The sequence below is a fragment of the Chlorocebus sabaeus genome, chromosome 21 (genome assembly GCF_047675955.1).
Source record: "Chlorocebus sabaeus isolate Y175 chromosome 21, mChlSab1.0.hap1, whole genome shotgun sequence".
Classification (NCBI taxonomy): Eukaryota; Metazoa; Chordata; class Mammalia; order Primates; family Cercopithecidae; genus Chlorocebus; species Chlorocebus sabaeus.
The window spans coordinates 5,441,488-5,727,422 of record NC_132924.1 but is presented as its reverse complement, the minus strand read 5'-3'; the positions used below and the strand labels follow the sequence as shown (position 1 = coordinate 5,727,422).

General features: G+C 49.8%; 1 long non-coding RNA gene, 1 other non-coding gene and 3 pseudogenes across 12 annotated transcripts; 3 read left to right on the top strand and 2 right to left on the bottom strand.

The window, feature by feature from the left end:
* The first annotated feature begins 85,558 nt into the window (after positions 1-85,558).
* LOC103247677 (septin-14-like) lies at positions 85,559-177,616 on the top strand (annotated as a pseudogene).
* LOC103247275 (borealin pseudogene) lies at positions 129,609-132,412 on the top strand (annotated as a pseudogene).
* Positions 144,795-147,201, bottom strand: LOC103247272 (protein capicua homolog; annotated as a pseudogene).
* On the bottom strand, positions 155,586-221,443 carry LOC140709630 (uncharacterized). Of its 11 annotated transcripts, XR_012090279.1 has the most exons (8): positions 220,804-221,443; positions 216,692-216,759; positions 196,093-196,162; positions 193,406-193,544; positions 191,091-193,000; positions 186,106-188,450; positions 157,132-157,222; positions 155,586-155,688 (listed from the first exon to the last, which is right to left on the bottom strand). It is a non-coding gene; the product is annotated as an uncharacterized lncRNA (long non-coding RNA). The 11 variants fall into 11 exon arrangements; XR_012090276.1 differs by lacking the exon at positions 196,093-196,162 and having other exon boundaries at positions 193,406-193,557; positions 216,692-216,797; XR_012090275.1 differs by lacking the exon at positions 196,093-196,162 and having other exon boundaries at positions 193,406-193,557.
* Positions 166,778-166,884, top strand: LOC119620666 (U6 spliceosomal RNA). Its single transcript, XR_005237209.1, has one exon. It is a non-coding gene; the product is annotated as a U6 spliceosomal RNA (small nuclear RNA).
* Positions 221,444-285,935: the final 64,492 nt, after the last annotated feature.

The window sequence follows — 285,935 nt, the reverse complement described above, 5'->3', positions numbered from 1 at the left end:
GCCTCTGCAGGCCCACGCTGGCCTCGACTCGGCCTCTCCAGGGCTCACTCCTGCTCCCGGCGGCCCCTGCAGGCCGTGCTCGTCGCCCAGTCGGCCTCCGCCGGCCCAGCTCCTGCCTCTCCACGCCCTCTCCAGCTGCCAGACTTCCTCAGGTCAGCCTCTCCAGGCCCAGCTCCTCCGGCCTGCCACTGGCCTCTGGAGGCCCAGCCCCGATCACGCCTCTGGGCGACCTCCTCAGGCCCAGGACTTGACCTCCGGTCGGCCTCGCCAGGCCCAGCCTCCTGCCTCGCGAAGGCCTGCACGGGCCCAGCCTCTGCCTCACAGTGGACTGTCCACGCCCAGCTCTCGCCTGACTGCGGCCTCCCCAGGCCAGAGCTCCTCTTGCCTTTCGGCAGCTCCCCCATGCTCTCCTCCTGACTCCCAGTGGCCTCATTAGGCCCAACTCATTCGTCACGGGGAACGGCCTCTCCAGGCCCAGCCTTTGCCTTTCGGCGGCCTCTCCAGGCCCCGAACCTCCTCAGTCCGGCCTCTCCAGGCCCAGTTGCGGCCTCCCGGCCTCGTGTCCAGGCCCAGCTCGTTCTGTTTCTGCTGCGGCCGCAGGCCGATCTCCGGCCTCACGACAACCTCTTTGGACTCGGCTCCGGCCCAGCTCCCTCTCCGCGGCCTTTGTAGGCCCCAAACGTCCTGAAGCCGGGCCCCATGGTGGCCTCTCCGGGCCCGGCTCCTGCCCTCCAACGGCGTCTCCATGCCCCAGACTTCCTTCAGACAGCCTCTCCAGGCCCAGCTCCTCTTCCCGGCGGACTCTGCAGACCCAGGCTGGCCTCGACTCGGCCTCTCCAGGGCTCGCTCCTGCTCCCGGCGGCCCCTGCAGGCCGTGCTCGTCGCCCAGTCGGCCTCCGCCGGCCCAGCTCCTGCCTCTCCTCGGCCTCTCCAGCTGCCAGACTTCCTCAGGTCAGCCTCTCCAGTCCCCGCTCCTCCTCCCGGCGGCCTCTGCAGGCCCACGCTGGCCTCGACTCGGCCTCTCCAGGGCTCACTCCTGCTCCCGGCGGCCCCTGCAGGCCGTGCTCGTCGCCCAGTCGGCCTCCGCCGGCCCAGCTCCTGCCTCTCCACGCCCTCTCCAGCTGCCAGACTTCCTCAGGTCAGCCTCTCCAGGCCCAGCTCCTCCGGCCTGCCACTGGCCTCTGGAGGCCCAGCCCCGATCACGCCTCTGGGCGACCTCCTCAGGCCCAGGACTTGACCTCCGGTCGGCCTCGCCAGGCCCAGCCTCCTGCCTCGTGAAGGCCTACACGGGCCCAGCCTCTGCCTCACAGTGGACTGTCCACGCCCAGCTCTCGCCTGACTGCGGCCTCCCCAGGCCAGAGCTCCTCTTGCCTTTCGGCAGCTCCGCCATGCTCTCCTCCTGACTCCCAGTGGCCTCATTAGGCCCAACTCATTCGTCACGGGGAACGGCCTCTCCAGGCCCAGCCTTTGCCTTTCGGCGGCCTCTCCAGGCCCCGAACCTCCTCAGTCCGGCCTCTCCAGGCCCAGTTGCGGCCTCCCGGCCTCGTGTCCAGGCCCAGCTCGTTCTGCTCCTGCTGCGGCCGCAGGCCGATCTCCGGCCTCACGACAACCTCTTTGGACTCGGCTCCGGCCCAGCTCCCTCTCCGCGGCCTTTGTAGGCCCCAAACGTCCTGAAGCCGGGCCCCACGGTGGCCTCTCCGGGCCCGGCTCCTGCCCTCCAACGGCGTCTCCATGCCCCAGACTTCCTTCAGACAGCCTCTCCAGGCCCAGCTCCTCCTCCCGGCGGACTCTGCAGACCCAGGCTGGCCTCGACTCGGCCTCTCCAGGGCTCGCTCCTGCTCCCGGCGGCCCCTGCAGGCCGTGCTCGTCGCCCAGTCGGCCTCCGCCGGCCCAGCTCCTGCCTCTCCTCGGCCTCTCCAGCTGCAAGACTTCCTCAGGTCAGCCTCTCCAGTCCCCGCTCCTCCTCCCGGCGGCCTCTGCAGGCCCACGCTGGCCTCGACTCGGCCTCTCCAGGGCTCGCTCCTGCTCCCGGCGGCCCCTGCAGGCCGTGCTCGTCGCCCAGTCGGCCTCCGCCGGCCCAGCTCCTGCCTCTCCACGCCCTCTCCAGCTGCCAGACTTCCTCAGGTCAGCCTCTCCAGGCCCAGCTCCTCCGGCCTGCCACTGGCCTCTGGAGGCCCAGCCCCGATCACGCCTCTGGGCGACCTCCTCAGGCCCAGGACTTGACCTCCGGTCGGCCTCGCCAGGCCCAGCCTCCTGCCTCGCGAAGGCCTGCACGGGCCCAGCCTCTGCCTCACAGTGGACTGTCCACGCCCAGCTCTCGCCTGACTGCGGCCTCCCCAGGCCAGAGCTCCTCTTGCCTTTCGGCAGCTCCGCCATGCTCTCCTCCTGACTCCCAGTGGCCTCATTAGGCCCAACTCATTCGTCACGGGGAACGGCCTCTCCAGGCCCAGCCTTTGCCTTTCGGCGGCCTCTCCAGGCCCCGAACCTCCTCAGTCCGGCTGGCCTCCCGGCCTCGTGTCCAGGCCCAGCTCGTTCTGCTCGTGCTGCGGCCGCAGGCCGATCTCCGGCCTCACGACAACCTCTTTGGACTCGGCTCCGGCCCAGCTCCCTCTCCGCGGCCTTTGTAGGCCCCAAACGTCCTGAAGCCCGGCCCCACGGTGGCCTCTCCGGGCCCGGCTCCTGCCCTCCAACGGCGTCTCCATGCCCCAGACTTCCTTCAGACAGCCTCTCCAGGCCCAGCTCCTCCTCCCGGCGGACTCTGCAGACCCAGGCTGTCCTCGACTCGGCCTCTCCAGGGCTCGCTCCTGCTCCCGGCGGCCCCTCCAGGCCGTGCTCGTCGCCCAGTCGGCCTCCGCCGGCCCAGCTCCTGCCTCTCCTCGGCCTCTCCAGCTGCCAGACTTCCTCAGGTCAGCCTCTCCAGTCCCCGCTCCTCCTCCCGGCGGCCTCTGCAGGCCCACGCTGGCCTCGACTCGGCCTCTCCAGGGCTCGCTCCTGCTCCCGGCGGCCCCTGCAGGCCGTGCTCGTCGCCCAGTCGGCCTCCGCTGGCCCAGCTCCTGCCTCTCCACGCCCTCTCCAGCTGCCAGACTTCCTCAGGTCAGCCTCTCCAGGCCCAGCTCCTCCGGCCTGCCACTGGCCTCTGGAGGCCCAGCCCCGATCACGCCTCTGGGCGACCTCCTCAGGCCCAGGACTTGACCTCCGGTCGTCCTCGCCAGGCCCAGCCTCCTGCCTCGCGAAGGCCTGCACGGGCCCAGCCTCTGCCTCACAGTGGACTGTCCACGCCCAGCTCTCGCCTGACTGCGGCCTCCCCAGGCCAGAGCTCCTCTTGCCTTTCGGCAGCTCCCCCATGCTCTCCTCCTGACTCCCAGTGGCCTCATTAGGCCCAACTCATTCGTCACGGGGAACGGCCTCTCCAGGCCCAGCCTTTGCCTTTCGGCGGCCTCTCCAGGCCCCGAACCTCCTCAGTCCGGCCTCTCCAGGCCCAGTTGCGGCCTCCCGGCCTCGTGTCCAGGCCCAGCTCGTTCTGTTTCTGCTGCGGCCGCAGGCCGATCTCCGGCCTCACGACAACCTCTTTGGACTCGGCTCCGGCCCAGCTCCCTCTCTGCGGCCTTTGTAGGCCCCAAACGTCCTGAAGCCGGGCCCCATGGTGGCCTCTCCGGGCCCGGCTCCTGCCCTCCAACGGCGTCTCCATGCCCCAGACTTCCTTCAGACAGCCTCTCCAGGCCCAGCTCCTCCTCCCGGCGGACTCTGCAGACCCAGGCTGGCCTCGACTCGGCCTCTCCAGGGCTCGCTCCTGCTCCCGGCGGCCCCTGCAGGCCGTGCTCGTCGCCCAGTCGGCCTCCGCCGGCCCAGCTCCTGCCTCTCCTCGGCCTCTCCAGCTGCCAGACTTCCTCAGGTCAGCCTCTCCAGTCCCCGCTCCTCCTCCCGGCGGCCTCTGCAGGCCCACGCTGGCCTCGACTCGGCCTCTCCAGGGCTCCCTCCTGCTCCCGGCGGCCCCTGCAGGCCGTGCTCGTCGCCCAGTCGGCCTCCGCCGGCCCAGCTCCTGCCTCTCCACGCCCTCTCCAGCTGCCAGACTTCCTCAGGTCAGCCTCTCCAGGCCCAGCTCCTCCGGCCTGCCACTGGCCTCTGGAGGCCCAGCCCCGATCACGCCTCTGGGCGACCTCCTCAGGCCCAGGACTTGACCTCCGGTCGGCCTCGCCAGGCCCAGCCTCCTGCCTCGTGAAGGCCTACACGGGCCCAGCCTCTGCCTCACAGTGGACTGTCCACGCCCAGCTCTCGCCTGACTGCGGCCTCCCCAGGCCAGAGCTCCTCTTGCCTTTCGGCAGCTCCGCCATGCTCTCCTCCTGACTCCCAGTGGCCTCATTAGGCCCAACTCATTCGTCACGGGGAACGGCCTCTCCAGGCCCAGCCTTTGCCTTTCGGCGGCCTCTCCAGGCCCCGAACCTCCTCAGTCCGGCCTCTCCAGGCCCAGTTGCGGCCTCCCGGCCTCGTGTCCAGGCCCAGCTCGTTCTGCTCCTGCTGCGGCCGCAGGCCGATCTCCGGCCTCACGACAACCTCTTTGGACTCGGCTCTGGCCCAGCTCCCTCTCCGCGGCCTTTGTAGGCCCCAAACGTCCTGAAGCCGGGCCCCACGGTGGCCTCTCCGGGCCCGGCTCCTGCCCTCCAACGGCGTCTCCATGCCCCAGACTTCCTTCAGACAGCCTCTCCAGGCCCAGCTCCTCCTCCCGGCGGACTCTGCAGACCCAGGCTGTCCTCGACTCGGCCTCTCCAGGGCTCGCTCCTGCTCCCGGCGGCCCCTGCAGGCCGTGCTCGTCGCCCAGTCGGCCTCCGCCGGCCCAGCTCCTGCCTCTCCTCGGCCTCTCCAGCTGCCAGACTTCCTCAGGTCAGCCTCTCCAGTCCCCGCTCCTCCTCCCGGCGGCCTCTGCAGGCCCACGCTGGCCTCGACTCGGCCTCTCCAGGGCTCGCTCCTGCTCCCGGCGGCCCCTGCAGGCCGTGCTCGTCGCCCAGTCGGCCTCCGCCGGCCCAGCTCCTGCCTCTCCATGCCCTCTCCAGCTGCCAGACTTCCTCAGGTCAGCCTCTCCAGGCCCAGCTCCTCCGGCCTGCCACTGGCCTCTGGAGGCCCAGCCCCGATCACGCCTCTGGGCGACCTCCTCAGGCCCAGGACTTGACCTGCGGTCGGCCTCGCCAGGCCCAGCCTCCTGCCTCGCGAAGGCCTGCACGGGCCCAGCCTCTGCCTCACAGTGGACTGTCCACGCCCAGCTCTCGCCTGACTGCGGCCTCCCCAGGCCAGAGCTCCTCTTGCCTTTCGGCAGCTCCGCCATGCTCTCCTCCTGACTCCCAGTGGCCTCATTAGGCCCAACTCATTCGTCACGGGGAACGGCCTCTCCAGGCCCAGCCTTTGCCTTTCGGCGGCCTCTCCAGGCCCCGAACCTCCTCAGTCCGGCCTCTCCAGGCCCAGTTGCGGCCTCCCGGCCTCGTGTCCAGGCCCAGCTCGTTCTGCTCCTGCTGCGGCCGCAGGCCGATCTCCGGCCTCACGACAACCTCTTTGGACTCGGCTCCGGCCCAGCTCCCTCTCCGCGGCCTTTCTAGGCCCCAAACGTCCTGAAGCCGGGCCCCACGGTGGCCTCTCCGGGCCCGGCTCCTGCCCTCCAACGGCGTCTCCATGCCCCAGACTTCCTTCAGACAGCCTCTCCAGGCCCAGCTCCTCCTCCCGGCGGACTCTGCAGACCCAGGCTGTCCTCGACTCGGCCTCTCCAGGGCTCGCTCCTGCTCCCGGCGGCCCCTGCAGGCCGTGCTCGTCGCCCAGTCGGCCTCCGCCGTCCCAGCTCCTGCCTCTCCTCGGCCTCTCCAGCTGCCAGACTTCCTCAGGTCAGCCTCTCCAGTCCCCGCTCCTCCTCCCGGCGGCCTCTGCAGGCCCACGCTGGCCTCGACTCGGCCTCTCCAGGGCTCGCTCCTGCTCCCGGCGGCCCCTGCAGGCCGTGCTCGTCGCCCAGTCGGCCTCCGCCGGCCCAGCTCCTGCCTCTCCACGCCCTCTCCAGCTGCCAGACTTCCTCAGGTCAGCCTCTCCAGGCCCAGCTCCTCCGGCCTGCCACTGGCCTCTGGAGGCCCAGCCCCGATCACGCCTCTGGGCGACCTCCTCAGGCCCAGGACTTGACCTCCGGTCGTCCTCTCCAGGCCCAGCCTCCTGCCTCGCGAAGGCCTGCACGGGCCCAGCCTCTGCCTCACAGTGGACTGTCCACGCCCAGCTCTCGCCTGACTGCGGCCTCCCCAGGCCAGAGCTCCTCTTGCCTTTCGGCAGCTCCGCCATGCTCTCCTCCTGACTCCCAGTGGCCTCATTAGGCCCAACTCATTCGTCACGGGGAACGGCCTCTCCAGGCCCAGCCTTAGCCTTTCGGCGGCCTCTCCAGGCCCCGAACCTCCTCAGTCCGGCCTCTCCAGGCCCAGTTGCGGCCTCCCGGCCTCGTGTCCAGGCCCAGCTCGTTGTGTTCCTGCTGCGGCCGCAGGCCGATATCCGGCCTCACGACAACCTCTTTGGACTCGGCTCCGGCCCAGCTCCCTTCCGCGGCCTTTGTAGGCCCCAAACGTCCTGAAGCCGGGCCCCACGGTGGCCTCTCCGGGCCCGGCTCCTGCCCTCCAACGGCGTCTCCATGCCCCAGACTTCCTTCAGACAGCCTCTCCAGGCCCAGCTCCTCCTCCCGGCGGACTCTGCAGACCCAGGCTGTCCTCGACTCGGCCTCTCCAGGTCTCGCTCCTGCTCCCGGCGGCCCCTGCAGGCCGTGCTCGTCGCCCAGTCGGCTTCCGCCGTCCCAGCTCATGCCTCTCCTCGGCCTCTCCAGCTGCCAGACTTCCTCAGGTCAGCCTCTCCAGTCCCCGCTCCTCCTCCCGGCGGCCTCTGCAGGCCCACGCTGGCCTCGACTCGGCCTCTCCAGGGCTCGCTCCTGCTCCCGGCGGCCCCTGCAGGCTGTGCTCGTCGCCCAGTCGGCCTCCGCCGGCCCAGCTCCTGCCTCTCCTCGGCCTCTCCAGCTGCCAGACTTCCTCAGGTCAGCCTCTCCAGGCCCAGCTCCTCCGGCCTGCCACTGGCCTCTGGAGGCCCAGCCCCGATCACGCCTCTGGGCGACCTCCTCAGGCCCAGGACTTGACCTCCGGTCGGCCTCGCCAGGCCCAGCCTCCTGCCTCGCGAAGGCCTGCACGGGCCCAGCCTCTGCCTCACAGTGGACTGTCCACGCCCAGCTCTCGCCTGACTGCGGCCTCCCCAGGCCAGAGCTCCTCTTGCCTTTCGGCAGCTCGGCCATGCTCTCCTCCTGACTCCCAGTGGCCTCATTAGGCCCAACTCATTCGTCACGGGGAACGGCCTCTCCAGGCCCAGCCTTTGCCTTTCGGCGGCCTCTCCAGGCCCCGAACCTCCTCAGTCCGGCCTCTCCAGGCCCAGTTGCGGCCTCCCGGCCTCGTGTCCAGGCCCAGCTCGTTTTGTTCGTGCTGCGGCCGCAGGCCGATCTCCGACCTAACGACAACCTCTTTGGACTCGGCTCCGGCCCAGCTCCCTCTCCGCGGCCTTTGTAGGCCCCAAACGTCCTGAAGCCGGGCCCCACGGTGGCCTCTCCGGGCCCGGCTCCTGCCCTCCAACGGCGTCTCCATGCCCCAGACTTCCTTCAGACAGCCTCTCCAGGCCCAGCTCCTCCTCCCGGCGGACTCTGCAGACCCAGGCTGTCCTCGACTCGGCCTCTCCAGGGCTCGCTCCTGCTCCTGGCGGCCCCTGCAGGCCGTGCTCGTTGCCCAGTCGGCTTCCGCCGGCCCAGCTCCTGCCTCTCCTCGGCCTCTCCAGCTGCCAGACTTCCTCAGGTCAGCCTCTCCAGTCCCTGCTCCTCCTCCCGGCGGCCTCTGCAGGCCCACGCTGGCCTCGACTCGGCCTCTCCAGGGCTCGCTCCTGCTCCCGGCGGCCCCTGCAGGCCGTGCTCGTCGCCCAGTCGGCCTCCGCTGGCCCAGCTCCTGCCTCTCCTCGGCCTCTCCAGATGCCAGACTTCTTCAGCTCAGCCTCTCCAGTCCCCGCTCCTCCTCCCGGCGGCCTCTGCAGGTCCACGCTGGCCTCGACTCGGCCTCTCCAGGGCTCGCTCCTGCTCCCTGCGGCCCCTGCAGGCCGTGCTCGTCGCCCAGTCGGCCTCTGCCGGCCCAGCTCCTGCCTCTCCTCGGCCTCTCCAGCTGCCAGACTTCCTCAGGTCAGCCTCTCCAGTCCCCGCTCCTCCTCCCGGCGGCCTCTGCAGGCCCATGCTGGCCTCGACTCGGCCTCTCCAGGGCTCGCTCCTGCTCCCGGCGGCCCCTGCAGGCCGTGCTCGTCGCCCAGTCGGCCTCCGCCGGCCCAGCTCCTGCCTCTCCTCGGCCTCTCCAGCTGCCAGACTTCCTCAGGTCAGCCTCTCCAGTCCCCGCTCCTCCTCCCGGCGGCCTCTGCAGGCCCACGCTGGCCTCGACTCGGCCTCTCCAGGGCTCGCTCCTGCTCCCGGCGGCCCCTGCAGGCCGTGCTCGTCGCCCAGTCGGCCTCCGCCGGCCCAGCTCCTGCCTCTCCACGCCCTCTCCAGCTGCCAGACTTCCTCAGGTCAGCCTCTCCAGGCCCAGCTCCTCCGGCCTGCCACTGGCCTCTGGAGGCCCAGCCCCGATCACGCCTCTGGGCGACCTCCTCAGGCCCAGGACTTCACCTGCGGTCGGCCTCGCCAGGCCCACCCTCCTGCCTCGCGAAGGCCTGCACGGGCCCAGCCTCTGCCTCACAGTGGACCGTCCACGCCCAGCTCTCGCCTGACTGCGGCCTCCCCAGGCCAGAGTTCCTCTTGCCTTTTGGCAGCTCTGCCATGCTCTCCTCCTGACTCCCAGTGGCCTCATTAGGCCCAACTCATTCGTCACGGGGAACGGCCTCTCCAGGCCCAGCCTTTGCCTTTCGGCGGCCTCTCCAGGCCCCGAACCTCCTCAGTCCGGCTGGCCTCCCGGCCTCGTGTCCAGGCCCAGCTCGTTCTGCTCGTGCTGCGGCCGCAGGCCGATCTCCGGCCTCACGACAACCTCTTTGGACTCGGCTCCGGCCCAGCTCCCTCTCCGCGGCCTTTGTAGGCCCCAAACGTCCTGAAGCCCGGCCCCACGGTGGCCTCTCCGGGCCCGGCTCCTGCCCTCCAACGGCGTCTCCATGCCCCAGACTTCCTTCAGACAGCCTCTCCAGGCCCAGCTCCTCCTCCCGGCGGACTCTGCAGACCCAGGCTGTCCTCGACTCGGCCTCTCCAGGGCTCGCTCCTGCTCCCGGCGGCCCCTCCAGGCCGTGCTCGTCGCCCAGTCGGCCTCCGCCGGCCCAGCTCCTGCCTCTCCTCGGCCTCTCCAGCTGCCAGACTTCCTCAGGTCAGCCTCTCCAGTCCCCGCTCCTCCTCCCGGCGGCCTCTGCAGGCCCACGCTGGCCTCGACTCGGCCTCTCCAGGGCTCGCTCCTGCTCCCGGCGGCCCCTGCAGGCCGTGCTCGTCGCCCAGTCGGCCTCCGCTGGCCCAGCTCCTGCCTCTCCACGCCCTCTCCAGCTGCCAGACTTCCTCAGGTCAGCCTCTCCAGGCCCAGCTCCTCCGGCCTGCCACTGGCCTCTGGAAGCCCAGCCCCGATCACGCCTCTGGGCGACCTCCTCAGGCCCAGGACTTGACCTCCGGTCGTCCTCGCCAGTCCCAGCCTCCTGCCTCGCGAAGGCCTGCACGGGCCCAGCCTCTGCCTCACAGTGGACTGTCCACGCCCAGCTCTCGCCTGACTGCGGCCTCCCCAGGCCAGAGCTCCTCTTGCCTTTCGGCAGCTCCCCCATGCTCTCCTCCTGACTCCCAGTGGCCTCATTAGGCCCAACTCATTCGTCACGGGGAACGGCCTCTCCAGGCCCAGCCTTTGCCTTTCGGCGGCCTCTCCAGGCCCCGAACCTCCTCAGTCCGGCCTCTCCAGGCCCAGTTGCGGCCTCCCGGCCTCGTGTCCAGGCCCAGCTCGTTCTGTTTCTGCTGCGGCCGCAGGCCGATCTCCGGCCTCACGACAACCTCTTTGGACTCGGCTCCGGCCCAGCTCCCTCTCCGCGGCCTTTGTAGGCCCCAAACGTCCTGAAGCCGGGCCCCATGGTGGCCTCTCCGGGCCCGGCTCCTGCCCTCCAACGGCGTCTCCATGCCCCAGACTTCCTTCAGACAGCCTCTCCAGGCCCAGCTCCTCCTCCCGGCGGACTCTGCAGACCCAGGCTGGCCTCGACTCGGCCTCTCCAGGGCTCGCTCCTGCTCCCGGCGGCCCCTGCAGGCCGTGCTCGTCGCCCAGTCGGCCTCCGCCGGCCCAGCTCCTGCCTCTCCTCGGCCTCTCCAGCTGCCAGACTTCCTCAGGTCAGCCTCTCCAGTCCCCGCTCCTCCTCCCGGCGGCCTCTGCAGGCCCACGCTGGCCTCGACTCGGCCTCTCCAGGGCTCCCTCCTGCTCCCGGCGGCCCCTGCAGGCCGTGCTCGTCGCCCAGTCGGCCTCCGCCGGCCCAGCTCCTGCCTCTCCACGCCCTCTCCAGCTGCCAGACTTCCTCAGGTCAGCCTCTCCAGGCCCAGCTCCTCCGGCCTGCCACTGGCCTCTGGAGGCCCAGCCCCGATCACGCCTCTGGGCGACCTCCTCAGGCCCAGGACTTGACCTCCGGTCGGCCTCGCCAGGCCCAGCCTCCTGCCTCGTGAAGGCCTACACGGGCCCAGCCTCTGCCTCACAGTGGACTGTCCACGCCCAGCTCTCGCCTGACTGCGGCCTCCCCAGGCCAGAGCTCCTCTTGCCTTTCGGCAGCTCCGCCATGCTCTCCTCCTGACTCCCAGTGGCCTCATTAGGCCCAACTCATTCGTCACGGGGAACGGCCTCTCCAGGCCCAGCCTTTGCCTTTCGGCGGCCTCTCCAGGCCCCGAACCTCCTCAGTCCGGCCTCTCCAGGCCCAGTTGCGGCCTCCCGGCCTCGTGTCCAGGCCCAGCTCGTTCTGCTCCTGCTGCGGCCGCAGGCCGATCTCCGGCCTCACGACAACCTCTTTGGACTCGGCTCCGGCCCAGCTCCCTCTCCGCGGCCTTTGTAGGCCCCAAACGTCCTGAAGCCGGGCCCCACGGTGGCCTCTCCGGGCCCGGCTCCTGCCCTCCAACGGCGTCTCCATGCCCCAGACTTCCTTCAGACAGCCTCTCCAGGCCCAGCTCCTCCTCCCGGCGGACTCTGCAGACCCAGGCTGGCCTCGACTCGGCCTCTCCAGGGCTCGCTCCTGCTCCCGGCGGCCCCTGCAGGCCGTGCTCGTCGCCCAGTCGGCCTCCGCCGGCCCAGCTCCTGCCTCTCCTCGGCCTCTCCAGCTGCAAGACTTCCTCAGGTCAGCCTCTCCAGTCCCCGCTCCTCCTCCCGGCGGCCTCTGCAGGCCCACGCTGGCCTCGACTCGGCCTCTCCAGGGCTCGCTCCTGCTCCCGGCGGCCCCTGCAGGCCGTGCTCGTCGCCCAGTCGGCCTCCGCCGGCCCAGCTCCTGCCTCTCCACGCCCTCTCCAGCTGCCAGACTTCCTCAGGTCAGCCTCTCCAGGCCCAGCTCCTCCGGCCTGCCACTGGCCTCTGGAGGCCCAGCCCCGATCACGCCTCTGGGCGACCTCCTCAGGCCCAGGACTTGACCTCCGGTCGGCCTCGCCAGGCCCAGCCTCCTGCCTCGCGAAGGCCTGCACGGGCCCAGCCTCTGCCTCACAGTGGACTGTCCACGCCCAGCTCTCGCCTGACTGCGGCCTCCCCAGGCCAGAGCTCCTCTTGCCTTTCGGCAGCTCCGCCATGCTCTCCTCCTGACTCCCAGTGGCCTCATTAGGCCCAACTCATTCGTCACGGGGAACGGCCTCTCCAGGCCCAGCCTTTGCCTTTCGGCGGCCTCTCCAGGCCCCGAACCTCCTCAGTCCGGCCTCTCCAGGCCCAGTTGCGGCCTCCCGGCCTCGTGTCCAGGCCCAGCTCTTTCTGCTCCTGCTGCGGCCGCAGGCCGATCTCCGGCCTCACGACAACCTCTTTGGACTCGGCTCCGGCCCAGCTCCCTCTCCGCGGCCTTTGTAGGCCCCAAACGTCCTGAAGCCGGGCCCCACGGTGGCCTCTCCGGGCCCGGCTCCTGCCCTCCAACGGCGTCTCCATGCCCCAGACTTCCTTCAGACAGCCTCTCCAGGCCCAGCTCCTCCTCCCGGCGGACTCTGCAGACCCAGGCTGTCCTCGACTCGGCCTCTCCAGGGCTCGCTCCTGCTCCCGGCGGCCCCTGCAGGCTGTGCTCGTCGCCCAGTCGCCTTCCGCTGGCCCAGCTCCTGCCTCTCCTCGGCCTCTCCAGCTGCCAGACTTCCTCAGGTCAGCCTCTCCAGTCCCCGCTCCTCCTCCCGGCGGCCTCTGCAGGCCCACGCTGGCCTCGACTCGGCCTCTCCAGGGCTCGCTCCTGCTCCCGGCGGCCCCTGCAGGCCGTGCTCGTCGCCCAGTCGGCCTCCGCCGGCCCAGCTCCTGCCTCTCCTCGGCCTCTCCAGCTGCCAGACTTCCTCAGGTCAGCCTCTCCAGTCCCCGCTCCTCCTCCCGGCGGCCTCTGCAGGCCCACGCTGGCCTCGACTCGGCCTCTCCAGGGCTCGCTCCTGCTCCCGGCGGCCCCTGCAGGCCGTGCTCGTCGCCCAGTCGGCCTCCGCCGGCCCAGCTCCTGCCTCTCCACGCCCTCTCCAGCTGCCAGACTTCCTCAGGTCAGCCTCTCCAGGCCCAGCTCCTCCGGCCTGCCACTGGCCTCTGGAGGCCCAGCCCCGATCACGCCTCTGGGCGACCTCCTCAGGCCCAGGACTTGACCTCCGGTCGGCCTCGCCAGGCCCAGCCTCCTGCCTCGCGAAGGCCTGCACGGGCCCAGCCTCTGCCTCACAGTGGACTGTCCACGCCCAGCTCTCGCCTGACTGCGGCCTCCCCAGGCCAGAGCTCCTCTTGCCTTTCGGCAGCTCCGCCATGCTCTCCTCCTGACTCCCAGTGGCCTCATTAGGCCCAACTCATTTGTCACGGGGAACGGCCTCTCCAGGCCCAGCCTTTGCCTTTCGGCGGCCTCTCCAGGCCCCGAACCTCCTCACTCCGGCTGGGCCTCCCGGCCTCGTGTCCAGGCCCAGCTCGTTCTGCTCCTGCTGCGGCCACAGGCCGATCTCCGGCCTCACGACAACCTCTTTGGACTCGGCTCCGGCCCAGCTCCCTCTCCGCGGCCTTTGTAGGCCCCAAACGTCCTGAAGCCGGGCCCCACGGTGGCCTCTCCGGGCCCGGATCCTGCCCTCCAACAGCGTCTCCATACCCCAGACTTCCTTCAGACAGCCTCTCCAGGCCCAGCTCCTCCTCCCGGCGGACTCTGCAGACCCAGGCTGTCCTCGACTCGGCCTCTCCAGGGCTCGCTCCTGCTCCCGGCGGCCCCTGCAGGCCGTGCTCGTCGCCCAGTCGGCCTCCGCCGGCCCAGCTCCTGCCTCTCCTCGGCCTCTCCAGCTGCCAGACTTCCTCAGGTCAGCCTCTCCAGTCCCCGCTCCTCCTCCCGGCGGCCTCTGCAGGCCCACGCTGGCCTCGACTCGGCCTCTCCAGGGCTCGCTCCTGCTCCCGGCGGCCCCTGCAGGCCGTGCTCGTCGCCCAGTCGGCCTCCGCCGGCCCAGCTCCTGCCTCTCCACGCCCTCTCCAGCTGCCAGACTTCCTCAGGTCAGCCTCTCCAGGCCCAGCTCCTCCGGCCTGCCACTGGCCTCTGGAGGCCCAGCCCCGATCACGCCTCTGGGCGACCTCCTCAGGCCCAGGACTTGACCTCCGGTCGGCCTCGCCAGGCCCAGCCTCCTGCCTCGCGAAGGCCTGCACGGTCCCAGCCTCTGCCACACAGTGGACTGTCCACGCCCAGCTCTCGCCTGACTGCGGCCTCCCCAGGCCAGAGCTCCTCTTGCCTTTCGGCAGCTCCGCCATGCTCTCCTCTTGACTCCCAGTGGCCTCATTAGGCCCAACTCATTCGTCACGGGGAACGGCCTCTCCAGGCCCAGCCTTTGCCTTTCGGCGGCCTCTCCAGGCCCCGAACCTCCTCAGTCCGGCCTCTCCAGGCCCAGTTGCGGCCTCCCGGCCTCGTGTCCAGGCCCAGCTCGTTTTGCTCCTGCTGCGGCCGCAGGCCGATCTCCGGCCTCACGACAACCTCTTTGGACTCGGCTCCGGCCCAGCTCCCTCTCCGCGGCCTTTGTAGGCCCCAAACGTCCTGAAGCCGGGCCCCACGGTGGCCTCTCCGGGCCCGGCTCCTGCCCTCCAACGGCGTCTCCATGCCCCAGACTTCCTTCAGACAGCCTCTCCAGGCCCAGCTCCTCCTCCCGGCGGACTCTGCAGACCCAGGCTGGCCTCGACTCGGCCTCTCCAGGGCTCGCTCCTGCTCCCGGCGGCCCCTGCAGGCCGTGCTCGTCGCCCAGTCGGCCTCCGCCGGCCCAGCTCCTGCCTCTCCTCGGCCTCTCCAGCTGCCAGACTTCCTCAGGTCAGCCTCTCCAGTCCCCGCTCCTCCTCCCGGCGGCCTCTGCAGGCCCACGCTGGCCTCGACTCGGCCTCTCCAGGGCTCGCTCCTGCTCCCGGCGGCCCCTGCAGGCCGTGCTCGTTGCCCAGTCGGCCTCCGCCGGCCCAGCTCCTGCCTCTCCACGCCCTCTCCAGCTGCCAGACTTCCTCAGGTCAGCCTCTCCAGGCCCAGCTCCTCCGGCCTGCCACTGGCCTCTGGAGGCCCAGCCCCGATCACGCCTCTGGGCGACCTCCTCAGGCCCAGGACTTGACCTCCGGTCGGCCTCGCCAGGCCCAGCCTCCTGCCTCGCGAAGGCCTGCACGGGCCCAGCCTCTGCCTCACAGTGGACTGTCCACGCCCAGCTCTCGCCTGACTGCGGCCTCCCCAGGCCAGAGCTCCTCTTGCCTTTCGGCAGCTCCGCCATGCTCTCCTCCTGACTCCCAGTGGCCTCATTAGGCCCAACTCATTCGTCACGGGGAACGGCCTCTCCAGGCCCAGCCTTTGCCTTTCGGCGGCCTCTCCAGGCCCCGAACCTCCTCAGTCCGGCCTCTCCAGGCCCAGTTGCGGCCTCCCGGCCTCGTGTCCAGGCCCAGCTCGTTTTGTTCGTGCTGCGGCCGCAGGCCGATCTCCGACCTAACGACAACCTCTTTGGACTCGGCTCCGGCCCAGCTCCCTCTCCGCGGCCTTTGTAGGCCCCAAACGTCCTGAAGCCGGGCCCCACGGTGGCCTCTCCGGGCCCGGCTCCTGCCCTCCAACGGCGTCTCCATGCCCCAGACTTCCTTCAGACAGCCTCTCCAGGCCCAGCTCCTCCTCCCGGCGGACTCTGCAGACCCAGGCTGTCCTCGACTCGGCCTCTCCAGGGCTCGCTCCTGCTCCTGGCGGCCCCTGCAGGCCGTGCTCGTTGCCCAGTCGGCTTCCGCCGGCCCAGCTCCTGCCTCTCCTCGGCCTCTCCAGCTGCCAGACTTCCTCAGGTCAGCCTCTCCAGTCCCTGCTCCTCCTCCCGGCGGCCTCTGCAGGCCCACGCTGGCCTCGACTCGGCCTCTCCAGGGCTCGCTCCTGCTCCCGGCGGCCCCTGCAGGCCGTGCTCGTCGCCCAGTCGGCCTCCGCTGGCCCAGCTCCTGCCTCTCCTCGGCCTCTCCAGATGCCAGACTTCTTCAGCTCAGCCTCTCCAGTCCCCGCTCCTCCTCCCGGCGGCCTCTGCAGGTCCACGCTGGCCTCGACTCGGCCTCTCCAGGGCTCGCTCCTGCTCCCTGCGGCCCCTGCAGGCCGTGCTCGTCGCCCAGTCGGCCTCTGCCGGCCCAGCTCCTGCCTCTCCTCGGCCTCTCCAGCTGCCAGACTTCCTCAGGTCAGCCTCTCCAGTCCCCGCTCCTCCTCCCGGCGGCCTCTGCAGGCCCATGCTGGCCTCGACTCGGCCTCTCCAGGGCTCGCTCCTGCTCCCGGCGGCCCCTGCAGGCCATGCTCGTCGCCCAGTCGGCCTCCGCCGGCCCAGCTCCTGCCTCTCCTCGGCCTCTCCAGCTGCCAGACTTCCTCAGGTCAGCCTCTCCAGTCCCCGCTCCTCCTCCCGGCGGCCTCTGCAGGCCCACGCTGGCCTCGACTCGGCCTCTCCAGGGCTCGCTCCTGCTCCCGGCGGCCCCTGCAGTCCGTGCTCGTCGCCCAGTCGGCCTCCGCCGGCCCAGCTCCTGCCTCTCCTCGGCCTCTCCAGCTGCCAGACTTCCTCAGGTCAGCCTCTCCAGTCCCCGCTCCTCCTCCCGGCGGCCTCTGCAGGCCCACGCTGGCCTCGACTCGGCCTCTCCAGGGCTCGCTCCTGCTCCCGGCGGCCCCTGCAGGCCGTGCTCGTCGCCCAGTCGGCCTCCGCCGGCCCAGCTCCTGCCTCTCCACGCCCTCTCCAGCTGCCAGACTTCCTCAGGTCAGCCTCTCCAGGCCCAGCTCCTCCGGCCTGCCACTGGCCTCTGGAGGCCCAGCCCCGATCACGCCTCTGGGCGACCTCCTCAGGCCCAGGACTTCACCTGCGGTCGGCCTCGCCAGGCCCACCCTCCTGCCTCGCGAAGGCCTGCACGGGCCCAGCCTCTGCCTCACAGTGGACCGTCCACGCCCAGCTCTCGCCTGACTGCGGCCTCCCCAGGCCAGAGTTCCTCTTGCCTTTTGGCAGCTCTGCCATGCTCTCCTCCTGACTCCCAGTGGCCTCATTAGGCCCAACTCATTCGTCACGGGGAACGGCCTCTCCAGGCCCAGCCTTTGCCTTTCGGCGGCCTCTCCAGGCCCCGAACCTCCTCAGTCCGGCTGGCCTCCCGGCCTCGTGTCCAGGCCCAGCTCGTTCTGCTCGTGCTGCGGCCGCAGGCCGATCTCCGGCCTCACGACAACCTCTTTGGACTCGGCTCCGGCCCAGCTCCCTCTCCGCGGCCTTTGTAGGCCCCAAACGTCCTGAAGCCCGGCCCCACGGTGGCCTCTCCGGGCCCGGCTCCTGCCCTCCAACGGCGTCTCCATGCCCCAGACTTCCTTCAGACAGCCTCTCCAGGCCCGCTCCTCCTCCCGGCGGACTCTGCAGACCCAGGCTGTCCTCGACTCGGCCTCTCCAGGGCTCGCTCCTGCTCCCGGCGGCCCCTCCAGGCCGTGCTCGTCGCCCAGTCGGCCTCCGCCGGCCCAGCTCCTGCCTCTCCTCGGCCTCTCCAGCTGCCAGACTTCCTCAGGTCAGCCTCTCCAGTCCCCGCTCCTCCTCCCGGCGGCCTCTGCAGGCCCACGCTGGCCTCGACTCGGCCTCTCCAGGGCTCGCTCCTGCTCCCGGCGGCCCCTGCAGGCCGTGCTCGTCGCCCAGTCGGCCTCCGCTGGCCCAGCTCCTGCCTCTCCACGCCCTCTCCAGCTGCCAGACTTCCTCAGGTCAGCCTCTCCAGGCCCAGCTCCTCCGGCCTGCCACTGGCCTCTGGAGGCCCAGCCCCGATCACGCCTCTGGGCGACCTCCTCAGGCCCAGGACTTGACCTCCGGTCGTCCTCGCCAGGCCCAGCCTCCTGCCTCGCGAAGGCCTGCACGGGCCCAGCCTCTGCCTCACAGTGGACTGTCCACGCCCAGCTCTCGCCTGACTGCGGCCTCCCCAGGCCAGAGCTCCTCTTGCCTTTCGGCAGCTCCCCCATGCTCTCCTCCTGACTCCCAGTGGCCTCATTAGGCCCAACTCATTCGTCACGGGGAACGGCCTCTCCAGGCCCAGCCTTTGCCTTTCGGCGGCCTCTCCAGGCCCCGAACCTCCTCAGTCCGGCCTCTCCAGGCCCAGTTGCGGCCTCCCGGCCTCGTGTCCAGGCCCAGCTCGTTCTGTTTCTGCTGCGGCCGCAGGCCGATCTCCGGCCTCACGACAACCTCTTTGGACTCGGCTCCGGCCCAGCTCCCTCTCCGCGGCCTTTGTAGGCCCCAAACGTCCTGAAGCCGGGCCCCATGGTGGCCTCTCCGGGCCCGGCTCCTGCCCTCCAACGGCGTCTCCATGCCCCAGACTTCCTTCAGACAGCCTCTCCAGGCCCAGCTCCTCCTCCCGGCGGACTCTGCAGACCCAGGCTGGCCTCGACTCGGCCTCTCCAGGGCTCGCTCCTGCTCCCGGCGGCCCCTGCAGGCCGTGCTCGTCGCCCAGTCGGCCTCCGCCGGCCCAGCTCCTGCCTCTCCTCGGCCTCTCCAGCTGCCAGACTTCCTCAGGTCAGCCTCTCCAGTCCCCGCTCCTCCTCCCGGCGGCCTCTGCAGGCCCACGCTGGCCTCGACTCGGCCTCTCCAGGGCTCCCTCCTGCTCCCGGCGGCCCCTGCAGGCCGTGCTCGTCGCCCAGTCGGCCTCCGCCGGCCCAGCTCCTGCCTCTCCACGCCCTCTCCAGCTGCCAGACTTCCTCAGGTCAGCCTCTCCAGGCCCAGCTCCTCCGGCCTGCCACTGGCCTCTGGAGGCCCAGCCCCGATCACGCCTCTGGGCGACCTCCTCAGGCCCAGGACTTGACCTCCGGTCGGCCTCGCCAGGCCCAGCCTCCTGCCTCGTGAAGGCCTACACGGGCCCAGCCTCTGCCTCACAGTGGACTGTCCACGCCCAGCTCTCGCCTGACTGCGGCCTCCCCAGGCCAGAGCTCCTCTTGCCTTTCGGCAGCTCCGCCATGCTCTCCTCCTGACTCCCAGTGGCCTCATTAGGCCCAACTCATTCGTCACGGGGAACGGCCTCTCCAGGCCCAGCCTTTGCCTTTCGGCGGCCTCTCCAGGCCCCGAACCTCCTCAGTCCGGCCTCTCCAGGCCCAGTTGCGGCCTCCCGGCCTCGTGTCCAGGCCCAGCTCGTTCTGCTCCTGCTGCGGCCGCAGGCCGATCTCCGGCCTCACGACAACCTCTTTGGACTCGGCTCCGGCCCAGCTCCCTCTCCGCGGCCTTTGTAGGCCCCAAACGTCCTGAAGCCGGGCCCCACGGTGGCCTCTCCGGGCCCGGCTCCTGCCCTCCAACGGCGTCTCCATGCCCCAGACTTCCTTCAGACAGCCTCTCCAGGCCCAGCTCCTCCTCCCGGCGGACTCTGCAGACCCAGGCTGGCCTCGACTCGGCCTCTCCAGGGCTCGCTCCTGCTCCCGGCGGCCCCTGCAGGCCGTGCTCGTCGCCCAGTCGGCCTCCGCCGGCCCAGCTCCTGCCTCTCCTCGGCCTCTCCAGCTGCAAGACTTCCTCAGGTCAGCCTCTCCAGTCCCCGCTCCTCCTCCCGGCGGCCTCTGCAGGCCCACGCTGGCCTCGACTCGGCCTCTCCAGGGCTCGCTCCTGCTCCCGGCGGCCCCTGCAGGCCGTGCTCGTCGCCCAGTCGGCCTCCGCCGGCCCAGCTCCTGCCTCTCCACGCCCTCTCCAGCTGCCAGACTTCCTCAGGTCAGCCTCTCCAGGCCCAGCTCCTCCGGCCTGCCACTGGCCTCTGGAGGCCCAGCCCCGATCACGCCTCTGGGCGACCTCCTCAGGCCCAGGACTTGACCTCCGGTCGGCCTCGCCAGGCCCAGCCTCCTGCCTCGCGAAGGCCTGCACGGGCCCAGCCTCTGCCTCACAGTGGACTGTCCACGCCCAGCTCTCGCCTGACTGCGGCCTCCCCAGGCCAGAGCTCCTCTTGCCTTTCGGCAGCTCCGCCATGCTCTCCTCCTGACTCCCAGTGGCCTCATTAGGCCCAACTCATTCGTCACGGGGAACGGCCTCTCCAGGCCCAGCCTTTGCCTTTCGGCGGCCTCTCCAGGCCCCGAACCTCCTCAGTCCGGCCTCTCCAGGCCCAGTTGCGGCCTCCCGGCCTCGTGTCCAGGCCCAGCTCTTTCTGCTCCTGCTGCGGCCGCAGGCCGATCTCCGGCCTCACGACAACCTCTTTGGACTCGGCTCCGGCCCAGCTCCCTCTCCGCGGCCTTTGTAGGCCCCAAACGTCCTGAAGCCGGGCCCCACGGTGGCCTCTCCGGGCCCGGCTCCTGCCCTCCAACGGCGTCTCCATGCCCCAGACTTCCTTCAGACAGCCTCTCCAGGCCCAGCTCCTCCTCCCGGCGGACTCTGCAGACCCAGGCTGTCCTCGACTCGGCCTCTCCAGGGCTCGCTCCTGCTCCCGGCGGCCCCTGCAGGCTGTGCTCGTCGCCCAGTCGCCTTCCGCTGGCCCAGCTCCTGCCTCTCCTCGGCCTCTCCAGCTGCCAGACTTCCTCAGGTCAGCCTCTCCAGTCCCCGCTCCTCCTCCCGGCGGCCTCTGCAGGCCCACGCTGGCCTCGACTCGGCCTCTCCAGGGCTCGCTCCTGCTCCCGGCGGCCCCTGCAGGCCGTGCTCGTCGCCCAGTCGGCCTCCGCCGGCCCAGCTCCTGCCTCTCCTCGGCCTCTCCAGCTGCCAGACTTCCTCAGGTCAGCCTCTCCAGTCCCCGCTCCTCCTCCCGGCGGCCTCTGCAGGCCCACGCTGGCCTCGACTCGGCCTCTCCAGGGCTCGCTCCTGCTCCCGGTGGCCCCTGCAGGCCGTGCTCGTCGCCCAGTCGGCCTCCGCCGGCCCAGCTCCTGCCTCTCCACGCCCTCTCCAGCTGCCAGACTTCCTCAGGTCAGCCTCTCCAGGCCCAGCTCCTCCGGCCTGCCACTGGCCTCTGGAGGCCCAGCCCCGATCACGCCTCTGGGCGACCTCCTCAGGCCCAGGACTTGACCTCCGGTCGGCCTCGCCAGGCCCAGCCTCCTGCCTCGCGAAGGCCTGCACGGGCCCAGCCTCTGCCTCACAGTGGACTGTCCACGCCCAGCTCTCGCCTGACTGCGGCCTCCCCAGGCCAGAGCTCCTCTTGCCTTTCGGCAGCTCCGCCATGCTCTCCTCCTGACTCCCAGTGGCCTCATTAGGCCCAACTCATTTGTCACGGGGAACGGCCTCTCCAGGCCCAGCCTTTGCCTTTCGGCGGCCTCTCCAGGCCCCGAACCTCCTCACTCCGGCTGGGCCTCCCGGCCTCGTGTCCAGGCCCAGCTCGTTCTGCTCCTGCTGCGGCCACAGGCCGATCTCCGGCCTCACGACAACCTCTTTGGACTCGGCTCCGGCCCAGCTCCCTCTCCGCGGCCTTTGTAGGCCCCAAACGTCCTGAAGCCGGGCCCCACGGTGGCCTCTCCGGGCCCGGATCCTGCCCTCCAACAGCGTCTCCATACCCCAGACTTCCTTCAGACAGCCTCTCCAGGCCCAGCTCCTCCTCCCGGCGGACTCTGCAGACCCAGGCTGTCCTCGACTCGGCCTCTCCAGGGCTCGCTCCTGCTCCCGGCGGCCCCTGCAGGCCGTGCTCGTCGCCCAGTCGGCCTCCGCCGGCCCAGCTCCTGCCTCTCCTCGGCCTCTCCAGCTGCCAGACTTCCTCAGGTCAGCCTCTCCAGTCCCCGCTCCTCCTCCCGGCGGCCTCTGCAGGCCCACGCTGGCCTCGACTCGGCCTCTCCAGGGCTCGCTCCTGCTCCCGGCGGCCCCTGCAGGCCGTGCTCGTCGCCCAGTCGGCCTCCGCCGGCCCAGCTCCTGCCTCTCCACGCCCTCTCCAGCTGCCAGACTTCCTCAGGTCAGCCTCTCCAGGCCCAGCTCCTCCGGCCTGCCACTGGCCTCTGGAGGCCCAGCCCCGATCACGCCTCTGGGCGACCTCCTCAGGCCCAGGACTTGACCTCCGGTCGGCCTCGCCAGGCCCAGCCTCCTGCCTCGCGAAGGCCTGCACGGTCCCAGCCTCTGCCACACAGTGGACTGTCCACGCCCAGCTCTCGCCTGACTGCGGCCTCCCCAGGCCAGAGCTCCTCTTGCCTTTCGGCAGCTCCGCCATGCTCTCCTCTTGACTCCCAGTGGCCTCATTAGGCCCAACTCATTCGTCACGGGGAACGGCCTCTCCAGGCCCAGCCTTTGCCTTTCGGCGGCCTCTCCAGGCCCCGAACCTCCTCAGTCCGGCCTCTCCAGGCCCAGTTGCGGCCTCCCGGCCTCGTGTCCAGGCCCAGCTCGTTTTGCTCCTGCTGCGGCCGCAGGCCGATCTCCGGCCTCACGACAACCTCTTTGGACTCGGCTCCGGCCCAGCTCCCTCTCCGCGGCCTTTGTAGGCCCCAAACGTCCTGAAGCCGGGCCCCACGGTGGCCTCTCCGGGCCCGGCTCCTGCCCTCCAACGGCGTCTCCATGCCCCAGACTTCCTTCAGACAGCCTCTCCAGGCCCAGCTCCTCCTCCCGGCGGACTCTGCAGACCCAGGCTGGCCTCGACTCGGCCTCTCCAGGGCTCGCTCCTGCTCCCGGCGGCCCCTGCAGGCCGTGCTCGTCGCCCAGTCGGCCTCCGCCGGCCCAGCTCCTGCCTCTCCTCGGCCTCTCCAGCTGCCAGACTTCCTCAGGTCAGCCTCTCCAGTCCCCGCTCCTCCTCCCGGCGGCCTCTGCAGGCCCACGCTGGCCTCGACTCGGCCTCTCCAGGGCTCGCTCCTGCTCCCGGCGGCCCCTGCAGGCCGTGCTCGTTGCCCAGTCGGCCTCCGCCGGCCCAGCTCCTGCCTCTCCACGCCCTCTCCAGCTGCCAGACTTCCTCAGGTCAGCCTCTCCAGGCCCAGCTCCTCCGGCCTGCCACTGGCCTCTGGAGGCCCAGCCCCGATCACGCCTCTGGGCGACCTCCTCAGGCCCAGGACTTGACCTCCGGTCGGCCTCGCCAGGCCCAGCCTCCTGCCTCGCGAAGGCCTGCACGGGCCCAGCCTCTGCCTCACAGTGGACTGTCCACGCCCAGCTCTCGCCTGACTGCGGCCTCCCCAGGCCAGAGCTCCTCTTGCCTTTCGGCAGCTCCGCCATGCTCTCCTCCTGACTCCCAGTGGCCTCATTAGGCCCAACTCATTCGTCACGGGGAACGGCCTCTCCAGGCCCAGCCTTTGCCTTTCGGCGGCCTCTCCAGGCCCCGAACCTCCTCAGTCCGGCCTCTCCAGGCCCAGTTGCGGCCTCCCGGCCTCGTGTCCAGGCCCAGCTCGTTCTGCTCCTGCTGCGGCCGCAGGCCGATCTCCGGCCTCACGACAACCTCTTTGGACTCGGCTCCGGCCCAGCTCCCTCTCCGCTGCCTTTGTAGGCCCCAAACGTCCTGAAGCCGGGCCCCACGGTGGCCTCTCTGGGCCCGGCTCCTGCCCTCCAACGGCGTCTCCATGCCCCAGACTTCCTTCAGACAGCCTCTCCAGGCCCAGCTCCTCCTCCCGGCGGACTCTGCAGACCCAGGCTGTCCTCGACTCGGCCTCTCCAGGGCTCGCTCCTGCTCCCGGCGGCCCCTGCAGGCCGTGCTCGTCGCCCAGTCGGCTTCCGCCGGCCCATCTCCTGCCTCTCCTCAGCCTCTCCAGCTGCCAGACTTCCTCAGGTCAGCCTCTCCAGTCCCCGCTCCTCCTCCCGGCGGCCTCTGCAGGCCCACGCTGGCCTCGACTCGGCCTCTCCAGGGCTCGCTCCTGCTCCCGGCGGCCCCTGCAGGCCGTGCTCGTCGCCCAGTCGGCCTCCGCCGGCCCAGCTCCTGGCTCTCCACGCCCTCTCCAGCTGCCAGACTTCCTCAGGTCAGCCTCTCCAGGCCCAGCTCCTCCGGCCTGCCACTGGCCTCTGGAGGCCCAGCCCCGATCACGCCTCTGGGCGACCTCCTCAGGCCCAGGACTTGACCTCCGGTCGGCCTCGCCAGGCCCAGCCTCCTGCCTCGCGAAGGCCTGCACGGGCCCAGCCTCTGCCTCACAGTGGACTGTCCACGTCCAGCTCTCGCCTGACTGCGGCCTCCCCAGGCCAGAGCTCCTCTTGCCTTTCGGCAGCTCCGCCATGCTCTCCTCCTGACTCCCAGTGGCCTCATTAGGCCCAACTCATTTGTCACGGGGAACGGCCTCTCCAGGCCCAGCCTTTGCCTTTCGGCGGCCTCTCCAGGCCCCGAACCTCCTCAGTCCGGCTGGGCCTCCCGGCCTCGTGTCCAGGCCCAGCTCGTTCTGCTCCTGCTGCGGCCACAGGCCGATCTCCGGCCTCACGACAACCTCTTTGGACTTGGCTCCGGCCCAGCTCCCTCTCCGCGGCCTTTGTAGGCCCCAAACGTCCTGAAGCCGGGCCCCACGGTGCCCTCTCCGGGCCTGGCTCCTGCGCTCCAACAGCGTCTCCATACCCCAGACTTCCTTCAGACAGCCTCTCCAGGCCCAGCTCCTCCTCCCGGCGGACTCTGCAGACCCAGGCTGTCCTCGACTCGGCCTCTCCAGGGCTCGCTCCTGCTCCCGGCGGCCCCTGCAGGCCGTGCTCGTCGCCCAGTCGGCCTCCGCCGGCCCAGCTCCTGCCTCTCCTCGGCCTCTCCAGCTGCCAGACTTCCTCAGGTCAGCCTCTCCAGTCCCCGCTCCTCCTCCCGGCGGCCTCTGCAGGCCCACGCTGGCCTCGACTCGGCCTCTCCAGGGCTCGCTCCTGCTCCCGGCGGCCCCTGCAGGCCGTGCTCGTCGCCCAGTCGGCCTCCGCCGGCCCAGCTCCTGCCTCTCCACGCCCTCTCCAGCTGCCAGACTTCCTCAGGTCAGCCTCTCCAGGCCCAGCTCCTCCGGCCTGCCACTGGCCTCTGGAGGCCCAGCCCCGATCACGCCTCTGGGCGACCTCCTCAGGCCCAGGACTTGACCTCCGGTCGGCCTCGCCAGGCCCAGCCTCCTGCCTCGCGAAGGCCTGCACGGTCCCAGCCTCTGCCACACAGTGGACTGTCCACGCCCAGCTCTCGCCTGACTGCGGCCTCCCCAGGCCAGAGCTCCTCTTGCCTTTCGGCAGCTCCGCCATGCTCTCCTCCTGACTCCCAGTGGCCTCATTAGGCCCAACTCATTCGTCACGGGGAACGGCCTCTCCAGGCCCAGCCTTTGCCTTTCGGCGGCCTCTCCAGGCCCCGAACCTCCTCAGTCCGGCCTCTCCAGGCCCAGTTGCGGCCTCCCGGCCTCGTGTCCAGGCCCAGCTCGTTGTGCTCCTGCTGCGGCCGCAGGCCGATCTCCGGCCTCACGACAACCTCTTTGGACTCGGCTCCGGCCCAGCTCCCTCTCCGCGGCCTTTGTAGGCCCCAAACGTCCTGAAGCCGGGCCCCACGGTGGCCTCTCCGGGCCCGGCTCCTGCCCTCCAACGGCGTCTCCATGCCCCAGACTTCCTTCAGACAGCCTCTCCAGGCCCAGCTCCTCCTCCCGGCGGACTCTGCAGACCCAGGCTGGCCTCGACTCGGCCTCTCCAGGGCTCGCTCCTGCTCCCGGCGGCCCCTGCAGGCCGTGCTCGTCGCCCAGTCGGCCTCCGCCGGCCCAGCTCCTGCCTCTCCTCGGCCTCTCCAGCTGCCAGACTTCCTCAGGTCAGCCTCTCCAGTCCCCGCTCCTCCTCCCGGCGGCCTCTGCAGGCCCACGCTGGCCTCGACTCGGCCTCTCCAGGGCTCGCTCCTGCTCCCGGCGGCCCCTGCAGGCCGTGCTCGTCGCCCAGTCGGCCTCCGCCGGCCCAGCTCCTGCCTCTCCACGCCCTCTCCAGCTGCCAGACTTCCTCAGGTCAGCCTCTCCAGGCCCAGCTCCTCCGGCCTGCCACTGGCCTCTGGAGGCCCAGCCCCGATCACGCCTCTGGGCGACCTCCTCAGGCCCAGGACTTGACCTCCGGTCGGCCTCGCCAGGCCCAGCCTCCTGCCTCGCGAAGGCCTGCACGGGCCCAGCCTCTGCCTCACAGTGGACTGTCCACGCCCAGCTCTCGCCTGACTGTGGCCTCCCCAGGCCAGAGCTCCTCTTGCCTTTCGGCAGCTCCGCCATGCTCTCCTCCTGACTCCCAGTGGCCTCATTAGGCCCAACTCATTCGTCACGGGGAACAGCCTCTCCAGGCCCAGCCTTTGCCTTTCGGCGGCCTCTCCAGGCCCCGAACCTCCTCAGTCCGGCCTCTCCAGGCCCAGTTGCGGCCTCCCGGCCTCGTGTCCAGGCCCAGCTCGTTTTGCTCCTGCTGCGTCCGCAGGCCGATCTCCGGCCTCACGACAACCGCTTTGGACTCGGCTCCGGCCCAGCTCCCTCTCCGCGGCCTTTGTAGGCCCCAAACGTCCTGAAGCCGGGCCCCACGGTGGCCTCTCCGGGCCCGGCTCCTGCCCTCCAACGGCGTCTCCATGCCCCAGACTTCCTTCAGACAGCCTCTCCAGGCCCAGCTCCTCCTCCCTGCGGACTCTGCAGACCCAGGCTGTCCTCGACTCGGCCTCTCCAGGGCTCGCTCCTGCTCCCGGCGGCCCCTGCAGGCCGTGCTCGTCGCCCAGTCGGCTTCCGCCGGCCCAGCTCCTGCCTCTCCTCGGCCTCTCCAGCTGCCAGACTTCCTCAGGTCAGCCTCTCCAGTCCCCGCTCCTCCTCCCGGCGGCCTCTGCAGGCCCACGCTGGCCTCGACTCGGCCTCTCCAGGGCTCGCTCCTGCTCCCGGCGGCCCCTGCAGGCTGTGCTCGTCGCCCAGTCGGCCTCCGCCGGCCCAGCTCCTGCCTCTCCTCGGCCTCTCCAGCTGCCAGACTTCCTCAGGTCAGCCTCTCCAGGCCCAGCTCCTCCGGCCTGCCACTGGCCTCTGGAGGCCCAGCCCCGATCACGCCTCTGGGCGACCTCCTCAGGCCCAGGACTTGACCTCCGGTCGGCCTCGCCAGGCCCAGCCTCCTGCCTCGCGAAGGCCTGCACGGGCCCAGCCTCTGCCTCACAGTGGACTGTCCACGCCCAGCTCTCGCCTGACTGCGGCCTCCCCAGGCCAGAGCTCCTCTTGCCTTTCGGCAGCTCGGCCATGCTCTCCTCCTGACTCCCAGTGGCCTCATTAGGCCCAACTCATTCGTCACGGGGAACGGCCTCTCCAGGCCCAGCCTTTGCCTTTCGGCGGCCTCTCCAGGCCCCGAACCTCCTCAGTCCGGCCTCTCCAGGCCCAGTTGCGGCCTCCCGGCCTCGTGTCCAGGCCCAGCTCGTTTTGTTCGTGCTGCGGCCGCAGGCCGATCTCCGACCTAACGACAACCTCTTTGGACTCGGCTCCGGCCCAGCTCCCTTTCCGCGGCCTTTGTAGGCCCCAAACGTCCTGAAGCCGGGCCCCACGGTGGCCTCTCCGGGCCCGGCTCCTGCCCTCCAACGGCGTCTCCATGCCCCAGACTTCCTTCAGACAGCCTCTCCAGGCCCAGCTCCTCCTCCCGGCGGACTCTGCAGACCCAGGCTGTCCTCGACTCGGCCTCTCCAGGGCTCGCTCCTGCTCCTGGCGGCCCCTGCAGGCCGTGCTCGTTGCCCAGTCGGCTTCCGCCGGCCCAGCTCCTGCCTCTCCTCGGCCTCTCCAGCTGCCAGACTTCCTCAGGTCAGCCTCTCCAGTCCCTGCTCCTCCTCCCGGCGGCCTCTGCAGGCCCACGCTGGCCTCGACTCGGCCTCTCCAGGGCTCGCTCCTGCTCCCGGCGGCCCCTGCAGGCCGTGCTCGTCGCCCAGTCGGCCTCCGCTGGCCCAGCTCCTGCCTCTCCTCGGCCTCTCCAGATGCCAGACTTCTTCAGCTCAGCCTCTCCAGTCCCCGCTCCTCCTCCCGGCGGCCTCTGCAGGTCCACGCTGGCCTCGACTCGGCCTCTCCAGGGCTCGCTCCTGCTCCCTGCGGCCCCTGCAGGCCGTGCTCGTCGCCCAGTCGGCCTCTGCCGGCCCAGCTCCTGCCTCTCCTCGGCCTCTCCAGCTGCCAGACTTCCTCAGGTCAGCCTCTCCAGTCCCCGCTCCTCCTCCCGGCGGCCTCTGCAGGCCCATGCTGGCCTCGACTCGGCCTCTCCAGGGCTCGCTCCTGCTCCCGGCGGCCCCTGCAGGCCGTGCTCGTCGCCCAGTCGGCCTCCGCCGGCCCAGCTCCTGCCTCTCCTCGGCCTCTCCAGCTGCCAGACTTCCTCAGGTCAGCCTCTCCAGTCCCCGCTCCTCCTCCCGGCGGCCTCTGCAGGCCCACGCTGGCCTCGACTCGGCCTCTCCAGGGCTCGCTCCTGCTCCCGGCGGCCCCTGCAGTCCGTGCTCGTCGCCCAGTCGGCCTCCGCAGGCCCAGCTCCTGCCTCTCCTCGGCCTCTCCAGCTGCCAGACTTCCTCAGGTCAGCCTCTCCAGTCCCCGCTCCTCCTCCCGGCGGCCTCTGCAGGCCCACGCTGGCCTCGACTCGGCCTCTCCAGGGCTCGCTCCTGCTCCCGGCGGCCCCTGCAGGCCGTGCTCGTCGCCCAGTCGGCCTCCGCCGGCCCAGCTCCTGCCTCTCCACGCCCTCTCCAGCTGCCAGACTTCCTCAGGTCAGCCTCTCCAGGCCCAGCTCCTCCGGCCTGCCACTGGCCTCTGGAGGCCCAGCCCCGATCACGCCTCTGGGCGACCTCCTCAGGCCCAGGACTTGACCTGCGGTCGGCCTCGCCAGGCCCACCCTCCTGCCTCGCGAAGGCCTGCACGGGCCCAGCCTCTGCCTCACAGTGGACCGTCCACGCCCAGCTCTCGCCTGACTGCGGCCTCCCCAGGCCAGAGTTCCTCTTGCCTTTTGGCAGCTCTGCCATGCTCTCCTCCTGACTCCCAGTGGCCTCATTAGGCCCAACTCATTCGTCACGGGGAACGGCCTCTCCAGGCCCAGCCTTTGCCTTTCGGCGGCCTCTCCAGGCCCCGAACCTCCTCAGTCCGGCTGGCCTCCCGGCCTCGTGTCCAGGCCCAGCTCGTTCTGCTCGTGCTGCGGCCGCAGGCCGATCTCCGGCCTCACGACAACCTCTTTGGACTCGGCTCCGGCCCAGCTCCCTCTCCGCGGCCTTTGTAGGCCCCAAACGTCCTGAAGCCGGGCCCCACGGTGGCCTCTCCGGGCCCGGCTCCTGCCCTCCAACGGCGTCTCCATGCCCCAGACTTCCTTCAGACAGCCTCTCCAGGCCCAGCTCCTCCTCCCGGCGGACTCTGCAGACCCAGGCTGTCCTCGACTCGGCCTCTCCAGGGCTCGCTCCTGCTCCCGGCGGCCCCTCCAGGCCGTGCTCGTCGCCCAGTCGGCCTCCGCCGGCCCAGCTCCTGCCTCTCCTCGGCCTCTCCAGCTGCCAGACTTCCTCAGGTCAGCCTCTCCAGTCCCCGCTCCTCCTCCCGGCGGCCTCTGCAGGCCCACGCTGGCCTCGACTCGGCCTCTCCAGGGCTCGCTCCTGCTCCCGGCGGCCCCTGCAGGCCGTGCTCGTCGCCCAGTCGGCCTCCGCCGGCCCAGCTCCTGCCTCTCCACGCCCTCTCCAGCTGCCAGACTTCCTCAGGTCAGCCTCTCCAGGCCCAGCTCCTCCGGCCTGCCACTGGCCTCTGGAGGCCCAGCCCCGATCACGCCTCTGGGCGACCTCCTCAGGCCCAGGACTTGACCTCCGGTCGTCCTCGCCAGGCCCAGCCTCCTGCCTCGCGAAGGCCTGCACGGGCCCAGCCTCTGCCTCACAGTGGACTGTCCACGCCCAGCTCTCGCCTGACTGCGGCCTCCCCAGGCCAGAGCTCCTCTTGCCTTTCGGCAGCTCCCCCATGCTCTCCTCCTGACTCCCAGTGGCCTCATTAGGCCCAACTCATTCGTCACGGGGAACGGCCTCTCCAGGCCCAGCCTTTGCCTTTCGGCGGCCTCTCCAGGCCCCGAACCTCCTCAGTCCGGCCTCTCCAGGCCCAGTTGCGGCCTCCCGGCCTCGTGTCCAGGCCCAGCTCGTTCTGTTTCTGCTGCGGCCGCAGGCCGATCTCCGGCCTCACGACAACCTCTTTGGACTCGGCTCCGGCCCAGCTCCCTCTCCGCGGCCTTTGTAGGCCCCAAACGTCCTGAAGCCGGGCCCCATGGTGGCCTCTCCGGGCCCGGCTCCTGCCCTCCAACGGCGTCTCCATGCCCCAGACTTCCTTCAGACAGCCTCTCCAGGCCCAGCTCCTCCTCCCGGCGGACTCTGCAGACCCAGGCTGGCCTCGACTCGGCCTCTCCAGGGCTCGCTCCTGCTCCCGGCGGCCCCTGCAGGCCGTGCTCGTAGCCCAGTCGGCCTCCGCCGGCCCAGCTCCTGCCTCTCCTCGGCCTCTCCAGCTGCCAGACTTCCTCAGGTCAGCCTCTCCAGTCCCCGCTCCTCCTCCCGGCGGCCTCTGCAGGCCCACGCTGGCCTCGACTCGGCCTCTCCAGGGCTCACTCCTGCTCCCGGCGGCCCCTGCAGGCCGTGCTCGTCGCCCAGTCGGCCTCCGCCGGCCCAGCTCCTGCCTCTCCACGCCCTCTCCAGCTGCCAGACTTCCTCAGGTCAGCCTCTCCAGGCCCAGCTCCTCCGGCCTGCCACTGGCCTCTGGAGGCCCAGCCCCGATCACGCCTCTGGGCGACCTCCTCAGGCCCAGGACTTGACCTCCGGTCGGCCTCGCCAGGCCCAGCCTCCTGCCTCGCGAAGGCCTGCACGGGCCCAGCCTCTGCCTCACAGTGGACTGTCCACGCCCAGCTCTCGCCTGACTGCGGCCTCCCCAGGCCAGAGCTCCTCTTGCCTTTCGGCAGCTCCCCCATGCTCTCCTCCTGACTCCCAGTGGCCTCATTAGGCCCAACTCATTCGTCACGGGGAACGGCCTCTCCAGGCCCAGCCTTTGCCTTTCGGCGGCCTCTCCAGGCCCCGAACCTCCTCAGTCCGGCCTCTCCAGGCCCAGTTGCGGCCTCCCGGCCTCGTGTCCAGGCCCAGCTCGTTCTGTTTCTGCTGCGGCCGCAGGCCGATCTCCGGCCTCACGACAACCTCTTTGGACTCGGCTCCGGCCCAGCTCCCTCTCCGCGGCCTTTGTAGGCCCCAAACGTCCTGAAGCCGGGCCCCATGGTGGCCTCTCCGGGCCCGGCTCCTGCCCTCCAACGGCGTCTCCATGCCCCAGACTTCCTTCAGACAGCCTCTCCAGGCCCAGCTCCTCCTCCCGGCGGACTCTGCAGACCCAGGCTGGCCTCGACTCGGCCTCTCCAGGGCTCGCTCCTGCTCCCGGCGGCCCCTGCAGGCCGTGCTCGTAGCCCAGTCGGCCTCCGCCGGCCCAGCTCCTGCCTCTCCTCGGCCTCTCCAGCTGCCAGACTTCCTCAGGTCAGCCTCTCCAGTCCCCGCTCCTCCTCCCGGCGGCCTCTGCAGGCCCACGCTGGCCTCGACTCGGCCTCTCCAGGGCTCACTCCTGCTCCCGGCGGCCCCTGCAGGCCGTGCTCGTCGCCCAGTCGGCCTCCGCCGGCCCAGCTCCTGCCTCTCCACGCCCTCTCCAGCTGCCAGACTTCCTCAGGTCAGCCTCTCCAGGCCCAGCTCCTCCGGCCTGCCACTGGCCTCTGGAGGCCCAGCCCCGATCACGCCTCTGGGCGACCTCCTCAGGCCCAGGACTTGACCTCCGGTCGGCCTCGCCAGGCCCAGCCTCCTGCCTCGCGAAGGCCTGCACGGGCCCAGCCTCTGCCTCACAGTGGACTGTCCACGCCCAGCTCTCGCCTGACTGCGGCCTCCCCAGGCCAGAGCTCCTCTTGCCTTTCGGCAGCTCCCCCATGCTCTCCTCCTGACTCCCAGTGGCCTCATTAGGCCCAACTCATTCGTCACGGGGAACGGCCTCTCCAGGCCCAGCCTTTGCCTTTCGGCGGCCTCTCCAGGCCCCGAACCTCCTCAGTCCGGCCTCTCCAGGCCCAGTTGCGGCCTCCCGGCCTCGTGTCCAGGCCCAGCTCGTTCTGTTTCTGCTGCGGCCGCAGGCCGATCTCCGGCCTCACGACAACCTCTTTGGACTCGGCTCCGGCCCAGCTCCCTCTCCGCGGCCTTTGTAGGCCCCAAACGTCCTGAAGCCGGGCCCCATGGTGGCCTCTCCGGGCCCGGCTCCTGCCCTCCAACGGCGTCTCCATGCCCCAGACTTCCTTCAGACAGCCTCTCCAGGCCCAGCTCCTCTTCCCGGCGGACTCTGCAGACCCAGGCTGGCCTCGACTCGGCCTCTCCAGGGCTCGCTCCTGCTCCCGGCGGCCCCTGCAGGCCGTGCTCGTCGCCCAGTCGGCCTCCGCCGGCCCAGCTCCTGCCTCTCCTCGGCCTCTCCAGCTGCCAGACTTCCTCAGGTCAGCCTCTCCAGTCCCCGCTCCTCCTCCCGGCGGCCTCTGCAGGCCCACGCTGGCCTCGACTCGGCCTCTCCAGGGCTCACTCCTGCTCCCGGCGGCCCCTGCAGGCCGTGCTCGTCGCCCAGTCGGCCTCCGCCGGCCCAGCTCCTGCCTCTCCACGCCCTCTCCAGCTGCCAGACTTCCTCAGGTCAGCCTCTCCAGGCCCAGCTCCTCCGGCCTGCCACTGGCCTCTGGAGGCCCAGCCCCGATCACGCCTCTGGGCGACCTCCTCAGGCCCAGGACTTGACCTCCGGTCGGCCTCGCCAGGCCCAGCCTCCTGCCTCGTGAAGGCCTACACGGGCCCAGCCTCTGCCTCACAGTGGACTGTCCACGCCCAGCTCTCGCCTGACTGCGGCCTCCCCAGGCCAGAGCTCCTCTTGCCTTTCGGCAGCTCCGCCATGCTCTCCTCCTGACTCCCAGTGGCCTCATTAGGCCCAACTCATTCGTCACGGGGAACGGCCTCTCCAGGCCCAGCCTTTGCCTTTCGGCGGCCTCTCCAGGCCCCGAACCTCCTCAGTCCGGCCTCTCCAGGCCCAGTTGCGGCCTCCCGGCCTCGTGTCCAGGCCCAGCTCGTTCTGCTCCTGCTGTGGCCGCAGGCCGATCTCCGGCCTCACGACAACCTCTTTGGACTCGGCTCCGGCCCAGCTCCCTCTCCGCGGCCTTTGTAGGCCCCAAACGTCCTGAAGCCGGGCCCCACGGTGGCCTCTCCGGGCCCGGCTCCTGCCCTCCAACGGCGTCTCCATGCCCCAGACTTCCTTCAGACAGCCTCTCCAGGCCCAGCTCCTCCTCCCGGCGGACTCTGCAGACCCAGGCTGGCCTCGACTCGGCCTCTCCAGGGCTCGCTCCTGCTCCCGGCGGCCCCTGCAGGCCGTGCTCGTCGCCCAGTCGGCCTCCGCCGGCCCAGCTCCTGCCTCTCCTCGGCCTCTCCAGCTGCAAGACTTCCTCAGGTCAGCCTCTCCAGTCCCCGCTCCTCCTCCCGGCGGCCTCTGCAGGCCCACGCTGGCCTCGACTCGGCCTCTCCAGGGCTCGCTCCTGCTCCCGGCGGCCCCTGCAGGCCGTGCTCGTCGCCCAGTCGGCCTCCGCCGGCCCAGCTCCTGCCTCTCCACGCCCTCTCCAGCTGCCAGACTTCCTCAGGTCAGCCTCTCCAGGCCCAGCTCCTCCGGCCTGCCACTGGCCTCTGGAGGCCCAGCCCCGATCACGCCTCTGGGCGACCTCCTCAGGCCCAGGACTTGACCTCCGGTCGGCCTCGCCAGGCCCAGCCTCCTGCCTCGCGAAGGCCTGCACGGGCCCAGCCTCTGCCTCACAGTGGACTGTCCACGCCCAGCTCTCGCCTGACTGCGGCCTCCCCAGGCCAGAGCTCCTCTTGCCTTTCGGCAGCTCCGCCATGCTCTCCTCCTGACTCCCAGTGGCCTCATTAGGCCCAACTCATTCGTCACGGGGAACGGCCTCTCCAGGCCCAGCCTTTGCCTTTCGGCGGCCTCTCCAGGCCCCGAACCTCCTCAGTCCGGCCTCTCCAGGCCCAGTTGCGGCCTCCCGGCCTCGTGTCCAGGCCCAGCTCGTTCTGCTCCTGCTGCGGCCGCAGGCCGATCTCCGGCCTCACGACAACCTCTTTGGACTCGGCTCCGGCCCAGCTCCCTCTCCGCGGCCTTTGTAGGCCCCAAACGTCCTGAAGCCGGGCCCCACGGTGGCCTCTCCGGGCCCGGCTCCTGCCCTCCAACGGCGTCTCCATGCCCCAGACTTCCTTCAGACAGCCTCTCCAGGCCCAGCTCCTCCTCCCGGCGGACTCTGCAGACCCAGGCTGTCCTCGACTCGGCCTCTCCAGGGCTCGCTCCTGCTCCCGGCGGCCCCTGCAGGCTGTGCTCGTCGCCCAGTCGGCTTCCGCTGGCCCAGCTCCTGCCTCTCCTCTGCCTCTCCAGCTGCCAGACTTCCTCAGGTCAGCCTCTCCAGTCCCCGCTCCTCCTCCCGGCGGCCTCTGCAGGCCCACGCTGGCCTCGACTCGGCCTCTCCAGGGCTCGCTCCTGCTCCCGGCGGCCCCTGCAGGCCGTGCTCGTCGCCCAGTCGGCCTCCGCCGGCCCAGCTCCTGCCTCTCCTCGGCCTCTCCAGCTGCCAGACTTCCTCAGGTCAGCCTCTCCAGTCCCCGCTCCTCCTCCCGGCGGCCTCTGCAGGCCCACGCTGGCCTCGACTCGGCCTCTCCAGGGCTCGCTCCTGCTCCCGGCGGCCCCTGCAGGCCGTGCTCGTCGCCCAGTCGGCCTCCGCCGGCCCAGCTCCTGCCTCTCCACGCCCTCTCCAGCTGCCAGACTTCCTCAGGTCAGCCTCTCCAGGCCCAGCTCCTCCGGCCTGCCACTGGCCTCTGGAGGCCCAGCCCCGATCACGCCTCTGGGCGACCTCCTCAGGCCCAGGACTTGACCTCCGGTCGGCCTCGCCAGGCCCAGCCTCCTGCCTCGCGAAGGCCTGCACGGGCCCAGCCTCTGCCTCACAGTGGACTGTCCACGCCCAGCTCTCGCCTGACTGCGGCCTCCCCAGGCCAGAGCTCCTCTTGCCTTTCGGCAGCTCCGCCATGCTCTCCTCCTGACTCCCAGTGGCCTCATTAGGCCCAACTCATTCGTCACGGGGAACGGCCTCTCCAGGCCCAGCCTTTGCCTTTCGGCGGCCTCTCCAGGCCCCGAACCTCCTCAGTCCGGCCTCTCCAGGCCCAGTTGCGGCCTCCCGGCCTCGTGTCCAGGCCCAGCTCTTTCTGCTCCTGCTGCAGCCGCAGGCCGATCTCCGGCCTCACGACAACCTCTTTGGACTCGGCTCCGGCCCAGCTCCCTCTCCGCGGCCTTTGTAGGCCCCAAACGTCCTGAAGCCGGGCCCCACGGTGGCCTCTCCGGGCCCGGCTCCTGCCCTCCAACGGCGTCTCCATGCCCCAGACTTCCTTCAGACAGCCTCTCCAGGCCCAGCTCCTCCTCCCGGCGGACTCTGCAGACCCAGGCTGTCCTCGACTCGGCCTCTCCAGGGCTCGCTCCTGCTCCCGGCGGCCCCTGCAGGCTGTGCTCGTCGCCCAGTCGGCTTCCGCTGGCCCAGCTCCTGCCTCTCCTCGGCCTCTCCAGCTGCCAGACTTCCTCAGGTCAGCCTCTCCAGTCCCCGCTCCTCCTCCCGGCGGCCTCTGCAGGCCCACGCTGGCCTCGACTCGGCCTCTCCAGGGCTCGCTCCTGCTCCCGGCGGCCCCTGCAGGCCGTGCTCGTCGCCCAGTCGGCCTCCGCCGGCCCAGCTCCTGCCTCTACTCGGCCTCTCCAGCTGCCAGACTTCCTCAGGTCAGCCTCTCCAGTCCCCGCTCCTCCTCCCGGCGGCCTCTGCAGGCCCACGCTGGCCTCGACTCGGCCTCTCCAGGGCTCGCTCCTGCTCCCGGCGGCCCCTGCAGGCCGTGCTCGTCGCCCAGTCGGCCTCCGCCGGCCCAGCTCCTGCCTCTCCACGCCCTCTCCAGCTGCCAGACTTCCTCAGGTCAGCCTCTCCAGGCCCAGCTCCTCCGGCCTGCCACTGGCCTCTGGAGGCCCAGCCCCGATCACGCCTCTGGGCGACCTCCTCAGGCCCAGGACTTGACCTGCGGTCGGCCTCGCCAGGCCCAGCCTCCTGCCTCGCGAAGGCCTGCACGGGCCCAGCCTCTGCCTCACAGTGGACTGTCCACGCCCAGCTCTCGCCTGACTGCGGCCTCCCCAGGCCAGAGCTCCTCTTGCCTTTCGGCAGGTCCGCCATGCTCTCCTCCTGACTCCCAGTGGCCTCATTAGGCCCAACTCATTCGTCACGGGGAACGGCCTCTCCAGGCCCAGCCTTTGCCTTTCGGCGGCCTCTCCAGGCCCCGAACCTCCTCAGTCCGGCTGGGCCTCCCGGCCTCGTGTCCAGGCCCAGCTCGTTCTGCTCCTGCTGCGGCCACAGGCCGATCTCCGGCCTCACGACAACCTCTTTGGACTCGGCTCCGGCCCAGCTCCCTCTCCGCGGCCTTTGTAGGCCCCAAACGTCCTGAAGCCGGGCCCCACGGTGGCCTCTCCGGGCCCGGCTCCTGCCCTCCAACGGCGTCTCCATGCCCCAGACTTCCTTCAGACAGCCTCTCCAGGCCCAGCTCCTCCTCCCGGCGGACTCTGCAGACCCAGGCTGTCCTCGACTCGGCCTCTCCAGGGCTCGCTCCTGCTCCCGGCGGCCCCTGCAGGCCGTGCTCGTCGCCCAGTCGGCTTCCGCCGGCCCATCTCCTGCCTCTCCTCGGCCTCTCCAGCTGCCAGACTTCCTCAGGTCAGCCTCTCCAGTCCCCGCTCCTCCTCCCGGCGGCCTCTGCAGGCCCACGCTGGCCTCAACTCGGCCTCTCCAGGGCTCGCTCCTGCTCCCGGTGTCCCCTGCAGGCCGTGTTCGTCGCCCAGTCGGCCTCCGCCGGCCCAGCTCCTGCCTCTCCACGCCCTCTCCAGCTGCCAGACTTCCTCAGGTCAGCCTCTCCAGGCCCAGCTCCTCCGGCCTGCCACTGGCCTCTGGAGGCCCAGCCCCGATCACGCCTCTGGGCGACCTCCTCAGGCCCAGGACTTGACCTCCGGTCGGCCTCGCCAGGCCCAGCCTCCTGCCTCGCGAAGGCCTGCACGGGCCCAGCCTCTGCCTCACAGTGGACTGTCCACGCCCAGCTCTCGCCTGACTGCGGCCTCCCCAGGCCAGAGCTCCTCTTGCCTTTCGGCAGCTCGGCCATGCTCTCCTCCTGACTCCCAGTGGCCTCATTAGGCCCAACTCATTCGTCACGGGGAACGGCCTCTCCAGGCCCAGCCTTTGCCTTTCGGCGGCCTCTCCAGGCCCCGAACCTCCTCAGTCCGGCCTCTCCAGGCCCAGTTGCGGCCTCCCGGCCTCGTGTCCAGGCCCAGCTCGTTGTGCTCCTGCTGCGGCCGCAGGCCGATCTCCGGCCTCACGACAACCTCTTTGGACTCGGCTCCGGCCCAGCTCCGTCTCCGCGGCCTTTGTAGGCCCCAAACGTCCTGAAGCCGGGCCCCACGGTGGCCTCTCCGGGCCCGGCTCCTGCCCTCCAACGGCGTCTCCATGCCCCAGACTTCCTCCAGACAGCCTCTCCAGGCCCAGCTCCTCCTCCCGGCGGACTCTGCAGACCCAGGCTGTCCTCGACTCGGCCTCTCCAGGGCTCGCTCCTGCTCCCGGCGGCCCCTGCAGGCCGTGCTCGTCGCCCAGTCGGCTTCCGCCGGCCCAGCTCCTGCCTCTCCTCGGCCTCTCCAGCTGCCAGACTTCCTCAGGTCAGCCTCTCCAGTCCCCGCTCCTCCTCCCGGCGGCCTCTGCAGGCCCACGCTGGCCTCGACTCGGCCTCTCCAGGGCTCGCTCCTGCTCCCGGCGGCCCCTGCAGGCCGTGCTCGTCGCCCAGTCGGCCTCCGCCGGCCCAGCTCCTGCCTCTCCACGCCCTCTCCAGCTGCCAGACTTCCTCAGGTCAGCCTCTCCAGGCCCAGCTCCTCCGGCCTGCCACTGGCCTCTGGAGGCCCAGCCCCAATCACGCCTCTGGGCGACCTCCTCAGGCCCAGGACTTGACCTCCGGTCGGCCTCGCCAGGCCCAGCCTCCTGCCTCGCGAAGGCCTACACGGGCCCAGCCTCTGCCTCACAGTGGACTGTCCACGCCCAGCTCTCGCCTGACTGCGGCCTCCCCAGGCCAGAGCTCCTCTTGCCTTTCGGCAGCTCCGCCATGCTCTCCTCCTGACTCCCAGTGGCCTCATTAGGCCCAACTCATTCGTCACGGGGAACGGCCTCTCCAGGCCCAGCCTTTGCCTTTCGGCGGCCTCTCCAGGCCCCGAACCTCCTCAGTCCGGCCTCTCCAGGCCCAGTTGCGGCCTCCCGGCCTCGTGTCCAGGCCCAGCTCGTTGTGCTCCTGCTGCGGCCGCAGGCCGATCTCCGGCCTCACGACAACCTCTTTGGACTCGGCTCCGGCCCAGCTCCCTCTCCGCGGCCTTTGTAGGCCCCAAACGTCCTTAAGCCGGGCCCCACGGTGGCCTCTCCGGGCCCGGCTCCTGCCCTCCAACGGCGTCTCCATGCCCCAGACTTCCTTCAGACAGCCTCTCCAGGCCCAGCTCCTCCTCCCGGCGGACTCTGCAGACCCAGGCTGTCCTCGACTCGGCCTCTCCAGGGCTCGCTCCTGCTCCCGGCGGCCCCTGCAGGCCGTGCTCGTCGCCCAGTCGGCTTCCGCCGGCCCAGCTCCTGCCTCTCCTCGGCCTCTCCAGCTGCCAGACTTCCTCAGGTCAGCCTCTCCAGTCCCCGCTCCTCCTCCCGGCGGCCTCTGCAGGCCCACGCTGGCCTCGACTCGGCCTCTCCAGGGCTCGCTCCTGCTCCCGGCGGCCCCTGCAGGCCGTGCTCGTCGCCCAGTCGGCCTCCGCCGGCCCAGCTCCTGCCTCTCCACGCCCTCTCCAGCTGCCAGACTTCCTCAGGTCAGCCTCTCCAGGCCCAGCTCCTCCGGCCTGCCACTGGCCTCTGGAGGCCCAGCCCCAATCACGCCTCTGGGCGACCTCCTCAGGCCCAGGACTTGACCTCCGGTCGGCCTCGCCAGGCCCAGCCTCCTGCCTCGCGAAGGCCTACACGGGCCCAGCCTCTGCCTCACAGTGGACTGTCCACGCCCAGCTCTCGCCTGACTGCGGCCTCCCCAGGCCAGAGCTCCTCTTGCCTTTCGGCAGGTCCGCCATGCTCTCCTCCTGACTCCCAGTGGCCTCATTAGGCCCAACTCATTCGTCACGGGGAACGGCCTCTCCAGGCCCAGCCTTTGCCTTTCGGCGGCCTCTCCAGGCCCCGAACCTCCTCAGTCCGGCCTCTCCAGGCCCAGTTGCGGCCTCCCGGCCTCGTGTCCAGGCCCAGCTCGTTCTGCTCCTGCTGCGGCCGCAGGCCGATCTCCGGCCTCACGACAACCTCTTTGGACTCGGCTCCGGCCCAGCTCCCTCTCCGCGGCCTTTGTAGGCCCCAAACGTCCTTAAGCCGGGCCCCACGGTGGCCTCTCCGGGCCCGGCTCCTGCCCTCCAACGGCGTCTCCATGCCCCAGACTTCCTTCAGACAGCCTCTCCAGGCCCAGCTCCTCCTCCCGGCGGACTCCGCAGACCCAGGCTGGCCTCGACTCGGCCTCTCCAGGGCTCGCTCCTGCTCCCGGCGGCCCCTGCAGGCCGTGCTCGTCGCCCAGTCGGCCTCCGCCGGCCCAGCTCCTGCCTCTCCTCGGCCTCTCCAGCTGCCAGACTTCCTCAGGTCAGCCTCTCCAGTCCCCGCTCCTCCTCCCGGCGGCCTCTGCAGGCCCACGCTGGCCTCGACTCGGCCTCTCCAGGGCTCGCTCCTGCTCCCGGCGGCCCCTGCAGGCCGTGCTCGTCGCCCAGTCGGCCTCCGCCGGCCCAGCTCCTGCCTCTCCACGCCCTCTCCAGCTGCCAGACTTCCTCAGGTCAGCCTCTCCAGGCCCAGCTCCTCCGGCCTGCCACTGGCCTCTGGAGGCCCAGCCCCGATCACGCCTCTGGGCGACCTCCTCAGGCCCAGGACTTGACCTCCGGTCGGCCTCGCCAGGCCCAGCCTCCTGCCTCGCGAAGGCCTGCACGGGCCCAGCCTCTGCCTCACAGTGGACTGTCCACGCCCAGCTCTCGCCTGACTGCGGCCTCCCCAGGCCAGAGCTCCTCTTGCCTTTCGGCAGCTCCGCCATGCTCTCCTCCTGACTCCCAGTGGCCTCATTAGGCCCAACTCATTCGTCACGGGGAACGGCCTCTCCAGGCCCAGCCTTTGCCTTTCGGCGGCCTCTCCAGGCCCCGAACCTCCTCAGTCCGGCTGGGCCTCCCGGCCTCGTGTCCAGGCCCAGCTCGTTCTGCTCCTGCTGCGGCCACAGGCCGATCTCCGGCCTCACGACAACCTCTTTGGACTCGGCTCCGGCCCAGCTCCCTCTCCGCGGCCTTTGTAGGCCCCAAACGTCCTGAAGCCGGGCCCCACGGTGGCCTCTCCGGGCCCGGCTCCTGCCCTCCAATGGCGTCTCCATACCCCAGACTTCCTTCAGACAGCCTCTCCAGGCCCAGCTCCTCCTCCCGGCGGACTCTGCAGACCCAGGCTGTCCTCGACTCGGCCTCTCCAGGGCTCGCTCCTGCTCCCGGCGGCCCCTGCAGGCCGTGCTCGTCGCCCAGTCGGCCTCCGCCGGCCCAGCTCCTGCCTCTCCTCGGCCTCTCCAGCTGCCAGACTTCCTCAGGTCAGCCTCTCCAGTCCCCGCTCCTCCTCCCGCCGGCCTCTGCAGGCCCACGCTGGCCTCGACTCGGCCTCTCCAGGGCTCTCTCCTGCTCCCGGCGGCCCCTGCAGGCCGTGCTCGTCGCCCAGTCGGCCTCCGCCGGCCCAGCTCCTGCCTCTCCACGCCCTCTCCAGCTGCCAGACTTCCTCAGGTCAGCCTCTCCAGGCCCAGCTCCTCTGGCCTGCCACTGGCCTCTGGAGGCCCAGCCCCGATCACGCCTCTGGGCGACCTCCTCAGGCCCAGGACTTGACCTCCGGTCGGCCTCGCCAGGCCCAGCCTCCTGCCTCGCGAAGGCCTGCACGGGCCCAGCCTCTGCCTCACAGTGGACTGTCCACGCCCAGCTCTCGCCTGACTGCGGCCTCCCCAAGCCAGAGCTCCTCTTGCCTTTCGGCAGCTCCGCCATGCTCTCCTCCTGACTCCCAGTGGCCTCATTAGGCCCAACTGATTCGTCACGGGGAACGGCCTCTCCAAGCCCAGCCTTTGCCTTTTGGCGGCCTCTCCAGGCCCCGAACCTCCTCAGTCCGGCCTCTCCAGGCCCAGTTGCGGCCTCCCGGCCTCGTGTCCAGGCCCAGCTTGTTTTGCTCCTGCTGCGGCCGCAGGCCGATCTCCGGCCTCACGACAACCTCTTTGGAGTCGGCTCCGGCCCAGCTCCCTCTCCGCGGCCTTTGTAGGCCCCAAACGTCCTGAAGCCGGGCCCCACGGTGGCCTCTCCGGGCCCGGCTCCTGCCCTCCAACGGCGTCTCCATGCCCCAGACTTCCTTCAGACAGCCTCTCCAGGCCCAGCTCCTCCTCCCGGCGGACTCTGCAGACCCAGGCTGGCCTCGACTCGGCCTCTCCAGGGCTCGCTCCTGCTCCCGGCGGCCCCTGCAGGCCGTGCTCGTCGCCCAGTCGCCTTCCGCCGGCCCACCTCCTGCCTCTCCTCGGCCTCTCCAGCTGCCAGACTTCCTCAGGTCAGCCTCTCCAGTCCCCGCTCCTCCTCCCGGCGGCCTCTGCAGGCCCACGCTGGCCTCGACTCGGCCTCTCCAGGGCTCGCTCCTGCTCCCGGCGGCCCCTGCAGGCCGTGCTCGTCGCCCAGTCGGCCTCCGCCGGCCCAGCTCCTGCCTCTCCACGCCCTCTCCAGCTGCCAGACTTCCTCAGGTCAGCCTCTCCAGGCCCAGCTCCTCCGGCCTGCCACTGGCCTCTGGAGGCCCAGCCCCGATCACGCCTCTGGGCGACCTCCTCAGGCCCAGGACTTGACCTGCGGTAGGCCTCGCCAGGCCCAGCCTCCTGCCTCGCGAAGGCCTGCACGGGCCCAGCCTCTGCCTCACAGTGGACTGTCCACGCCCAGCTCTCGCCTGACTGCGGCCTCCCCAGGCCAGAGCTCCTCTTGCCTTTCGGCAGGTCCGCCATGCTCTCCTCCTGACTCCCAGTGGCCTCATTAGGCCCAACTCATTCGTCACGGGTAACGGCCTCTCCAGGCCCAGCCTTTTCCTTTCGTCGGCCTCTCCAGGCCCTGAACCTCCTCAGTCCGGCTGGGCCTCCCGGCCTCGTGTCCAGGCCCAGCTCGTTCTGCTCCTGCTGCGTCCGCAGGCCGATCTCTGGCCTCACGACAACCTCTTTGGACTCGGCTCCGGCCCAGCTCCCTCTCCGCGGCCTTTGTAGGCCCCAAACGTCCTGAAGCCGGTCCCCACGGTGGCCTCTCCGGGCCCGGCTCCTGCCCTCCAACGGCGTCTCCATGCCCCAGACTTCCTTCAGACAGCCTCTCCAGGCCCAGCTCCTCCTCCCGGCGGACTCTGCAGACCCAGGCTGTCCTCGACTCGGCCTCTCCAGGGCTCGCTCCTGCTCCCGGCGGCCCCTGCAGGCCGTGCTCGTCGCCCAATCGGCTTCCGCCGGCCCATCTCCTGCCTCTCCTCGGCCTCTCCAGCTGCCAGACTTCCTCAGGTCAGCCTCTCCAGTCCCCGCTCCTCCTCCCGGCGGCCTCTGCAGGCCCACGCTGGCCTCGACTCGGCCTCTCCAGGGCTCGCTCCTGCTCCCGGCGGCCCCTGCAGGCCGTGCTCGTCGCCCAGTCGGCCTCCGCCGGCCCAGCTCCTGCCTCTCCACGCCCTCTCCAGCTGCCAGACTTCCTCAGGTCAGCCTCTCCAGGCCCAGCTCCTCCGGCCTGCCACTGGCCTCTGGAGGCCCAGCCCCGATCACGCCTCTGGGCGACCTCCTCAGGCCCAGGACTTGACCTCCGGTCGGCCTCGCCAGGCCCAGCCTCCTGCCTCACGAAGGCCTGCACGGGCCCAGCCTCTGCCTCACAGTGGACTGTCCACGCCCAGCTCTCGCCTGACTGCGGCCTCCCCAGGCCAGAGCTCCTCTTGCCTTTCGGCAGCTCCGCCATGCTCTCCTCCTGACTCCCAGTGGCCTCATTAGGCCCAACTCATTCGTCACGGGGAACGGCCTCTCCAGGCCCAGCCTTTGCCTTTCGGCAACCTCTCCAGGCCCCGAACCTCCTCAGTCCGGCCTCTCCAGGCCCAGTTGCGGCCTCCCGGCCTCGTGTCCAATCCCAGCTCGTTTTGCTCCTGCTGCGGCCGCAGGCCGATCTCCGGCCTCACGACAACCTCTTTGGACTCGGCTCCGGCCCAGCTCCCTCTCCGCGGCCTTTGTAGGCCCCAAACGTCCTGAAGCCGGGCCCCACGGTGGCCTCTCCGGGCCCGGCTCCTGCCCTCCAACGGCGTCTCCATGCCCCAGACTTCCTTCAGACAGCCTCTGCAGGCCCAGCTCCTCCTCCCGGCGGACTCTGCAGACCCAGGCTGTCCTCGACTCGGCCTCTCCAGGGCTCGCTCCTGCTCCCGGCGGCCCCTGCAGGCCGTGCTCGTCGCCCAGTCGGCCTCCGCCGGCCCAGCTCCTGCCTCTCCTCGGCCTCTCCAGCTGCCAGACTTCCTCAGGTCAACCTCTCCAGTCCCCGCTCCTCCTCCCGGCGGCCTCTGCAGGCCCACGCTGGCCTCGACTCGGCCTCTCCAGGGCTCGCTCCTGCTCCCGGCGGCCCCTGCAGGCCGTGCTCGTCGCCCAGTCGGCCTCCGCCGGCCCAGCTCCTGCCTCTCCTCGGCCTCTCCAGCTGCCAGACTTCCTCAGGTCAGCCTCTCCAGTCCCCGCTCCTCCTCCCGGCGGCCTCTGCAGGCCCACGCTGGCCTCGACTCGGCCTCTCCAGGGCTCGCTCCTGCTCCCGGCGGCCCCTGCAGGCCGTGCTCGTCGCCCAGTCGGCCTCCGCCGGCCCAGCTCCTGCCTCTCCACGCCCTCTCCAGCTGCCAGACTTCCTCAGGTCAGCCTCTCCAGGCCCAGCTCCTCCGGCCTGCCACTGGCCTCTGGAGGCCCAGCCCCGATCACGCCTCTGGGCGACCTCCTCAGGCCCAGGACTTGACCTCCGGTCGGCCTCGCCAGGCCCATCCTCCTGCCTCGCGAAGGCCTGCACGGGCCCAGCCTCTGCCTCACAGTGGACTGTCCACGCCCAGCTCTCGCCTGACTGCGGCCTCCCCAGGCCAGAGCTCCTCTTGCCTTTCGGCAGGTCCGCCATGCTCTCCTCCTGACTCCCAGTGGCCTCATTAGGCCCAACTCATTCGTCACGGGGAACGGCCTCTCCAGGCCCAGCCTTTGCCTTTCGGCGGCCTCTCCAGGCCCCGAACCTCCTCAGTCCGGCTGGGCCTCCCGGCCTCGTGTCCAGGCCCAGCTCGTTCTGCTCCTGCTGCGGCCACAGGCCGATCTCCGGCCTCACGACAACCTCTTTGGACTCGGCTCCGGCCCAGCTCCCTCTCCGCGGCCTTTGTAGGCCCCAAACGTCCTGAAGCCGGGCCCCACGGTGGCCTCTCCGGGCCCGGCTCCTGCCCTCCAACGGCGTCTCCATACCCCAGACTTCCTTCAGACAGCCTCTCCAGGCCCAGCTCCTCCTCCCGGCGGACTCTGCAGACCCAGGCTGTCCTCGACTCGGCCTCTCCAGGGCTCGCTCCTGCTCCCGGCGGCCCCTGCAGGCCGTGCTCGTCGCCCAGTCGGCCTCTGCCGGTCCAGCTCCTGCCTCTCCTCGGCCTCTCCAGCTGCCAGACTTCCTCAGGTCAGCCTCTCCAGTCCCCGCTCCTCCTCCCGCCGGCCTCTGCAGGCCCACGCTGGCCTCGACTCGGCCTCTCCAGGGCTCGCTCCTGCTCCCGGCGGCCCCTGCAGGCCGTGCTCGTCGCCCAGTCGGCCTCCGCCGGCCCAGCTCCTGCCTCTCCACGCCCTCTCCAGCTGCCAGACTTCCTCAGGTCAGCCTCTCCAGGCCCAGCTCCTCCGGCCTGCCACTGGCCTCTGGAGGCCCAGCCCCGATCACGCCTCTGGGCGACCTCCTCAGGCCCAGGACTTGACCTCCGGTCGGCCTCGCCAGGCCCAGCCTCCTGCCTCGCGAAGGCCTGCACGGGCCCAGCCTCTGCCTCACAGTGGACTGTCCACGCCCAGCTCTCGCCTGACTGCGGCCTCCCCAAGCCAGAGCTCCTCTTGCCTTTCGGCAGCTCCGCCATGCTCTCCTCCTGACTCCCAGTGGCCTCATTAGGCCCAACTCATTCGTCACGGGGAACGGCCTCTCCAAGCCCAGCCTTTGCCTTTCGGCGGCCTCTCCAGGCCCCGAACCTCCTCAGTCCGGCCTCTCCAGGCCCAGTTGCGGCCTCCCGGCCTCGTGTCCAGGCCTAGCTTGTTTTGCTCCTGCTGCGGCCGCAGGCCGATCTCCGGCCTCACGACAACCTCTTTGGAGTCGGCTCCGGCCCAGCTCCCTCTCCGCGGCCTTTGTAGTCCCCAAACGTCCTGAAGCCGGGCCCCACGGTGGCCTCTCCGGGCCCGGCTCCTGCCCTCCAACGGCGTCTCCATGCCCCAGACTTCCTTCAGACAGCCTCTCCAGGCCCAGCTCCTCCTCCCGGCGGACTCTGCAGACCCAGGCTGGCCTCGACTCGGCCTCTCCAGGGCTCGCTCCTGCTCCCGGCGGCCCCTGCAGGCCGTGCTCGTCGCCCAGTCGCCTTCCGCCGGCCCACCTCCTGCCTCTCCTCGGCCTCTCCAGCTGCCAGACTTCCTCAGGTCAGCCTCTCCAGTCCCCGCTCCTCCTCCCGGCGGCCTCTGCAGGCCCACGCTGGCCTCGACTCGGCCTCTCCAGGGCTCGCTCCTGCTCCCGGCGGCCCCTGCAGGCCGTGCTCGTCGCCCAGTCGGCCTCCGCCGGCCCAGCTCCTGCCTCTCCACGCCCTCTCCAGCTGCCAGACTTCCTCAGGTCAGCCTCTCCAGGCCCAGCTCCTCCGGCCTGCCACTGGCCTCTGGAGGCCCAGCCCCGATCACGCCTCTGGGCGACCTCCTCAGGCCCAGGACTTGACCTGCGGTAGGCCTCGCCAGGCCCAGCCTCCTGCCTCGCGAAGGCCTGCACGGGCCCAGCCTCTGCCTCACAGTGGACTGTCCACGCCCAGCTCTCGCCTGACTGCGGCCTCCCCAGGCCAGAGCTCCTCTTGCCTTTCGGCAGGTCCGCCATGCTCTCCTCCTGACTCCCAGTGGCCTCATTAGGCCCAACTCATTCGTCACGGGGAACGGCCTCTCCAGGCCCAGCCTTTTCCTTTCGGCGGCCTCTCCAGGCCCTGAACCTCCTCAGTCCGGCTGGGCCTCCCGGCCTCGTGTCCAGGCCCAGCTCGTTCTGCTCCTGCTGCGGCCGCAGGCCGATCTCCGGCCTCACGACAACCTCTTTGGACTCGGCTCCGGCCCAGCTCCCTCTCCGCGGCCTTTGTAGGCCCCAAACGTCCTGAAGCCGGTCCCCACGGTGGCCTCTCCGGGCCCGGCTCCTGCCCTCCAACGGCGTCTCCATGCCCCAGACTTCCTTCAGACAGCCTCTCCAGGCCCAGCTCCTCCTCCCGGCGGACTCTGCAGACCCAGGCTGTCCTCGACTCGGCCTCTCCAGGGCTCGCTCCTGCTCCCGGCGGCCCCTGCAGGCCGTGCTCGTCGCCCAGTCGGCTTCCGCCGGCCCATCTCCTGCCTCTCCTCGGCCTCTCCAGCTGCCAGACTTCCTCAGGTCAGCCTCTCCAGTCCCCGCTCCTCCTCCCGGCGGCCTCTGCAGGCCCACGCTGGCCTCGACTCGGCCTCTCCAGGGCTCGCTCCTGCTCCCGGCGGCCCCTGCAGGCCGTGCTCGTCGCCCAGTCGGCCTCCGCCGGCCCAGCTCCTGCCTCTCCACGCCCTCTCCAGCTGCCAGACTTCCTCAGGTCAGCCTCTCCAGGCCCAGCTCCTCCGGCCTGCCACTGGCCTCTGGAGGCCCAGCCCCGATCACGCCTCTGGGCGACCTCCTCAGGCCCAGGACTTGACCTCCGGTCGGCCTCGCCAGGCCCAGCCTCCTGCCTCGCGAAAGCCTGCACGGGCCCAGCCTCTGCCTCACAGTGGACTGTCCACGCCCAGCTCTCGCCTCACTGCGGCCTCCCCAGGCCAGAGCTCCTCTTGCCTTTCGGCAGCTCCGCCATGCTCTCCTCCTGACTCCCAGTGGCCTCATTAGGCCCAACTCATTCGTCACGGGGAACGGCCTCTCCAGGCCCAGCCTTTGCCTTTCGGCAACCTCTCCAGGCCCCGAACCTCCTCAGTCCGGCCTCTCCAGGCCCAGTTGCGGCCTCCCGGCCTCGTGTCCAATCCCAGCTCGTTTTGCTCCTGCTGCGGCCGCAGGCCGATCTCCGGCCTCACGACAACCTCTTTGGACTCGGCTCCGGCCCAGCTCCCTCTCCGCGGCCTTTGTAGGCCCCAAACGTCCTGAAGCCGGGCCCCACGGTGGCCTCTCCGGGCCCGGCTCCTGCCCTCCAACGGCGTCTCCATGCCCCAGACTTCCTTCAGACAGCCTCTGCAGGCCCAGCTCCTCCTCCCGGCGGACTCTGCAGACCCAGGCTGTCCTCGACTCGGCCTCTCCAGGGCTCGCTCCTGCTCCCGGCGGCCCCTGCAGGCCGTGCTCGTCGCCCAGTCGGCCTCCGCCGGCCCAGCTCCTGCCTCTCCTCGGCCTCTCCAGCTGCCAGACTTCCTCAGGTCAGCCTCTCCAGTCCCCGCTCCTCCTCCCGGCGGCCTCTGCAGGCCCACGCTGGCCTCGACTCGGCCTCTCCAGGGCTCGCTCCTGCTCCCGGCGGCCCCTGCAGGCCGTGCTCGTCGCCCAGTCGGCCTCCGCCGGCCCAGCTCCTGCCTCTCCTCGGCCTCTCCAGCTGCCAGACTTCCTCAGGTCAGCCTCTCCAGTCCCCGCTCCTCCTCCCGGCGGCCTCTGCAGGCCCACGCTGGCCTCGACTCGGCCTCTCCAGGGCTCGCTCCTGCTCCCGGCGGCCCCTGCAGGCCGTGCTCGTCGCCCAGTCGGCCTCCGCCGGCCCAGCTCCTGCCTCTCCACGCCCTCTCCAGCTGCCAGACTTCCTCAGGTCAGCCTCTCCAGGCCCAGCTCCTCCGGCCTGCCACTGGCCTCTGGAGGCCCAGCCCCGATCACGCCTCTGGGCGACCTCCTCAGGCCCAGGACTTGACCTCCGGTCGGCCTCGCCAGGCCCAGCCTCCTGCCTCGCGAAGGCCTGCACGGGCCCAGCCTCTGCCTCACAGTGGACTGTCCACGCCCAGCTCTCGCCTGACTGCGGCCTCCCCAGGCCAGAGCTCCTCTTGCCTTTCGGCAGGTCCGCCATGCTCTCCTCCTGACTCCCAGTGGCCTCATTAGGCCCAACTCATTCGTCACGGGGAACGGCCTCTCCAGGCCCAGCCTTTGCCTTTCGGCGGCCTCTCCAGGCCCCGAACCTCCTCAGTCCGGGTGGGCCTCCCGGCCTCGTGTCCAGGCCCAGCTCGTTCTGCTCCTGCTGCGGCCACAGGCCGATCTCCGGCCTCACGACAACCTCTTTGGACTCGGCTCCGGCCCAGCTCCCTCTCCGCGGCCTTTGTAGGCCCCAAACGTCCTGAAGCCGGGCCCCACGGTGGCCTCTCCGGGCCCGGCTCCTGCCCTCCAACGGCGTCTCCATACCCCAGACTTCCTTCAGACAGCCTCTCCAGGCCCAGCTCCTCCTCCCGGCGGACTCTGCAGACCCAGGCTGTCCTCGACTCGGCCTCTCCAGGGCTCGCTCCTGCTCCCGGCGGCCCCTGCAGGCCGTGCTCGTCGCCCAGTCGGCCTCCGCCGGCCCAGCTCCTGCCTCTCCTCGGCCTCTCCAGCTGCCAGACTTCCTCAGGTCAGCCTCTCCAGTCCCCGCTCCTCCTCCCGGCGGCCTCTGCAGGCCCACGCTGGCCTCGACTCGGCCTCTCCAGGGCTCGCTCCTGCTCCCGGCGGCCCCTGCAGGCCGTGCTCGTCGCCCAGTTGGCCTCCGCCGGCCCAGCTCCTGCCTCTCCACGCCCTCTCCAGCTGCCAGACTTCCTCAGGTCAGCCTCTCCAGGCCCAGCTCCTCCGGCCTGCCACTGGCCTCTGGAGGCCCAGCCCCGATCACGCCTCTGGGCGACCTCCTCAGGCCCAGGACTTGACCTCCGGTCGGCCTCGCCAGGCCCAGCCTCCTGCCTCGCGAAGGCCTGCACGGGCCCAGCCTCTGCCTCACAGTGGACTGTCCACGCCCAGCTCTCGCCTGACTGCGGCCTCCCCAAGCCAGAGCTCCTCTTGCCTTTCGGTAGCTCCGCCATGCTCTCCTCCTGACTCCCAGTGGCCTCATTAGGCCCAACTCATTCGTCACGGGGAACGGCCTCTCCAAGCCCAGCCTTTGCCTTTCGGCGGCCTCTCCAGGCCCCGAACCTCCTCAGTCCGGCCTCTCCAGGCCCAGTTGCGGCCTCCCGGCCTCGTGTCCAGGCCCAGCTTGTTTTGCTCCTGCTGCGGCCGCAGGCCGATCTCCGGCCTCACGACAACCTCTTTGGACTCGGCTCCGGCCCAGCTCCCTCTCCGCGGCCTTTGTAGGCCCCAAACGTCCTGAAGCCGGGCCCCACGGTGGCCTCTCCGGGCCCGGCTCCTGCCCTCCAACGGCGTCTCCATGCCCCAGACTTCCTTCAGACAGCCTCTCCAGGCCCAGCTCCTCCTCCCGGCGGACTCTGCAGACCCAGGCTGGCCTCGACTCGGCCTCTCCAGGGCTCGCTCCTGCTCCCGGCGGCCCCTGCAGGCCGTGCTCGTCGCCCAGTCGCCTTCCGCCGGCCCACCTCCTGCCTCTCCTCGGCCTCTCCAGCTGCCAGACTTCCTCAGGTCAGCCTCTCCAGTCCCCGCTCCTCCTCCCGGCGGCCTCTGCAGGCCCACGCTGGCCTCGACTCGGCCTCTCCAGGGCTCGCTCCTGCTCCCGGCGGCCCCTGCAGGCCGTGCTCGTCGCCCAGTCGGCCTCCGCCGGCCCAGCTCCTGCCTCTCCACGCCCTCTCCAGCTGCCAGACTTCCTCAGGTCAGCCTCTCCAGGCCCAGCTCCTCCGGCCTGCCACTGGCCTCTGGAGGCCCAGCCCCGATCACGCCTCTGGGCGACCTCCTCAGGCCCAGGACTTGACCTCCGGTCGGCCTCGCCAGGCCCAGCCTCCTGCCTCGCGAAGGCCTGCACGGGCCCAGCCTCTGCCTCACAGTGGACTGTCCACGCCCAGCTCTCGCCTGACTGCGGCCTCCCCAGGCCAGAGCTCCTCTTGCCTTTCAGCAGGTCCGCCATGCTCTCCTCCTGACTCCCAGTGGCCTCATTAGGCCCAACTCATTCGTCACGGGGAACGGCCTCTCCAGGCCCAGCCTTTGCCTTTCGGCGGCCTCTCCAGGCCCCGAACCTCCTCAGTCCGGCTGGGCCTCCCGGCCTCGTGTCCAGGCCCAGCTCGTTCTGCTCCTGCTGCGGCCACAGGCCGATCTCCGGCCTCACGACAACCTCTTTGGACTCGGCTCCGGCCCAGCTCCCTCTCCGCGGCCTTTGTAGGCCCCAAACGTCCTGAAGCCGGGCCCCACAGTGGCCTCTCCGGGCCCGGCTCCTGCCCTCCAACGGCGTCTCCATACCCCAGACTTCCTTCAGACAGCCTCTCCAGGCCCAGCTCCTCCTCCCGGCGGACTCTGCAGACCCAGGCTGTCCTCGACTCGGCCTCTCCAGGGCTCGCTCCTGCTCCCGGCGGCCCCTGCAGGCCGTGCTCGTCGCCCAGTCGGCCTCCGCCGGCCCAGCTCCTGCCTCTCCTCGGCCTCTCCAGCTGCCAGACTTCCTCAGGTCAGCCTCTCCAGTCCCCGCTCCTCCTCCCGCCGGCCTCTGCAGGCCCACGCTGGCCTCGACTCGGCCTCTCCAGGGCTCGCTCCTGCTCCCGGCGGCCCCTGCAGGCCGTGCTCGTCGCCCAGTCGGCCTCCGCCGGCCCAGCTCCTGCCTCTCCACGCCCTCTCCAGCTGCCAGACTTCCTCAGGTCAGCCTCTCCAGGCCCAGCTCCTCCGGCCTGCCACTGGCCTCTGGAGGCCCAGCCCCGATCACGCCTCTGGGCGACCTCCTCAGGCCCAGGACTTGACCTCCGGTCGGCCTCGCCAGGCCCAGCCTCCTGCCTCGCGAAGGCCTGCACGGGCCCAGCCTCTGCCTCACAGTGGACTGTCCACGCCCAGCTCTCGCCTGACTGCGGCCTCCCCAGGCCAGAGCTCCTCTTGCCTTTCGGCAGGTCCGCCATGCTCTCCTCCTGACTCCCAGTGGCCTCATTAGGCCCAACTCATTAGTCACGGGGAACGGCCTCTCCAGGCCCAGCCTTTGCCTTTCGGCGGCCTCTCCAGGCCCCGAACCTCCTCAGTCCGGCCTCTCCAGGCCCAGTTGCGGCCTCCCGGCCTCGTGTCCAGGCCCAGCTCGTTCTGCTCCTGCTGCGGACGCAGGCCGATCTCTGGCCTCACGACAACCTCTTTGGACTCGGCTCCGGCCCAGCTCCCTCTCCGCGGCCTTTGTAGGCCCCAAACGTCCTGAAGCCGGGCCCCACGGTGGCCTCTCCGGGCCCGGCTCCTGCCCTCCAACGGCGTCTCCATGCCCCAGACTTCCTTCAGACAGCCTCTCCAGGCCCAGCTCCTCCTCCCGGCGGACTCTGCAGACCCAGGCTGTCCTCGACTCGGCCTCTCCAGGGCTCGCTCCTGCTCCCGGCGGCCCCTGCAGGCCGTGCTCGTCGCCCAGTCGGCCTCCGCCGGCCCAGCTCCTGCCTCTCCTCGGCCTCTCCAGCTGCCAGACTTCCTCAGGTCAGCCTCTCCAGTCCCCGCTCCTCCTCCCGGCGGCCTCTGCAGGCCCACGCTGGCCTCGACTCGGCCTCTCCAGGGCTCGCTCCTGCTCCCGGCGGCCCCTGCAGGCTGTGCTCGTCGCCCAGTCGGCCTCCGCCAGCCCAGCTCCTGCCTCTGCACGCCCTCTCCAGCTGCCAGACTTCCTCAGGTCAGCCTCTCCAGGCCCAGCTCCTCCGGCCTGCCACTGGCCTCTGGAGGCCCAGCCCCGATCACGCCTCTGGGCGACCTCAGGCCCAGAACTTGACCTCCGGTCGGCCTCGCCAGGCCCAGCCTCCTGCCTCGCGAAGGCCTGCGCGGGCCCAGCCTCTGCCTCACAGTGGACTGTCCACGCCCAGCTCTCGCCTGACTGCGGCCTCCCCAGGCCAGAGCGCCTCTTGCCTTTCGGCAGCTCCGCCATGCTCTCCTCCTGACTCCCAGTGGCCTCATTAGGCCCAACTCATTCGTCACGGGGAACAGCCTCTCCAGGCCCAGCCTTTGCTTTTCGGCGGCCTCTCCAGGCCCCGAACCTCCTCAGTCCGGCCTCTCCAGGCCCAGTTGCGGCCTCCCGGCCTCGTGTCCAGGCCCAGCTCGTTTTGCTCCTGCTGCGTCCGCAGGCCGATCTCCGGCCTCACGACAACCTCTTTGGACTCGGCTCCGGCCCAGCTCCCTCTCCGCGGCCTTTGTAGGCCCCAAACGTCCTGAAGCCGGGCCCCACGGTGGCCTCTCCGGGCCCGGCTCCTGCCCTCCAACGGCGTCTCCATGCCCCAGACTTCCTTCAGACAGCCTCTCCAGGCCCAGCTCCTCCTCCCTGCGGACTCTGCAGACCCAGGCTGTCCTCGACTCGGCCTCTCCAGGGCTCGCTCCTGCTCCCGGCGGCCCCTGCAGGCCGTGCTCGTCGCCCAGTCGGCTTCCGCCGGCCCAGCTCCTGCCTCTCCTCGGCCTCTCCAGCTGCCAGACTTCCTCAGTTCAGCCTCTCCAGTCCCCGCTCCTCCTCCCGGCGGCCTCTGCAGGCCCACGCTGGCCTCGACTCGGCCTCTCCAGGGCTCGCTCCTGCTCCCGGCGGCCCCTGCAGGCCGTGCTCGTCGCCCAGTCGGCCTCCGCCGGCCCAGCTCCTGCCTCTCCACGCCCTCTCCAGCTGACAGACTTCCTCAGGTCAGCCTCTCCAGGCCCAGCTCCTCCGGCCTGCCACTGGCCTCTGGAGGCCCAGCCCCGATCACGCCTCTGGGCGACCTCCTCAGGCCCAGGACTTGACCTGCGGTCGGCCTCGCCAGGCCCAGCCTCCTGCCTCGCGAAGGCCTGCACGGGCCCAGCCTCTGCCTCACAGTGGACTGTCCACGCCCAGCTCTCGCCTGACTGCGGCCTCCCCAGGCCAGAGCTCCTCTTGCCTTTCGGCAGCTCCGCCATGCTCTCCTCCTGACTCCCAGTGGCCTCATTAGGCCCAACTCATTTGTCACGGGGAACGGCCTCTCCAGGCCCAGCCTTTGCCTTTCGGCGGCCTCTCCAGGCCCCGAACCTCCTCAGTCCGGCCTCTCCAGGCCCAGTTGCGGCCTCCCGGCCTCGTGTCCAGGCCCAGCTCGTTCTGGTCCTGCTGCGGCCGCAGGCCGATCTCCGGCCTCACGACAACCTCTTTGGACTCGGCTCCGGCCCAGCTCCCTCTCCGCGGCCTTTGTAGGCCACAAACGTCCTGAAGCCGGGCCCCACGGTGGCCTCTCCGGGCCCGGCTCCTGCCCTCCAACGGCGTCTCCATGCCCCAGACTTCCTTCAGACAGCCTCTCCAGGCCCAGCTCCTCCTCCCGGCGGACTCTGCAGACCCAGGCTGTCCTCCACTCGGCCTCTCCAGGGTTCGCTCCTGCTCCCGGCGGCCCCTGCAGGCCGTGCTCGTCGCCCAGTCGGCCTCCGCCGGCCCAGCTCCTGCCTCTCCTCGGCCTCTCCAGCTGCCAGACTTCCTCAGGTCAGCCTCTCCAGTCCCCGCTCCTCCTCCCGGCGGCCTCTGCAGGCCCACGCTCGCCTCGACTCAGCCTCTCCAGGGCTCGCTCCTGCTCCCGGCGGCCCCTGCAGGCCGTGCTCGTCGCCCAGTCGGCTCCGCCGGCCCAGCTCCTGCCTCTCCAAGCCCTCTCCAGCTGCCAGACTTCCTCAGGTCAGCCTCTCCAGGCCCAGCTCCTCCGGCCTGCCACTGGCCTCTGGAGGCCCAGCCCCGATCACGCCTCTGGGCGACCTCCTCAGGCCCAGGACTTGACCTGCGGTCGGCCTCGCCAGGCCCAGCCTCCTGCCTTGCGAAGGCCTGCACGGGCCCAGCCTCTGCCTCACAGTGGACTGTCCACGCCCAGCTCTCGCCTGACTGCGGCCTCCCCAGGCCAGAGCTCCTCTTGCCTTTCGGCAGGTCCGCCATGCTCTCCTCCTGACTCGCAGTGGCCTAATAAGGCCCAACTCATTCGTCACGGGGAACGGCCTCTCCAGGCCCAGCCTTTGCCTTTCGGCGGCCTCTCCAGGCCCCGAACCTCCTCAGTCCGGCTGGGCCTCCCGGCCTCGTGTCCAGGCCCAGCTCGTTCTGCTCCTGCTGCGGCCGCAGGGCGATCTCCGGCCTCACGACAACCTCTTTGGACTCGGCTCCGGCCCAGCTCCCTCTCCGCGGCCTTTGTAGGCCCCAAACGTCCTGAAGCCGGGCCCCACGGTGGCCTCTCCGGGCCCGGCTCCTGCCCTCCAATGGCGTCTCCATGCCCCAGACTTCCTTCAGACAGCCTCTCCAGGCCCAGCTCCTCCTCCCGGCGGACTCTGCAGACCCAGGCTGTCCTCGACTCGGCCTCTCCAGGGCTCGCTCCTGCTCCCGGCGGCCCCTGCAGGCCGTGCTCGTCGCCCAGTCGGCCTCCGCCGGCCCAGCTCCTGCCTCTCCTCGGCCTCTCCAGCTGCCAGACTTCCTCAGGTCAGCCTCTCCAGTCCCCGCTCCTCCTCCCGGCGGCCTCTGCAGGCCCACGCTGGCCTCGACTCGGCCTCTCCTGGGCTCGCTCCTGCTCCCGGCGGCCCCTGCAGGCCGTGCTCGTCGCCCAGTCGGCCTCCGCCGGCCCAGCTCCTGCCTCTCCACGCCCTCTCCAGCTGCCAGACTTCCTCAGGTCAGCCTCTCCAGGCCCAGCTCCTCCGGCCTGCCACTGGCCTCTGGAGGCCCAGCCCCGATCACGCCTCTGGGCGACCTCCTCAGGCCCAGGACTTGACCTCCGGTCGGCCTCGCCAGGCCCAGCCTCCTGCCTCGCGAAGGCCTGCACGGGCCCAGCCTCTGCCTCACAGTGGACTGTCCACGCCCAGCTCTCGCCTGACTGCGGCCTCCCCAGGCCAGAGCTCCTCTTGCCTTTCGGCAGCTCCGCCATGCTCTCCTCCTGACTCCCAGTGGCCTCATTAGGCCCAACTCATTCGTCACGGGGAACGGCCTCTCCAGGCCCAGCCTTTGCCTTTCGGCGGCCTCTCCAGGCCCCGAACCTCCTCAGTCCGGCCTCTCCAGGCCCAGTTGCGGCCTCCCGGCCTCGTGTCCAGGCCCAGCTCGTTCTGCTCCTGCTGCGGCCGCAGGCCGATCTCCGGCCTCACGACAACCTCTTTGGACTCGGCTCCGGCCCAGCTCCCTCTCCGCGGCCTTTGTAGGCCCCAAACGTCCTGAAGCCGGGCCCCACGGTGGCCTCTCCGGGCCCGGCTCCTGCCCTCCAACGGCGTCTCCATGCCCCAGACTTCCTTCAGACAGCCTCTCCAGGCCCAGCTCCTCCTCCCGGCGGACTCTGCAGACCCAGGCTGTCCTCCACTCGGCCTCTCCAGGGCTCGCTCCTGCTCCCGGCGGCCCCTGCAGGCCGTGCTCGTCGCCCAGTCGGCCTCCGCCGGCCCAGCTCCTGCCTCTCCTCGGCCTCTCCAGCTGCCAGACTTCCTCAGGTCAGCCTCTCCAGTCCCCGCTCCTCCTCCCCGCGGCCTCTGCAGGCCCACGCTGGCCTCGACTCGGCCTCTCCAGGGCTCGCTCCTGCTCCCGGCGGCCCCTGCAGGCCGTGCTCGTCGCCCAGTCGGCCTCCGCCGGCCCAGCTCCTGCCTCTCCACGCCCTCTCCAGCTGCCAGACTTCCTCAGGTCAGCCTCTCCAGGCCCAGCTCCTCCGGCCTGCCACTGGCCTCTGGAGGCCCAGCCCCGATCACGCCTCTGGGCGACCTCCTCAGGCCCAGGACTTGACCTCCGGTCGGCCTCGCCAGGCCCAGCCTCCTGCCTCGCGAAGGTCTGCACGGGCCCAGCCTCTGCCTCACAGTGGACTGTCCACGCCCAGCTCTCGCCTGACTGCGGCCTCCCCAGGCCAGAGCTCCTCTTGCCTTTCGGCAGCTCCGCCATGCTCTCCTCCTGACTCCCAGTGGCCTCATTAGGCCCAACTCATTCGTCACGGGGAACGGCCTCTCCAGGCCCAGCCTTTGCCTTTCGGCGGCCTCTCCAGGCCCCGAACCTCCTCAGTCCGGCCTCTCCAGGCCCAGTTGCGGCCTCCCGGCCTCGTGTCCAGGCCCAGCTCGTTCTGCTCCTGCTGCGGCCGCAGGGCGATCTCCGGCCTCACGACAACCTCTTTGGACTCGGCTCCGGCCCAGCTCCCTCTCCGCGGCCTTTGTAGGCCCCAAACGTCCTGAAGCCGGGCCCCACGGTGGCCTCTTCGGGCCCGGCTCCTGCCCTCCAACGGCGACTCCATGCCCCAGACTTCCTTCAGACAGCCTCTCCAGGCCCAGCTCCTCCTCCCGGCGGACTCTGCAGACCCAGGCTGTCCTCGACTCGGCCTCTCCAGGGCTCGCTCCTGCTCCCGGCGGCCCCTGCAGGCCGTGCTCGTCGCCCAGTCGGCTTCCGCCGGCCCAGCTCCTGCCTCTCCTCGGCCTCTCCAGCTGCCAGACTTCCTCAGGTCAGCCTCTCCAGTCCCCGCTCCTCCTCCCGGCGGCCTCTGCAGGCCCACGCTGGCCTCGACTCAGCCTCTCCAGGGCTCGCTCCTGCTCCCGGCGGCCCCTGCAGGCCGTGCTCGTCGCCCAGTCGGCTCCGCCGGCCCAGCTCCTGCCTCTCCACGCCCTCTCCAGCTGCCAGACTTCCTCAGGTCAGCCTCTCCAGGCCCAGCTCCTCCGGCCTGCCACTGGCCTCTGGAGGCCCAGCCCCAATCACGCCTCTGGGCGACCTCCTCAGGCCCAGGACTTGACCTGCGGTCGGCCTCGCCAGGCCCAGCCTCCTGCCTCGCGAAGGCCTGCACGGGCCCAGCCTCTGCCTCACAGTGGACTGTCCACGCCCAGCTCTCGCCTGACTGCGGCCTCCCCAGGCCAGAGCTCCTCTTGCCTTTCGGCAGTTCCGCCATGCTCTCCTCCTGACTCGCAGTGGCCTAATAAGGCCCAACTCATTCGTCACGGGGAACGGCCTCTCCAGGCCCAGCCTTTGCCTTTCGGCGGCCTCTCCAGGCCCCGAACCTCCTCAGTCCGGCCTCTCCAGGCCCAGTTGCGGCCTCCCGGCCTCGTGTCCAGGCCCAGCTCGTTCTGCTCGTGCTGCGGCCGCAGGCCGATCTCCGGCCTCACGACAACCTCTTTGGACTCGGCTCCGGCCCAGCTCCCTCTCCGCGGCCTTTGTAGGCCCCAAACGTCCTGAAGCCGGGCCCCACGGTGGCCTCTCCGGGCCCGGCTCCTGCCCTCCAATGGCGTCTCCATGCCCCAGACTTCCTTCAGACAGCCTCTCCAGGCCCAGCTCCTCCTCCCGGCGGACTCTGCAGACCCAGGCTGTCCTCGACTCGGCCTCTCCAGGGCTCGCTCCTGCTCCCGGCGGCCCCTGCAGGCCGTGCTCGTCGCCCAGTCGGCCTCCGCCGGCCCAGCTCCTGCCTCTCCTCGGCCTCTCCAGCTGCCAGACTTCCTCAGGTCAGCCTCTCCAGTCCCCGCTCCTCCTCCCGGCGGCCTCTGCAGGCCCACGCTGGCCTCGACTCGGCCTCTCCTGGGCTCGCTCCTGCTCCCGGCGGCCCCTGCAGGCCGTGCTCGTCGCCCAGTCGGCCTCCGCCGGCCCAGCTCCTGCCTCTCCACGCCCTCTCCAGCTGCCAGACTTCCTCAGGTCAGCCTCTCCAGGCCCAGCTCCTCCGGCCTGCCACTGGCCTCTGGAGGCCCAGCCCCGATCACGCCTCTGGGCGACCTCCTCAGGCCCAGGACTTGACCTCCGGTCGGCTTCGCCAGGCCCAGCCTCCTGCCTCGCGAAGGCCTGCACGGGCCCAGCCTCTGCCTCACAGTGGACTGTCCACGCCCAGCTCTCGCCTGACTGCGGCCTCCCCAGGCCAGAGCTCCTCTTGCCTTTCGGCAGCTCCGCCATGCTCTCCTCCTGACTCCCAGTGGCCTCATTAGGCCCAACTCATTCGTCACGGGGAACGGCCTCTCCAGGCCCAGCCTTTGCCTTTCGGCGGCCTCTCCAGGCCCCGAACCTCCTCAGTCCGGCCTCTCCAGGCCCAGTTGCGGCCTCCCGGCCTCGTGTCCAGGCCCAGCTCGTTCTGCTCCTGCTGCGGCCGCAGGGCGATCTCCGGCCTCACGACAACCTCTTTGGACTCGGCTCCGGCCCAGCTCCCTCTCCGCGGCCTTTGTAGGCCCCAAACGTCCTGAAGCCGGGCCCCCCGGTGGCCTCTCCGGGCCCGGCTCCTGCCCTCCAACGGCGTCTCCATGCCCCAGACTTCCTTCAGACAGCCTCTCCAGGCCCAGCTCCTCCTCCCGGCGGACTCTGCAGACCCAGGCTGTCCTCCACTCGGCCTCTCCAGGGCTCGCTCCTGCTCCCGGCGGCCCCTGCAGGCCGTGCTCGTTGCCCAGTCGGCCTCCGCCGGCCCAGCTCCTGCCTCTCCTCGGCCTCTCCAGCTGCCAGACTTCCTCAGGTCAGCCTCTCCAGTCCCCGCTCCTCCTCCCGGCGGCCTCTGCAGGCCCACGCTGGCCTCGACTCGGCCTCTCCAGGGCTCGCTCCTGCTCCCGGCGGCCCCTGCAGGCCGTGCTCGTCGCCCAGTCGGCCTCCGCCGGCCCAGCTCCTGCCTCTCCACGCCCTCTCCAGCTGCCAGACTTCCTCAGGTCAGCCTCTCCAGGCCCAGCTCCTCCGGCCTGCCACTGGCCTCTGGAGGCCCAGCCCCGATCACGCCTCTGGGCGACCTCCTCAGGCCCAAGACTTGACCTCCGGTCGGCCTCGCCAGGCCCAGCCTCCTGCCTCGCGAAGGCCTACACGGGCCCAGCCTCTGCCTCACAGTGGACTGTCCACGCCCAGCTCTCGCCTGACTGCGGCCTCCCCAGGCCAGAGCTCCTCTTGCCTTTCGGCAGCTCCGCCATGCTCTCCTCCTGACTCCCAGTGGCCTCATTAGGCCCAACTCATTCGTCACGGGGAACGGCCTCTCCAGGCCCAGCCTTTGCCTTTCGGCGGCCTCTCCAGGCCCCGAACCTCCTCAGTCCGGCCTCTCCAGGCCCAGTTGCGGCCTCCCGGCCTCGTGTCCAGGCCCAGCTCGTTCTGGTCCTGCTGCGGCCGCAGGCCGATCTCCGGCCTCACGACAACCTCTTTGGACTCGGCTCCGGCCCAGCTCCCTCTCCGCGGCCTTTGTAGGCCCCAAACGTCCTGAAGCCGGGCCCCATGGTGGCCTCTCCGGGCCCGGCTCCTGCCCTCCAACGGCGTCTCCATGCCCCAGACTTCCTTCAGACAGCCTCTCCAGGCCCAGCTCCTCCTCCCGGCGGACTCTGCAGACCCAGGCTGTCCTCCACTCGGCCTCTCCAGGGCTCGCTCCTGCTCCCGGCGGCCCCTGCAGGCCGTGCTCGTCGCCCAGTCGGCCTCCGCCGGCCCAGCTCCTGCCTCTCCTCGGCCTCTCCAGCTGCCAGACTTCCTCAGGTCAGCCTCTCCAGTCCCCGCTCCTCCTCCCGGCGGCCTCTGCAGGCCCACGCTGGCCTCGACTCGGCCTCTCCAGGGCTCGCTCCTGCTCCCGGCGGCCCCTGCAGGCCGTGCTCGTCGCCCAGTCGGCCTCCGCCGGCCCAGCTCCTGCCTCTCCACGCCCTCTCCAGCTGCCAGACTTCCTCAGGTCAGCCTCTCCAGGCCCAGCTCCTCCGGCCTGCCACTGGCCTCTGGAGGCCCAGCCCCGATCACGCCTCTGGGCGACCTCCTCAGGCCCAGGACTTGACCTGCGGTCGGCCTCGCCAGGCCCAGCCTCCTGCCTCGCGAAGGCCTGCACGGGCCCAGCCTCTGCCTCACAGTGGACTGTCCACGCCCAGCTCTCGCCTGACTGCGGCCTCCCCAGGCCAGAGCTCCTCTTGCCTTTCGGCAGCTCCGCCATGCTCTCCTCCTGACTCCCAGTGGCCTCATTAGGCCCAACTCATTCGTCACGGGGAACGGCCTCTCCAGGCCCAGCCTTTGCCTTTCGGCGGCCTCTCCAGGCCCCGAACCTCCTCAGTCCGGCCTCTCCAGGCCCAGTTGCGGCCTCCCGGCCTCGTGTCCAGGCCCAGCTCGTTCTGGTCCTGCTGCGGCCGCAGGCCGATCTCCGGCCTCACGACAACCTCTTTGGACTCGGCTCCGGCCCAGCTCCCTCTCCGCGGCCTTTGTAGGCCCCAAACGTCCTGAAGCCGGGCCCCACGGTGGCCTCTCCGGGCCCGGCTCCTGCCCTCCAACGGCGTCTCCATGCCCCAGACTTCCTTCAGACAGCCTCTCCAGGCCCAGCTCCTCCTCCCGGCGGACTCTGCAGACCCAGGCTGTCCTCCACTCGGCCTCTCCAGGGCTCGCTCCTGCTCCCGGCAGCCCCTGCAGGCCGTGCTCGTCGCCCAGTCGGCCTCCGCCGGCCCAGCTCCTGCCTCTCCTCGGCCTCTCCAGCTGCCAGACTTCCTCAGGTCAGCCTCTCCAGTCCCCGCTCCTCCTCCCGGCGGCCTCTGCAGGCCCACGCTGGCCTCGACTCGGCCTCTCCAGGGCTCGCTCCTGCTCCCGGCGGCCCCTGCAGGCCGTGCTCGTCGCCCAGTCGGCCTCCGCCGGCCCAGCTCCTGCCTCTCCACGCCCTCTCCAGCTGCCAGACTTCCTCAGGTCAGCCTCTCCAGGCCCAGCTCCTCCGGCCTGCCACTGGCCTCTGGAGGCCCAGCCCCGATCACGCCTCTGGGCGACCTCCTCAGGCCCAGGACTTGACCTCCGGTCGGCCTCGCCAGGCCCAGCCTCCTGCCTCGCGAAGGCCTGCACGGGCCCAGCCTCTTCCTCACAGTGGACTGTCCACGCCCAGCTCTCGCCTGACTGCGGCCTCCCCAGGCCAGAGCTCCTCTTGCCTTTCGGCAGCTCCGCCATGCTCTCCTCCTGACTCCCAGTGGCCTCATTAGGCCCAACTCATTCGTCACGGGGAACGGCCTCTCCAGGCCCAGCCTTTGCCTTTCGGCGGCCTCTCCAGGCCCCGAACCTCCTCAGTCTGGCTTCTCCAGGCCCAGTTGCGGCCTCCCGGCCTCGTGTCCAGGCCCAGCTCGTTCTGCTCCTGCTGCGGCCGCAGGCCGATCTCCGGCCTCACGACAACCTCTTTGGACTCGGCTCCGGCCCAGCTCCCTCTCCGCGGCCTTTGTAGGCCCCAAACGTCCTGAAGCCGGGCCCCACGGTGGCCTCTCCGGGCCCGGCTCCTGCCCTCCAACGGCGTCTCCATGCCCCAGACTTCCTTCAGACAGCCTCTCCAGGCCCAGCTCCTCCTCCCGGCGGACTCTGCAGACCCAGGCTGTCCTCGACTCGGCCTCTCCAGGGCTCGCTCCTGCTCCCGGCGGCCCCTGCAGGCCGTGCTCGTCGCCCAGTCGGCCTCCGGCGGCCCAGCTCCTGCCTCTCCTCGGCCTCTCCAGCTGCCAGACTTCCTCAGGTCAGCCTCTCCAGTCCCCGCTCCTCCTCCCGGCGGCCTCTGCAGGCCCACGCTGGCCTCGACTCGGCCTCTCCAGGGCTCGCTCCTGCTCCCGGCGGCCCCTGCAGGCCGTGCTCGTCGCCCAGTCGGCCTCCGCCGGCCCAGCTCCTGCCTCTCCACGCCCTCTCCAGCTGCCAGACTTCCTCAGGTCAGCCTCTCCAGGCCCAGCTCCTCCGGCCTGCCACTGGCCTCTGGAGGCCCAGCCCCGATCACGCCTCTGGGCGACCTCCTCAGGCCCAGGACTTGACCTCCGGTCGGCCTCGCCAGGCCCAGCCTCCTGCCTCGCGAAGGCCTGCACGGGCCCAGCCTCTGCCTCACAGTGGACTGTCCACGCCCAGCTCTCGCCTGACTGCGGCCTCCCCAGGCCAGAGCTCCTCTTGCCTTTCGGCAGCTCCGCCATGCTCTCCTCCTGACTCCCAGTGGCCTCATTAGGCCCAACTCATTCGTCACGGGGAACGGCCTCTCCAGGCCCAGCCTTTGCCTTTCAGCGGCCTCTCCAGGCCCCGAACCTCCTCAGTCCGGCCTCTCCAGGCCCAGTTGCGGCCTCCCGGCCTCGTGTCCAGGCCCAGCTCGTTCTGCTTCTGCTGCGGCCGCAGGCCGATCTCCGGCCTCACGACAACCTCTTTGGACTCGGCTCCGGCCCAGCTCTCTCTCCGCGGCCTTTGTAGGCCCCAAACGTCCTGAAGCAGGGCCCCACGGTGGCCTCTCCGGGCCCGGCTCCTGCCCTCCAACGGCGTCTCCATGCCCCAGACTTCCTTCAGACAGCCTCTCCAGGCCCAGCTCCTCCTCCCGGCGGACTCTGCAGACCCAGGCTGTCCTCCACTCGGCCTCTCCAGGGCTCGCTCCTGCTCCCGGCGGCCCCTGCAGGCCGTGCTCGTCGCCCAGTCGGCCTCCGCCGGCCCAGCTCCTGCCTCTCCTCGGCCTCTCCAGCTGCCAGACTTCCTCAGGTCAACCTCTCCAGTCCCCGCTCCTCCTCCCGGCGGCCTCTGCAGGCCCACGCTGGCCTCGACTCGGCCTCTCCAGGGCTCGCTCCTGCTCCCGTCGGCCCCTGCAGGCCGTGCTCGTCGCCCAGTCGGCCTCCGCCGGCCCAGCTCCTGCCTCTCCACGCCCTCTCCAGCTGCCAGACTTCCTAAGGTCAGCCTCTCCAGGCCCAGCTCCTCCGGCCTGCCACTGGCCTCTGGAGGCCCAGGCCCGATCACGCCTCTGGGCGACCTCCTCAGGCCCAGGACTTGACCTCCGGTCGGCCTCGCCAGGCCCAGCCTCCTGCCTCGCGAAGGTCTGCACGGGCCCAGCCTCTGCCTCACAGTGGACTGTCCACGCCCAGCTCTCGCCTGACTGCGGCCTCCCCAGGCCAGAGCTCCTCTTGCCTTTCGGCAGCTCCGCCATGCTCTCCTCCTGACTCCCAGTGGCCTCATTAGGCCCAACTCATTCGTCACGGGGAACGGCCTCTCCAGGCCCAGCCTTTGCCTTTCGGCGGCCTCTCCAGGCCCCGAACCTCCTCAGTCCGGCCTCTCCAGGCCCAGTTGCGGCCTCCCGGCCTCGTGTCCAGGCCCAGCTCGTTCTGCTCCTGCTGCGGCCGCAGGGCGATCTCCGGCCTCACGACAACCTCTTTGGACTCGGCTCCGGCCCAGCTCCCTCTCCGCGGCCTTTGTAGGCCCCAAACGTCCTGAAGCCGGGCCCCACGGTGGCCTCTTCGGGCCCGGCTCCTGCCCTCCAACGGCGACTCCATGCCCCAGACTTCCTTCAGACAGCCTCTCCAGGCCCAGCTCCTCCTCCCGGCGGACTCTGCAGACCCAGGCTGTCCTCGACTCGGCCTCTCCAGGGCTCGCTCCTGCTCCCGGCGGCCCCTGCAGGCCGTGCTCGTCGCCCAGTCGGCTTCCGCCGGCCCAGCTCCTGCCTCTCCTCGGCCTCTCCAGCTGCCAGACTTCCTCAGGTCAGCCTCTCCAGTCCCCGCTCCTCCTCCCGGCGGCCTCTGCAGGCCCACGCTGGCCTCGACTCGGCCTCTCCAGGGCTCGCTCCTGCTCCCGGCGGCCCCTGCAGGCCGTGCTCGTCGCCCAGTCGGCCTCCGCCGGCCCAGCTCCTGCCTCTCCACGCCCTCTCCAGCTGCCAGACTTCCTCAGGTCAGCCTCTCCAGGCCCAGCTCCTCCGGCCTGCCACTGGCCTCTGGAGGCCCAGCCCCGATCACGCCTCTGGGCGACCTCCTCAGGCCCAGGACTTGACCTGCGGTCGGCCTCGCCAGGCCCAGCCTCCTGCCTTGCGAAGGCCTGCACGGGCCCAGCCTCTGCCTCACAGTGGACTGTCCACGCCCAGCTCTCGCCTGACTGCGGCCTCCCCAGGCCAGAGCTCCTCTTGCCTTTCGGCAGGTCCGCCATGCTCTCCTCCTGACTCCCAGTGGCCTCATTAGGCCCAACTCATTCGTCACGGGGAACGGCCTCTCCAGGCCCAGCCTTTGCCTTTCGGCGGCCTCTCCAGGCCCCGAACCTCCTCAGTCCGGCCTCTCCAGGCCCAGTTGCGGCCTCCCGGCCTCGTGTCCAGGCCCAGCTCGTTCTGCTCCTGCTGCGGCCGCAGGCCGATCTCCGGCCTCACGACAACCTCTTTGGACTCGGCTCCGGCCCAGCTCCCTCTCCGCGGCCTTTGTAGGCCCCAAACGTCCTGAAGCCGGGCCCCACGGTGGCCTCTCCGGGCCCGGCTCCTGCCCTCCAACGGCGTCTCCATGCCCCAGACTTCCTTCAGACAGCCTCTCCAGGCCCAGCTCCTCCTCCCGGCGGACTCTGCAGACCCAGGCTGTCCTCGACTCGGCCTCTCCAGGGCTCGCTCCTGCTCCCGGCGGCCCCTGCAGGCCGTGCTCGTCGCCCAGTCGGCCTCCGCCGGCCCAGCTCCTGCCTCTCCTCGGCCTCTCCAGCTGCCAGACTTCCTCAGGTCAGCCTCTCCAGTCCCCGCTCCTCCTCCCGGCGGCCTCTGCAGGCCCACGCTGGCCTCGACTCGGCCTCTCCTGGGCTCGCTCCTGCTCCCGGCGGCCCCTGCAGGCCGTGCTCGTCGCCCAGTCGGCCTCCGCCGGCCCAGCTCCTGCCTCTCCACGCCCTCTCCAGCTGCCAGACTTCCTCAGGTCAGCCTCTCCAGGCCCAGCTCCTCCGGCCTGCCACTGGCCTCTGGAGGCCCAGCCCCGATCACGCCTCTGGGCGACCTCCTCAGGCCCAAGACTTGACCTCCGGTCGGCCTCGCCAGGCCCAGCCTCCTGCCTCGCGAAGGCCTACACGGGCCCAGCCTCTGCCTCACAGTGGACTGTCCACGCCCAGCTCTCGCCTGACTGCGGCCTCCCCAGGCCAGAGCTCCTCTTGCCTTTCGGCAGCTCCGCCATGCTCTCCTCCTGACTCCCAGTGGCCTCATTAGGCCCAACTCATTCGTCACGGGGAACGGCCTCTCCAGGCCCAGCCTTTGCCTTTCGGCGGCCTCTCCAGGCCCCGAACCTCCTCAGTCCGGCTTCTCCAGGCCCAGTTGCGGCCTCCCGGCCTCGTGTCCAGGCCCAGCTCGTTCTGCTCCTGCTGCGGCCGCAGGCCGATCTCCGGCCTCACGACAACCTCTTTGGACTCGGCTCCGGCCCAGCTCCCTCTCCGCGGCCTTTGTAGGCCCCAAACGTCCTGAAGCCGGGCCCCACGGTGGCCTCTCCGGGCCCGGCTCCTGCCCTCCAACGGCGTCTCCATGCCCCAGACTTCCTTCAGACAGCCTCTCCAGGCCCAGCTCCTCCTCCCGGCGGACTCTGCAGACCCAGGCTGTCCTCGACTCGGCCTCTCCAGGGCTCGCTCCTGCTCCCGGCGGCCCCTGCAGGCCGTGCTCGTCGCCCAGTCGGCCTCCGGCGGCCCAGCTCCTGCCTCTCCTCGGCCTCTCCAGCTGCCAGACTTCCTCAGGTCAGCCTCTCCAGTCCCCGCTCCTCCTCCCGGCGGCCTCTGCAGGCCCACGCTGGCCTCGACTCGGCCTCTCCAGGGCTCGCTCCTGCTCCCGGCGGCCCCTGCAGGCCGTGCTCGTCGCCCAGTCGGCCTCCGCCGGCCCAGCTCCTGCCTCTCCACGCCCTCTCCAGCTGCCAGACTTCCTCAGGTCAGCCTCTCCAGGCCCAGCTCCTCCGGCCTGCCACTGGCCTCTGGAGGCCCAGCCCCGATCACGCCTCTGGGCGACCTCCTCAGGCCCAGGACTTGACCTCCGGTCGGCCTCGCCAGGCCCAGCCTCCTGCCTCGCGAAGGCCTGCACGGGCCCAGCCTCTGCCTCACAGTGGACTGTCCACGCCCAGCTCTCGCCTGACTGCGGCCTCCCCAGGCCAGAGCTCCTCTTGCCTTTCGGCAGCTCCGCCATGCTCTCCTCCTGACTCCCAGTGGCCTCATTAGGCCCAACTCATTCGTCACGGGGAACGGCCTCTCCAGGCCCAGCCTTTGCCTTTCAGCGGCCTCTCCAGGCCCCGAACCTCCTCAGTCCGGCCTCTCCAGGCCCAGTTGCGGCCTCCCGGCCTCGTGTCCAGGCCCAGCTCGTTCTGCTCCTGCTGCGGCCGCAGGGCGATCTCCGGCCTCACGACAACCTCTTTGGACTCGGCTCCGGCCCAGCTCTCTCTCCGCGGCCTTTGTAGGCCCCAAACGTCCTGAAGCCGGGCCCCACGGTGGCCTCTCCGGGCCCGGCTCCTGCCCTCCAACGGCGTCTCCATGCCCCAGACTTCCTTCAGACAGCCTCTCCAGGCCCAGCTCCTCCTCCCGGCGGACTCTGCAGACCCAGGCTGTCCTCCACTCGGCCTCTCCAGGGCTCGCTCCTGCTCCCGGCGGCCCCTGCAGGCCGTGCTCGTCGCCCAGTCGGCCTCCGCCGGCCCAGCTCCTGCCTCTCCTCGGCCTCTCCAGCTGCCAGACTTCCTCAGGTCAACCTCTCCAGTCCCCGCTCCTCCTCCCGGCGGCCTCTGCAGGCCCATGCTGGCCTCGACTCGGCCTCTCCAGGGCTCGCTCCTGCTCCCGGCGGCCCCTGCAGGCCGTGCTCGTCGCCCAGTCGGCCTCCGCCGGCCCAGCTCCTGCCTCTCCACGCCCTCTCCAGCTGCCAGACTTCCTCAGGTCAGCCTCTCCAGGCCCAGCTCCTCCGGCCTGCCACTGGCCTCTGGAGGCCCAGCCCCGATCACGCCTCTGGGCGACCTCCTCAGGCCCAGGACTTGACCTCCGGTCGGCCTCGCCAGGCCCAGCCTCCTGCCTCGCGAAGGCCTGCACGGGCCCAGCCTCTGCCTCTCAGTGGACTGTCCACGCCCAGCTCTCGCCTGACTGCGGCCTCCCCAGGCCAGAGCTCCTCTTGCCTTTCGGCAGCTCCGCCATGCTCTCCTCCTGACTCCCAGTGGCCTCATTAGGCCCAACTCATTCGTCACGGGGAACGGCCTCTCCAGGCCCAGCCTTTGCCTTTCGGCGGCCTCTCCAGGCCCCGAACCTCCTCAGTCCGGCCTCTCCAGGCCCAGTTGCGGCCTCCCGGCCTCGTGTCCAGGCCCAGCTCGTTCTGCTTCTGCTGCGGCCGCAGGCCGATCTCCGGCCTCACGACAACCTCTTTGGACTCGGCTCCGGCCCAGCTCCCTCTCCGCGGCCTTTGTAGGCCCCAAACGTCCTGAAGCCGGGCCCCACGGTGGCCTCTCCGGGCCCGGCTCCTGCCCTCCAACGGCGTCTCCATGCCCCAGACTTCCTTCAGACAGCCTCTCCAGGCCCAGCTCCTCCTCCCGGCGGACTCTGCAGACCCAGGCTGTCCTCGACTCGGCCTCTCCAGGGCTCGCTCCTGCTCCCGGCGGCCCCTGCAGGCCGTGCTCGTCGCCCAGTCGGCCTCCGCCGGCCCAGCTCCTGCCTCTCCTCGGCCTCTCCAGCTGCCAGACTTCCTCAGGTCAGCCTCTCCAGTCCCCGCTCCTCCTCCCGGCGGCCTCTGCAGGCCCACGCTGGCCTCGACTCGGCCTCTCCTGGGCTCGCTCCTGCTCCCGGCGGCCCCTGCAGGCCGTGCTCGTCGCCCAGTCGGCCTCCGCCGGCCCAGCTCCTGCCTCTCCACGCCCTCTCCAGCTGCCAGACTTCCTCAGGTCAGCCTCTCCAGGCCCAGCTCCTCCGGCCTGCCACTGGCCTCTGGAGGCCCAGCCCCGATCACGCCTCTGGGCGACCTCCTCAGGCCCAGGACTTGACCTCCGGTCGGCCTCGCCAGGCCCAGCCTCCTGCCTCGCGAAGGCCTGCACGGGCCCAGCCTCTGCCTCACAGTGGACTGTCCACGCCCAGCTCTCGCCTGACTGCGGCCTCCCCAGGCCAGAGCTCCTCTTGCCTTTCGGCAGCTCCGCCATGCTCTCCTCCTGACTCCCAGTGGCCTCATTAGGCCCAACTCATTCGTCACGGGGAACGGCCTCTCCAGGCCCAGCCTTTGCCTTTCGGCGGCCTCTCCAGGCCCCGAACCTCCTCAGTCCGTCTGGCCTCCCGGCCTCGTGTCCAGGCCCAGCTCGTTCTGTTCGTGCTGTGGCCGCAGGCCGATCTCCGGCCTCACGACAACCTCTTTGGACTCGGCTCCGGCCCAGCTCCCTCTCCGCGGCCTTTGTAGGCCCCAAACGTCCTGAAGCCGGGCCCCACGGTGGCCTCTCAGGGCCCGGCTCCTGCCCTCCAACGGCGTCTCCATGCCCCAGACTTCCTTCAGACAGCCTCTCCAGGCCCAGCTCCTCCTCCCGGCGGACTCTGCAGACCCAGGCTGGCCTCGACTCGGCCTCTCCAGGGCTCGCTCCTGCTCCCGGCGGCCCCTCCAGGCCGTGCTCGTCGCCCAGTCGGCCTCCGCCGGCCCAGCTCCTGCCTCTCCTCGGCCTCTCCAGCTGCCAGACTTCCTCAGGTCAGCCTCTCCAGTCCCCGCTCCTCCTCCCGGTGGCCTCTGCAGGCCCACGCTGGCCTCGACTCGGCCTCTCCAGGGCTCGCTCCTGCTCCCGGCGGCCCCTGCAGGCCGTGCTCGTCGCCCAGTTGGCCTCCGCCGGCCCAGCTCCTGCCTCTCCACGCCCTCTCCAGCTGCCAGACTTCCTCAGGTCAGCCTCTCCAGGCCCAGCTCCTCCGGCCTGCCACTGGCCTCTGGAGGCCCAGCCCCGATCACGCCTCTGGGCGACCTCCTCAGGCCCAGGACTTGACCTCCGGTCGGCCTCGCCAGGCCCAGCCTCCTGCCTCACGAAGGCCTGCACGGGCCCAGCCTCTGCCTCACAGTGGACTGTCCACGCCCAGCTCTCGCCTGACTGCGGCCTCCCCAGGCCAGAGCTCCTCTTGCCTTTCGGCAGCTCCGCCATGCTCTCCTCCTGACTCCCAGTGGCCTCATTAGGCCCAACTCATTCGTCACGGGGAACAGCCTCTCCAGGCCCAGCCTTTGCTTTTCGGCGGCCTCTCCAGGCCCCGAACCTCCTCAGTCCGGCCTCTCCAGGCCCAGTTGCGGCCTCCCGGCCTCGTGTCCAGGCCCAGCTCGTTTTGCTCCTGCTGCGTCCGCAGGCCGATCTCCGGCCTCACAACAACCTCTTTGGACTCGGCTCCGGCCCAGCTCCCTCTCCGCGGGCTTTGTAGGCCCCAAACGTCCTGAAGCCGGGCCCCACGGTGGCCTCTCCGGGCCCGGCTCCTGCCCTCCAACGGCGTCTCCATGCCCCAGACTTCCTTCAGACAGCCTCTCCAGGCCCAGCTCCTCCTCCCGGCGGACTCTGCAGACCCTGGCTGTCCTCGACTCGGCCTCTCCAGGGCTCGCTCCTGCTCCCGGCGGCCCCTGTAGGCCGTGCTCGTCGCCCAGTCGGCTTCCGCCGGCCCAGCTCCTGCCTCTCCTCGGCCTCTCCAGCTGCCAGACTTCCTCAGGTCAGCCTCTCCAGTCCCCGCTCCTCCTCCCGGCGGCCTCTGCAGGCCCACGCTGGCCTCGACTCGGCCTCTCCAGGGCTCGCTCCTGCTCCCGGCGGCCCCTGCAGGCCGTGCTCGTCGCCCAGTCGGCCTCCGCCGGCCTAGCTCCTGCCTCTCCACGCCCTCTCCAGCTGCCAGACTTCCTCAGGTCAGCCTCTCCAGGCCCAGCTCCTCCGGCCTGCCACTGGCCTCTGGAGGCCCAGCCCCGATCACGCCTCTGGGCGACCTCCTCAGGCCCAGGACTTGACCTCCGGTCGGCCTCGCCAGGCCCAGCCTCCTGCCTCGCGAAGGCCTGCACGGGCCCAGCCTCTGCCTCACAGTGGACTGTCCACGCCCAGCTCTCGCCTGACTGCGGCCTCCCCAGGCCAGAGCTCCTCTTGCCTTTCGGCAGCTCCGCCATGCTCTCCTCCTGACTCCCAGTGGCCTCATTAGGCCCAACTCATTCGTCACGGGGAACGGCCTCTCCAGGCCCAGCCTTTGCCTTTCGGCGGCCTCTCCAGGCCCCGAACCTCCTCAGTCCGGCCTCTCCAGGCCCAGTTGCGGCCTCCCGGCCTCGTGTCCAGGCCCAGCTCGTTCTGCTTGTGCTGCGGCCGCAGGCCGATCTCCGGCCTCACGACAACCTCTTTGGACTCGGCTCCGGCCCAGCTCCCTCTCCACGGCCTTTGTAGGCCCCAAACGTCCTGAAGCCGGGCCCCACGGTGGCCTCTCCGGGCCCGGCTCCTGCCCTCCAACGGCGTCTCCATGCCCCAGACTTCCTTCAGACAGCCTCTCCAGGCCCAGCTCCTCCTCCCGGCGGACTCTGCAGACCCAGGCTGGCCTCGACTCGGCCTCTCCAGGGCTCGCTCCTGCTCCCTGCGGCCCCTGCAGGCCGTGCTCGTCGCCCAGTCGGCCTCCGCCGGCCCAGCTCCTGCCTCTCCTCGGCCTCTCCAGCTGCCAGACTTCCTCAGGTCAGCCTCTCCAGTCCCCGCTCCTCCTCCCGGCGGCCTCTGCAGGCCCACGCTGGCCTCGACTCGGCCTCTCCAGGGCTCGCTCCTGCTCCCGGCGGCCCCTGCAGGCCGTGCTCGTCGCCCAGTCGGCCTCCGCCGGCCCAGCTCCTGCCTCTCCACGCCCTCTCCAGCTGCCAGACTTCCTCAGGTCAGCCTCTCCAGGCCCAGCTCCTCCGGCCTGCCACTGGCCTCTGGAGGCCCAGCCCCGATCACGCCTCTGGGCGACCTCCTCAGGCCCAGGACTTGACCTCCGGTCGGCCTCGCCAGGCCCAGCCTCCTGCCTCGCGAAGGCCTGCACGGGCCCAGCCTCTGCCTCACAGTGGACTGTCCACGCCCAGCTCTCGCCTGACTGCGGCCTCCCCAGGCCAGAGCTCCTCTTGCCTTTCGGCAGCTCCGCCATGCTCTCCTCCTGACTCCCAGTGGCCTCATTAGGCCCAACTCATTCGTCACGGGGAACGGCCTCTCCAGGCCCAGCCTTTGCCTTTCGGCGGCCTCTCCAGGCCCCGAACCTCCTCAGTCCGGCTGGGCCTCCCGGCCTTGTGTCCAGGCCCAGCTCGTTATGCTCCTGCTGCGGCCGCAGGCCGATCTCCGGCCTCACGACAACCTCTTTGGACTCGGCTCTGGCCCAGCTCCCTCTCCGCGGCCTTTGTAGGCCCCAAACGTCCTGAAGCCGGGCCCCACGGTGGCCTCTCCGGGCCCGGCTCCTGCCCTCCAACGGCGTCTCCATGCCCCAGACTTCCTTCAGACAGCCTCTCCAGGCCCAGCTCCTCCTCCCGGCGGACTCTGCAGACCCAGGCTGGCCTCGACTCGGCCTCTCCAGGGCTCGCTCCTGCTCCCGGCGGCCCCTGCAGGCCGTGCTCGTCGCCCAGTCGGCCTCCGCCGGCCCAGCTCCTGCCTCTCCTCGGCCTCTCCAGCTGCCAGACTTCCTCAGGTCAGCCTCTCCAGTCCCCGCTCCTCCTCCCGGCGGCCTCTGCAGGCCCACGCTGGCCTCGACTCGGCCTCTCCAGGGCTCGCTCCTGCTCCCGGCGGCCCCTGCAGGCCGTGCTCGTCGCCCAGTCGGCCTCCGCCGGCCCAGCTCCTGCCTCTCCACGCCCTCTCCAGCTGCCAGACTTCCTCAGGTCAGCCTCTCCAGGCCCAGCTCCTCCGGCCTGCCACTGGCCTCTGGAGGCCCAGCCCCGATCACGCCTCTGGGCGACCTCCTCAGGCCCAGGACTTGACCTCCGGTCGGCCTCGCCAGGCCCAGCCTCCTGCCTCGCGAAGGCCTGCACGGGCCCAGCCTCTGCCTCACAGTGGACTGTCCACGCCCAGCTCTCGCCTGACTGCGGCCTCCCCAGGCCAGAGCTCCTCTTGCCTTTCGGCAGCTCCGCCATGCTCTCCTCCTGACTCCCAGTGGCCTCATTAGGCCCAACTCATTCGTCACGGGGAACGGCCTCTCCAGGCCCAGCCTTTGCCTTTCGGCGGCCTCTCCAGGCCCCGAACCTCCTCAGTCCGGCTGGCCTCCCGGCCTCGTGTCCAGGCCCAGCTCGTTCTGGTCGTGCTGCGGCCGCAGGCCGATCTCCGGCCTCACGACAACCTCTTTGGACTCGGCTCCGGCCCAGCTCCCTCTCCGCGGCCTTTGTAGGCCCCAAACGTCCTGAAGCCGGGCCCCACGGTGGCCTCTCCGGGCCCGGCTCCTGCCCTCCAACGGCGTCTCCATGCCCCAGACTTCCTTCAGACAGCCTCTCCAGGCCCAGCTCCTCCTCCCGGCGGACTCTGCAGACCCAGGCTGTCCTCGACTCGGCCTCTCCAGGGCTCGCTCCTGCTCCTGGCGGCCCCTGCAGGCCGTGCTCGTCGCCCAGTCGGCCTCCGCCGGCCCAGCTCCTGCCTCTCCTCGGCCTCTCCAGCTGCCAGACTTCCTCAGGTCAGCCTCTCCAGTCCCCGCTCCTCCTCCCGGCGGCCTCTGCAGGCCCACGCTGGCCTCGACTCGGCCTCTCCAGGGCTCGCTCCTGCTCCCGGCGGCCCCTGCAGGCCGTGCTCGTCGCCCAGTCGGCCTCCGCCGGCCCAGCTCCTGCCTCTCCACGCCCTCTCCAGCTGCCAGACTTCCTCAGGTCAGCCTCTCCAGGCCCAGCTCCTCCGGCCTGCCACTGGCCTCTGGAGGCCCAGCCCCGATCACGCCTCTGGGCGACCTCCTCAGGCCCAGGACTTGACCTCCGGTCGGCCTCGCCAGGCCCAGCCTCCTGCCTCGCGAAGGCCTGCACGGGTCCAGCCTCTGCCTCACAGTGGACTGTCCACGCCCAGCTCTCGCCTGACTGCGGCCTCCCCAGGCCAGAGCTCCTCTTGCCTTTCGGCAGCTCCGCCATGCTCTCCTCCTGACTCCCAGTGGCCTCATTAGGCCCAACTCATTCGTCACGGGGAACGGCCTCTCCAGGCCCAGCCTTTGCCTTTCGGCGGCCTCTCCAGGCCCCGAACCTCCTCAGTCCGGCTGGGCCTCCCGGCCTTGTGTCCAGGCCCAGCTCGTTATGCTCCTGCTGCGGCCGCAGGCCGATCTCCGGCCTCACGACAACCTCTTTGGACTCGGCTCTGGCCCAGCTCCCTCTCCGCGGCCTTTGTAGGCCCCAAACGTCCTGAAGCCGGGCCCCACGGTGGCCTCTCCGGGCCCAGCTCCTGCCCTCCAACGGCGTCTCCATGCCCCAGACTTCCTTCAGACAGCCTCTCCAGGCCCAGCTCCTCCTCCCGGCGGACTCTGCAGACCCAGGCTGGCCTCGACTCGGCCTCTCCAGGGCTCGCTCCTGCTCCCGGCGGCCCCTGCAGGCCGTGCTCGTCGCCCAGTCGGCCTCCGCCGGCCCAGCTCCTGCCTCTCCTCGGCCTCTCCAGCTGCCAGACTTCCTCAGGTCAGCCTCTCCAGTCCCCGCTCCTCCTCCCGGCGGCCTCTGCAGGCCCACGCTGGCCTCGACTCGGCCTCTCCAGGGCTCGCTCCTGCTCCCGGCGGCCCCTGCAGGCCGTGCTCGTCGCCCAGTCGGCCTCCGCCGGCCCAGCTCCTGCCTCTCCACGCCCTCTCCAGCTGCCAGACTTCCTCAGGTCAGCCTCTCCAGGCCCAGCTCCTCCGGCCTGCCACTGGCCTCTGGAGGCCCAGCCCCGATCACGCCTCTGGGCGACCTCCTCAGGCCCAGGACTTGACCTCCGGTCGGCCTCGCCAGGCCCAGCCTCCTGCCTCGCGAAGGCCTGCACGGGCCCAGCCTCTGCCTCACAGTGGACTGTCCACGCCCAGCTCTCGCCTGACTGCGGCCTCCCCAGGCCAGAGCTCCTCTTGCCTTTCGGCAGCTCCGCCATGCTCTCCTCCTGACTCCCAGTGGCCTCATTAGGCCCAACTCATTCGTCACGGGGAACGGCCTCTCCAGGCCCAGCCTTTGCCTTTCGGCGGCCTCTCCAGGCCCCGAACCTCCTCAGTCCGGCCTCTCCAGGCCCAGTTGCGGCCTCCCGGCCTCGTGTCCAGGCCCAGCTTGTTATGCTCCTGCTGCGGCCGCAGGCCGATCTCCGGCCTCACGACAACCTCTTTGGACTCGGCTCCGGCCCAGCTCCCTCTCCGCGGCCTTTGTAGGCCCCAAACGTCCTGAAGCCGGGCCCCACGGTGGCCTCTCCGGGCCCGGCTCCTGCCCTCCAATGGCGTCTCCATGCCCCAGACTTCCTTCAGACAGCCTCTCCAGGCCCAGCTCCTCCTCCCGGCGGACTCTGCAGACCCAGGCTGTCCTCGACTCGGCCTCTCCAGGGCTCGCTCCTGCTCCCGTCGGCCCCTGCAGGCCGTGCTCGTCGCCCAGTCGGCTTCCGCCGGCCCATCTCCTGCCTCTCCTCGGCCTCTCCAGCTGCCAGACTTCCTCAGGTCAGCCTCTCCAGTCCCCGCTCCTCCTCCCGGCGGCCTCTGCAGGCCCACGCTGGCCTCGACTCGGCCTCTCCAGGGCTCGCTCCTGCTCCCGGCGGCCCCTGCAGGCCGTGCTCGTCGCCCAGTCGGCCTCCGCCGGCCCAGCTCCTGCCTCTCCACGCCCTCTCCAGCTGCCAGACTTCCTCAGGTCAGCCTCTCCAGGCCCAGCTCCTCCGGCCTGCCACTGGCCTCTGGAGGCCCAGCCCCGATCACGCCTCTGGGCGACCTCCTCAGGCCCAGGACTTGACCTGCGGTCGGCCTCGCCAGGCCCAGCCTCCTGCCTCGCGAAGGCCTGCACGGGCCCAGCCTCTGCCTCACAGTGGACTGTCCACGCCCAGCTCTCGCCTGACTGCGGCCTCCCCAGGCCAGAGCTCCTCTTGCCTTTCGGCAGCTCCGCCATGCTCTCCTCCTGACTCCCAGTGGCCTCATTAGGCCCAACTCATTCGTCACGGGGAACGGCCTCTCCAGGCCCAGCCTTTGCCTTTCGGCGGCCTCTCCAGGCCCCGAACCTCCTCAGTCCGGCTGGGCCTCCCGGCCTCGTGTCCAGGCCCAGCTCGTTCTGCTCCTGCTGCGGCCACAGGCCGATCTCCGGCCTCACGACAACCTCTTTGGACTCGGCTCCGGCCCAGCTCCCTCTCCGCGGCCTTTGTAGGCCCCAAACGTCCTGAAGCCGGGCCCCACGGTGGCCTCTCCGGGCCCGGCTCCTGCCCTCCAACGGCGTCTCCATGCCCCAGACTTCCTTCAGACAGCCTCTCCAGGCCCAGCTCCTCCTCCCGGCGGACTCTGCAGACCCAGGCTGTCCTCGACTCGGCCTCTCCAGGGCTCGCTCCTGCTCCCGGCGGCCCCTGCAGGCCGTGCTCGTCGCCCAGTCGGCTTCCGCCGGCCCAGCTCCTGCCTCTCCTCGGCCTCTCCAGCTGCCAGACTTCCTCAGGTCAGCCTCTCCAGTCCCCGCTCCTCCTCCCGGCGGCCTCTGCAGGCCCACGCTGGCCTCGACTCGGCCTCTCCAGGGCTCGCTCCTGTTCCCGGCGGCCCCTGCAGGCCGTGCTCGTCGCCCAGTCGGCCTCCGCCGGCCCAGCTCCTGCCTCTCCACGCCCTCTCCAGCTGCCAGACTTCCTCAGGTCAGCCTCTCCAGGCCCAGCTCCTCCGGCCTGCCACTGGCCTCTGGAGGCCCAGCCCCGATCACGCCTCTGGGCGACCTCCTCAGGCCCAGGACTTGACCTCCGGTCGGCCTCGCCAGGCCCAGCCTCCTGCCTCGCGAAGGCCTGCACGGGCCCAGCCTCTGCCTCACAGTGGACTGTCCACGCCCAGCTCTCGCCTGACTGCGGCCTCCCCAGGCCAGAGCTCCTCTTGCCTTTCGGCAGCTCCGCCGTGCTCTCCTCCTGACTCCCAGTGGCCTCATTAGGCCCAACTCATTCGTCACGGGGAACGGCCTCTCCAGGCCCAGCCTTTGCCTTTCGGCGGCCTCTCCAGGCCCCGAACCTCCTCAGTCCGGCCTCTCCAGGCCCAGTTGCGGCCTCCCGGCCTCGTGTCCAGGCCCAGCTCGTTCTGCTCCTGCTTCGGCCGCAGGCCGATCTCCGGCCTCACGACAACCTCTTTGGACTCGGCTCCGGCCCAGCTCCCTCTCCGCGGCCTTTGTAGGCCCCAAACGTCCTGAAGCCGGGCCCCACGGTGGCCTCTCCGGGCCCGGCTCCTGCCCTCCGACGGTGTCTGCATGCCCCAGGCTTCCCCCAGCCAGACTCTCCAGGCCCAGCTCCTCCTCCCGGCGGACTCTGCAGACCCAGGCTGGCCTCGACTCGGCCTCTCCAGGGCTCGCTCCTGCTCCCGGCGGCCTCTGCAGGCCCACGCCGGCCTCGAGTCAGCCTCTCCAGGGCTCGCTCCTGCTCCCGGCGGCCCCTGCAGGCCCAACTCGTCGCCCAGTCGGCCTCATCCGCCGGCCCAGCTCCTGCCTCTCCGCGGCCTCTCCATCTGCCAGACTGCCTCAGGTCAGCCTGTCCAGGCTCAACTCCTCCTCCCTGACACTGGCCTCTTGAAGCCCAGTCCCGCTCACGTCTCTTGGCAGCCTCCTCAGGCCCAGGACTTGACCTCCAGTCGGCCTCGCCAGGCACAGCCTCCTGCCTGCCGAAGGCCTGCACAGGCCCAACCTCTGCCTCACAGCGGACTCTCCGCGCCCAGCTCTCGCCTCTCTATGGCCTCCCCAGGCCAGATCTCCTCGTCCCTTTCGGCAGCTACGACTGGCCCCACTCCTTCCTCCCAGTGGCCTCTGTTTAACCTGTTGTTTTGTCACAGGGAACGGCCTCTCCAGGCCCCGTCTTTGACTTTTGTTTGTCTCTCCAGGGCCAGACGTTTTTTAAGCCGGCCTCTCCGTACCCAAGTTGCTGCATCTCATCATCCTCTTCTTGCCCAGGTCTTCCTCCGAGTTTTGTCTGCTGCTTAAATTTTTCCTCACGACAATCTGTTTGGACTCAACTCCTGTCCATCTCCTTGTGGCCATTTAGACCGAGAAGTTTCTCAAGTCCAGCCCTCCAATTTCACTACCTTCCTCATGGCAGCATGAGCTGTGACAGCTTTTGCCTGACTATTTCTTCTCCAGGCTGCCTTAGCAGCCTCACATTGGTGTTTCTAGGCCCGGATGCTACATTTTGGTTTTTTCACATTGCCCGTCTCTTTCCTTGTGCCTGCCTCCCAAGTCCCAGCTCCTGTCTTATTGTGTTGTGTGTTTTACTAGCTCTTTTCTCACGATGGCCCCTTCTGGCCCACCTTCGGCGTTATAGTGGACAGTCAAGCCCATCCTCTGCCTCTTCGTGGCCTTTTCTCCCTCTCCTCTTGCCCCACAGTCACCTCTTCTGGATCCATCTTTTTAATCTTTGGTGGTCCAGAGTATCAAGGAACCTAAAGCTTCCCTGGACTCTTGTTTATTGGTAACTTTAAAGTACAGTGCTTTAGCAAAACACCTGCTTCTTCTTTTAACCTTGACAATGGATTTGCGACAAATTTATAATAAAGTCTACCTGCGTGGTTTCATACTGATTTTTGTTTTATTTAATGTCTCATCATTTTTCTTTTCTTTTTTGGGTGGGAATGGGAATGAGCCTCTTCTTGGGCCCTTTTTGTTCACTCTGGACATGGTGGCTTCTCACTTCATATCTTCTGTATTTATGTTGTTTACAGTTGTTTTTTTTTAGGGTCTTGCTCTGTCACCCAGGCTGGAGTGGAGTCGTGTGATCATGGCTGACTGCAGCCTTGGCCTTTTGGCCTGAAGTAATTCTCCCAACTCAGCATCTTGAGTAGCTGATACTACAGGCACATGCCACCATACCTGGCTAATTTCTGAATTTTTCTGAGAGATTGGTTCTCACTATGTTGCTTAGGCTGTTCCCAGATATTTGGACACAAGCAATCCTTTTGGCTGAGCTTCCGAAAGTGATGAGATTACAAGCATAAACCACCATACCTGGCTTGCTATTTGCTTGTCATGAACTATTAAGAGTTTCCTTTTTGATTAATATACTATTTCTATATAGATTTATGTAGATCTAGATAGTTTAATTCTTTCATGGATACCAATTTTTTCCCTTTTTTTGAGGCAAAGTACCACTTTTCCTTCAGGATGGAGTGCAGTGGCATTATCCTGGCTCATCACAACCTCTTCTTTCTTGGCTTAAGTGATCCTCCCCCTTCAGCCTGCTGAGTAGCTGGGATCCCAGGTTCCAGCTGCCATAGCCAGGTAATTTGTATATTTCTTGTAGAGAGGGGGTCTCGCTATGTTTCCCAGGCTGGTTTCAAACTCCTGGACTCAAGCGATCCTCCCCCCTAGCCTCTTGCAGTGCTGGGATGACAGGTGGGAGCCAACACACCTGGCCTACCACTTTCTTTTCATGGATCATTAAGAATTTACTTTATGCCAGCACAGTGACTCACGCCTATAATCCCAGCACCTTAGGAGGATGAGGTGTGTGGATTACGAGGTCAGGAGTTCAAGACCAGCCTGTCCAAGGTGGTGAAACCCCATCTCTACCAAAAGTTAGCCAGGTGTGGTGGCAGGTACCTATAATCCCATCCTCTCCAGAGGGTAAGGCAGGAAAATTGATTGAATCTGGGAGGCAGAGGTGGCAGTGAGCTGAGATCATGCCACTGCACTCTAGCCTAGGTGACAGAGTGAGACTCCATCTCAAAAAAAAAAAAAAAAATTTTTACTTTTTTTTAGTATAATGTAAATATATAAATGTGTGTGTACGTATTCATATGTGAATATATGTGTGTGTATATTTTCATAGCATACACACACACACATGTACGGTGTGAAATAGATATTTGAATACCTAGAAATTGATAAGCTTCTTCCTGGTTTTGAAACCACCTTTAGCACAAACACGAAAGAAGTACAAACTATCATTATTAATGACAATGGACCAAGATGACCGTGAGTCAACAGTACTTTGCACCTCAACCACCTTCCAGCAGAGCATCTCAAAGGGCTGGGTATATCTGAAAATCACACCCTTTCACATAGACTAGGATGATTTGTAATTCTAACTTAGTTTAAGACCTCATTGTGATCCTTGTCAGAATGAAATCAAACCATTTCTCAAATCACAGAGATACTGAATAACAGGTTTGGTCAGGAAATATTTATTGCATTTGGTTTGTCATGACAAGCTCCTGGCCTAGGAAGATGGAATATAGCAGAAATGTGTGTGTGTGAACATTCTTACTCACAGATGTGGCTGAGGAAGTGGGGGGTAGAATGTGATAAAACCAGTAGGGAGCAGGCTTCTGGGAAGAGGGCACTTGTTTTGGCAGCAGCTGTGTAACCCTAGAATGAACAAAGGCTTGTAATCCACAGTTTTTCCTCCTAGAAAATAAAGATTATAATTCCTGCCTTGATATGTGGACTACGTGATTTGCTATATGCAAAATATCTAGTATATAATAGGTGCTGAAGTAATACTACTTTCTGTAGCTCATTCTTAATCACTGCTTAATTTTAGAAAGTTTAGAATGACTACTGCTTTTGTAAAAATTGTTTGCAGTTACTATATAAAATCTAAGTCCTATAGAAAAGTACAAAGCAGGCCGGGTGCTATACCTTACACCTGTCATCCCAGCACTTTTGAAAGGCAGGGTAGAAGGATTGCTCAAGACCAGGAGTATGAGACCAGCATGAGGAACATAGCAAGATCTCATCTCTATAAAAAATTAAAACCCTGTTATGGTAATATGCACCTGTAGTCTCAGGTACTCGGGATGCTGAGGCAGGTGGATGACTAGAACCCAGGAGTTTGAGACTGCAGCCTGGGTAACAGAGTGAGACCCTGTCAGAGAGAGGGAGGGGGAGAGAGAGAGAAGAGAGAGAGAGAAAAAAAAAAAGTACAAAGAAGCCAGTAATAAATCATGAAATTTTCAGCCACCAAGAAATAACTCAACATTACGTGATATTGCCATGCCTGATAGCCCATACCTGGCTGAGGCACAAGAATCACTTGAGCCTCGGAGGCAGACGTTGCAGTGAGTCAAGATTACATCATTCCACTCCAGCCTGTGCAACAGAGTCAGACTCTGTCTCGGAAAAAAAAAAAAAAATGTTGATAATTTATACCCCTTTTTTTGCAAATAGGTAGTTAGATAAGTTGATATATTAATGCATTAAACATAACTTTGCCTGGTGTGGTGGCTCAGGCCTGCAATCTCAGCACTTTGGGAGGCCAAGGCGGGCAGATCGTGAGGTCCGGATTTAGAGATAATCCTGGCCAACAGAGTGAAACACTGTCTCTACTAAAATTACAAAAATTAGCTGGGCATGGTGATGGGTGCCTGTAATCCCATCTTCTTGGGAGGGTGAGGCAGGAGAATCACTTAAACCTGGGAGGCGTAGGTTAGATTGAGCCGAGATCACGCCACTACACTCCAGCCTGGCAACAGAGTGACACTCTAAAAAAAAACAAACAAATAACTTTACATATTTTATATGTGTTTTAGTTCAAATATATATAACTTTCATTTTGCTTGATACAACAGAAGCTGAAGAAACTAAAGTAAGGTGGGAGAATTTCTGAACTTCAGATAAATGCCTATGTGAAAGTGATATCTTTTTATTCAACATTCATTAAAATTATGAAAAAAGATAATAAAAATATCATGATTCTTTTTAATCTGCAGTTTCTATTTTTACCTACAGCTGCTGTATTTTTTGAATTGGTGCATGTTTGAGAATTTCTGTTTAATGCGTTTATACTTGGATAGCTATTTCTATTTTGATAGCTATTTTTATTTTGATTATTTATTTATTTATTTATTTTTGAGACAGAATCTTGCTCTGTTGCCCAGGCTGGAGTGCAGTGGTGCGAGCTCGTCTCAGTGCAACCTCCGCCTCCCGGGTTCAAGCGATTCTCCTGCCTCAGCCTCCTGAGTAGCTGGGATTACAGGTGCACGCTACCACGCTTGGAAATTTTTGTTTTTTAGTAGAGATGGGGCTTCACCATCTTGCCCAGGCTGGTCTCGAACTCGTGACCTCAGGTGATCTGTCCGCCTCGGCCTCTCAAAGTGCTGGGATTGCAGGCATTCAGTCATCGCGCCTGGCCTGGGAGAATATTCTTGATTCATTTTCATTTTCTTCAGTTTTTCCTTTAACTTCTGACTTTATTGTCATCTAGCTTTGGCTGGGGTTATAGGAAGCTCTGAGGCTGGCTGGAGGTTCTTCCCACATGTACTTATGTTTTGCTGCCCAAAGGCCACTGGAGTACATTCTTTATCATTGAAATTCAATAGTTTAGCCAGGGTTGGCTCCAGGCCAGTCATTCTGTACTAGCTTTTCCAGGTATAAGGTTTGCCCTTTGATTACTATGTACTTCTCTATCTCTGCACACAATCTTTTCTTTCTTTCTTTTTCTTTCTTTCTTTCTTTCTTTCTTTCTTTCTTTCTTTCTTCCTTTCTTTCTCTCTCTCTTTCTTTTTTTCCTTCTTTCCTTTTCCTTCCTTCCTTCTTTTTTCTTTCTTTCATTTTTTTCTCTCAATAGGAAAAAAAAAATCTAATAATCTGATTTTAAAATGGACAAAAGATCAGAATAGACATTTCTCAAAAGAAGACATACAAATGACAAATGGGTATTTGAAAAAGTGCTCAACATCATTGATCATCAGAGAAACAGAAATCAAAACTACAATGAGCTATCATCCCACCCCAGTTAAAATGGTTTATATCCAAAAGACAGGCAATAACAAATTCTATTGAGGATGTGGAGAAAAGGGAACCCTGGTACACTGTTGGTGGGAATGTACATTAGTACAACCACTACGGAGAACGGTTTGGAGGGTCCTCAAAAAGCTAAAAGTAGAGCTACTTTATAATCCAGTAATCCTACTGCTAGGTATATATCCCAAAGAAAGAAAATCAGTATATTGAAGAAATATCTGCATTTCTATATTTATCGCAACACTATTCACAATAGCCAAGACTGGAAGCAATCTAAGTGTATATCAACAGGTAAATGGATAGGGAAGATGTGTTACATACACACAATGGAGTATTATTCATCCATGAGAAAGAATAGAATCCTCTTATTTGCGACAACGTGGGTAGAACTGAAGATCATTATGTTAATTAAAATAAGCCAGACACAGAAATGCAAATTTTGCATGTTCCCAGTCATTTGTGGGTGCCAAAAACTAAAACAATTGAACTCAAAAATGGAGAGTAGAATGATGATTACCAGAATCTGGGAAGGGTAGTGGGCTGGGGGGGGGGGGGGCGTGCACAGAAATAATTAATGGGTACAAATATACAGTTAGAATGAATAAGATGTAGCATTTGGTAGTACAACAGGGTGACTGTAGTAAACAATAATTTATTGCATATTTAAAAATAGCTAAAAGAGGTCAGATGTGGTGGCTTATGTTTGTAATCCCAGCACTTTGGGACGCCAAGGCAGGTGGATCACCTGAGGTCAGGAGTTCGAGACCAGCGTGACCAACATGGCAAAACCCAGTCTCTACTAAAAATACAAAAATTGGCCAAGTGTGATGGCACACACCTGTAGTCCCAGCTACGTAGGAGGCTGAGGCAGGAGAATCGCTTGAACCTGGGGGAGGGGGGTGGACGTTGCAGTGAGCCAAGATCGCACCACTGCACTCCAACCCAGGTGACAGAGATAGACTCCATCTCAAAACAAAACAAACAAAACAAAGCAAAAAAGCGATAAGAGCATAATTGGATTGTTTGTAAAGCAAAGAAAGGACAAACGCTTAAGGTGATGGGTATCCCAGTAACCCTCCTGTGATTGTTACACATTACATGCCTGTATCAAAACATCTCATGCACCCCATAAATATATATACCTACTAAGTACCCACAAAAATTAAAAGTAAAGCATTTAAAACTCCCTATCTTGGCCAGATGTGGGACATCCACCTGTAATGCCAGTGTTTTTTGAGGCCAGGATGGGAGAATCACTTGAGTCTGGGAGTTTGATACTGAGACCCACCTAGGCAACATAACAAGACTCCTGTCTCTAATAATAAAAAACTTAGCCAGGCATGGTGGGGCTCATGCCAGTAGTCCCAGCTCCTTGGGAGGCTGAGACAACAGGATCCCTTGAACCCAGGAGGTTGAGGCTGCAGTGAGCTACGATTGCCCCACTGCACTCCAGCCTGGGTGACAGAGCGAGACCATGTCTCTTAAAAAAAACAAACCAATCCTAGCATGATCTGACCCTGCCTGCCACCCTCTATTCTCTTCCTCTTGCTTATTGTGCAGCAGGCATCTGGGCTGCTTTTCTACTTCTGTAAATGCCAAGTGGTTTCCCTCTTCAGGACCTTTGCACATGCTCTCCCCTGCCCGAAATGGACTTCCCATACCTCCTGCTGAAGCTGGATATTTCTCATGTTTCAGACCTCAGCTCCCACATCACGTTGGCAGAGAAATCCTCCCTCATCCTGTGGAGGGGGAATCATCCTCCTTTTCATTGCCTCCTCCTGCCAGGTTTTCCCAAAGTAGATATCACACTCAAAAGTCAGCTTGCTATTTATTGAATTGCTTGTCTGTATGTCCTCCTCCCAAACACACACCAAATCAGAACAGAGGCTCCCCGCGGCAGGAGTCCCATCTTATTCATTCTCAGAACCTAATACAGTACTTGGCACATAGTAGGCACACAATAAATGTCATTAGAATGAATAAGTATCAAGGGGCCGGCTGTAGTGGCTCATGCCTGTAACCCCAGCACTTTGAGAGGCCGAGGCGGGTGGATCACCTCAGGTTAGGAGTTCGAGACCAGCCTGGCCAACATGGTGAAACCTCATCTCTACTAAAAATACAAAAATTAGCTGGGCATGGTGGTGCACACCTGTAATCCCAGCTACTGGGGAGGCTGAGGCAGGAGAACCACTTGAATCTGGGAGGTGGATATTGCAGTGAGCTAAGATTGTGCAACTACACTCTAGCCTGGGTGACACAGTGAGACTCCATCTCAAAAAATAAATAAATAAAAAGAACAAAAAAAGAATGAATAAGTATCAAGGAAGGAAGATTTTGTGATTTGCCATCTTTACATGGAAATCCTGCTTAACATTGACATTTTCTATTTGATGGTATTTCTATAATAAGAAATAGAAACTGAGCTAATTGAAAGAGAATGAGTTTGGGCATGGTGATTCATGCCTCGAATTCTAGCACTTTGGGAGACTGAAGGGGGAGGATCATGTGAGGGTAACATTTTGAGACCAGCCTGGGCAACGTACAGAGAACCCTGTCTCTGCAAAAATAACATTTAAAAACTGAACCAGGTGTGCCAGGTGCAGTGGTTCATGCCTGTAATCCCAGCACTTTGGGAGGTTGAGGCTGGTGGATCACCTGAGGTCAGGAGTTCAAGACCAGTCAGGCCAACATAGTGAAATCCCATCCCTACTTAAAATACAAAAATTAGCCAGTGTGGTGGTGAATGCCTGTAGTTCCAGCTACTCGGGAGGCTGAGACAGGAGAATTGCTTGAACCCAGGAGGCAGAATTTGTAGTGAGCTGAGATCAGGCCATTGCACTCCAGCCTGGATAGCAAGAGTAAAACTTCATCAGATGTAGTGGCACGTGCCTGTAGTGCCAGCTCTCAGGAGGCTGAGGGGGGAGAATCACTTGAGCCCAGGAGATAGAGGCTGCAGTGAGCCATGGTTGCACCACTGCACTCCAGCCTGAGAGACAGAACTAGACCTTATAGCAAAAAACAAAAAACAAAACAATCAAATGAAAAAAACCGGGCATGGTGGCTCATGCCTGTAATTCCAGGATTTTGGGAGGCCAAGGCGGGTGAATCACCTGAGGTAAGAAGTTCAAGTCCAGCCTGGCCAACATGGTGAAACACTGGATGTCTCCAGCCCACAGCCAGAGAGGACCTGAGGCCTGCCAGCAGCCGCGGAAGGGGGTTTGAAAGAGGATTCTGAAGCCTTGAGAGAGCTGCAGCCCTGGCTGACAGCCCAATTGTATCCTGGTGAGAGCCTGAGCCAGAGGACACAGCTAACCTCACCCAGATTCCTAGCCCATGGAAACTGTGAGAAAAAAAAAGTTTATTGTTTATTAAGCTGCTGAATTGGAGGAAATTTTTACCCAACAAGAGATAACGATTACAAGGATATTGCTTATTACTCAAAATCACTATATAAAGCCCCTGAAAAATTGAAAGCTGCAACCAGGGAAACACTGAAAATCTCCAAGAACACTGTGTTTCTTCTTGAAGACAGTGAGAAAGCATATACATTTGTTTCCCTTTTAGTTTTGGCCACCAGGAAGCTCAGAGCCAAATTTACGACGCAATTTTAATAATTTTGTAAGCCCCTATAGCCTGCTTATCTGTGTTCTGATTCCTGGCCTTTCATTTTATTCTGACTTTTGGTTTTCTTTGTCCTGATTGTATTAGCTCATCTTTATATTTGTCTACATTATTTGAATTATGGCAAACCACCTCAAATTCACCTTACAGAGAAGCAAGGCATTCATAAGTTGTTGTTGTTGAGTCTTTCACTCTATCACCCAGACTGGAGTGCAGTGGCACGATCTCTGCCTCCTGGGTTGCAGCAATTCTCACGCCTCAGCCTCCCGAGTAGCTGGGATTACAGGCGCCCACCACTACACTCGGTTTTTTTTTTTTTTTTTTTTTTTTTTTTTTTTTGTATTTTTATTAGAGATGGGGGTTGCACTATGTAGACCAGGCTGGTCTCGAACTCCTGACCTCAAGTGATCCACCTGCCTCGGCCTCCCAAAGCGTTGGGATTACAGGCTGTGAGCCACCGCGCCAGCCCATAAATCATTTTATATAAACAGTTTTTTAATTCAAAACATACTTTTGCACATTAAAAAAAAAGTTTTGCACAGGTTGAACACAGAGTGCCCAGAGTTGGTAGTGGGAAGATGAGGTCATAGGAGTGTGGCTCTAAATTTCCGAGCATTGCCAGGGTTGATTTGGATTGGGTCAGAAATATCAAGTGATAACGACGAAAAAGGGAAAAAGGATGAGAATCCAGAGGGAGGGGCCGAGGCCTCCCCCAGTCACCCACAGTAGCACCCTTGCAATGTGTTCCTTGCACCGGTCCCCTAAGTCCCTCCCGCGCTAGCCGCCGGGTCCCGCCCTGCCCCGCCCCTCCTGGGCCCTGCCCCTCCAGACCCCGCCCTTCCCCGCCCCGCCCCTCTCTCGCCCGGGCCCCACCCCTTCCCGGGCCCCACTCCTGGAGCGCACCTTGCCCGCGGCCGCCTCAGTCTCTGCCGGCCATCCGGCGTCCCGGCCGTTGCTTGCTCCGCCCCCTCCCTCCGCGCCGGCGCTCGACTTCCCAGCCCCGCAGGCCTCACTCGGTTCAGGGCGGTTGGGCCGCACGCCTGTCGGCGCGGGGCTGGAGCGGGCGACCGAGCCAATGGGGCGCGGCGGTGGCGGTGGCTGTTGCGGTGGCGGCTGTGTCCGACCCAGACGGGCTGAGGGAGGCGGAGGGAGGTGGCGTCGGCGGCAGTAGCGGAGTGGGGAAGGTGGCGGCGCCCGTCCTGCTGAGAGTGTCGGTGCGGCGGTGGGAGAGAGTGACCGACATGCAGTGTGCGCCGCCGCCGGGATCCTGCTCTCCATCTGCGTCTACCATGTGGAGCTGGAGAAGCGGGACCACGGGCCCTCTGCGACCTGGGACCCTGCATGAAGTGCACCGCTGCGCTTGCCTCCAGGTAGCCGGCGTTGGGGAGTGGGGCCGGGGGCGGCCGAGCGAGGCAAGCGCGGAGGCCGAGGCCGCGGAGCGCGCGGCTGGAGCTCGGGACTGGAGTCCGCGGGGACCGGGCCGCGGGGGGGACTGACGTGGTCGGGCCGGGCCGGGGGCGACCCGAGCCCAGGTCGCGGGGAGGAGGTGGAAGTGCCGCGAGGCCGCCGGGGAGGAATGAGGTGGCAGAGTGCAGCCGGGAGGCCGGGGCAGACGGGGAGCGGTCGGGCGGGCTGGGGCCGGGCTGGGCAGGAGCGCGAGGGGGCTGCGGAGGGTGGGTCTCGGCCGGCTTGACAGGTTTCCTGGTTGTCGGGAGGCGGCCGGGGGTGTGGGACCCTGTCCGCCGCACCCGCGAGACCAGCGGCCACCTCTTGTCCCCACCATCGCTGCAGCCGAGGCTCTGGGGCCGGCTCCGACCCGAGGAGGGTTGCGTTTCCCACTGTCTTGGTGATGCTGGGTCAGGTGTTTCCGTGGTCAGGCCTCTTTGTACTCCAGCGCTGGTGAGAATTTGCAGACTTACTGGGACGGTGACATTTGCGGATAAACGCGAATTTGACCCTATTCTAAAAGAAGTAACCGGCACTTAACATATCTGATTTCTTGGATTCCCCCTCGTATATTTCAGTGTGCCAGGAAGGGGGGAAATGGTCTGAGTTCGAGTCTAGTTTAAGCTTCATTGGAGTAAAGGACAAGTATGTTATGTTTATGGCGGTGTTTTAGGCATTGGGATGACTTTTAAAGATTGTTGCTTATTAATATAATAGGATACCCATAACAGATTAAAAACACACGCTTTGCTAAACTGGAGCTATTGGTTTGGTTACTGATCATTTTAGTTTTTTTTTTTTTTTAATGTTGTAATTGGTTTGTCTGTTAGGTTTTATTTTAATGCATTAAATTTCCCTAGGCAAGTTACTTTGAAAAAGGGGGGAATTTACATTTTAAAAGAGGCTGCTTTTTTTTTTTTTTTAATGGGGTGATTAAAAACATAACAAAAGTCGAAGGAATGATTTCAAAATTGGTAGGCTACGATTTTAATAGAGACTATGTCTGATATTTAGATGTTTGTTAACAGTAGCCACATTTGAGCGATTTCTTCCCCTCCTGTTGATTGGTAAATTGGTATGTATCAGAAATGTATAGCTCACTAGTTTATTTCCACTCACATATTGTTGATTACATGAACAAGGTAGCATTGGAGTTTGTCTTGTTATAGGTTACAAACTTTAGGGAGCTGATCTTTCCACTTAGCTTTTTTCATAGACCAGATACTCTCTCGTTTGCTCTTAAACAAAAATCGTGTCGCTTTTTACAGGGGAAATAATTATCATAGGGCCAAATGAAACATTTTAAAAATGCATTTAAAATGTAGGTATCAGGTTACAGAACATACATGGATGTGACAAAAAGCTCACATTTGTTGTTGGTTATTCAGACCAAGGTTAATAGGCTGATTAGACTCTCAGATACTCTTTGAGAACCATTGAGTGTCTTTTATGCAAATATTTTTATGTTATTTCCACTGTCAGAAAGGACTTTTAAACTTGTTAGTACCTTCCACCCAAAGTTAGTTGAATGAATAAATACATAAGAAAAACATGTAGCAGCACATTTCAAGTATTTAAGAAACAAGAAGAGCTAAAAATAACTTGATCGTAGTTTAATATGGAATTTAAGCAGAATTTTTACCAATTTTCAATTTTTTTTTGAAACAAGTAGTCTATAATAAATGGACCATTTAACATTGGGGCATGGAAAGAGTACTTTACTGTATGCTTAAGTTGTTTTATTTTTTTGAGAGGGAGTCTTGCTGTTGTCGCCCAGGCTGGAGTGCAATGGCGCGATCTTGGCTCGCTGCAACCTCCGCCTCCAGGATTCAAGCGATTCTCCTGCCTCAGCCTCCCCAATAGCTGGGATTACAGACTCCCGCCATCATGCCAGGCTAATTTTTGTATTTTTAGTATAGAGGGAGTTTTTCCATGTTGGCCAGGCTGGTCTCAAACTCGTGACTTTGATTGATCCACCTGCCTCGGCCTCCCAAAGTGTAGGGTTACCACGGTGAGCCACTGCGCCCGACCTTAAGAATTTTAAGTTCTTAAAATTGCCGTTTCTTGGCTGGGCACTGTGGCTCACGCCACAATCCCAGCCCTCTGGGAGGCTGAGGCAGGCGGATCAACTGAGGTCAGGAGTTTGAGACAGGCCTGGCCAACATAGTGAAACCCCATCTCTACTAAAAAATACAAAAATTAGCATGGCGTGGTGGCGCATGTCTGTAGTCCCAGCTACTCAGTAGGCTAAGGCAGGAGAATCTCTTGAACCCAGGAGGCAGAGGTTGCAGTGAGCCGAGATCGTGCCATTGCACTGCAGCCTGGGCGACAAGAGTGACTCCATCTCAAAAAAAAAAAAAAAAAAAGAACTTTTCTTTAAAAAAGAGAGTTTCAAACCATTTAATAAGCATACACTCTAAGTATTCTCATAGTTATATATCCTGCAAGAGCTCTGTGTTTGTGCACCATAAAACATGAAGTAGTATATTAAAAGTATATATAAGTACATGTAAGACTAAAGGTAACTGGATCTCTTCATAGTTTTCAATGTGAATTTAATATGTTGTGACTTAAAGTGATATTTCGTTGTATAGCTGTGGACATAAAATAGTTTAACTTAGATGCTTGCTAAAGGAGGACGGGTAAAAATAAGATATGCTAATAAGAAGAGTAAATAACTTATTTGCCATCTATACAGTGAAATTATTTTAAGAAATTTGTTCAATTTGATGAGTCTGTTTATAAACTACTTGCAAAAATCAAGTAGTTTATAAACTAATGATTTCATAAATGAATTTACAAATCAACTTGTTTTTCAAGTAGTTTATAAACAGGCTGATCAAAATCACATGTGTGTATATACATATATAATCACATATATCTGTACATGTATAGACTCATTTTCTTTTGGAAGTGGGTAGACAAAATATTGAAAGTTTTTATTTTGTCAACCTGAAAGAGACTTTAAATGAAAGCTGATTATTGGAGACCTCAAGTTAGTTTATTGTGATAGTGATTGCCATGTAGCAGTACTATTCCAAATGTGACTGTTTTAGGAAAAGACAGTTTGAGCCCAGAGAAAAGTTAACAGATGAAAAAGATTCTGAAGAAAGTAATCTTCAAGGATCCAGAGTCAGCTCATGGTTTTGAATTGCTTAAACTCACTTTATTCTCATTTCACAATCCCTAAATGTCTTAACCCAAACAGAATAAGGTAGAGATTAATGAGAGAATCTTGAGGGGCATCTGTGTGTAAAGTCCTCTATTATTCTGAGGAGGCATAATGATGGGAAGTTCCAGACTTTTAGATTTCTAAAGAAATATTTTCCCCAAATTAGGAGGCTACAATAGAAATGCTGATTTTTTAATTCTACCAGGTACAGCCAATAAAAAGAGTAACACACCACTATCTCCTATCACCATCATTTCATTTAACAAGAGGATATTTCCATTCAAACAATTTGAAAGAGCAGAATCTCTCAGAATAAAAGATCTTTAAATGGGGAATCATTTAGCTCTATGGAAAAGTTTACTTTCAGACCAGCCTGGTCAACATGCTGAAAGCCCGTCTCTAGTAAAAATACAAAATTATCTGAGCATGGTGGCATACACCTGTAATCCCAGCTACTCCATAGGCTGAGGCAGGAGAATCAAGGCCTGGAGGACGAAGTTGCGGTAAGCTGAGATCGCACCATTGCATGCCACCCTGTGTGACACAACGAGACTCAGTCTGAAAAAAAAAGAACTTTATTTTCATGTTCTTACTATTTCCCATAAATCATTGAAAACTCTGCTGCAAACCTTCACGAGCCTGCCAGCTAACATTAAGTTAGCACTCCCTGCCTCCTTGGTTTGGTACACTGAGCTCAAATCTAAGGAATCTGTGTGGGCTTCCAGCCCTCCCAGTTCTTAGACTTGTAGCCTTATCTTCATGATGCCTCAGTTTCTTATCTTTTTTTTTTTTTTTTTTGAGACGGAGTCTCACTCTGCCGCCCAGGCTAGAGTGCAGTGGCTGGATCTCAGCTCACTGCAAGCTCCGCCTCCCGGGTTCACACCATTCTCTTGCCTCAGCCTCCCGAGTAGCTGGGACTACAGGCACCCGCCACATCGCCCGGCTAGTTTTTTGTATTTTTTTAGTAGAGACGGGGTTTCACTGTGTTAGCTAGGATGGTCTCGATCTCCTGACCTGGTGATCCACCCGTCTCGGCCTCCCAAAGTGCTGGGATTACAGGCTTGAGCCACCGCGCCCAGCCTCAGTTTCTTAACTAGAGATTTTAACATCTACTTAGGGCCTGGTGCAGTGGTTCACACCCGTAATCCCAGCACTTTGGGAGGCTGACACCTGGCAGAGCTCTTGAGCTTAGGTTTCAGACCAGCCTGGGCAACAGGGCAAAACCCTGCCTGTACAAAAAATACAAAAGTTAACCAGGCATGGTGGCGCATGCCTGTATTTCCAGCTTCTTGGGAGGCTGAGGTGTGAGGATCACTTGAGCTTGGCAGGCCGAGGTCCATAGTGAGCCGTGAAGGTGCCACTGCACTCCTGCCTGGTTGGTAAAGAGAGACCCTGTCTCAAAAAAGAAACAAATAAACCAAAAAAACCTACTTTGCTAGATGAGTGTTAGGATGAAAAGTGATACATGTATGTTCCTGAAATAAAGTTTGTCCTCAGTTGTAGCTGTCACCATTGATTGGAGATGTTCCTTTCTTTTTCAGTGTTTGATAATAAGTGCCTTTAAGTATAATAAGTTTCTTGTATATACTTGTTTATATATTTGGATATTAATTGTTTTAATGTAGCATATTGCTGACATAAAGACATGTTCATTTAAAACAATTTTGAAGTTGTGCAAGGGAAACTAATATGCGGAATTTTTTTTTTTTTAGATGGAATCTTGCTCTGTCACCCAGGCTGGAGTACAGTGGCGCGATCTCAGCTCACTGCAACCTCCGCCTTGTGGGTTCAAGTGATTCTCCCATCTCAACCTCCCGAGTAGCTGGGATTTCAGGCACCCGCCACCATGCTTGAGGAAGTTTTGTATTTTCAGTGGAGACAGGGTCTCACCATGTTGGCCAGGCTGGTCTTGAACTCCCGACCTCAGGTGATCCACCTGCTTCAGCCTCCCAAAGTGCTGAGATTACAGGTGTCAGCCACTGTGCCCGGTTTTAATATGCAAAATATTCTACGTAAGTATTTCCTGTATATTAGACCCCGTCTAAGAAGGGTTTCTATGTAAGCATAGTACATATGATCTAGAAAGGCTCATAGACTTGGTAAATCTACATTTCTTAAAACTATAAAAATAGTCCGGTTGTCCTATGGTATATGTATAGGACATATACTATAGGGGATTGGTTCCAGGACCCCTGTTTTCACCAAAATCCTGGCATAGTCAAGTCCCCACTGTGGGCCCTGCAGAACCTGGGTATATGAATAGTTGGGCCTCCATATATGCAGGTTTCATTCTGCATTTGGTTGAAAAAGATCCACATATAAGTGGGCTCACACAGCTTAAACCCATGTTGTTCAAGGGTCCACTGCATTTGAAAATCAAGTCCATGAAAAAGTTGCCATGTTTTACAAAATGTTGAATTACTACCTCCCCCATATCAAAATGTTGGATTATTACCTCCCCTGTATCTTAAAGTGCCATCTATTTACTACCCCATTGAGATAATGAAACTTTTAGAATTAGAATAGAACCTCGAGCCGGACATGTTGGTTCACACCTGTAATCCCTGCTGATGTGGGTGGGTCACTTGAGTTTAGGAGTTTGAGACCAGCCTGGCCAACACAGTGAAACCCTCTCTCTACTAAAATTGCAAAAAATTAGCTGGGTATGGTGGTGGGTGCCTGTAATCCCAGCTACTCAGGAGGCTGAGGCAGGAGAATCGCTTGAACCCAGGAGGCAGAGGTTGCAGCGAGCTGAGATCACACCACTACACTCTAGCCTGGGCAACAAGAGCCTTAAAATAAAAAAGCCGGGTATGGTGGCGGGCACCTGTAATCCCAGGCAGGAAAATCACTTGAACCTGGGAGGAAGAGGCTGCAGTTAGCCGAGATTGCACCATTGGACTCTAGCCTGGGCAATAAGAGAAAACTCCATCTCCAGAAAAAGGAACGTAGAAGTATTTACTGCTTCTTGCTTTGTCTGAGATTCACAGGTTAAGTGACTTGCCCAACACAGGTTGTTGTTATCTTGGGCAGGATATCTTGGACAAATTGAGACTTGACACCTGGCTTCCAGAGTACTTATTTAGAGTCCCCTTTGCACCCTACTGCCTGAGCCTGAAAGTTCTAGATGAGTTTGAACAACATAGTGAGGCCCTGTCTGTACAAAAAATAGCCAGGCATGGTAGCATGTACTTGTAGTTCTAGCTACTCAGGAGGCTGAGGTGGGAGGATCACTTCAGCCTGGGAGGTTGAGGCTGCAGTGAGTTGTGATCATGCTACCGCACTGCAGAGAGGGCCACAGAGCAAGACCCTCTCTCTCTCAAAAAAAAAAAAAAAAAAAAAGGGGGGGGGGGTTAAAAGTATATCTTCTTTTTAAAAAATAGAAGGCCAATATAGATATAACAGAAATTGTCATATTGTCAGATTCTTTTCTGTACTCAGACCTAACAAAACATGCTGTCTTCAACTTTACTTAGTTGAAGACAGCTTTATTTAGTTGAAGAGAGAAAAGGTTCTAATTTGGGTTCCCTTTATCCAAGGAATTTCCACTTTTACTATGTATTGTTCAAACTGAAAAGAGACTTTGTATTTAATCTCAGATGTCATTAAGTACTTGAAATAAATTAGATTTCTAGTTAAATTAAGAGCTGCTTCAAGTTCTTAATTAGTAGTACATTCAATAGTCAGGAATGCACACTGTTGTTGTTGAGACGGAGTTTCACTCTTGTTGCCCAGGCTGGAGTGCAATGGTGCGATCTCGGCTCACTGCAGCCTCTGCTTCCTGGGTTCAAATGATTCTACTGCCTCAGGCATGAGCCACCATGCCCAGCTAATTTTGTATTTTTAGTGGAGATGGGGTTTCTCCATGTTGGTCAGGCTGGTTTTGAACTCCCGACCTCAGGTGATCCGCCTGCCTCAACCTCCCAAAGTGCTGGGATTACATGCGTGAGCCCCCATGCCTGGCCAGGATACACACTCTTAATTTCATGGTCACCTGTTACCATGAAGCCATTTTCCAGATATATAAAATCTCTAATTTTCACAAAACCAATATATAGAGTATGTGGCTACTGTCTTTCTTTTTTCATTTTTTGAGACAAGGCTTCCCTCTGTTGCCCAGGCTGGAGTGCAGTGGCATGAACAAGGCTCACAGCAGCCTCGACCTTTCAGGCTCAAGGGATCCTCTCACCTCAGCCTCGAGTATCTGGGACCACAGATGTATGCCCACACGCCTGGCTCATTTTTAGTTTTTTGTAGAGATGGGGGTCTTGCCATATTGTCTGGATGGGTCCAGAACTCCTGGGTTCAAGTAATCTGCTGACCTCAGCCTTCTAAAGTGCTGGGGTTATAGGCGTGAGCCACCGTGCCCTGCTTGTCTTCTTTCTCAAGTTGGTCAGTTCTCCTTGCAATGAATGCCTTTCTCCTTACATTTGAACATCTGAGGAATTACTGACATAAAAAATTTCCATTTCTTTCTCTGTCTTTTTTTTTTTCTGAGATGGAGTCTCACTCTGTCACCCAGGCTGAAGTGCAGTGGCTTGATCTCAGCTCACTGCCACCTCGGCCTCCCAGGTTCAAGTGATTCTCCTTCCTCAGTCTTCCGAGTAGCTGGGATTATAGGTGCTCACTACCATGCCCAGCTAATTTTTGTATTTTCTAGTAGAAACAGCGTTTTCAACATATTGGCCAGGCTGATCTCGAACTCCTGACCTCAGGTGATCCACCTGCCTCGGCCTCCCAAAGTGCTGGGATTATAGACAATGAGTCACCGTGCCCGGCCTGTCCATGGATTTTTTAAAAAATGTGCTTTGAGCAATCTAAAATGAAAGCAGTTTGCCTAAAATTTATATTCATATATTTCTACTATACTACAGATATTGATTTTGTGGAGCTATGATTTCATAAGATATTTTAACAGTAATGAAACATTTTATAATTCTGTATATTGTTATTTTCTAAAAAGTTTAGTTATTTAAGTGCAAATGCAAAGGACAGGAGTGATCATATTGAAGCACTAGGAAAAACTTTGTGGGTAAAAATTCGACCTCAAATATGCAAATATTTAACTTCCCCTGTGGAAATAATGTCTTTTTACAAAAAAAAATGAACATATTTGTTTGCAAGGTGTTCTTATACACACACACATGCGCGTGCACCTTTAGAAATGGTACCCAGGCCGGGTGCAGTGGCTCACGCCCGTAATCCCAGCACTTTGGGTGGCCAAGGTGGGTGGATCACCTGAGGTCAGGAGTTTGAGACCAGCCTGGCCAACATGGTGAAACCCTGTCTCTACTAAAAATACAGAAGTCAGCTAGGTGTGGTGGCATGTGCCTGTAATCGCAGCTACTCGGGAGGCTGAGACAGGAGATTGCTTGAACCTGGGAGGTGGAGGTTGCAGTGAGCCTAGATTGCACCATTCTACTCCAGCCTGTGCGACAGAGCGAGACTCTATCTTAAAAAAAAAAAAAAAAGAATATGGTAACCAATCTATATTCTTTTTAGGTGATCTTTGAAAAACAAAACCTGTCTGCAAACACATGTAGGTGGGGCAAGAGTGTGTGAAAATGGGACATTAATTAAGATTGATTGATGGAATAAGTGATGTAGAAAGCAGACAAAGTCCTTTCCACAATTTTGATGAAAGTTCTTTCAATTTGTCTCATCACTCAGCTTAATGAGAAATAAAATTGAAAATAATTTACATTGTCTGACTATTTACATTTTACTAACTCCATATGTGTAGAGGTATAAGGGATTTTTAGAAGAGAAACAAAGTTAAGACTTTTAAACCTGAATTTGGATAAAAGATGAATCTTCAAAAGTATTGATAATTTTGGAAAATAATTTTTAAGAAAGGCATGACAGCCAGTGATTATCTAGTTAGGCAATTTGTTGCCAGGAATTGTGAAGCTTTACTATAAAAACTATAGGATGAATGATGAATCCTCGATGCTGAGATTTTATTTGTCTTCTTTTTTAATAGATGGACATTGTACCACTGATTACCAAAGCAGACACAATTTCTAAAAATGATTTATGGATGTTTAAGAGTAAGATAATGAGTGAATTGATTAGCAGTGGCATCCAGATACATCAGCTCTCAACAGATGAAGAAACTGCTGCTCAAGCGATCTCCTCAATTAATGTAAGTTTCAGTAACAATATCTGACAAAGAGGCTATAAATGAGTGTTTATCCAGAATCTAGTGTGAGAATTTTTACATTTTCTTTATTTTGAAAAGTTTCTGCTGAGAATTGATTCTTTGTAAGCAGATTTATTTAGATTTAATTCAAACACGTGTTCCTCAAGGATACTGGCCTATAATTTTCTTCTTGGAAGTATATTTTCTTGCTTTGATATCAAGGGGAGGCTGCCTCATAAAATGACTCTGAAGGTGTTACCTCTTTTTTCTATTTTTTCAAAGAATTTGAGGATGTTTTATATTAAAATTTCTTTGAATGTTTGGTAGAATTTACCCATGAAGTAATCTGGTCCTGGGCTATATTTTGGAGTTTTGAAAAATTACTTCTTTAGTTTCTCTTTTTGTTATTGGTCTCTTTAAGCTCTCTATTTATTCTCCATTCAGTCTTGGTAGGTTATATGTTTCTAGTCATTTCACCATTTCTTCCAAGTTGTCAAATTGGTTGATCTATAATTGTTCATAATAGTCCAGTATAATTCTGTTTATTTCTGTAATAATTTGTAATATCTTCTCTTTCATTTCTTATTTTATTAACGTGTTCTCTATTTTTGCCCTTAGTCAAGGTAAGGGCTTTGATTTTGATTTTTTTTCCCCAAAATCAACTCTTAGCTTAATTGATTAATGTTTTTGTTTTATTTTTTGAGACAGAGTCTCACTCTGTTGCCCAGGCTGGAGTGCAGTGGCACAATCTTGGCTCACTGTAACCTCCATCTCCCGGATTCAAGCGATTCTCCTGCTTCAGCCTCCTTAGTAGCTAGATTTACAGGAGCGTACCACCACGCCTGGCTAATTTTTGTATTTTTAGTTCAGACAGGGTTTCACCATGTTGGCTGGGCTGGTCTCGAACTCTTGGCCTCAAGAGATCTCCTGGGATTACAGGCGTGAGCTACCGTGCTTGGCCAATTAAAGTTTTTTAAATTCTCTATTTCATTTATTTATGCTCTAATCTTTGTTATTTCTTTCCTTCTGCTAATTTTTTTTTTTTTTTTTTTTTTTTTTTTTTTTTTTTTTGGTGTAAGGTTAGGTTGTTTATTTGAGATCTTTTTGGGTTTTTTTGAGACAGAGGCTCCCTCTGTCGCCCAGGCTGAAGTGCAGTGATGCAATCTCGGCTCACTGCAACCTCCACCTGCCAGGTTCAAGCAATTCTCCCTCAGTCTCCCGAGTAGCTGGGACTACAGGCATGCACCACCATACCCAGCTAATTTTTTTTTGTATTTTTGGTAGAGACAGTGTTTCACCGTGTTAGCCAGGCTGGTTTTGAACTCCTGACCTCAGGCAATCCACCTGCCTCCGCCTCCCAAAGTGCTGGAATTACAGGCATGAGCCACCATGCATAGGCGAGATCTTTTTTTAAAAGATGTAGGTGTTTACTACTATAAACTTCCTTTGTTTTTTATTTTAGATTCAGAGGGTGTAAGTGCATATTTGTCAAATAGATATATTGCATAATGGTGAGGTTTGGCTTCTAGTGTAACTATCCTGAGATAGTAAACTTTGTACCCAACAGATCATTTTTTTCTTTTTTTTTTGAGACATGGTCTTACTCTGTTGTCCCAGCTGGTGTGCAGTGCCGTGATCACATCTCACTACCAGTAGATAATTTTTTGACCATCAACCTCCTTCCAATCTCTGCCTTTTGGAGTCTTGTTATCTGTTGTTTCCATCTTTATGTCCTTGTGTACTCATTGTTTAACTCCTGCTTATGAGAACATGTGGTACTTGATTTTCTGTTTCTGAGTGGTTTCACTTAGGATTATGGCCCCCAACTCCATCCATGTTACTGCACAGAGCATGATTTCTTTTTTTTTATGGCTGCGTAGTATTTCATGGTATAGATGGACTACATTTAAAAAATCCAGTCCACTGTTAATGGACATTTAGGTTAGTTCCATGACTTTACTATTATGAGTAGGAATGTAATACACTTATGAGTGACAGTGACTTTTTTATATAATGTTTACTTTCAGGTAGATGCCTAGAATAATCACTAGGTCGAATGGTAGCTCTATTTTTAGTGCTTTGAGAAATCTTTATATTGTTTTTCATAGAGTTTGTGCTAATTTATGGCCCCACCAACAGTGAATAAGCATTCATTATTCTCTGCATCCACACCAACATCTGTTGTGTTTGCAGTAATAGCCATTCTGACTATGTAAGATGATATTTTGTGTGTGTGTGTGTGTGTGTGTGTGTTTGAGACAGAGTCTCACTCTGTCACTCATTCTGGAGTTCAGTGAAATGATTTCATCTGACTGCAACCTCCACCTCCTGGGTTCAAGCAATTCTCCTGCCTCAGCTTCTGGGGTAGCTGGGATTACAGGTACTCACTACCAAGCCCAGCTAATTTTTGTATTTTGAGTAGAGTTGGGGTTTAACCTTATTGGTCAGGCTGGTCTCAAACTCCTGGCCTCAGGTGATCCACTCACCTTGGCCTCCCAAAGTGCTGGGATTACAGGTGTGAGCCACTGTGCCCGGCCTTTATTGTGGCTTTCATTTGCATTACTCTGATGATTGGTGATGTTGAGCAAGATTTCATATGTTTGGTGGCCACTTGTATGTCTTCTTTTGAGAAATGTCTGTTCATATCCTTTGTGGTCTTTTTAATGGGGTTTTTTATTCTTGGTTGTTGTTGAGTTGTTTGTGTTCTTTGTAGACTCTTCGTATTAGTCCTTTTTCAGATGCAAAGTTTGCAAATATTTTGTTTCTATTGTGTAGATTGTCTGTTTACTCTGTTAATCATTTCTTTTGCGGCGCTCTTCAGTTTCAGTCCAATTTGTGTATATTTGGTTTTGATGCATATGCTTTTCAGGACTAATTTATGAATTACTTGCCTACACCAATATCTAGACGAGTTTTTCCTACATTTTCTTCTAGGATTTTTATAGCATCTGGTGTTTCATTTAAGTCATTAATGCATCTTGAGTTAAAGTTTGCATATAATAAGAGATGGGGATTCAGTTTCATTCTTTTGCCTATGGGTAGCCAATTTTCCCAGCACCATTTATTAAATAGAATGCCCTTTCCCCATTGTTTATTTTTGCCAACTTTGTCAAAGGTCACTTGGATGTAGGCATGTGGCTTCATTACTGGTTCTTTATTCTCTATTCTTTCACATTTTTTTTCTCCCTTTTTTAGCTGTATCCTTCTTAGCAATGGACTCTTTATTCTGTTCTGTTAATCAATCAGTCTGTTTTTGTACCAATGCCATACTGGTTTATTTAGTATTGCATTATAGTATAATTCGAAGTCAGACACATGATGCCTCTTAGTTCTTTTTGCTTAGGATTACTTTGGCTATTTAGATGCATTTTTGGTTCCATATGATACTTAGGATCTTTTTTTCTAATCCTGTAAAAAATGTTATTGATAATTTGATAGGAATTGTGGTGAATCTTTAGGTTGCTTTGGTTAATATGGTCTTGGTAATGTTATTGATTCTTGCAATCCAAAAATTCCATAAATTTTTGGAATAGTTTCAGTAAGATTGATACCAGCTCTTCATTGTACTTCTGGCAAAATTTGGCTGTAAACCCATTCGTTCTTTTTGTTTGTTTGAAATTATTTTATTACTGTGTCTATTTCATTACTTGCTATTGGGCTATTTAGGATATCTATTTTTTTTCTGGTTCAGTCTTAAGAGGTTGTATGTTTCCAGGAATTTATCCATTTTCTTTCTTTTTTTTCTTTTTTAAGGAATATAAAACTATTATTGACAGCTGTTCACCAGTATTTACAATAAGGTAAACAACATACAGTTGGATAACATTCTCATTACCACAAAGGTGTTTTTCCTGCCTTTTGCTAAACCATTAAAGCAAGTACTGAAAAGATTGAGCCTACATGTAAGGAATGAGTTGGGGTAAAGAAAAAACATGTAAGTCTTTTAGTTTAGTTTTGTAATTTAAGCTATGAAAGGCCTTTTTAAAATTTTTTTTTTTTTTTTTTTTTTTATTGAGACAGAATCTCGCTCTGTTGCCCAGACTGGAGAGCAGTGGCGCCATCTCGGCTCACTGCAATGTCTGCCTCCCAGGTTCAAACAATTCTCTAGAAGAGGCCATTTTGTATTGCAGACTTGAAGAGCTATTATTCACTGCCTCCAAGCTGCTCTGGGTTGAAGCTCTGCAGCATCTCTGGCCCTGTGCGCCTCTGTTTCAAGCCACATCTGAGCAGGGAGGGATAAATTTAACCATTTTGTCTAGGTTTTCTAGTTTGTATGCATAGAGATATTCATATTAGTTTCTGATCTTTTGTTTTCTGTGGTATCAGTTGTAACGTCACTTTTATCACTTCTGATTGTGCTTGTGCTTACTTAAATCTTCTTTTTTCTTGGTTAATCTAGCCAGCACCATATCAATTTTCTTTCTTTTCTTTTCTTTTCTTTTTTATTTCTTGAGACAAGTTTCACTTTATTGTCCAGGCTGGGGTGCAGTGGCACGATCTTGACTCACTACAACCTCTGCCTCCCAGGTTCAAGCAATTGTTATGCCTCAGCCTCCTGAAGCTGGGATTACAGGCACCCGCCCCCATGCCCAGCTGATTTTTTTATATTTTAGTAGAGACAGGGTTTCTCCATCTTGCCCAGGCTGGTCTCAAACTGCTGAGCTCAGGCGATTCACCTGTCTCGGCCTCCCAAAGTGGTAGGATTGCAGGCATGAGCCACTGTGCCTGGCCTAACACCATATCAATTTTCTTATCTTTTCAAAAAACAAAACAGGTTTTTTGAACTAACACAGGTAAAAAATAAAGAAAATTTAAATAAATAAGAGGTCAATAAATAGGAAATTATGTAAAGCAACCCAACTTATGAGTTGTAGGCATTCCTGAGAGAGAATAGGAGAAGGTAAAAAGATTGGAAACATATTTGAGGGAATAATCAGAAAAACTCTTTTGGCGTTGCTGGAAAGGTACACATCCAGATGCAAGAAGCTCATAGAATACCTGGAAATACTTTGCAAGATGAACTTCACCAGACTATCTAAAGTCAACTAGAAGGAAAATACTCTGAAAGAAACAAGAGAGAAATTTCAAATCACCTATAAAGGAAATCACATTAGACTAACTACAGACTTCATAGAAGAAACTTTACAAGCCAGAAGGCATTGGGATTTTATTTTCTGTCTGTCTTCTGCTTAGTCTAGCCTATTGTTAAAGCTTTCAACTGTAAATCGATCCTTCAGTGTGTTTTTCATTTCTAGAAATTCCATTCTTTTAAAGATATCTGTACTTAATTCACATTCTGCATTATTCTGATATCTTTGTGATGATTTTCAGTGTTCTCTTGGATCTCATTGAGCTTCCTTATCCATATTTTAAATTCATTATCTTTCATTTCAGAATTGTCATTTTGGTCGGTTAGGATCCATTGCCAGAGAGCTAGTGCATCCTTTGGTAGTATCACAACATTCTGAGTTTTTTTGTTTTGTTTTGTTTTTAAATTCATGATGCCAAAGTTCTTATGATGGTTTCTTCTCATCTGGGAAAGTTGTCCCTTCTTATTTTTGAATTTCCTTTAATTTAGATGGGGCTTTTCCCCCTTGTGGGTGTAACTATAGCGTCTATAGGGTAGGGGGCTTTGGCTTTGTTTCTTTAGCCCTGTGCCCTTCTGTCAGTAGACTTTTTGTTGGTTTGTGCCATTTAACCTCCATGCCAGTAAGTGGCACTCATGAATAAGAGCCAGCTATGGCAGAAACAGATGGTGTGTGTTTGATCTTTGTTTACTGTGATTTCCTCTCTGTTGTTTCAGGTGATAGGCTGGTCTATGTAATGCGTAGACTCTGAGTTGCCTATTCAGCCCAGAGGGGAAGAAAAAGCTGGGCAGAGCTGGACCACAAAGCTTACCCACCAACATCTCAAGATGAACGTGCACAGTAGCCTTTATGGGGGTGGATGGCGCAGCTCCTGTTGAAATGCTCACAGGTCTCTGTAGGGAGGGAGGAGCTGTACCAGCTCTGCCTCCTATGTAGGTAGGAACATGATCTGTTTCCCTATCCTACCCCTGTCCAAGAGCTCATGACTCTTAGTTCAGATGCTGTCATCTACCTCCAGGTCATAATGTAGCCAAGAGCCATTGAAAATGCCTGTCTGATGACTCTTCATAGGAGCAACCTCAGGGTAGGAGGTTGCTCAGCCCTATACAGACAGCCCTGTGGCTTGCCTGTTCTCTCATGCAGGAACACTGCTACTTTGTGTACACAGGGGAAGCAGCTTCACCTTTCAGCACAGGAGGGTGGATTTCAGCTGTTGGAGTGTTGGCCGGCTGGGTCAGCACAGCCTTATTCTCCAGAGGGAGTGATCAGGTGCCAGTGGTGGACTGGGCTAGCCATTTTCTTGATTCTCAGATCCCTATATGTTGTTCTGGATGGCATGCATAAGTACTGGAGGGACTGAATCAGAAACAGGCTGGCATATGTGTCCTCAGGTACCCAGGGTTCAGATGCTGTCTGTGATAGAGAGGGGCAGGCTGGCCCCCACACAACTGGCAGAAAACTTAGGCAGGGGCAGGAAGAATGCTCAGGCAACTGCAGAATGCTAAAGCGACAGGCGTGCCAGGGCTGATTGCAAGTACCTGGGGGCTGGGCTCTCAGAAGAGTGCCAGGCCACAGCTGAAGTGATCAGATGGGATTATTGTTCTTAATTCCTTTTCTTTGAGATAGAGTTTTGCTCTTGGTGCCCAGGCTGGAGTGCAATGGTAGGGCCTCAGCTCATTTTAACCTCTGCCTCCTGGGTTCAAGCAATTCTCCTCCCTCAGCATCCTGAGTAGCTGGCATTACAGGCACCTGCCATCCCACTGGCTAATTTTTGTATTTTTAGTAGAGACGGGGTTTTCCACGTTGGCCAAGCTGGTCTTGAACTCCTGACCTCAGGTGATTTGCCTGCCTCAGCCTCCCAAAGTGCTGGGATTACAGGCGTGAGCCACTGCACCCAGCCCGTCCTTTTTTCTTAAAGGACAGTTTTTTGGGGGGTAAAGTATTCCTTTTGGTCTTCTCTTTCTTCCAGTACATTGAATCATCCCACTGTTTCTTGACCTGCAAGATTTCTGTGGAGATATTCATTGATAGTCTTATGCAGGCTCCCTTAGATGGGACAAGATGTTTTTCTCTTGCTCAGAATTCTCTTTGTGATATAGGTCAGAGTATACAAAGATTCAGTTTGCAAAATGAGTAATTTCTTTTTTTTTTTTTTTTTTGAGATGTAGTCTCACTCTGTTGTCCAGGCTGGAGTACACTGGCGGTGATCTTGGCTCACTGCAAGTTCTGCCTCCTTCTGAGATTTCTATAATGCGTACATTGGTTTTCTTGACAATTTTCTGTAAGTTCCATAGGCTCTCTTCACTTTTTCCATCCTTTTTGTTTTTGTTCATCTAATGATAATTTCAAATAATTTGTTTTAGAGTTCACTCGTTCTTTCTTCTGCTTGATTGAGTCTTGCATTTTGAAGCTGTCCACTAAAATTCTCAGTGCAATTATTTTACTTTGTAGAGACAGAATTTTTGTGTGTTTTTTATTTCTTTATTGAACTTCTGATTTTGTTCATGTATTGTTTTCCTGATTTCATTTTGTCATTTATCTGTATTTGCTTGAAGCTTATTTAGCTTTCTTTGTAGACAGTGATTTTGAATTTTTGCTGGGTGTGGTGGCTCACACCTGTCATTCCAGCACTTTGGGAAGCCAAGGTGGGTGGATCACCTGAGGTCAGGAGTTTGAGGCTAGCCTGGCCAACATGGTGACACCCCGTCTCTACTAAAAATACAAAAACTAGCTGAGCATGGTGGTGCGTGCCTGTAGTCCCAGCTACTCGGGAGGCTGAGGCAGGAGAATCACTTGAACTTGGGAAGTGGAGGTTGCAGTGAGTTGAGATCACACCGCTGTACTCCAGCCTGGGTGAGAGAACGAGACTCTGTCAAAACAGACAAACAAACAAACATAATTATTTTGAATTTTTTTCAAGTAGCACATGGATCTTCATTATTTTAGGGCCTGTTAATGGCTCTATATTAGGGATTTTTTTCTCTTTTTGTTTTTGTGGGGTCATGTTTGACTTATTCCTCATGATCTTCATAGTCTTGCATTGGTCTTTGCTTATCTAAAGGAGCAATCTTGTCTTCTCGTCTTTACAGACTTGTTTTATTAGGTAAAGACACTCTCATCTTAGGCTCCCAACTGGTGTAACTACCTTAGAGACCATGGTCATATGGGATGGATCGGGTCCTGGTCTTCTGTGAATTCTGCAGTCAGTCTGTATGTGGGTGAAGCTCCTGGAAGGACTTTGGACAAGGAGCTTCAGTGCTTTGGGCATGTGGGGTTGGAGCCAAGTCCACAGAGAAATGTGGATGCTTATAGGTCTGCTGAGTCTGCCCTTAATGTATTTGCTACTAAGGTGTGAGCCTGCCTTCTTAAAGGGGCTTTCCTTGGTCTTCAAATGTACTAGAATATCATAATCTGCTATCTGGATCCCAAAGCTCGCACAATGGCACTTTTGTCCATAGATGCTTGCCAAATTAGCATTTTCTCGGGGGATAAGAACTGGGATCTCCTATTCTCTTATCTTGCAGGTGTCACTCTCCTTTAATTCTTTAATCTTGGTTTCTCTTAGATCTGTGGACCTAATTATAATGACTACTGGAAATAAAATATTTTTTGAATAAATCCAACATCTGAACAGTCTCACAGCTAGTTTCTGTTGACCACTTTTTTTCTTTTTTTAGGTGTATATTTTATTTTATACTTTCCATGTAATATTTTGTTACAAATGGGGTATTTTAGATACTGCATTGTAACAACTGGGGATGCAGGTTCTGTCTCCTCCCGTAGAGCTTGTTATTGTTATGTATTTGTTCAGTAACTGGCAGAATTGTTTGAGTAAAGTCTGTTTCTCCTCCTACAATGTTAAGCCTTTGATGTTTCTCCTCGTTAAGGTGCAGTTTTAGGCAGGCCCATAGCCGCACTGAATGAAGTGATTTTGGTTGCCCTCTCTCTTTTCACATGATCATACCCAGCTGATAAGCTCCACTAATTGCCAGCTGATTGCTCAATTGTTTGCAACACTGCCCTATTAAAGATATTGTTCTGTAAATGAATTCTATCAAATTGTGTCTCCTTTTAAGGAATGATTTCTGAGGTCAGTGTTTGACATTTGTTGCAACCCCAGGATGCCTCCTCCCAGCTTTCTTATTGTTTGTTTCTCTCTTGCAAACTAATTGGACTATAATTTAGCCTTTATTGGAGTCTCTTTATACTTTTATTTCACCCCAACCTCCATCCTTTCTTTTTTTTTTTTTTTTTTTTTGAGAGAGAGTCTCACTCTGTTGCCCAGGCTGGAGTGCGATGGCATGATCCTGGCTCACTGCAACCTCCGCCTCCTGGGTTCAAGCAATTCTCCTGCCTCAGCTTCCTGAGTAGCTGGGATTACAGGCACCTGCCACCATGCCTGGCTAATTTTTGTATTTTTAGTAGAGACAGGATCTCACCACTTTGGCCAAGCTGGTCTCAAACTCCTGACCTCAAATAATCCACCTGCCTTGGCCTCCCAAAGGGCTGAGATTACAGGTGTGAGCCACATGCCCGGCCCCATCCTTCTTTTTAAATGTAAAAGACTAGTTTTTTTCGAGTAGTTTTATGTTTGTAGAAAAATTGAGCAGAAAGAACAGAGAGATCTTAAGGCCCTCCCTTGATTTTCTTCTATTATTAACATCCTGCCTTAAGTGTGGTGTATTTGTTACACTTGATGAGGCAATATTGGTAAGTTGTAAACTAAAGTTCATATTGAAAATAGATTTAGAAACTTAAAAACCTTTAAACTTAGAAGCTTAGAAACTTAGAGACTTAGAAATTTATAGACTTAGAAGCTTAGAAACTTAGAGACTTAGAAACTTAGAAGCTTAGAAAAGCCACACCAGGTGGTTATCTAAAAGCACCCACCCAACGACCAGGTGGCCATCTAAAGCACCCGCCTGATGTCCGTGTGGCTATCTAAAACACCCACCCATATTCCTGGAACTCAAACAGAAGAACAAGTCCGAGAAATACCCCGCGCGGGTTCAAACCAGGTTCAAACCAACCAATTAAAGTAAGACATCTCGCTCAGGCCATAACCTGCTCCAATCATCTTGCGCCTCAAGCTTTGTAAAATTTTGTGGTTTTTTTCCTTTATAAACTGTCTGTAACAAGCATTCAGGGTCCTGTGGCCAACTTTGGACATAGGACCCTAGCGCGCTAGCAATAAATCTCTCCGCTGTGACTTCCGTGTCGAGTGGTCTCTCGAGGCGACCCCAGCCCAGGAAGGAATCTGAAAACTGGGTTCCTACATTTGGTGCATTGGCCGGGAAAGGGGGTCGCCCGAGGACCCTCGACCCCTCCGGTGGAGACTCGACTGACGAACGAACGGACTCTGTCAGGTACATTCGTTTCGCTCTGTGCTCTGTTTGTCTTGCCGGCTAGCTCTGAGGAGTACTCCGTCTGAATAATCAAGTGGGAAAGGGGGACAGACGTGTCCGGCACCTTCCCCCTTGCGCCCCGGGGGACGCCCTGGCGGTTTTCGGAAGGAAAGCTGACGTCTCTGTCGGCAGGTTGCGCCTGCCGTCTGAATCTTTTGTAATCTTGTGGCGCCACTCTCTGGCCGCGCGGCTCCTCTGTGTTTGTTTGGTCACTGTGTTTATTGTTGTCATTTCGTCCTTGTGTGTGCGTGACTTTCTGGACGAAACTATGGGACAGACACTAACAACTCCTTTAGCCTTGACTTTGACCCACTTCCCTGACGTCCGGGCGCGAGCCCGCGATCTCTCCGTGGAAGTCCGTAAAGGACGATGGAAAACTTTCTGTTCGTCTGAATGGCCAAACCTCCAAGTTGGGTGGCCCCAAGACGGAACATTTGACCTCTCCATTATCTTACAGGTTAAAGCAAAAGTGATGAATCCTGGGCCACAAGGACACCAGGACCAAGTGGCCTACATAATCACCTGGGAAGATTTGGTCCGAAACCCTCCTTCCTGGGTGAAACCCTTCTTTCATTCCCCCTCCCCGTCCCAATCTACCCTCCTTGCCGTGGAAGCCCCAAAGAATCAGACTTCGGATCCCCCTAAGCCAGTCCTCCCTGATGGAACTCAGCAAGACCTCCTCCTTTTCGACCCTCCGCCTCCTCCTCCTCCTCCTCACGACCCCCTCCTAAGGCCTCCACCTTACGCTTCACCCTCGTCCCCTACCCTATCCCCATTCCCTCCCACTACTCCTTCGGCCCCTACTCTTTCTCCAGCACCCTCATCGGTCCCTCCCTCGACCTCGCCTCCCTCTCCAACCCCGCCTGAATTAACCCCTAGAACGCCGCCACCAACACCTCGTCTCCGCTTGCGGCGGACTGAAGACCCGGATGGCACTCCCACCTGGCAGTCTTCCCTTTTCCCCCTTCGCACGGTCAACCGCGCAATCCAGTACTGGCCCTTTTCTGCCTCCGACCTCTACAATTGGAAAACTCACAACCCCCCTTTTTCCCAAGACCCTCAGGCCTTAACCTCGTTGATAGAATCAATTCTCCTCACCCACCAGCCTACCTGGGATGATTGTCAACAGCTCTTGCAGGTCCTTCTGACCACCGAAGAAAGGCAGCGAGTCCTCCTGGAAGCCCGGAAAAATGTGCCGGGGCCAGGAGGCCTTCCAACCCAGCTCCCCAACGAAATAGACGAGGGATTTCCCCTCACCCGCCCGGACTGGGATTATGAGACAGCACCAGGTAGGGAGAGTCTCCGAATCTATCGCCAGGCTCTGTTGGCGGGTCTCAAGGGGGCAGGGAAACGCCCCACCAATTTGGCCAAAGTAAGGACCATAATTCAGGGAAAGGACGAAAACCCGGCAGCCTTTATGGAAAGACTTCTGGAAGGGTTTCGAATGTATACCCCATTTGATCCAGAGGCTCTGGAACATAAGGCTACCGTGGCCATGTCATTCATAGACCAAGCAGCATCAGATATTAAAGGGAAACTCCAAAGATTAGATGGGATCCAGACCTATGAATTACAGGAATTAGTCAGAGAGGCAGAAAAAGTGTATAATAAGAGAGAAACCCCCGAGGAAAGGGAGGCCAGGCTAGCGAAGGAACAAGAGGAACGGGAGGATCGAAGAGACCGAAAAAGAGATAAGCACTTGACAAAAATCCTGGCAGCAGTAGTAACGGAGAAAAGGCCAGGGAGACAGGGGGAAAAGCGGAGGCGGCCTAAAGTAGATAAGGACCAGTGCGCCTACTGCAAAGAGCGAGGGCATTGGATCAAAGACTGCCCCAAGCGTCCTAGAGACCAGAAGAAACCTGCCCCTGTCCTCACCTTAGGTGAGGACAGCGAATAGGGGTGTCAAGGCTCTGGAGCCCCCCCCGAGCCCCGGCTAACTCTATCTGTAGGGGGGCATCCCACCACCTTCTTGGTGGACACAGGCGCCCAACACTCGGTTTTGACCAAGGCAAACGGGCCCCTGTCCTCTCGTACATCTTGGGTCCAAGGGGCAACAGGGGGAAAAATGCACAAATGGACTAACCACCGGACAGTTAACCTTGGGCAAGGAATGGTGACACATTCCTTCTTGGTGGTACCCGAATGTCCATACCCCCTTCTGGGACGAGATCTCCTAACCAAACTCGGAGCTCAGATCCACTTCTCCGAGGAAGGGGCCCAAGTGTTAGACCGAGACGGCCAGCCCATCCAAATTTTGACTGTGTCTCTGCAAGATGAACACCGGCTTTTTGACACCCCGGTCACCACTAGCCTCCCTGATGTTTGGTTACAAGATTTTCCCCAAGCTTGGGCGGAAACGGGAGGACTTGGGCGGGCCAAGTGTCAAGCCCCAATCATAATTGATCTAAAGCCCACGGCGGTGCCTGTATCTATCAAACAATATCCCATGAGCCTAGAGGCTCATATGGGCATTCGGCAACACATTATCAAATTTCTAGAACTTGGAGTTTTGCGACCTTGTCGCTCACCCTGGAATACTCCTCTTCTGCCAGTAAAAAAGCCTGGTACCCAGGATTACAGGCCCGTCCAAGATTTGAGAGAAATTAACAAAAGAACTGTGGATATCCACCCCACGGTCCCCAATCCTTACAACTTGCTCAGTACCTTAAAACCAGACTACAGCTGGTATACAGTACTGGACTTAAAAGATGCCTTCTTTTGTTTACCCCTGGCCCCCCAAAGCCAGGAACTATTTGCCTTTGAGTGGAAAGACCCTGAGAGAGGAATCTCAGGCCAATTGACCTGGACCCGACTTCCCCAAGGGTTCAAGAACTCTCCCACTCTCTTCGATGAGGCTCTCCACAGGGACCTAACCGACTTCCGGACCCAGCATCCAGAAGTGACCTTGCTCCAGTATGTAGATGACCTCCTCCTGGCGGCCCCCACAAAGGAAGCCTGCATGCAAGGTACTAGGCATCTACTCCAGGAACTGGGTGAAAAAGGATACCGGGCATCCGCCAAGAAGGCACAAATTTGTCAGACCAAGGTAACCTACCTGGGGTACATACTGAGTGAGGGGAAAAGGTGGCTCACCCCTGGGCGCATAGAGACTGTAGCTCGCATTCCACCGCCCCAGAATCCCAGAGAGGTGCGTGAATTCCTGGGAACTGCTGGGTTCTGTCGCTTATGGATACCCGGTTTCGCTGAACTGGCCGCCCCCCTTTATACCCTCACCAAGGGAAGCACCCCTTTTACCTGGCAGGAGGAACATCAATTGGCTTTTGAGACTCTAAAGAAAGCACTCCTCTCTGCCCCAGCCCTTGGGTTACCGGATACCTCAAAACCTTTCACCCTCTTCCTAGATGAGAGGCAAGGAATTGCAAAAGGAGTCTTAACCCAGAAATTAGGGCCCTGGAAGAGACCGGTAGCGTATCTGTCTAAAAAGCTAGATCCTGTAGCAGCCGGTTGGCCCCCGTGTCTCCGCATCATGGCAGCCACTGCCATGTTAGTCAAAGACTCTGCTAAGTTAACCCTTGGGCAGCCATTGACTGTTATTACTCCACACGCTCTAGAGGCCATAGTGCGACAGCCCCCGGACCGGTGGATTACCAATGCACGCTTGACCCACTACCAGGCCCTCCTATTGGACACAGACCGCGTCCGGTTTGGCCCTCCGGTCACCCTGAACCCTGCAACGCTGCTGCCGCTACCAGGAGACCAACTGAGCCCTCACGACTGTCGGCAGGTGTTGGCAGAAACCCACGGAACGCGGGAGGACCTCAAGGACACAGAACTCCCAGACGCGGACCACACATGGTATACAGACGGCAGCAGCTATCTTGACTCAGGTACCCGGAGGGCGGGAGCGGCAGTGGTAGATGGCCACACCACCATTTGGGCGCAGTCACTGCCCCCTGGCACGTCTGCACAAAAGGCTGAGCTAATAGCGCTAACCAAGGCCCTAGAGCTGTCCAAGGGGAAAAAGGCTAATATTTATACAGATAGCCGATATGCTTTTGCAACGGCTCATACCCATGGAAGTATTTATGAAAGAAGAGGTCTCCTAACATCAGAGGGGAAAGAAATCAAGAACAAAGCTGAAATAATTGCCTTGTTAAAAGCCCTCTTCCTCCCACGTGAAGTAGCCATAATCCACTGTCCCGGACATCAGAAAGGACAGGATCCAGTTGCAGTAGGAAACAGACAGGCGGACCAAGTGGCCAAGCAGGCAGCCATGGCAAAAGTACTAACCTTAGTCTCAGAACCCAACAAGACCGACCAGGATGAACACACCTACACCCCAGAAGATCAGGAAGAGGCAAGAGCCATAGGAGCTATAAGAAACAAGGACACCAAGAACTGGGAAAAAGAAGGGAAAACAGTCCTCCCACAAAAAGAAGCCGTGGCTATGATCCAGCAGATGCACGCCTGGACACACTTAGGTAGCCGGAAGTTAAAAATGTTAATTGAAAAAACTGACTTTCTAATTCCTAAGGCAAGTACTCTAATAGAACAGGTGACTTCTGCCTGCAAGGTCTGTCAGCAGGTGAACGCTGGGGCTACTCGAGTGCCAGCAGGAATACGAACCCGTGGCAGCCGCCCGGGGGCTTATTGGGAGGTAGACTTCACTGAAGTAAAACCTCACTATGCTGGGTATAAGTACTTACTAGTGTTTGTAGATACCTTTTCAGGATGGGTAGAAGCCTACCCCACCCGGCAAGAAACGGCACACATAGTAGCCAAGAAGATTCTGGAAGAAATCTTTCCTAGATTTGGACTTCCCAAGGTAATTGGGTCAGACAACGGGCCGGCCTTCGTTTCCCAGGTAAGTCAGGGGCTAGCCAGGATACTGGGGATTAATTGGAAATTACATTGTGCTTATAGACCCCAGAGCTCAGGACAGGTAGAAAGAATAAATAGAACAATAAAAGAGACCCTTACTAAATTGACCTTAGAGACTGGCTTAAAAGATTGGAGACGCCTCCTATCTCTAGCTCTATTAAGAGCCCGGAATACGCCTAACCGCTTTGGGCTCACTCCATATGAAATCCTCTATGGAGGACCTCCCCCTTTGTCAACCCTACTTGACTCCTTTTCTCCCTCCAACTCTAAGACTGACCTACAGGCCCGGCTAAAAGGACTACAAGCAGTACAGACCCAAATCTGGGCCCCCTTGGCAGAACTGTACCGGCCAGGACATTCGCAGACCAGCCACCCCTTCCAGGTGGGGGACTCCGTCTACGTTAGACGACACCGTTCTCAAGGACTAGAGCCTCGGTGGAAAGGACCCTACATTGTTCTCCTGACCACACCCACAGCCATAAAGGTTGACGGAATCGCCACTTGGATCCACGCATCCCACGCCAAGGCTGCTCCAGAGACGCCCGGACCACCTGGGACATGGAGACTCCGTCGCTCCGAAGACCCCCTCAAGATAAGACTCACTCGTACCTAACCCTTTACTTACTACTAGCCCTCCTTCCCCGCGTCGCTGACACCAAAAACCCCCACCAACCTTTTAACCTAACCTGGAAAGTAACTAATTTTAATACCCATGAAGTCTTATATGAGACTTCACAAATTGCCCCTGTGGGAACTTGGTTCCCTGACCTCTATCTCAACCTAGATAGAGTAGCAGGGGTAGATAACATGGAAGGGGGAGCATGGAGAAAACAGGCTAGAAGGGTGTCCATAAGCCGGAACGGGTTCTATGCCTGCCCCGGATTCCGGACAGGAAAAATGAAACAAACTTGCGGGAATATAACTTCCCTGTATTGTGCTAGCTGGACTTGTGTAACTACTAATGATGGAGAATGGAAATGGGCCACAACACCATGGTACATATCCATGTCCTTTGTTAAGCCCTGCACCAGAACCCGGTATTCGGCTGATTGTAATCTGGTCTGCATCAAATTCAAAAAAGCGGCGAAATCTGATGACCGCTGGATGTCAGGGTTAATATGGGGCCTATATTTACACCAAAAGCCACTGTTTGGGATCCCCATCCAAATTAGACTAGCAGTTAGCCCTGCCTCAGCTCCTGTCTCAATAGGGCAAAACCCAGTTTTACCAGAAGCAAGGCCTCCTCAGCCGGAGGCCCCTCAGGGCCCTCAGCCGGAGGACCCTCAGGGCCCCCGGCCGGAGGACCCTCAGGGCTCCCAGGCGAAGGACCCTCAGGGCCCTCAGCCGGAGGCCCCTCAGAGCCCTCAGCCAAAGGCCCCTCAAGGCACTACCCTGCCCTTGAGTTCTCCGGGCTTAGGTGACAGGCTCCTTAATCTCATAAAGGGCTCTTACTTTACCTTGAACCAGACCAGGCCAGAATCTACCTCCTCTTGTTGGCTGTGCCTAGCGACAGCCCCCCCTTATTATGAGGGCATTGCCTCCACTAATAATTTCACCAACTCCACTAATCCTACTGGATGTGCATGGGATCAGCATAAAAAGCTGACCCTGGCTGAAGTTTCTGGGTCAGGAATCTGTATAGGAAAGGTGCCCACTAGCCATCAGCATCTTTGTGACAAGACTCTGACAGTGCCTAGCTCCAATCACTATTTGGTCCCTTCTGGGACAGACTGGTGGGCTTGCAACACTGGACTCACTCCCTGTGTATCCACAGCAGCGTTTAACCGCAGCACAGACTACTGCGTGTTAGTACAGGTTGTTCCCCGAGTATACTATCACTCTGGAGACTCCTTTGACCTCCGGTATGAACAGAAAGCTTATAGTAAACCCAAAAGGGAACCTGTCTCACTCACCCTCGCTGTAATGCTAGGAGTGGGGGTAGCAGCTGGGGTTGGGACCGGAACAGCAGCTTTAGTACGTGGTAGCTACCATCTGCAACAACTTAGGGCAGCCATGGATGAGGACCTTAGAGCCATAGAACACTCGATTTCAAAACTTGAAGAATCTCTAACCTCTCTGTCAGAAGTTGTATTGCAAAACCGGCGAGGACTAGAAATTGTCTTCTTAAAGGAAGGCGGGCTCTGTGCAGCCCTCAAAGAACAATGTTGCTTTTACGCAGACCATTCAGGAGTGGTTAAAGATTCTATGGCAAAACTAAGAGAAAGATTAGACAAACGGAAAAAAAAAAGAGAGTCTCAACAAAATTGGTTTGAAAGCTGGTACAACCAGTCTCCTTGGTTCAGTACCTTAGTCTCCACCATCTTAGGCCCCCTTATCCTGCTCATGCTCATCCTGACTTTCGGGCCGTGTATACTTAACCGCTTACTCGCCTTTATTAAAAATAAGTTAAACATTGTGCAGGCTATGGTCCTAACCCAACAGTACCAAGCCCTCAGGACAGAAGAGGAGGCTCAAGATTGAGCCTCTTGGTCACAAAAAGAGGAGGGAATGAAAATAGATTTAGAAACTTAAAAACCTTTAAACTTAGAAGCTTAGAAACTTAGAGACTTAGAAATTTATAGACTTAGAAGCTTAGAAACTTAGAGACTTAGAAACTTAGAAGCTTAGAAAAGCCACACCAGGTGGTTATCTAAAAGCACCCACCCAACGACCAGGTGGCCATCTAAAGCACCCGCCTGATGTCCGTGTGGCTATCTAAAACACCCACCCATATTCCTGGAACTCAAACAGAAGAACAAGTCCGAGAAATACCCCGCGCGGGTTCAAACCAGGTTCAAACCAACCAATTAAAGTAAGACATCTCGCTCAGGCCATAACCTGCTCCAATCATCTTGCGCCTCAAGCTTTGTAAAATTTTGTGGTTTTTTTCCTTTATAAACTGTCTGTAACAAGCATTCAGGGTCCTGTGGCCAACTTTGGACATAGGACCCTAGCGCGCTAGCAATAAATCTCTCCGCTGTGACTTCCGTGTCGAGTGGTCTCTCGAGGCGACCCCAGCCCAGGAAGGAATCTGAAAACTGGGTTCCTACAATATCTGACAATTCTTCACTGTGTTGAACATTGTATGGGTTTGAACAGATGTCTAGTGACCTCTATCCTATACTACCGTAACATTCACCATAGTTTCACTGCCCTAAATATCACCTGTACTTGACCTATTCATTTCTGTCTCCTTCTCTTCCCTTTACCCTTGGCAACTATTGATCTTTTTACTCTCCATAATTTTCCATTTTGGGAATATCATATAGTTGGAATCATAGTTCGTGTAGAACTTTCGGATTGGCTTCACTCTACTTAGAAATATGTATTTAAGGTTTGTCTGTGTCTTTTTTTGTGGCTTGATATCTGATTTCTTGTTGTCATTGAATAATATTTCATGTTTAGGTACGCCACAGATTGTTTATCCACTCACCGATTGAAGTACATCTTGGATGCTTTCAAGCTTTAGCAATTATGAATAAAGTTGCTGTAAACATTTGTGTGCGGGCTTTTGTACAGACGCAAGTTTTCAACTTAATTGGATAAATACTGATAAGTGCACTTATGGATCATATGGTAAAAGCACATTTAGTTTTGAAAGAAACTGCCAGTCTTACAGTGTGGCTACGCCATTTTGCATTGCCACAGGCAATGAGCGATAGTTCTTGCTGCGCTCTCTTTCCCAGGATTTGGTGTTGTCAGTATTTTGGATTTTGGAAATTTAAAAAAATTTTTTTTTTTGTTTTTGAGATGGAGTCTCATTCTTGTCACCCAGGCTGGAGATTACAGGTGTGCACCACCACAGCTGGCTACTTTTTGTGTGTTTTTAGTAGAGATGGGGTTTCACCATGTTGGTCAGACTGGTGTCAAACTCCTGACCTTGGGTGATCCACCCACCTCAGCCTTCCAAAGTGCTGGGATTACAGGGGCGAGCCACTGTGCCTGACCTAAAAATTTTTTTACCTTTTATTTTAGATTCAGTGGATGGAAATTTAATAAATGTGTAGTATCATGTATTTTAATTTGCAATTCCTTGAGGATGTATGATGTTGATCATCTTTTTTACATGCTGATTTGTTATCTGAATATCTTTTGTGTTGACGTGGCTATTTGGATCTTGTGCCCATTCTTAATTGGGTGGTTCATTTTCTTGTTATTGAGTTTTAAGAGTTCTTTGTATATTTTGGACATCAGTGCTTCATCAAGTGTGTGTTTTGTAAAGATTTTCTCTCAGTCGGTGGCTTACCTTGTTTTCTTTAACAGTGTCTTTTGCTAGCAGAAGTTTTAGTTTTAATGAAATCCAACTCATCAATTCTTTCCATTCATCGATGATATCTTCAGTATTATATTGATGAAGTCATTGCTAAACCCAAAGTCACCTACATTTCCTTTTATGTTATCTGTTGCAAGGGAGTGATGACCATCTGAACTGGTGGTGTAGGCATAAAAGAATTTACCGGGTGGGCTTAGTGGCTCATGCCTGTAATCCCAGCACTTTGGGAGGCCGAGGTGGGTGGATCACCTGAGGTCGGGAGTTTGAGACTAGCCTGACCAACATGGTAAAACCCTGCCTCTACTAAAAATACAAAATCAGCTGGGTGTGGTGCCGCATGCCTGTAATCCCAGCTACTTGGGAGACTGAGGCAGGAGAATTGCTTGAACCTGGAAGGCGGAGGTTACCGTGAGCTGAGATCACTCCATTGCACTCCAGCCTAGGCAACAAGAGCAAAACTCTGTCTACAAAAAGAAAAAAAAAAAATTTACCTTGTTGAGGCAGAGGTTGCAGTGAGCCAAGATTGCACCACTGCCCTCCAGCCTGAGTGATAGAGTGAGACTCTCTCAAAAAAAAAAAAAGTTTACCTTGTTGTAGGTAGGGAAGGTAGACTTATTAAAGAAAGTAGGAAAATACATTGCTAGGGAGACAATAGGCAGCTTGCGAGAAAGAAGCTGACTGCAAACAAAGGATTGCCTGAGATTTTATAGGCTAGTTCTTAGGCTGTATGCTGAAGAGGGCTTTGTGTAGTGCTGATAATACCAAGGTTGTGATGCAAGATTCTTCTCAGTCATTTTGCCAGCCAGGGACCTCTGGCCAGTGACAAACCCACCTGGGCCTTGCTTGGGCATGCTACCTGCCACACAAGAGGCTTTCCATTCACTTGGCCCAGTCTGGCTTGCACAGTGGCTCAGCCTGTGGCTGGACCAGCATGCCCCAGCCTGCCATGTTATAGCTTCTACCTGAGATGGGGAGTTCACGAGCTCTTTTCCCATGTCCAAGAAGAATGAGGATACCCTGACAATTGAAGGACGAGGAAGGCAGAGAAGAATTTTATTGAGTGATGGAATAGCTGTCGTTGGAGAGGGGACCTGGGGGCGGTTTCTCTCCTTTTGTGGCTAAGCCCCAGGATTTTATGGGCTCAGAATAGGGGAGTGCGTGCTGATTGGTTTGTGAGTATGCAAAAAGGTTAAAACAAAGGCACCACCCAAAGGTGGGCAGAACAATGTGAAAAAACAATTAGGAAGTGTAGGTGTATGTAAACCAGGTGAAGGGCGGGGATCAGTCAGAGGGAAGAGCACCAAGCCAGAAGACAGCTTCTCAGTCCAGTCCATGGATTTGACTTGTAGCTTGGCTTTTAGGCTTTAAACTGTCCTTGGCTTGGAGGTGGGGTTTCCCTGGGAACTTGCCTCTATCTGCCTAGGCATTTGTCTGCCTCCTGCCACTATCAGTGCAGTGAGCTAACTTGCAATTTTTTGTATCAACCGAGGGTCTGCTGGTAGCTAGGCACAGGAAGATTGTGCGTTGTTTGTGCAGGAGGGCTGTGTGTTCTGGATTCTGAAGAAAGACAGACTTGTAGCTTATCTGCTTCCCTTTTTTTGGTTTCCCCTGCTCCCACCAGCCTGACTGCCCTTCCCTAATTAGGACTCTACATTATCTTCTAGGAATTTTATCATTTTATGCTTTATGTTTAGGCCTATGATCTGGTTTGAGTTAATTTTGTGAAATATGTAAGGTCTATTTATAGATTCTTATTTTTGCATGTAAATATCCAGTTCCAGCACCATTTATTGAAAAGAATATCATTTCTCTGTTGAATTCCCATTGCTTCTTTGCCAAATATCAATTGACTATATTTGTGTAGGCATATTTCTGGGCTCTCTATTCTGTTCCATTGATCTGTTTGTCTATCATTTTGCCCATGCCATGCTGTTTTGATTACTATGGATTTGTAGTAAATCCTGAGGTTGAATAGTATGTCTTCCAACTTGGTTCTTCAATGTTATGTTGGCTATTCTAGTTCTTTTGCCTTTTCATATAAATTTTGGAGTTAGTTTATTATTTACAAAATAATTTGGTGAAATTTTGATTGGGATTGTGGTGAATTCATAGGTTAAGTTACGGAAAATTGACATCTTGACAATATTGAGTCTTTATATCCATGTACATGGAATGTCTCTCCATTTATTTAGATAGTCCCTGAGTTTTTCTTTTGTTTTCTTTCTTTTTCTTTCTTTTTTTTCTTTTTTTTTTGTATTTTTAATAGAGATGGGGTTTCACCATGATGGCCAGGCTGGTTTTGAACTCCTGACCTCAGGTGATCCACCTGCTTTGACCTCCTAAAGTGCTGGGATTATAGGCATGAGCCACCACGCCCAGCCTGTCCCTGGTTTTTTCAATGGAGTTTTGTAGTTTTTCTCATGGAGAACCACTATGAAAAACAGTACGGTGGTGGTGTGGTATGGCTGTGTCTCCACCAAATCTCAACTTGAATTATATCACCCAGAATCTCCACATGTTTTGGGAGGGACCCAGGGGAGGGTAATTGAATTATGGGGGCCGGTCTTTCCCATGCTATTCTCGTGATAGTGAATAAGTCTCACAAGATCTGATGCGTTTATCAGGGGTTTCGGCTTTTGCTTCTTCCTAATTTTCTCTTGCTGCTGCCATGTAAGAAGTGCCTTTCACCTCCCACCATGCTTCTAAGGCCTCCCCAGCCATGTGGAAGTGTAAGTCCAATTAAACCTCTTTTTCTTCTCAGTCTCGGGTGTAGGTTTATCAGCAGTGTGAAAACGGACTAATACAGGTGGTTTCTCCAAAATTGAAAATAAAATTACCATATGACCTCACAATCCTGTTTCTGGGTATATATCTGAAAGGATTGAAAGCAGGGTCTTAGATATTTGTAAAGGCATATAAATTGTGTTATTATTCACAGTAGCTGAGAGCTGGAAGCAACCCAAATGTCTATCAACAGAAGAATAGGTAAGGGAGGATTAACTCTGGGATCTGTATTTGATTCCATTGGTCTACATGTCTGTCTTTATGCTACTTCCAAACTGTTTCAATTACTGTAGCTTTGTAATATGTTTTGAATTCTAGAAGTGTGAGACCCCTAATTTGGTCTTTCTTTTCAATTTTTTTTTTTTTTTTGGTTGTTCAGGTCCCTTAGGATGACATTTAAATTTTTGGATGGGTTTTCTCTGTTTCATGGCCTGTTTCCCCTCCAAGGCAAAATCTCTGCGGCATTGTTCTGTAATTGTGGGTGGAAACAATGACAGGTTACCACCCCTCCCCCCCACGCTTCAGGCACCCGCTGGTAACCGAGAGCTCATTGTGGAGGAGCAGCAGTCTGAGGTTCTTTGGATTGCTTCCCCACATAATGAGCCACTGCCTCATGAACTAGGCAAGGATGGCCAGGGCCCCCATCTTCTCCATTTGCTGCATCGAAGGCAGGGCCCCTGTTTCACAAGTAGGTCTTGAGTGTTAAAAGGGAGCCTCCAACTCTCAAATGCACTTGCCTCAAAACAAATAGATGGGGGTTGGATGCGGACTGCTGTGTTGTCTCTGGTTTTAGAGTCAGGGCAGTAGTATAGATGACTAAACTCTTTATTTGTATAAACATTTTGTGGTAGTAAATACCTAAAATATTAGCTTAAAATTTGAAAGATGATAATTATTTATTTATTTATTTATTTTGAGATGGAGTCTTGCTCTTGTTGCTCAGGCCAGAGTGCAATGGTGCGATCTCAGCTCACTGCAACCTCTGCCTCCTGGATTCAAGCAATTCTCCTGCCTCAGCCTTCTGAGTAGCTGGGATTATACATGCCCATCACCACACCCAACTCATTTCTGTATTTTTAATAGAGACGGGGTTTCACCATGTTGGCTAGGCTGGTCTCAAACTCCTGGCCTCAGGTGATCTGCCCACCACGGCCCGTCAAAGCGCTGGGATTATAGGCATGAGCCACCATGCCTGGCTGAAAGATGATAAATTTTGAAAGTATGTAGATTTAGATTTCCATCCTATCTTCTCTACTTAAAAGCCAAGAGATCCTGCACAATTCACTCATCTTCCCTGAGACTTATCTATGTTATGGGATCAATGACACCTCTATTAAGGCCTTTTTTTTTTTTTTTTTTTTTTTTTTTGAGGTGTAAGTGCCAAAATCTTTGTGAAGGATCTGAAACACAGAATCTAAACTGATAACTGTTAATTCCATTTCTTCCATTTCTCTTTTCTTATTATTTACACCTCCTTTTTTTTATTTCTTTCTTTATTTTTTTTGTGTGAAACACCTCCTTTATTTTAAGACACCTCAAACACTAAATAGATTTCTGAATTGACATGCTAAGTACTATAAAATTTTAAAAATTCTTTTTGCCGGGCATGGTGGCTCATGCCTGTAATCCTAGCATGTTGGGAGGCCAAGGTGGGCAGATCACTCGAGGTCCAGGTTTAAGACCAGCCTGGCTAACATGCTGAAACTCAGGGTCTACTAAATAATACAAAAATTAGCCAGGTGTGGTGGCAGGTGCCTGTAATCCCAGCTACTAGGGAGGCTGAGGCAGGAGAATTACTCACAACTGGAAGGTGGAGGTTGTGGTGAGCCAAGCTCACACCGCTGCAATCCAGCCTGGGTGACAGAGCCAGACTCTGTCTCAAATAAACAAACATAATTTATTGAGGCATATACAGTTTTGCTTATTAATACATTTTATATTGTATCCATTAATTATTCTAATAGTTGTAGTTATTTTTAATATTTTTGTCTTTGAACTTTATACCAGAGTTACAAGTTGTTTGTATGTTATTTCTTCAACATTCAGGGTAAAAATGGTTCAGGGTAAAGATAGTGTGAGAAAAATGATGTCTACTAAAAATCTTTTTTCTTTGTGTTTCCCACAGCAGGATACCTTGCTTTAGGCTCTGCTCAGTAGACAGTTTCCAACTGTGTGCACAGCCTGAAACTGATGCTGACAGAAACTAATTGGCGCATATTGTTAAGTCTTAAAATGAGATACAGGGTAGATCCCTAATTAAATTTATTACAATATCATCATCACTGTCATTTTTGTAACAGGAGTGAGAGTAATAGAGTGAACTCTATTGGTGCTAGAGAATTCAATTGATATTCTTGTTCTCTAGGCGCTGTTACCCTTTGCTGTGGTAGGGAGTATGGATGAAGTGAAAGTTGCAGAAAGGATGGTCAGAGGCCATCACTACCCTTGGGGAGCCTTGCAAGGTAAAAATGAAAGAGTGCAGGCTTTGGAATGATTAAGTTAAATATATGTGTATCATTCATAGTCTCAAAGTAACATTTTAACTTGGGCTAATATTGGTAACTCTTGTAATCTGTAAGTTAACAGTTACTAATGAGGAACATAAACTCTGTTTTATTTAAACTAATGCTTACTTTGACCGTGATTCATTCTCATAGAAGTTTGCTGAACGCTCTTTAAGCCAAAATCTACAGTCTGGGAAGAACCTCTTTGTTTATCCCAGTGCTCCCAATGCGCCATGTGCATATTTTCTGTCTCTGTGTCAATCATGACATTGAGGATGCTGGAAAGCACTGTAAACAAAATGGAAGCAAAAATGCTAGTGTGTAGACATGTTACATAAACTCATTACTACCTAATGTAGAAACCATTTTAAACTGGTTGCTACAAAAAAAGACTGATAGACTTTTTAAAACAAGAAAGTACAGTTTAGCTTTGGCTAAAGATTATACCTTTGACATTTATATAATTATTTAGCATCATACTAAGAATAGTGTAGTAAGCAGTAATTTATTGTCTGATTCATATACTTGTGGTACTAATTATTGGAGAATGGAAAATTTCTACTTGTACTGGTTTCCAAATGATGTTTTTTGTTTTTTTTGTTTTTTTTTTTCGAGACAGAGTTTTGCTCGTGTCACCCAGGCTGGAGTGCAGTGGCACGATTTTGGCCCACTGCAACCTCCACCTCCTGGGTTCAAGTGATTCTCCTGCCTCGGCCTTCCGAGTAGCTGGGATTACATGCACTCACCTCCACACCCAGCTGAATTTTGTATTTTTTGTAAAGACGGGATTTCACTGTATTTGGCTGATCTCGAACTCCTGATCTCAGGTGATCCACCTGTCTCAGCCGTGCAAAGTGCTGGGATTAAGGCATGAGCCACCGTGCCCAGCCCCAAATGATGATTTTAAAAAATTTACATATTAGAAATTTTAAAATTTGTTAAACATACTTAAAACTTAATGTTTTAATATTTGTTGTATTATGTTGTATTGCATATTAGTATATGTTATAAAATATATAACTATACTATATGTGGATGTATAAAATGTGGTCACAGTATTAAACACAATAAATCATATATTGTGGTCAATCTTCTGGACATGATAAACACAGGAGAGAGTCATACAAATTATTTTTCATTAATTAATCTTAATTGACAAAATTGTATGTACTTATGTACAACATGTTGTTTTGAAATACATATACGTTGTGAAATGGTTGATTTAATTAACATATGTGTTATCTCAATTATATTTGTGATGAAAACTTAACATCTATCTTAGCAATTTTCAAGAATATAAAATATTGTTGTTAACATGGTCACTATGTTGTACAATAGATCTCTAACTTTTTCTTATCTAACTAAAATTTAGTATCCTTTGACTAACATCTCTCCTACCATACCCTCCACCTAAATCACATAACCACCATTCTACTCTGTTTCTACAAGTTTAACTTTTAAAAATGTGATCTATTAGTGAGATAATTTACTATTTGTCTTTCTGTACTTGGAGTATTCACTTAGTGTAAAGTCCTCCAGTTCCGTCCATGTTGCTGCAAATGATAGGATTTCCTGATTTTTAAGGCTGAGTAGTATTCCACTGCACATGTATACCACACTTATTTTCTTCATGCATCTATTCATGGACACTTAGATTGCTTCCATATCTTGGCTTTTGTGAATAATGGTAGTGTAGGTATCTCTCTGACATACCGACTTCATTTTTGGGAGGTAATATATCCAGTAGTGAGATGGCTGAATCATATGGTAGTTGTTTTATTTTTAATTTTTTGAAGAAACTCCATACTGTTTTTCTATCCTAATTTACTGCTATCCTAATTTACATTGCCCCGAACAGTGTACAAGGGTTCTCTTTTTTCCATGTCCTCACCAGCATTTGTTTGTCTTACTGATAATAGCCATTTTGGCATGGGTGAAGTAACAGCTTATTGTGTTGTTAATTTTTTTTTTTTTTTTTTTTGAGATGGAGTTTAGCTCTTGTTGCCCAGGCTGGAGTGCAATGGTGTGATCTTGGCTCACTGCAGCCTCCGCCTCCTGGGTTCAAGCAATTCTCCTTCCTCAGTCCCAAGTAGCTGGGATTTTTTTTTTTTTTTTTTGTATTTTTAGTAGAGACAGGGTTTTGGCATGTTGGTCAGGCTAATCTCGAACTCCTGATCTCAGGTGATCCACCTGCCTCAGCCTCCCAAAATGCTGTGATTACAAGCATGAGCCACCACACTGGGCCTGTGTTTTTTAATTTTTAATTTTTATGGATACATAGTAGGTGTATATATTTATAGGGTGCATGAGATTTTTGATACTCTCATTCAATGTGCAGTAATCACATCAGGGTAAATAGAGTACCCATCAACTCAAGCATTTATCCTTTCTTTGTGTTACAGACAATCGCATTATACTCTTAGTTATTCTAAAATGTACAGTAAATTGTTGTTGACTGTAGTCACCCTTTTGCGCTATCAAATGCTAGATCTTATTCATTCTATTTATGTATTTGTACCCATCAACCATCCCCACTTCTCTCCCTCCCAATCCTTTCCTAGTTACTGGTGATTAACATTCCACTCTTTATCCCCATGGGTTCAATTGTTTTAATTTTTAGCTCCACAAATGAGTGAGGACATGTCTTCCTGTGTCTTGCTTATTTCACTTAACATAATGTCCTCGGTTCCATCCATGTTGTTGCAAATGACAGGATCTCATTTTTTTTATGACTGAATAGTACTCCATCATGTATGTGTACCGCATTTACTTTATTCATTCATCTGATGATGGATACTTAGGTTGTTTTCAAATCTTGGCAATGTTTGTTACTTCACTATGTCAATAGTGCTGTAACAAACAAGGGAGTGGAGCTATCTCTTTGATATACTACTTTTCTTTCTTCTGGGTATACACCTACTAGTGGGATTGCTGGATCATATGGTAGTTCTATTTTTAGTGTTTTTTTTTTTTTTTAAGGAAACTCCATACTGTTTTCCATAGAAACTGTACTGATTGACATTCCTACCAACAGTGTACAAGGATTCCTTTTTCTCCATATCCTCACCAGCATTTGTTATTGCCTGTCTTTTGGATAAAAGCTTTTTTAACCAGGGTGAGATGATATCTCATTGTAGTTTTTATTTGCCTTTCTCTGGTAATGAGTGATGTTGAAAACCTTTTCATTGCTTGTTTGGCATTTTAAAAAACCCACAATGAACCGTTACTTCACACATGTTAAAATGGCTGTTGTCAATAAGACAAAATGTCTTCTTTGGAGAAATGTCTATTCAGATCTTTTGCCCATCTTACATTGGATTATTAAATTTTTTCCAATTAGTTGTTTGAGCTTCTTAAGTATATTCTGGTTATTAATCTCTTGTCAGATAAATAGTTTGCAAATATTTTCTATCGTGTAGGTTGTCTCCTCACTTTGTTGATTGTTTCCTTTGTTTCACAGAAGTTTTTAACTTGAGGTGATCCTATTTGTCTATTTTTGCTTTGATTGCCTGTGCTTGTGGGGTATTAATAAATGTCCTAAAGAGTTTCCCCATTGTTTTTTGTAGTTGTTTCATAGTTTGACATCTTAGATTTAAGTCTTTAATCTATTTTGATTTGATTTTTATATGTGGTGAGAGATAAAAGTCTAGTTTCTTTCTTCTGCATATGGATATCCAGTTTTCCCAACACCATTTATTGAAGAACTTATCCTTTCCCCAATGTATGTGCTTGGCACCTTTGTTGAAAATGAGTTCTCTGTGCCTATATGGACTTATTTCTGGGTTCTGTATTCTGTTCAATTGGTCTATGTGTCTGTTTTTATGCTAATACCATGCTATTTCACTTATTATAACTTTGTAGTATAATTTGAAGTCAGGTAATGCGATTCCTCCCAGTGTTGTCATTTTTGCCCAGAGTTGCTTTAAGTATTTTTTTTGGTTCCACGTACATCTTAGGATTGTTTTTTCTTTTTCTATGAAGAATGTCATTGGTATTTTGATAGGGATTGCATTTAATCTATAGATTGCTTTGGGTAATATGGACATTTTAACAATATTATTGATTCTTCCAATCCATGAACATGAACTATGTTTCCATTGTTTTGTGTCCTTTTCAATTTTTTGCATCAGTGTTTTACAGTTTTCATTTCTTTGGTCACGTTTATTTCTAGGTATTTTATTTATAGCGATTGTAAATTGAATTAGTTTTTATTTCTTTTTTAGATTGTTTTTTCTTTTTCTGGACATGTCTTTGCTGGGAGACTTCTTATATCGGTTTTGATCTCATTACTTGTTATTGGTCCATTCAAGTTTAGAATTTCTTCATGGTTCAATCTTGATAGGTTGTATGTGTCTAGAAATTCATCCATTTCTTCTACGTTTTTTAATTTATTGGCATATAGTTGCTCATAGTAGCCTCTAATGAGCCTTTGGATTTCTGCGGCATCAGTTTGTAATGCCTCCTTTTTCTTTCTTTCTTTTCTTTTCTTTGTTTTAGAGAAGGGGGTATCACTATGTTGCCCGGGTTGGTCTCAAACTCCTGGCTCAAGCAATCCTCTTGTCTCAGCCTCCCAAAGTACTGGAATTACAGGTGTGAGCCACTGCACCTGGTCATAATGTCTCATTTTTCATCTCTGAGTTTATTTGGGTCTACTCTTTTTTTTCCTTAGTCTGGCTAAAGGTTTGTAGATTTTGTTTATATTTTCAAAAAATAAACTTTTCATTTCATTGATCTTTGGTTTTTTTTTCATTTTAATTTCATATATTTCTGCTCTGATTTTTATTCTTTTCTTATACTAATTTTGGGGTTGGTTTGTTCTTGCTTTTCTAGTTCTTTAAGATGCACTGTTAGATTGTTTATGTGATGTTTTTCTACTTTTTTGATGTGGAAACTTATTTGCTATAAACTTTGTTCTTAGTACTACTTTTGCTGTATCCCATAGGTTTTGGTATGCTATATTTCCATTTTCATTTATTTCAATAAATTTTAAAACTACCATCTTTATTTCCTCATCGACCTACTGGTCATTCAGGAACATATTGCTTAATTTCCATGTGTTTGTGTAGTTTCCAAAGTTCCTCTTGTTATTGATCTATACTTTTATTCCATTGTAATCAGGGATAATACTTGGTGATTTCATATTTTGAATTGTTTAAGACTTGTTTTGTGGCCTAACATATTCTCTCTCCTTGAGAATATGCTTCATGCTGAGGAGACAAATGTCCTGTAACTGTCTTTTAGGTCCATTTGGTCCATACTGCAGATTAAGTCTGATTCTTTTGCTGATTTTCTATCTGGATGATCTGTGCAATGCCAAAAGTGGAGTGTTGAAGTCTCCAGCTATTATTGTATTGTAATCTTTCTCTTTCTTTAGCTCTAACAATGTTTCCTTCATATATCTAAGTGCTCCAATGTTGGGTACATATGTATTTATAGTGGTTATGGTCTCTTTCTTAATTAATCCCTTTATCAACATAATGGACCTTCCTTGTCTGTTTTTATGGTTTTTGTCTTGAAATGTATTCTATCTGATATAAGTATAAATTTTCATGTTCTTTTTTGGTTTCCATTGGCATGGAATTATCTTCCCATCCCTTTATTTTTAGTCTGTTAGTGTCTTTTTGGGTGGTGTGTGTTCTAGTAGGCAACAGACCATTGTTGTTGTTGTTGTTTAATCCATTCAGCCACCCTGTGTCTTTTTTTTTTTTTTTTTTTTTTTTTTTTGAGACAGAGTCTTGCTCTGTCACCCAGGCTGGAGTGCAGTGGCACAATCTCAGCTCACTGCAACCTCCAGGCCTCCAACTTCGACTTCCCGGGTTTAAGCAATTCTCCTGCCTCAGCCTCCCTAGTAGCTGGGATTACAGGCACCCACTACCATGCCTGGCTAATCACTCTATATCTCTAGATTGGAGAGTTTAATCCATTTACATTCAATGTTGTTATTGATAAATAAGGACTTATTCTTGTCATTTTGTTATTTGTTTTCTGGTGGGTTTGTGGTCTTCCTTTTTACCTACCTTCTTGTCTTCCTTTTAGTCAAGGTGATTTTCTCTGATGGTATACTTTAATTTCTTGCTTTTTATTTTTTGTGTATCTGTTGTACTTTTTTTTAATTTGAGGTTACCATGAGGTTTGTATATAACATTTTATAACCCATTATTTTAAACTAATGACAACTTACCCCGATTGTATAAATGAACAAAGAAACTAACGAACAAGCAAAAACTAATAAAAACTTTACACTTTAACTTCATGCCTTCACTTTATTAACATTTTTTAAATTTCTATTTATATTTTATACTGTCTATGTCTTGAAAAGTTGTTTTAGTTATTACTTTTGATAGGTTTACCTTTTAGTATTTCTACTCCAGATATGAGTGCTGTACCCACCACAATAAGCTTGTTATACCATTCCACATGTATCTGTATACTTACTATTAGGTTGGTGCAAAAGTAGTTGCAGTTTTTGCCATTAAAAGTTACGGCATTAAAAGTAATGGCAAAAAAAAAGTTCCTCTTTTTTTTTTTTTTTTGAGATTTAGTCTAGCTCTGCTGCCCAGGCTGGAGTGCAATGGTGCGATCTCAGTTCACTGCAACCTCCACCTCCCGGGTTCAAGCAATTCTCCTAACTCAGCCTCCCAAGTAGCTGTGATTACAGGTGCCCACCACCATGCCCAGCTAATTTTTGTATTTTTAGTAGATATGGGGTTTCACTGTGTTACCAGGCTGGTCTCGAACTCCTGACCTTGTGATCCTCCCACCTCAACCTTTCGAAGTGCTGGGATTACAATCATGAGCCTGATTCATGTGCCTGGCCCACAGTTCCTCTTGAGCCTACCTAATATTACCAGTGAGTCTTGTACCTTCAAATGATTTCTTATTGCCCATCAATGTTTATATGTATATATACACATATAAACATCTATATATATATAAACATCCATATATGTATATAAAAGAATTCTCTTTAGTATTTATTTTAGGACAGGTTTGGTGTTAATGAAATCCTTCAACTTTTATTTGTCTGGGAAAGTCTTCATTTCTCCTCATATTTGTAGGATATTTTTGCTGGATAGTCCATTCTTGGCTAAAAGGTTTTCTTCTTCAGCATTTTACGTATGTCATGCCACTCTCTCCTGGCCTGTAAGGTTTTCACTGAAAAGTGCACTGCCAGACACATTGAAGCTTCATCGTATGTTATTTGTTTGTTTTCTCTTGCTGCTTTCAGGATCCTTTCTTTATCCTTGACCTTTGGGAGTTTGATTATCACATGCCCTGAGGTAGTCTTCTATGGGTTAAATCTGCTCGGTGTTCTATAACCTTCTTGTACTTGAACATTGATATCTTTCTCTAGGTGTGTGACGTTCCCTGATATTATCCCTTTGAGTAATCTTTCTATTCCTATCTCTGTCTCTCTTCCTCCTTTTTAAGGCCAGTAACCCTTAGATTTGCCCTTTTGAGGCTATTTTTAGATCTCATAGGTACACTTTATTTTTAATTTCATTTTTCTTTTTTCTCCTCTAACTGTATTTTCAAATAGTTTTCTTCAAGTTCACTAATTGTTTCTTCTGCTTGACCTGTTCTGCTGTTAAGAGACTCTGATGCATTCTTCAGTATGTCAATTAAATTTTTCAGTTTCAGTATTTCTGCTTGATTTTTAAAAATTATTTTAATCTCTTTGGTAAATTTATCTAATATAATTCTGGATTTCTTCTCTGTGTTATCTTGAATTTCATGGAGCTCTTCTAAAACAGCTATTTTGAGTTCTCTGAAAGGTTACATATCTCTGTCCTGAGATGTGTGATTGGGATTGGTCATTAGTGCCTTATTTGCTTCATTTGGTGAGGTCATGTTTTCTGGGATGGTCTTGATGCTTGTCAATGTTCATCTATGTCTGGGCATTGAAGAGTTAGATATTTATTGTAGTCTTTGCATTCTGGACTCAGTTGTGCCTGTTCTTCTTGAAAAGATTTTCTAAGTATTCAAAGGGAATTTACTAGGAAGTACCCTAAGCTCAGTAGCACTGTGATTCTAACAGACTCATACTGCTTCAGTGGTCTTGGATAATATCTGGGAGAATTCCTTGGACTATTAGTTGGAATCTCTCAAACTCTTTTCTCACTTTCTCCCAAACTGAAGGAGTCTGTCTGTCTGTGCTAGGTTGCTTGGAGTTGAGGGAGGGGTGACATAGTTTCTCCTGTGAACACCACAGCTGCTACTGTGCTGGGTCACGTATGAAGCCAGCAAATTACTGGGTCCTGCCCAAGGCCCATGGCAACTACTGCCTTGCTACTATTGATGTTTGAGACCTAAGGGCTCTTTAGGTGAAAAGAATCAGCAGGTGGTGAGTCCTGCTGGACTGGGTCCATCTTTTCAGTGCAGCAAGTTCCCTTCTGTCCCAGAGTGGCTCTAGAAATGTCCAGGAAGTAGGGCTTGGAATTGGGGGCTTCAGGAATCAGTTTAGTGGTGTGTTTTCCTGTGGCTGAGCTGCTACTCAAGTTGTAAGACACAGTTCTCTTCTAATCTTCCTTCTCTTTCCCACAAGTGGAAGGAATCTCTCTTTGAGCTGCACTGCCTGGAGTTGGGGGAGGTGTGATACAAGCACTTCTTGGCCACCAAAACTGATGTCTCACGGGGTCATGCGCATTCCCATTCCACTGGCTCTGAGCAAGTTCAGCACCTGGATTTGCCCAAGAACTGCAGACTTTGTGGCCTGACTGCCTTTCAAATTTATTCAGGACCCCAGGGCACTTTAATTAACTAGTGGTAGAGGTAGCTGGAACTTAAGTTCCTGTCAGTCTCCGGCATCGGGGGTTCCTCTTTAGTGGGATCTAGGTTAAATACTCCTTTTGGCCAGGAGTGGTGGCTCACACCTGTAGTCCCAGCACTTTAGGAGGCCAAGGTGGATGGATCACCTAAGGTCAGGAGTTCAAGACCAACCTGACCAATATAGTGAAACCCTGTCTCTACTAAAAATACAAAAATTAGCTGGGCATGGTGGTATGCAGCTGTAGTCTCAGCTACTCGGGAGGCTGAGACAGGAGAATCACTTGAATCTGGGAGGTGGAGGTTGCAGTAAGCCGAGATCACGCCACTGCACTCCAGTCTGGGTGAAAGAGTGAGACTCCATCTAAAAAAAAAAAAAAAAGTTCCCTTTGTGGGCACTAGCAGAATTCTGCCCTGTGTTGTGTTCCACTGTGACAGGGCAGTCACTGAGTTCCAATGCAAAGTCCCATAATCACTTCACTCTCCCTCCCCAAAGCACACAGGTTCTCTCTGTTCAGTATGGTGCTGCTGGGGGATGAATGTCAGATGGTATAGGCTATGCAAGACTCTCTTTACTGCAATCTTCAGTGCCTCTTTTCTTGATACAATGTTAAAAGCAGATACTGTGATTGCTCACCTGATTTTTCATTCTTATGAAGGTGCTTTCTTGCATGGATAATTGTTCAATTTGGTGTTTATGTAGGGGAATGATTGATGAGGGATTCTGTTCAGCCATCTTGCTCCACCCCACTCCACATTTTAGCAATTTTGAAATATACAGTAGCTTATTATTAACTGTGGACACCATGCAATACAATAGATCACTGAAGCTTATTCCTCCAGTCTAACTACAGCTTTGTACCATTTGATCAATATTTTCTGTTTCCCCATCCCTCTGCCTCCCCACTTTCCTCCATTCACCAACTATCAACTCTCTATTTCTGTGAGATTGACATTTTTAGTTACCACATATAAGTGAGATTATACAGGATTTGTCCTTCTGTGCCTGGTTTATTTCTCTTAGCATAATGTCCTACAGTTTCATTCATGTTTTACACATGACAGGATTTCATTCTTTTTAAAAGCTTTATAGTATTTTATTGTATACCTTGTTGATGGGCACTTAGATTGTTTCCGTATCTTGGCTATTGTGAATAATGCTGAAAAGTAAATCTTGGCTATTGTGAATAATGCTGAAAAGTAAAATGTTTAAGAATAAATCTAACCAAGGAAGTAAAATATCTGCACACTAAGAACAGTAAAACTTGGCCAGGCGCGGTGGCTGATGCTTGTAATCCCAGCATTTCGGGAGGCTGAGGCGGGTGGATCACTTGAGGCCGGGAGCTTGAGACCAGCCTGGCCCACATGGCAAAACCCCTTCTCTACTAAAAATACAAAAATTTAGCCATGTGTGGTGGCGGGCACCTGTAATCCCAGCTACTCAGGAGGCTGAGGCAGGAGAATCACTTGAACCTGGGAGGCATACGTTGCAGTGAGCCGAGATCACACAACTGCACTCCAGCTTGGGTGACAGAGCGAGACTCCATCTTAAATAATAATAATAATAATAATAATAATTAATAAATAAATAAAAGTAAAATAAAAATTGCTGGGTGCTGTGGCTCACACCTGTAATCCCAGCACTTTAGGTGGCTGAGACAGACAGATCATCTGAAGTCAGGAGTTCAAGACCAGCCTGGCCAACATGGCGAAACCCCTTCTGTACTAAAAAAATAGAAAAATTAGGCCAAACGCGATGGCTCAAGCCTGTAATCCCAGCACTTTGGGAGGCTGAAGTGGGCAGATAACCTGAGGTTGGGAGTTCGAGACCAGCCTGACCAACATGGAGAAACCGCATCTCTACTAAAAATACAAAAGTAGTTGGGTGTGGTGGTGCATGCCTGTAATCCTAGCTACTCGGGAGGCCGAGGCAGGAAAATTGCTTTAACCCAGGAGGTGGAGGTTGCAGTGAGCTGAGATCGCACCATTGCACTCCAGCCTGGGCAACAAAAGCAAAACTCCATCTAAAATAAAACAAAAGTTAGCCAGGCGTGGTGATGCGTGCTTGTAATCCCAGCTACTTGGGAGGTGGAGGCAGGAGAATCACTTGAACCTGGGAGGCGGAGTTTGCAGTGAGCCAAGATCACACCACTGCACTCCAGCCTGGGCAACAGGGCAAGACTACGTCTCAAAAAAAAAAAAAAAAAAAAAAAAAAAAAAAGAACTGTCAAACTTGATTTAAAATTGGAGGAGAGTTTGCCTTCCCCTTATGTGTTGCTCCCCACAGCTTCCACCAAGCACCATGGCTCCTAGGAGGGCAGCAGTTGTGTGGCCAAGACCAACTCCTTAGGGAGGTGGAAGCTTACCTCCTTTCTTAAAGACTTCGACCGTGAAGTGGAAATACCAATCAAGCCAATTGAGTCAGACAGGCAGAACCTCTTCAAGGAGGTGGATAAACTCTACAACATCCAGATCCTGCGGTTCCCCAAGGCATTGCACAAAGATGAATGGCTCGACTACTTCTCCCTCAGAGGAAACAAACAGGGCTTGGAAGAGGCAGCAACAGCTGACCTGGATATCAATGAAATAAACAAACTAACCACCGAAGCTATTCAAACACCCCTGAAATCTGCTAAAACATGAAAGGTGATACAAGTAGATGAAATGATAGTAGAAGAGGAAGAAGAAGAAAATAAACATAAGAATCTTCAAACTGCAAGAGTCAAAAGGTGTCCTCCATCCAAGAACAGAACTCAGTCTGTAAAGAAAAAGGCAAAAGGGAAAGTCAAGCTGTGCCATCACTGTTACCCCAGCTTTGGGCCAATTGGACGTGTCCATAGTGAAACTAACTCCAGGCTTGACACCCAGGTTTGACTCGAGGGTCTTCACAATCCCTGGCCTGCGCATTCCTGCCACAGGAGAGCAGATTTACAACATCTCAGGAAATGGCATCCCTCTTGCCCACAGCAAAGAGATCTTTCTCACTGTGCCAGTGGATGGCAAAGGGTGCATGTGATTATTGACCAGTGACTTGCAGAGGCTTAGCATCACCCAGCTAGATCCAGAGGCCTTGGGAAATGTTAAGAAGCTCTCCAACCATCTTGCCCAAATCTGCAGCAGCATACAGACCATAAATGAGAAGCCAAAGTTGATAGGGTGGACCTTTTTTTTTTTGTTTCTGGGGATGGAGTTTCACTCTTGTCACCCAGGCTGGAGTGCAATGGTGTGATCTTGGCTCACTGCAACCTCTGCCTCCTGAGTTTAAGCGATTCTTCTGCCTCAGCCTCCTGAGTAACTGAGATTACAGGCGTCCACCACCGTGCCCGGCTAGGTTTTTGTATTTTTAATAGAGACAGGGTTTCACCATGTTGGCCAGGCTGGTCTCGAACTCCTGACCTCGGGTAATCCCCTCACCTTGGCCTCCGAAAATGCTGGGATTACAGGCTTGAGCCACCATGCCCAGCCAAGACTTCTTCCCTTCAGACTTGTTGTTTGAGTGTGAAGTTCCAAAGCAAGGAGCCATGTTCCTCTGGGAGAATTCAGGAAGGGGAGACATGCTGTTCCCACACCAGTTAGGTAGGGCTGTGCTCTTCAGCCCTCCATCCCAGCTGACCCCAGCCATTTCTTGCAGGGGCCATGCCATGGAAACATCCCGTCAGTCTCCAGCTGAATCCTCCCTGCCCTCTGAGCTGCTGCCTTCTGCCCGCTGTACCTCAGCATCCTCTTTGCACTGCCTTGTCCTGCCTGTAACCAAGGTGGTGCACAAGAACCCTGTGTTCTCCGGAAGACTCCCTCCACCACCCCTACCCAGAGAGCCTTTGCATCTGGCATTTCTGTTCTCTATGCTTGAGACTGAGAGGTTTAGGCTCAGAGAAGTGAGCTTTGGGCCATGAGAGGGCTGGTCCAGAAAGGGGGGGGACTGTACAAATCATCAGATCAGGACAGTTTGCAGCAGTAACCTCAACAGGGAACATGCACGTCTTCCCTCCAGCACTCCTCTCTCCTCCCTCTCCTCCCTTTCTTCCTCCTCCTGCTGTTGGAGGTGCTCAATGGGACTTTGGGATCTTTCACCTGCTGTGCCCAGTAGTTCTGTCAAAGCCCACTTGTGAAACAGTGTTTGGTTTTTTTTGTTTTTCTTTTTTTGAAATGGAGTCTCAATCTGTCACCGAGGCTAGAGTGCAGTGGCATGATCTTGGCTCACTGCAACCTCCATTTCCCAGATTCCAGAAATTCTGCTGCCTCAGCCTCCCAAGTAGCTGGGATTACAGGCACGTGCCACTACACTGGCTAATTTTTGTATTTTTAGTAGAGACGAGGTTTCACCATGTTGGCCAGGCTGGTCTTGAACTCCTGACCTCAAGTGATTCACCTGTCTCGGCCTCCTGAAGTGCTGGGATTACAGACGTGAGCCACTGTATGCAGCCGAAACAGTGTTTTATGTTTATCCTTGTTTACTGAAGACCAACTACTGGTTTGGAGACAGCTTCTGTGTCTGACTCTTCTACCTCACTAGTGTCAGTGGGCATTTGGATAAAGGAATTGTAGGGCTTCGATTCTAGGGTTTTCATGTGACTGATCACAAAATAATTCTCTCTAAGCACTCTATGGCCCAGTGTTCCCTGCCAAGTCTGTCGGTTTCAGTAAGCACTTCTCTTTTATGGGGCTCATGTTGGCAGGGGCGGGTATGATTTGCCTGGTGGCCTCATTCCCTGTGTTTAGCCTGTGCCTGGGGCATGGACTTTGTTAAATGGAGTCAGCAGTGAGGCCCTCGTGCTGCAGCCAGCCTCTCTGTCCCAGAGAATCATGTGCTGTGTTCTAAGAATTTGAGAACCAGAGTCCTCACTCACAGGCTTGAAGGCACGTGGTTTTCTCAAGTAGGGCTCTTTGTGGTATTTGTTATTACTTTGCAACAAGACCATTTTCATAATATAGTTGTATTCAAGTTGAATTCTTTTTAAGTTATTCTCCTTTTCTTGAGATTTTCATATATATTATATGTATTCTCTCTCTCTCTCTCTCTCTCTCTGTGTGTGTGTGTGTGTGTGTGTATATATATTTGTATGTATTGTTCTTCTGAGTAATGGTATCTCTAAGCTGATTTGTTCTAATCAGAGCTGGTACCTGCTTTCAATAAATTCTGGTTTTGTGTTTAAAAAAAATTGAAGAAGACACAAATAAATGGAAAGTTACCCCATGTTCATGGATTAGAAGAAATAATATTGTTAAAATGTCCATACTACCCAAAATGGTCTACAGATTTAATACCATTGCTATCAAAATTCCAAAGTCATTTTTTAACAGAAACAGAAAAAAAATCCTAAAATTATACGGAATTAGAAAAAAAAAACCCTGCATAGTGAAAACAATCTTGAGCAGAAAACAACAAAGCTGAAAGCATTGTACTCCTTGATTTCAAGATATATTATAAAGTGATTGTAATCCAGACAGCATGGCACTGGCATAAAAGCAGACACATCAATCAATGTAACAGGATAGAATGCCCGTAAATAAACTTAAGTAATTATAGTCCATTGATTTTTGACCAAGGTGCCAAGAACACATACTGGGTACAGTATGATCTTTTCAATAAATAGTGTTGGTTAAACTGGATATTCACATGTGGAAGAATAAAACTTTACTCTTATCTCACAGCATGTACAAAAATCAACTCAAAATGGATAAAAGTCTTAATACTTAAAATTGTAAAGCTATTAGAACAAAACATAGGGGAAAAGCTCTATGACATTGGTCATGACAATTATTTCTTGAATAGAATTCCAAAAGCTGACCGGGTGCAGTTACTCATGCCTGTAATCCCAGCACTTTGGGAGGCTGAGGCGGGTGGATCACCTGATTTCAGGAGTTTCAGACCAGCCTGACCAACATGGTGAAACCTCGTCTCTACTAAAAATATAAAAATTAGCTGGGTGTAGTGGTGGGTGCCCATAATACCAGCTACTCAGGAGGCTGAGCAGGAGAATGCCTTGAACCCAAGAGGCAGAGATTGCAGTGAGCCGAGATCTTGCCACTGCACTCCAGCTGGGGCAACAGAGCAAGACTCCACCTCAAAAAACAAACAAACAAAAAACTTCAAAAGCACCAGCAACAAAACCAAAAGAAATAACTAATTGCATGAAGATACAACCCAGAAATTGGAAAAAATATTTTCAAATTATACATCTGATAAGGGGCTAATGTTCAAAATATGTAATACTTTTGCTATGACTCTAACAACTCAATAGCAAGAAAACAAATAACAAAATAACACAATGAAAAATGGGCGAAGGATCTGAACAGGCATTTCTCAGAAGAAGAAATACAAATGGCCAAAAGACATATGAAAAAAAATAGCATCTCTAATCATCAGGAAAATGCAAACTAAACACATGATGAAGTATCACCTCATGTCTGTTAGAATGACTGTTATCGAAAAGACAAACCATCACCAGTGCTGGCAAGCATATGGAGAAAAGAATTCTTTTTTAAAACAAAATTTGTATTTTTGGTTCAGGGGTACATGTGCAAGTTTGTTGCATAGGTAAATTTCATGTCATGGGGGTTTGGTGTACAGATTATTTCATCACACAGATAATAAGCATAGTACTGGCCAGATGCAGTGGCTCGAGTCTGTAATCCCAGCACTTTGTCAGGCCAAGGCGGGTGGATCACCTGAGGTCAGGAGTTGAGCCTAGCCTCACCAACATGTCGAAACTCTCTCTCTGCTAAAAAATAACCAAAATTAGCCGGGCATGGTGGTGGGTGCCTGTAATCCCAGCTACTTAAGAGGCTGAGGTGGGAGAATCACTTGAATCTGAGAGGCGGAGGTTGCAGTGAGCCGAGATCGCACCATTGCACTCCAGCCTCAGCAACAGAGAGAGACTCCATCTCAAACAAACAGAAAAAAGTGCTCACTTCAGTAGCACATATACTAAAAAAGAAAAAGAAAAAAAGAGTAAGCATAGTACCTTTTCTATCCTCGCTGCCCTCCTACCCGCAAGGAGGCCCCAGCATCTGTTGTTCCCTCTTTGTGTTCATGTGTTCTCAGTATTTATCTCCCACTTATAAATGAGAGTGTGTGGTGTTTGGTTTTCTGTTCCTGCATTACATCACTTTGGATAATGGCTTCAGCTCCATCCATGTTGCTGCAAAGGACATGATCTTGTTCTTTTTTTATGGCTGTGCAGTATTCCATGGTGTGTATGTACATTTTCTCTACCTAGTCTTCCATTGATGGACATTTAGGTTGATTCTGTCTTTGTTATTGTGAAAAGTACTTTGTTTTTGTGAAAAGTGCTGTGATACACATGCCTGTGTCTTTATGATAGAACAATATCTATTCCTTTGGGTATAAACCTGGTAATGGGATTGCTGGGTCAAATGGTAGTTCTGTTTTAACTTCTTTAAGAAATTGTCAGGCCAGGCGCCTTACAAGTATGTATAATTGTAAGGCATTTTTGCTAGCAGAATTTACTTTGATAAAATTATTTGCACTAGTGATGTTATATTACATATTCTGTCAGCACTCCAAAATACCCAGAGGTTGTTTGTAACATACAACACAATTGTTAATAAAAACCTATACATATATGTATATAAAATATTATTTCAATCTTTCCTGCTTGTTCTTCAGGTAATAAGTTTAAAGCAAATTTGATAACCTATAAATAATCTCTGCCTACAGTTGGTATGTATAGTACAACCACACTTACATGGTTTAAATAATTATAGCTGTTAATCAAATTGTTCCGTTGTGTGTTGTTTTAAACGTTTTTTATTCATGTATTCATTATTTCATGATTTCATTCATTCATGATTGTCAGGGATTGATAATAAGTGTTGTTTATTCATTATTTTTTTTTACTAGTGGAAAATGAAAATTGCTCTGACTTCGTTACGCTCTGAGATATGCTTCTTTGTACCAATATGGAAAATCTAAAAGAAAAAACCCACACTCAGCACTATGAATGTTATTGGTACCAAAAACTGGAGAAAATGGGCTTTACAGATGTGGGCCCAGACAACCAGCCAGTTAGGTGAGTAAAAATATTGCTAGCACAACCAAATGGATAATTTAGGAGTCCTTACAAACACAAAGTACAATAATTTGGGTATGAGAATAATTATACTTCTCCTGCCTTGAACCATCCTAAAGAAAACAAGCTGAATGTTAGGTGTTTTTATCATGTTTTGATGAAGATTGAGACAGTAGGAACAACATAATGTGAGATCTCATTTTTATGCTGAAATATGAGTATTCAATATGGATATATGCTGAAATGTGTCTTGAAGAAGAATCCCAGCATTTTGTTCTATTTTTTGTATTTGTATGAAATGTGTATATATTATATGAAAGACAGGATAGGCTGGGCATGGTGGCTCATGCCTGTAATCCCAGCACTTTGGGAGGCTGAGACATGCAGATCATCTGAGGTCAGGAGTTTGAGAGCAGCCTGGCCAACATAGTAAAACCCTGTCTCTACTAAAAATACAAAAATTAGCTGGGTGTGGTGGTGCACACCTGTATCCCAGCTACTTGGAAGGCTGAGGCAGGAGAATTGCTTGAACCCGGGAGGCGGAGGTTGCAGTGGACTGAGATTGCCTCACTGCACTACTCCAGCCTGGCCAACTGAGCAAGACTCCAACTCAAAAAGAAAACCAAAAGGATAAAGAAAAAGATGGAAAAATATTAGCAAAGTTTGACAAAAGGTATTAAGCATAGTTTGATGGAAGAACCAGCTGAAAAGCAGTAGTGCAGTGTCCTGGAAGTTAAAGGAGAGAAGTTGGAGAGCAAGTGTATTTCTCTAACTTGAAAAAGAATAGAACCGGGTGTGGTGGCTCCCACTTGTAATCCCAGTACTTTGGGAGGCGGAGGCAGGTGGATCACTTGAGGTCAGGAGTTTAAGATCAGCCTGGCCAACATGGTAAAACCCTGTCCCTACTAAAAATACAAAAAAAAATTAGCCAACATGGTGACAGCTGTCCATAATCCCAGTTACTTGGGAGGCTGAGGCAGGAGAATTGCTTGAACCTGGGCGGCGGAGCTTGCAGTGAGCTGAGATTGTGCCACTGCACTAGCCTGGGCAACAAAGCGAGACTCTGTCTCAAAATAAAAAAAAAAAAAAAAAGACAAATAGGACTTCTGTTGCAAAAACATGGCACTGTAGTGTATATAATCCAGTTATAACATTCATTGTTCCTTGCAGACACCCAAAATTTAACTATCTTAAATAAATGATAATATTTTGGCAGACTCTTTGCTTTATTTTAGACTATTTTTGAACATCGTCTCATACGTTAGAGGTTTCCCTGAATTTTACTGTCAAAAGATGTGAAGAAGTATGATATGCTGGAAAGTGGTGGGGATAAGAATTCACTCGTACAAGTGTTGGAAATTTCTACTATTCTTTACATATACTCTGATCTTAAGTTTATGCCTTGGTTTTTACATCTTATGATACAGAAATTTCCATTTTGTGCAGCTAAACATGAGAGAATGTTGGTAAATTTCCTTATATAGGACCTTACATATAATATACATTTTTTTACATGTTTATACTAGCATTTTTTTTTTTGAGATGGAGTTCAAACGATTCTCCTACCTCATTTTAATATAAAACTAAGAAAACATTTCTCTTTAGTTTTCAAGAAATCTCTGAAGCCAAAAGACAAGAGTTCTATGATCAATGTCAGAGGGAAGAAGAAGAGTTGAAACAGAGATTTATGCAGTGAGTCAAGGAGAAAGAAGCAACATTTAAAGAAGCTGAAAAAGAAGTCAGTACTGACATTTGATATAATTTGCATTAATTTTTAGGTGCCCCGATTAATTTGGGCATTTTAATCTCAAGAGTTTAGTTGATGTTTTTGGAGGATACTTGCTATTTTTCAAAAAGTAGCTTTTTACCATGTAGATTTGAATATAGCCTTTACAAAAGTATAATCTGTAGTGTTTCTTCTAGAGAACTTAGAGATAATTTCCCTTTAAATAACTCTTAAGATAATTTTATAAAAATTTATTTATTTTATTCATAATTTAAATTTTCATGCAATAAGTTTAATTTTTGACAAACCCAAGAAGAGTCTTGGACTGTCTAATGCTATTAATGCACTAGAAAATTGTCTTCACTTTTATAAGTAAGCAAATGTTGACTAGTGCTGGCCTTGATTAATGAGAAAATTTGAAGTGGGTAAATTATGTAAATTTATTTTATTCCATGCCATTTCTAATAAAATGGAAAAGAAGGCTATTAATATAGTTTTAATTATTTGTCACAAATACATTTTTGGTGAAGACATATTTTTGAAACCATAATTTCTTTCTCTCAAGTGTAGGTGGCTTTAGTTTAAGAACATTTAGTTTTATTAGGTAAATTGGAACATGAACTTCCTTTTTCATAAAAATAAAATGGTAATTAGGTGCTAGAGGCCAGATGTCTCACTCAAAGATAGTTGAATTATAAGTAATAAAAATTGTGGCTTGGCACAGTGGCTCACACCTATAATTCCAGTACTTTGGGAGATGGAGATGGGCAGATCACCTAAGGTCAGGAGTTTGAGACGAGTCTGGCCAACATGGTGAAACCCTGTCTCAACTAAAAATACAAAAATTAGCCGGGCATGGTGGTGCATGCCTGTAAATCCAGCTACTCAGGAGGCTGAGGCAGGAGAAATGTTTGAACTTGGGAGGAGGAGGTTGCAGTGAGCTGAGATCTCGCCACTGCACTCCAGCCTGGGCAACAGAGTGAGACTCCATCTCAAAAACAAAAAAAAAAGTTCAGGTTCACTGTCCATTTTCAGAATGAGGTTGTTTTCATACTATTGAATTGTTTGAGTTCTTGTATATTTTGGGCATTAACCCCTTATTAGATGTACGGTTTGCAAATATTTTCTCACATTTCGTAGTTTGAGTCTTTACTCTGTTGATTGTTTTTTTGGCTGTGCAGGAGCTTTTTAGTTTGATATAATTTTATTTGTCCATTTTTGCCTATGTTGTCTATGGTTTGGAGTTTGTATCTAAAAAATCATTGCTCGGACCCAACTTAAGGAATTTATCCCTAATTATTTAAAGTAGTTGTACAGCTTTAGATCTTACAGCAGTGAAGTCTTTCATCCGTTTTGAGTTGAGATTTGTATATGGTTTGAGATAAAGATCTAATTTTGTTTTTCTGCATGTGGTCACATTTATTGATTTGTGTAGTTGAATCATCCTTGCATTCCAAGAATAAATTCTACTTGGCCATCTGGTATTTAATGTGTGATCTAATTCAGTTTGCTAGTATTTTGTTGAAGATTTGCGAGTTTGCTCATCTTTTTTCTTAATATAGGCATTTACTGCAATATACTTCACGCTTAAACTGCTTTTGCTATATCCTGTAACTATTGATATGTTGTTTTTTTATCTTCTTTTGTGTCAAGATCTATATATCTATATATATAGTATATCTCTCTATATAGATATATATATATAGATATGTTTGTTTGTTTGTTTGTTTGTTTTGAGACGGAGTTTTGCTCTTGTTGCCCAGGCTGTAGTGCAATGGTGTGATCTTGACTCATCACAACCTCTGCCTCCCAGGTTCAAGTGATTCTCCTGCCTCAGTCTCCCGAGTAGCTGAGATTACAGGCATGAGCCACCATGCCTGGCTAATTTTGTATTTTTAGTAGAGACAGGGTTTCTCCGTGTTGGTCAGGCTGGTCTCGAACTCCCAACCTCAGGTGATCCGCCTGCCTCAGCCTCCCAAAGTACTGGGATTACAGGTGTGAGCCACTGTGCCCAGCCTAAGAGATGTATATTTTTTAATTTTTAATTTCTGTGGGAACATAGTAAGTATACCTATTTATGGGGTACGTTAGATATTTTGATAGAGGCATACAATGTGTAATAATCACATCAGGGTAAATGGGATACCTATCACTTCAAGCATTTGTCCTTTGTGTTACAAGAATTCCAATGATAGTTATTTTTAAAGGTACAATTAATTATTATTGCATATGGTCACCCTGTTGTGCTATCAAGTACTGGGTCTTATTTATTCTTTATATTTTTGTACCTGTATATTTTTGTACCTTTATATTTTTGTACCTTATATTTCTGTCCTCACTTCCCCCGACACCTACTATCCTTCCCAGCCTGTGGTAATCGTCATTCCATTCTATATCTCCATGAGTTCAACTGGTTTTTTGTTTTTGTTTTTGTTTTTTTTTTGAGAGGAAATCTTGCTCTGTCACCCAGGCTGGCATGCGGCTATGGAATCTCAGCTCGCTGCAACCTCTGCCTCCCAGGTTCAAGCGATGCTCCTACCTCAGCCTCGCAAGTGGTTGGGATTACAGGCATGCGCCACCATACCCAGCTAATTTTTGTATTTTTAGTAGAGATGGAGATTTTCCATGTTGGCCAGGCTGGTCTCAAACTCCTGACCCCAGGTGATCCACCTGCATCAGCCTCCCAAAGTGCTGGGATTACATGCATGAGCTACTGCGCCCAGCTGAGTTCAATTGTTTTAATTTTTAGCTCCCACAAGCAAGTGAGAACATGTGAAGTTTATCGTTCTGTGCCTGGCTGATTTCACTTAATGTAAGGTCCTCCAGTTCCATCCATGTTGTTGCAAGTGACAGGATCTCATTCTTTTTATGACTGAATGGTAGTCCACTGTGTATATGTGACATTTGTTTTCATCCAGTCATCTGTTGGCGGACAGTTAGGTTGCTTCCAAATTTTGGCTATTATGAATAGTGCTTCAATATAAAATCTTTCTGTTATTGATTTCTAATATTATACTATTGTGATAAAAAGATACATAATATGATTTCAAACTTTTAAAATTTATTAAGAGTCGTTTTGTGGCCCAATATATGATCTATGTTGGAGAATGTTCCTGTGCCCTTGAGAAGAATGTGTTCTTCTACTGTTTGGTGAAATAATCTATCTATGCCTCTTCAGTCTATTGGGTCTATAGTTACTCACATCTACTGTTTCCCTACTTACTTTCTGTTTGGATGGACTCTCTAGTGCTGAAAGTGGGATACAGTAGTCCCCTACTGTTCTTATATTGCTGTAAGTTTCTTCCTTCTTTTCTATTAATATTTGCTTTATATATTAGGTGTTCCAATGTTGTCATATATTTGATAATTGTTATAACCTCTTTATGAATTGATTTCTATTATTATATAGTGATATTGTCTCTTATGACAAAATTTGACCAAAAGTCTAATTGTCTGCAATAAGCATACCTGCCCTATCCTCTTTTGCCTATAATTTGCATATAATATCTTTTTCTTTTTCCTTTTTTTTTTTTTTTTTTTTGAGGCAGAGTCTCGCTCTGTCATCTAGGCTGGGGTGCAGTGGTGCAATCCTGGCTCATTGCAATCTCCACCTCTTGGACTCAGGAGATTCTCCTGCCACAGCCTCCTGAGTAGCTGAGACTACAGGTGCCCACCATCATGCGTGGCTAAATTTATTTTATTTTATTTTTATTTTTTGTATTTTTAGTAGAGATGGAATTTCACCGTGTTGGCCAGACTGGTCTTGAACTCTTGACCTCAAGTGATCTGCTTGCCTCAGCCTCCCAAAGTGCTGGGATTACAGGCATGAGCCACCCTACCTGTCCATCTTTTTCTATTCTTTCACTTTTAGTCTAAGTATGTCCTTAAGGCAAAAGTGAGTCTCTTGTAAGCCACATATTATTGAGAATTATTTCTTTATTCATATTCTGCTACTTGATGTCTTTTGATTAGTGGGCTTCATGTATTTACTTTTAATTTTTATAGGTAAGGACCTACTATTGTCATTTTATTAATTGTTTTCTGATTGTTTTGTAGTTCCTTTGTTCCTCTCTTTCCTTTGTGATTTGTTGGTATTTTTGTAGTGGTATGCTTTGATTTATTTTTTGAGATCGAGTTTTGCTCTTGTCACCAGAACTGGAGTGCAATGGCACAATCTCGGCTCACTGCAACCTGTGCCTCCCTGGTTCAAGCAATGCTCCTGCCTCAGCCTCCCAAATATCTGAGATTACAGACATGCACTACCACACCCGGCTAATTTTTTAAATTTTTTTGCGATGGAGTCTTGCTCTGTTGCCCAGGCTGGAGTGCAGTGGTGAAATCTCAGCTCACTGCAACCTCCAGATCCTGGATTCAAGCGATTCTTTTGCCTCAGCCTTCCGAGTAGCTGGGATGACAGGTGCCCAACACCACTCCCAGCTAATTTTTATATTTTTAGTAGAGACAGTGTTTCACCATGTTGGCCAAGCTGGTCTCAAACTTCTGACCTCAGGTGATCCACCCGCCCCGGCCTCCCAAAGTGCTGGGATTACAGGGATTACAGGCTGGGATTACAGTCCTGGCCTCTAATTTTTTCTTTATATCTTGTATATCAATTCCAAAAGTATGGAATTTTGGAATTGTGGCCACCATCATGTAAAAATTGCAGGAGGTAATTGTTTCGGAGTGAGTTTCTGCACCAGGCCCCAACAGATCAGGCCAAACCAATGTGAAGTCAAGTTTTTATTTTACTATTATTATTATTATTATTAGTTGGTGTTAAACACCTTTAATGTCAGTCATCGCGGCTTCTCAGCACAGTAAAAAATATCGCACATGATCAACATGTTCTGTTCTGGGGAAGAGGGCAAGGGCAGGAGGAATCACCTTCTTAGAAAGTACAACCCAAGTTGGAAGAGCAGGAAGGGGTGGGAAGAAAACCCTCCCAGTGCCTGTGGCAAAGTGCAGGAGCCCCCAACCCCAAACTAAACTGAGTCCAGCCCCTCTGGGGAAAAAAGGGGTACATGAACTCCCCCTACTCTGCAGGCGCCTCCTTGTGGCCCAAGGTTCGCACCACACTCCAGCTTGCAGCCCTGGCAGGAGCTGTCTTGGATAGTGAAAAGCTCTGAAGGTCACATACTCCAGGTTATGTACAGGGGCTTGGAGGAGGGAGACTGCCCCTGCGGCGCCCCCAGCTGTCCCCAGCACCTGGAGGGAGCTACAGGGGTAGGGGGTATCTAAAAGAGGAGCGGGCTTCATTCTGCCCCAAACTGGAAAGGATGAAATGGCTTTACCCAGGAGGAGATAATCATCCTGCCCTCCATTGCTACCCCCACATACTGTCCGTGTTCTCAGGGGGTACTGTGAGTCCTGGATCTTCTCCGGGGTCCCCCACCTGCCTGTGGTAGCTGTGTGAGGGACCCAGGGGTAGGGGGCAGGGCTGGGGAGTCCCCTTTCAGCCAGGCTGTCTGGGGCAGAAGGAGTGGTGGGCAGATCCAGAGTCTGAGCCCGGTGAGGTGGGGTCAGGACCCCCTCAGGGCTGGGAGTCAGGACAGAGGCAGCAGTGGTGCCAGTGGGTGGCGGTCCAGGGGGAGAAGCCTCAGCCCCAGGGGCTGCTCCGTGGGAGTGGCTGCTGCATGATCTTCTGGGCACCTCACCGATCTTCAACTGCAGGTGAAACGGATGCTGGTGATGGGTGCAGGGCCACCAGGAGGAGCTGCCTGGGTCCTAGGGTCTGGTGCTGAGGCAAGTACCGCCTGAAGCTGCTGGGATAGCGTGGGCAGGATGTTCAGCACACAAACCTTGGAGGGGAAGATGGGTACGTAGCGGGCCTGGAGGGCGGCTGTAGCCTGGGGAACGGGACAAAGCCGTGGTCCTGGAAGAGCTGCATGACCAGGGCCCGGCGCTAGTCCAGGGCACACACAGTGTGGAGGACCGCACCTTCTCTGACTCCGGCTCCCTGAGCCCGTCCTCTGCTTCTCTGCCTGTGCTGGCAAAGGGGAAGCTGTCCCCCTCGCACTTGGCACACTTTGCTGTTTTGGGCTCTAGGCTGCAGCTGGAGCGTCTTTTCATCTTGCACTTGGGCGAGGTGGGGTCCTTGGGTGTGGAATCCAGGTCGTGGGGTTTCCTGTGCCCCACCCCACAAAGCCCAGTCAGTTTCTCCTTTGCAGGCGCCGTCCCCCGGGTGCCTCAGCCAACCTGGTGCCTAGGAAAGCCTGTGTTGGGAGGGGCCGCGATGACTGTGGGGCCTGGTGGCTCCAGGCCACCCACACTTTCAGGTCTCTTGTGCAAGAAGGTGGCAGGATCCATTGGGAGGAACCAGGTTGCCTTGGAAGGTGTCACTGGGTCCCTAGCCCCAGGGGTGGGGGTCCATAGGGAGCCTGCTGTGCTGCCCTGACCAGACTCTTTCCTGGGCCCAGTGAGAAGGAGGTGGCTGCCGAGGTTGAGGAGAAAGCATCCAAGTACATGGAGGAGGAGGACAGGGTGGGACCATAGCCTTGCCAAGGCTGCAGGTGGATTGGGGGGGCCTTGGGGGCTCAGGGTCCAGCAAAGGGGTGGCAGGGGATAAGGAGGAGCAGATGACAGGTGCAAACACCTTCCCACCAAAGCTCTTGTTGCCCTCTGGGTCCTCCTTAGAGCCGTCCCCACTCTCACTGTTGGTCACCCACTCCTTGCACTTGAGATCAATGTCAGTGGTGCTGAAGCCATCATCAGCAATGACATCATCACCCCTTCCTCCTCACGGCTGACCCCTCATCACTCACTATGTCCTCACTGGCCACATGCTGGGAATGAGAAGCTCAGGTGGGCAGCAGCAGGGCTGCCCACTGGCCACCAAGGCACCTCCCTCACCAAGGGCTGCAAAGGGGCCTAGAGCTCCATACTGGGTAGAAGGCTTTGGGCCAGAGTCTGATGCAGCACCAGACACCACCTGCATCAGTTCCTGTAGTGCCTGATGGTCACTTCCCTGCCGTCCAGGCTGTGTACCCCACTGTGGGAGAAGGCTTGGGGCCCAGCTGAGCCAAGTTCCCTGTGTGCAGCTGTCCTGCCCCACGGAAGCTGCTCCTTGGTATCCCAGCTCAGGAGTGTCTGGGCTGCAACTGACAGGAGCTCAGAGGACACCACAGGGCAGTGGCAATGCCCATCTCCAACATGCTCTGCTCCGCGAGCCCTTGTTCACTCCTGCCAGGCCCAAGCTCGCGGGGTTGGCCTCTGAGCTGGATTCTTTCGGTCCTTGTTGCAAGTGGACCACCTTCACCTGGGAGGTCAGGTCGTGGTACTTCTGCGTCTCATTGGACCCCAGGGTGTTCCACCACTTGCTCAGGTCCGGTTGTCGTAGTTGGGGTGACGCTGGTGGGCCCTGCCGGGGCCTGGTGCCACTTGCTGAAGATCATGACTGCCACTCATGGGCCACTGGATGTGGTTCTTGTCCCATTTGTTGGGGCTGCATCCATCCTTCTCAGAAGATGAGTCCTGTTCCTTGCGCAGGGCACTGAGGGACTGGGTCTGACATCTTCTGGGTGCTAGAGGCAACTGGGTGTCAGGAGACATGATGGACAGGAGGGCATTATTGTCATCATTCTCTGTCTCACCATCCAGCAGGGGCTCCCCTGAGGGGCCCAGGGCTCCTCCCCCATGGTGGGAGGTGGGCCCTTACCAGGTTCCACCATCCACAAAGTGTGTGGGGTCTGGACCCTGGGCTTTCAGGGCAGGTGGTTCCAGGGGGCCGCCCAGGGTCAGCGCTCCCTGTCCCACCTGGTGGATGCTCATGAGCAACAGCTGCCAACTTGGCAGGTTCTTTTGTCTGGTCGGAGGCCACTGAGTGACTGGCAGGTTGCTGGGCCTCGGGCGGCTGCAGGGAGGGATCAGGAAGGGGATGGAATACCAGGGGAACACGGCCACAGAGCGAGGTTCCACGTTCCTCCACATGAACATGCCAACGCCACTGGAGGCCTCGCTGGACGCAGGCATCAGGGGCCTGTGGGCCGAGTTCTTGGTCTGGGCAGGGGGTTCCTGGCAGGGGCTCTCACCTCCTCAGCCCCCTCCTCAGCCAAGGTGGCTTGGGCCCAGAGGATGGGGGGTTGGAGGGGAGCAGAAGGCCAGGCCTCAAGTTTTTGTTTTTGTTTTTGTTTTTTTTGAGATGTAGTTTGACTCTTGTCGCCCAGGCTGGAGTGCAGTGGTGCGATCTCAGTGACCTTCACCACACCTGGCTAATTTTTTGTATTTTTAGTAGAGATGGAGTTTCGCCATGTTGGCCAGGCTGGTCTTAACCTCCTGACCTCAGGCAATCCACCCACCTTGGCCTCCCAAAATGCTGGGATTATAGGCATGAGCCACCGCGCCCAACATTCATTCATTCTTTACTTGAAAAACTCCCTTAAGCATTTTTTTAAGGTAGACCTAGTGGTCCTGCATTCCCTCAGCTTTGTTTGTCTAGGGAACATGTTATTTCTTCTTTCTTTCGGAAGGATAGCTTTGTCAGACATAGTATTAGTTGCTGGCAGTTTTTTTCTTTCAGCACTTTGAATGTATTATTCGAATCTGTCCTGAACCGCAAAGCTTCTTCTGAGAAATCTGCTGGTAGTCTAATGAAGATTCTCTTGTCTATGTCACGCCACCTTTCTCTTGCCTCTTCAACATTTTAAAAAATCTTTAACTTTTGACTATTTGATTATATTGTGACTTGGTGAGTATCTGTTTGGTTTGAACCTCTTTAGAAATCTTTAAACTTCATGGATTTGGATGTCTAAATCTTTCCCATGATTTAGGCAGTTTTGAGCATTTCTTTCTTTAAATAAGCTTTCTTCTCCTTTCTCTATTTTCCATCTCAAACTCCCATAACCTGAAAATGGTTTGCCTAATGGTGTCTCGTTGGCTTTCTTTTCTCCTTCTTTCTTTCTTTTTTTTTTTTTTTTTTTTTTTTTGAGACAGTCATGCTCTGTTGCCCAGGCTGAAGTGCAACGACATGGTCTTGGCTCACTGCAACCTCCGCTTCCTGGGTTCAAGCAATTCTCCTGCCTCAGCCTCCTAAGTAGCTGGGACTACAGGTGTGTGCCACCACACCTGGCTAATTTTTGTGTTTTTAGTGGAGATGGGGTTTTGCCATGTTGGCCAGGCTGATCTTGAACTCCTGACCTCGTGATCTGCCTGCCTTGGCCTCCCAAAGTGTTGGGATTACAGATGTGAGCCACCATGCCCAGCCTTCTTTTCTCTTTTTTTTCCTTTGTCCTCTGACTGGATAATTTCAGAAGATCTATATTCAAGTTTACAGATTCTCCTGTTGAAGTTTACTATTGTGTATATCACCCAGTCTGGTCTTGAACTCCTGAGCTCAAGCAATCCTCCCACCTTGGCCTTCCAAAATGCTGAGTTTACAAGGATGAGCCACTGTATCCAGTCAGTCCCAGCACTTTGGGAAGTTGAGGTGGGAGGATCACTTGAACTCAGGAGTTTGAGATCAGCCCAGGCAACATACTGAGACCTTGTCTCTATATTTAAAAAAAAAAAAAAAGTCTTTGGGAGGCCAAAGTGGTAGGATCACCTGAGGTCAGGAGTTCGAGACCAGTCTGGCCAACATGGAAAAACCCCATCTCTACTAAAAGTACAAAAATTAGCTGGGTGTGGTGGTACATGCCTGTAGTCCCAGCTACTCAGGAGGCTGAGGCAGGAGAATTGGGAGATGGAGGTTGCAGTGAGCCGAGATTGCACCACTGTACTCCAGCCTGGGCAATAGAGTAAGACTCCATCTAATAAAAGGAAAAAAGAAAGAAAAGAAAAATTCCATATCTGAGTGTTTAGTCCTGAGTTTTTGAGATTGTTATTAAGATCATGCTCTCCTCTGATGATTTGGGTTTGTTTGATCAGAAAAAAGCATGTTCTTCTGGTTGTTCGGCCACACTGTGGTTTGGTGTCACAACTGCACATTGGTTTCACAGCTGCAGGACAAGTTCGAGCATCTTAAAATGATTCAACAGGAGAAGATAAGGAAGCTCGAAGAAGAGGAAAAACAACTGGAAGGAGAAATCATAGATTTTTATAAACTGAAAGCTGCCTCTGAAGCACTGCAGACTCAGCTGAGTACCGATACAAAGAAAGACAAAATCTAAGAAATAATAGTTTCTCTTATTATTCTATCTGAGAGCCTTATCATTCTACATTCCATCTTCCTGAAGGGCCCAAGGAAGAGTGGAAACGCTCAACAGGTTCAACTTGCCTGCTGCCTAGACAGAGCTGATTTACCAAGACAGGGGAATTGCCATGGAGAATAATTCACACAGAGGTGGCTGTGCTGGAGACCTGAGTTTTATTATTACTCAAATCAGTCTCCCTGAGCATTCGGTTATCAGGGATTTTGTTTGTTTGTTTGTTTGGAGACAGAGTCTTGCTCTGTCACCCAGGCTGGAGTGCAATGGCATGATCTCAGCTCATTACAACCTCTGCCTCCCAGGTTCAAGCGATTCTCCTGCCTCAGCCTCCAGAGTAGCTGGGATTACAGGCATGTGCCACCCTGCCTGGCTAATTTTGTGTGTTTAGTAGAGACAGAGTTTCTCCATGTTGGTCAGGCTGGTCTTGAACTCCCGACCTCAGATTATCCTCCCGCCTTGGCCTCCCAAAGTGTTGGGATTATAGGTGTGAGCCACTGCACCCGGCTTTAATCAGATTTTTCTAAAAACCAAGTGGGAAATCCCCTGTGGTCCCCAAAGTGGATTTGGCCCCTGGACCATATCTTGTGATTTTCAGAATGAGAGGCTGGAGGGAGTCCTCAGCCTGTATCTTCAGCAGCAATAGCGCTCTCAGCCACAAGAGGGGGATATGTGCTCAAGACCTGTCGGGCCCCGGATGCCCTGGTTCAGCTTGCAGCCTCCTTCCCTGTTGCCTGCCACACCACACATTGTTTTTGGACAGCAGTGGGCTTATGTCAGCTGTGATTGTGATCACTCACCTCAGCCACCGGCAGAACTTCCTGCATGCTGCTTTTTTCCTTTTTTTTTTTTTTTGAGATGGAGTCTTGCTGTGTTGCCCAGGCTGGAGTGCAATGGTACAATCTTAATTCGTGGCAACCTCCACCTCCCAAATTCAAGCGATTCTCTTGCCTCAGCTTCCCAAGTAGCTGGGACTATAGGCACCCACCACCAAGCCTGGCTAATTTTTTGTGTTTTTAATAGAGACAAGGTTTCACCATGTTGGCCAGGCTGGTCTCGAACTCCTGACCTCAGGTGATCCACCCACCTTGGCCTCCCAAAGTGCTGGGATTACAGGCGTGAGCCACTGCACCCAACCTGAATTTGGCGAACCTTTGGACAGCTCTCCCCTTGTGTTGTAGCCTTGGGCTTTGCAGGTCATATCCCCCAGCTTCACATTCTTCACCGGTTTCCCATCATTGCCCAGGACCCAGTCTGAACTCCTAATAAGGCCTGTCAGGCCCTGATGCCCTGGCCCCACTTCCGGCCTTTTTCCCTGCTGCAGCCACCCCACGTACTGTTACTAGACAGCTCTGGGCTCATGTCAGCTGCGATTGCGATCACTCATCTCTGCTACCAGCAGACCCTCCTGTATGCACCTTTCCAGAAGGATCTTCACAGAATTTCTTTATTTTATTTATTTATTTATTTATTTATTTATTTATTTATTTATTGAGATGGAATCTCACTATGTGGCCCAGGCTGGAGTGCAATGGCACGATCTTGGCTCACTGCAACCTCCACCTCCCAGGTTCAAGAGATTCTTTTGCTTCAGCCTCCCAAGTAGCTGGGATTACAGGCACACGCCACCACACCCAGCTAATTTTTATATTTTTAGTAGAGACGGGGTTCCACCATGTTGGCCAGGATGGTTTCAATCTCTTGACCTTGTGCTCCGCCCACCTCAGCCTCCCAAAGTGTTGGGATTACAGGTGTGAGCCACCACGCCCAGCCTTCCCAGTATTTCATAAGCAGCTACCTCTTTCCAGAAGTCTCCCTCCACCCTGTGAGTCTGTGTAATTCTCTGAGCTTCTATTGAGCTCAATGAGCCCCTGTCACACCACTTAGCATGCTCAGATGGAAGCTCCATGAGAGTGAGCACATGTCAGCCTCATGTACACACATGCCCAGCACCTCGATACCGTGCTTTGCACACCACAGGGCTCAGTAAGGATTTTACTAAATATGGCCAGGTACAGTGGCTGGCACTAATCTCAGTAATTTGGGAGGCCAAGGTGGGAGGATCACTTGAAACCAAAAGTTTGAAACCAGCCTGGGCAACATACTGAGACCCCATCTCTTCAAAATATTAAAAACTTAGCCAAGTGTGGTGGTGTGTGCCTGTAGTCCCAGCTACTCAGGAGGCTGAGGTGGGATAGTCGCTTGAACCCAGGAGTTCAAGGGTGCGGTGAGCGATGATTGTGCCACTGCACTCCAGCCAGGCTGGCAGAATCAGATCCTGTCTCTAAAAAAAATTGACTGTATTTAGTCAATGGAAACCAATGTGAATGAGGGGGTGAATGAGTGTATTCTTTCCTGTTCCCTGAGAAGGGTCTGCAAAAGCCAGTGCACTTCCTTCCATCCCCTTCCCTCCCTGTTCACCGGGTGCCTCTCATTGTGTCCCAAGCCTCTGCAGACACATCCCAAGGAACAATGCTGCTGAAGGACTAGTTCTGTTCCTTGTGATGGTGGAAAGAAATGGGATTTGGGCTAGGCGCAGTGGCTCACACCTGTAATCCCAGCACTTTGGGAGGCTGAGGCAAGAGGATTGTTTGAGGCCAGCCTCAGCAACATAGTAAGACTCCCATCTCTACAAAAAACAAAGATTAGTCAGGTGTGGTGGTACATGCCTGTAATCCCAGCTGCACAGGAGGCTGAGGCAGGATGATAGCTTGAGCCCAGAAGGTTGAGGCTGCAGTGAGCCATGATGACGCCGATGCACTACAGCCTGGGTGACAGGTGGATCCTGTCTCTGAAAAATAAAAAGAGGCCAGGCACGGTAATTCCAGCACTTTGGGAGGCCAAGGTGGGTGGATCACCTGAGGTCAGGGGTTCGAGACCAGTCTGGCTAACGTGGTGAAACCCCATCTCCCCTAAAAATACAAAAATAAGCTGGGCGTAATGGGTGGGTGACTTCGCTGTGCTGGTAAAATGTATGGGGATTCCCACCCCATGCAGCACGCCATCCCATTTGCCAGGTGCGGTGACTCACACCTGTAATCCCGGCACTTTGGGAGGCCAAAGCAGGCAGATCACCTGAGGTCGAGAGTTTGAGACCAGCCTGGCTAAATGGTGAAACCCCTAGCTTTGCTTAGAGAAGCCAGAAAGAGGCGCAGTGGCTCAGGCCTGTAATCCCAGGACTTTGGGGGGCCGAGGTGGGCAGATCACGAGGTTAGGAGTTCAAGACCAGCCTGACCAACACGGTGAAACCCTGTCTCTACTAAAAATACAAAAATTAGTTGAGTGTGGTGGCCCACACCTGTAATCCCAGCTACTTGGGAGGCTGAGGTAGGAGAATCACTTGAACCCAGAAGGTGGAGGTTGCACTGAGTCAAGATTGCGCCACTGCACTCTAGCCTGAGTGACAGAGCAAGACTCCATCTCAGAAAAAAATAAAAAATAAAAATAAATAAATAAAAGAAATGGGATTTGGAGGAAGGCCGACCCAGCCTCAGAACTGACTCTACCACTTACCAGCTGTGCATGTACCTTATTTTCTCCATTTGCAAAGTGAGGAAAACAGGACCAAGCTTGCAGGGTTGCTGTGAGACATTGCCTGCCAGCTTGACATGCGGTAGTCAGTCTTTAGATCAGGGTCTTCCTCCATCTTTCCCAGTGTCCCCGCCTAAGCTCCCTCCCTTATGGAATCCTTATGGAATCTTGGGACACACACACTCCTGTAATCTCAAGTAGCGGCTGCTACTTCCTGACCCACCTCTGTCCTCCCCAAGGTTACCCTATTCTCTATCCTCCCACAAAGAGTAGTGCCAGGCACAGAACAGATGCTTCAAAGATAAGAAAAGAATGAAGGAATGAATGAAGCAGCCATCACAGTATCCCCTGGGGCATGTTCCCCAGTAGCCACCAGTCTCTTTTATTTGTGTGTGAAACAGAGTTACTCTGTCACCCAGGCCAGAATGCAGTGGTGTGATCTCGGTTCACTGCAACCTCCGCTTCTGCCTCCTGGGTTCAAGTGATTCTCCTGCCTCAGCCTCGCAGGTAGCTGGGATTACAGGCACCCACCACCAGGCCTGGGTTTTTTTGTTTTGTTTTGTTTTTTGAGACGGAGCCTCACTCCATCATCAGACTGGAGTGCAGTGGTGCAATCCCAGTTCACTGCAACCTCCAACTCTCAAGTGATTCTCCTGCTCAGCCTCCCGAGTAGGTGGGATTATAGGCACACACCACCATGCCCAGCTAATTTTTGTATTTTTAGTAGAGACCAGATTTCACCCCCACCTCAGCCTCCCAAAGTGGTGGGATTACAGGTGCGAGCCACTGTACCCAGCCAAAAATCACTTTCTAAATTTGCCCCTTTCATCTGAAATGTTTTCCTCTTGTGAATGTTTTATGTCATGTGTACCCTTAGGCCCCCCTGACAGCCCTCCTGAGGCCCCCTCTGCAGCCTTCATTATATGTGATCGGAGCACCCCAAGAGCTTCATCATCTGTGACGAGCACCCGCCCTCTCTCCAGTCGGAACCATCAGCTGATGAATAAGGGCTGTTTCTTCTCAAATGATTACCACCCCCAATTCATTACATTGCAAAGACTGAGCTCAGATGGCTTGTCTGATGCTTGATGCAGTTGTGCTTTTTTGGAATGCCATTCATTGAGGATGCAAGTTCTCTCCCATGTGATGCTCTCAGGTGCAAGCTGTGACATTGTTCCACGTGCTTCTGTACTTTGTCCTCCCCTGTCATTTTCGCGTCTCCAATAACAGCTCACCTCCGTCTGAGGATTTTCCTCCACTGGTGCCATTCATTGGGAGTCTCTGTACTATGAATTATGAGATGAATGGAAATTTTCCCTCATTCATAATATTCGAAGCTTTCCTCTGCCCTGTGAGTTCTTTGATATTTTACTGGAAATCGTGACCAAGTGTTTTGCCATGTGTATCAGGCCAGTAGAGTTTAGGCTTAGAGTCGGCAATTTCCCCAAAGTGGTACCTTTTTTTTTTTTTTTTTTTTCCCAAGAGGTGGGGTCTTGCTCTGTGTTCCTAGGCTGGAATGCAGTGACATGATTATAACTCACTGCAGCCTTGACGTCCTGGGCCCAAGTGATCCTCCCACCTCAGCTTTCTGAGTAGCTGGGACTACAGGCACACACCAGCATACCTGGCTAATTTTTAAATTTTTTATAGAGATACGGTCTCCCTGTGTTGCCCTGGCTGGTCTTGAACTCCTGGGCTCTAGCAATCCTCCCATCTCGGCTTCCCAAAGCACTGGGATTACAGGCATGAGCCACCGTGCTCAGCCCAAATTCTATTCTGAGTGCCATGTCATTGCTGATGGTCAGCGCCCCCTGGAATACAGCGAGGTGCCCACCCCTGCCACTCTGTGTTCTGCCCATCCTTTAAGCCTGGCCCAAAGCCCCCTGTTTCCTAAAGCCTTCCTGGGATGTTGTGAGCCTGGAGCCCCACTCTCCCGCTTCCCTTCTGTGAGAATTCACGGCCTGTGAAACCCATTTAACACTCATGCCACATTTAGCCCTTCATTATCTTTTGATGACTTTTTCTTCCCAAGCAGACTGAAAGATCTTTGAAGAAGGGCCTCCCCTTGTCGTCTGGATGGTCCAATAATCCTTTGCACCCCGAGACACTCAGGGTGGCTTGGCGGCCTGTGTAGACAGGCAGACTGCTTATAACTGTCACGATGTCATATAGGCAGACGGGTTTGTGGTGCAGGGTGTTTACTTTCCACTGAAGATGTAGCCTGCCTTCTTCAGGGTGGCTGCCCCTTGAAGGTCACACGGGGAGGAAGGTGATCTTATACTTACTGCCACCCCTTCCTCCCCTCCCAACCTCCAGCCCCAGGCAGGCCAGCCGCACGAGCCAAGCTGGCCGATGCTTGGTCTCTGCAGCCTCAGCTCTGCCTGAGAGGTGTTGCTAGTTGCCCTACATTGCACTAGGCCCTGGGAGCGATTTTGGGGATGGAAAGGCAAGGAACAAGCAAGAAGTCAGTGTTGTTGGCCAGGTGCAGTGGTAGCTCCCACCTGTAATCCCAGCACTTTGGGAGGACAAATTGGGCAGATCACCTAAGGTCAGGAGTTCAAGACCAGCCTGGCCAACATGGTGAAACCCCATCTCCACTAAAAATAAAAAAAATAGCCAGGTATGGTGGTGCACACCTGTAATCTGAGCCACTCAGGAGACTAAGGCACTAGAATCGCTTGAACCTGGGAGGTGGAGATTGCAGTGAGCTGAGAGCATTCTACTGCACTCCAGTCTGGGTAACAGAGAAAGACTGTCTAAAAAAAAATAGAAGTCACCATTGCTGCAGAGCTGTGCATTCACAGTCCTAGTTAAGTATGACCAGCTCAGGGACCACCCTCGATGTGAACCTGGGGCTCCTTGAAGGCAAGGCTATACCTTAGGCTTGTCTGTGTGTCCACAGTGTCCAGCTCAGCATCTGGCTCATAGTACGTATGCATTCAGTATCTGCTGAATGAACGTTGCGCTCTGGTTCCCAGGCAGCCAAGGAGTTCATGGAGGTAGCGAGGAGAACAGACCTTGAGGATTGTGCTGAAATGTCCCACCTGCGTCTGCTCCTGCCCCCAGGGAGGACATCGTCCCATTGGTATATGGCTAAGTTCTGGGTCTCAGGGACACAGAACAGAAAAGGCCTCTCTCGCCTTTTGTTGGTGGTGAAATGTCGATCTCCCCTGAAAAAAAGGAAACATATTTTGTGTATGAGTCCAGAGTTGTTTTTGTTTGTTTGTTTTTGAAATGGAGTCTTGCTCTGTTGCCCAGGCTGCAGTGCAGTGGTGTGATCTCAGCTCACTGCAACCTTCGCCTCCTGGGTTCAAGCAATTGTCCTGACTCAGTCTCTCAACTAAGCTGGGATTGCAGGCAGGTGCCACCATGCCCAGCTAATTTTTGTATTTTTAGTAGAGATGGAGTTTCACCAGGTTGACCAGGCTGGTCTCAAACTCCTTACCTTATGATCCGCCCACCTTGGCCTCCCAAAGTGCTGGGATTACAGGTGTGAGCCACCATGCCTGGCCAACTCCAGAGTTTTATATAGCCTTGGAACTCTCTTCTAACTTTAAAAACTATTAGCTGGGCACGGTGGTTCACACCTGTAATCCCAGCACTTTCGGAGGGCGAGGCAGGCGGATCACCTGAGGTCAGGAGTTGGACACCAGTCTGGCCAACATGGTAAAACCCCAACTCTACTAAAAATACATAAATTAGCTGGGCGTAGCAGCATGCACCTGTTATCCCAGCTACTTGGGAAGCTGCGGCAGAAGAATTGCTTGAACCTGGGAGGTGGAGGTTGCAGTGAGCCAAGATCACACCACTGCACTCCAGCCCGGGTGACAGAGCAAGACTTTGTTAAAAAAAAAAAAAAAAACAACCTAGTAAGTTCAATATGTTCTTGGCATCTTGATACAGATAGTAAGAACTAGTTCTTAGTGTTGGCACTGCCTGTGAGAACTGCATTTCCTAGAAAGCCAAGTTTTCCACACTGCAGAACTCTGATTTGCTGAACATGTCAGCAGGTCATTGAGCATTCAGGAGAGAAGGAAAGGGAGTTCCCTGGCCAGCTGCCTATCCATCTGCTTACCAGAGGCCCATGTATTTACCCAGTTCTCTCCAGGCCACAGGAGACAGCCGTTGCTGGCTTCATTGCTGCAGTCCTGGAATTGTATAACTGGAATGCCATTTACAGTGAGTCTCCAGAATATCCTCAGCCAGGCGTGGTGGCTCACGCCTGTAATCCCAGCACTTTGGGAGGCCAAGGTGGGCAGATTACTTGAGCCCAGTAGTTTCAGACCAGCCTGGGCAACACGGTGAAACCCCATCTGTACTAAAAACACAAAAATTAGCCAGGCGTGGTGGTGCACACCTGTAATTCCAGCTACTTGGGAGGCTGAGGCAGGAGAATCACTTGAACCTGGAAAGCAGAGGTTACATTGTGCCACTGCACTCCAGCCTGAGCAACAGAGTGAGACTCAGTCTCAAAAAAAAAACCAAAAAAAAAAACCCTCTCAAATCCCTCCTTTGATGATGATCCCCAGGCCAAATTGGATAAGAAATTACAAAAACAGGTGGAGGTGGCAAAGATTGAAATTAATAACCAGGTAGGGTATAGTGGCTCATACCTGTACTCCTGCACTTAGGGAGGCCACAGCAGGAGGATCACCTGAGTCCGGAGTTCTGGACTGGCCTGGGCAACATAGAAAGACCCTGTCCCTGCAAACAATAATATTTAAAAATTAGCCAGGTATAGTGGAGCATGCCTGTAATCCCAGCTACTCAGGAGGCTGAGGTAGGAGGATTGCTTGAGCCCAGAAGGTCGAGGTGGCAGTGAGCTGTGATATGCTGCACTCCAGCCTGGGTGACAGATCAAGACCCTGAGAGAGAGAGAGAGGGAGAGAGGAGGAAGAAAGAGGAGGAAGAAAGACCAGGTGAAGGCTATAGGAGAAGCTGGAGATCCCCATGGGGGTAGCAAAGGCCATTCTAAACAGAATGGGAGGGCCAGGCATGCCTGTAAACCCAGCACTTTGGGAGGCCAAGACGGGCGGATCACTTGAGGTCTAGAGTTCAAGACCAGTCTGGCCAACGTGGTGAAATCCTGTCTGTACTAAAAATATGAAAGTTAGCAGGGCACGGTGGTGCAGGTCTGTAATTCTAGTTCCTCAGGAGGCTAAGACAGGGGAATTGCTTGAACCCAGGAGGTAGAGGTTGCAGTGAGCCATGATCAAGCCATTGCACTCCAGCCTGGGTGTCAAGAGTTAGACTCCAACTCAAAATAAATAAAGAGAACGAGAGGCTTCTGTGAAATTGCTCAAGAAACTGGATCTTGATGGAGAGCTGTAAAGATACCCCTACCCCATCCCCAGTCCCCACCATGGAGGGCACCAAATCCCTGTTCAAAAGAGCCAAGCCAGTGCCCTGAAGTTCTAGCTGGGTCTCTTACTGGACCTTTGGCCCTCACTTGCCAAGTGCATTAAGTGACTCATAATTGCAGTCCCCGTCTTGCGTCCAGGGCCAGTGGTGCCAATTGTTTCCCATGCAGTATCTCATTTAGTCCTACCAGCAACCCTGTGAAAGAGGTGTGTTTCTATCCTCTTGTTACAAATGAAAAAAAAATAAGACTTAAAAAGGCTAAATAACTTGTCCAAAGCCATGCAGCTAGTAAGTAAAAGAGCAGAGGTTCAAATCCAGCTCTGCCCATTACCCATGCTTCTAAAAGTTCTCGTTTTTCCATTGAGGAATTTTAAAATTCCATTTGCTGGAAGAACCAGCCCATTTTCTGTCTGTAACAGGGCCATCTTGAAATAGTCCTGCCTCCACAGTTCCTTCTTCAGCCTGTCAAAGCCACAAAACGTTTCCCAAGGCCAGACAGAGTGATTCATGCCTGTAATCCCAGCACTTTGGGAGGCCAAGGTGGGTCGATCACCTGAGGACAGGTGTTTGAGACCAGCCTGGCCAACATGGAGAAATCCCATCTACTAAAAATATAAAAATTAGCCAAGTGTGGTGGTGCATGCCTGTAATCCCAGTTACTTGGGAGGCTGAGGCAGAAGAATTGCTTGAACCCAGGAGGCAGAGGTCACAGTGAGCCGAGATCACGCCATTGCACTCCAGCCCGGGTAACAGATCAAGACTTCCATTCAAAAAGAGAAAAAAAAAAAAAAATTAGCCAGGCATGGTGGCGCACATCTGTGGTCCCAGCTGCTCAGGAGACTGAGGCAGGAGAATCGCTTGAGTCTGGGAGGTAGAGGTTATAGTGAACCGAGATCACACCACTGCACTCCAGCCTGGGTGACAGAATGAGACGCAAAAAAAAAAAAAAAAGTTTCCCAATATCCTAAATCCAGTGGGCAAGAAACACTTCCAATCACTATTAAAGCCATGTTCATGAGAGAACTCAAGCTCTCCACCTGCAGCCACTGGAATTTCTGCTGTGGGAATTGGGGGACATTCTTGAGTCATGGAAACCTTAAGGCCGCTGGGACTCAAGAATCTGTGATGATGGCTTCAGCTCCGTGAGTCTTGTATTCCAGTTTATTTCTGCTCCAGTATGTCCGAGGCCGCCTCTCCTCACAGCAGTTATTGGGGCTGAAATGTCCAAAGTGGCTTTTGCAGTCACGTGACTGGTGCCTCATGTTCTTCCATGTGGTCTCTCTCCCTGACAGAGTAGCCTTGTCATCTTGTACAGCTGATGGGCTCTGAGCACCCTCTGTGGATACTCTACACCATTGCACCATCACCTGTGCTACCCCCAGCCCCTCCATGGAAACCGCTGCCCAGGCAGCTATGTCACATCATGTGACCCTACCTCTCTGCCATCCCCCAGGCTCCCAAATACACAGTTCATTGGACCAGGATCCCATATAGGCTGGCCAATGATTTTTGAAGTCATCTGGCTCAAAAATGTAGGGAAAGCCAGCCAGGCCAGTCAGATGGCCCCTTTTGGAAATTGGAGCAGAAAAACCAGGCAGTAGAATCAATAAGCAACAAGATGTCCTGCGGGCAAGTAGGGCCTGGTCGGACCAGTGTCCTGGCCAGAATTACACTGGAGAAGAAACTTGGTGATTGAAGCAAAACCAAAATAAGCTATGCCTTGGAGAAAATCCCCTCGTGGAGGGAAAATGAGCTTGGTTTTGGCAAGAGGATAAAGGAGGACAGAGTGAGAACCGAGCTGGGACTCCACAAAGGGCCAAGAGAAGCCATCCCAGGGGGACCTCCTGCCTGTGGGTGTCATTGCAGCTAGTTTGCCACTTGTTCCCTTTGCTGTCCGTTGGCTTAGAAGTGGGCGGGTGACTTAGCTGTGCTGCTAAAACATATAGGGATTTACAGCCCATGCAGCATTGCATCCCATTTGCCGGGTGTGGTGGCTCACGCCTGTAATCCCAGCACTTTCAGAGGCTGGGGCAGTGGATCACGAGGTCAAGAGTTCAAGACCAGCCTGGTCAAGATGGTGAAACCCTGTCTCTACTAAAAATACAAAAATTGTGGGCCGGGCATGGTGGCTCATGCCTGTAATCCCAGCACTTTAGGAGGCTGAGGTGGATGGATCACCTGAGGTTGGGAGTTTGAGATCAGCCTCGCAAACGGTGAAACCTGGTCTCTACTAAAGATGCAAAATTAGCTGGATGTGGTAGCACATGCCTGTAATCCCAGCTACTTGGGAGGAGGAGGCAGGAGAATTGCTTGAACCTGGGAGGTGGAGGTTACAGTGAGCCGGGATCATGCCACTGCACTCCAGCCTGGGCGACAGAGTGAGACTCTGTCTCCAAAAAAATAAAAATACAAAAATTAGCTGGGCACAGTGGCAGGCGCCTGTAATCCCAGCTACTTGGGAGGCTGTGGCAGGAGAATCACTTGAACCTGGGCGGCAGAGGTTACAATGAGCCGAGATCATGCCACTGCACTCCAGCCTGGGCGATAGAGTGGGACTCCATCTCAACAGCAAAACAAAACAAAACAAAAACATAGAGGGAGATGGCTGGGACCATCTTGAGACCATGAGGCAACAAGACCAAGGGGAAAAGTCCACATACTGAGGATGGCAGAGCCTATGTCCTCCATGACAGTGTTGAGCCACTATACCTATCCCGGAACCCCCACTTCCAGTCTTACTGATCTGTAAGTCACGTGTTTTTATTTTCTAGGCAGATTTCTGCCACCTGCAGCCTAAAGCATCCCTCACCCCTTCTCAGAACCCCGTGACTGTTGCTATAACTCCCAATGGAAAATCAACCTAAGTTTAAACATTAGAAATCAAATTATTGCTCATATGGAAGGAATAAGAATCAGGATTGGTCTTAGCCTACAGAGGAATCCCAGCTCTGAGTCCTAACCCTAAGGCCTAGGGGACATAGACAAGGAAAGAAAGAGATATTCACGAAAGTTCCAGACGTCTTTTTTTATTTTGAGACTGAGTCTTGTTCTGTTGCCGGACTGGAGTGCAGTGGTGCAATCTTGGCTCACTACAACCTCTGACTCCCTGGTTCAGGCAATCCTTCTGTGTCCTGAGTAGCTGAGATTACAGTCAAGTGCCACCACGCCCAGCTAATTTTTTTTTTTTTTTTTTTGTATTCTTAGTAGAGACGGGGTTTCCCCATGTTGGCCAGGTTGGTCTCGATCTCCTGACCTTATGATCCCCCCCACCTTGGCCTCCCAAAGTGCTGGGATTACAGGCATGAGCTACCTTGCCCGACCTTAGACATCTTCTAAAACAGGACTCAATGATGAATTGTGGCAATTCAGTGGGGCTTTAATGCCTGAGATTTCAAGCATGAGCAAGGGAACTAACTGGAAAAAGTTGATGGCATCCGGAACTAAACTGGCCTAGTGAGAACTAGGCCTTTCAGTTACTCTCCAGCCATCAACCTTAGTGCCACCTTAGATTCTCAGGAATAAGGTGTCCTCAGTTGCCGTTCTCTGTGTGCATAGCCACCGCCCCCCCAACCCCTTGTGCAACTTTGTTCATTCTTCATTTCCCCTACCTCTCCTCTTTTTTCCTACATTTTCTTTCTAGTTTCTCTCTTTTTTTTTTCTTTTCCTTGTGATGGAGTTTCACTGTCTCCCAGGTTGGAGTGCAGTGGTGCAATCTCGGCTCACTGCAACCTGCGTATCCCAGGTTCAAGCAATTCTCCTGCTTCAGCCTCCCGAGTAGGTGGGATTACAGACATGTGCCACCACACCCGGCTAATTTTTGTATTTTTAGTAGAGATGGGGTTTCACCCTGTTGGTCAGGCTTGTCTTGAACTCCTGACCTCGTAATCCACCCGCCTTGGCCTCCCAAAGTGTTGGGATTATAGGCATGAGACACTGCACCTCTTTCTGGCTTCTCTAAGCAAAGCTGGGAGCCAAAAATCTACAAAACCTAACTCATTTCTATTAAGAACTTAGTGGGCCAGGTATGATGGCTCATGCCTGTAATCCCAGCACTTTGGGAGGCTGAGGCAAGTAGATCACAAGGTCAGGAGTTCGAGACCAGGCTGGCCAACATACTGAAACCCTGTCTCTACTAAAAATAAAAAAATTAGCCTGGTGTGTTGGTATGTGCCTGTAGTCCCAGCTACTTGGGAGGCTGAGGCAGGAGAATTGCTTGAACCTGGGAGGCAGAAGTTGTAGTGAGCCGAGATTGTGCCACTGCACTCCAACCTGGCTACTGAGTGAGAATCCTTCTCAAAAAACAAAAACAGAACTCAATGGGAGACTTACTGTAGGGAGAGACAAGGATGTATTGGAAGACTTAGAATGCTGGTTCAAGGCCAAGGAACGAGGTTGGTAGGAGAAAAGCAATCAGTTGATGAAGACTAAAGAAAGCTTTCTTCTGGTCTGACTTTTGCCAAACAACGTGTGTGTGTGTGTGTGTGTGTGTGTGTGTGTGTGAATATGCCTGATTCTTCCCTTATGGATTAAGAAGCTGAACGCAAGAGCTCTAGCCCGTCCTCTTTAAATCTCTAGTTTTGAAAATATAAAACAAAGAGAAACTGACATTCTCCTAATGTATCTTAGAAATACACATTATTTCATTTTACTCAGACCTGGAGGAAAAGCACCCCCGCTGCATTTTCCCATCTCCAAATCATCTTCAGCATTTGTAGAGATGCAGCCCTGGAAGTTCATCAGCTGTATGGGGTCCACCCATGAGTATGTTGTGATGACACTAGAATTTGCAGCTGCCAGATTCTGGCACCAAACCCAGCACCTCTCAATGCCGTCCTTCTCCACGCCACATGTTGTGTGGTGTTTTGAAAGGCAAAGCCAGTGCACCATTGATTCTTGCCTGTTTCTTCATTCCCTCAACAGAGACGTAAGAAATGAAAGCTTTGATTGGGGTTAAAGAAACAAAAAAGTTTAAACCCCTACTTTAGTGGGATTAATGCTTTAATGTGAATCTTAGTAAACCCTGAATTTCTCCAGCAAGTTTCCCTATATGTCACTGAGTATTCTTTGAAATCCAGTCAGGAAAAAAACTGGAAGACCTTTTCCCCTTTTTCATCATCAAGGTTTTTCTCTGAGATGAATTAGTCTGATTAGTGCCTGAAAGTTCTGCCATGATCCGTCGAAGCTCCTTCGTTTCTTTGTGTGAATTCTCCAATGATGAGAAAGCTAAGCTTGTCCCCAAGTGAATTTCCACACTCATTGTACTGCTAAGACTTCTCTCCAGTGTGGATGCTCTCACATTCCGTATTCCCTACGCTTCCCCGAGTTTTCCATCTTCATTACGTATGACCATTTTAAGTCCCACCCGAATTAGCTGATATCATCTAAGTATGGAACTCTGATGGAAGGTTCTTCCTCATACATTATGCTCACAAGGTCCCTGTCTGCTACAAAATCCCAGATGTCTGATTAGCTCTGGGCACCATCTCAAAGCATTTTTACATCCATTACACACATACGATTTTCTTCCATTGTAAATTCTCTGATGTTGAATGAGCTGTACTTTCCCAAAAGCTCTTGTACATTTCTGCATTGATAGAATCTTTGTTGCATGTGAATTCGCTGATGCTGCATTGGAATGTTGACGATGCCTCCCCCATTTCCACTGATTCTCTCCAAAATAAACATTACAGTGTTCAACAGCATGTGAGCCCCAGGGAAAATTGCCTATGTAAATGACAAAGATGTTCTCTGTGATATAAACACTGTAATATTGAATAAATTCTGAATTCTGTTGCACAACTTGGCCATATCATATTTGGAGTTTCTCGCACTTCTAAAACATGTAAATGGAATCATGATTTTTTTCTGTATTCCTGGCACTCAATAGGATGGGGTCCCTAAAATGGTCCTCTACAATGTCCCCATATTTGTAATGGCCCAAGGGGTTCTTCCTGACCCCCACACAAACAAAATCCACTGAAGACCATGGCATTAAAGAGTTTCATTGTTGGGAAGCCAGCTATGCCACATGGGAGATGGAGTTATTACTCAGATCAATCTGGCTAACGGCTTGGAGATTAGGAATTTTTCCAAGATAGTGTTGTGGGCAAGGGGCTGGGGATGGGGCCTGCTGATTGGTTGGGTGCAGGAGATGAAATCATAGGAATTAAAACTGTCCTCTTGGGCTGAGTCAGTTCCTGAGTGGGGGGACACAGGACTGCTTGGCAAGTTGGGACATCCAGTTGTCAGAAATGCAAAAATTTGAAAAGCATTTTTTCTTTTTCTTTTGAGACAGAGTTTCACTCTTTTTGCCCAGGCTGGAGTACAATGGTGTGATCTCAGTTCACTGCAACATCTGCCTCCTGGGTTCAAGCGATTCTCTTGCCTCAGCCCTCCCTAGTAGCTGGGATTATAGGCATGCGCCACCATGCCCAGCTAATTTTGTATTTTTAGTAGAGATGGGGTTTCTCCACGTTGGTCAGTCTGATCTTGAACTCCTGACTTCAGGTGATCCACCCACCTCAGCCTCCCAAAGTGTTGGGATTACGGGTGAGAGCCACCATGCCCAGCCCTGAAAAGCATTTTTTCTAAGAACACATATAGATTTGCCCCATTAATCAGATTTTTCTTCTCCTTTTTTTCTTTTAAATTTTTATTTAGAGACAGAGTCTTGCTCTGTCACCCAGGCTGGAGTGCAATGGTGAGATCTCAGCTCACTGCAAACTCTGCCTCCTGGATTGTTCAGGTGATTCTCCTGCCTCAGCCTCCCGAGTAACTGGGATTATAGGCACCTGCCACCATGCCCAGCTAATTTTTGTATTTTTCATAGAGTCAGGGTTTCACCATGTTGTCCAGGCTGGTCTCGAACTCCCGACCTCAGCTGATCCACCTGCCTCGGCCCCCCAAAGTGCTGAGATTACAGGTATGAGCCACCGCACCTGGCCTACTCTGACTTTTCAAAATGCTTGTGGTAAAAACGAGATAGATATGTTGGACTTAGTATTCATTTAGAGATTTAAAAATGTCTTCAAGAGTGGTTAAGTGTGGTCAGTTGTGTCTTATGGCCAAGCACTTAGACAAATTGAAAAAAGATGAAAGGAAAATCGTGTAACATAATCACAAAAGGTTGTGTTCATAATGATGTCGGGGATCTCACGAAGGTTCCTTAATATAGACAACATTTTAACAATAGCCATATTTTAAGCAGTCATCTATTTTCTCTACAATGTATTCCCGGACTGCTTTGTTAAAAAGTCACATTTTCTTTTAATAATTACTCATATCCTGAAGCAGCATCAAACAAAGTCTAATTCTAATGAATACATCATAAAAGCAAAATATGGCCAGATGCGGTGGCTCACGCCTGTAATCCCAACACTTTGGGAGGCCAAGGCAGGTGGATCACCTGAGGTCAGGACTTCAAGACCAGCCTGACCAACATAGTGAAACCTTGTCTCTACTAAAAATACAAAAATTAGCTGGGCATGGTGGCACGTGCCTATAATCCCAGCTACTCAGAAGGCTGAGGCAGGAAAATCACTTGCAATTGGAAGGTGGAGGTTGCAGTGAGACAAGATCATTCTACTGCACTCCAGCCTGGGCAACAAGAGCAAAACTCCATCTCAAAAAAAAAAAAAAAAAAAAAAAAAAGGCAAAAACATAACAGTAGGGTAGTCTTTAGTAATATACGAGGGTTATATTATGGTTGGAGTCCTATGACTTTGGATACAGATGTCTAACAAGATTGGTTATTTTATAGCCTTCAGTGCACTCTGAAGTCCACACAAAACACAAACTATTCTGCTATTTCTGTCCAGTCCAAAAATAGCCCTAGGAAAAAACCTTTTAACATTAACATTGTGCTTCTGTTTTTACAACTCTAGAGAATCATGAGGAAATTATGTATAAGATCTAGGGCTTCAAAATCAGCTTTTCAGAGAAAACTGAAATATCCTTTCTCTTTCTTTGGATAAATTTCCGTGAAAGAAACAGAAACACACCAAGTAATACCATTGAATTTTTTTTTTTTTTTTTTTTTTTCCTGAGACGTAGTCTTGTTCTGTCATTTCAGCTGTAACGCAGTGGCACGATCCCGGCTCACTGCAACCTCTGCCTCCCAGGTGCAATCGATTCTCTTGCCTCAGCCTCCCAAGTAGCTGGAATTACAAGCACTTAACACCAAGCCTAGCTAATTTTTGTATTTTCAGTAGACATGGGTTTTCGCCATGTTGGTCAGGCTGGTCTCAAACTCATGACCTCAGGTGATCCACCCACCTCGGCTTCCCAAAGTGCTGGGATTACAGATGTGAGCCACCATGCCTGGCCTCAGTTTTGATACTTTGTGTATGTGTGTGAGATGGAGTTTTGCTCTTGTTGCCCAGGCTGGAGTGCAATGGCGCAATCTCAGCTCACTGCAACCTCTGCCTCCCGGGTTGAAGCAATTCTCCCACCTCAGCCTCCCGAGTGGCTGGGATCACAGGCATATGCCACCATGCCCAGCTAATTTTGTATTTTTAGTAGAGATGGGGCTTTGCCATGTTGGCCAGGCTGATCTTGAACTTGTGACCTCAAATGATCTACCCAACTCGGCCTCCCAAAGTGCTGGGATTGCAGGTGTGAGCCACCGTGACTGGCCAGTTTGAGTTCTTTCTATCAATCCACGTTTGTCTACTGACTCTTCTTCACCTTCATATTGTTAATTGAGTCCATCTAGTGAGTTTTAAATTTTTGTTATTATATTTTTGTTTTAAAATTTCCATTTGAGGCTTGGTGTTGTGGCTCAAGCCTGTAATCCCAGCACTCTGGGAGGCCGAGGTGGTCAAATCATTTCAATTCAGGAGTTTGCCACCAACCTGGGTGACATGGCAAGACCCTGTCTCTACAAGAAATACAAAACTTGTGCTCGCTTCGGTAGCACATATGCTAAAATTGGAAAGATATAGAGAAGGTTAGCATGGCCCCTGCACAAAGATGACACTCAAATTTGTGTTGTGTTCCATATTCTTGGTGGCTCATGCCTGTAATCCCAGCTACTCAGGAGGCTCAGGTAATAGAATCACTTGAACTTGGGAGGGGGAGGTTGCAGTGAGCTGAGATCGTGCCAGGGCACTTCAGCCTGGGGTGACAAGAGCAAAACTCCATCTCACAACCATAAAACAAAACAAAACAAGGCCAGGTGTAGTGGCTCATGCCTGTAATCCTGGCACTTTGGGAGGCGGAGGCAGGTGGATCACCTGAGGTCAGGGGTTCAAGACCAGGGCAACGTGGTGATACCCCCATCTCTACTACAAATACAAAAATTAGGCCAGGCATGGTGGCTCATGCCTGTATTCCAAGCACTTCGGGAGGCCAAGGGGGGTGGATCACGAGGTCAGGAGATCAAGACAATCCTGGCTAACACAGCGAAACCCTGTCTCTACTAAAAATACAAAAAATTAGCTGGGCATGGTCGTGGGCGCCTGTAGTCCCAGCTACTAAGAAGGCTGAGGCAGGAGAATCGCTTGAATCCAGGAGGTGGAGGTTGCAGTGAGCTGAGATCGGGTCACTGCACTCCAGACTGGGTGACAGAGCAAGATTCTGTCTCAAAAGAAAAAACAAATTAGCCAGGCGTGGTGGCAGGCACCTGTAATCCCAGGTACTCTAGAGGCCAAGGCAGTAGAATCGCTTGAACAAGGGAGACAGAGGTTGCAGTGAGCTAAGATTGTGCCATTGCACTCTAGCCTGGGTGACAGAGCAAGACTCCATCTCAAAAAACAAAACAAAACAAAAAAATAGTAAAAGGACAGTAAGGGAATACTAAGCAACTCTACCCGTATAAATCCAACAAGTTGGATGAAATGGACCAATTCCTTGAAAACTACAAACTACCAAAAAACACTCAATATGAAACATAATTTTTAAAATCTTGTAGCAATTTTCAAAATTGAATTCATGGTTTTTTATTTTTATTTTACTTTATTGTGAGACTGAATCTCACTCAGTCACCCATACTGGAGTGCAGTGGCACAGTCACAGCTCACCGTGGCCTTGACTTACTGGGGTCAGGTAATCCTCCCACCTCAGCCTCCTGGGTAGTTAGGACAGCCCCCCCAAAGTGTAAAGATTACAAGCATGAGCCACTAGGCCCAGCTGAATCCTTTTTTTTTTTTTTTTTTTTTTTGAGATGGTGTCTCAGTCTGTCACCCAGGCTGGAGTGCAGTGGCACAATCTTGGCTCACTGCAACCTTTGCCTCCTGGGTTCAAGTGATTATTTTACCTCAGCCTCCCAAGTAGCTGGGACTACAGGTGACTACCACCATGCCTGGCTAATTTTTTGTATTTTTAGTAGAGACAGGGTTTTATCATGTTGGCCAGGCCAGTCTCGAACTCCAGACCTCATGTGATCCACCCACCTCAACTTCCCAAAGTGTTAGGATTACAGGCATGAGCCACCATGCCTGTCTTTGAATTCATAGTTTTAATATAAGAATTTCTTGTCTTCCTGGTCACATACAACTAATTTGGTACCCAGAGCCCCAAAGATAGTGAGCTGGGACCGGCAAAGATAGTGAGCTGGGACTGGCAAAAATAGTGGGCTGGGACTGGGGCTCCGGGCAGTAAGAAACCACCTCCTCTCAGTCCCATGTCACAGAGAGGTGGGCCCCTATCCTTCTCCTGAAGAGTGTCCTCACCCACACTGGACCCTGCTAGCCCATCCAGCTCTGCGAGACTGGGCTAATCAGACCCTAGGAATTCAGGAACCAAGCCAGGGTCTCTGTGTCTCTGGGTAGGATGGTCCCAAATGTTACTGCAAGGAAATGAGGAAATATACAAATAGGCAGAAATGAGGAGTGGGAAACCGGGGCCGTGTCTTTTCTTTGTAATGTTTGGGACTTCAGGTGTGGTCCCAGCAAAGAATGGCTTCTTGTATTTTTTGTTTGTTTGTTTGAGTTGGAGTCTTGCACCGTCACCTGGGCTGGAGTGCAGTGGCACAATCTCTGCTCACTGCAACCTCCACCTCCTGAATTCAAGTGATTATCCCACCTCAGCCTCTTGAGTAGCTGGGAATACAGGTGCCCACCACCATGCCTGGCTAATTTTTTGTATTTTTAGTAGAAACACGGTTTTGCCATGTTGGCCAGGCTGGTCTCGAACTCGTGACCTCAAGTGATCTGCCCACCTTGGCCTCCCAAAGTGCTGGGGTTACAAGCATGAGCCACATGTCTGGCCAATGCCTCCATTTCTGAGTGGACAGTCTCACTGCTCAGAGGAGCATCTGGCTGGCCTTCATTTGTTAAAGAGTATCTCAACAGAAGGCGGAAATGGATCCCCAAGGCCCACCCATTGGTAGTGGTTGAACTAAGTTTGGACATTCAGACATGGTGGGCCAGGTGCTTATTAGAACCCCTTGGAAGCAAGAATGGCTGCGTAAATCAGGATTTTGTTGCAAGATGGAGTTGGTCCTGAATTCTCACAGTTAGAGTCACCAGCTGGGGGAGGAAAAGTGACCCTTCCAGCAGCCCCCAGGATCAATGACTAAAGTGCAGTGGGCAGGTCTGGGGAGCCGGGAATGATGCAGGTGTACCCAAGCTCTGAAGGCAACCTCTACAAGCCAGTGCCAGTGGGTGGGGGCAGACAGAAATCCTCCCGGAACCTGTTGGGGCTAGAGGGAGTCGCCATGTCCCCAACATGCTTCCGGGGTGGTGGGGGCATCAGCAGCAGCATCACTGGATGGCCTGTTCTCCCATCCTCTGGTGTTTCACAGACACACCATGAATGGGACAGGTTTAGTGACCACTCAGGGACTTTTCAGAATTCTGGGGGTACATTTTTCAGGTCTGGAAGCAAGAAACATCCCATGCCTGACAGTCCCCACCAGGGAAAGGAGAGCTGTATGAAGCATCTTCCTCTTTACCCGGGCACAGATCCTGGGGACTGGAGAAGGAGTGTTGACACCAAGGGACTGGCTTCTCCTGAGATGCCGAACTCGCCACCTTCTGGGAGGAAATGCATATAATGGATACATGCATGTTTGGATGTGTGCACATAATGAGTACACGTGTTTGAATGTGTGCATTGTGTATATGTGTGTGTGCATTTGTGTGAGTCTATGTGAGTGCATGAGGGAAGGTGTGGGATATATGAAGCCAGCCTGATGGAGTTTGGTGGCATTCTAGAGGCCCCTGAGAGGAAGGGAAAATGTGCATGTGTGTGTGTGCCTGGGTGTCTGTGTGTGAGTAGGATGTGTGTGTCTATGTGAGTGTAAGGATACATAACTGTTTGTGTCTTAGTCCATTGAGGCTGCTATAACAGAATGCCACAGACTGGGTGGCTTCTGAACAATAGAAGTTTATTACTCACAGTTCCTGAGGCTGAATGTCCAAGATCAAGACACTGGCAGATTTGTTGGCTGGTGAGGACCCACTTTCTGGTTCATAGACAGCCCCCTTCTTGCGATGTTCTTATGTGGCAGAACGGGTGAGAGTTTCTTTGGGGCCTTGTTTATAAGGGCACTAATCCTATTCATGGGGACTCTTCCCTCATGACCTATTGACCTACCAAAGGGCCCCTCTCTCAAAACCATCACATTGGAGATTAAGGTTTAAGCATATGCATTTTTGGGGACACATTAACTCTATAGCAGGGTGTGTGTGTGAGCTTGAGTGTGAGTAAGTTGTGTGTGTCAGTGTATATGTGTGTGAGTACATATAAGTATATGTGTGCAGGCGGCAGTGTGTGTGTAGCTGTGAGTGCAAGTGACTAATGTGAGCCTGTGTATGAAGGGGCATGAGTGTATTGTGAGTGTGAATGGGTACATGTATGTTTGATGTGTGCATATAATGGGTACATGTATGTTTGAATTCATGCATATAATGGATACATATATGTTTGAATATGTGCACATAATGGACACACATATGTTTGAATGTGTGTGTTGTGTATATGTGTGTGTGCATTTGTGTGAGTCTGTGTGAGTGCATGAGTGAATGGGATATATGAATATATGTGTATGTGAGCTCTGAGTGTCTGCATTTGTAAGTATGTTTGTATGTGTGAGCATATGTTTGAACATGTGAGGTGGTGTGCATGATTTGCTATTTACTATTCTTTAGTAAAGAGCTAATTCTCAAGAACAGGAATAATGGAAGGAGAACATATTAGAGGAGAATCACAGGGCAGAAATTCAGAAATGCAGGGTGGATTGAGGGCCCCAGAGAGGAGGAGGGAGAAATAAATGGTAGCCAGCGTGCTGCATGAATAAGCTGTAGAGCTATTTTAGCAGATGCCAGTAGTGGGAAATTTGGAGAGAGAAAGAGATGTCTGGTGAGGATTTCCGGAAAATTTCCATGAGAGGATTTGCCTAAAGCGTGTGGGCCTGCCTTTTGATGAAGCTGAAATGAAAGATTTACAAAAGTATACATTGCAAGGACTGGCTGAGAACAGTCAGATATATTCAGGTGATGCAAGGGAATAAAGGTCTAGCAGCTGTTGATCTGGGACGTCCGTGTAAATTCCAAAGGACACTCAGAGAAGCTCGATATAGATTTGTAAAAAGATAATGTTTTGAAAGTCCATCAGGATATGATAAGTTTCTAAGAAAGAAACCCAAGGGGCGGAATAGCTGTTCCGCTATGACCATTGGCCCAATACCTCTCCAGGGAGCATGGCGGTGCATGGGAATGCCATTTGATAGGAACCGCAAAGACACAGCCACATTCATCAAAATATGTTCAGCTGTTTGCATTCACTCTGGCTCAAACATTAGAGGAGATTTCCTGACTGACAGCCCAGAGGCAGGGTGGGTGCCAGCATGGATTTCATTTGGTAAGTCCAGTGTCATGAGGGTTTCTTCCTATCTCTGCTTTGCTTTCTGTGATCAAAGCTTTGTCCCTAGGATGGCTCCCCTTCCTGGGTCCACATCATCTGTGTCACCACAACTTCATACCACACCATCTGGGTAAACAGGGAGACACTCTGGCCCAGGATGTCAAGAAGGAGTCCTGGCCGGGCGCAGTGGCTCAAGCCTGTAATCCCAGCACTTTGGGAGGCCGAGACGGGTGGATCACGAGGTCAGGAGATCGAGACCATCCTGGCTAATACGGCGAAACCCCGTCTCTACTAAAAATACAAAAAACTAGCCGGGTGAGTTGGCGGGCGCCTGTAATCCCAGCTACTCGGGAGGCTGAGGCAGGAGAATGGCGTAAACCCGGGAGGCGGAGCTTGCAGTGAGCTGAGATCCGGCCACTGCACTCCAGCCTGGGCGACAGAGCGAGACTCCATCTCAAAAAAAAAAAAAAAAAAAGAAGGAGTCCTGAGGTCCACCTGGGCAGACAGTAATGACCATGGACTGGGAACAGGCTATGCTGAAGGACTGACGCCAACTGAGCTACCTACTGAGCCAGTCTGTTGTGGGTTGAACTGTGTCACTCTCTCCCCATATTCATTCACTGAAGCCGTCGCCCCCAGTGACTATATTTGGAGACCTCTTTAAAGAGGTGTTTAAGTTAAAACGAGATCATTAGCATGGGCACTAACCCAATATAAACTGTTCTAAGAAGAAGAGATTAGGACATAGATGTACAGAGGGAGGACCATGTGAAGACCCAGTAAGAAGACGGCCGTCTGCAAACCAAGGAGAGAGGCCTCAGGAGGAACCAACTTGCTGAGACCTTGGACTTCCAGCCTCCAGGACTGTAAGACAATATGTTTCTGGGGCTGAGTGGAGAGCCAGTGGATCCTGCCTCACATGTCCATGGGCTGGAAGAGGAGGGAGGCAAGAAGGACTGTCTTTTCTTCCTGATCCCTGAGGTCTCTGCCTAGAGAACAGGTGCAGCAGTCTTTGGTCTCCTGGTAGTACCAGCCCTTGCCAATCTCACAATCAAAGTGGTCACTCACTGGAAGTGACAGGAATGGAAAAGGAAAGAGAGCTAGGTTGTCACCCCCACAGGAGTATCTCCCGGGGAGGCAGAAGTTCCTATTTTAGGAACCAAGGTAGGAGCTCGACTTCCTTCTCAGGGTAGGGGCCAGGGGTGGGCTTCTTTTAGGGACCAGTAACGTTCAGACACCAGCTGAGTTTGGATCTGTGGCCTTTGGGTTCTAGAGGGCTCAGCCCCAATAGCAACAGGGTTTTGTTGTTGTTGTTGTTTATTTGTTTTTTTGAGAGAGAGTCTTGCTCTGTCACCCAGGCTGGAGTGCAGCAGCGTGATCTCAGCTCACTGCAACCTCCATCTCCCGAGTTCGAGTGATTCTCCTGCCTCAGCCTCCCAAGTAGCTGGGATTATAGGTGCCCGCCACCACACTCAACTAAGTTTTAGTAGAGATGGGTTTTTGCCATGTTGGCCAGGCTGGTTCGAACTCCTGACCACAAGTCTTCCACCTGCCTCGGACTCCCAAGCTGCTGGGATTACAGGTGTGAGCCACTGCAGGTGGCCTAAGACTGACTTCTTTTCCTAGCTCTGCCCCCACTGAATACCATAGGGGACTTCTGCTCCTGGAATGATCAGAGCCTTCTCGGAGCCAGCTGCGCCTCAGCAGCCACAGATGCTGAGCTGGGGACTCAGAGGATATCAATGATGGCCAGCTTCTTCCCAAGAAGGCCCTCGTGCAGAGTGATGGTGGAGATGCCCCTGAATTTCTGGGCTGTGGGCAGAATGAATAGGGGGTGGGACACAGTGTATATGGGGGCAGCCTGGATTTTGAATCCCAAGCTTGGAGGATACAGACCATCTGTTTCTGCAGTCTGACATCTGAAGCCCTGTCCTACACATTCCCAAAGCTCCTCCTTAAGCATCTCGGTGGGCAGTGGGGACACTGCCCACTCTAGTAACTGAAAGCACGAGGTGTTCCATTCCCGGCATGCCTTGCAGCCTGAGCATGTGACCAGAGTTCAGCCAAGGTCTGCTCTTCCAGGGGCATTCTTTCCAGTGATGGTGGTCACGTGGACCGTGTTGTCTCAGGGCAGGCATGCCCTCCCCAAATGCAAGTGTGTGGACTCCCTAGTACTCTGCCCATTAGTTCCCTTCTCCTATCTAATTAACCAGATCCATCTCTGTTGCTTGCAACTCATAAGGTGGCTGATACAAAAGAGAATGCAGCCCACCAAAGTCAGCCTGGGCATGTGGAAAAGGGTCCAGGGAGCAGGGCTGGACACCCCAGGACAGGGCAGCCACGGTGGGATCCTGGGTCAAATGTAGGGGGCCCCTGAAGTGAGGGAGGACAATGAAGGATCCACTGCACAGCCAAGTGAAAGCAAAACTGTCAGTCCCCGATGCCATCCTGCCCCAACCGTCCAACAGCCTGTGTGACTTTGGACCACCGCCTCCCCTCTCTGAGCCTGGCTTCTCCTACATGGGCTGGGGGCTGGCAGTGGTAATCTCCAGGGGGCCCCCTCCTCACCTTCGCCTCTCTGTCTCTGCATTTGGGCTGCCATGCTGGCGGCTCTGTGTGCTGTCTGCCTATCAGTCCGAAGCCTCCGGAGTCAGGTCAGGCCTTGGTCCCCCTGGGGAGTGCAGCAAGGTTTATTTTCTCTTTCCAGGCTTTGGCAAAAGGCTATCCCAGGTGGGGGGACAGCTTGGGGGGTTCCGGAGGCAGGAGGGAGATGAGCTCCGGACTGCCTAAGGCAAAACCAGGCTGTGTGGGGGCCCAGCCCAGGCTGGAGAAGCAGCTACCACTGGCAGGTATAAATAATGAAACGCTGCAGCTACTTACAGAACCACACTATTCGAAGGGTGCTTGTGGATTCTCCTTGACTTCTCCTATGCACCTGAGGAGTGCCTGCCACGTGTGTTCCCACCTCCTGGGGAAGCTGAGAGGCCTGGCTGCCTCTTCGGGTTTGAGTGAGGACAGCAGCTTGGTTTTTGGTTGAGCAGATTGCATCAGAGGTAGCCAAGCATTCAGGCTTCTGCTACTCTCCCCCACCCCACCCCCCGCCCCGTGTTCCCCAGCCAGTCAGGGCTGCCAGGGACCCCTTTGCCCACACTGGCCACTGGGCTAAGAGGGGCTTCTGCCAGAGAGCCATTCATGAAGGTGTGTAACACACAAGGCCCAGTCAGGAAGAGAGAAACCACTCTGGGTATTTCAGAGTGAACTTGTTGGTTACCCCGGTAGAATAGGGAGTTAAGAAACAGAAAGGGTAAAATGAGGCAAGTCAGAGATTATCAACACAGGAAGCCGCAAGCACCCCTACAGTTGGTAAGACCCAGATGGGAGGTGGATTTACTGGAACCAAGGATCTAGGCCATGGGGTGGGGGCGGAGCCGTGGCAGGGGTTGACTACAGGGAGCTGGGACCACGGAGGGAGGGATTGTGCAGCAGGGGCTGTGGCTGTGGCTGAGGCACCGCCAGAGGCTTTACCCAGAGGGAGAGAGAGCGGGAGAAATTCCCTGGTTCCTCCTTTACCCCGTCTTCTAGTCTTTTCTTTAAAACTATAGTAAAAGACACATAACAGGAAGTTTATCATCTGCACCATTAGAAATATACATAATATAATAAATATTTATTTATATTGTTTATTTATTTAAGACAAGGTCTCACTCTTTGCCCAGGCTGGAGTGCAGTGGTACAATCATAGCTCACCGAAGCTGCCAATTCCTGAGCTCAATGATCCTCCCGTCTCAGCCCCCTGAGTAGCTGGGACTACAGGCATGTGCCACCGCACCTGACTAATTTTTAAATGATATGTAGAGATGGGGTCTTGCTATGTTGCCCAGGCTGGTCATGAACTGTCCTCAAGTGATCCTCCTGACTTGGCCTCCCAAAATGCTGGGATTACAGACGTGAGCCACTGCACCTGGCCCGCACCACTTTTAAGTGTACAGTTCAGCAGTGTTAAACATATTCACATTGTTGTGCAACCATCGCCACCATCCATCTCTAGAAGTTTGTCATCTGGCCACACTGAAACTTTGTCCCCATTAAAAACTCCCCATTCCTCCTCCCCTAGCCCCTGGCAACCACCATTCAACTTTCTGTCTCTATGAGTGTGACTGCTCTAGATACCTCATGTAAATTGAATTATACAGGCTGGGCGCAGTGGCTCTCACCTGTAATCCCAGCACTTGGGGAGGCCGAGGTGGGTGGATCACCTGAGGTCGGCAGTTTGAGACCAGCCTGGCCAACATGGCAAAACCCGGTCTCAACTAAAAATACAAAAATTCACTAGGCCTGGTGGCGTGTGCCTGTAATCCCAGCTACTCAGGAGGCTGAGACAGGAGAATTGCTTTAACCCAGGAGGCTGAGGTTGCAGTGAGCCGAGATCATGCTGCTGCACTCCAGCCTGGGCAACAGAGCGAGACTCTGTCTCTAAATAAATAAATAAATAAATTGAACTATACAGTATTTTTGTGTGTGTGACTGACCTATTTCATTTAGCATAATGTCCTCAAGGCTCATCCATATCGTAGCATGTCTCAGGATTTCCTTCCTTCCTTCCTTCCCTCCCTCCCTCCCTCCCTCCCTCCTTCCTTCCTTCCTTCCTTCCTTTTTTTGTCTTAGAGATGAGGTCTTGCTCTGTTGCCCGGTTGCAGTGCAGTGGCACAATTACAGCTCATTGCAGCCTTGAATCCCTGGGCTGTAGGGGTCCTTCTGCCTCAGCCTCCTGAGTAGCTGGGATTACAGGTGAGTGCCACCGTGTCCAGCTTCCTTCCTTTTTGAGGCTGAATAATCTTCCATTGTATGAATGAGACCACATTTTGTTCATTCATTCATTCATTCATTTATTCATTTATTCATCAATGGGTGCTTGAATGCTTCTGCCTTTTGGCGATTGTAAATAACGCCAATACACACATGGTGTACAAATATCTCTTTGACACCCTGCTTGCATTCTTTTGCTTATATACCCAGAAGTGGAACTGCTGAATCATATGGTAATTCTGCTTTAATTTGTTTGCGGAAGCGCCATACTGTCTTCCACAGCAGCTGCACCATTTTGCGCTCCCACTAGCAGTGCACAAGCTTCCAGTGTTTTGTTTGTTTGCTTGTTTGTTTTGAGTCTCACTCTACCGCCCAGGCTGGAGTGCAGTGGTGCGATCTTGGCTCACTGCAACCTCTGCTTCCCAGGTTCAAGTGATTCTTGTGCCTCAGCCTCCTGAATACCTGGGATTACAGGTGTGCGTCACCTCACCTGGCTAATTTTTATGTCTTTAGTAGAGATGGGTTTTCCCCATGTTGGCCAAGCTAGTCTTGAACTCCTGACCTCAAGTGATTGCCCCACCTCAGCCTCTGAAAGTGCTGGAATTACAGGTGTGAGCCACCATGCCCAGCCATCTTTTCTGTTTTTTGTTTTGTTTGTTTTTGAGACAGAGTCTCACTCTTTCACCCAGGTTGGAATGCAACGGTGTGATCTCGGCTCACCGCAACCTCCGCCTCCGGAGTCCAAGCAATTCTCCTGCCTCAGCTTCCTGAGTAGCTGGGATTACAGGTGTGTGCCACCACACCTGGCTAATTTTTATATTTTTAATAGAGATGGGGTTTCACCATGTTGGCCAGGCTGGTTTCGAACTCCTGACCTCAAGTGATCTGCCCGTGGATCATAATGAGCAACAGAAGCATGGGTGGGTATCACCTTTAGCCCCCACAGACTGCTGTGGAATCCTGTTAATGTCACTGCCCAAATACCCCAGAGCGGCCCTCTTCTCTCCACCCTTTTGCCCAGAACTCTTTCTCTCGCCTAGATGGGCATAGCAACTTCCTTCACTCTGAAGCCTCGTTGGGTTTCCTTTCTTTTCTCTCTCTCTCTCCCTTTTTTTTTTTTTTTTTGAGACAAGGTCTTGCTCTGTTGCCCAGGCTGGAGTGCAGTGGTGTGATCACAGCTCACTGCAGCCTCGACCTCTCTGGCTCAAGCAATCTTCATCCTCCTGAGCAGTTGGGACTACAGGTGCACCACCACGCCTGGCTAATTTTAAAAATTTTTTGTCTCACTGTGTTGCCCAGGCTGGTCTTGAACTCCTGGGCTCAAGTGATACTCACTCCTGTCTCAGCTTCCCAAAGTGCTGGGATTACAGGCGTGAGTCGCTGCACCTGGCCCAGGTGGGTTTTTATAAAGCTCAAACCAACCACTTTCCCTTCTGACTTGAAGACCTCTCTGCCTCCCCATTAACCAAAGACAAATCTCAAACTCCTGAACATGGCACCCAACTTCCCTCTTCCCTACCTCATCTGCCCTCACTCCCACCTCCTACTTTGCTACAGATTGTCTGCAGTTCCCCCCCCACACACCCCTAACCTGCGTGCAACTTCAACCTCCGTGACTTACTTGGTGAATTCATTTACCAGGACTATCATAACAAAGTACCACAGGCTGGGTGGCTTCAACAACAGAAATTTATTGTCTCACAGTTCAGGAGACCAAAAGTCCAAGACTGAGGTGTCAGCACAGTTGATTCCTCCTGTGGGCTGGGAGCAGCTATTTTATTTTATTTTATTATTTTATTTTATTTTATTTTTTGAGACAGTCTCACTCTGTCACCCACGCTGGAGTGCAGTGGCGCGATCTCAGCTCACTGCAACCTCTGCCTCCCAGGTTTAAGCGATTCTCCTGCCGCAGCCTCCTAAGTAGCTGGGATTACAGGCAGGTGCCACCACACTTGGCTAATTTTTGTATTTTTGGTAGAGACTGGGTTTTGCCATGTTGGGCAGGCTGGTCTCGATATCCTGACCTCAGGTGATACACCCGCCTTGGCCTCCCAAAGTGCTGGGATTACAGGTGTGAGTCACTGCACCCGGCCTGCTGGGATCATCTATACAAGGCTTCCTATACCAGGTTTCTTTCCTTGGCTTGTACATGGCCATCTTCTCCCCGTATCTCTTCACGAAATGATGAAATGTTCTTCTAGCATCCATACCTCTGTATCCAAACTTCCCTTTCTCTAAGGACACCCATCATATTGGATTAGGGCTCACCCTTATAACTTCGTCTTGACTAATGACATCTGTGTCAACCCTATTTCCAAGTAAGGTCACATGCTGGTGTGGGATTTCAACATATGACATTTTGAGGGGACACATTTTGTGGGGAAACCCTTGGCATATTCTGTTCCCTCCATCTGGCACGCTCTTTTTCTTTTTCTTTTTTTTTTTTTTTTGAGACAGTGTCTCACTCTGTCACCTAGATTGGAGTGCAGTGGCACAATCTCAGCTCACTGCTACCTTCACCTCTCAGGTTCAAGCAATTCTCCTGCCTCAGCCTCCCATGTAGCTGGGATTACAGGTGCCCACCACCATGCCTAGCTAATTTTTGTACTTTTAGTAGAGATGGAGCTTCACCATGTTGGCCAGGCTGGTCTCGAACTTCTGACCTCAAGTGTTCTGACCACTTCGGCCTCCCAAAGTGCTGGGATTACAGGCTGAGTCACCCTCCCAGCCTATGCTCTTCTTGTCTCTCCTCCCAAGTCCTCTCCCACTGCCCTGATAACTCTTTGTTTTTGGCCTGGAAGAGGCCGAATTCACCTTCTTCAGTGTTTCACTGTTGTCATGGAATGGCTGATGCTGTTGACACTAGACTGGCAACCCTTTGAGAGCAGAAGCAGACTAAGGACATTGAGTGGTGAGTTAGTTAAAGTAACATTAGCTGCTATAACAGATAAACCTCACAGGCTCTGTGGCCAAACACAGAAGTGTTTTTCTTTCCCGAAATGGAGGTTGGGTGTGGGTGGTTGGTTCGAGCTCCTGAGTCTCTTCCAATGCCACCAGCTCACTCCAAGGTCACCAAGGGCATCACTACCTATCTGACAATGTGTCAGAGATGGGTGGATGGAAGGGGAGGTTTGCCTGGACAAGGTCCTCTCATTCCATTGGTCAGAACTCAGTCATATGACCCTGTGGCCACACCCACCTGCAGGGGAGGTTGGGAGATGTTGTCACTGGTTGGGCAGCACAAGTCCACACTGCAAGAGGGAAGCACACATCTTAAGGGGACAAGAGCCCATGTTACATGTATGTGCACCTGAAACCCCACACTCTGAGCCTGATGTTGAGAAAGGGGCATCTGAAACCTAGGGGCTTTCTTATTTTGTGTTCCAAAGCTGAACCCACTGGAGGGATATTGAGCCCAACCCCTTCTGTGAGTCTCTTCTCTTTCCTGGACTGCCTGTGGGACGTCCCCTATGACCCTATTTTGGGGAATTTGCTGGAGGACTCATGGCTTGGCTCTGTGTCTCCATCCAAATCTCATTGAATTGTAATTCCCATGTGGTGAGGGAGGGACCTGGTAGGAGGTGATTGGATCATGGAGGAGGTTTCCTCCACGATGTTCTCATGATACTAAGGGAGTTCCCCTGAGATCTGATGATTTAAAAGTGGCAGTTTCCCCTGAGTGCTCTTTCTCTCTGCTGCCTTGTGAAGAAGGTATTTGCTTCTCTTTCACCTTCCACCATGATTGTAAGTTTCCTGAGGCCTCCCAGCCATGCAGAACTGTGAGTCAATTAAACCTCTTTCCTTATAAATTACCCAGTCTCAGGTAGTTTTTTGTTTTGTTTTGTTTTGTTTTGTTTTTTTTAAGACATAGCCTTGCTCTGTCACCCAGGCTGGAGTGCAGTGGCATGATCTCAGCTCACTGCAACCTCTGCCTTCTGTGTTCAACTGATTCTCCTGCCTCAGCCTCCCAAGTAGCTGGGATTACAGGCACATGCCACCACGCCCAGCTAATTTTTGTAGTTTAGTAGAGATGGGGTTTCACCATGGTGGCCAGGCTGGTCTCGACCTCCTGACCTGGAGTGATCCACCCACCTCGGCCTCCCAAAGTGCTAAGATTACAGGTGTAAACCACCAAGGCCTTGGGCTAATTTACAAAGCATGTTCACTGCCACCATCTAATTTGATCCTTTTTTTTAAAAGCATTTTTTCTGTCCCCATTTTAAGGACTGCAAAACTGAGGCCGAGGGAGGCGAGTTGGAGCTAGACCTGCCTCATTTCTGATTTGTCTTGTCAGATAGTTAAACATATTTAAAATTAGCAAGTACAGAGAAAATGAATGTTGAGTAAATAATTTTAATGAATATATCCTATTATGTTCCAGTGAAGGCCTTTTTAAAATTTGATTTTGTTTTTGTAACAGAAGCTCTTATTTCCATGTCTTCTTAAAGGGACTTTACTATTGCATATATTTAAAGCACAATTTAAAAAGAACAAGGCTGGGTGCTATGGCTCATACCTATTATCCCAGCGCTTTGGGAGGCTGAGGGAGAAGGATCACTTGAGCCCAAAAGCTTGAGACCAGCCTGGGCAACTTAGTTGCCGTCTCTACAAAAGTAAAACATTAGTTGGGTGTGGTGGCACGTGTCTGTAATCCCAGCTACTTGGGAGGCTGAGGCAGGAGAATCGCTTAACCCAGGAGGCAGAGGTTGCAGTGAGCTGAGATGGTGCCACTGCACTCCAGCCTGGGTGACAGAGCGAGACCCTGTCTGTTTAAAAAAAAAGAAAGAAAGAAAGAGAAAAAAAGAGAGAGAGAACAAATCAGATTTGAATAATTATATAATGAAGTTACCACAGGGCACATACTTGTACCCTGACTTGTTGCTTGTGCAGACACATCTTACCTGGTCCTTTGGCTGAAAAGGGGCAAGATGGCTGGCCTCAACAGGCAGTGGAGGCTGGGTTGGAAGCATAGGAAGGGAGGAGACACAGAGGGCTGAGACCCTCGCTGCCGTCTCAGTGGTTAAGCATTACTCCAGGCCCAGCATGTTGGCTGCACCCAGGAGCAGCTTTGGGGCCTCTGGGTCAGTCTCACCGGACCCCCGTCTGCTGAGAGGAGCCTCAGCCCCTTGGCTGGACCAACCAAAGGAGGACTGCCTCGGTCTCCAGGTTTCTTTTACATGAAAAGCTGTGCTCAGTAATCCTATCAAAGCTGTCAACCGACCAAGCCCAAAGAGCCGCTGTCTCAAGGAAACAGTAAACCAGATGAAGAATGCCTTTCTCCAATTTGGTTGAGGTGCTTTATGTGTGATCACTCTTACAGTTACAGTTTCTTGGAAATAATAAAATAACTCCAAGCGGACTCGTATGCTAAGGAGCCTGAAAGTGAAGGCTCAGCCATAAAAGTGGGCTCCCTTCATATTTCATAAAGCTGTGGTTCAGCTGTCTGGCAGGTGAGGAATGAAAGGTGGGATTATTTTAAGAATGTTTTATGTTACATCCAGAAGTACCTAGTTTATTGTATAAACAGCACTCAGGCTTGAATGAAGGCAACAAGCATGATCATTTTCTCCCTTCAGATATCCTTTTGGGAGATAACAGTTTCAGGGCTAATTGAGTATCAAATCAAATAATTATCAGCTATTGCTATACAGGAAGGAAATCCTTCTTCCATCTCCATAGTGTGTGCCATGGCTCAGGCTACTTGGGGTTGAGGGATTATTGTCTCTGTGTTACAAATGGGGAAACTGAGGCTCAGAGTGGCAGTATGACTTGTGTAAGGCCTGAAAACAGAAAAGAAACAGGACCAAGTGAGGTGGCTCACACCTGTAATCCCAGCACTTTGGGAGGCCGAGGCAGGGGGTTTGCTTGAGCTCAGGAGTTCAAGACCAGCCTGGGCAACACAGTGAGACCCCCATCTCTACAAAAAATACAAAAAATTAGCTGAACATTGTGGCACGCATCTGTATCCTAACTGCTTGGGAGGTTAAGGTGGGAGGATCACTTGAACCCGGGAGGTTGAGGCTGCAGTGAGCTGTGATTGCACCACTATATTCCAGCCTGGGTGATGGAGTGAGACTCTGTCTCGAAAGAAAGAAAGAAAGAGAGAAAGAGAGAAAGAGAGAGAGAGAGAGAGAGAGAAAGGAAGGAAGGAAGGAAGGAAGGAAGGAAGGAAGGAAGGAAGGAAGGAAGGACGGAAGGAAGGAAGGAAGGAAGGAAGGAAGGAAGGAAGGAAGGAAGGAAGGAAGGAAGGAAGGAAAAGAAAGAAAGAAAAGAAGAAAGAAAGAAAGAAACTGGGAATCAACCCAAGGACCTGGCAAGAAGTCTGTACACGAGACAAGTCAGAGCACATATCTGTGCCCTGTGGGAACTTCATTATCTAGTTTAAAATGGATTCATTCTCTTTAAATTGTGTTTTAAACATATGGAATAATAAAGTCCCTTTAAGAAGACTTGGAAAGCAAAGATTCTGTTACAAAAATAAAATCAAAATTTAAAAAACCCTCATTAGAACACAATAGGATATATTCATTAAAACTATTTACTCAACACTAATTTTCTTTGTACTTGCTAATTTTAAATATTTTTAAATATTTGATAAGACAGATCTAGAATTATTCATTTCATTTATTATGGTAATACCCCAGTGTTTAATGTATTTTCAACACTTTTCTAAAGTGATGTCTCACTTTGGTGTCTTTTTTTCTTTTCCTTTTCTTTCTCTTCTGTCTAAAATTAGAAGTTGGTTTAAAAGATGTGGAAATTCAGGGCCAGTGGGGAGGTGAATCTCTCCTTCTCAAAATGTTTTATTCTAGTTCCTTGAGTTGACTTTTTTCCCCCCAATTTGATTCAGGTATAATTGTGGTATGTAATACGGCACATATTTTTTTAAAATTAGCTGGGTGTGGTGGCAGGCACCTGTAATCCCAGCTACTCCTGAGGCAGGAGAATCTCTTGAACCCGGGAGGCAGAGCTTGCAATGAGCTGAGATCTCACCATTGCACTCCAGCCTGGGCAACAAGAGGGAAACTCAGTCTTGGGAAAAAAAAATGTATACAATTTGATCAGTTTTAACATATTTAGTAACTCATATAGAGAGTCATGTGTTGCTTAATGACAAGAATAGTTTCTGAGAAATGCATCGTTAGGTGATTTCATGGTTGTGTGAAATCATAAAGTGTATTGATGCAAACCTAGATCGTGTGGTCTACTACACACCTAGACTGGATGATGTAGCCTATTGCTCCGAAGCTACAAACCTGCACGGTGTGTGACTGCACTGAACACTGCATGCAATTGCAACACAATGGTAAGTATTTGTGTATCTAAATATATTGGCTGGGTGCAGTGACTCATGCCTGCAATAGCAACACTTTGGTAGGCCTAGGCAGACAGATCACTTGAGGTCAGGCGTTGGAGACCAGCCTTGTCAACATGGTGAAACCCTGACTCTACTAAAAAATATATAAAATTAGCCAGGCTTGGCTTGGTGGTTCGTGACTGGAATCCCAGCTACTCTGGAGGCTGAGGCAGGAAAATCCCTTGAACCTGGGAGGTGGATGGAGGCTGCGGTGAGCTGAGATCACACCACTGCACTCCAGTCTGGGCGACAGAGCGAGACTCTGTCTTAAAAAAAAAAAAAAAAAAAGAAATGGGCTGAGTGTGGTGGCTCACGCCTGTAACCCCAGCACTTTGGGAGGCCTAGGTGGGTGAATCACTTGAGGTCAGGAGTTCGAGAACAGCCTGGGCAACATGGCAAAACCCCATTTCTACAAAAAATACAAAAAATTAGCTGAGCGTGGTGGTGTGTGCTTGTTGTCCCAGCTACCTGGGAGGCTGAAGTGGGAGGACTGCCTGAGCTGGAGAGGCTGAGGCTTCAGTGAGCCGAGATCATACCACTGCATTCCAACCTGGGCAACAGAGTGAGATCCTGTCAAAGGAAAGAAAGAGAGAGAGAGGGGAGAAGAAAAAGAAAGAGAAAGAAAGAAAGAAGGAAGGAAGGAAGGAAGGAAGGAAGGAAGGAAGGAAAGAAGGAAGGAAGGAAGGAAGGAAGGAAGGAAGGAAGGAAGGAAGGAAGGAAGGAAGGAGAGAGAGAGAGAGAGAGAAAGAAAGAAAGAAAGAAAGAAAGAAAGAAAGAAAGAAAGAAAGAAAGAAAGAAAGAAAGAAAGAAAGAAAGAAAGGAAGAAAAAGAAAGAAAGAGAAAGAAAGAAAGAAAGAAAGAAAGAAAGAAAGAAAGAAAGAAAGAAAGAAAGAAAGAAAGAAAGAAAGAAAGAAAGAAGAAGGAGGGAGGGAGGGAGGGAAGGAAGGAAGGAAAGAAGGAAGGAAAGAAGGGAGGGAGGGAGGGAAAGAGAGAAGGAAGGAAGGAAAAGGAAAGAAAGAAAATAAAGGAAGGAAGGAGATGGAACAACGGGAGGGCGGAAGGAAGGAAGGAAAGGAAGGAAGGCAGGAAGGAAGGAAGGAAGGAAGGCAGGAAGGCAGGCAGGAAGGAAGGAAGGAAGGAAGGAAAGGCAGGCAGGCAGGCAGGCAGGCAGGCAGGAAGGAAGGAAGGAAGGAAGGAAGGAAGGAAGGAAGGAAGGAAGGAAGGAAGGAAGGAAAGCAGGCACGCACGGAGAGAGGGAGGGAGGCGGGCATTTATTTGCAGGGTCCCAAGCAAGAAGGACCAGGTAGTAAATTGCTCAAATCCTGGCCTCACCGATGGCTTGCAGGCAAAAGTTTTTAAAGGCAGAGGTAAATTTCAGAAAAGCAGAAGCTACAGGCAAAATTGTGAATGAGTACATGGAAGTTACACATTGGTTTAAGCCTAAAAGGGTGAGATATCTCGAAGTGAGGGCTTACTGGTCATACGTAGACGCAAAGATTTTCTGATTTGCAATTGGTTAAGGAGGAGAAACTTTGTTTAAAACTTTGAGGTCAGCAGAGAAAAATGTTAACTGAAGAACAGTGCTCAGAATTCAGTCTTCAGTTCCCCTTTATCTCAGGCCTTCAGTGGAGGTCTGAGTTTCTGAAACACAACGCAGGGACATATAGTAAGATATTATCTTTAGTTTCTATAGGGAAAGCAAACATCTCAGGAACTCCAACTTTCTTGGTTTATTGCTTTAGGCTACTATTACCTGTTTTTTTTTTTTTTTTTTTTTTTTTTTTTTTCCCCCCAAGAGAGAGTTTTGCTCTTGTTGCCCAGACTGGAGTGCAATGGTGTGATCTTGGCTCACAGCAATCTCTGCCTCCCGGGTTCAAACAATTCTTCTGCTTCAGCCTCCCAAGTAGCTGGGATTACAGGCATGCACCACCACGCCCAGCTAATTTTTTATTTTTAGTAGAGACAGGGTTTCACCACATTGGACAGGCTGGTCTGGAACTCCTGACCTCAGGTAATCCACCCGCCTTGGCCTCCCAAAGGGCTGGGATTACAGGTGTGAGCCACCGTGCCTGGCCCTCCTATTACCTTTTGTTTTTAATAACTGACTTATTTACTTTTGGGGCTAGCGAGGTGCCCGGAATTTCCCTGGAAAAAAAACAGAATTTTCCTTAATTTCCATTCTGTGGGGTCCACAGGCCCCTAAAAAGAGGTTCATGTTCCATCTCACTCCTCAGCTGGTGGACAGCCTCTTCCCTACCTGTGGGAACTCAAAATGTTGGCCCATTCTCCACTGTCGCCAGGCAGCCAATGACCTTGGTGGTCAGGATGGACTCTTAGGATCCGGAGTGTTGGGAGGCGGGTGGTGGTGTTTGGAGTCTTCTTGACCCCAGGGAAGCTGCAGGATGACACCTTGAATTTTCTCTGCAGTGCCGCGGCAACCGGCAACTGCATTTAGCACTTGTTTGTCCTCTCTGTGGGCTAAGTGATTGGTGACACATGGAGGCCCTGATTGTTTCCGAAGGGCTCTTTTACAAGATCTCCAATAAAGTTCTAAGTGGATCATGCCTGTTCAGGAAAAGATAATACCAATGTAAGGCCCAGGAGTTTCTCAGAAGAAATTCCAGCTGGATGAGCTTTTAAGGAAGGAGATGAAGTCAGCATTTGGAGACAATGAATTGGATGGCGGGATATGTCACCGTAACAATGAATAATGAATGAGCAGGAAGAGGCTGTAATTCACAGAGTGGGAGAGGAGACTGGAAACTTTATGGCCTTGTAGTGCCTGGGTAAAGAGTGTCTGAGACATGCCTTGGTCTTGGGAAAACAAACCTTCTCGAAGAAATGCTCTTCCAAAAAAATGCCTATTATCGGGAAGAGTGTCCACGTTTCCGAGAGACAAAGGATTTATGGCTGTAATAGAAACCCTGTCTATGCAACCTCATCCTCTCCATCCCTCCCCTTGCACCCTGTAAGATCTTGCCAGCCAGAATTAGGGCAGTTTGGGGGAAAGGCCATCGCTCCACCCTCTCAAAGGGAGGTAGGAGGGAGGACTTGACTCCAGAGGTGGGGCTTGGACACTGGACCAAACTGAGGACTAGTTAAAACAGGGACAGGACCTGGCATGGTGGCTCACACCTGTAATCCCAGCACTTTGCGAGGCTGAGGCGGGTGGATCAACAGAGGTCAGGAGTTCGAGACCAACCTGGCCAACATGGTGGATCTCCATCTCTACTAAACATACAAAAATTAACTGGGCATGGTGGTCTGCGCTTGTAATCCCAGCTACTTGGGAGGCTGAGGTTGCAGTGAGCCGAGATTGCACCACTGCATTCCAGCCTGGGTGACAGAGTGAGACTCTGTCCCCCCCAAAAAAAAACCAAAACAAACAAACAAACAAAAAGCCCAAAAAACTAAACACAGGGACAGGGTAGAAGCAACTTTCTATAAGATATACCCACCAGTGTGCCATGTCAGTTTACACTGACATCGTAACACCTGGGAGTTTCTGCCCCTTTCCATGACAATGCCTTGATGACCCAAGAGTTACTACCCCTTCTCTAGGAATTTTTGCATAGGCTGGTGCAGTACACACCTGTGATCCCAGCACTTTGGGAGGCCAAGGCAGGTGGATCACCTGAGGTCAGGATTTTGAGACCAGCCTGGCCAACATGGTAAAACACTGTCTTTAAGAAAAAATACAAAAATTAGCCGGGCATGGTGGTGTATGTCTGTAATCCCAGCTACTCCAGAGGCTGAGGTGGGAGAATTGTTTGAACCTGGGAGGCAGAGGTTGCAGTGTGCCGAGGTCACACCACTGCACGCCAGCCTGGGCAACGTGGGAGGAAAGGTTGGGGTATGTATTGCCCCACTGCCTACCTGCTAGCCTGGCCATGGTTCTGACACTCTCCTCCTGACTGGCAGCCCTGTCCTATCACTAAGTTGTAACAGCTTTTGACTTATGCTAAACCTTGGGTGTTCACTATCCATGAACTCCACTCAAACCTCTGTACTCAGCCCTTTCCTCCAGCTCTTTTCAGCTGGGCCCTCTGAGTGTGCATTGCGTTTTTCACCAGGCTCCCACCTCAGCTAGGCTGCCACATGCAGATTTCACTGCTGCTTGCCCATATTCCCTGGGACTTACCTTCTCACTGCACACCGGCCTCATATCCTGCTACCAGTAGCCATGTCACTTTGCCCTAGAGCTTTCTCTGAAGCTGTTCCACATCTAGGGCATTATCACCTTCTGAAGGTCATCCTCAGTGACTTTCAGGAATTAGTTGATAAATGCATGAGCCTGCCCTCTTGGGTGGGTAACTCTGAAGCGTTTATGCCATGTTCCAGAGAGTTCTGCAGTAGGCCAACCTTCATTGCCTACAGGGGTAGCTGGTTTAACAACACACTCTTTATTGGCCACCTTCCCTCCTGTATGACTTGGCTAGGGCTGCCATAGATTGGGTGGTTAAGCAGCAGCAGTTTATTTTCTCACAGTTCTGCAGGCTGGATGTCTAGATCAAGGTGCTGTCAGGGTTGGTTCCTGGTGAGGGCTCGCTTTCTGGCTTGCACATGGCCACCTTCCAGCTGCATCTTCACATGGTCTTTCCTCTGTGCTTTCAAGGAGAGAGAGAGAGAGAGATTCTGGTGTCTCTTCCTCTTTTTATAAGGACATCAGACCTATGAAATTAGGAACCTACCCTTATAACCTCACTTAACCTTAATGATCTCCTTAAAAGCCCTTTCACCAAATACAGTCCTATTGGTGGTTAGGGCTTCAACATATAAATTTGAACAGGGACACAATTTAGTCCAAAATACCTCCCTTGTTTCAGTGGTTCCCCTGAAAGTGTCTCCCGGGATCACCTCCCAGGAAAACTTTAGGACCCTGAACGCTTGTCTTGGGTCTGCTCTAAGACAATGCCTCTCAGATTGTCCTTTCCAGACTGCAGGCTCTCTGACAGCAGATGAGGGTCCTCCCACAAATGCTCTGCAACGCAGGTGACAGGCCAGCGGGGTGAGCCCCAGCTCCTACCAGGGGTCACAGCCTGGGAATCTCTGTCCTCCCATCTTCCAGCCTCTGCTGCATTTCTGACATCTTCATTAACCCCATCGGGGAGTTGCCCCCCACAAGGGGAGAGGAAGCCATCCAGGGGCTTTCATTATCGAGGCCTCAAATCTGGGGCCAGATGCAGCCAATGGGTAGGGTACAAGAAGGCCTTCTACATCCCACCCTGGAGGGCAGAGGTCTGGGCTGTGGCTGGAACAAAGCCTGTCCTGGTGACCCCTCTCAGACCCTGGCCCATCCCAGTCCTGCCCTGGAAGACAAACGAGGCTGTCCCTGTCTCTCAGGGGTCTAGGATCCTGGACACTGCGTGCTTTGAAGGGAAAGATGCCTCTGAGAGCAATCTGTGGCCGCACATTTATTATTGATGCAGCCCTTGGCTGCCCTGTCTTGAGCATTTCCATTCCATATGTAAATTCCAATCCGGTTTCAGAGCAACAGTGGCCCAGTGCAGGGCTGTGTGGGCTGTGGGTGCTTAGACAAGGCTGGACCAAGGGGAAGACATGTTCCTATCTGAACTCAAAGGGCCTAGGTGTTTGGATTTTGGAGACTCAAATTACAATGCATCTGTGCCCTATTTTGTTTTATTCTATTTGTTTATTTTTTTGAGAAGAGGTCTCACTATATTGTCCAGGCTGGTCTCGAACTCCTGGGCTCAAGCCTTGGCCTCCCAACGTGCTAGGGTTACAGGTGTGAGCTAGTGCGTCCAGCCTGTGCCCTATTTTATTTTGGACTGACTTTTGGGGAAGACTCCTTTTTGCCATCCAGGGTCACTTGTGGCTGGTGGGTGGGGAGGGAGGCTGATTGCAATAGGCACTTGCAAGCCCCTCCCCTCCCCCAGAGGCCTGCCTGGATACAGGTCACCCCCTTGAGTTCTGGTGTTAAGGGGAAAATGTCACCCTGTGGTTTGTGAACAGTGTGGGATGGGATGGAAGAGGAGAGGGCTGAAGATATGTGCCTATCTGCCTGCCACTGGCCATATGTGACTTTTAAAGTTAAAATTAAATACAATTTTTATTTATTTATTCATTTATTTACTTTTTGAGATGGAGTCTTGCTCTGTCATCCAGGCTGTAGTGCAGTGGCATGATCTTGGTTCACTGTAGTCTCTGCCTCCTGGGTTCAAGCGACTCTCATGCCTCAGCCTCCCATTAGCCCTATTTCCAGGGCTTAGTAGCCACAGGTGGCTGCTGTATTGGACGGCACAAATATAGAACATTTCCATCCTCATAGAAAGTTCAAAATTAGCTGAGCACAGTGGTGTTTGCCTGTAGTCCCAGCTACTCAGGAGGCTGAGGTGGGAGAATCACTTGATCCCAGGAAGTCAAGCCTGCAGTGAGCTGTGACTGCACCACTGCATGCCAGCCTGGGTGACAGCACGAGATCCTGTCTCTAAACAAGAAAAGAAACAAAGAAAAAAGGAAGTTCCATGGCCCATGCTGGGCTAGTGCATGCAGCCTTGCTTGGTTCACATATGTGAGCACATGAAAGGTGGTTCTCAGCCTTCATGGAAAGGCAGGGCTCCCTGGATGCTTGCTAAAAATGTAGCTACATGGAGTGGGCAGCTCTTGGCCTGGCCTGTGAGAGCCTGTGCCCTTCTCATCTCCATTATGTCCTGCCTTCTGCTCTGCTCCTGGCCTCAAAGGATGATCCTTCCAGGGTCCCTAATGCTAGGCTGGCCCAAGGGTGGATCTGTCAGCCACCCTCAAACCCTAACTAGGGGAAGGGAATGGAAGTAAAAATGGGGTTCTGCGCTGCTGCCCTTCTCCAGAGCCTGTGTGGTTCATGGGTAATACAGCCCTGGGGCTGTGCCCAGAGCAGAGTACGTGTGTCCTGGGAGAATGGCCAGAGGTTTACAGGGAATCAGTATGTTAGACTTTTAGGGGCTAAATTGTGTCCCTTCAAAGTCCATCTGCTGTAGTTCCAACCGCCACAACCTCAGAGCATGACTGCATTTGGAGATGGGGTCTAAAAAAAATGTAGCTACTTGGAGCCTACCCCTAGAGTTTCTCATTCCCTGGGTCTGCACTGGGTTCAGGAACATCAATTCAAAAAACTCCCAAGGTGACTTTTAAAAACTTTTTATTTTGAGTTCATTTGAAACGTACAGAAAAGCTGCAAAAATGGTACAGAGAGTTCCCAGATCCCCCCTCACCCAGCTTCGCCTCTAAGCAGACCGTACTTACATTGCATGATTTTCTGTGCTAATGTTCATTTTCTGTTCCAGGATCTCACCCAGACCACATGCATTTAGTGGTTATTTCTCTTGATTCCCTTCTAATCTGAAGCCCTCAGGAGATTCTAATAGGGTGTCTCAGGGACTTCATCCTGGGAGATGCTGAGGAACTGGGACCCAGGATGGGCAAAGCGCTGATGAGGAGGAGAGAGAGAGGGAAGATGCAAGGGAAGTGGCGTTTTAGAGAACAGGCTACTGTGGTGTGTGTGAATGTGTGTGTCGGTTTGCATACATGTCTAGGTGCACATGTGCGTGTGTCGATTTGGGGGTGCACATGTGTATGTGTGTGTGCATGTGTAGGTACATGTATGTGTGCATGTGTGTGTGCACGTGTGTCTGCATATGTGTAGCTTCCTGTGTCTCTTTGTGTGCAAATACGTGTGTGTGTAAAATTGGGAGGGTGATGGCTGTAGGGTGGGAGGAGGAGAAACTCCTAGAGAAAAATCCAGTATCTCTCTTCTACCAAGTAGACAGAGAGAGACGGAGACAGAGACAGAGTCTCACTCTGTCACCCAGGCTGGAGTGCAGTGGCATGATTTCACCTCACTGCAGCCTCCACCTTCCAGATTCAAATGATTCTCATGCCTCAACCTCCCGAGTAGTTGGAATTACAAGCGTGTGCCACCATGCCTAGCTAAATTTTCTTTTTCTTTTTTAGTATTTTTGGTAGAGACCCCATCTCTAGTGTGCCAGGCTTGTGTTAAGTGTAAGCCATTTTACACTCCTACAGCAATATGTGAAATGTTCTAGCACTGGAGACACAGAAGTAAACAAAATCAAAGTATTTATCCTTTATCACTATCAGCTGAAATAATATTTCTGGGCCAGTTTACTCTATCAGCATAACTTTCAGCAAGAGTTGAGGCATCGTGAATTGCACTTATACAATAATATGGAGATTAATGTTGATTTCAAATGCAAAGGAAATCGCACTCTTTCCTTTCACCAGCAAACATACACATTCTTTATGCTTCCTGGCTTAGGTAGTTTCAAACCAGAACTCACAATACCGCTTATTTGTTTAAAAACAAAGATTAAACATCAACACATCCACTGCAGTTTCAAGTAGCAAACTTAATGCATATTTATTTTGCTACAGGGCTTGGATGTTGAGAGAATTCCTAAATCCTTCTAATGCCAAAATGGCAAAGGAAAATATGAAATACCATTAAAAGAATTAATTATAAGCTTTGGCCTAAAATACCACACATTGACTCAGATTCTTTTTACTTTCATATGCCATAAGAATTTTTTTTTTTTTTATTAAATTGACCTTATCTGGTAAACCCAAGACTCAAGGCTGCAAACACATTATGATGCCTTTGTTCTCGTAACCCTTTTACTATCTTACGTAGTTTTCAGGAAGCTAGACTTAAAAACAATGATAACACAGTATCACTTTACACAAAACATTTTTTCTTCCTTCTAAGAGTTTAAAAATATTTCCTAATGAATCCAAATGGGATTCATTTGAGTTAGGGAGTAAAGTAAGATTGCTTACCTGATTCTTGTTGAAGAGAGAAGAAAAATGTATTGGGAGAATTTATTTATTTAGGCTGCTTAAATTTAAGGGAAATGTCTCCTACCCCCTTTAACCCAGATGGGCTGCTCATTAGCTAGACTGAATCACAGAGCAAAAGAAGAAAGAGTCCCAAATGTACATGAAGGGTTTAATTCACTTCCTGTAGTCCAGGGCTGAGTGGAGATGGCAATGGGAACATCTGGAACATAGATGAACATATTTTCCTGAGGGAGGCTGGAAATGGTATGATTCCTTTCTGATAGAGTCTCAAATATGCAGTCTTTTTGCACTTTTCATTCAGCTAACAGAAGGCTATCCCAGGTGTGAACATCAGGATTCTAGGGGGAATAAATGATTAAGTAAGATGAAAGGGCCAATAAGAATTGTAGCTCAAAGCTGCACTGAACCTAATCTGTTGAGAATGTATCCTTGGAGAACTTGTCTAATTTCTAACCCTCTAATTTCAGTGGCTTCTCCATCTCAGAACCTGTAATAGTGCTGGGAGAGAGGTCTGTTCCTTTATAATTTCACTTTAACTCCCACCAAGTGGTATTATAGAGCCTGCAAAACAAAAACAAAAACAAAAACAAAAACAAAAACCTAAACCTCTCCCCACCATTTCTGTGACACTTCCATCTGCGAATCCAGATGGAAGAATTTCAGGAAGTCTGGAATGTGTAGACATTTCAGACACAAATTCCCACTTTCCTTTGCATTAAAAACTGAACATTGTTACTACTCACTTTGTTAATTCTTGCAAGTAGATGTTTTGGTCAGCTGTCCGAAATAATGGCCCTGTCCTTCCTCAAGATGGAGGTGAGTGAGAGTTGCTGGAAATGAGATCAATTTATCCTAAGGTATCCTTAGAAACAGAGAACCAATCTGGAACAGAGAGCTAAAAGTCAGAGATTACTAACTACATATCTTGGTTTTTGGTTTTCTCCAATGGTTTCAACTTTCCCTTCTTTTGCCCCCACTTCCAGATGCCCAGCACTTCCTATCTACCACACCCTCCATTACCCTTTTCAAAGGCTAATTTAATTTCCAACTTCTCCATGAAAATGTCTCCTACTATTCTAACACAGTAACTTTGTTCTTACAAAGTTACAGAATGGATTGATTACATGTCGAGCAAAATCTTCATTTCTTTCCCACAATGCTATTATGGCTGTGTACAATGACATCCAAGAGATATTTATTGAAAAGAAGGAAGTACATCAGACCTAGGTGTTGCCATTAAAGAGCTCATAATCCACCAGAAAAGATACTTATAATACAGGGCTTAAAGTACTAAGAGAAATAAAGATGTTACTGTGTCATTTCAAACTGAGCAGAATCAGGGTAAGCTTTGTGGAGGAAGTAGTGTATAAGCAGAGCCGTGAAGAATGAGTGGGTCTTGTGGTTCTAGAGATGGAAGAAAGATCATTCCAGATCTGTCTCTAGATGTGGAAAACAACCTGAGTCCCAATGCCAGAGGATGAAAAATGTGGGTCATGTGTGAAAAGTGTAAGTTTACTTTGTTTGGAGTGAGGGTACATCGAGGGATATATAGAAAATTGAACTAAATAGGTGGGTGTGGGGAAAAATGATGGACATGGAAGAGTTTACACATTTGCATAGAGAAATAATGAAGGTTTCTGAGCAGTGCAGCTCAATGCTTTCATGTTGTACTTCAGGAAAACTGACCTGACAACAGAATGTACAAGCTGAAATGGACATTGTAGAGTTGGAACATTCAGTTAGAGGCAATTGTGTAGTTTAGAACAGAAGTAATGAGATTGTAGCAGTGAGAATAGAGTTGGTAGGAGCAGAATTAGGCCTTAGAAACAAACTAGAATTTGAATAAAATTGGGGGTAGAGGAGATACAGATGTCTCCAAAGTTTTGAATTTGAATGACTTGAAAAGCATTAATGACATAAGAAATAGGAAACAGGAGAAAGAATAGAGGCAAAATAAAGAGAACAATACATTTACTCGACATATAGAGTAAGAAGTATGGGTAGTTTATCTTTGAGATGTCCAACATGCAATTGGTTTATTAGGATCAGAAACTCAGTATAGATAGTTTCTACGGTTTGCATGTGTCCCTCAAAAGTTCATATATTACATTTACCTATGTAACAAACCTGCACATCTTGCACATGTATACCAGAACTTAAAATTAAAAAAAAAGTTAATGTGTTAAAAACTTAATCCCCAAAGCAACAGTGTTGGGAGGTGGGGCCAAGTATGGATTAACTGGGTCATGAGGAGGGAACCCTCATGAATGGATTATTGCAATCATCTTACGAGTGGGTAAATTATCACTAGAGTGGGTGGCTATAAAAACAAGCCCAGCCCTTTGTGGTTTATCTCCCACAGCTGCTCTCAGATGTGCACAATTGCTTCTGTCCTCTACCTTTCCACTATGGGCCAGATACCAGCACCATGCTCTTGGACTTCCCAGCCTCCAGAACCATGAGCCAAATAAATTTCTTTTCTTTACAAATTACCAAGTCTGTGGTATTCTATCATAGAAGCAGAAAATGAACTAAGACAGAGTCACTAACATAACTTAAAAACTCAAAACTATTCAGGTAGAGATTATAGTGAGAGAAAGGAGAGAGCTATGGACAGTTCAACTTTGAATATGTGTGTTGAGGAGGTAGGTAATGAAAGAAGATCCAGGAAAAAAGAAAGGAAAAAAATGTTCAGAAATCAAAGAAGAAAACCAGAAGAATACAATATCATAGAAACCAATGTTGGAAAATTCTGATAAAAAGACTTAGCCAACAATGTTCAATGCTTCAATGAGTTCCAGGAGAATGACAGAGAAGGGGTTATTGGAATTAATGGCAAGTTATTGATTTTTAAGGAAGCTGTTATTGAAGAAGAAACCAAGCATTCTAATAGGTTAATGAGTATGTTAGGGAGTGATACAAAGATTGTGAAAGTTCCAGATTGCTAGTAATGTAAATTAGTTCAGTCACTGTGGAAAACAGTTCAGAGATTTCTCAAAGATCTCAAAATGGGCATACCACAAATCCAGCAATCCCATTATTGGATATATACCCAATGGAAGATAAATCATTCCACCATAAAGATACATCCATGTATATGTTCATTGCAGCACTATTCACTATAGCAAAGACATGAAATCAACCTAAATGTCCATCGGCGGTGGATTGGACAATGAAAATGTGACATACATACACCATAGAATAATACCATAAAAAAGAATAGGATTGGCCAGATATGGTGGCTCATGCCTGTAATCCCAGTACTTTGGGAGGTTGAGGCAGGCAGAGCACGAGGTTGGGAGTTCGAGATCAGCCTGGCCAACATGGTGAAACCCCGTCTCTACTAAAAATACAAGAATTAGCTGGCCATGGTGGCATGTGCTTGTAATCCCAGCTACTGGGGAGGCTGAGGTAGGAAAATTGCTTGAACCTGGAAGATGGATGTTGCAGCGAACCAAGATAGTGCCACTGTACTCTAGCCTGGGTGAAGAAATGAGAGTCTGTGTCAAAAAAAAAAAAAAGAAAAAAGAAAAGAAAAAGAAACACAAATCAGTTTTTTAACAACAAATCACTCTGTGACTTGCAGGCCAAATAAAACTGTACCAAGCCCAAACTGTGATTTCTATAATAACCTATCTGAACATAAACTCTATGAACACCTGCTTACTGTGATCTGTACATTCCAAAATAAAGCCACAGACAAATGTTGTGTGGACTCACATGTCTCCTGGATGAGACGGCTGGCTGCACTTAAGGCTGCCTTCCTTAACAGCCTCCTTTTCTTGTTTGTTTTTTGTTTTGTTTTTGAGATGGAGTCTCACTCTGTCACCCAAGCTGGAGTGGAGTGGTGCAATCTCGGCTCACTGCACCCTCCACATCCCAGGTTCAATCAGTTCTCCTGTATCTGCCCCAAGTGGCTGCGATTACAGGTGCCCGCCATCGTGCCCAGCTAATTTTTGTATTTTTAGTAGACATGGGGTTTCACAATGTTGGCCAGGCTGATCTCAAACTCCTGATCTCAAGTGATCCACCTGCCTTTTGAGACACATCATGGTTTTCCAGGTGTGTTGTCTTCTTTGCTGCTGCAAGTGATACTGACTTTGTGTGGTGTTCTTGGTGGTCTTTGGCTGTTGGCCAACAGCATTAGGCAGGATTATTCTTGTGCAGATTAAATAAAATAAATCAGAGTCACGATTGTTACAATGGCCCTGTTACATGATAATGTGGTTGATAAAAAGAGTCTGTTGACTCAGTTATATTAACAGATATAAGGTTACTTTAAAACCTGGGCATATAGTAACCTTACGCCATTATATCCATTATATTATATTATAGATTTTGATAAAATCTATAGTTCGATAAAAGAGTCTGTTGACCTAGTTGTATTAATAGATAAAAGGTTATTTTAAAGCTGTGGGTTCACACCTGTAATCCCAGCACTTTTGGAGGTTAAGCCAGGAGGATCGCTTGAGGTCAGGAGTTTCAGACCAGCCTGGGAAACACAGCAAGACCGTGCCTGTACAGAAAATTTAAAAATGAGCCAGGCATGGTGGCACATGCCTATAGTCTCAACTACTTGGGAGGCTGAGGCAGGGGGATCGCTTGAGCTCGAGGTCGAGGATGCAGTGAGCTATGATGGTGCCGCTGCACTCCAGCTTGGGCGACAGAGTGAGACCCTGTCTCTAAAAACTTAAAATAGCAAAATAAAATAAAATTTCTTTAGTGGTAAAAACACGGGAATGTACAGAAATGGCCACAGTATTCCCAGGTAGAAATACCGTGTCCTGTACCTCTAGCATTTCCATGGGATTCTAGGCCTGTAGACCACAGCAATCACTCACAGGGTGGATTCCCTAGGTGGGAATCCCTCCTGACTTCTTCCCACGTGATCACCTGACTCTGCTTATGCACCTATAGATGTGCCTATCTAACCCATGTAGGTAAGTGATAAACAACAACTCCAACCCATTCTTAAGTAATTACTGCGAAGATGAATGAGGCAGAAGGCAATTTCCCAGATGTATCTGAGTAGTTGGGATTACAGGCATGTGCCACCACACCTCACCAATTTTTGAATTTTTTGTAGAGACAAGGTTTTGCTATGTTACCCAGGCTGGTCTCAAACTCCTGACCTCAAGCAATCCTCCCACCTTAGCCTCCCAAATTGCTGGTATTACAGGTGTGAGCCACTACACCCAAGCTTTAAAGTAACTTTGTATCTATTAATATAACTGGGTCAACAGACTCTTTTTATCAACCACATTACTATGTAACACAGTCACTGCAACAATTGTAACATTGTATCCTCCTCCAGCAAAGCCGCAAAGCCCCTGCTTCAGACCTATCCAAAAGTCTTTCTATAAGGTGTCAAATCCTTAGCACATTACCTGGTGGACAGTAGATGCTCAGTAAATGTTAGTTACTTCTCCTTTACATGCCTCTTCATCCTAAAACCCCACTCCTCCTTTAAAGGCCACTCAATTGTCACTTCATTAATTAAAACCTTCTCTGCCACTCTAAAACCACACAGGAAATTCTTGCTCTTAAAATCCTCACAACACACTGAGCAGATGGTTCCCATGACCCATCTCACTCTCTGTGGACCTGAGGTCCTCCAAGACTACTAAATCCTTTAACTCAATCCCCTACGTCACCCCTGTTTACACGTCACAGTGTGCTTAGCATGGACCTTGCATCCTTAAGGTCTAGTATTTTCTTAATAGAAACCATTGTTAATTTATAAAACAAAATGTAATGTCCTTGGATTATGGATTCAATTGGCTGGAAGTAGCTTGTCTGCTTTTATTCTGAATGACCAAGAGCAGATTTTATAAAATCATAAATTGCGTTGACTTCCTACTTTTTCTCTCAACAGGATTCTCAGCCACTCAAAACTACATGAGTGTTTTATGCTTTTCTTGAATACAGTTAAACCAGTTCTTTCCTCAATCTCAATATATCAATGAACACTTAAATCCACTAGCTTGAATAACTTGTATTTCTCCAAGGAATGTTATTTATATTGGAAACAACTACTGATAACTCTAAGTGATCCGCTTTTGTACAATGTCTGGAAGATTGTACTGTGCAGTATTTCAATTTTTGCAATCCCAGAATTAAGATCACCAGAAGATTTTATTTTATTTGTTTGTTGTTTAGAGACAGGATCTCGCTCTGTTCCCAGAGCAAGTGGTGCAATCATAGCTCAAGGCAGCCTCAAATTCCAGGGCTCAAGCAATCCTCCCACCTCAGCCTCCTGAGTACCTGGGATTCCTGACATGCACACTTGGATTTTGTTGTTGTTGTTTTAGAGATAGTGTCTCACTGTGTTGCCCAGGCTTGTCTCAAACTCATGGACTGAAGCTATCCTCCCACCTTGCTCTCCCAAAGTGCTGGGATTGCAGGTGTGAGCCACTAAGCCCAGTCAAAGATTTATTTTTTTAAGTGTTCTAATGTGTCAAATAATGCATCAAGTCTGGCATTCCGTAGAAATGTTAAGTCATAGCATTAATTACTGTAACGAGATGGAGATGTTAACTTCCTGAAAGGTTTCATGGCTTTAGCTCCACAACATTTGGAGCTGTGTTATAGAAGAATAAGTTCAACCTGCGGTCTCAAGAGATGGCTGTTACCAGCAGCAAAAGGCTGGACAAGTGACCTATTTCTCTGCACTCGTAAGACACAGAGGATAACAGGCATCTAACATGGTTCGTATAGAAACAGAACTAGCTGATAATGCTTAGTAAACTATAAAGTGCTTCATAAATGTGAGTCACTATGATATCTGTTCATAGAGATATCAGATGTCAGAGTGGGAAATGTACTCAGTGTCCATCTCATCCAAAATTTGTATAACAGTTACCTTAGAAGAAACTAAACCCAGAAGGGCAGTCACTTGTTAGAGAGTAGAAGGGCCAGAAGACCAACCAGCTTTCTGTACTAGAAATTAGCACAAAGTTAAATCATCAGAGCCAAATACTCGCGCTTTACTAATATTTTTAATCTAGGCACAGTATTAAGGGTTAACTTATGTCCCCCTCTGAAAAGAGATGTTGAAGTTCTCTCGCTATCTCAGATTGTGACCTTATTGAGTGATAGGGTCTCACAAGAGGGACTCAAGTTAAAATGAGGTAATTAGGGTGGCTGCAATCCAATATGACTGGTGTCCTTATAGAAAGAGGACATTTGGACACCGAGACTGATATGCATGCAGGGAGGTCACCAGGTGAACATGAAGGCAGAGGTGGAGGTGAGGCATCTACCAGAAAAGGAATGACAGAAGACCTGCAAACCCCCGGAAGCTAGGAGACGGGCGTAAAATACATTCCCCTCATCACCTTCAGAAGAGACCAATCCTGCTGACACCCGCATCTCAGACTTTTCATCTCCCAAACTGTGAACCAATACATTTCCGTTGCTTGAGCCACCCAGTTTGTGTGATAATTTGTTTCAGCAGCCCTTGCAAACAAGTATAAACACCATGTTCTTTAATTCCTGAACTTGATGTAAATATTCACTGCATTTGAGTGAAATGTTCACTCCTTTTCAAAAGGAGATTTATTTCCAAAGCAATTTCAACTCCATCTTGGTAAGGCTGCTATGGCAGGATACCATACGTTGGGTGGCTTATAAATGACAAAGATTTATTTCTCACAATTCTTGGGGCTGGGAAGTTCAAGATCGAGGTGTTGGCAGATTTAGCATCTGGTAAGGACCTCGCTTCCTGGTTCACAGGCTGGTGTCTTCTTGCTGTGTCCTTACATGGCAGAAAAAGAGCAAAGCAACCCTCTGGAGTCTCTTTTAGGGCACTAATCCCATCCATGAGGGTTCCGCCCTTAGGACCTAGTCACCTCCCAAAGGCCCCACCTCCAAATACCATCACATTGAAGATTAGGTTTCAATGTATAAATTTTAAGGAGACAAAAATATTCAGTCTATTGGATTCTGCCCGAGTTCCCAAAATTCACATGCTTCTTACATGCAAAATAGTTATTCCATCCCCAGAGCCTCCAAAATCGTAACTCATTCCAGCATCAACTTTAAAGTCTAAGTCTAAAGTCTCATCTAAATATCTAAATCAAATATGGTGAACCTCAGTCGGGCATAGTGACTCACACCTGTAATCCCAGCCCTTTGGGAGGCTGAGGCAGGTGGATCACTTGAGGCTAGGAGTTCGAGACCAGCCTGGCCAACATGGTGAAACCCCATTTCTACTAAAAATACAAAAATTAGCCAGGCATGGTGGCAGGCATCTGTAATTCTAGCTACTTGGGAGACTGAGGCAGGAGAATTGCTTGAACCTGGGAGGCAGAGGTTGCAGTGAGCCAAGATTATACCACTGTACTTCAGCCTGGGCAACAGAGTGAGACTGTCTCATTGAAAAAAAATATATACATGATGAGACTCAAAGTAGGATGGTTTATCCGGAGGCAAATTCCTTCCCAGCTGTGAACATGTAAAACCAAGCATGTAATATGCTTCCAAAATACAATGGTGGGACAGGCATTGGATGGACATTTCCATTCCAAAAGGGAGAAATAGGAAGAAGAAAGAGTTAACAGATACCATTTAAATCTAAACTATAAGGTAGACTTTGTGAGATCTTAAGGCTCAAGAATAATTCTCTTTGGTTAGATGCACTGCATTCCAGTTCCAATGAGTAGATTCCAGCCTCCAGACCCACTGGGGTGGCAGTGCCACCTTCTAGAAATACTGAGGCAGAGGTTCTGCCCCTTCAGCAATACCTGGCAGGGGTTGTGTCCCCAGGGCTCTGATGGTTAGCCACGCCATCCCATGGCTTTGAATAGAAGCCTTCTGGCCTGTTGAAAGCAAGACAGGCCAGGCACTGTGGCTTACATCTGTCATCCCAGCACTTTGGGAGGCCAAGGCAGGAGGATCACTTGACCCCAGGGGTTTGAGACCAGCCTGGACAACACAGGAAGACTCCATCTCTACAAAACTAGATGCAAAAAAGCATATCAGGACCATGGTGACATGTACTTGTGATCCCAGCTACTTAGGAGACTGATGTAGGAGGGTCTCTTGAGCCCAGGAAGTTGAGGCTGCAGCGAGCTGTGCTTGTACCACTGCACTCCAGCCTGGGTGACAAAGACTCACTCTCATAAAAAAGAAAAAGAGGTGAAAACAATGGTCAAATCTTTGGAAACCAAGGAGGCAGTCTTACGACCTATGGATCACCTTCAGGGTTACTCTTTCCTTGTCTTAATAAATAGTATACATTTGGAGCCAAATAGCTCTATGGTTCCATCCTGTCAAATCCAAGAATCCAAGAACCTTTTCCTCTTTGGTTTCAACTGGCAATTATACTGCTGGAATCACTCATTAAGTCCATGGTTCACATCCATACGAATCTCCTTATCAAATAGCTGCTTGGCCACTCCTTTAGTGCTCTCTCCTAAACAGTCTTTCTCATTCTTTTCAAGATGAATGAGCTGAGAATCTTCAAAATCTTTGATTTCTGGTTGCTTTTTGCTTAACAATTTTGTCTTCAATTCATTTTTATCCTATCCTATTTTGCTATAAGCAGCCAGGAGGAGCCAGGACGCTCCTTCAACATTTTGCTTAGAGATTTCCTCACCAAATCTCCAATTCCATCACTCCCAAGTTCTACCTTCCACAAAACACTAGAACATGAACACGATTCAGCCAATAGTTTTGCCACTTTATAACAAGGGTCCTTTCCTTCAGTGTTCAATAACATGTTCATAATTTCTGAGACCTATCAAAATGGCCCTTATCATCTATATTTCCTACCAACATTTTGTTCAGGATTACTTGAGGATTCTCTAAGAAGACTGAAGCTTTCTCTGCAGTTCTCTTCTTTTCCTTATGGGCTTTCACTAGAATTACCATTAATGGCCCATTCATAGCAATGTAGGCTTTCTCTAGCATGCAACTCAAAATGTTTCCAGCCACTAGCAACTAAGCAGTTCCAAATCCACTTCCACATTTTCAGATATTTGTTACAGCTGCACCCTTGCAGTATCTCAGTATCCCTTTCTGTCTTTGCCAAATTCAGGCTGTTAATGACTTAGTTGCTTCAGAATATCATAGACAGCATGGCTCATAAACAATATAAATATATTTCCCACAGTCCTGGAGGCTGGGAAGTCCAAGATCAAGGTGCTGGCAGATTTGATGTCTGCTCAGTGCTTACTTCCTGGTTCAAGCATGTTCTTGCTGTGTCCTCACATGACAAAAGTGATGAGAGTCTGAAGTCTCTTCTACAGGGGCATGACTCCTATTCAAGAGGGACCCACACTCAAGCATAGTAACCTCCTAAAGGCCCTACCTCCTAATGTTATCACATATTAATTATTTGTATACTGCCTACTTGCAGAAAATACTTAAAGTGACTTAAATGTTCTAATACAAATAAAACACATAATCATTTTTAGATTAGAAATAAAGCCCTGGCCAGGTACATTGGCCCATGCCTCTAATCCCAGCACTTTGGAAGGCCGAAGCAAGTGGATCACCTGAGGTCAGGAGTTCAAGACCAGCCTGGCCAACATGGTGAAACCCCGTCTCTACTAAAAATAACAAAAATTAGCTGGGTGTGGTAGTGGGCGCCTGTAATCCCAGCGACTAGGGAGGTTGAGGCAGAAGAATCGCTTGAACCCAGGAGGTGGAGGTTGCAGTGAGCCAAGATCACACCATTGCACTCCAGCCTGGGCAACAAAAGCGAAACTCCATCCCCCACCCACCAAAAAAAGAAAGCCCTAATTTAACAAAAGAAGGATTTAAGCAAATCACAAGGACAGAGCTGTATTCAAGAAAAACTGTAAGAACTAATCACCACCGACAATATTAAGTTTCCTGTCGATTAAGGCCAAGAGGAAACTATGATGTGTTATGATAGTAACTATAACCCTAAGTCGTATTTAGTACTTTTTACATTATCTCATTTACAGTTCACAAAAACCATCGTGCTGTATTGTCTGTTATATCTCTCCCCATTTTGCAGATAAAGAAACTAAAAACGAAATTATATAATTTGCCTAAGACCATGGAACTAGTAAGTTGTGGCTCCCAGATTTACTCAGACTCTCCAAATCCAGTGTGATTGTAGAAATGTTTCCTTAATTGCTCTATTAAGTGCTGCTTCTTATGCAAGATAAGGTTCTCCAAACACAACTCTGACGTAAATCTGCTGTAAGTCCTTATATGAGAAACACCATATAGGATCAAGAACAAAGTCAATCCAATTTGACATAAAATGCCCAGATATTTTACTTTAAATTATCTATCACAAACAGCAACTGAATACTTGCTACGTGCCTGGCATATAGCAGGTGTGAAAGGAAAATATCTTGGGCCCCCAAAATCACTAAGGAAAACTTGACCCAGAAACTGGTTAGGGCAAAACCCGCCTCCCATTCTATTCAAAGTCACCCCTTGGCTGGGTGCCATGGCTCACACCTGTAATCCCAGTACTTTGGGAGGCCAAGGCAGGTGGATTGCCTGAGCTCAGTAGTTCTCGACCACCCTGGGCAACACAGTGAAACCTCTCTACTAAAATACATTAAAAAAAAAAAATTAGCTGGGCATAGTGGTGTGTGCCTGTAGTCTCAGCTACTCAGGAGGCTGAGGCAGGAGAATTGCTTGAACCTGGGAGATAGAGGTTGCAGTGAGCCAAGATCATGCCACTGCACTCCAGCCTGGGCAACAGAGTGAGACTCCATCTCAGCAAAAAAAAAAAAAAAAAAAAAAAAGAAAAGAAAAAGAAAAAAGTCACCCCTCTGCTCACTGAGACAGATGCATATCTGATTGTCTGCTTTGGAAAAGCTTATCAGAAACTCAAAAGAATGCAACCTTTTGTGTATTATCTATCTGTGACCTGGCTTTGAGTCTTCCCGACTTTGCTTCCAGTTGTGCTGCCTCTGCAGACCAAACCAATGTACTTCTTAATTGATTGATGTCTCGTGTCTCCCTAAAATGCATAAAACCAAGCTGTGCCCTGACCACCTTGGGCACATGTCATCAGGACGTCCTGAGGCTGTGTCACGGGTGTGTCCTCAGTCTTCACAAAATAAACTTTCTAAATTAACTGAGACCTGTCTCAGATTTTCTGGGTTCACACAGGTATTCAATATGATGTGTAAAATATAACACACTTCATAATCACTAGTGTGCTGGATATCAAGACTAACAAGTCCTCTTTCATAACAGAGCCAGAGAGAAAGACCTCTTTGATTTGGGCAGTGATTTGAGCACAGTTTGCTGAGTGCATTAATAAACATATGCTAAGAACTGTGGCGGCACAAAGGACAGGATAATCTATTCAAGCCACCAGGGGCTAGCATCTGAAAGATGCTTAGCTGGTCCAGTTTCTGTTTTCTGCATGTGGCTAGCCAGTTAGAATGGAGATCATTAAAAAGTCAGGAAATGACAGATGCTGGTGAGGATGTGGAGAAACAGGAACACTTTTACACTGTTGGTAGGAGTGTAAATTAGTTCAACCATTGTGGAAGACAGTGTGGCGATTCCCTAAGGACCTAGAACCAGAAATACCATTTGACCCATCAATCCCATTACTGGGTATATACCCAAAGGACTATAAATCATTCTACTATAAAGACACATGCAAACATATGTTTAATGCAGCACTATTTACAATAGCAAAGACTTGGGACCAACCCAAATGTCCATCAATGATAGACTGGATAAAGAAAATGTGACAAATATACACCATGGAATACTATGCAGCCATAAAATGAATGAGTTCATGTCTTTTGCAGGGACGTGGATGAAGGTGGGAGCCATCATTCTCAACAACTAACACAGGAACGAACAGAAAACCAAACATCACATGTTCTCACTCATAAGTGGGCATTGATCAATGAGAACACATGGACACAGGGAGGGGAACATCACACACTGGGGCCTGTCGGGGGTGTGGGGGGAAAGGGGAGGGAGAGCATTAGGACAAATACCTAATGCATACAGGGCTTAAAACCTAGATGACAGGTTGATAGGTGCAGCAAATCACCAGAGCACATGTATACCTATGTAACAAACCTGCACGTTCTGCACATGTATCCCAGAACTGAAAGAAAGAGCGAAAGATCCTCAGGTGGTCAACTGTAAGCCTTCAGGATGTTGCACAGTCCAAAAAGAAGGAACAGCAGCAGGAGAAGCATGGAGGGGTGAAGCAACAGCACACACGGGACACTCAACAACAGACAACAGGTGGATGCAGGAGGCGGACAGAAGATGTGATGGGAAAGGTAGGAAGAGCCATCTCGAGAAGAGTTTTCTGTGACAACATCTACATAAATATCTCTTAAGAGGATTTTCCTTAATATATTGCATACTTGAAATCTGCACAGAGAAAAGATCTTATGTAATCTCACTACACACACACACACACACACACACACACACACACACACAAGTATTTCTTTTTTATTTTTTGAGATGGAGGCTCATTCTGTCACCCAGACAGAAATGCAGTGGCACGATCTCAGCTCACTGCAACCTTTGCCTCCTGGGTTCAAGCGATTCTCCTGCATTAGCCTCCTGAATAGCTGGGATTACAAGGCACGCACCACCACACCCAGCTAATTTTTTGTATTTTTAGTAGAGATGGGGTTTCACTATGTTAGTCAGACTGGTCTCAAACTCCTGACCTCGTGGTTTGCCTGTCTCCACCTCCCAAAGTGCTGGGATTATAGGTGTGAGCCACTGCATCTGGCCCCATTGCAGAGGTCTTAAAGGAAGCTGAAAAGCAGTGTGCTTCGTGGGAGATTCAAACCTTCAAAACCAGCAACTTTGACATGTTATAAACTATAACTCCTACTAGTTTTGCTGAATGAATAGTTTATGTCAATGTGCGAATCCATCTGGAGGGTCAGACAGTGACCTTAAAGAGACGCAACTCATAAGATCTAAACTCTGGTCTGTTTGCCAAGGTTAATGTTCTCCAGCCACAGTAGAAAAGATAAAATGACTCCCAAAGATGCTTGCTTATCAGCAGATGTCTTCATTTTTCACCCAAGACAAGGTGCATTCTCCTCACTGAATGATTTTCTTTTTAAATTCCTATTAGGGGCCAGGCACGGTGGCTCACACCTGTAATCCCAGCACTTTGGGAGGCCGAGGTGGGTGGATCACCTGAGGTCAGGAGTTCAAGACCAGCCTAGCCAACATGGCAAAACCTGTCTTTTTAAAAAAAATAAAAAATTAACAGGGCGTGGTGGTGGGCACCTGTACTCCCAGCTACTCAGGAGGCTGAGGCAGCAGAATTGTTTGAACCCATGAGGTGGAGGTTGCAGTGAGCCGAGATCGTGCCGTTGCACTCCAACCTGAGTAACAGTGAGACTCTGTCTCGAAAGATAATAAGAATAAATAAATTCTTATTAGGTTGGTGTAAAAGTAATCTCGGTCTTTGCCACTGGAAGTAATGACAAAGCCCACGATTACTTTTGCACCAACCTAATATTAATTCACTTTGGCATCCTCAGTGACTTCTAGGAGAAAAAAAACCTGTAATTTATTAATTCTTAAGATATGAGAAAACTTGTCAGTGATACTAATATTGGAATGAGAAATTTGCATGCCTCTTTCTTCTCTTCTAGAATTGGTATTGATTAGCTGGTAGCTAGCTGGACCTGATAAGCAAATGTACCCAATTCAGGAGAGGCAACACGGAAAGAAAAGAGATGGCCGTTAAGTGTAGTCCTGAATCCCACATGTGTGCAGGGAGATCATGGGATGGTATGAAAAAAAAGTGCAGATGAGGAGAGAAATAAATTTGTGTCATTTCTAATTACTTTGGATTCAGCCTTCATTAAAATTGAACTTAAAGTCTGAAGCCATGAGACTTGTTTAGCAAACATTTTAAGTGAAACTTCAGAAGCTTTGGACAGGAGCACTTTTGAAAAGTTAACTGTTAATATAGCATTGAGTTGATAATGGTTGTGTAGACACACTGGAATTTTTGTGCATATTTGTTTTTTATTTTTATTTTTTTGACATAGAGTCTTACTCTGTTGCCCAGGCTGGAGTGCAGTCACATGATCTCGGCTCACTGCAACCTCTGCCTCCTGGGTTCAAGTGATTCTTGTGCCTCAGCCTTTCCGGTAGCTGGGACTACAGGTGTGCACCACCACGCCTGGCTAATTTTTATATTTTTAGCAGAGATGGTGTTTTGCATGTTGGCCAGGCTGGTCTCAAACTTCTGGCCCCAAGCAATTCACCTGCCTTGGCCTCCAAAAGTGCTGGGATTACAGGTGTAAGCCACAGTGCCTGGTCAGTTTTGTGCACATTTATGTAACAGTCACCAGAAAGTCTTACTTACATCTCTACTTATTCCCTCTCTTGCCACCATAAAGAATTATTTAAATCTGTTGGCTAAAAATATCAGCGTTTGTTATAGTAAAACAAATGTTGAAGAAATGTTGCTGAAGACTTTTGACTTACAACCTTTATTAGGCTATGAACATTGGTTATAGGAAACTCCATTTGTTGCAATAAGTGTTTGTTCTCTCAGAGTTGAAAACTGTATATACCATGAAGGTCAATTCACTCACCAGTTTTGTGATAATTAATTTGTCAACCATGACCTCACTGAACAAGCTCTAATTAACTCATCTGGTATAAAAGAATGGCACAGATTCTCTAAAATCTAGGGGATATCCAAAGGCTCTCCTCCTTTTAAAGAATTATTCTGTATGTAAAATAAAGTGACCTGGCCAGGCACGGTGGCTCATGCCTGTAATCCCAGCACTTTGGGAGGCCGAGGCAGGCAGATCACTTGAGGTCAGGAATTTGAGACCAGCCTGGCCAACATGGTAAAACCCCATCTCTACTAAATATACAAAAATTAGTCAGGCTGGTGGCACATTCCTGTAATTCCAGCTACTCATGAGGCTGAGGCAGGAGAATCACTTGAACCCAGGAGGCAGAGGTTGCAGTGAGCTGAGATCACACCACTGCACTCCAGCCTGGAGCCTGGGTGACAGAGTGAGACTCCATCCAAAAAAAAAAAAAAAAAAAAGAAAGAAAGAAAGAAAAAAGAGAAGTAAGGAATCAAAGCATAGTAGTACAGAAAATCACAAAGGAAGACAACAAGTGAAGAAGAAAAGAACAAAGAATCTACAAAACCAGAAAATAATAAACAAAATGATGGTAATAAGTCCTTACCTATCAATTACTCCCTTAAATGTAAATAAATTCTGCAATCAAGAAATATAAAATGGCTGAACGGATTGAAAAACACGACCCAACTACATCCTGTCTATAAGAAGCTCACTTCACCTTTAAGGACACACACAGATTAAAAGTGAAGAGATGGAAAAACATATTCCATTAAAATGAAAATTAAAAGACAGCAGGGGTGGCTATACTTATATAGGATAAAATAGACTTTAAGTCAAAAGCTGTAAAAATAGACAAGGAAGGTCATTACATGAAAATAAAGGGATCAATTCAACAAGAGCATATGAAAATTGTAAATATGTATGCACCCAACATTGAGGGCACCTAAATGAATAAAGCAAATACTAATAAAACAGAAGGGATAAACAGACTGTAATGGAGTAATAGTAGGGACTTTAATATCCCATGAACAGATCATCCAGACAGAAAATCAATAAGGAAATAATAGACTTGAACCACACATTAGATCAAATGACCCTAACAGACACATACAAAGCATTCCATCCAACAACAGCAGAATACACATTCTTCTTAAGTGTCACAGAACATTCTCTGGGATAGAATCACATGTTAGGCTGCAAAGCCTAAAGATCAGAGCAGAAATAAATGAAATGGAGACGAGAAAACAATAGAAAAGTTCAACAAAACTAAGAGTTACTTTTATGAAAAAATAAACACAATGAATCAAACTTCAGATCGCCTAGACAAAAAGAAAGAAGAGTCAAATAAAATAAGATATGAAAAAGGAGACATTATAATGGATACTACAGAAATACAAAGGATCATAACAGACTACTATGAATAATTATACACTTATTGGATAACTTAGAAGAAATGGATAAATTCCTAGATGCATACAACCTATCAAGACTGAATAATGAAGAAATAAAAACTTTGGACAGATCAATAATGAGTAAGGAGATTGAATCAGTAATAAAAAGTCTCTCATCAAAGAAAAGCCTGGGACCTGATGGTCTCAACGCTGAATTCAACCAAACATTTAAGGAACAACTAATAGCAATCCTTCTCAAACTCTCCCCCAAACAGAAGGGAAGACTTCGAAACTCATTTTGCGATGCCAGCATTACCCTGACACTAAAGCCAGACAAGAATACTAAAAGAAAAAGAAAATTACAGGCCAATGTCTAAAGAACATAGATGCAAAAATACTCAACAAAATATCAGCAAACTGAATTCAATAGCAGATTAAAGAAATCATTTGCCACAATCCAGTGGGATTTATCTCTGAATGCAAGGATGATTTGACATACACAAATTAATAAATGCAATATAGCACATTAACTGAAAGATGGACAAAAATGATTATCTCAATAGATACAATGAAGCATTAAGAAAATTCCACATCCTTTAATAATAAAACCTCTCAAAACATTATGTATAGAAGAAGTATATCTAAACACAATAAAGGCCATATACGGCAGGCTCACAGCTAACATCACACTTAAGGGCTTGAGTATGTTGAAGGCTTTTTCTCTAAGATCAAGAACAAGACAAAGATTTTCATTCTCACAACTTCCGTTTAATGTAGCACTGGAAGTCCTAGCCAGAACTATTAGGCAAGAAAAAGAAATAAAAGGCATCCAAATTCAAAAGGAAAGAATGAATTTGTCTCTGTTGGCTGATGACATGACCTTATATATAAAAAAATCTAACCAACCTCATCAAAAACTGTTAGGACTAATAAATAAATTCAGTAGAGTTATAAAATACAAAAGCAACATACAGAAATCAGTAGTGCTTCTATACCCTAATAATAAACAATTTAAAAAAATAAAATACATTGGAATAAATTTAATCATGGAGGTGAAAGACCTGTACGCTAGAAACTGTAGAACACTGATAAAGAAATTGAAGAAGACACAAATAAATGAATGAATATTCTACGTTCCTGTGTTAGAAGAATGTTACTAAAATGTCCATAATACTCAAATCAATCTACAGACTCAATGCAATTCCTACAGAAATTCCAATGATGGCCAGGAGCAGTGGTTCACACCTGTAATTGTAGGATTTTGGGAGACTACAGGTGGGAGGAGGCCAGGAGTTTGAGACCAGTCCAGACAACACAGCAAGACTCTGTCTCTACAAAATAACAAATGTATTTTTAAAATTTCAATGACATTTTCCACACAACTAGATAAAATAGTCCTAAAATTTATATGTATCCACAAAAGACCCTGAATAGCCATAGGAATCTTTAAGGAAAAGAACAAAGCTGGAGGCATTACATTACCTGATTTAAGAATATATCACAAAGGTATAGTAATCAAAACAGTATGATACTGGCATAAAAACAGACACTTAGGCCAATGGAGCAGAGTAGAAAACACAGAAATAAATCCACACATATACCATCAATTGATTTTTAACAAAAATTACAAAGGAAACAATTGAGAATAGACAGTCTCTTCAATGAATTGTGTTGGAAAAGCTGGATACTCATAAGCAAAACAATGAAATTAGATACTTATCTCACTTCATTAAAAAAAAATCCAACTCAAAATGGATTAAAAACTTAAACATAAGAACCTGAAAATGTAAAAATACTAGAAGAAAACAGGGAAAAACCTCCATGAAATTCATCTAGACAATTATTCTTTTGAACATGACCTTAAAAGCACAGGCAACAAAAGCAAAAACAAGCAAATGGAACTGCATCAAACTAAAATGCTTCTGCACAGCAAAGGAAACAATCAACAGAGTGAAAAGTGTAGACTGGGAGAAAGTATTTGAAAACCACATATGTGGCCAGGCGTGGTGGCTCATGCCTGTAATCCCGGCACTTTGAGAAGCCAAGGAGGGCAGATCATGAGGTCAGGAGTTTCAGATCAGCCTGACTAACATGGAGAAATCCCATCTCTACTAAAAATACAGAAATTAGCCAAGCGTGGTGGTCTCGCCTGTAATCCCAGCTACTAAGGAGGCAGGAGAATCACTTGAACCTGGAAGGCGGAGGGTGCAGTGAGCCGAGATTGCACCACTGCACTCTAGCCTGGGAAACAGAGCCAGACTGTCTCCAAAAAGAAAAAAAAAAAAAAATCTGATAAGGGGTTAATATCCAAAATATATAAGGAACTCAAACAATTCAATAGCTAGAAAACAAAAAATCCAATTTAAAGGTAGGCAAAAAACCTAAATAGACATATCTCAAAACAAGACATACAAATGGACAGCAGGTATATATTAAAAACATGCTCAACAGCACTAATCATCTGGGAAATGGAAATTAAAATCACAATTAGATTTCATCTCACACCCCCTTGGATGGTTATTATCAAAAAGATGAAAGATAATAAGTGTTGGTGAGGATAAGAAGAGAGTAAACCTTGGTACACTCTTGGCAAAAATGTAAATTTATTACAGCCATTATGGAAAACAATATAGAGTTTCCTAAAAAAATAAACAATAGAACTACCTTATGATCCAGCAATCTTACTTCTGGGTATATATCCAAGGGAAATGAAATCAGTATGTCAAAGAGATTTATACACTCCCATGTTTATTGCAGCATTATTCCTGACACCCAAGGCATAGATTCAATGTTAAGTTCCATCAATGGAGGAATGGATAAAGAAAATGTGAGCTAGGTATATATAAATATAAAATATGAATACTATTCAGCCTTTAAAAAGAAGAAAATCTTGTCATCTGTGACAAAACTGATTAATCTGAAAGACGTTATGTTAAGTGAAATAAGCCAGGCACAGAAAAATAAATGCTACATGACCTCATTTATATGTGGAATCTAAAAAAGTTGAACTCATAGAGGCAGACAGTAGAATGGCAGTTACCAGGGGCCATAAGTGGTGGCTGGGGGAGTGGGGACTTGGGATGGCATTGACTGAAGGATACAAACATCATTTGTACAGGGGGAATAAATTCAATAAATCTATTGTACTACATGTTGACTATAGTTAATAACCATGTAACATATACTTGAAAATTGCTCAGAGTAGATTTTAAGTGCTCTCACCACAAATGAATAATAATAATATGTCAAGTAATGCATATGTTAATTAGCTTGATTGAGCAATTCCACAATGTATACATATTTCAAAATATCAAGTTGAGCTTGGCGTGGTAGCTTATGCCTGTAGTTCCAGCTATCGGGAGGCTGAGGTGGGAGGACTGCTGGAGCCGAGGAATTCGAGGCTGCAGCGTGCTATGATGGTGCCACTGCACTTCAGCCTGGGCAACAGAGCAAGACTCCAAGACTCCATCTTTATAAAAAGAATCATGTTGTATACCATAATTATATGTAATTTCTTATCAAATAAAAATAGTGATAATATAATAATAATTAAGTTTACTGCTTATTAATTACTTAAATATGACCTATGTTTAACACAAACTAGCATTACAAGCCCATAAAATTATTTGCACAGATGCACAAAAATTATTCAATGAATCATTAAATATGTGAGCAAAAATGACATTTAAATGCCCATAAAAGAGAGGTGGTTAATTAATTACATTCCATCCACAGGATAAACTACTATGCTATCATTAAGAGTAATCCATTCACCATAAAAAAGGATAAGGTACTGATATATGCTAAAACATGGCTAAACCTCCAAAATATTATTTCTAAGAGAAAGAATCCAGACACAAAAGGTCACCTATTTTGATCCTCTTTTATAAATAGTGTTCAGGATAGGTAAACCCATAGAGACAGAAGGTAGATTAGTGGTTGCCGGGGGCTAGGGCATGACTGTTCATGGGGATGGGGTTTCATTTAGGGGTGTTGAAAATGTCATGGGATGAGACAGAGGTGATGACTGCACAATATTGTGAAATTACTAAATGCCATGGAATTCTGCACTTTAAAATCATGAGTTTTATGTGATATAAATTTCACCTCAATGTAAGACATATAATCCATCCATTTCATTTAACACATATGAACTGAGGACCAATACATTATGTCTTAAGTACTGGGGTTGATGCAAAAGGAGAAATTATGGACATGGTTCTATCCTAAACAAACTGACGTGGAAAAGTCTCCAAGTCATAAGTGAATGAGAGCAAATCTGTATGTGGTCCCACTGGGCCTCATTCTCTGTTGAGACAAAGTCTTATTAATTTAAAATATAATCTGGATCAGAGAAGGTTGTCTTCTTTGTGCTCCCATGGACCTATGCTTTTTTTGTCCTACCTTTTTATTTTTTTAAGAGACAGAGTCTTGCTCTATTGACCAGGCTGGAGTGTAGCGGTAGGATCACAGCTCACTGCAGCCTTAAACTCCTGGGCTCAAGCAATCTTTGTGCTTTGGGCCCCACACGTAGCTGGGATTACAGACATGAGCCCCTATGCCAGGCCTGGTCCTATGATTTCCTGCGGATGCATATAACTTGCTTATTGTTTGAATAACCATCTCTCTTTCTCCCATACTGTAGGCTCTGAGGGGAAACAGCCAGGTTTGTGTGACTTCCAATTACAGCTTCAGCACAGTTATTAGCACATAACAGATTTTGGATAAGTATTTCTTGAATAAATAAATAAGTGATTTCCTTCTATACTTCTCCAGGTTGGGCTTTAGAGTCTAGGGATAAAAACTTGGTAGCTTTGACTCTTCCCCCTTTCACCCACATAATAACAATCATGATAAAAACAGATGATCCCCATTTATTGAGCTGAGAATTTTGCCAGCCATGGTGCTGGGTCTTTGTAAGGGTGAGACATGATACCACTGACCTGGCCTCATGAACTTGGTTTTAGAACCAAAGGTATTGAGACTAAGATCAGAAAAGTAACAACACGATGTCCATGGGGAGGTTTGGTGACACAGCACCTCGATTCAGAGTTAAACCCATCCACAAGGCCTTCTAGGGAAACCAGAGTGTCTAACAATCAAACAACTGGCTCTTCCTACAGATTCCAGGGCAAACACCACATTGGCCCTCTGTGTAACCAACAATTGGCAAAACAGCTTAGCAGATTGCTTCAATTTGTCTTTTCTGGTGTCAGGTAGAAACAGACTAAAGTCTTCTGGGATGTAGATTCCATAGCTTCTCCCTGAGAATCCTTGGAGTTCCTGAAATACCATTCCCATCTGCTAGGATTTGTCAAGGGGCGTGGAAAGACCCTCTCAAAGGTAGGATCCGCACAATGGCCACTTACAGCAGAGGTGAGCCTCCAAAATCCTTCTGCCCTTGGTCCTTAAAGGTAATTTGGACTTGGAACAATATCTGTGGAGCTGAACTCATCATAGAGTAGAGAACACTGCATGGGAAGTGCTTTAGTCAGAGTTCTCTAAAGAAACCGAACCAACAGAATTTTTTGTGCGTTTATACACACACACACACACACAAATATTTATATATCTATACAATAAATATTCATAAATAATAAACAAATTGTTTATATAATTATAATTTATAGTGTTATATATCTGTAAATAAATGCATATATTTACATATTTATAGTTTATTTTAAAATAACTTGTTTATATATCCATATATTTATAAAATAAATGAATAATGTATATATGTATAAAATGAATAAATAATATATTTATAAAACAAATAAATAATGGCTGGGTGCGGTGGCCCCAGCCTGTAATCCCAACACTTTGGGAGGCCGAGGTGGACAGATCATGAGGTCAGGAGTTTCAGATCAGCCTGACTAACATGGAGAAACCCCATCTCTACTAAAAATACAAAAATTAGCTGGGCGTGGTGGTGGGCACCTGTAGTCCCAGTCACTCAGGAAGCTGAGGCAGGAGAATTACTTGAATCTGGGAGGTGGAGGTTGCACTGAGCCGAGATCATGCCACTACACTCCAGTCCGGCAACAGAGTGAAAGTCCATCTCAAAAAATTAATGAATTAAAGTATGTATTTATAAAATATATATATAAAAAATATGAATTGACCTATGCCATAATGGAGGCTTGGTAGGTAGAGGTGGGGATGGTTAAAGGGTACAAAAAAATAGTTACAAAGAACAAATAAGACCTAGAATTTGCCATTACAACAGGGGTACTGTAGTCCATAATCACTCAATTGCACATTCTAAAATAATGAAAAGAGTCTTCTTGGACTGTGTGTAACACAAAGGATAAACACCTGAGGGGGGACGGATACCATATTTTTCACGACGTGATGATGATTCACCGCATGCCTATATTGAAGTATCTCATGTACCCCATAAACATATATACCTACTATGTACTCACAACAATTAAGAATGAACTTTTTAAATAATAAAGGCTAAGTCCCACGATCTGCTATTTGCAAGCTGGCAAACCGGGAAAGCAGGTGGTGCAGTTCAGTCTGAGTTCAAAGGCTCAGGATCTCTGACGGCCCAGGGCAGGAGAAGGTGGATGTCTCAGCCCAAGGAGAATGGAAGACAGAATTGGCCTTCACTCTGCTTTTTTTGTTCTTGTTCGGCCCTCAGTGGACTGGATGATGCCTACTCACACTAGTGAGACACGATCTTCTTGACTCAGTCTACTGATTCAAATGCTAACCTCTCCCAGAAACACCCTCATAGACACACCCAGACGTGAAGTTTTACCTGCCATCTGGGCATCCCTTAGCCCAGTCAAGTTGACACATAAACTTAAACATCAGAGGGAGTCAGGTGGCTCCCTGGGTTCTGCAAAAGCAATTAACCACTCCAGACCTTGGTTACCTTTCTTGTAAAATGATACGGTTGGAATGAATGATCTGTAAAATTTACTCTTTTCAGGCCAGGTGCAGGGGCTCACGCCTGTAATCCCAACATTTTGTGAGGTCAAGGTGAGCAGATCACTGAGGTCAGGAGTTCAAGACTAGCCTGGACAACGTGGTGAAACCCCATCTCTACTAAAAATATAAAACTTACCTGGGTGCAGTGGCACGAGCTTGTAATCCCAGTTACTCAGGAAGCTGAGGCACAAGAATCACTTGAACCTAGAAGGTGGAAGCTGCAGTGAGCCAAGATAGCATCACTGCACTCCAGCAAAAAAAAAAAAAAAGAAGAGTGGGGCTGGCTAAGAGTTTTAAGGTGGCTTAGAGCAACAGTAGAGGGGAGGGTAATTCAGTTGGAGGAAGTTAATTCATATAGAGCTTACCACTTCGAAACTCTTTTTCACATCTTACATATTGCATTGAGTGCCTACTATGTGACAGGCACTAAGCCAGGTCCTAGTTTTTCTTCTTTCAAGGTCACTGTCAGCCATTCCAACAATGTCCTCATCAGCATCTTACAACACTTGCCCTCTGTGTCCTTCCCGTGTTCTAACCTTCAATCATAAATTCATCCAGCAAATATTTGTTGAGCACCTATAACATAACCAGCCCTGTGCTAGGTTTAGAGGAGACACACATGCACACACAAGCTATGCTTCCAGCTTCTGGTGCAGGGACTTTAAAAAATTAAATAATAGGATAGAATTAAAATTTAAATATACTCTGAAAGAGACACAAAGATATTTTAATATCTAAAATATCTAATAAGAAGGAAGGAAACCATTATAAAAAATTTTAAGATCATGCTGCTCTCCTCTTAGATAGACAGAGAGAGATCTTTCTAAGCATAAAATCAAAGGAAGAAAGAATAGTAAAATGCCAATAGATCCAACCTTACCATTTTTTAAAAAGTACACACACACACACCCACCCACCATATACAATATTGACAGATGTCTTTCAGGACAGTTTGATGCTGTGAGTTTGTAACTGAACGAGGCTCTTTGCTAGAAACTGAAGGATGATGGACAAAACATCAAAAAGAAAACTGAAAGACAGATTGGGGCTCATAACCATCTCATCTATTGGACACAGCAAGAACCAAAGCTAAAAACCAGGGCTTTCTGGAGCCTGGATCTGGAATCAGGTTTATCTGAGACAAACCATGGCTCTGTTTGAAGATAGAGGCTGAAGAGAGGCTGAACGTGCTTTTGAAAGAAGGCTGGAAAAAGTGCTACAAAAATAGTAAGAAAAATATTTTTAGATTATATATCTAACAAAGGGACTTTCATCTAGAATATATATAGAACTCTTACAACAATAAAAACATAATCCAATTAAAAATATAATGACATACAATCTCACACCAGTCAGAATGGCTATGATTAAAAAGTCAAAAAATAACAAATGCTGGAGAGGTTGTAGAGAAAAAGGAACGTGTTTACATTGGTGGGAGTGTAAATTAGTTCAACCATTGTGAAAGACAGTGTGGTGATTCCACAAAGACCTAAAGACAGAAATATCATTTGACCCAGCAATCCCACTACTGGGTATATGCCCAAAGCAATAGGAATCATTCTGTTACAAAGACGCATGCACCTTATACAAAAATTAATTCAAGATGGATTAAAGACTTAAAAGTTAGACCTAAAACCATAAAAACCCTAGAAGAAAACCTAGGCGATACCATTCAGGACATAGGCATGGGCAAGTCTAAAACACCAAAAGCAACGGCAACAAAAGCCAAAATTGACAAATGGGATCTCATCAAACTAAAGAGCTTCTGCACAGCAAAAGAAACTACCACCAGAGTGAACAAACAACCTACAGAACGGGAGAAAATTTTTGCAATCTACTCATCTGACAAAGGGCTAATATCCAGAATCTACAAAGAACTCAAACAAGTTTACAAGAAAAAAACAACCCCATCAACAAGTGGGCAAAGGATATGAACAAACACTTCTCAAAAGAAGACATTTATGCAGCCAACAGACACAAGAAAAAACGCTCATCATCACTGGCCATCAGAGAAATAGAAATCAAAACCACGAGATAATATCTCACACCAGTTAGAATGGCGATCATTGAAATGTCAGGAAACAAGTGCTGGAGAGGATGTAGAGAAACAGGAACACTTTTACACTGTTGGGACAGTAAACTAGTTCAACCATTGTGGAAGACAGTGTGGCGATTCCTCAAGGATCTAGAACTAGAAATACCATTTGACCCAGCCATTCCATTACTGGGTATATACTCAAAGGATTATAAATCATGCTGCTATAAAGACGCATGCACACGTATGCTTATTGCGGCACTATTCACAATAGCAAAGACTTGGAACCAACCCAAATGTCCAACAATGATAGACTGGATTAAGAAAATGTGGCACATATACACCATGGAATACTATGCAGCTATAAAAAAGGATGAGTTCGTGTCCTTTGTAGGGACATGGATGAAGCTGGAAACCATCATTCTCAGCAAACTATTACAAGGACAAAAAAACCAAACACCACATGTTCTCATAGGTGGGAACTGAACAATGAGAACACTTGGACACAGGAAGGGGAACATCACACATTGGGGCCTGCTGTGGGGTGGGGGAGGGGGGAGGGATAGCATTTAGAGATATACCTAATGTAAATGATGAGTTAATGGGTGCAGCACACCAACATGGCACATGTATACATATGTAACAAACCTGCACGTTGTGCACATGTACCCTAGAACTTAAAGTATAATAATAAAAAAGAAAGCTTGATAGTAAAGGATTGGAAGAAGATATGCAAAGATAAATGAATCTAAGGAAAGCAAAAGTATAACTTTTAACACTAAGTGAAATAAAATTTATTTTAATGGAAAAAAAAAGACGCATGCAGGCATGTGCTCATTGCAGCACTATTCATAATAGCACAGAGATGGAATCAACCCAGACGCCCATCAATGATAGACTAGATGAAGAAAATGTGGTACATATACACCATGGAATACTATGCAGCCATAAAAAGGAACAAGATCATGTCCTTTGCAGGGACATGGATGGACCTGGAGGTCATTATCTTAGCAAACTAACACAGTAACAGAAAACCAAATACCGCATGTTCTCACTTATAAATGGGAGCTAAATGAGAACACATCTACACAGAGGGAAACAACACACACTGGGGCCTGAGAGTGGAGAGCAGGAGGAGGGGATCAAGAAAAACAACTAATGGTTACTAGGCTTAAAATCTGGGTGACACAATAATCTACTCAACAAATATCCATGGAACAAGTTTACCTATGTCACAAATCTCCACATGTACCCCTGAATTAAAATTAAAGTTAAAAAAAAGCCCCCCTAAAATAGGTAAAGAATTTGAGTAGACATTTCTTAAAACAAGACATACAAACGGCCAGTAAGAGTATGACAAGGTGCTCCACATCATTAGTCATTAGGGAAACACAAATCAAAAGCACATTGAGATACCACTTCATACCCACTAAGATAACTATAATGAAAAAAAAAGGATGGACAACAACAAGTGTTGGCAAGGATGTGGAAAAATGGAATCCTCATGCGTTGCCTGTGGAAATGTAAAATGGTGCAGCTACTGTAAAAAACAATTTTTCTCACAGTTTCTTTATCCATTACCCATGTGACGGGCATTTGGGCTGGTTCCACGGTTTTGCAATTGCGAATTTGCAGCTGACCTCTCGCAGCCTCGCAGGAACCCGCTGCGAAATAACCTTGGCAGTCACATGGCAGCCAGATAGAAGAACTAAATTCTGGTGCTCTACAACACTGTAGGGTGAATACAGCTAACAATAGTTTACTATGTCTTCTCAAATAGCTAGCAAAGAGGATTTTTAATGTACCCAACACAAACACGGCCTGCGGGAGCACATCTCGGCTCATGGAGATCTGAAGATTTGCAAGAGGATAAAGGCTACCGCGTCCCTGGGTATTTGGTGCCCGCGGCTTGGCCGAGTGGGTTCACTAGCCCGGACCTCGGGAAGTGCTAGGCGGGTCCCGCCGGCAGTCCTGGCGCGCGGGGTGGGGGGTGGGGTGGAATTCAAACGTTTCCTTACAACAAGGACAGCGGGGCGGGAAGGGATGCTACGCAGGGGAGTTCCGAGCAGGATCGAGACCCCCACCTTTCATCCCCAAGTCCAACTCACCCCGCGGGCAATCACACTCTCCCCAGGGTCATGCTCCCTTCCCCCCATCAGCCCCAAGACTCGGGACCCTCCCCATTTCCAGGTCCCCCGCGCTCCGCCCGCTACCTTGAGGCTCTTCAGGCGGTCCTTTAGGGTCTCCAGCGAACGGCTGAACTATTCTACGACGCATCCGGGGTTCCGCGCCAAAGTCACCCATAGTGTCCTTGCCCGTGGCCCTCCGCGCCGCGCGCCTTGCCGCTCGCCAGGCCCTGGCAGCGCAGCAGCTCGCCCGTGAGCTCGTGGATGGCCTCGCGCTGCGAGCCCAGTGTCTCTTTCAGCGGTTCGACCGGCTCGCGCAGCTGCAGGACCTCGGCCCGCAGCTCCTCCTCGGGAATCAGCGCGCGCGCTGCATGGGCATCGCTGGCAGCGGGCAGCCGGCGCGCACAGCCTCCGGGGGCAGTGAGGTGTACACTAAGCGGCTGCTCCGCGCCGGGCTCTCTTGCGTCCCCGCGGCCACCGCGAGCACCAAGCAGGCGGCCAGCAGCAGAATCCCGACGCTGACGCCGCGCTCAGCTCCGCATCGGAGGGCGGGCGCCTTTGGGGCTGGCAGTAGCCAGGAAGGCCTCTGGAGTACCGCGTGCACCGCAGCGGCGCCTGCAGTCCAGTAGCCTTGCAGTCCCGTAGCCTTATCCTAGACCCGCAGCCAGGTGCTCTGAATCAATCCGGCCCTCGAGCCTTTTCTTAAGCTGGGGTGCGGAGGGAGCCGACGCGTGGGGCGTACGCCGCGAGCTCTGATTGGCTCGACCGGGTGCGCGTCATGCAGTGGGTGGGGCGGGGGGGGGCTTGCACGTTACGCGCTAGACGGCCGGGCGGGGGCGTGGATTGGAGCCTGGGGCAAGAGGGCGAGGTTCCGGGCCCCGCCTCAGAAAAGGAGGCCTAAGGTGGAAAACCACATAGGACCCTGGAGAGCCTAGGCCTGCAGTGCCCGGGCGCCCCTCGAACCCACCGCAGGACGCAGGCGTCACAGGCTGAGGAGAAGCCGGGAGCCCATTGATGCCCCGGTGCCCCTTCCTCAGGGTGGCTTCCGGCGCGGGGCCTCCCTGTGCCTTAGCCGCCGCCCTCAGGGAGGCATTTTCCCCAGCAGGAGCAGCCCCCAAGGCGGGACTCGAACTCTGGCCGCCTTCGAGAGCCACCCCAGCCGCAGGCATGGCCCTCCTCCTCAAGACTGGGCCGCCTCATTCTCCAGGCGGGAAGGGGCCACACAACAGCCGCCTCCGGATGCAACGGTCCCCCGGACGCACTCCACGGTCCCGCCAGCATCCTCCGCTCCGACTGGCAAAACGCTGGGGAAGAATCCCCAGGGCCTCGTGCTGCTATGGCCGGGCACAGTGGCTCACACCTGTAATCCCAGCACTTTGGGAGGCCAAAATGGGTGGATTGTTTGAGGTCAAGGGTTTGAGACCAGCCTGGCCGACATTGTGAAACTCCGCCTCTAATAAAAATAGAAAAATTAGCTGGACGTAGTGGCACACGCCTGTAATCCCAGCTACTTGGGAGGCTGAGGCAGGAGAATTGTTTGAACCCGGGAGGCAGAGGTTGCAGTGAGCTGAGATCACCCCACTGCACTGCAGTGTGGGCGACAAAGTGAGACTCCGTCTCAATAGAAATAAGTAAATAAAGACGCTATGAACATTTCACCTGCAAATTTTTGTGTGACTATATGCTTTAATTTCTTGGGTGGGTTTCCTCTATGAGTGGATTTGCTGGGCCATATAAACGTGTGTTGAACATTTTGAGGAACTGCCAAACTATTTTCCAGCACAGCTTCACCATTTTTACATTCTGCATTTTACATTCCCACCAGCAATACATGAGTCTTCTGGCTTCTCCTCATCCTGTTACTGTCTTTTTTTTTTTACAGTCTTCCTACTACATGTGAAACGTTATCTCATTGTGGTTTTGATTTCGATTTCACTAATGACTAATGACATTGAGCATCTTTACATATGCTTGTTGGTCATTTGCATGTTTTCGTTGCAGAAATATCAGTCAAGATCCTTTGTCCATTCTGGGTGATTTATCTTTCTTTCTTTTTTTTTTTTTTTTTTTTTTTGGAGACAGAGTCTTGCTCTGTTACCAGGCTGGAGTGCAGTGGCCCGGTCTCGGCTCACTGCAACCTCCACCTCCCGGGTTCAGGCGATTCTCCTGTCTCAGCCTCTCCAGTAGCTGGGATTACAGGTGTCCGCCACCATGCCTGGCTAATTTTTGTATTTTTAGTAGAGACAGGATTCCACCACGTTGGCCAGGCTGGTCTCAAACTCCTGACCTCATGATCCGCCCACCTCAGCCTCCCAAAGTGGCGGGATTACAGACGTGAGCCACTGTGCCTGGCTGATTTATCCTTTCACTATAGAGTTGTAGGGGTGCTTTATGATATCTCGATACACACCCCTTATCAGATATATGATTTGTCCAAATATGTCCATTTCCTTTTGTCACTTGTGTTTTTGGTGTGATATCTAAGAAACCATCACCTAACCCTGACCCAAGGTCATGAAGATTTATTCCTATGTTTCCTTTTAATGTTTTAATATTTTTAGCTCTTATATTTACATCTTTTATCTTTTTTTTTTTTTTTTTTTTTTTTGAGACAGTCTCTCTCTGTTGCCCAGGCTGGGGTACAGTGGCATGATCTCAGCTCACTGCAACTTCCACCTCCCAGGTTCAAGCAATTCTTGTGCCTCAGCCTCCTGATTTTGGGAGGATTGTAGGCATGTGCCACCATGCCTGTCTAATTTTTGTATTTTTTGGTAGAGATGGGATTTCGCCGTGCTGCCCAGGCTGGTCTTGAACTCCTGCGCTCAAGCAATCCTCCTGCCTCAGTCCCCCAAAGTGCTGGGATTACAGACATGAGCCACTGCGCCCAGCTCTTTGATCCATTTTTATTGTTTTATGTATGGTCTGACATAGGGATCTCACATCATTCTTTTGCAAATGGATGTCCAGTTGTCCCAGCATCATTGGTTGAAAAGACTAATCTTTCCCCCATTGAATTGTCTTGTCAACTCTGTCAAAAGTCAAATGTCCAGGATTTAAAAGTTTATTTCTGCACTGAAAATTTTGTTCCATTCATCTATGTTACCCTTATGCCAGCATCACATTGTCCTGATTAATGGAGCTTTGAAGTCAGTTTTAGAGATGGGTAAAGTGAGGCTGAGACCTACTGGGCTGCATTCCCAGACAGTGAAGGCATTCTAAGTCACAGGATGACACAGGAGGTCAGCACAAGATACAGGTCATAAAGACCTTGCTGATAAAACAGATTGCTGTAAAGAAGCTTGCTACAATGCTGAAAACCAAGACAGCCATGAGAGTGACCTCTGGTCATCCTCAGTTACACTCCCACAGTTTACAAATGCCACGGCTACTTGGGAGACTAAAGCAGGGGGATCACTTGAGCCCAGAAGTTTGAGACTACAGTGAGCTATGATGGGGCCACTGCACTCCAATCTGGGTGACACAGTGAGACAATCTCAAAAATTAAAAAAAAAAAAATGAGGGTGGAAAGAAAAATTTTGGGGGGAAGAAAGTAAAACAGGCAGGGCTCTGAAGCTACCAAAATCAGGAGATGAAAACCCTCGTGCACAAAGCAGTCTGAATTGCAGGGGAGGAGACATTTGGGGGTTTATTTGCTGGACACTTTGGGGATATAGTACTGTATGTCAGCCACCTTTCACTGCACAAAGGTTGTTACTTGCCAAGCTCCTGCTTCTCTTCCATCAGACCTATCAGGAGACCAGGCTCTAGCCCTCACCTCCAATGGGATCAATCTGCATGGCTGAGATACAGCCTCAGCCCCAGTGCATGCATGCCTGGATGAGGGGAGGGGCTGCCACTGTAGGAAAGGCACAGAACTCACTGAGACACTTGTCCTTTTGTAACAAAGACCATAAGCTGCTGGGCGAAGAGCAGAGAATGCTGTCACCCCCAGGAGACAGGTGAGGACCCATTGCCAGTGGGAGAAGAGTAGAAGAATAAAAATATATCTCACAAGGAGGAGCAGGAAATCATACTGGGCCCAGAATTTTATACTAATTCCACTAGAGGTCTTTTGCTGGCTGAGGGACAATAAATTTTCTCCTGGAGAAGGCACACTGTAAGGCAGAGTTTGGCTTCCATAGGTGGGAGGGCAGGATCACTGAGAAAATCCCACTGCCAAGACCCAGAGACACAAGACCTGCCTAAGATTGAGGCTGGGCCAGGAAAACAATGAACATCTTTGTCCACCACCACCAGGCTAGTAAGTACCAAGTGACAGCAATCAGTCTACTGCAGTAGGAGGAGAGGCAAGAACATAGAAATCTTCTCTGAGATGCAGGCACACAGGGAAGGCCAAAAGATGACAGTGTCATGGGAGCAGTGGCAAAAACCCTCCAGCAACCCAGCCCCCACGATAAGCACAAGACACCTCTAGAAAAATGCAAGCTGGTAGTGCATTGACGATAAATATAATAACAACAAAACCCAATTCCAGTTTCATTCCTGGCTAGAGTGACTCAACTCCCCCCTCCCCCATACTAGCAGCCAAGCAAAAGACTTGCCATTTTCAGGCATAAATTTTTACTTCAGTCTCTACTGTTCTGTATACAGTGTCTGGCACTGAATCAAAAAGTACAAGATACATCAAAAAAGCAAGTGATAGCACTCCTCTTTCAAGAGATAAATCAATCAAGAGAACTAGACTCAGAAGTGGCTTAGATGTTAGAACTATAAGACAGAGATTTAAAAATGGCTATGATTGATATGTTAAAGGTTGTGGTAGAAAAGGTGAAAAATATTCATGAACACATGAGAAATTTCAGCAGAGATATGCGAGGTGTAAGAAAGGATCAACTGTAAATGTTAGAAATATTTTGTAAACAGTAACAACAGAGATTTTTAAAATGGCTTTAAAAAGCTCATAAGAATATTTGACACTACTGAGAAAATAACTGAATGTTAAGGGAGGTCAGTGAGAATTATCCAAACTGACAAACACACACACACACACACACACACACACAGACACACAAAGAGTAAAAACATTTTATAGACATTTTGCAAGATAGAGCACCTAATAGGTGTGGGATAGTAATTAATAGTGAAGTCTGGGCACAGTGGCTCATGCCTGTCATCCCAGCACTTTGGGAGACTGAGGCAGGAAGATCACTTGAGCCCACAAGTTTGGAATTGGTCACATTATGAGATCTTGTCTCTCCAGAATTTTTTTTTAATTTAGCAGAGTGTGGTGGCACACACCTGTAGTCTCAGCTATTTGGGAGGTTGAGATGGGAGGATGACTTGAATCTAGGAGGTCAAGGCTGCAGTGAGCCAAGATCATGCCACTGCACTCCATCCTTGGAAATGAGCAAGACCCTGTCTCTTAAAAAAAAAAAAAAAAAAGTTTAACATAAGTGAAATTGAAATCCCAGAAGGCAAAGAGAAAAAATGAGGCAGAATAAATAGTTGAGGAGATAATGACCAATAATTTTCCAAAAAGAAAATCACATTAAATTATAGATTTAAAAAATCATAGGGATGCATAGAGGGGAACAACACACACTGAGGCCTGTCAGAGGACAGCGGGTGGGAGGAGGGAGAGGATCAGGAGGAATAGCTAGTGGATGCTGGGCTTAATCCCCAGGTGATGGGAGGGTCTGTGCAGTAAACCACCATGGCACACGTTTACCTACGTAACAAACCTGCACATCCTGCACAGGTACCCCTGAACTTAAAAGTTGGAAATTTAAAAAAATAAACTTACTCAATATTAAATGTGACTTTTAAAAAATCATAGGACCACACTAGAACAAATAGCTCATCCCCAAAATACAAAAAACCAAAAAGCTCAGACGCATCCTATTCAAACTTCTAAAAACCAGTGATAAAGACAGTATCTAAAAGGAAGCTAGAAAAAAAGCAGACACATTACATACAGAAGCACAAATAGAATTATAGTGCAAGACTTCTTATCAGAAACTGTGCATGCCAGAAGATAATGGAGTGACCTTTGTAAAGCAAAACAAAACAAAACAAAACAAAAAAACTGTCACCCCAGAATTCTAGTGCTTGAAAATAAACAAGAAACAAAGACTCTTTCCAGACAAAAGCAGAGAGAATTCATTATTTGCGGATCTGTAATATAGGAAATGTTAAGAAAAATTCTTCAGGCAGAAGACTATGATACCAGGCAGAAATCTGGATTTACACAAAGAAGAGAAGATCTCTAAAAATAGCTTGAAAGAAGATAAACATTTTTAAACTCTTTTTCTTGTTCTACATTGTCCTAAGAGATAATTGACTGTATAAAGCAAAAACAATAGCCATATATCGTGATTAAGGACTTCTATGTAGAAGACGTAAAGAACTCTAAAACACTCAAGAAAAAAAAAAACAACAAAAAACACAAGTGATACAGTCGAGCAAAGGATTTGAACAGACACTTTACCAAAGAAAATATACGTATGGCAAATATGCCCATGAAAAGATGTTCAATATCATTAGTTATTAGTCATTAGAGAAATGCAAATTTAAGCCACAGTGAGATACCATTACATACATATTAGAATGGCTTAAGACAAACAAACTACAAAAGCCTGACAACACAAAATGCCTATGAGCATGTGAACAAGTGAAACTTCCACTTATTGTTGATGGGAATACCAAATGGTACAGCCACTTTGGCAAGCAGGTTGGCAATTTCTTTCTTTCTTTTTTAAAGACATAGTCTCGCTCTGTAGCCCAGGCTGGAGTGCAACTGGTGCAATCTCAGCTCACTGCAACCTCCACTTCCCAACTCCTGGGTTCAAGCTATTCTCCTGACTCAGCCTCTTGACTCGCTGGGATTACAGGGACATGCCACCATGCCCAGCTAACTTTTTTATACTTTTAGTAGAGACAGGGTTTCACCATGTTAACCAGGGTGGTCTCAAACTCCTGACCTCAAGTGATCCTCGCACCTGAGCCTCCTAAAGTGCTAGGATTATAGGCGTGAGCCACTGCACCCAGCCTCAGCAATTTTTCTTTCTTTCTTTTTCTTTTGAGATAGAAGGGGCCCAGGCTGGAGTGCGGTGGTGTGATCTCTGCTCACTGCAACCTCCACCTCCCAGGTTCAAGTGATTCTCCTGCCTCAGCCTCCCAAGTAGCTGGGATTACAGGTGTGCGCCACCACACCCAGCTAATTTTCTACTTTTAGTAGAGATGGGGTTTTACCATGTTGGTCAGGCTGGTCTAGAACTCCTGACCTCAAGTAATCTGCCTGCCTTGGCCTCCTAAAGTGCTAGGATTTCAGGTGTGAGCCATGGTGGCCAGCCTTGGCAATTTCTTACAACATTAAATCTATCTTTTCCACATGACCTGCAAATCCCACTCCTAAGTATTCACCTGAGAGAAATGAAAACTTATGTTCACATAAAACTTGAACATGAATATTTATAACTGCTTTATTCATAATCACCGAAAGATACCAGAAACCATCCAAGTGTCCTTCAACTGGGGAAGGGATTAATACATTGTGGTATATGCATATCACGGAATAAGACCAGACAATAAAAAGGAATGGACGGTTTATAGGCATGGTAACAGTTAAATGTCAAATGCTGACAGAAGCCAATGTGGAAAGGCCACACATTATATGATTCTACTTATATGATATTCTGGAAAGGGGCAGAAACAGCAGGGTGTGGTGGCTCATGCCTGTCATGCCAACACTTTGGGAGACCGAGGAGGGTGGATCACCTGAAGTCAGGAGTGGCAGACCAGCCTGGCCAACACGGTGAAAACCCGTCTCTACTAACAATACGAAAATTAGCTGGGCATGGTGGTGGGCGCCTGTAATCCCAGCTACTCTGGAGGCTGAGGCAGGAGAATTACTTGAATCCAGGAGGCGGAGGTTGCAGTGAGCCGAGATCGCGCCACTGCACTCTAGCCTGGGCGACAGAGTGAGACTCCATCTCAAACAACAACAACAGAGACAGAAAATAGATCAGGGGAAGAGGGAAGAGATGGGTAGAAAGATTGACTATTTCAGGGGCACTTGGGCACATTTTGGGGTGATCATATAGTTACACGACCCTATGTCCTTGTTAGAACTCATAGAGCAATGCACTATGAAGGGTGAATTTGACTTTAGGTAGATTATATCTCCATCAGGAAAATAGACAAACCAAGCTCTATTCTGTTTGGTTTTGGGTTTCACACAGTTGAGAAACTGTGGGTCGTTGGTATAGTGGTCCCAAGTCCTCCCGGCACAGACGCTGTGGCATTCTGGACAGGAAATGACTCGAAATGGGACAGTTCAGCCTGGAAATGTGGAGCAACTGCCACCAATTAAACCAGTCTTCAAGATAATATTTGGGAAAATCAGTTTTTATTTACTGAACACATTTTTTTTCCTATCCCAGCAGGAGCAATGAGTTCACTGTTGGTTGTCATCCTTGCAAACATTTGTAAAGTGCTTATCCTACCAAATTATGCCTCTTGGGTCACTAGTGGGAAGGGCACCATCTTTTTTGAGGGCTGTCTGGATGGAGGAGCCCTTTTGGTGGCCTTACAAACAGGGCAAGCCACATCCACATCTATCCCCAGGTGCACAGCATTGTGACACGTTTATGTACAAGACATTTGATTAAAATGGGCTTCAAGGCCTTGAAGGGGCGGAGTGGGATTCAGGTGCTGTTGGAAGTGGAGTGGGGTACAGGCCATGGCTTCCACCGGACAGGCTTGGGTGGCTGCACATGTCCTTCCCCTCCTGCCCTTGTCATGCAAAGAGTGCCCATTTGTAGAAAGGTTAAGGCATATGGCACAATGAGATTCAGCCTCTTCTCAGTCACAGCCATGGGCAGACGAATAGGCTCCCTTGCCCAACTCACAGCCCCAGAGTTCGTCTTTCATTGCTGGTGAGGGTCCACCTTGGGGAATGGTATGTCTTGTTCATCATCGCACCTCAAGAGCCCAGACAGAGGAGATAACCAGAAAATGTGTTTTAAGGCCATGAACGAGTAGATTTGTTTCTCTGGATGCAACTTGGACATCCAGAAACCAGGCCGAGCCAGGCAGAGGCCTTGGCTCTTGGAGGATCAACTCCTCTTTGCAAGCCCACCATGAGGCCAATGAAGCTCACATGTTTAAACCCACAGGTGTAAAGCCCCTGCTCAGGTTACAACTGCTAACCTCCCTTTGGCTAAAGTAAGCCCATACCAAGGAAAATCATGATGAGGGCAGGGAAGGAAGGAAGAATTTTATGCAAATAATGCAACCTGACTACCACAGCTAGCCTGGCAGTGTCTCTATGCCATGCAAATGTGCTTGCTATTGGGGATTGGACCAAGGTGCCAAATCTCCCTGGCAGAGCTAGGACAGGTCGGGGAGGTGTCCTGTCCAATGACTTTCTTTCCCCTCAACACAATCTTTCTTTATATAAGTTAAACATTAAATCCAGTTATAGTCCTGCTGACTGAGGACTCTCTTTAAGGTGACCTTTGCCCACTCTGCTCTGATGTAGGGCGTCTCAAGTCCATAATTCAACTCTGCAAGTGGGATCCCTTTCCTTACCGCCCTGTTCTTTCAGGATGCCTTGCTGAGCCCCCCAGGTAGCGGCTCCATGGGAGAGTCCCTCCTCCAGGGCAGGAACCATATATTATTCATCTTGAAATTTACTTTTATTAATTTTTATTTTTTAGAGACAGGGTCTTGCTTTATTGACCAGGCTGGAGTGGAGTGGTGCAATCATAGCTCACTGCAGCCTCCACCTCCTGGGCTCAGGTGATCCTCCCTCCTCAGCCTCCTGAGCCTCCTGAGCCACAGGGACTACAGGCATACACCATCATGCCTGGCTAATTTATTTAAAAAAATTATGTAGAGACAGGGTCTTTCTATGTTGTCCAGCCTGTTCTCAAACTCTTGGCCTCAAGTAACCTGTTTGCCCTCCCAAAGCACTAGGATTACACGTGCAAGCACAGCCCCTATGATGGAGTTTTTCTAACTCCCTCACACACCTGTGTGGGGTTGAATATTGGCTTCTCACAAAAGCCAATGATTTCAGCACCAGTTTTCAACATCTCTATCTCCATGAAACATCAGCTCCATGAGAGGGGTGCTTGTCACAGAGAAAAACCCCTAAACCACTCATGAATGAATACATGAATGATGAATTCTTGCTCTGCTCTTTCCACTGTCAGCTGCTGGTGACTTTTCTTTGCCCCTCAGCCTGATAGTCTGAGAATTTTCAAGGCCATCTCTGCATTGTCCCTGACATGATGCTGCCAAACAGGGGCTTATCGTTGAAGGACAGAACAGAACGTTCCCTTCCGCACAACTTTCCACTGTTTGGTTTTCCTGTTCACCTCCCTCAGGCCCAATAATGGCTAATTCAAGGACATGAGTCACGAAGACGCTGGGTGTGAATTAATGGGGGCTGTGGGACAGATGTCACAAAAATCACGTCCCCTGACAAGGTGCTACTCTCCTTGTTTGCTTAGAGATGCAGCCAAGGATTGGTCTTCTGGTTATAAAGGGGCCAGAAGTCTAGCCCCCTGCACATGACCTCACCAGATAATTACTAGACGAGCCCCTCCGTCCCACCTCATGTGCTTCTGTGACTTCTGCTCCCGACTCTGTGTGGGGCTCCAATGTAGCATGTCACACAAGGAGGCCATTGTGTTCTGTTCATCTTTGCAGAGAGAGCTGTTTCTGGGAGAGGGACTGTGCCTGTTGCCTGAGAACCATTCAGAAGTGAACACTTGAATCCCTGACTGTTCTGTTCAGCTATTACTCATTTTTTGCCAGACATTCAACAACACACACAAAAAAGGTACCCTCCCCGTATTTAAAACACTAATAGGAAGACAGAAATCCATCCTGCTATCATGGATTTCTTTTCTTTCTCCTTGTTTTTTGTTTGTTTGTTTTGTTTTTTTGGTGTTGTTTTGTTTTGTTTTTGAGACAGGGTTTCACTCTTTCACTCAGGCTGGAGTGCAGTGGTGGGATCTTGACTCTCTGCAACCTCTGCCTCCCGAGTTCAAGCGAGCCTCCTGCCTCAGCCTCCCGAGTAGCTGGGATTACAGGCGCCTGTTACCATGCCCGGCTGATTTTTGTATTTTTAGTAGAGACAGGGTTTCACAATGTTGGTCAGGCTGGTCTCAAACTCCTGACCTCATGATCTGCCCTCCTCGGCCTCCCAAAGTGCAAGGATAACAGGTGTGAGCCAGTGGGCCCAGCCCCTATTTCTCCTTGTTCTGAGGTGAATGGGTGGCCCCTGGGGTCTGCGGGGACATTTTTAACAGGCTTATCTTGGCTGTGAGCTGAGGGGCACATGTCCTCGTCCTCACAGCGGATGCCGCCGTCATCTGGGAGGAGTAAGCCATGATGGGAGACCAGAGACTCAGCTTCACGGGGCGGGGAGGGATTCCTGGGCCTTAAGTGCGGTTGTGTTCTGGCTGCCTGCCAGGGACACTGCTCTGGATCCGGCTCTGCCCACTAATGAAGCCCCATTAGCCTTGCTGCCTGCGACTTGTGCCCCTAACTTTATGCCACGGGTACTCCCACTCCACCTTTCCTGAAGCTTTTCCTTATTTACAAATTATTCCACATCCTACCCACAACGGCGGTAATTGGGGCCAAACATGTCGAAACCTTACACTGCATCAAGTTGGAGCATTTCTTAAAAATTGTTTACCCAGGGCCAGAAGTGGTGGCCCATGCCTGTAAACCCAACCCTTTGGGAGGCCAAGGTTGGGGAATTGCTTAAGGCCAAGAGGTAGGCTATGGGCCTGGGCAACATAGAAAGACCCTATCTCTACCAAAAATTGGTAGAGGAAATGGCAGGGCGGGATGAGACATTGGAGAGAGAGATAAAGAGAGAAGAGAAAAAGAACGAATTTTTTTTTTTTTTTTTTGACAAGGTCTTACTCTGTTGCCCAGGCTGGAGTGCAGTGGCGCAATCTCCGCTCACTGCAGCCTCAACCTCCCAGGCTCCAGTGACCCTCCTATCTCAACCTCTGGATTAGCTGTGATTACAGGCACATGCCACCACGCCCAGCTAATTTTGTACTTTTAATAGAGATAGGGTTTTTCTGTGTTGTCCATGCTGGTCTCAAACTCCTGGGCTCAATTGATCTGCCTAACCTCAGCCTCCCAAGATGTTGGGATTACAGACATGAGTAACCACGCTCAGCCAAGAGAGAAGTCTTAATGTAAATATGTACTTAGGTACTGAATTTTGTCAAACATCTTTTTAGCATCATGGAGATGACCATCTGACTTTTCTCCACAACTCTACCAGTGTGATAGATGACTGTGAATTAATGAATTTCTTAATAATAAATGCCACTTGGCTGTGACGTATTTGTTATTATGTTGCTGAATTGTTAGATAAATTTTAGAATTTAGAATTTGTGTTTATAAGTGGGTTGATTAGTTGTTTACTTTTTTGGAGAAATCTTATACTCTGGCACAATATGAATTCCGAACATTTCTTCTTTTACTGTGCTTGGGTTATCTGATCTTTAAAGATTTGATAGGATTCCCCTGGATAACCAAGTGTATCTAGGCATTTTAGGGGTGGGTTGGGCTCTTGAATAACTTTATTTCTTCAATAATAATTGTGCTTTCTTACTCTCCTCTCCCCCTTATTTTTTTTTTTAGGATAGATATTGCTTTGTCTATTTTGTTGGAGTTCTCAAATAACAATCTATTAGATTTATTTCCTAGTTCTAGTTCTATTTAAAATTTTTTTTTTAATTTTACTTTAAGTTCTGGGATACATGTGCAGAATGTGCAGATTTGTTCCAAAGGTATACCTGTGCCATGGTGGTTTGCTGCACCCATTAACCTGTTATCTAGGTTTTAAGCCCCACATGCATTAGGTATTTGTCCTAATGCTCTCCCTCCCCTGGCCCCTTCCAACAGGCCCCGGTGTGTGATATTCCCCTGCCTGTGTTCTCATTGTTCAACTCCCATTTATTTTATTTTATTTTATTTTATTTATTTATTTATTTTTTTTTTTTTTTTTGAGACGGAGTCTTGCTCTGTATCCCGGGCTGGACTGCAGTGGCCGGATCTCAGCTCACTGCAAGCTCCGCCTCCCGGGTTTACGCCATTCTCCTGCCTCAGCCTCCCGAGTAGCTGGGACTACAGGCGCCCGCCACCTCGCCCGGCTAGTTTTTTGTATTTTTAGTAGAGACGGGGTTTCACCATGTTAGCCAGGATGGTCTCGATCTCCTGACCTCGTGATCCGCCCGTCTCGGCCTCCCAAAGTGCTGGGATTACAGGCTTGAGCCACCGCGCCCGGCTGCTCCCATTTATTTTAAACATTTTTTACATCTTTTAAGTGGGTGTTACTTTTTATTCTTAATTTTTATTTTCAGGTATTTAGCATTATTTCTGGAATTTGATATATTAAGCCATATTTTTTCTAAAATTATGTAGTTTTATTTTTAGTTATTCTTTGATCCAAAAACACTGTTTAAGTTTTATCTTTTTCTTTTTTTATTTTTTTGAGACAGAGTGTTGCTCTGTCACCAGGCTGGAGTGCAGTGTCGTGATCTTTGCTCACTGCAATCTCCACCTCTTGGCTTCAAGTGATTCTCCTGCCTCAGCCTCCCAAGTAGCTGGGACTACAGGCACATGCCACCACTCCCAGCTAACTTTTTGTATTTTCAGTAGCGATGGGGCTTCATCATGTTGGCCAGGATGGTCTCAATCTCCTGACCTCATGATCCACCCACCTTGACCTCCCAAAGTTCTGGGATTACAGGTGTGAGCCACTGCACCTGGCCAAGTTTTTTCTTTTTATCTCTAGAAATATCTTTTTATTGTCATTGATTTATTGTATTATTGAAGTTTTCTTTGTGAGATAATATGCCACAATTTGGTGAACATTCATGTGAATGATATGGTATGTATCTAAAAGTTGATATCATTTTTGAGAGTTGAGTTCTCTGGTAAATGTTTACCATGCATCCTTACCCAGGTTTCCAGTGGTTTTCATTGTCTGAAGCTTGACTTTTAGTATATTCCCCAGAAAAGCTAATGGGAACAATATTCCCTGAGCTACTGCTTTTATCCTCAAAGTTGTAGCCTTTATCCTTGAAGGTCACTTTCACTTGTTAGCTGTTCTGGATCAATTTCTCCAGGTTAAAAATGTGTTCCTTTAGTGTATATTTTCAAATTAGATTTTGTTTTTCAGGAAAGTGTTCTCAACTTGTAATTTATAGTAGTAAATTTATATCATTTAACGTTTCTTTGCTACCTTCTACGTTTATCGCTTTTTCTCAAATCCTTTTCACCTTGTTTCAAAGTTTATTTTTGATCTTTAAAATTTACCTCCTTTCCGTCTCATATTTCTCTTAAGCATGATTTTCTGTGTTTGTTCACATATCTCTTCTAGCATAGGCTTTCTTTATGAAACTATTTTCTGTCATTTTCAAATATGTCCTGAGTTCTATCGCATGTTTACAGATACCCTTTTCTCCACTCATGTCATTAGATGGACTTTCTTATTCTAATTGCTATACTTCTTTAATAGTTACTGCCATTGCCTTCGAAGTTTTAGCACATGTTGAAATTATGTGTTATAATTTTGTTGTTTTGTGGACATATATTTCCAGCGTGCTTTTTTTCTGTGTGGACATATTTCCAGTTCTTGTTTACTTACATTTTCTCTTAAAACCTATTTGGAGACTTGAATGTGATCTATTCCTGTTGCACATCTTAAAAGGAAATTCACTTTTCAATGTTTTCAGAAGGGATAAAGTAAGGCAGAATAGGTTTTCTAGCTTTACATCATTAGAACGCTCACTTTTTTGTTTTCTAAAGTGATTTTGAAACATGTCCTTTTATAACTTGAGTTCTCTTTACTGCTCTTTCTTCCTCAATTTTATTTGAGTCATTTCTTTTTTTTTTTTTCTTTTTGGACCTAATTTGCTTTCTGTACAACTTGGAATTTATTTATGCAATTTCTTTTCACTGCAATGTTTGGCTTTGCTTGGAAGAAAATGACTGGTTGTTAATTGAGAGTTTAAAAGGACCAAACCTCTCTAGCATGAAGAACCTTCCTCAAAACACAGACCCTTTTTATGTATTCGCAGATTGGATCATGAGAGCCCTTTGCAAGTTTTGGATGCTGTTTCCATGTGGATCTACTATATCTGAAGGGAGTAGCTGCTTGAACTGTCCTGTTCTCAGAGAGGCCCAGTTATTTTTATTCCTCTTTCTCCCACACAGATAACAGCTATGCTATGTAGATCTTGCAGCAGGTAATAATTTCTCTCCATGTACTTACTCACCTTTGAAGGTTCATGGCATATTTTTCTCAGGAGCTCAGCTAAGCTGGAGAAAGTAGCCAAGTAAAACAACAAGCCAAAATGAAGGTAACAGTCAATGCTTTAATCACTTACTGTGATAGTGTGAGCTAGAAACGAAATGGAGGAAAACAATGTCACCCCATTCCAATCTATTTTCCCCATGGATTGGTGTAATGGTTGAGGTTCAGATGGATCAAAACAGACTTGAGGGTCATCTTACTGCCGACAGAGCTCTTAACAAAATGAGTTTGCCATTTTATGGACCCAGAAGCTGGGAGAAGACAAGGGGCTAGGGCTAGAAGTGGAAAAATGCTGAGTACTGAGTCTAAATGGAGAAAACTGCCTTCAAAATGTCTTGCCTCTCCCCTGATAAGGAGGTCTTTGCAGAAGCTCTGAGGAAGGCCTCTGGGAAAGAACTCAAATAAATAAACTACTGAATGGAAATACCTGGTCTAGAAATGCAGATATGCATAAGAGTATGGCAGGCCGGGGAGCCTGAGTCTTTTAACACTGCAACTCCCTTCAGAGACTGCAGTGCCCTGGCTGTGTACCTAGTCTAGGGTAGGGAGGGCACCTTTCCCCCATGAGGCCTGTCTGGTAAAGGCTTTGTAACTGCCTATGTTTGAGCCTAAAAATTCACACATAGATTTTTTTGATCAGAAGCTAACTGCCTCAACCTTGTCACCAATACTTGTTGTATATCTTAGATTTGGATTTTTTTGATTTCACCATTGTAATTGTGGTGTCTGTTTTTATGGGGAACATGTGTGGAGTACTGCCACCACCACCTATCCAGAACACTCTCTACATACACTTTAGCAACATGAGACCATATTGTCATTGTTTGGTGGGACCAATACTCATTAACATTTACCCAGATAGCCACCTTCTGCTACTCATTCTTCTTTCCTTCATTTCCATGTTTCTTCCCAAAGAACTTTTTAGTATTTCTTTAATATTAATTGAGAGCAAACATTTCTCTCAATTTTGTGTTAATCTGGGTCTCTCTCTCTGTTTCTCCTTCTCTCTGTCTCCCTTGCTTTCTCCTTTTCCTTTAGCTTCACTTTCAACATTATCTTCACAAGCTATAAAAACTAGATTGGCAGTTATTTTCTTTCAGAATTTTAAAGATAGCGAATAAGTTGCTACAATTAATAATAAAGATCTTTTCTAAGAATTGAACAGCCTTGCTAACATAGTAGTTGAAATTTAATCAACACATGTGAGCAAACTTATTTTATGTCCCTCTCATGATATTGAAAATATTTATAAGTTCTAGACTTCAAATAGTACCACGTTTTTCTTTAACCACTAATAATTAAAAGTGAAGCTGAAAAATTACCCACATAGACTTAGTTAAGATAATGTTTCTTTAATAAAATATTATATATTTGATTTATTATACACCTTTTTATCTTATAAGAGCAAAAGAAGGCTTATATTATAACAGAAATGTTTGTCCTTTAGCAACGTATGACAGTCTCTTCATTTCAGAGTATAGAAATTATGAACGTGGTTTCTATAAATACTATTATTCTGACAGTTTTCTCCAATGTTGAAAGTAAATTAAGGCCCATTTTTAAAAATAAAGGTTTTCCAAATTTCTTTGTGAATTTTTACTTTCGATTACAATCCATAAAGTAATCATAAAATCACCATGGAAACAGATATTGTTGTTTCAACATTAAGAAAACAACTATTTCATTGCAAAAAAATCTATGTCTATAACTATTAACCAAGGTATAAAAATAAACTGACATTAAATAGAGAAATGAAGAAAATGAAGCACAATTTTTTTTTTTTTAATTTATCTTTTTTGAGATGGAGTCTCCCTCTGTTGCCCAGGCTGGTACAGTACAGTGGCGTGATCTCAGCTCACTGCAAGCTTCGCCTCCCAGGTTCACACCATTCTCCTGTCTCAGCCTCCCGTGTAGCTGGGACTACAGGCGCCCACCACCATGTCCAGCTAATTTTTTGTATTTTTAGTAGAGACAGGGTTTCACCATGTTAGCCAGGATGGTCTCGATCTCCTGACCTCGTGATCCACAAGACTTGGCCTCCCAAAGGGCTGGGATTATAGGCGTGAGCCACCGCGCCTGGCCACAAACAAGATTTTTTAAGGGTAATGACATTTACACACAAACTAAGGAGGCATTAGAAAAGAATATGGCAGGTGTTTTCAATTTTTCCACTGAATAACTCTAGTTTTTTAAAATAGAAATTTTATTGGTATTAAATTTATTACATTGTAATGTTCTGTTTTGTTTTATGTTGAAATTTAAATTTCTACCAGATAAAGGCTAGAGAAGAATATAAATGGTACCTGAATTCAATCTTTTAAAGTAATTATAATGATTATGTCAGGTTTTTTTAACAACGTAACTTTTCACTCTTTCCATTAACATGCATTTATTTTAAAATGATTTATTGATCACAATTGTTTCTGGTTTGAAGATGGGAATTGTGTGACATAATTTCTAACTCAGAATCATTTAAATTCAAATCTGGCTACAGTCCTGGAGCATACAGATTATTCCACATATATGCGCTAGATGAAGATGGTATAAATAAGAGAGGAAGTTGAAATGGAGTTAATTAGGTCAGGCTTTTCCTCTCTAAAAGATGACTTTTGGGCCAGGCGCGGCGGCTCACGCCTGTAATCCCAGCACTTTGGGAGGCCGAGGCGGGCGGATCACCTGAAGTCGGGAGTTCAAGAGCAGCCTGACCAACATGGAGAAACCCTGTCTCTACTAAAAACACAAAAATTAGCCAGGCATGGTGGCACATGCCTGTAATCCCAGCTACTCCAGAGGCTGAGGTAGGAGAATCGCTTGAACCCAGGAGGCGGAGGTTGCGGTGAGCTGAGATCGCACCATTGCATTCCAGCCTGGGCAAAAAGAGTGAAACTCCGTCTCAAAAAAAAAAAAAAAAAAAGATGACCTTTGAGTTGAAATAATAAGTAATTACAGACTTGATAGAGTTGATAGGTAAGCACATTCTAGTTAAGAGGAATAGCTTGATTTAAAAAAAACTGAGGAAAGAAAGTCAGAAGTGGATAATAATGCAAAGAGGTATTTCATGGCAGTGAGGGATTACACTGGAGAGCAACAAAAGATAATTCTAGAAAGATAGTGGGAGTACATTGGGGGCAGAGAGCCACGTATAATTTATTCTTGGCTATATTTGTATCTCCTAGGCTGGTGCATAGTGCTGAATAAATATTCATTGAAATAAAGCTATGCCATTTTTACCCTGGTTTGGTTTGGACCAAGATGCTCACGGTATAAGTGAAAAGAATCATTTAATCATTCATTTATCGTAGACTGTGCTCTGAATGCCTATTGCCAAGGGAATAAAACATTGCCCTGGTACTATAGATCCTCCCATTTTCCCAAAGGCTATAGAATAACAGGAAAAAAAAATACATTTGCATGTGCACACACATACACACACACACACAGACAGTTCAGCACATTTTGATAAGTTCAAAAGTAAAGTGATGAATAAAGTGGATGGAGTAACTCTGTCAGAAACTTTTAGGAGAGGAAGTTTTATTTTTTTGACTATTAGATTCAGAAAATGAAAAAGAAAACAATGAAAGTTTTAAAATCTCCCCAAAGTTGTACAGAACTGGGAGAAATGTGGTTTCAGAAAAGTGCTGAGAAAATACAAATAAGATGATTATATTTCCAACATTTCCAATTAAATCTAAAGCATTTTCTGTTGTTTTACCTATTGTGTAAACTACAGTAGGATGTATTTTTCTTTTCTTTTCTTTTTTTTTGAGAAAGCAGAGACAGCAAAGGTAGCTATGTCAAACTGGTGTCATTGTTGGTGATTAACTGGATGACTCTGTCTCCAGTATGAACTCACCTATATATATACTTTTTGCTTACAAGATAAGGCAAGCAAACCTGCCCAATTTTACAGAGGAGGACAGTTTCACTTATAAGCTAAAGTTAACAGTCCTGATTCTCTTGGTCTGTGGTGATCCGGTATTTGTCCCACCCTTCATGATTTGACCTTACTTGGTCTTAGACTCTTTGCTATTGATCTAACCTGGTACTCTGATTTTGGCTCTTTGTTTTGACTTAGGTTTCCTAATTAGACCCTCTTTGTTCTTCACATTCCAAAGGTTGATTTCTTGTTGCAACTTCATGTAATGAAGTGCATGTTCATGTCAATTAAATTCACCAGCCTCATGTTTAAGATATTTCCATCAAATTTTTATAATAAGTAATTTTCGAAATGAGCAAATTATTATATTTAAAGAGTCCTCAACATAAGACAACGTGATAAACAAAGAAGCGACTAGTCAATAACATGATTAAAGATCCTGGGGTAGGGGTTGAATGGGCGCAAGGAAGGAAAAATTCACACACATACATACATACATGAACTAGATGAGGGACAAAAGGAAATCTTATGTAATTATATGGAAAATATTTAAATATTGTAAGTCTACAAGTTTTAAACTACTTTGAATTTACATAAAGTAAAAACAATCAAATCTTAATCTTAAATAATTTGCTTAGGAAAGACTCCACTTCTTTTTTCCTTCCTTCCTTCCTTCCTTCCTTCCTTCCTTCCTTCCTTCCTTCCTTCCTTCCTTCCTTCCTTTCTTTCTTTCTTTCTCTTTCTTTCTTTCTTTCTTTCTTTCTTTCTTTCTTTCTTTCTTTCTTTCTTTCTTTCTTTCTTTCTTTCGTCTTTCTTTCTGTCTTTCTTTCTGTCTTTCTGTCTTTCTGTCTTTCTTTTTTAAATAGCGACAGCAACTTGCTCTGTTGCCCAGGGGCCGGAGTACAGTGGCATGATCATAGCTTACTGTAACGTTTAATTTCTGGGCTCAAAAGATCTTCCTGCCCCAGCAGTAGCTTGGACTACAGGCACCATTGCCATGCCCAGCTAATTTTTAAATTCTTGATAGGGATTGGGGTCTCATGATATTGCCCAGGCAGGTCTCTTGGCCTTAGGTGATCCTCCCATCTCAGCCTCCCAAAGTGCTGGGATTACAGGTGTGAGCCACTGTGCCCAGCCAAGACTCCTCTTCTTATTGACAAAAGTAGAGGAAAGGTCAATGGCATGCACTGGTGCTGAGGAAATTGCAGATTCCATCTGCCAGCCTCACAACATCCCTCGAATGAGACGTGTGTTGGGGACTGAGATCTCTACCTCAAATTGTTTGTTTCAAGGTAAAAACAGCACAATTAAGAATTGGAAGGCCAGGCGCGGTGGCTCACGCCTGTAATCCCAGCACTTTGGGAGTCCGAGGCATGTGGATCACGAGGTCAGGAGATCAAGACCATCCCGGCTAACATGGTGAAACCCCATCTCCACTAAAAATACAAAAAAATTAGTTGGTCATGGTGGCGGGTGCCTGTAGTCCCATCTACTTGGGAGGCTGAGGCAGGATAATGGCCTGAACCTGGGAGGCAGAGCTTGCCATGAGCCGAGATCACACCACTGCAAGTAATTTTGTTATTACAAAACTACTCTCCAGCTTGGGCGACAGTACGAGACTCCATCTCAAAAAAAAAAAAAAAAAAAAAAAAAAAGGAAGTATTTCTAAAAGGATATCTCATAAATTATTTTGTAACCTCTAAAAGAAACTAACATAAACTTTTCTTTATGTGCCTGGAAAAAAAAAGGAGTGAGAATTTCTTAAATATTCAAAGTAAAATCAAGCTACAGGTGACAGTGGACCTTTAAGAAAATTAATGTACGTGGCCTATGCTGTCTATTTTATTTCTTATGTGTATATCTATGTTAATAGATATTTAAATATTATTAGCCAAGTGACATTAAGTAGTAGAAGCAGAATATGTAACTGTTATACAAACATTTGCTGTTAAGACGAATCATCTTTTCCATACACATATTTTCAAATACTTTAGAATACAAAATGTTTTTTAAAATGCTTTGAACACAAAGAATTAATCTGACATAATCACATCCTTAATAGAGTTTTATTTTCTTATATTCCTTTAATTCTCTTACTGAATTGAAACTTAATAGGTTTCTTTTAGAAACTTGATTACCACAATACAATAGTAGTTTTGTAATAACAAAATTCCTAACAAAATTAAGTAATCATGGCTGAAAGACATTTAGTCATGTGTGTAGGCAACAATGTTTTATCATTAGCTCAAATCATCTCAGTATTTTTCCCTTTAAGTTAATTTGACTATCACACATTTAAACACTGGAAAGGTAACAATTTACGGCAGTTCATTGTGTTTTGCTTTTCATCCAGAACATGTTCTCTTAAACGTGAGAGTGCATCTTTTGAAGAGAAAATATATCAAAATAACGATGTTAATTATTGTCTAGTGTTTCTACTATATGAAAATATAAATATTACAAATTTAGGAACTAAATGTCTGTCTATGTAAGGCGTATTTTCAAATAAACAATCCAAAGAATCAAAAATATTAAAACATTCCAAGTTATATTCCAATCACTGTGTGTTCATCAACCAATGTCAAAGAAATGGAGACACATAGTCCCAGTAATACTTACAGCCCCTCAGAGCACTCCATTTCCCCAGCATCTGGTAAATCCTGGGATTCTTGATTTCCTAGCTCAGAAGAATCCTATTACCCACGACACATTCTATTTCCATATCACAAACCAAACAGCAATCACTCACATTCCCATTTCAGCAGGTCCTCACCTCCAACAGTGCCTCATCCCTTAGGATGCATAATCCCAGATAAATCTAAGTAAATAAAAGAAAATGTCTAAAATATTCTTTGGACCCAGTATAGAAATTTTGATAAATTATTTCTTCAAAACAAAAGAGTATGACAAAGTGTCAGTTTTCATGTGTCACACATTTTAAAAAATTTATTTGAAGAATTTTCAAGGATAATTTTGAGTCATAACTTTTTTTTTTTTTTTTTTGCCTTTATATGCTGTCTTTAGGTCCTAACTAAAAGATACGTTGGCCTGGCACAGTGGCTAGCACCTGTAATCCTAGCACCTGGGAGGCGTAGGTTGTAGTGAGCCGAGATTGTGCCACTGCACTCCAGCCTAGTGACAGAGCGAGACTCTGTCTCAAAAAAAAAAAAAATATATATATATATATACTCCCCCATAACTACTTGTTTAACACTTCTCTCCTCATCTAGACAGTAATTTCCTTGACAATATGGGAAACCTCTGCTTTATATACCAGGGTGGTTCTGATGACTGGCAGGTAGTGCATGCTACATAAATGTTCATTCTTGGGCTCTTCATTCATCCTGTGGAACCTCCTTAGGCTGTTTCACGCCACAGACTCACTGGAAGAAATTGCTCCCTTCTCTTTCACTAACTGGTACAACTCCATTCAGGGAAACATTTTCTGAATTGGTGAACAGTTGGATGAATACAAGTAATGTGAATGTTCCGCTTTGACATTTTAATTTAATAATATGTTCTAAGGTTTCTTTTAGGTTTTTGGAATTATATTCAGCTTCTAAAATTTTGCCACTTATCATCTGCTAGAAACAGCCCCATTCTCACCACATAGATAATCTCCCAAATATACGATCATCATTGTAGCTTATATAACATATTCTAAATTTAGATAGCCCATCAGTATATAACGATGAAGTGATTTGCTAAGTTTAGAGTGGAATAAAAATAATAATATGGAAATGTGCACTATAAAAAGCAGGTGAAGGGTAGTATACACAATTTTCACTATTTTAGATCATTTGTTTTTTCAATAAAGTCATAAACATTAGAAAGAACACCAGAACTTAAAATAACCTGCTCACTTGGGCTTGCCTCTACAGCATGTCTTTATGGTCTGCACTCTCTCTCCAGACTAACTGCTTTCATATCATGTACCTTTACAGGAACAACGTGACAAATGAGAAAACAAGGTCACTTAATGTGATTAAGGACAAGAGTGATTTATGCAAGGTATTATTGAAAATTACTATTTAAGTTGCACATTGCATGTACTTTTCAGAATTTTAAAAAGAGTGATATGATGTGTGGAGACGATGGATGAAGGTGAGATGGAAAGCATATCAACTTATGAAGTCGCTGAAACTTCTAAAAAGATACTCAAGAGTTTTACATTAAGCATCTCAATACCTAAAATAAAGCTGTGAGATAAGCATTATTAATTTATTTTCAGGTCAGAAATCTAAGGCACAGAGGTTTTACTCAAAACCAAACAGCTAGGAAATGTCAGAGTTGGAGTCTTATTAAGGCTATTTGACTCCAAAGACTCGACCATGAAGGACTTGTAAAAGACAAAAAAAAAAAAAAAAAAGCAAAATAAAACAACATATTTATTATTTAATCACATTCCTAACACATTACTCTGGTTTATAAAAATTACCAGAGTAATTTTTGGTCTCAATTTTTGACGTCGTTATAATGACTTTTTGTAGACAGAGTTATTTCTCTTTCCTGATGTCAGTATTGGCCACAAAACTTGCGTTGGCTAATAGAACACAAGTGAACATGATATACACCACCTCTGAAAGGTGCTTTAAATGTGCTCACATGGTTTGATTTTACCACTCTGTTTCTACTCTTTTTATGACAACAGCATGTTTTGGGTAGAGCTGCTCCTTCAGCCTGAGTCTCTAAGACACCTAGCACAGATCTAAACACTGACCACACTGACCAAAGCCTCAAGCAGAGACACAGCAGCAGAACCGTCACCAAGGGCATATAATTTGAAAGGGAAGTAAACATTAAAGCCACTGATATTTTGGGGTTACTTGATGCATAGCATAATTTAGAGAAAACTAATTGGTTACACTTTACAATAGGAAACCTAACTTGTCACAGTTTTCTTCTGCATATGAAAAGCAGAAAGTCGTTGTAGAAATATGTTTTCACCCCACAAAGCCTGAATAGTTTTGTTGTCCTGCTGCCAAGAAAAGGCTTCTTTGTAAATATATATCCCCCCATGGTACGAGATCATAGAAATTAATTCATCTTGTATTAGCATTGTTTTCTCGAAGGAGAGAGTTTTTATAAACAATCCTGGGAGCCGTTACTCAGTCTGTAAGCAATGTCTTATGTTCATCAAAGTAATTTTCCCCCTGACTGGACAGGCCTGGGATGGATCCAGAGCAATCAGCAGTTATTGGATGGAAAGGAAATGATAAGAGTCTCCAAGCAGAGGGAAATAGTGACACAGGCTGAGGAATTAAAGGACTATTGTGACTTCTTTTATGTCATTGATCACTTTATATCACAATCTGAAATCAGCAAAAATATTGCTATAGCTTATGCATTCTCTATGAACATTTAAACATATTTATTACAATATGTTAATGAAGATGATACATGCATAATCTGAATCATACTTTAAACATGGCCACCTTTTAATTGTGTCTATCACACAAAGTGTATATTTACAAAAGAGTTGGCATTATTTACTATATTTACTATGTATTCTAGAGTCTTTAGAAGATCTATTTACTATAGAAAATTGTTGCTATGATTTCATGGCCTAATGAGAAAAAAAGAACAAATGCTGATTAATAGCCCAGTGAAAATTTTGAGCGAAAAGACTTCAGGTCACACTGCCCAAATGAAGATTTTGCAATACTTTTACTGGAAGAGCCATATAATGCAGTCACTGGGAGCATTACTCTGGGATGTAAGACAATGTAGAAGTCTAAGGAACCTGAACCATACAAGTCTGTTCATCTTGTAAGCCATTTCTTAGTTTCATGATCCATCCCGTTAATTCAATGTTGCTGATTTGAATTTATTGATATTACGGTTTTATTTCTGTTTGATTTATAAATTAGTTTTATTTTATAACTGTTTAAATCATAAGTGTAAATAAGCTATATTTAGTTTCACATTTATATGTATTTTAGTAGTGTAATAGATATAATTTAAGTCAACACTGGGGTTAGCAAGAATTGTGCTTTTCCTTAATAAGGCTTATTCCTTTACAACAATTGTGCTTTTCCTTTATATTCATTAGTGAAAACACTATTTTGAAAGTATAAACTTGTCTGGTATTAGTTGTACAAATTTAAAAATAAACTGGGTCTCACAAGTTTCCAAATTAGGTATTAATTTACTATGTTTGGCATGTTTCTTTGTATTTGGTAGCATACTTAAATCATCTGCGAAACTGACATTCAAAAGATGAGAAGTCACTCTTTGTGAATCAGCCTAGTTGTTTCACTTATAGACTTCTTTAGTTATAAGAGATTAGAGCATTTCTTTGTATTTCCATTTAAGAATGGTTTTTTAAAAAATTGTGGAATGCTGTGCGTGGTGACTCACGCCTGTAATCCCAGCACTTGGGAGGTCGAGGCAGGCGGATCACGAGGACAGGAGATCGAGACCATCCTGGCTAACACGGTGAAACCCCATCTCTACTAACAATACCAAAACAAAAAAATTAGCCGGGCGTGGTGGTGAGCGCTTGTAGTCCCAGCTGCTGGGGAGGCTGAGGCAGGAGAATGGCGTGAACCCGGGAGGCGGAGCTTGCAGTGAGCCGAGATCAGGCCACCACACTCCAGCCTGGGAGACAGAGCGAGACTCCGTCTCAAAAAAAAAATAAAAAATAAAAAATAAACACACAAAAAATTGTTGTGCAATGATAATTTCTATTTCTGTTAGCTGAACTCACTTATGTGCCATTTCTGTTAGTTTAAATCACTTCTGTGGGTTTAATTTGTTTCCCAGTTTTGCAATTATGAGGGGTTTTTTTCTGGGTTTATGTTGACTTATATATACAAAAATTTGAATTTAAAATTTCTGGTCGCTGGAGAGGAAAAGTTCTCCTACAGAGATAATTAGGCAATATGGATATAGTTTTTCAACATGTGCTGTAAGTTTCAGTGAGGATTGTTCTTTGTAACTGCTTTTAGCACTTTCTGATTTTGTCCTTGGCAGCATGTTTTGAGTTCAGGGCACCTGAAACACATCGTTCTCTTTCTTCTAAAGATGGTCACTAGCCTTTACCCTTTGCACTGCACCGAGTCTGTGAAGGAACACAATAGTAATCAACAATACTATAAACAATATAGTAAGATCTCATTAAGCATTCATCACATTTTCATGTCATTATCATCATGTTTTTTCTGAAAAATGATTCCATATTCTTTAATAGAGACCCAAAATAGCACTTTCTGTTTGTGTGGTTCTTCGTCTAACACTTTTTTTTTAAATTACTGAGTGACATTTTTTATTTGGGAAAAAAGATGATGAAATAATATTTTTCTGTTCATATTAGTTTAATTAATGAAGTATTTTGAATAGTGGGTTTATAAGTATTTAATGTAATAATTATTTTGAAATCATAAAAAGATACAGTAAGTGTGAAAACATTAAAATAATTATACTCAGGGAATTCAGACTGGAATTGTCTTAGAAGCAATTAAGAACTATATTTATTCTCTTATTCAACCACAAATATATCTTAGGATAATCTCAAAAAGCAGAAAACAGATCCTTTGTCCTTTATATATTTTTAAATTTTGAAGTAGTTTTTTATGTAACCCATTCAGCAGTTTGGAAAATACTTATATCTTGTGAGATTAAATTTGCATTTCATGGTGATTCATTTTTCATGTAGATGATTGTGAATTTAGTTTGTTAGGTTGGACTATTTTGATTAATAATTAGAACATCAGGAATGGTGTAATAGAATGGAAAAATAGTATATGATTACCAATTAAAGAGTAACTAAGCAGAGATTTGGCTTGTGAAAATAAAAATTATGTTAATGAAAGTGATAACTTATTTCAGGATTTAAGGGACTCAGGTGGGAAAAAATTAGACATCTCAGGATATGATCAAGCTGTGGTTGAGTATTTCACATAGATAAAATCAGGTCAGAATAGGGGCTAACACAGGTCAGCAATAAAAGGGCAAGAAACAGTGGGGAAAGGAGGCTGCTAGGAGACACTGGGTTGGGTTATGAGCTCCAAGCATGCTGTAGAGACATAGTACAAGAGAGCTCTGAACTCCTACAATCAAGTGTAGGCAATATATTAGGTTGTTTTTTTTTTTAATTGCCACAAATGGACACTAACTCTGCCTAACCTAAGCAAAAATGAATGTATTGTAAGACTATGTGAGAGTTTACAATTTCCATGAGAAGACTGGAGAATCAGACATGGAAAATGATAAATCCAAAGTAATTAGAGGGTCTAAAAAGTCTAATTGCTAGCTACACTCACATGAACCCATTTTCAAATTTCATTCTTATGCCATTATTTGGATTATAAGGAGAGAGAGTGTCCAAATATCTGTCTCAGGTTACCAATCTATCTCTTGGCTAGGGAAGGGTAATATACCTTAAATAAAATGCTCAGTAGGCTGTAAATAACAGGAAAAGAGACAATTTCTCAAAAAAAAAAAAAAAAAAAAGGAAGCTATCAAAAGAAGGTGAAGTGGAAGCTAAACAACTAAATATACTGATAATAATAATATCAGCAACAAAATGTAGAAACTATCCAAAGCCATGGGTATTTCTATAAATACCTAAAAGCTTGTGAAGGGACAATACAATAACAACAGAGACACCATAGCCTGGGATATAATTATGTTTTTATTCCATTCATTGCTATTTCACTTGTCTTAATTGTGATTACTATTTCTAGCAATGCTCCCCCACCACCAAAACTTTGTAGTTCTCTTTGCCAGAGAATTCTCTTCTGCTGAGAGACTCACCTCTTATTTTGCATTCAAAAATATTTTGGTTTAGGATAATACGGATTAGAGTAAATTATTGTATCAGTGGCAAATGATGCTGGAGACCAAATTTCAAGTGAAGAAGAGAGGATAAGGTAGACATGGATGCTTGGGTTGACCACTGCAGAGAGGCAGCCCATCACCGTGCTTATCTGTTTGGGGAAGACATTGTAAGAGGAGGGTTCAAGTCAGAGAACTTGTCAATTAAATGCCCTTGGCTAACTCTCTTAATCGAGAGTTACCTATTCTCTATTTCTGTTTCTCTCTAATTGTTGAATGGATGTTTTCTCCTCGCCGCTAGATTTTGTGATTGTACAGCAAAGGGATCATCTTTTGTGTTGAATTTAGGGAAGCTCTGAAATCCTAGAAGTTTGAGTGTATTTTTCAGAAGCTCCTTCCTGTCTTCATTCGATAAGTTTTATTGAATACAATATGTCAGGCATTATGCCAATTAATGATAATTAATACTAATCTCTGAAAATCTAATTCTTCTTAACCTAGGGACCTGACAATCGTGTTATTTAGGATTGCATATGCTGCCTATTACATTTTCTTCTATAAATGGCAATTTTTTGAGTGAAATAAGCCAGACACAGAAAGAAAAATACTGCATGATCTCACATATATATGGTATCTAAAAAAAGTATAATATATAGGAACAGAGAGTAGCAATGGTAGTTACCAGGAGTGGGACTGGATTGTAGTGGCGGAGTAGCAAGATTTAGTTAAAGGGCACGAAGTTACAATTATGTAGGATGAGTACGTTTAAAAATGAGGTCCAGTAGTCCCCACCTTACCTGTGGCCGATATATTCTAAGATGCCTAGTGGATGCCTGAAATCACAGATAGTCCTGAGCCCTATGTATACTATGTTTTTTCCTATATATACATAACAGTAATAAACTTCAGTTTATAAATTAGGCACAGTAAGAGATTAACAACAACTATAATAAAATAGAACAATTATAACAATATGCCAGCATCACTACTCTTCCACTTTGGGGCCATTATTCAGCAAAATAATGTTCCTTGAACACAGCCACTGCAATAGTGAGACAGCTGATCTTATCAGATCTGAGATGGCCACTAAGAGACTAACGGGCATGTAGTGAAGACAGCATGGATACACTGGACATAGGGACAATTTGGGTCCTGGAATGGAGTGGGACCCTGTGAGATCTCATCATGCTACTAAGAATGGCACACAATTTAAAACTTATGAATTATTTATTTCTGGAATTTTCCAATTAAAATTTTTGAATGACAGTTGACCTCTAGGTACTTTGAAGTATTACTGAAGCCGATATAGCTAAGAACTCTTTTCAACCTGGCCTTTTAGATTTCCACCGAACAGTTGTTCTTTGATTTCAGTATGTAAGACTTTTTTCCTACTGTCATTTCACAGCTGAACAAGCCAAGTGAAACTTCAGAAGCTATAATATAATTCAACTTCCAAATGCTTACATTAGTGATTAAAAATGCAAACTCAGTAGTCTCTTGGATTCAAATCCTGACCAAAATACTGGCTGTAAAATCCCTCATGTGAATCCCATTGTGTGCCAGCTATCATGTAACCTCATCCCTGATACTTCATTTAATTGCATGTGATCTTACTCATTATAGTTCATTTGCATAAGGAGAGTGAACTATGGCCGGCCAGCAAGTTTAAAACCTGCAGTCTTTTTTTGTTCCCTGTGATAAACTTTGGTCATACCAGTGATGCCTCTACGTTTAATGGTATCGAAAACTCATAAGCAAATATTAACTCACTAACATCTTCATATATTGTTTTGACCAACACATATTCTTCTAAATTTACCAATTTAATATTTCTACTAATATATTAATATAATTTGTTTTTTCCTTACAGTTATAATTAGGAGTTCCATCAAGTAGGTGAAAAAATGGTGGTATAAAATTTACGGGAAAAGTTTCCTAAGAAATGGAACAGATGGGCATCCAGCTTTAGCAGTGACCACTATTCACTAACACAGCTACTTGCCACTTTTGCCTTTTCAAATCACTACTAACTAGACTAACTACCTTCTTGCTATACAAAATGTGGTCTGCAGAGCAGAAACATCTGTCTCACTTGACAGACACTGGGGCCCAACTAGAGGCCTACTGAATCAGATTCTGCATTGTAATAAGATCTCCAGGCGATGCCTGTGCTCATTAAAGTTAGGGAGGCATTACGCGAATCTACCAAGGCGATCAAAGACAGGGAATACCATGCAGAGAGACCTTGGACACAAGACTCAATCACCATATGTGCAATATAGAAGCCTGTGGCTTTAGGGCATACAGTTGCATGAGGGTCTGAATACCTGGAAAGCTTGCCTTGCAGAGAAATGTGGATTCTGGAAAGGAATGCAGTCACTCTTACATGGGCAGTCCTAGGAGTACCTGATGACCCCTTTGTAACAGATGAACTGCATAGGGGACCTGGATCTCTTCTGGCTCAGAGAATATGACAGTAATGGGTTTGGCAGCAAAGAAACTCAGGAGTAGAACAATTTCCTAATTCCTTCAGTGGAGGACTGGTGGCTTTCCAACTGGTATATCACAGAACCACAGGAAAAGATACAGGTTATTTCTACGTAAGATTACATAGCATCTTGGCTTGATTCTCATGAAACATAAGCTCACAAGGAAACACAAAAACAAACAAACAAGAAAACAATGCCATTAAGAGCATTGAGAAATTATACAGAGGAAAAAGAAGAAAACTAAACAGCACAAATGTCTTCTAGGAAAGAAAAACTGGGGGAGGCAGACTACTACACTGACACTCACACTCTATTTCCTGAGAACCTTTATATGAGTTAAGTACAGTCTCTAGCATAGTCAAGTTAAATTTACATCTGTAAGACTGACAATCACATACAATACAGGCTATCTTTGGAAAATGAAACTTGAAGCCCATAAAAAGTTTGAAACCATTCAGAAGTATCCAAAGGTATGTTCGGATGTGTATATGATCACAGTTTTCTCATCCAAGTCTGTTTTCTCATCTACAAAATAGGAACAGAGTTTAGCTGTGAATAGTCCTGGGCACTCTGAATCCATCTGCGTCCTTACTTTTGAGTCTCTTTGGTGCCTCAAATGCTCAGTTGGCATCTCCAAGGCCACAGAAACCAGTAGGATAGGAAATTTTTTTGGCAGGACTGTGATGGAGTCAGGTCATGATCTAAATCCTAGCTCTAGTCTGCTCCAGATGTGTATCTTCAATATTTACTCCATGGTTACCATGATTATTGCAGCAGTTTCACCCAACAAGCCAATACCATTGCTAAGAAATCTCTAGTCTCTTAAAATAGAAAATACAGGTCTATCTCACAGAAATTAATATTAGAAATAGAAAATAGGTGTCTGTGACTAACATAATTATATCTTCCTTAATTTTCTTATCTTGAAATAGTTATTTAGCACATGGACACGTTTACTTTTTCTGTATTTAATCCAGCTTTCTTGGAACAATTTTGTGTAGAAATGTACCTTCAGGTTTCAAGGAAACCTAAGGGAAAATTGTGCTTTGTCTTAGAAGAACCAGTAGTTTGGGGCAGATTTAGAGCCTTTAGTGTAAGCAAAGCTGACTGATTAAATTGGTAACTTTTTTTTTTTTAATTGCCAGCGTTTGATATGGCACAGTGAACCTAGATCTTTTCTTTGTTGTTTTTATGTGCAGGAAATTGCTCCACAAGAAATAAACCTTCTTTTCCTTACACTGTGGTTAAAGATAATGTTTTAAAAAGATGTCTCCCTGTTATTCACTTTTAAGTGAATAAAGATACTATGATTCTGTTGCTTATTTTGGTTACATGATTCTGTATGTATTTGGGATTTATGCTTTATTATAGATTTTGAAAAATGTAATGCTTATTTGCTTTGTTTTTAATTTTTACATTTAAGGACATTATTTTAACAATATAAAAAGATTTCAATGTGATTTCAGGAGTGTCTAGAATTTTGCATTTATGTAAAATTTGTACAGGTATGTAAAAATGTACTTGAGAATTTCCCTGGGGGAATGGAAGACATATACACACAAAAGAATACAAAAAGGAACAATTTCTTTATATAAACTACTTTCTAGTGACTATTATAACAGTTTTACCTCTCTTAGATTTAATTCTTATAATCATGTTTCTTCCGTCAATTCTAACCTCAACATCATTATACTTAATTTAAAAAGTGGTACAAAATGTAAGTTAGCTCTGCCTTTCTTTACCACCTCTTGACATGTTTCCTCCTATAAATAGTAGGTTCTCTTACGTACTCTATGAAATAGAAGTCTTAGAAAGCAAAAAGTTCTTATGTATCCTTAGCCCAATCTCATACTCTGTAGAAACACCCCTATTAATATCTATCACACATAATAATCTGGCTTCTCTTGAACACTTTTAAAAATGACTATTACTATTGGGAAATATTTCCTGGACTAAGCTTCACCCTGCATTTTCATAATGTTAACTTCTTCCCAGGCTTATAATCTGCATCTTTAGAGAAGCTTAAGGCTCAATCCATATGATAGCCATTCAGATATTTTTAAATTGTCAACATTTTATTGCTGAAGTCTTTTATGTTTTGCTCTCTGCCACAATCCCTTCAATGCTTTTCCCATTCGTAGTTTCTAGATCTTTTATTATCTTCCTGCTAGTCCTTGCATGGCTTCTCCCTGAATTGTTGGTTATTTTTGTACAGTAGTGATTTTACAGACATAAAGGCTTTTAAAATTATTGTCTGAACACCAGAAATAAAAGCTTTCCAAGGTCCTGAATCTCCCAAACTACATTTCATCATATTTATATTAGTGTGGCCCAAGTTTAATTACTTAGCAATACTTTCATTTTGTATTGTAATGATTGTTCAATCAACAAACATATTAAAATATTCATATAAAGATTCATATAAAATAAAAAGTTCATAAAAAGCTCATGTAAAATACTATTTAGGCAAGTATCTGTTCATGCTGCATTCATGCAATTTACTTATCTAAGTGTAAATCAAGGCTTTATATTTGTCAAAGCTGATATTCATTTTGTTAATATGCTTTCATAATTTTCATTTACAAAAATTATTTTAAATGTCTTATTCTATTTTCTAATATATAAGCAGCATCCCTGAGATTTGTGTTATCTACCTTCTGGTGACCAATGAATGGGACAGTATTAAATTATATCCCAAAGAATCTCTCTCCTGGACTATGTAAATTACATATGTAGATAATGACAAAATAGATTAATTAGCTAATACTATTTGAGTGCAGAAGTTCAACCACTTATAAATTTACCAAACTGCATGTTTTCATAGCCATTTTCTCTTATGTTGCCCATTTGGCTGGCACAGGATATTTTTATTAAATATCTTGGCAAATCAAGATAATCAATTTCTGTCACATTTAACTTATGTAGCTTCTAGCATCAAAACAGGAAATATTTATTTTAATATCACTTGGTCTTATGAAACTAAAGCTAGTTTCTGAAGAGAATTCCTATAATTAAATAAGATTATGCTGTATATGAAAAAGGTTTTATAAGTTTTGAAGGTATTATGCATTCTAAGGGATTACTAAGGGTTGAAAAAATGATCTGCTTAATGATAGTCTATCCTAGAATTTTTTTTGAAAACATTAAACAATAGGATTATTAGTTTTATGGATCTTCAACAACTCCTAGGAAAAGAGCTAGTCATAATAAATGTCAATAAATAGTTATGGAATTAATGTCTGAATGCCTGTTGATTGTGATGAAGTGCCAACTAAAGAAGGATTTAAGGTTACATTCATTTAGGTGCAAATTTTAACTTTGCTGTTTACTTATACTGTGAATCCTGAATAATTTACATAACTTTTCTGAGCATCCTCAACTTCCTCATTGTAAAATGTGTTAATACCACCTACCTTGGGGAATTAAGTAAAATAATGTATATGAAATAAACAAAATAGCGCAAAATTGTTTACTTCCTTCTTTTACCCCATCTCTCCCTCCAGTAACTAAAGGTGAAATGAATTAATTGCTTTGTGCCTTAGTACATTCAAAATAAAACCAATTCATTTGAATTAGGTCAGGCAACAGTTCAGTCATTTGGCTACTAGTATCCATTGATAATGGAAGTATTATGGTGTGTATTTTTTCACAGGGGCCATTTAACTGTAGGTCATTTGGATGTCATTAGGAGAAAGAATGATGATCTTGAATTGCATAGAACATTTCGTGCTTTCTCATGCTGTGCCCTTTACTCTTTCCCTTTTTAAGAGGAAGTCTGCAACAAAAGAAATTTATTTATTTTTTTTATTTTATTTTATTTTATTTTTTTGATTTACAAGGGTTTTATTCTTGGAAAAATGTGCACTTTAGATATATAGGGTCCACATGGCAGCCCTTAGCAATATCTGGGTATTTAACTTCTACTTAATTACAACAAATAAAAGATTCATTTCCTAAGTCTCACTAGCCATATTTCAAATGCTTGGTAGACATATGTGGCTAGTGAACAGTGCCGTTCTGGAGTTCATATACAGGACATTTTATCATTGCAATAAATTCTATTGGAAAGCCTAGAACTAGAACTCTTAAACTAGGACTCATTTTATAAAGTTGTATCTATAACCAAAAATGAGTTAAAACACTTATTATATAAAATAGTATGTTAGTGCAAATAATTTAAATACTTCATTACATATTATTTACATAATCCTTTGTCAATAAGGTATTTATTTATTTATTTATTTATTTTTAAAAATTTATTTATTATTATTATACTTTAAGTTGTAGGGTACATGTGCATAACGTGCAGGTTTGTTACATATGTATACTTGTGCCATGTTGGTGTGCTGCACCCATCAACTCGTCATTTACATCAGGTATAACTCCCAATGCAATCCTTCCCCCCTCCCCCCTCCCCATGATAGGCCCCGGTGTGTGATGTTCCCCTTCCCGAGTCCAAGTGATCTCATTGTTCAGTTCCCACCTATGAGTGAGAACATGTGGTGTTTGGTTTTCTGTTCTTGTGATAGTTTGCTAAGAGTGATGGTTTCCAGCTGCATCCATGTCCCTACAAAGGACACAAACTCATCCTTTTTTATGGCTGCATAGTATTCCATGGTGTATATGTGCCACATTTTCTTAATCCAATCTGTCACTGATGGACATTTGGGTTGATTCCAAGTCTTTGCTATTGTGAATAGTGCTGCAATAAACATACGTGTGCATGTGTCTTTATAGCAGCATAATTTATAATCCTTTGGGTATATACCCAGTAATGGGATGGCTGGGTCATATGGTACATCTAGTTCTAGATCCTTGAGGAATCGCCATACTGTTTTCCATAATGGTTGAACTAGTTTACAATCCCACCAACAGTGTAAAAATGTTCCTATTTCTCCACATCCTCTCCAGCACCTGTTGTTTCCTGACTTTTGAATGATCGCCATTCTAACTGGTGTGAGATGGTATCTCATTGTGGTTTTGATTTGCATTTCTCTGATGGCCAGTGATGATGAGCATTTTTTCATGTGTCTGTTGGCTGTATGAATGTCTTCTTTTGAGAAATGTCTGTTCATATCCTTTGCCCACTTTTTGATGGGGTTGTTTGTTTTTTTCTTGTAAATTTGTTGGAGTTCTTTGTAGGTTCTGGATATTAGCCCTTTGTCAGATGAGTAGATTGCAAAAATTTTCTCCCATTCTGTAGGTTGCCTGTTCACTCTGATGGTAGTTTCTTTTGCTGTGCAGAAGCTCTTTAGTTTAATGAGATCCCATTTGTCAATTTTGGCTTTTGCTGCTGTTGCTTTTGGTGTTTTAGACATGAAGTCTTTGCCCATGCCTATGTCCTGAATGGTACTACCTAGGTTTTCCTCTAGGATTTTTATGGTATTAGGTCTAACATTTAAGTCTCTAATCCATCTTGAATTAATTTTCGTATAAGGAGTAAGGAAAGGATCCAGTTTCAGCTTTCTACTTATGGCTAGCCAATTTTCCCAGCACCATTTATTAAATAGGGAATCCTTTCCCCATTTCTTGTTTTTGTCAGGTTTGTCAAAGCTCAGATGGCTGTAGATGTGTGGTATTATTTCTGAGGACTCTGTTCTGTTCCATTGGTCTATATCTCTGTTTTGGTACCAGTACCATGCTGTTTTGGTTACTGTAGCCTTGTAGTATAGTTTGAAGTCAGGTAGCGTGATGCCTCCAGCTTTGTTCTTTTGACTTAGGATTGTCTTGGAGATGCGGGCTTTTTTTGGTTCCATATGAACTTTAAAGCAGTTTTTTCCAATTCTGTGAAGAAGCTCATTGGTAGCTTGATGGGGATGGCATTGAATCTATAAATTACCTTGGGCAGTATGGCCATTTTCACGATATTGATTCTTCCTATCCATGAGCATGGTATGTTCTTCCATTTGTTTGTGTCCTCTTTTATTTCACTGAGCAGTGGTTTGTAGTTCTCCTTGAAGAGGTCCTTTACATCCCTTGTAAGTTGGATTCCTAGGTATTTTATTCTCTTTGAAGCAATTGTGAATGGAAGTTCATTCCTGATTTGGCTCTCTGTTTGTCTGTTACTGGTGTATAAGAATGCTTGTGATTTTTGCACATTAATTTTGTATCCTGAGACTTTGCTGAAGTTGCTTATCAGCTTAAGGAGATTTTGGGCTGAGACAATGGGGTTTTCTGAATATACAATCATGTCATCTGCAAACAGGGACAATTTGACTTCTTCTTTTCCTAACTGAATCCCCTTGATTTCTTTCTCTTGCCTGATTGCCCTAGCCAGAATTTCCAACACTATGTTGAATAGGAGTGGTGAGAGAGGGCATCCCTGTCTTGTGCCAGTTTTCAAAGGGAATTTTTCCAGTTTTTTCCCATTCAGTATGATATTGGCTGTGGGTTTGTCATAAATAGCTCTTATTATTTTGAGGTACGTTCCATCAATACCGAATTTATTGAGCGTTTTTAGCATGAAGGGCTGTTGAATTTTGTCAAAAGCCTTTTCTGCATCTATTGAGATAATGATGTGGTTCTTGTCTTTGGTTCTGTTTATATGCTGGATTATGTTTATTGATTTGCGAATGTTGAACCAGCCTTGCATCCCAGGGATGAAGCCCATTTGATCATGGTGGATAAGCTTTTTGATGTGTTGCTGAATCCGGTTTGCCAGTATTTTATTGAGGATTTTTGCATCGATGTTCATCAGGGATATTGGTCTAAAATTCTCTTTTTTTGTTGTGTCTCTGCCAGGCTTTGGTATCAGGATGATGTTGGCCTCATAAAATGAGTTAGGGAGGATTCCCTCTTTTTCTATTGATTGGAATAGTTTCAGAAGGAATGGTACCAACTCCTCCTTGTACCTCTGGTAGAATTCAGCTGTGAATCCATCTGGTCCTGGACTTTTTTTGGTTGGTAGGCTATTAATTATTGCCTCAATTTCAGAGCCTGCTATTGGTCTATTCAGGGATTCGACTTCTTCCTGGTTTAGTCTTGGAAGAGTGTAAGTGTCCAGGAAATTATCCATTTCTTCTAGATTTTCCAGTTTATTTGCGTAGAGGTGTTTATAGTATTCTCTGATGGTAGTTTGTATTTCTGTGGGGTCGGTGGTGATATCCCCTTTATCATTTTTAATTGCATCGATTTGATTCCTCTCTCTTTTCTTCTTTATTAGTCTTGCTAGTGGTCTGTCAATTTTGTTGATCTTTTCAAGAAACCAACTCCTGGATTCATTGATTTTTTGGAGGGTTTTTTGTGTCTCTATCTCCTTCAGTTCTGCTCTGATCTTAGTTATTTCTTGCCTTCTGCTAGCTTTTGAATGTGTTTGCTCTTGCTTCTCTAGTTCTTTTAATTGCGATGTTAGAGTGTCAATTTTAGATCTTTCCTGCTTTCTCTTGTGGGCATTTAGTGCTATAAATTTCCCTCTACACACTGCTTTAAATGTGTCCCAGAGATTCTGGTATGTTGTATCTTTGTTCTCATTGGTTTCAAAGAACATCTTTATTTCTGCCTTCATTTCGTTATGTACCCAGTAGTCATTCAGGAGCAGGTTGTTCAGTTTCCATGTAGTTGAGCGGTTTTGATTGAGTTTCTTAGTCCTGAGTTCTAGTTTGATTGCACTGTGGTCTGAGAGACAGTTTGTTATAATTTCTGTTCTTGTACATTTGCTGAGGAGTGCTTTACTTCCAATTACGTGGTCAGTTTTGGAGTAAGTACGATGTGGTGCTGAGAAGAATGTATATTCTGTTGATTTGGGGTGGAGAGTTCTATAGATGTCTATTAGGTCTGCTTGCTGCAGAGATGAGTTCAATTCCTGGATATCCTTGTTAACTTTCTGTCTCGTTGATCTGTCTAATGTTGACAGTGGAGTGTTGAAGTCTCCCATTATTATTGTATGGGAGTCTAAGTCTCTTTGTAAGTCTCTAAGGACTTGCTTTATGAATCTGGGTGCTCCTGTATTGGGTGCATATATATTTAGGATAGTTAGCTCTTCCTGTTGAATTGATCCCTTTACCATTATGTAATGGCCTTCTTTGTCTCTCTTGATCTTTGATGGTTTAAAGTCTGTTTTATCAGAGACTAGTATTGCAACCCCTGCTTTTTTTTGTTCTCCATTTGCTTGGTAAATCTTCCTCCATCCCTTTATTTTGAGCCTATGTATGTCTCTGCGTGTGAGATGGGTCTCCTGAATACAGCAGACTGATGGGTCTTGACTCTTTATCCAGTGTGCCAGTCTGTGTCTTTTAATTGGAGCATTTAGTCCATTTACATTTAAGGTTAAGATTGTTATGTGTGAACTTGATCCTGCCATTATGATATTAACTGGTTATTTTGCTCGTTAGTTGATGCAGTTTCTTCCTAGCCTTGATGGTCTTTACATTTTGGCATGTTTTTGCAATGGCTGGTACCGGTTGTTCCTTTCCATGTTTAGTGCTTCCTTCACGGTCTCTTGTAAGGCAGGCCTAGTGGTGACAAAATCTCTAAGCATTTGCTTATCTGTAAAGGATTTTATTTCTCCTTCACTTATGAAACTTAGTTTGGCTGGATATGAAATTCTGGGTTTAAAATTCTTTTCTTTAAGAATGTTGAATATTGGCCCCCACTCTCTTCTGGCTTGAAGAGTTTCTGCCGAGAGATCTGCTGTTAGTCTGATGGGCTTCCCTTTGTGGGTAACCCGACCTTTCTCTCTGGCTGCCCTTAAGATTTTTTCCTTCATTTCAACTTTGGTGAATCTGGCAATTATGTGTCTTGGAGTTGCTCTTCTCGAGGAGTATCTTTGTGGCGTTCTCTGTATTTCCTGGATTTGAATGTTGGCCTGCCCTACTAGGTTGGGGAAGTTCTCCTGGATGATATCCTGAAGAGTGTTTTCCAACTTGGTTCCATTTTCCCCCTCACTTTCAGGCACCCCAATCAGACGTAGATTTGGTCTTTTTACGTAATCCCATACTTCTTGCAGGCTTTGTTCATTTCTTTTTCTTCTTTTTTCTTTTGGTTTCTCTTCTCGCTTCATTTCATTCATTTGATCCTCAATCGCTGACATTCTTTCTTCCAGTTGATCGAGTCGGTTACTGAAGCTTGTGCATTTGTCACGTATTTCTCGTGTCATGGTTTTCGTCTCTTTCATTTCGTTTATGACCTTCTCTGCATTAATTACTCTAGCCATCAAATCTTCCACTTTTTTTTCAAGATTTTTAGTTTCTTTGCGCTGGGTACGTAATTCCTCCTTTAGCTCTGAGAAATTTGATGGACTGAAGCCTTCTTCTCTCATCTCGTCGAAGTCATTCTCCGTCCAGCTTTGATCTGTTTCTGGCGATGAGCTGCGCTCCTTTGCCGGGGGAGATGCGCTCTTATTTTTTGAATTTCCAGCTTTTCTGCCCTGCTTTTTCCCCATCTTTGTGGTTTTATCTGCCTCTGGTCTTTGATGATGGTGATGTACTGATGGGGTTTTGGTGTAGGTGTCCTTCCTGTTTGATAGTTTTCCTTCTAACAGTCAGGACCTTCAGCTGTAGGTCTGTTGGAGATTGCTTGAGGTCCACTCCAGACCCTGTTTGCCTGGGTATCAGCAGCAGAGGCTGCAGAAGATAGAATATTTCTGAACAGCGAGTGTACCTGTCTGATTCTTGCTTTGGAATCTTCCTCTCAGGGGTGTACTCCACCCTGTGAGGTGTGGGGTGTCAGACTGCCCCTAGTGGGGGATGTCTCCCAGTTAGGCTACTCAGGGGTCAGGGACCCACTTGAGCAGGGAGTCTGTCCCTTCTCAGATCTCAACCTCCGTGTTGGGAGATCCACTGCTCTCTTCAAAGCTGTCAGACAGAGTCGTTTGCGTCTGCAGAGCTTTCTGCTGCGTTTGTTATTGTTTAGTGTGCCCTGTCCCCAGAGGTGGAGTCTACAGAGACAGGCAGGTTTCCTTGAGCTGCTGTGAGCTCCACCCAGTTCAAGCTTCCCAGCAGCTTTGTTTACCTACTTAAGCCTCAGCAATGGCGGGCGCCCCTCCCCCCGCCTTGCTGCTGCCTTGCTGGTAGATCTCAGACTGCTGTGCTAGCAATGAGGGAGGCCCCGTGGGTGTGGGACCCTCCTGGCCAGGTGTGGGATATGATCTCCTGGTGTGCCTGTTTGCTTAAAGCGCAGTATTGGGGTGGGAGTTACCTGATTTTCCAGGTGTTGTGTGTCTCAGTTCCCCTGGCTAGGAAAAGGGATTCCCTTCCCCCTTGCACTTCCCAGGTGAGGCAATGCCTCGCCCTGCTTCAGCTCTCGCTGGTCGGGCTGCAGCAACTGACTAGCACCGATCGTCCGGCACTCCCCAGTGAGATGAACCCAGTACCTCAGTTGAAAATGCAGAAATCACCGGTCTTCTGTGTCGCTCGCGCTGGGAGTTGGAGACTGGAGCTGTTCCTATCAAAAGAATTTTTAAACTACATTATAATAATATTTTTGTATACTGAAACAAAAAAATGACAAATATACAAATAAATTCAAACTATGAAAAAAGTTGGTGGGGCAGGGGTGGAGACTATGAAAAATAAACAATCAAAACAGCAGATATGTTCCTAAACAAAAAGAAAATTAAATATTAGAATGACTAAAGGCTTCAGCAAGCTACAACAAAGCCAAGGATTTTTTTCTTCTCTTTACATACTAGAGTCACTTATTTTCTGTCTAATTCGCATTATACTTTATTATATAGCAGTAGACATTTTTGCTTTCTTTGAACATTTTATTCATTTACTACAAATGTATATTGACTCTGGATGTCTGTTCAGAAATTATTGCAACTAAACAAGAACTCATACCCATGACTTTTTTCAGATGGTTGAAGACCTTTATGGTGCAATTATCCAAGTTAATGAAGGAATAGAATCAGACAGCTAACCTTGAGAATACATAATCCAAAATTTACTGGGTAATATACTATTTTTAAGAAACTGAAATAAGAGCCAAACAATGTATCTCTAGTTTTTCTAAAACCAGTAATTACTTGTGGGTAAGTTATCTAAATTATTGAAACTTGGCCCCAATTTTCCCAGCTTTTGAAAATTAAAGAGTTATACTGTTTTGTACAACCAACATAGTCTTGAGTCTATGATTATATTAGATTTTTCAAAGTGACTGTGTTAATACATTTGAATATAATTTTCTCATTTACAGTTTCTTTTAAAATTTCTCTACCAGCCTATCCCATCTCCTCAAACAATTTCCTCCCATTCCTCATTTATATTGAATATGGAAAGAATCACTTGTTAGAGTTATTCAAGTTATCAGCCTAAGAATTGACTACATTTTAACTTGCTATCATTTTCTCCTCATGATTTGCATAGAACTGGGAAGCCTATTTACCAATTCGTTTCAAAGGCCTTTCGAGGTCATTTTAGGCTACAGATTGTATTAGGAATGAGAAACTTAGGCCATAAATATCTCTCAGAAGTCTTGTAGTAGAAAAGTATGTTATCATTTGCACAAAAGTTTAAATTTATGTTTGCTGCAGGTGGAACAACTCAAACTTCATTCAATCTGGAATTAGTCATTCGCAAATTTTGGCATGTATCAATTAATGTGTGCCTCTATAAGGACCAAGACCTGCCTCAGATTTACTGAGGAGTAAGATACAGATGGCAGCATTTCTTTTTCAATATTTTTATTGTGATAAATATACCTAATGTAAAATTTATCATCTTGACCATTTATTTATAAGTATGCAATTTAATGGTATTAATAATAGTATATTCATAAGTTTTGCAATCATAATCACCTTCCAACTACAGAAATCTTTTCATCCTTTAAAACTAAAACTGTATATCCATTAAACAATAACTCCCATTTCCTCTCTCCCCCAACTTCTAGCAACCACCATTCAACTTTCTGTCTTATGATTTTGACTACTCTGAATACCTCACCCAAGTAGGATCATACAATATTTTTTTTGACTGGCTTATTTCACTCAGCATAATATCCTCAAGGTTTATCTGTGTTGTAGGACATGCCAGAATTTCCTTCCTTTTTAAGGCTGAATATTATTTCATGGTATGTGTATACCACATTTTGTTGACCCATTCATCCGTTGATGAACACTTGGGTTGCTTCCATATTTTGGTTCTTTTGGATAATGGTGGAATGAAGTGCAGCTATCTCTTTGACATTCTAATTCCAGTCCCTTTGGATATAGATCTAGAAGTTGGATGGCTGGATCATATACTAGCTCTATTTTTAATTTTTTGAGGAACCTCATTACTGTTTTTCATACTGACTGTATGAATTTATATTTACACCAACAGTGTTCAAGAGTTCCCTTTCTTGCACATCTTCACCAACACTTATCTTTTGTTTTTCTGATAATAGAAATTCTAACAGGTTTAAGAGTATATCTCATTGTGGTTTTAATTTACATTTACCTGATGATTAGTGATATTGAGCATCTTTTCATGTGCTTTATGGCCATTTGTGTATCTTCTTTGAAGAAATTTCTATTCAAGTCTTTTTCCCATTTTTGAATAGGGTTGTGTATTTTGTTGAGTTTTAGGAGTTCTCTATATATTCTCATCATTAATCACTTATCAGATATAATATGTGCAAATGTTTTCTCCCATTCTGTGGGTTTTCTAGAATTCAGTTCATATTAACTTTTAAAATTTTGTATGTATGTCCATGTTTAGCCATTGTTCCGCTCCCACTTATAAGTGAAAATGTGCAGAATTTGATTTTTTGTTCTGAGATATTTTACTTAGGTCTCCATCTCCATCTATGTTGCCTCAAAGCGAACAATTTTATTGTTTTATTTATGGCTACATAGTATTCCATGGTGTGTATATATACCACATTTTCTTTATCTAATCAACCATTAATGAGCACTTAGGTTGGTTCCAGGACTTTGCTATTGCGAATAGTGCTGTGATAAATATACGAGTGAAGGTTTTTGGTTTTTTTTTTTTTTTATAATGATTCATTTTCCCTTAGGTAGATACCAAGTAGTGGAATTGCTGGATTGGATAGTAATTCTATTTTTAGTTCTTTGAGGTATCTTCATACTGTTTTCCATAGAGGTTTAATTAACTGACATTCCCACCAACAGGGCATAAGCATTCCCTTTTCTCCACATCCATGCCAACATCAGTTGTTTGTTGACTTTTTAATGGTAGCCATTCTGACTGTTGCAAGATGATACCTCAGTATGATTTTAATTTGTCTCCCTCTCAATGCTCAAGTGATGTTGAGCATTCTTTTCATGTGTTTGTTGGTTGCTTGTGTGTTTTCTTTTGAGAAATGTCTGCTCATGTTTTTTCCCCAGTTTTTAATGGGATTGTTAATTTTTTTCTTGTTGATGTGTTGAGTTTTTTGTAGATTCTAGATATTATTAGTCCTTTGTTGGAGGCATAATTTGCAAATATTTTCTCTCATTCTCTAGGTTATGCACTTACTCTGGTGATTATTTCTTTTTCTGTGGGGAAGCTTTTCAGTTTAATTACGTGTCATTTGTCTATTTTTGTTTTTGTTGCATTTACTTTTAGGGTCTTCATTATAAATTCTTTGCCTAGGTCAATATCCAGAAGACTTTTTTCTAGGTTTTCTTTGAAGATTTTTACAGTTTTAGGTCATATATTTAAGTCTTTAATCAATCTTAAGTTGATTTTTATATATGATGAGCGATAGGGGTCCAGTTTCATGTATTTGCATATGGCTAGCCAACTTTCCCAGCACCACTTATCAAATAAGTTTTCATTTTGCCATTTTTTATTTTTGACCTTTTTGTCAAAAATCAATCAGTTGTAGGTATGTGACTTTATTTCTGGGTTCTATATCCTTTTTCAATGATCTACATGTCTATTTTTGTGTCAGTACCATGCTTTTACACCTGCTATAGCCTTGTAGTATGAATTGAGCTCAAGTAATATGATGCCTCCAGATTTCCTCTTCGCTGAGGATTGCTTTGGCTATTCTGGCTCTTTTTTGCTTCCAAGGGAATTTTAGGATTGATTTTCTAGTTCTGTGAAAAATGACATTAGTAATTGGATAGGAACTGTGCTGAATCTGTAGGTTGCCTTGGGCAGTTTAATCATTTTAACAATATTGATGGGCCGGGCGCGGTGGCTCAAGCCTGTAATCCCAGCACTTTGGGAGGCTGAGATGGGCGGATCACGAGGTCAGGAGATCCAGACCATCCTGGCTAACACAGTGAAACCCCGTCTCTACTAAAAACACAAAAAACTAGCCGGGCGAGGTGGCGGGCGCCTGTAGTCCCCGCTACTTGGGAGGCTGAGGCAGGAGAATGGCGTAAACCCGGAAGGCGGAGCTTGCAGTGAGCTGAAATCCGGCCACTGCACTCCAGCCCGGGCGACAGAGCAAGACTCCGTCTCAAAACAAACAAACAAACAAACAAAAAACAATATTGATGTTTTCAATCCATGAGCATGGGATTTTTTTATTTGTTTGTGTCATTTATGATTTCTTTCACCAGTGTTTTTAGTTCTCCTTGTATGGATCTTTCACCTAGTTGGTTAAATGTATTCTAAAGTATTTTTTTTTCTGGCTACTGTAAATAGGATTGAGTTCTTGGTTTTGCTCTCAGCTTGAACGTTGTGTGTAGAAATGTTACTGAGTTATGCACATTGATTTTTGTATCATGAAACTTTACTGACATCATTTATTGACTTTAGGAGTCTTTTGGAGGAATCTTAGGGTTGTCTAGGTATACAATCATGTCATGAGGACCAGAGATAATTTGACTCCCTCTTTTCCAATTTGAATGCATTTTATTTCCTTCTCTTGCCTGATCGCTCTGGCTAGAACTTCCAATGCTATGTTGAATAGGAGTGAGGAGAGTGGACATGTTTGTCTTGTGCCAGTTCTTAGGGGGAGTGCTTTCAACTTTTCTCCATTTACTATGATGTTGGCTGTGTATCTGCCATGGATGGCTCTTATTATTTTGAGGTATTTTCCTTTGATGCCTGTTTTTTTGTGGGTTTTTTAAATCATGAAGGGATGTTGGATTTTATTGGATGTTTCTTCTGCATCTATTGAGATGATCATATATATATTTTTAATTCTGTTCATGTCATGAATCACATTTATTGATTTGCGTATGTTGAACCAATCTTGCATGCATGGAATAAAACCCACTTGACCATGACAAATTAATTCTTATGTGCTGTTGGATTCTGTTTGCTAGTATTTTGTTGAGGAGTTTTGCATCTAGGTTCATCATGGATGTTGGCCTGTAGTTCTCTTTTTTGTTGTCTGATTTTGGAATCAGGGTGATATTGATTTCTTAGAATGAGCTAGGGAGGAATCTTTCCCCCTTGATATTTTGAAATAGTTCTTCCTTTTATGTTTGATAACATTCAGTTATGAATCCTTCTAGTGTTGGGATTCCTTTTGTTGGAAGATTTTTTTTATTACCAATTCAATTTTATTACTCATTTTTGGTCTGTTAAGGGTTTCTTTTTCTTCTTGGTTCAATCTTGGCTAGCTGTGTTTTTAGAAATTTATCCATTTCCTTTAGGTTTTCTAGTTTGTACAAATAGGGGAGTTCATAGCAGTCTCTGATGATCTTTTGTATTTCTGTGATATAAGTTGTTAATATCACCTTTAAAATTTCTAATTGTACTTGTTCGAATCTTCTTTTTTCTTGGTTAAACTAGGCAGTGGTCTTTCAACTTTGTTTATCATTTCAAAGAACCAACTTTTTCTTTCATTGGTACTTTGTATAATTTTTTTTGTCTCAATCTCATTTAGTTCTCCTCTAATCTTTGTTATTTATTTTCTTATGCTAGCTTTGTGTTTAATTTGTTCTTGTTTTTCCAGTTTCTTAAGGTGTGATATTAGGTTGTTAATTTTAGATCTTTCTTTTTTATGTAGGCAGTTAATGCAGTAAACTTTTCCCTTAGCAGCACTTTTGTTTTATTCCAGAGGTTTTTGTTTATAGTTTGTCTATTTTCATTTGTTTTGAAAAATTTTTCTGATATCTGCTTTAATTTCTTTATTTACCCAAAAGCCATTCAGGAGCAAATTGTTTAGTTCTCATGCATTTTTGTAGTTTTGAGAGCTCCTCTTGGAATTGATTTCCAATTTTATTCAACTGTAGTCTGAGAATACATTTCATATGAATTTGATGTTTTTGAGACTTGTTTTATGGCCAAGAATATGGCAATTTCTGGAGAAAGTTCCATGCATATATGAAAAGAATGTATATTCTGCCTTTGTTGGGTAGAATATTCTGTAAATGTCCATTGTGTCCACTTGGTCTGTAGTCCGGTTTAAGTCCTAAATTGAGTCAGTGTATGTCTTTAGCAATTAGGTGGGTCTGTTGTATGCAGCAGACGGTTGGGTCTTGGTTTTTTTTTGTTGTTGTTGTTGTTGGTTGGTTGGTTTTTATCCTTTAGCCACTCTATCTTCTAAATAGTGCATTTAGGCCATTTACAGTCAAGGTTAATATTGATATGTGAGAATTTTTCCAGTCATAATGTTGTTAGCTAGTTGCCTTGAAGTTTCATTTGTGTAATTACTTTTTGGGATCTGTGATATTTGTGCTTACATGCCCTTTTATGATGGTGAGTATCATCCATCCATTTCCATGTTTAGAACTCCTTTGAGTTTTTCTTATAGGGTTGATCTAATAGTGATAAATTCCCTTAGTGTTTGCTTGTCTGGGAAAGACTTAACTTTCTTTCCTTCATTTATGAAGATTGATTTGGGAGCAAATTAAATTCTTGGCTGCCATTATTTTCTTTATGGAGGCCGAAAATAGGCCTGTACTCTTTTCTGCCTTATAATGGTTCTGCTGAGAAGTTTGCTGTTAGTCTCATGGGATTCTTTCTATAGGTGATGTGACATTACTCTCTAACTGCTTTTAAGATTTGTTCTTTCATGTTGACCTTGGATAGTCTGATGACTATATAACTTGGTAATATTTGTCTTGTACAGTATCTTTCAGGCATTCTCTGCATTTCTTGGATCTGAATGTCTACATCTCTAACAAGATCAGGGAAATTTTCCTGCATTATTCTCTCAAATATGTTTTTTAGATTTACTACTTTTTTTTTCTCTCTCAGAAATGCCTGCAAGTAGTAGGTTTTGTTGTTTTACAGAATGCCATATTTATCAAAGTCCTTTCTAAAAATTATTTTTTCTATATTTTTGTCTGACTGGGTCAATTTGAAAGGTTGACCTTCAAGTTCTGAAATTCTTTCTTCTGATTTGTCTAGTAGATTGTTAAAACTTCAACTGTATTTTGAAATTTCTTTAGTGAATTTTTTATTTCTACTAGTTCTGTTTGTTTGTTTTAAATATATATCCCTTTTTTCATTTCCTGGATTGCTTTTGTGGTTACTTTGTGTTGGTTTTCAACTTTCTCTTACATTTCATTGAGCTTTCATATAGTCCACATCTTGAGCTTCCATACAAGTCATGTCAGTTGTGGTGGTACTTGTTACTTGGGTCAGCCCAACCTCAGCCCCTGGGGGCAGTGGTCAGATGCCAGTAGTGTTGGACTGGACGAGGCAATTCTCCAATTCCCAGACCCCTAGATGGTCTATAGCATGGCCCAGACATGTCCTGAAAGGGCTGGTCCAGGACCACACCACCAGACTTGCTCTCTGGGGCCAAGAATTCATGTGCTGGCTGTGTTAGAGCAGGGAACACTGTTCTCTAGGGTCACTCGAAGAACTGTAAGGTGGGAGCAGGCAGAATGCTTAGGTGGTAGGAGCCTGAGGGCACATCACAAACCTGTGGTAGGAGGACTCTCAGAAGTGCTCCAGGCTTCAGCTGAAATGGTCAGGTTGTAGCATGGTGGTTATGCTGTGGGCTTTTCACTGGGGAAGTCATGCCCCACTCGATTGGACCAATAGAGACTGACATTTCCCTCCCACAGAAGCAGCAGTGCATTTCATTGCTGGGAATGCATGAATGTGCCCTGACTCTCTGCTCACTCCCTGACCCAAGGACAGCAGAGGCAGTAGTAGTAGTGGCAGTGACTTTTTGGGGAGCTGAAGGGCTTACTGGTGTCCTTACAGCCTGGACATCAGACTGTAAGGAGCTGCAGCCATAGTGCTCATGTGGGAACAAGGCAGCTGTGCTGGGAGCCTAATGCTGAGGTGGGTGGGCCCTGTTTAGCAGGCAACAGTGGAAGCCGGGAGGTGTGCAGTGTAGTCTGTCCACTCCTTCCTACCATGTCTGCAATATGTCTTTGGGATGTGTGAAAGCGCCTGTCCTCCCCACTCTGCCCTTATCAGGTGGCAACAGCTGACACCAGGATGCTTGGGAATTAAAAGCCTGTGGTATTGCACTTGGTCTTGAGCAGTGCCTCTACACAATCTTCAGGGAGCTCTCTGTGTTCACCTGGAAGCCCAAGGGGGTGAAAGAGGCTCCCTTATAACTAGGATTGTAAAGGTCCATGGTGAAAGTGTGGAACCCTGGGAGTCTCTCACTCACTCACCCCTTGCCCACATTAAGGAGCCTCTCCCAGTTCCGCTGTGGTGCCAGCTCTATAGGCTGCCTGGCTTCACTCTCCTCTGCTTTCCATAAATCCTATCACTTCTCTAATGAATTCAAATATGCTTGATCCACTTGAAGCGTTAGTATTTATTGACTATTTTGATTCTCTTCCATGAGAGGCACCCACTAACTGCTTCTAGTCAGCCATCTTGAACTCCAGAACCCAATATTACCTTTTGTTGCACAAAATGTTTTTGATCTAATGATGCTCAATTTGTCTGTTTTTTCTTTTGCTGCTTTTGCCTTTGGGTCATATCCAAGAAATTATTGCCAAATCCAGTGTTCTTAAGTTTTTGTTTATGTTTTCTTCTAAGAGTTTTATAGTTTGAGGTCTTATATTTAGGTCTTTAATCCATTTTGAGTTAATTTTTGTATGTGATGTTAGGTAAGGGTTGAGTTCTATTCTTTTTCATTTGAGTATCAGTTTTCCCAGAACTGTTGGTCAGAAAGACTGTTCTTTTCCCATTGAGTGATCTTGGCAGCCTTGTCAAATATCACTTGACCATATATGCAAGAATTTATTTCTGGGTTCTCTATTCTACTCCATTAGTTGATATGTCTGTCTTTATGCCGGTACCACATAGTATAGATTACTATAGCCTTGTAGTAACTTTTAACATCAGGAAATATGAGTCCTCCAGCTTTATTGTTCGTTTTCAAGATAGTTTTGTATTTTCAGGGTTGCTTCACATTCCACATGAATTTTAGTATGGGTTCTATTTCTGCAAAAGCATGTCATTGGGATTTTGACAGGGATTGCATTGAGTCTGCAGATTGATTTGGGTAATATGGACCTCTTAACAATATTAAGACTCTCGATCTATGAACATGGGATGTGTTTCCATTTCTTTGTCTTAATTTATTCTGTAATTTTCATTGGGTAAGTCTTTAACCTCCTTGGTTTAATTAAATTCTATGTTTCTCATTTCTTTTGATACCATTGTAAGTTGAATTGAATTGTTTTTTCAAATTTTTTAGATTTTTTTATTGTCTGCAATTGATTTTTGTAGGTCAAGTTTTTATCCTGCTACCTGATACTATGTTTATTTCATTTATTAACTCTCAAAGTTGTTTGTGGCATTTTCAGTATTTTCTGTATATAAGATCATATTATTGAAAAAAAGAGATAATTTTATGTATTTATTTCCAATGTGGATGCCTCTTTCTTTGTTTTGCTTTGTTTTTTGTTTTTTCCTAACTGCTCTGGTTAGAACTTCTAGTGCCATGTTGAATAGAAGTAGTAAAAGCATGCATTTGTGCCTTGTTCCTGTTGTTTAAAAAAAAAAAAAAAATCTTTTAATCTTTCACCATTAAGTATAACGTTGACTATGAGTTTTACATGTATGGCTTTTATGTTGAGATTGTTTTCTTGTATTCCTTTTTTTTAATCATGAAAGGCCATTGAATTTTGTCAGATGCTTTTTCTGCATCAATTGAGATGATCTTATGTTTTTTAATTCATTCTGTGAATGTAAAGTATCACATTGATCAAATTTTGTTTAATGAACCATCCCTACATTCTAGAAATAAATCTAACTTGGTCATGTTCTATAATTCTTTTAATACACAGCTGAATTCAATTTGCTAGTATTTTCTGGAGGATATTTACATCAATTTTCATAAAACAGATCAGTCTGTATGTAGCTTTCTTTTCTTGTTGTGTCTTTGATTTTGGTTTCAAATAGCTATATTTTTTAACAAGCCCTCTAGAAGATTCTAATGTGTCAAGATTTACCCATTGTCATAATTTACAGCCAAACTGTCAGAAGAACCTCCCATTTTGACTAGTATGTCCTCTAAACTGGACCTCCTTTGAGAATAAAATAGGGTTCACTCTTGAGCGTGACAGTGTCAATGTGATTAGGCAGTGGTGCCCAGTGTTTTGTTTTGTTTTGTTTTTGTTTTTGTTTTTTGTCAAACACTAGTCTATATGTTGCCATTAACATATTTGCAGATGTTAATCACATCTGCAATCAATTGACTGATAAGTAGAAGATATTACCTTCAATAGCATTGGTGGGCACCATCGCCTGTAGTCCCAGCTACTCCGGAGGCTGAGGCAGGAGAATCGCTTGAACCCATGGGGCAGAGGTCGCAGTGAGTCGAGATGGCGCCACTGCACTCCAGCCTGGAGACACAGTGAGCCTCCATCTCAAAAAAAAAAAAAAAAAAAAAAGAAATTATGTGACAGTTATAGAATAATTTACTAACTTAAATAAATAAATTTACCAAGGCAAAAAATTCCAAGTTCTTGAAGCTGTGTTCTGTGTGTTTCTTGTAGAATACCTTTTCCAGTTTACCAGAATGTTTTCAACTTGGCCTTTCCCTGTTATTTTCTGCTTGTCCAGAGATTGAAGATCAAACAGACATCAGAAATTAGGGTCTTTCTAGGTCTTTTCTGAGCCGGCACCTGGCCCTTATCCTGTATATTGCCTGCTAGATGGTCTTAACTATGTGGACAATTCTCAAATGTCTTATTCCCAAAGCACTGACTCTCCATTCTTTCCTGTTAGGCATTTCAGTGCGATTACTTTTTGCCCCAAAGAAATTCCTTTGCCCAAGGTTATTGATTTGAAATCCTTTTTTTTTTTTTCATGAAGAAATTGACTGCTATAAATTTGCTGTATCTGGCATGCTTTGTTGTGTTGAGTAAACATTTTTATTTATGTGAAATATTTTCTAATTCTTAAATTTTTCTTTGACACATTGGCTATTTAGAATTTCACTGCTTAATTTTCACGTAACTGACTTACCAAAATTTCCTGATGTCATTAATTTTTAATTTTATTCCATTGCAGTCAGAGAAAATACTTTGCATTTCACAATTCTTTTAATTTTCTTGTGTATTTAATCACCTATAGTTTATTCCGAAGAACATTCCATGTGCACTAAAAATGCCCAGCCTATTCCTGTCAGGTGGATCCGACTACACATGTCTTTTAGATCTCAGTGGTTTTGTTTTCTTCAAGTCTGTTTACTCTTTGACCTGTTGATTGCTTTTTAATTCGTTATTGAGAGTGAAGTATTTAAATCTCTGTTATTTTTCGATTATTTCTTGCTTGCTTTATTTTTGTCAGTCTTTGTTTGCCTCATGTATTTTCTTTCTCATTCCTTATTTGCATATTGGTTGATGATTGTTACATCTTCCTAAGGAATTGACTCTTTTTTGGTCAATAATGAATGTCTCACTTTACGCCTAAGCATGTGTTTTTATTTTTATTCGTTTTAAATTTCTTTTTTTTTTTTTTTTTTTTGTGAGACGGCGTTTCGCTCTTGTTGCTGAGGCTGGAGTGCAATGGTACAATCTTGGCTCACCTCAACCTTTGCCTCCCAGATTCAAGCGGTTCTCCTGCCTCAGCTTCCCAAGTAGCTGGGATTACAGGCATGCATTACCACTCCTGGCTAATTTTGTATTTTTAGTAGAGATGGGGTTTCTCCATATTAGTCAGGCTGCTCTTGAACTCATGACCTCAGGTGATCTGCCCGCCTTGGCCTCCCAAATTGCTGGGATTATAGGCGTGAGCCACCGCACCCGGCCTAAATTCTTTTTTATTTGTGTAATTGCAACTACAACTTTATCATGGCTGCTCTTTGCAAGCTTTATTCTTTCATGTCTACACAATTTGTTTATTTGGATCCAAAGCAATTGTGCTGTACACAGCATATATTTGTATCATATTTTTATATTCTGTCTAACAATCTCAGTTTTTCTTATTTAATTAATTAATCTTATATTTAGTATTATTTATATAGCTGGATTTATTTTTTCCGTATTATTTTTTCTACATATCACAGGTGTATTTTATTTCTTTTCCTACTAGTTTGCCTTCTTTTGCATTAAGAAAGCATTTTTATGTAACATTGCAATTTAAAAAATAATTTTTAATATATATTTGGAGCTATCTCTTGTTCTTTTAGGGCTTCTGATATACATCTTCATCAATCAGAATCTGTTTTACATTTATAATAACTTAATACTGATGAGTTATACAAATGTTCTATGTATTTTTATTTCTGCTTATTTTGTGATATAAATTTTACACTTATTACATCTACATATAATATAAACAATATTTTACACTTATTATTTTATATAATTTTATTTTTTTAATGAGAAAAGAGAGCAGATATAGCTACAAATTGTTTGATATTAACCTTTCTTTTTCCCATTTCTGAATTTTCTCATTTGTTCCAGAATATTCAGCTAATTTTTATTGCAAAACATATTATAACTCACCTGTTTTGTTCAGTTATTGGTGAGTATATTACACGTATTTGTAATTGGTCCAACAATACAATTTTATTTATATTGTTATACATTCATTTTTAAAAACAATGTAAGAAATAAAAAATGTATGCATGCTGTCTTTACAATGACGTGATTACTGGTGCTTTTGTCATTTCACGTAGATTCAAATTATTATTTTTGGTTGATTTCTCTTTTTTTTTTTGAGAGGGAGTCTTGCTCTGTCGCCCAGGCTGTAGTGCAGTGGGGTGATCTCGGCTCACTGCAAGCTCCGCCTTGTTGGTTTACGCCATTCTCCTGTCTCAGCCTCCCGAGTAGCTGGGACTACAGGCGCCCGCCACCTCGCCCTGCTAGTTTTTTTTGTATTTTTTAGTAGAGACGGGGTTTCACCGTGTAAGCCAGGATGGTCTCGATCTCCTGACCTCGTGATCCACCCGTCTCGGCCTCCCAAAGTGCTGGGATTACAGGCTTGAGCCACCGCGCCCAGACTTTTTTTTTTTTTTTTTTTTTTTGAGACGGAGTCTTACTCTGTCGCCCAGGCTGGAGTGCAGTGACGCGACCTCCACTCAATGCAAGCTCCGCCCCCTGGGTTCATGCTATTCTCCTGCCTCAGCCTCCCCAGTAGCTGGGACTACAGGCGCCCACCACCACGCCCAGCTAATTTTTTTGTATTTTTAGTAGAGACGGGGTTTCACTATGTTAGCCAGGATGGTCCCCATCTCCTGACCTCGTGATCCGCCCGCCTCTGCCTCCCAAAGTGCTGAGATTACAGGCGTGAGCCACCACGCCAGGCCTCTTTTTTCCTTTCTTTCTTTCTTTCTCTGTCTCTCTCCCTCTCTTTTTCTTTTTCCTTCCTTTCCTTCCTTCCTCCTCTCCTTCTTTCTTCTTTTTTTTTTTTTTTAAACGGAGCCTCCCTCTGTCGCCCAGGCTGAAATTCGGTGGCAGGATCTCAGCTCACTGCAATCTCCGCCTCCTGGATTCAAGAGATTCTTCTGCCTTAGTCTCCTGAGTAGCTGGGACTACAGGCGCCCACCACCACACTCAGGTAATTTTTGTATTTTTACCTAGTTGAAATCAACTCAGTTTTTGTTTACCTGGAAAGGCCTTATGTTGCCTTTATTTTTTATTGATAGCTTTCCCATTCAGAGAATTACTTCTTGATGGTTTTTCTTCGATGATTGGACAAAGATTTAAATGGAATTGAAAGGCTTAGAAAAGGCAACTAAATTATGATCTAAAAAAATGGAAATGAAACTTTTTAAATTGAAAATAAAATTATATTTATGACAGCTGATGATATGCTGGACTGGGTTGCAGAGACCAGGAAGAATTAAACTTGTGGACAATAGGTCTGTGAGTTGTTTGGTCCTGACTTAAGCCAAATGGAGGGCATGCTTTTTTAGAGAATGAAAGACGATGCATGAGAGCACAGCCACGCTGAAACTAAAGAGGCTGAGCACCTGCACTGTGCTAAGATCCACAGGTTTATTGAAACAGAAGTCACCATTTTAACATATAACAATTTAACATACACTATTGACTAAGAAAGCAAATAGGCAGTGATAATTATGAGTAATGTCAACTTTAGTTTTAATAGAATCATGATTGATCGGTGTCACAGAAGCCAAAAAAAAAAAAAGGCCTTTGTTATAATGTGTGCTCTACTACTGAGTGTGTAAAGCACTCCTGTGAGTGGAAGCCACAAAGAAACCTGAAGGTCAGGATGGTAGAATAACCCTTTGATACTCCATATCTGGGAAAAAAAAAAAAAAAAAAAAAAAAATCTCTTGGCATGGACAGTTTGAATCCAAACACTCATTGCTTGAAATAGATGTGCACTTCCGTACTCTGTAAATGTACCTGGACAAAGTAGTGAGAGGTATAAAGCAGCCTACATTTTGCTCCCATGTCTAGTGCCCTGACTCAGAACTGCGTCCTCTGGAAAGTGGAGCACTTTGCCCATTTAGGTCTGACAGAGGTGGCATTTTTCTGATTCTCACAAAGGTGCTTTCGGTCTACTTCTTAATGAAAATCAGAGATTACTGAGGAACATTCGTGAGGGCAACTATGAATTACTTGAACCAGTAATAATGCTGTGGAAAATCTGACATTGTGTTTTACTGATTTTGAAGGTTGGGTAATTGGGAATTACTGTTTTGTTTACAAGAACAGACACCATACAACCCGCTGGGCTGAATCTACCTGGGGAAATAAACTTACACGTGGAAAAGTTGGAGCACAGCTGTTTCTAATGTATTTTGTAGGAATCAAAAAGTTTCATTTTCCCTTGGTGGTTCCTTTCTTAAAATCACAAAACCAGAGCTGGTACTATCTTTATAGTTGACGTGAAAATTACAGGCCTGGAGGGGATGGGCTGACGGCCTTGCTTCCTTATAACCACATATTGTGAGCCTCATCCCTCAAACATGGACTCACTCTGAAGACTCAGCTGGGTGACTGTTGGTCAGCATTATTAACAGTGAGAGCTCAAGACTCAGGCGAGTGGTGCGATGAGGCAGAATTTTTTCAATGAAGAGCTAGGATCATTGTCTTTTCATAATTTCAGTCATGTCTCAGTCAATCATATCTAAGTATCTAATATGATTCCAAATGAAAAAAGCAACTTTATGAATACTGAGGCCATAATATATCGATCTTACACTTTGTTAATTTTATAATATTGTATTTGAATTGTAATTGCATTTTGTTATTATACTAGCTTTTTCTCAGTTTAACTTACTGTATATACATAGCTAAAATTTTGTATTTTGAGACACAAGAAATCAGAACGAATTCATAAGAATTTAGTCATACTTCTTTGTTCTTTTAAATTTGAAAACACTTAAGTATATTATGTTTAGAGTCATCTCAAAGCATGATTACTATTTAATATTTTACATTAATATTATTATACTAGCTTTTTCTGTTTAACTTACTGTATATACATAGCTAAAATTTTATATTTTGAAACAAGAAATCAGAACTAATTCATAAGAATTTAGTCATGCTTCTTTGTTCTTTTGAATTTGAAAACACTTAAGTATATTGTAATGTTCAGAGTCATCTCAAAGCATGATTACTATTTAATATTTTACATTAATTAGCTTTCAGTGAATGACCATAAAATTATTTTGTTTTATTGTGGTGTGGTTATTGCACATACAGGATTTGGTTCTGGTTACCATGAAAAACAAATATCCCTCTTTTATCACATTTTGTAGAGTTAATCACTGCACTGCACATATAAAAGCTTGTAATATTAAGCATGATTACAAATTTGTAAAACAAATTCAGCTTTAGTGTATTATATTTTAATAATATAAGCAGCTAAAATAAGTTATTTTATTAAGCTACAACTTTATAAAAAATTCTCCAACTTTTGCATTCTTACAGTTTTTTCTGTAAGTTTCAAATTTGCAATTTACATATGAAAAAATATGCATGAATGTGGCCAGTATATTTTAATTTTGCTGTTAAAATATATAAGGTAATTTTGTCTAACTTTATCAGGAAATAATGTTCTCTAGTGCTGATATTTTTAACGTATAAAAGAGAGAAAGGAGTATGGAGAAGTCAAAACAGAAAAGAAAAAGATAACAATAATGGTTGTCTAATTTTTTTTTTTTTTTTTTTTTGAGACAGTCTTGCTCTGTCACCCAGGCTGGAGTGCAGTGGCATGATCTTGGCTCACTGTAAGCTCTGCCTACTGGGTTCACGCCATTCTCCTGCCTCAGCCTCCAGAATAGCTGGGACTACAGGCGCCCGCCACCACACCTGGCTAATTTTTTGTATTTTTAGTACAGACAGGGTTTCACCATGTTAGCCAGGATGGTGTAGATCTCCTGACCTTGTAATCCAACCATCTTTGTCTCCCAAAGCGCTGGGATTACAGGCGTGAGCCACCGCACCTGGCAATGGTTGTCTAATTGTGGCTCATAAGGGCATCAAGCCCTCAACGAAATATAATAGTACAAAATCACTGTGTCTCTGAACATTAGGGAAAAAAAGCATTTCTAAGTGCTTCACATATCTGCATTTTATGTATTTAGGGAGGAAGGAGCTCAACTGCTCATAGTAAGTGTACGTGAAGAATAGAAGATGCGGTTTTCCAAATTGGAATTTTCAACTTGGAAATACTCCTCCAAATTCAATATTTGATATATTTGGTGAGACTCTTGTCTATATTGTGATGCACAGGGGCATGATTGTACAAGACCTTTCAAATTTTTAGAAGAAAATGAGTGTTACACTTAGCTGGTGTCTTCTCAGTTGAAATAATCAGAAAGAAACACTCTTCCGAAAGGATTTTAGGCTTTTTCAAAATTGGTAGCATAGAATTTGTGATCAAGACCCTCTAGTATTTTTCTACTGCCTACATTTAAAGTAATAATTTTCCTGCTTATATTTTCCTTCAAGGAAGCTGAGAATTAAATGTTATTAATAAAAAACATTTTACATTTATATATATTATATTTTAAATCTACACAAGGGACAGTGCAAACATCACTATTCGAATAACATTATTAATAAAATAACAATACTAAAAAACTGTATTTTAGCCGGGCGCAGTGGCTTACACCTGTAATCCCAGCACTTTGGGAGGCCGAGGCAGGTGGATCACCTGAGGTCAGAAGTTCCAGACCAGCCTGACCAACAGGGAGAAACCCCGTCTCTACCAAAAATACAAAATTAGCCGGGCATGGTGGTGCATGCTTGTAATCCCAGCTATTCGGGAGGCTGAGACAGAATTGCTTGAACCTGGGAGGCGGAGATTGCGCTTAGTCGAGATCGCGCCATTGCACTCCAGCCTGGGCAACGACAGCAAAACTCCGTCTCAAAAAAACAAACTTCTATTTATGAATACAAATAACATATCCATCATATACAAAACAGCTTTTGGATTTCTGTGACTTTTTCCTTTAATGCACCCTTTATCTTTGCTTCAGATGTCTGCTCTAAGCTTATGTGTTTGTTTTTGTTTTGTTTTGTTTTTTGAGACAGAGTCTTGCTCTGTGCCCCAGGCTGGAGTGCAGTGGCGCGATCTCGGCTCACTGCAAGCTCCGCCTCCCGGGTTCACGCCATTCTCCTGCCTCAGCCTCCCCAGTAGCTGGGACTACAGGCGCCCACCACCACGCCCAGCTAATTTTTTGTATTTTTAGTAGAGAGGGGGTTTCAACGTGTCAGTCAGGATGGTCTCGATCTCCTGACCTCGTGATCCACCCGCCTCGGCCTCCCAAAGTGCTGGGATTACAGACATGAGCCACCATGCCAGGTCGTTTATGTTTTTTGTGATCAGATTTTCATTCCTGGTCTGTATAATGGTGTTATTCCCCTATTATACATGATTATACATTTTGGGACTTACAAATATTGAGAATATACTAAAGTGAAAGGCAGTATAATGAGAGTAAACTTGAGCTGCATTATGTGTTTATTGACAGTGCTCAGGAGTTTCACCCTCAGCCCCAGCAGCCTTAGGTTGTCACTTCTAATAGTGAGAGCTAAGCTCTGCAGTTAGATTTTGAAATTTTTAACCGGTCACATAGAACCAATTTTTTTTTGCACTCTGAACAACCTAAAAGTAGCATCTATGGATTTTTCCCCTATTTTGTTTCACCCAGTTTGGCATCATATCAATGCAAATTCCATAATTCTTCTATGGTGTAGTTGCCAGACTTATCAAATAACAATATAGAACACAGCTAAGTTTAATATTTTGATTAAAAATGACTTCTGCAATATATTAAAAGCAATTATTAATTGTTTAGCTCGGGCAGGTGAGAAAAATTTTTTTTTTTTTTTTTTTTTTTTGAGACGGAGTCTGGCTCTGTCGCCCAGGCTGGAGTGCGGTAGCCGGATCTCAGCTCACTGCAAGCTCCGCCTCCCGGGTTTACGCCATTCTCCTGCCTCAGCCTCCCGAGTAGCTGGGACTACAGGCGCCCGCCACCTCGCCCGGCTAGCTTTCTGTATTTTTTTAGTAGAGACAGGGTTTCACCGTGTTAGCCAGGATGGTCTCGATCTCCTGACCTCGTGGTCCGCCCAACTCGGCCTCGCAAAGTGCTGGGATTACAGGCTTGAGCCACCGTGCCCGGCCGAGAAAAAGTTTTGAAGATACAATCAATTCAATCATACTCTATTTGTGTTCTTCAATTTATGACAACCAAGATCGTGATGGCCAAGATTGCTGATCTCGTCTGGGATCAGCATCAATGCTCTCAAGAGCCTCAGTGGAAAAACACACCATCTGATCATGCAGAAGATTATTCCGTTTCAGTATGTTTAGGTTATTTACAGAGAATGATTTAGCATAAACTGAATTTTTTTTAGGGTGAAAAAATAAAATATTAAAATTCTTATCTATGTTATTTAATCTAATTCTTTGTCCTGTATCTTCTTTGGTGTTTGGTTCATAAGGGTTATATTAATAAAACTATACAGATATATAGAAAAAAAACTCATTATACATATATTATCTCATGTTCAAATATATTTTTCTAGTACTGAAATGTGATCCTTAAAATTTGGATACCATTAAGCCTTTAATTTAAAATTACTTTTTTTTTTTTCTGATTTCAACTCAATAGCAGAACTGAACTGTGCTGATGGTGTAGATGTATGCTGGTGGAAATCTTTCATTGTTTCCAAGATAAATGTAATTACTTATTAAAGTTTTGTAGAAAGAATAATAACCATTTAACCAACTAAATGTCTCCTTTATAAAAATCGAACATATCTGGTGGTTTTAGAGCAACTTTTTCTCAGTCACTAATTTTTTATTATTATCCAAGGATACTCAACGTCAACATTTTTGCATCATCTCATATATTTTTATTTATGGAATTGTATAATATGTGACTTCGAATCAGACACACTTTCATTTAAAAAAAAATCTGAGTGAATTTAATGGTGTTTCACTTTTTTAATGTCATGAAGCTAAACTGTTCTTAGACCTGGATTAAAGTAAAATAATAAATGACTTCTGAATCTTGGCCAAATAACATGAAATGGTAACTGCAAAATTGTTCTGCAAAATTTTACAATTTATCTGAAGTTATCCCAAGAAAACTTGAGAGGAATTATCTTTCTTATTGAAGACTAAGTAGTTTTTTATCTTATTGAAGATCTAATTGAAGTATTTTTTTAAAATCTTATTGAATACCAAGTCTTATTGAAGAATTAGAATTCTTATTGAATACTAAGACTAAGACTTAAGCATTTTTCTAGGCTGGTAGAGTATCTCTGTTTTAAGTGAAGTCTCAGGAAGAAGACCAACATGTGACTATTTTGATGCAACTTTTTGGTGAAACTGGTGAAATCTTCTCTACTAAAATACAAAATTTAGCTGGTGTAGTAGGGTGAGTGCCACTTGGGAGGCTAAGGTAGGAGAATTGCTTGAACCCAGGAGGCAGAGTTTGCAGTGAGCAGAGATCACGCCACTGCACTCCAACCTGGGTGACAGAGTAAGACTCTGTCTAAAAAAATAAAAAATAAAAAAAATAGAGTTTATTTTGTTGTTAACTGAGAGGAAAATATTTTAAAATGTGTTCTGAGATAAAGAGAGATTGCATAATAAATCTATGGAATGTGAACTAAACTGAGAGACAGCCAGGACCATTTCTATATTATATACAGTAAATTAGGGTTTGATTAAGCAGAATAATGTCCCCCAGCCCCTATAAGGATATTGACATTTGAATTCCAAGATATCACATTACAATTCATGACAGAGAATATAAGGGTGCAGATAGGAGGAAAATGCTATTATGCTGATGAAATATCATGAATTTATCATGGTGAGTCCAGTAAAATCACAAGGGTCAAAAACCATGGAAGAGTGATGATGAACAAATTGTATCAAAATGATAGATCATGAGAAAGACTCAACTGAATATATTTTTTATTGTTTTAGTGAGTCTTTTCATATTAACATACATTTCATTCTATTCAACTGTACAAATACTATTCATTTTATATGCCCAACTGAAGTGCTAAATATAAAATGAGAGAACACAGAATAAGGATATGATTACTGAGATGAAGGCCAAGGTACATGAGGAACATAGATAGTATGCACCTTAGACAGGCAAAATTGAAAATGTATTTATTATATAGAGAGATTCATAATTATATATATATACATTTATTTGGTTTAGAAAATAGTACAGGAGATACATTATCAAGAATTTATATAAGATAGGGTTAATCAAGAAAATGAGAGTAAAATAAAAATAATGATAATAGTAATAATTTTGAACACTGATGAAAGAACATTGATGACACAGATCTATTTTTTTCAGGTCTTCAAAACATGTTTCTTCTATGTCATTAGGATGAACACACATTTCACAAATAAAACACATAATCATTTTTAAATTAGAAATAAAGCCCTGGCTGTGTGCACTGGCCCACTCCTGTAATCCCAGCACTTTGGAAGGCCGAAGCAAGTGGATCGCCTGCAGTCAGGAGACCAAGACCAGACTGGCCAACGTGGTAAAACCCCATCTCTACTTAAAAGACAAAAATTAGCCAGGCATGGTGGCAGGGGCCTGTAGTCCCAGCTACTTGGGAGGCTGAGGCAGGACAATCACAGACGATCATATTCACTGACTTGTATTGGTCAAGGGGGAGGCTGAGGCAGGACAATCACAGACTATCACATTTACTGAATTGTATTGGTCAAGGAAGTAACTAAGGTCAACCAGATTTATAGGAAGGAAAATTAAACTCCACTTCTTGTTGAGAAAATGGCAAAGTCACATTACAGGAGAATATATGGGAAAGGAAATACTGTTGCTATTTTTGAAAAATATAATCTGCCATATAGGTATCTGAAAACATAACCATTTTTTCCCACTAACTCTTTAAGAATGGAAACTTTTGCTTATTTTATTTTTATCCTCCCTCTTTCCTTTCAATCTGCATGACTATGACAAGACTAAGATCATACACATTCTAGGAAGCAAATGGGTTTTGTTAAGTTTGAATTGAGAAAGTAGAAGAGAAACCCACACTTTATTAAGTGAGGAGAACAAAAAGCAAATACATCTTTACAAGATTATTTTAGGGGTCTGGACAAACCTTTCTCATAATTTTATTTTTTAGAGATTGGGTCTTTCTCTGTCCCCGGGCTGGAGTGCCGTAGTGCAATCACAGCTCACTGTAACCTCAAACTCCTGGACTCCGGCAATTTTCCCACCTCCGCCTTCTGAGTAGCTGGGACTACAGGTGTGCATCACTGGGCTTGGCTAACTTTTATTTTTATTTTCTTGGAGATATAGTTTCTTACTATGCTGTCTAGGCTGGTCTGAAACTTCTGGCCTCAAGTGATCCTCTCACCTCAGCCTCCCAAAATGTTGGGATTACAGGCTCAAGGTACCACATCCAGACCGAGTTTGTCTGTCTCAAATTATGGATTGACTGTGTATTATCAAGGTAGTCCAGTGAAACAAAATCAATAGGAGAGACACAGACATGATAGACAGATGGATAGATAGCTAGATGGTCAGTAGATAGACACATATCTCTAGAGATAGCAAAATGGAAACAAAATGTTGAGTACAGTAGAGGAGATATGGGGGTGCTCAGAGCAGAGAGTGAACAACTGCTCCAAGTGCTGACAACACCCACAATGAGAAATGGCACGTGACCTCCCAGCCCATGACTTGACATAGCCGTCTATGTGCCCTACTCCCATCAGTCCATCTGAAATACCCAAAACTCATTGTTTCATTGTTCCCTGAAAACCTCTGGGCAAGATCATGACCTCTTACTTGTTGAATCCAGTATCTATCAACCCCGGGTGCATAATAGAATTACTAGAGGAGCCTTAAGACATACTCATACTAGACTGGGTGTGGCAGCTTATGCCTGTAATCCCAGCACTTTGGGAGGCAGAGATGGGCGGACCACCTGAGGTCGGGAGTTCAAGACCAGCCTGACCAACATGGTGAAACCCCGTCTCTACTAAAATTACAAAATTAGCCAGGCATGGTGGTGCATGCCTATAATCCCAGCTACTCAGGAGGCTGAGACAAGAGAATCACTTAAACCCAGGAGGCGGAGGTTGCAGTGAGCTGAGATGGCACCATTAAACTCAAGCCTGGGCCACAAGAGCGAGACTCCGCTTTCTCATGAGTGTCTGAAACCATTAGTTTACTGCCAGAAATGGAGATACATGGTCCCTGATAACCTGGCACTTGCGTTTTCAAAGCCACCATTTCCTCTATCCTCTGTGCTGTCACAAATCCTCCTCTGCATGCCAGGAGTGCCCCTTGGACCCAGGGCTGGCTGCCTGGCCCACACGTGGGTCAGGCCTCACACAGGGATACTCCTGTCACTCTAATAGAGTAGAAAATGTCACAGCGAAAGACCTGACCCTGCTGCATCCAGTCAGGAAACAGCCACAGGGATGGGAGCCACATCCACCACTTCTCTGCCCCGTGACCCAGGCTGATTCCCAGACCTTGGGGTCCTAGTGTGGACCTCCCAGTGGTAATTAACACAGGTGCAGGACCAGAGAGCCCCTTGGTCCCTCCCAACACATGAGGGAAGTGTGTGTGGTGAGGTCACGAACAGTGTCTGCGCTGCTGCTGTGAATAGGGCTTTCTTAGAAACACTTTTAATTTCCTTTTCTAAATATCCCTTTGGAACTATGTTTAATAATTTGCTGCTGGAACTTAGCAGTGATTATTCTTTGAATCCATTTTTCTTTTTTCTTTTTTAGAGATGGAGTCTTACTCTGTAGCCCAGGCTGTAGTGCAATGACTTGATCTGGGCTCACTGTAGCTTCCGCCTTCTGGGTTCAAGCGATTCTCCTGCCTCAGCCTTCCCAGTAGCTGAAATTACAGTCACCCGCCACCACACCCGGCTAATTTTTGTATTTTCAGTACAGATGGGGTTTTGACATGTTGGCCAGTCTGGTCTTGAACTCCTGACCTCCAGTGATATGCCCGCCTAGGCCTCCCAAAGTGCTAGGATTACAGGCGTGAGCTACCATGCCCTGAATTCATTTTAACATTTAGTTTTCCAGATTAACTCGAAGTACCCCATGACTACACGCTAATGCAACTAGGCAGGATGGATGCACAAGAGCAAAAATCTCCGTGGGACATCTTTCAGGAGCATCAGTATTACTGCGGGATTTGGAAGTAACAACTTTAAATAATTTCCAAGGTAAGACACTGCAAATTTAAGAGAAGGCTGGAAAGTCATCTGACTTTAATAACTGCCAGTCATCTGTGCCTAAGTCAAACTTTCTCCAAGAAAAAAAAAAAACAAAAACCTCTAAGGAGAACCTATTTTTCATTCTTCTAAGTAGTTAAAATTAGAAATCACAGCAAATCAATAGAAAGCTCTGCCCTCCCAGTCTCCTAAATCACAATATGGCCTTGGTATGGTTTTATTTGTATTTTTTGAAGGGGTTTGTTGATGTGTTGGATATAAATATTGGGGGGTTTTGACTGATTTTTAGAAGTTTTCAGCTATTAGTTGGTGATTTATTTTTGTACCTCATTTTTCTGTCCCCCCTCCAACTTGGACTCAATCACTCCATAGGTCTCTAAGACTCTTCATTTTCTTTAATTGCTCTGTCACCTGTTTCTAATCTTTGAATAAACTCAGAAGTATTTTTTAAATTTCCTTATCTTTCTATTGTTTCATAATTTCCATATCTTTGCTGAGGTTCCACATCTCTTTATTCATTATTAGAATGTTTTCCTTTATCCCCATGAACAGATTTATAATAGCTGCCTTCAAACATCCTGAATTAGAACCTTGAGTATCTTAGGATCACTTCTGCTGCCTGCTTTTTAAATTGTGAACGGATTACATTTTCATGTTTCTTCACGTCTCATGAATTTTAAAATTGTGTACTAAAACTGTAAAGAATCGTTATAGAAATGCTCAATTCTGTTGTGTAACTTTGAAGAGCAGTGTTACGTTTTACAAAAGGTGTTAATTGGGCTAGATTCAAACCTCAATACCTATCTCCCCTATAGTGGGCACAGCTGAAATCCCCATTCAGTTCTTACTCACACATAG